Source organism: Ornithorhynchus anatinus, chromosome 12 (genome assembly GCF_004115215.2).
Source record: "Ornithorhynchus anatinus isolate Pmale09 chromosome 12, mOrnAna1.pri.v4, whole genome shotgun sequence".
Lineage (NCBI taxonomy): Eukaryota > Metazoa > Chordata > Mammalia > Monotremata > Ornithorhynchidae > Ornithorhynchus > Ornithorhynchus anatinus.
This window is the reverse complement of record NC_041739.1, coordinates 16,176,418-16,464,775: the sequence shown is the minus strand read 5'-3', so window position 1 is coordinate 16,464,775 and position 288,358 is coordinate 16,176,418. Positions and strand designations below refer to the sequence as shown.

Below are 288,358 nucleotides of genomic sequence, written 5' to 3'. Positions count from 1 at the left end.
GTGAAGTATGGACTAGATTTCAAAGAGACTGGAGGGAGGGAGGACACTGAGGAGGCTGATACAATAGTCGAGGTGAGATATGATAACTGCTTGGATCAGCATCGAAGCACTTGGGATGGAGAGGAAGGGGTAGATTCTAGAGATGCTATAAAGGTACCAGCAGGATTTGGTAACGTCACAAATAAAAATATTCAGGTTGAATCAGGGAGATGACTCGGCTTTTGCCAATGTTACAAGCTTGTGAGTTTGAGAAGATGGTGGTGGTGTCTGTAGTAATACAAAAGTCCGTGGAAGGACAGGGTTTGAGTTCAAAGATAAGTTCTGTTTTGGACATGTTAAATGTGAGGTATCAGTGGGGCATCCAAGAAGAGATGTCCTTAAGACAGGAAGAGATGCAAGACTGCAAAGAAGGAGAAAGGTCAGAACTGGAGAGGTAGGTTTGGAAAGCATCTTTGTAGAGCTGGAGGTATGAGATTGACAGCTTGGGGAGCAAATCATCAGGGAATGAGAACCAATATGCAGTCTGGGTGGAGCCTTTTAAAAATCCGGGGAGGAAAGCGTCATTGGTACTCCGTATGTTTCTACATGCCTTCCTGCCTGCCTACACATGCTGGTAGCCTTGCTGAAAATCCTGTCCATATGCTTTTTGTGAGTACACCTGCCCAGAACTCTTTCTTAGTCTCTTAGAAAAATATCTTTTATTTATATACTGGTTTGTGGATAAATTATTGTGGACAGGGACCATGATTACCAACCCTGTTACATTGTAATCTCCCGTGTGCTTTAGAATAATGCTTTGCACACAGTAAAGTACTCAATAAATACAACAAAGACTCTCTATTTAAGGGTGGGTAGGCCATTTGGTTCTGGTTTAACTTCCCTTGTTTTCTCATTTAGCCATTGATGTCTGAGGAATGGTCACCTGGCAGACCAGAAGAAAAGTTTCACATAAACAGCATTTATTTTCAGGGAGGCAATACTAATTTTCTCTTTGTGGACATTAAGCTGGATTTTTCTATGTAGGGGTGGATATTTGGGGCCTTTAAGTACCATTATGCTTTCTCAGGTTCATTCATTCAATAGTATTTATTGAGTCATTACTATATGCAGAGCACTGTACTAAGCGCTTGGAGAATACAATTTGTCAACAGAGACAATCCCTGCCCAGTGACGGGCTCACAGTCTAATCGGGGGAGACAGACAAAAACAGGACAATATAATCACTATAAATAGAATCGAGGGGATGTACATCTCATTAACAAAATAAATAGGGTAATAAAAAATATATACAAATGAGCACAGTGCTGAGGGGAGGGGAAGAGAGAAGGGGAGGAGCAGAGGGAAAGGGGGCTTAGCTGACTAAAACTCTTGCTAGACCTGCTTTTACTAAGGGCCAAATGAATAGTGATTGGAGTCTTGTGGCATGAATTTGTGATCTAAGATATATTAAAAATTTGGAGTCCACCCAGTCTTGGCCAACTTTTTGTGGCAGCTCCATTTTCTGGAATTTGTGGGCTGCTAGCTGAAAATGCCTAACTGCTGCCCTACAGTTCCCTGCACAGAGTAGGCACTCAGAAAAGACAATGGATTGATGTGGTAATGGCTGGCAGCTCTTCTGTCCATAGTGATGTCCGATTCCGTCAAAAGTTGACGTCACTATACTTCCAGGTTTGGCAATCTCTTTGCTCCAGTCTCCAGCTCTTTTGTTTCACATCTGTTATGTCGCTAAATCCTGTTGTTTTTCCTCTGCATATTTCCTGAGTCCACTCCTTCTTCCCTATCCCTGTGGCCACCACCCTGGTTCAAATTGGCATCATTTCCCAAGTGGACGGTGGCATCAGGCTCCTCACTAGGCTCCCTGCCTTCAGACTCTTGTCTTTTCAATCTTCACAATCTTATTGTCTTAGTAAACACATTACCCCACTGCTCACAAACCTTTAAAAAGGGTCACCCTTTTCTTACTGCTTCAGACAGAAGAGTTGACAGTTTACATGTTGGCTCTGCTCCAATTCTTTCTGTACGTACCTGGTGTATTCCTCCACTACCTCCCTTGCTGCTCTTTTCGCTTCCCCCAAGACAACCTTATCATTAACTATATCACTCACAGCCCCACTCCTCATGCCTTTGCCTGGAAGTCTCTCTCCCCATGCTAGCCTCCCATTCTGCCAAATCACATCTCTCCCCCTCCTCAGAAGCTCCCCAGAGAACTCATCTCCTCTAGGAGAAATCTTCCAGCTAAACCAACCACCTTGATCATATTTTCACACCCTAGCACTCATGCATCAATATACTTATTCATTTTTGCCCTGTATAGGAACACACTTTTACTGTCTGTGTTTTGGAGAGAATAGTGTCAGGGAATTAGGGAACATTCTTCTTGTAGGGATAGGACGCGATTGCACTGTTCAGAGAAATGCTTGAGTCTTGCTTAATGTGCTGTTCATCAGGAACTTATCTGTCACGTCAGAACTGTAGATATGCAGACTGGGTACTAGATGGAAACACTTTTTTTTTTGTAATTCTCTTAAAAATATTTTAAAAAGGGTCAAGATGGAAGGAGCTGACAGTTAATAGTTTGGACCGAATTTGAATCGGAGGAGCTAATAGGAAAAACCCTTGTATCTCATTGTGGCTATCATAAGGTGTTGAAGTCTCTTTTCATGACTTTCATTTATTGTTCCCGTTCTTTTGATATTTCTATTGTGTGAATGAATAATTCATCTTGTGTTTGATGTTATCCCTGTAGTCAAATAGATAAGGGCAGAGGTTTTTTCCCTCCCCCTTTTTTTCTTACCTCCATATATTACTTAAACTGAGGCAAAGGTGGGTTTAGGAAATTTGTTAATCTGCACAGCTATTTAATCAAAATGATTGCAGGGACAGTATGATAATTACCATACCATTTTGAGAAGAGTTCCTCTTATACCACCCCTAGATTTGTCAACCCAGAGATGAGACTGGTAAGAAAAATTAGTTGTGGGTTTTTTTATCTTTTTTCCTTTTTATGAGTCATACAATACATTTTTACTATTTTGGCAGAAAGAACTGAGTTTGGGAATGGTGAGAAAATTATTTGGACACCAATTTCTGAGATTGCTAGGAAGCATTGGTTGAATGGTGCATATTTTGAAGGGTTGTCAATTCCAGTAAGACAGAGAAGAGCATCAATGAAAGGAATTTATTAGATGGCAGATAAAATAAAAAAAAATCCTGAAGATCATGAGATCGAGCTTGAGGAAGTATTATTGATTGTCCCTGGCAGTGGATATTGGGCACTGTGATATTCTTATTTCCAGATGAAGGAAAAAAGAGACCAGAGGGCTCTTAGCTTTGACAAGCCTCATTAGAATGACTGTAGAATTAGGCTCTGGTTTTGTTTGAAGGTTGTATGATTATTTGGGAAGGAAGAAATGGACGGCCATTTACAGGGAAATTATTTGGTGCCAAAAAAAGAATAATGCTCATTATAATAAAAGCATGTGTCCTGTTTTGTCTCCCCTCCACCCCAAGGAATTTATGAAAAAATTGTTTTAATAAAAAACAAATTCTGGTAAATAACAATAACAGCTATTCATCCAAGGGAAATAGATTCAGAGAAGATATTCTGCTTTAAGCCTTTATGGAATCTAGTTGGTTTATTGCTTTAATAGCTTTGGTTTGCAATCCCCAGAACTTTTACAATATGTGCTCATGTGAATTATTGATAAGCAATTGCTTCACCCTTAACTGACATCTCCCAAGTATAGTAATTTGTTTCATGATTCATAATTTACATAGATTAAAAAGGTAGCTTTCAGAATTTGGTTTTCTACTAAAACACCCTGCAGACTATTAGAGAATTGATGGTCTATTGAGTGCTTAGTGGTTTTTCAGTTCTACAGTTCTTAAAGTGATCATGCTGAAAATTTCTCTTTGCTCCTCAATAGTAGATAGTAAATATAGTTTCAAGATTAGTAAATTTGAACATCAAGAGTTCTTAAAGGACTGTTTCATAGAGGGCATACATTTTTAAAGGAATTATTGGGATATAAATAAAATATTCTATCAATCATATTAGAGCACTTGGAAGAGTGAAATATAAGAGATGGAAGACCCATTCCCTGCCCACAATGAGCTTACAGTCTAGAGGACTGTATTTTAGTCTGATTGATTTCTTTTGTTCAAGCATCTTACTGCTTGGATCATATTTTGGGTGACATTTGTTTCATTTCTCAGGCTTCCATGGGCACTTGGGAGTGAATAGTCTGGAATGAGGAGCAAAAATTTTATTGGTGAAATACCATAGTATACAAAGCTTATTGGGGTGGTGTTCTGAATTGTCACTTTAGTTCCTTAAGGGCAGGGCTCATGTCTACCAATGCTGGAGTACTGTGCTCTCCTAAGTACTTCTCTGCAAACAGTAGCTGCTCAGTAAATATGGCTGAATGATTTCGTTCATGGGCTAAAATGACAGAGCCCGCTACCTTATTTTGTTGGTTAGTTTTGCAGGTGAATAGTATTGGTACTACTCAAAAGTGTTATGTTAAGACTATTTTTCAAACTTTACATCTTTGACAGTGATGATTAAGGTGCTTATTTACTTGGGCATAGAAATGCCATTTTCCATGTTTGACAGTGGGAAGAATAGTTTTTGGTTTTTCCTGAGAACATTCAGATGTCGAAGCAGCGTGGCTCAGTGGAAAGAGCCCGGGCTTTGGAGTCAGAGGTCATGAGTTCGAATTCCAGCTCTGCCACTTGTCAGCTGTGTGACTGTGGGCAAGTCACCTAACTTCTCTGTGCCTCAGTTACCTCATCTGTAAAATGGGGATTAAGACTGTGAGCCCTATGTGGGACATCCTGATTCCCCTGTGTCTACCCCAGTGCTTAGAGCAGTGTCCGGCACATAGTAAGCACTTAACAAATACCAACATTAATTAATTAATTAGTTTAGCTGCCTTTTCCTGTTTTCTGATTCTAATATTGAAATTTTAAGTGAGTGGAGATCTGAATAAGAAGCCCATCCAGGAAAGTCATATGTAGCAGGACTGGTTTCTGAATTTGATTTTTGTTTAGGATTAGCCCCTCTTTTCCTGTTGCATGTAGATGATTGATATTATTTGGTAATTTCTACACCTTTTTATATCTTGTGACATACCATATTCATCAAAACAAAAACTCCTTTCCCTTTAAAAAAAATCGTCTATGTAAGAACTTGCTTTCTGAGAGGAGTTTCAAGGGGAGCAGCTTCTAATGTTAGACTTCCAGAGTTAGAATGTTTTACTGACTCTATATTCAAAATGCACTAAGAGGGCAAATCAAATGGGTGGAATGCTATATGTGTGTCTTTGTAGTTACAAATATGTTTGCATGCCTGTGCATAATTTGTATAAAGAGCAGAGTTAATGGATCTTGAAATCAGAACGGAATAAGTGAAATTTAAGTTGGATGTGAAACTTCAAATGTACAGTCATTTTATGTTCTATAGAACAAATCAATTTGTATAGTTTTATATACATTCATAGGTTAACTAGTTATTCAGTTTACAAAGTACAGTGTATTATACTATTTTCTATTTGATTTTAAAGTCTAAGCTGTCAAAGATGTAGGACTTCAAATTCTTTCCTAAAAAATTACTTTATCAACTGTCTGAAATGTCTTCTTCTTCCAAACAGCAAGCTTGAATGAGGTCGAGTTGACGGAGGAAATTGAAGATAGTTTTAGGTTCTGTACCGTAATATTCAGTCTACTTAGATAACAAAAGAGCATGCAACTATTGTACATAGAATTTAGTCTGTAAATCTTGCATTTCCCACTTTCAGTATTCTGAAAACCAAGATTGGTGTCATAGATGTGCACCTTCAAGTTCTAGAAGATCTGTGAAGTTAACTCCCATAATGTTCCTTATCTCACAACCATTCCTTGTCAGAAGGGGCTCCAATCTTTTCCTGGTAGAGTGGCCATTCTTTCATTCATTTCAGAGTGGCAATTCTTTCATTTCCTTTTTGTCAGGAAGCACATTTGAAGAGAGCTACCTGGATTATATGCCCTCTATTTCTCTAAGTAGCCATAAGCTCCCTATTCCCAGCCCTTTGTTTCTCTCAAATTTTCTTCTGAAGGAAAGAAACCTGCCCCCAATAAGGGATGCTCTAGAGCTCAGGACATATATGGGAGCCTGATATCGATCTTCTCTAGTCCCAAGATGTGTTAGCCCAGTTTCCACCTTCAGTTGAGCTTATAGCAGACTTCGTTGGAGCAGAAGAAAATCAATCAATTGTATTGAGCACTTACTGTGTGCAAAGCACTGTACTAAGTGCTTGAGAGAGTACAGTATAACAGAAACATTCCATGCCTGCAGTGAGCTTACAGTTGACAGATCAGGTAACAGAGACACAGAGTGAGAATCCCTAAATAATAATTGTGGTTTGTGTTATTTTATGTGCTTACCAGGCACTGTTCTAAGTGCTGGGCTAGATACAAGATAATTGAGTTGAAAACAGTCCCTCTCCCGCAATAGGGTTTACAGTCTTAATCCCCATTTTATAGATGAGGGAACTGAGGCACAGAGAAGTTAAATGACTTGCTTAAGGTCACACAGCAGAAAAGTGGCAGAGCGGGATTAGTACCCAGGTTGTTCGGACTTCCAGGTCACACTGCAAACAAGTGATGAAGCTGGGATTAGAACCTAGATCTTTCGACTCCAGGCCTGTGCTAGCTCTTCTAGACCACACTGCTTCTTGTTTCCATTGTACTCTTCCAAGTGCCTAGTACAGTGCTTTGCATTCAGTTGCTCAATAAATGTAACTGATTGACTCAGACTATGCTATTTGGCCTTTTTAGTCAATTTTCTGCTATCATATGGGAAGATTTCTGTTTATGTGAACATTGTCTTGTCCATGATGCAAAAATGGTTGTATCTGATGATCTTGGCTAACCCAGCATTGTGTCTGGAGTTAGGTTTTTTTTTATCTTATGCATCGTTAGATCTCAGTTTTCTGAGGTAGGTGCTGCCCTGGCTCTGCTCTTGGATGGCTCCTTTTCCCAGCCCCCCACTTCATAACCTTGTCATCCCTGATTCAAACCCAGTGTTCACTTCTGCCAGTCAGAGTGGGTAGCATGAGTTTTTTTTTTTTTTGGTTTGCAACGCTAATATGTTATTAACTATTAGCAATCTTATGAAGTCTACATCCTTTCTTGCCTTGGAAATTTATTTTTAAATGTGATTTCTTGGGACTTGTAACCTAGCCAACTTTTGGGAGCCATTAAACTTCTGTGATCATTTGCAATTATTAATAATGTTGCATTGCACTGACTTTTCTGAAGTGGAAGTATGGTTTATATAATGAATGTGGGTTTATCCTGATGCTTCCAGGAGAATGTCAGATGTTAGGATGAGACTGTGTGGTGGTCAAAGTGTGTTAAGTTTATTAGAACTTCGCTCATCCTCTCCTGCATCCCTATCTCTCTTTTCCTCCCTTCCTCCCTCCCTTTCCTTCTTGCTCTCTGTATAGTTCATTCATTCATTCATTCATTCAATAGTATTTATTGAGCGCTTACTATGTGCAGAGCACTGTACTAAGCGCTTGGGATGAACAAGTTGGCAACAGATAGAGACAGTCCCTGCCGTTTGACGGGCTTACAGTCTAATCGGGGGAGATGGACAGACAAGAACAATGGCAATAAATAGAGTCGAGGGGAAGAACATCTCGTAAAAACAATGGCAACTAAATAGAATCAAGGCGATTGTACAATTCATTAACAAAATAAATAGGGCAATGGAAATATATACAGTTGAGCGGACGAGTACAGTGCTGTGGGGATGGGAAGGGAGAGGTGGAGGAGCAGAGGGAAAAGGGGAAAAAGAGGGTTTAGCTGCGGAGAGGTAAAGGGGGTGGTGGTAGAGGGAGTAGAGGGAGAAGAGGAGCTCGGTCTGGGAAGGCCTCTTGGAGGAGGTGAGTTTTAAGTAGGGTTTTGAAGAGGGGAAGAAAATCAGTTTGGTGGAGGTGAGGAGGGAGGGCGTTCCAGGACCGCAGGAGGACGTGGCCCGGCCGTCGACGGCGGGATGGGCGAGACCGAAGGACGGTGAGGAGGTGGGCAGCAGAGGAGCGGAGCGTGCGGGGTGGGCGGTAGAAAGAGAGAAGGGAGGAGAGGTAGGAAGGGGCAAGGTGATGGAGAGCCTTGAAGCCTAGAGTGAGGAGTTTTTGTTTGGAGCGGAGGTCGATAGGCAACCACTGGAGTTGTTTAAGAAGGGGAGTGACATGCCCAGATCATTTCTGCAGGAAGATGAGCCGGGCGGCGGAGTGAAGAATAGACTGGAGCGGGGCGAGAGAGGAGGAAGGGAGGTCAGAGAGAAGGCTGACACAGTAGTCTAGCCGGGATATAACGAGAGCCCGTAGCAGTAAGGTAGCCGTTTGGGTGGAGAGGAAAGGGCGGATCTTGGCGATATTGTAGAGGTGAAACCGGCAGGTCTCGGTAACGGATAGGATGTGTGGGGTGAACGAGAGAGACGAGTCAAGGATGACACCGAGATTGCGGGCCTGAGAGACGGGAAGGATGGTCGTGCCATCGACGGTGATAGAGAAGTCTGGGAGAGGACCGGGTTTGGGAGGGAAGATGAGGAGCTCAGTCTTGCTCATGTTGAGTTTTAGGTGGCGGGCCGACATCCAGGTTGAGACGTCCCGGAGGCAGGAGGAGATGCGAGCCTGAAGGGAGGGGGAGAGGACAGGGGCGGAGATGTAGATCTGTGTGTCATCTGCTAGAGATGGTAGTCGAAGCCGTGAGAGCGAATGAGTTCACCGAGGGAGTGAGTGTAAATGGAGAACAGAAGGGGGCCAAGAACTGACCCTTGAGGAACTCCAACAGTTAAAGGATGGGAGGGGGAGGAGGCACCAGCGAAGGAGACCGAGAATGACCGGCCAGAGAGGTGAGAGGAGAACCAGGAGAGGACAGAGTCCGTGAAGCCAAGGTGAGATAAGGTATGGAGGAGGAGGGGATGGTCGACAGTGTCAAAGGCAGCAGAGAGGTCAAGGAGGATCAGAATGGAGTAGGAGCCTTTGGATTTGGCAAGAAGGAGGTCACGGGTGACCTTAGAGAGAGCAGTCTCGGTAGAGTGGAGGGACGGAAGCCAGATCGGAGGGGGTCTAGGAGAGAATGGGAGTTAAGGAATTCTAAGCATCGATTGTAGACGACTCGTTCTAGGATTTTGGAAAGGAAGGGTAGTAGGGAGATAGGGCGATAACTGGAGGGGCAAGTGGGGTCAAGAGCGGGTTTTTTTTAGGATGGGGGAGACGTGGGCATGTTTGAAGGCAGGGGGGAAGGAGCCATTGGAAATTGAGTGGTTAAAAATAGAAGTTAAGGAAGGTAGGAGGGCAAGGGCGATGGTTTTAATAAGGTGAGAGGGAATGGGGTCCGAGGCGCAAGTGAAGGAGGTGGCACTTACGAGGAGGGAGGAGATCTCCTCTGAGGATACTGCAAGGAAGGATGGGAAAGTAGGGGAGAGGGTTGGTAGGGGGGAGGGGAGAGGCGGAGGGGTGACTTTGGGGAGCTCAGACCTGATTGTGTTGATTTTCGTGAGGAAATAGGTGGCCAGATCATTGGGGGTGAGAGATGGGGGAGGGGGAGGAACTAGTAGCTAGATTCAGTTGCATTTGTGTAGTAGAATATGCACATGGTTTATAAGAAGTGGCTATGAGTTAATAATAATAATAATGTTGGTATTTGTTAAGCGCTTACCATGCGCAGAGCACTGTTCTAAGCGCTGGGGTAGACAGAGGGGAATCAGGTTGTCCCACATGGGGCTCACAGTCTTAATCCCCATTTTACAGATGAGGTAACTGAGGCCCAGAGAAGTTAAGTGACTTGCCCACAGTCACACAGCTGACAAGTGGCAGATCCGGGATTCGAACTCATGACCTCTGACTCCAAAGCCCGTGCTCTTTCCACTGAGCCATGAGTTGCCTAAACTCCAGAGGGACTACGTTTGGAGATCATGTTTCAGCTGTCCATTCCATAACACACTTCCAACCACTTTACTGCTGAACACTTCAGGAGCTATAATGAGTACATTGACCATATTGTGAATGCATTTTGTTTGGCAAAATGTCATACTTTTTTTTTTTCTCTGCTCATCTCTCTTTATGGAACTCTATTGGGATTTTTTTTTTTACTAGTGAAACAGATGTAAGTGCTACTTTAGAAATAACCACTGAGATGCTATTTGTTTAAGATGACTCACCCAACCTTATAAGAAACCAAAACACCACTTCTGAATGATATTAATCCATGAATCTTGTTTTCCATTCTTCAGAGATGTTTTTTCCATTGGAGAGATATGTGAAGGAACTCATGAATAAATAACTTAAATCTTTTAACATTTACTCGGTTGCTAAAAATTATCTGGAAACTAGACTTACTGGGGTTAATTTACTTTGGTCCAAAATTGCAGTATGCGTATGATTTGTATGAAATGATACGTCATTTGGGTGGGATGGCAGATTTTAACAAAGTTATTTTTCTTTACTTTGGATTCTGACTGAAGCCTTTGTTCTGTAATTTAATTTTGTTCTGTACAGTGGATGTTTTTTGTTTGCTTGTTAGAACGAATCTTTTCTCCTTTTTCTTGAAGTAGGACTGCATAATACTGATTCTATTTGTCAAATCAGAGAGGAAAGTCCATTAGAGATCTTAAGCAAATACTAAGTATGCTATACTCTTAATGTTGGTATGGAGATTGATATTTAAGGAACACTTAGAAGATAAAGATGCTATAAATGTCAGGTGTTCCTTTCATCTGGCAACTGATTGTCCCAAATGATTTCCAGAATCAGTCCCTGCTTTGCTAAAAGGGATGGTATATTCAGCTCTAATTTATTGTCTTTCCAACTCCATTTCCTTGATTCTGATTTACATAAAAAAATTTCGGTATCTGTTAAGCATTTACTCTGAACCAAGACAGTCAGATTAGACTCAATCCCTGTCCCTTATGGGGCTCACATTCTGAGTAAAAGGGAGAACAGCTCTTTAATCCCCACTTTACAGATGAGGAAACTGAGGACCAAATGAGTGAGTTGGCTGAGGTCGCAAAGCAGGCCAAGTGGCAGAGCTGAGATTAGACCTCATGCCTCCCCAATTCTCTCAAGAAGCAGTCTAATTTTAAAGGAATCTTCATTGGTGTGAAATTAGGTTAAAAGTGGTTTTGTGAGCATTTTATGGTTCAAATGTTTTTTCCAATGGGTTGGAATTCTTTTCATTTGTTCTATTTCCAGGGGCAAAGCCTTCCTTCATTCAGTTGTATTTGAATACTTACCGTGTGCAGACCACTGTACTTAAGTGCTCAGAAAGTACAGTTCAGCAATAACGAGAGATAATCCGGGTTTACAGTCTAGAAGTGGGGAGACAGACATCAAGACAGTTAAATAGGCATCAATATAAATAAATAGAATTATAGATATATACACATCAAAACAAGTCAACAGGTATAAAAACTGCTTAAGTACTAGGAAGATTACAAAGTAGGAGGAAAAACCCTGGTCCCTAGCCTTCAAAGAATTCACAGTTTGGGTGCAAAGCATTGGCTTGGGGTTTTAGTGATTTATGGGTATATATTAGATAATATAAGTCTCTAGATGAAATTAGATACTTGAACATAGATAAAAATATCGAGTACAACTGGAAAAACAGCAAATATGACCACTTGACACTCATGTATCTTCTGTTAATAAGAGTAGTATGTCTGTAGTGTGGTGGCATTTATTGAGCACCTACCAGATGCAGCACATTGAACTAAGTGGCTGAGATTGTAGGAGAAAAAGTTGCATGTCTCCTACTCATGAGGGGCTTAGGCTGATGGGGGAGCCGGACTGAAAAGTCTGCACCAAGAGAATAATCAAAATAAAAAATGGAATGTACAGTAGATGAGACCTATACATAAGGCTTGGAAATGGCTGGTCAGTTCATGGGAATTAATCACAGAAGGCTTATTGGAGGAGGTGGAATATTGAGAAGGATTTTGAATGTGGAGGGCTCTTGTCTGTTGGATATGAAGAGGGAGAAGGGACTTCCAGCCTGGGGGAGCAGCCTGAGTGAGGGATAGAGGCTGGACAGTGAACAAGGAGGTGCAGTTTGGAGATTGGCTTGAGGGAGTATGTGAAGAGAGCAGTTAAGTAAGATGGAGAAAATTGGTGGAAAGCCTTGGAGCTGATTGTGAGGGGTTCATTCATTCAATAGTATTTCAATAGTATTTATTGAGTGCTTATTATGTGCAGAGCACTGTACTAAGCGCTTGCTTAATTACAGGGAAATGGGAAGCTAAGAGGATTTTGTACAGAGGAGAAATGCATGTAAGTTGAACACATCTGAGGTTATCCCTTTCATGTGATAGGTATGGGGAAGCGAGAGAAGTCCTGGAAGGTTAGTATTGTTGTTTTCCCAGCATATGAACAATTTACCGTTGCTAGCTTGTCTTTTACTGTGCTGGAAAGATTTATTCTGAACACTATTTTTTTTCCAGTTCATTTAACTTTGGCTCTACTGACCTTATTCTTCTTTACTAAACAGTTCACTAATTTGGGGTTACCAATAAGAGTTCAGTTTTGCATATGGCTTTATTTCAAATTTTACGTATTTGCTACTGTATCTGTCCTTTTTTTAAAAAAAAAAATGGAAAATTTTCACATTTCATTTTGGAATGAAGCCTAAGCATAATAAAACCCAAATGTTACTCCAATCTTATACATGCAAGAGGTGTTTTAGATTATCATGAAAACTAATTTTTACTTTGATGTGTTGCTTAGTTTCATGGCTATGTAATATCTTCACCAATCGCTTTTTGACTGTAGCTGAAATTTTTCTGTTGTTGGATTTATATGTAAAGTTCATTTTTGAGTTTTTGCCCAAACGACAGTATGGTATTCATTAACATGTGGGGAATGATGGTTTTGTTCATTTTTATGTTTTCCAAAGACTCTACTTTTTCCAGAATCAGTTCTAAAAAGAAACATCCAGTTTACAACAAAGAAAATATTTTACTGTGCCATTTTATATTTAAAATGGTGACTGATGCAGTACCTAAAACTTAAACTTGCATAGAGATGGTGGCAGGAATGACTTGGTTTATTCATTTTGAGGTATATTTTTGTTTTGCACTTACCCTGAGAAGGAGTATTATTAGTATTATAAGTATTATTACTTTACTATCATTGTTATTTCCATGCAAAGAAGAGTAGTTTATTCAGTGAGGTTTGAATTTTATAAGTCTAAATGGAAAACATTTTACATTTTGCTTCAGTGGACAGTTTTTATTAAAGGCTATTTGTTTTTAGAGATCTGTTGCTCAGAATTGTCTTCTAGGTGAGTGTATTTTTTTTCCAAGAGTAGCAAGGCCAAGAATTCCTGTTCAATCAACATGTGTGGGGACAGTTCAAATTAATTTGAATGTTCCACATTCAGCTTTTAGATACTGAGTAAAGAAAATGAACTCTCAGGGCGTAGGGGTATCATATGTAATTTAATAATACGTAAATTAATAATGGTCTACATGTTGTACTCTCCCAAATGCTTAGTACAGTGCTCTGTGCTCAATAAATATGATTGATCGATAGCCTCTTTCTCAGAAAGTGTTTATTAATTTACAGAAGGGGAGCAATTAACCCCCTCCCACAAAGCAGATTCAGCACCAGTGTTTTTTTACCCAGAACTCACACAAATCTGTTCTTGCCATATTGTCCTTTAAGCATTCTTAGAGGACAGTGTTTCACCTTCCTAAAATACTCTTGTAGAATCTAATGACCCAAACAGCTATTTTCTATTGTACATGTTAATTTATTTGCATAACACATTTACTTCAGAGTTTGCTATAATTATATGACATTGAAAGCAGCCCTTATGGTTCAAAAATGAAGTTCCATTAAAAATCTCTTTCGGGTTAACTTCTTGACAGCTAAGGGTTAGATAAAGATAGGACTGCGAAGCTGTAAATTACTTTTATTCATTAAGCACGTACCACATTCTGGGGAAGCAGCATGGCTTAGTTGGAAGAGCCCTGTCTGGGAATTGGAGGACCTGGATTCTAATCCCTGCTCCTCCACTAGTCTATTGTGTGACCTTGGGCAAATCACTTAACTTCTCTGTATCTCAGTCTTCATCTGTAAAATAGAGATTAAGACTGTGAGCCCCCTTCTGTATCTTATATATAATTATATATACCATATGTAGATATATAAAATTAATGTCTGTCTACCTCTTTAGACTATAAGCTTATTATGGGAAGGACGCGTGTCTGCCAGCTGTTGTATTGTGCTCTTCCAAGTGCTTAGTACGGTGCTGTGCACATAGGAAGTGCTCAATTAAAAACATTGCTTGACTGAAATCTACCCCAGTGCTTAGTAGGGAGCCTGGTACATAGTAAGCCCATAACAAATGCCATTAAAAAAACCCAACCAGCCAAAAAAAACCCCCAACCCAAAATACAGCTCCTATCTACTTTTAAAGCTTGTGGTTAAGTGAAAATGAGAAGTATTCCACTGAAGTTTATAGCTCTGGTGACAACTTGGAAAGTGAATGCTATGGGAAGCAGCATGGCTCAGTGGAAAGAGCCCAGTCTTAGGAGTCAGACGTCATGGGTTCTAATCCCAGCACTACCACCTGTCAGCTGTGTGACTTTGGGCAAGTCGCTTCACTTCTCGGTGCCTCAGTTACCTCATCTGTAAAATGGGGATTAAGACTGTGAGCCTCACGTGGAACAGCCTGATTACCCTGTATCTACCCCAGTGCTTAGAACAGTGCTCGGCACATAGTAAACTCGTAACAAATACCAACATTATCATTATTATTATTATTATGGAAGTTGGTGTTGCAGGTTTCTTAAGTGGTCAGCTAATTAATCTGTGCGAAGGGTGTTATGCCAATGCCTCAGAAAGAAAAGTCAGATGGCATTAAGCTCTTGGAAGGTAAGATCTTTTGCTTATGATAGTATAATGCTATATTGTGAATATTAAATGTTTAATGAAGCTTTCATGTGTAACATTCTTCATAAATATTGGCAAAATCATCTTATCAGGTAACCCATTTTTTGTTAGAATGTTGCTGGTCATATTTTCTGCTCCTAGAAGATAACTGATTTGTGTCCACCCCAGTCTTTTCTAAACATGTTTGCTGGGTGGTGTACCTAGCTATTTCATTTTTCCTTTTACTGTCATCATCATCATCATCATCATCATCAGTGGCATTTGTTGAGTGCCTACTATGTGTAGAGCACTGTGCTAAGCACTTTGGAGAGCACAGTGATTTTTTGGTAGGGTCAGTATTAGGCAGATGACCTTTCTGGGCTCCTGGAATTCCTTGCTTTGCTCTTTGGTTTTTACCAACAAAGGAAATTGCTCTAATGTGTAAATGACATTCTAGAAACAGCTCAGATTGCTCACATATTTACTGGCACAGCAACTTGGTTCATTAGCCACTGGAAAAAAAAGATTAAACATTACCAAGGCCAGTCCAGATAGTTGAGAGGATTCACCTCATTTTTGAGGGGATTTTGGCTAATACCAACATTACTTCCCTAGCATAAAATTTAGTCTTGTAATCGCTGTTGTTTGCCTGTGAATTGTAGAGCAAAAAGCAAAATTGCTGTGACAGACTGAAGACTATGATTCCTAGATAATAGAAATATTAATGGTAGCAAAGGCAGACTGGTGCTTAATTCTTCTTTATTTTCTCATTCTTAACAAAGACATGAATTTTAAAAAAATGTTTCCTCTGTCAGAAATGGATGCCAGGCCTGTCTGAGGGGAAGTCTTAGGGAGAGCAGGCATAGGGCAGGCTGGAGAGATGTGGTCCACATTCCTTGAGGGTGGGCATTGTGTCTTCCAACTTTATTGTACTCTCCCTAAGTGCCTTAGTACTTAGAATATGAGAATTGAAAGAGAGAGAGGGAAGACAAGAATATGGACATGAAAGATAGGGAGTTTAGGATGGTGGTGTCTTCAGCTGTAATGGAAAAAACAGATGGAGGACAGGATTTAGGAGAGATGATGAAGTTATTTTGTCCATGTTGAGCTCAAGGTGCTATTGGGATGGACATCCATATAGGGATGACCTGGGAGAAAGAGATGTGAATTTTCAGAGGAAAGAGGTTGTTGCTAGTGATGTAGATGTAGGAATCATCCTTGCAGAGGTAGTAATTGAAGCCAAGCCACCAAAGAGTTTCTTACGGTTGAGAGTGTAGATTGAGAAGATGGGGACCTAACAGTGAGCCTCAAGGAACTCCCATAGCAAGAAAGTAGGATGAGCCAGCAAAAGATATTGAGAAGGAGCAGCATGAGGGAAAGACAATCAGAAGTCTGTTTCCAAAAACAAAGGTTTCCAGACGAAGGGTAATCCACAGCGTCAAAGACTGCAGGGAGTTTGAACAAAGTTAGGACGGAATAGAGGTCGTTAGATTTGGCAAAAAAGAGGTTGAGGTGACCTTGGAGAGAATGAAGGAGAAAAAGGCTGGCAGCTAGAAGGCAAGTAGAGTGGAGAAAAGCAAGTGGAGGAAGTGGATGTATTGTACTCTCCCAAGGGCTTAGTACAATGCTCTATATAGAGTAAGTGCTCAATAAATAGGATTGACTTACTATACCCGTTCAAGGAGTTTTTTCAGTAACATTTGGAGGTAGATGGGGAGCTAAGTGGGTGGGGCAGTTGGCTCAAGAGCAGGTTTTTTTTAGGATAGGGGAGATGTAGCCTTATCTGAAAGCAGAGCAGAAGGAGGGATCAGTGAGCAGTTGAAGATTGTGATCAGGGAGAAAAGAAGAGTGGGCAGAAATGTCACTACAAGATGTGGAGGCACAGGTAGTAGAGGTAGATTTTGAAAGCAGGCAGGAGATCTCGAGACAAAAAAAAAAAATCAGAAAGCAAAGACCTTTTTTTTTTTAAAAAAAAGGCATTTTCAAGGACCGTACTATAATATTTTAGGGAGGATTGAATACTTTTGCCTAGGCAATAGTTGTATCTTGTCTTTAAATGGGTGTAGAGAAATATATACTGAAAAAACAATGTTTCATGTTCCTAGGTGAACCTTAATTTTTGCAAAAAATTCAGGACTCATATTGCTTTGCTTAATTTTTAGTAAATTAAATTTATTGATGGATAGTCAGTTATGAAGAATTAGAGTAGAAGATACTGAATTGTATTGCAGTTAGTCTAAATTTTTTCTAAACTAATTCAAGGAGGCAAGATACTTTGGGTTTTTATTGCTGATCCAGTTGCTGCAAGAATCATTATTGTAAAATCTCTTGTTAATAGGGAACCCTGTGGATAAATATTCCATTTCAGTGTATTTTAGAAGTTCATTTTTCATATATGCAACTATCTTCTTTAAGAACTGCTGTTAGTTTCAACTATTAAAACTGTAAATGAATCATTGGTTTACACTTTTAATCAATCAAGTGATATTTATTGAGCATTTACTAAGTACAGGACACTGTACTAAATACTTAGAAGAGTGCATTCTTTAAGACAGTAATAAGCTTAGTTTGGTTTAATGCCAGTAAAGTAAGAGGCACATTATTTAACGTAGTAATAAAAGTGTCTTTGGAATATTCTTGATTGAAGAACTAGAAGAACTTAATTCTACAACTAGTGATTCTTTTTTTTTCCACTTAAGGTTATTGTACTGACAGTGTTGATTACAAATTAGATACAGTAAAACAGAAATCACACTGCCATTCTAGCAGCTGTTACGGGATTCATCAGAATTTTCTACCCCTATAAATGTTACCTTGTGAAATAACTGACAAGCAAGCACTTTCCCTGCCAAGGAAATGGGTCATGAGAAGGATGAGACACAGAAGCACCTGGAAAATGTAGACTGGATTAACCATGGGTGATTTAGAGAAGCAGCATGGCTTAGTGGGAAGAGAACGGGCTTGGGAGTCAGAGGTCGTGGGTTCTAATGCCACCTCTGCCACTTATCAGCTGTGTGACTTTGGGCAAGTCACTTAACTTCTTTGTGCCTCAGTTACCTCATCTGTAAAATGGGGATTAAGACTAAGCCCCCCATGGGACAACCTCATTACCTTGTATCTATCCCAATGCTTAGAACAGTGCTTGGCACATAGTAAGTGCTTAACAAATACCATCATTATTTACCTGGTGGCAGCTTTGAAAATACAATACTTGTATAACTTCATTTAAGAGAAACTTTAACAGTAGCTTGATTTGAAGCTATGGATCCCAGTAGTGTGTCTGATGGGGACAAATGAGTTGAAAGAGGATAGTTTCCTAAAATTAAATTGCCCCAAACCTCTATGCTTTATGAGAAACCCCATTAATATTAGACTCTCTTAAAAAGTATTTTTTTTTGCTTATTGTAATAACCACTTTGGTTTTAGCCAAGTTTGTTGAATAGTAATTTAGCGTTCTTGATACTGTATCGTATTTCCTGTGATCAGTCGAGTTGATCCGGTTGAGTTGCTGGGGTTCTAAGCCCCAGCAGTAGGCAAATTAGTGACCAGTGACTTATTAAAGTAATGGAAAAACACTCCCATGAGACCAACCCAAAGCATTTGTCCCAACGATAATCATTTTTACAAAAAGTAGTTGAAAGTTCACTGTACCTAAATACTATTATCAGCTAGTTGAGAAGCAGCATGGCTTAGCGGAAAGAGCATGTGTCTGAGAGTCAGAAGACCTGTGTTCTAATCCCTGCTGTGCCACTTGGCTGCTGTGTGACCATGGGCAAGTCACTTAATTTCTCTGTACCTCAGTTACCTCCTCTGTAAAATGGGGATTTTAAGAATGTGAGTCCAAAATGGGACATGGACCATGTTGATTAACTTGTATCGTGGCCGGTGCTTAGTACAGTGTACAAAGTAAGTGTTTAATGAATACCATTTTAAAAAAAATCCATCTGTGACCTCTTTAATTTCAGATTTATGGGTTGATGAATTGAAGTTCAAATGAATGAACACATACCTTGATGGTAAATTGCAAAAAGAATGAAGAATTGCTGTCATTATGTATTGATCTTAATAACCAAAGTACTAGATTTTTTTTAACCAATAAACTCACATTATGTATAAAGGGAGAAAGCATAGAAAAAGTGCCTTTTAAACTGTTTTTAAGCACATTGTACAATGCACTACCACATTTCATAATGTGGTTTGTTTAGGACTTGACTTAGTTGACTTAAACAGTGCCACACATATTGAATCAATTTTGAGAAAAGTAATATCTATCCCTAAATTGCCTGAAACAAAATATGAAATAGTGCAGGGAGGGAAAAAAAAATCCCTGGAAACCTTTGAAGCTCTGGAGAAAGCTATCCATCATCCTTACCAAGTTAGATGAAGGTATTCTGAAGAAAGAAGATAAATGAGTTAGAAATCTGTCCTGTACGTGAAAATTATCCTGTTGTATGTATATCCAGATCGGTTTCTTCATACCAAAATAGCAGCACAAAATGACTGAAGCCATTTTGATAATGGAGTGTAATGTTTTATTTGACTAAAATGTCTGCATTTCAACTTTTAAATTTTAAGCATATAAAAAATAATCATTTTAACTTTTAAATATGCATTTTTTTTTAAAAAAAAACCATCATTCTTGGGTCAGTGACCCCATTTCCAACCTACCATTCTTACTACTTGGATCATTAAAAAAATATCAAAATTATTTACAAAGAGATGGCAGTTCAGTGAAGTATTTAAATTTTCCTTTGGAACACTGTATCTTGAAAATTAGACTTGTGTATCACTATCAAGTTCAGGTGGTTCTGATGGTGAGCAGTATCATATCACATCATATTGGAATCCAGGAAGAATGAAAATGTGTGATAGTATGGTGAGATAAACTGCTCATTCAGTTTGTATGAATTCAGTCAAAGCTGCTGTGTAATTCTGGAACTAATATATTTCCTTTGAATTGGCCAAAAAGCACCATATTCTGTAAGTGTCTTCATTTGTAAAGAATTTATCTGCCTGTGTACAATAGAAGTCAAAGACATAGTACTTTGAGGCGCTTACAATCTAATGGGAGACACAGGTTGACAAATTCTTTACAATGTAAAGACACATATAAAGAATGTGTCTGCCTATATCTTCCACTAGATTGTTAGTGCCTCATAGACAAGTACCATGTCTTTTGGCTTCTCTTGTACTTTCCCAAGCACTCAGATGATGAGCCTTCCCCTACCTTGGGACAGGAACCATATCTAATTCTCATCTGTGTATTCTCTCCCAGTGCTTTGTACAGCAGTCTGCACACAGTAAGCACTTAAAAATATTATTGCTAGTAGAAATAATAATTACTACAGTCCCTTTATGCATCTGGGACTGAGTAAGTACTATTATTGGATGATCGATAAAGTACTTCATAAATAATTAATTGAATTATGTTAGTAATTCTACAGGGCATTTCATTACCCTGAATCCAAGGAAAAGTGTTACTGAAATATATTGTGCTTCTCAAATTCAGATTAGTTATTCCTAGCTCATAACAAAGTATAGTACAAACCCAAAATGTAGAGCCTATAAATCAGGAATATTTGATGATTGGAGAGGAAAGAGTGCGTGCATTGCTAACCACATTTTCTGCATCAGTACTGTTGACACTCATTCTGAGAAAACCTTCTGGCACCCCAGGGACTTCTTTTTAATGCCTTCCATTTCACAGCTTGAGAATCAAATCTAAGAAACAAGGTTAGTATTAGCTAATATTTGCGAGAACAAAAGAGTATAATGGTCTGGAATGTAGGAGAGAGAGAATGAGGGAAAAAATTAGCAAGAAATTGCCTGTATCTCAATGCATTTGCTTTTTATCTCTCACTCTCTGTCTGTCTCTCTCGTTTAATATTCAGTTGGTTGGGATTAAGCACTAAACTGAAGCACCATAGCTAAGTGTTTTGTGCCAAAGAGCACTCAGCAAATACACCCTTAAATAGCAGAAATAGCATTAGATTTCAAGAGTTGCCAACTCCAAATTCCTCAACTAAAATTACTTCTGCTCTAATCTGTAGTTATATTCAACAAGTAAGGAAATGAGACCAACATATTTAGGACTTGGTCTCTGCATTGGTAAGCCATTTAAAAGGATACTTTGAGGAGACTCTCATTCTAATATAAAAATAGCTTTAGTTTGATACCTGTGACCCATTTGCCATTTTGGTAATCTCTTTCTTTGCCTTGTCTGTCTTGTACTCCTTTATTCTACTCTGTCCTAAGCAATCCAATCAATCATGGGCATTTACTGAGCACTTCATTCATTCAGTCGTATTTATTACTTACTGTGTGCAGAGCACTGTACTAAGCACTTGGGAGAGTACCATGTAACAATAAACAAATTCCCTGCCCACAACGAGCTTACAGTCTGAACTAAATGCTTGGATCTCTTCCTCAGCCTCTCTGACTCTTTCTTTATTGATACTCTGTTCCTATATTTTTTTTTCCTCTCTCCTATTTCTTTTTCTCTTTGCCTCTTGACACCCTGATGTTGTTCCCCTCCTTATTTACCTGCCCATAATTCCATTTGTCCTTCTCCTTAAATTTTGTCTACCATTTTCTGTCTTCTGTATTTCCTCTGTCTCTTTCTCTGTCTCATTTTTATGTCGCTCTCAACTTTCAAGAATACACAACAGATTTCCATAATATTGATTTACCATTTCCTAAATGTTCTGGAATGATTGAAATGGTCTTTAACATATTTTTTAAAGGATATTTGTTAAACATTGTGTGCCACGATTCTAAGTGCTGGGGTAGATACAAACCAATCAGGTTGGACAAAGCCCATGCCAACATGGGGCTCAGTATTAATCCTCATTTTGCAGATGAGGTAACTGAGGAACAGAGAAGTTGCCCAAGGTCACACAGCAGGTGAAGCCAGGATTAAAACCCAGGTCTTTCTGAATCCCAGGCCTTTTCTTCTGTCCACTAGGCCATGCTGCGTCTTAGCCACACACTCAAGTCCTGTGATAGTAGCAAATGATGAACAGTGCTGAAATCCATTATCTTTATGCATATATTTTGACTAAAAATGTGTGAATTAAGGCATTTAGCCGGGACTTAACAGCTACCAGAAAATCAGAATTCAGTGAAGGGCACTGTAGTGTGATCTGTAGTAAAGTTTCCCAAAAGATGCAGGAGTTTTTAGGAGTACTACATTCATATCTTAGTGTATAGATGCTTTACGATTATGGAGGACTTTCAAAATGCAGTCAGTCGATGGAAGTTCACACAGTCCTCTTCTGCCAACACTGGAACTGAGAGGTGGATATACTGCTGATTGAACCTTGCTTCAGGTTGTCAGAAGACAAAATTGGCAAAGATGTCTCAAGCATTCCACTCAGGTACCTCCTGTGACTAACAGGTGGTTGGATGCCCATGCCACCAGTAACAAAGTTTCTTCCATTTCAGTCTTCTGGTGAGGGTTTGATATCTGCCATAACACGTGCAGCTTGTCTAGATCTTACCTCTCATCAACTGTTTTAAGAAAATAAGGGTCTTCAGATTGAACTGTATAATATACTCCTTATTGTAGTTCCTTGGGTCTGTTAATTGATCCACTATCATCTAAACGATCTTAGGCAGCTGCTGTGGATGAGGCAGAAAGTCATGACCAGGATCATGTTGCCTTGCTCCCACTTGGGTTTTGTCAGAACGTGTGACGTAAAAAGGAACAGGGATTGTCCCCAACCTCACCCTTCACTGATGTGTACTTCACTTGGATTTGGATGAGTTTGATGTTGATCCCTCCAAAACAGGTGAGTCACAGCCTATGTTTGTGTAGCATACACAGGTGAGGTTCTGCTGTCTGTTTAGGACAATGCAAGCAGGTATGGGACTATGTCACCCTGATGCTGTTTGGCTCACCTGGCTACCAGGAGGTTATCTGTTGTCCAAGATGTTTCTTTCTTTTAATCTGACCAGGCTGGCTTGGAGAACCGGCTCTGCTGCTCTTACCTTGGGATCATTGATGTGCTGTCGCTTTTTTCTTTTTTTATTTTTATGGTATTTGTTAAGTCCACAGTATGTGCTAAGTACTGTACTAAGTGCTGGGGTAGTTTCAAGCTAATCAGGTTGGATGCAGGCCATGTCCCAACTTGGAAATGTACTTGGATTGTAAAGATTCATTGAGAAGTTTATTGCCCATCTTGTGGGTGCAAAGTTCTGTTCTAGGTGTTTGGGGAATATGCCTAGTGGCTTTATTCCTCATTAAATACAAAAGATCGTGGTGAAAATATGAAGAACATCACACACAGGACATTTAGTGCCTCAGTTACCTCATCCATAAATGGGGATTGTGTATGAGCTCCCTGTGAGACAGAGATTGTGTCCAAGCTGATTAGCTTGTATCTATTTCAGCACCCTGTACAGTGCGTGGCACATAGTAAGTGCATAACAAATTCCATACAAACCAAAAAAAACAAAAACCTAGCAAGAAAAAGATTAGACCAAAAATGGGGAATAAATATGAAAAGTCATTGTGTAGACTCATGCAAGAATTTAATCTTATACTATTTTAATATAATGCATTTAACATTTTATTCAGATTGGAGTGACATTATAAGGCATTGAAGAAAGTCACCCTGGACTAATAAACTCCAATAGAGTCAGAGTACACCTCTCTACTCCTTTCAAAACTGCTTCCTCACCCGAGGCTTTCCTTGATTCAGAAAGCTTTTGGAGGGCACGGTGAGGTGACAGCATCCTTGGTTCTTGTGCCAGTAGTCATTCCACCAGCTTGAACAGGGAAAGTGCTGACTGTTCTCTCCCTCCAAGCAACGGACTTCAGGTGGATAAAAAGAGTTCCCTCCATGGATTTGGGAGAAAAGAAATGGAGACCTCCTGATTTTCTTTCCACTCCAGTCAGTCATTTCTTGCATACTTACTGTGTGCAGAACATTGATTCATTCAGTCGTATTTATTGAGCACTAACTGTGTGCAGAGCACTGTACTAAGCGCTTGGAAAGTACAATTCAGCAACAGAGACAATCCCTACCCAACAGTGAGCTCACAGTCTAGAAGGACACTAGTAAGTAGCAGAAGGATTTGGAGAGAAGCTCCCTGGCCATGGGCCAAGGTCACAATTAATCAGTGGTATTTACTGAATCTTCACTATGTGTCGAGCACTGTACTAAGCGCTTTGGAGAGTACAATGCAACAGAATTAGCAGTCTCATTCCCTACCCATAATGAGTTTACGGTCAAAGAGTCAGGGTTCAATCACAATGTAAAGAAAGTTTCTCATCTCATTGGCTCCCACCCAGGGCTGAGGTGAATCTCACGCCATAATAATGATCTGGTGATTACTCACTCAAGGAAAGGGTGTTTCCTGAATTATTCTTGCACCTAAATCAAATGCTAGGGTGTTCATGTTTTTAAATGTGGTTTTAGAGCTTTTCGTTTGCAGAGATTATGGATTTGTTGATTTCTGCTGATTCAACAAGAGGGATGACTCTTCTTCGTGCCCTTGATTTATCTGGCACTATCCAAGACTCAGACCAGTTGTCCTTGCCTTGGGGCCTTTGATTAAATTAGACCTATAAGAATGTTCTGCCAGAGAAAGTACTGAAAATTATCTCTTGGATTTGCCAAGAATTCCTTTTGAGTGATTGTTTTTTGCATAGTATTCCAGTACGGCTATGAATGCTCATCAAGTGGTTCACCAACTAAAAATCCAAAGTTTCTCCTCTTAGACTAAAAACTCTGCAGTAATCGAGGTAGGTAGAAGCCCAGCACCTACTAGCTCTGAATACTCCTCTATCAGGGCTGTTGGGGAGATGGTCCAAGGGGAGGAACTGACGTTATCCTTCTGATAAGAGCTGCTAGTCACGGGATTGCAGAGCAAACAGTAGCTTGGTCCTACACAAGCAAGAACTGACCCTAGGTGAGGCCTAGGGAGGTTTTTCAGGCCTACCCCCACTGTCCCAATCTGTGTTAGTGGAGCCAAAACTAGACTTCCCACATTTAGAACACTGGGAAAGTCACGGAGAGTGGATAGAGTGACTGTGGCGGAAGTGGTGAGAAGAGAAATTACCTTTTTCTGCTTTTTTTTCTGTTTTTGTTTTATTTCTTTCTTGCTCATTTCCTCTGTCATCCCCACTCTTTAGATTGAGCCCCAACTTAATTGGCCTAACTTAATTGCCGAGTGTTCTTCCAAGATCCATGTCGTTACATTGCACATTGTTGTACTTAATATGTTTTAGTGTTGACAGACTGAAATTATTAAATTATAGTGCAATATAGATTTCAACAGACCTCAATTTGAAACTGTTTTTGTGCAGGTTAATCTAAATATTGTTCAGAGCAGAATTTAAAGGAACCATGTTAGAATGCAGTTTCAAATACAAACATCCAGATTACATTTTGGCGATTGAATGAAATTTGATGTCTTTTTCCTGCTTAAAGTTTGCTTTATTTGTTAAAGTTTAATATTTACTTTTAGTTTTATATCTAAGGGTAAACTTATTTTAGATAGGAATTAGTAAATTAACAGTGAAGCAGGAGACACATAATAAGCACTCAGTGCAATTGAATGAAGACACCCAAATTTGAACCTGTGAGAATACAATCAATTAGATTTTGTCCTCATGATGGGTAGTATTTGAGTGCTTAGTATCTGTAAAAACACTATACTAAATTCTTATGGATTATTCGGAAGACCTAGTATCACAAGAGTAGACAGTCTAATAGAGAAGAAAAGCAAACATAAAATGAAAATTACTAGAGCATAGATTAAAAATGACAAATGAAAAAGTTCATGACCATAGATAAAATATTCATTCATTCATATTTATTGAGCATTTACTGTGTACAGAGCATTGTACTGAGCGTTTAGAATGTACATTTCAGCAACGGATAGAGACAATCTCTGCCCAACAATGGGCTCATAGTCTAAATAAACAGTAAATGAACATAAAGTAATACAGAAGATACTGAGTTAGTTGGGAAGAATGCCAAGTCCATAGTGGTGAAAGAATGAATCATGGGATGCCTTTTGTAGGATATAGTTTTTAGGAAAGACTTTGAAGTCCAGGAGGGATTAGATTTGGCAAAGGTGAGGGGAAATTCCAGACTCGGGGTATGGCACAAGCAATCTATTGATGGTAGGTCAGTCAGGAAGAGGAATAATTAGGAGACTTCATATCTGACAGACCATGCTTCTACGCTCACATCTCTTCCAAAAGGCCTTCCTGGACTAACCCTCCATTTCCCCACCTTATTTGCCCTCCGCTATGAGACACCTAAACACTTGGGTCTGAACCCATTAAGCACTTAGATACCCATTCTCAGACCCATAGCACTTGGGTATATATTCTTGTATGCTGCCATTTCTCGTATCTGTAATTTATTTTAATGTCGGTCTTACCATGTAGACTGTAAGCTTCTTTTGGGCAGTGATCATTTCTACCAACTTTATTGTATTGTATTCTCCCAAGTGCTTAATATAGGGCCCTGAAAACTGTAAGGGCTCAGTAGCTACCATTGATGGAGAATTCCTTGAGATTTGTGGAGGGCTGGATTATAACAGTAGCAGAGTCACTTGGGTAATGTGAACCAGCTGATGGAAAGTGTGAAATAAGTGGTCAGGAACTTTTGTTTTATGGGGGAACTAATGGCTGTGTTTTAAGAAGGAAAGTGATGCAACTCTGGTAATATTTCTAGTATCAATCAAATCAAATTTTACTTGGTTTAGAGCACAAATTGGCAGTCAGTGGTCCATGGTAGTGGCAAAAATCAAGTGTTTAAAAGGTACAGTTCTTAGCACATAGGTGACACAGAAGGAGAAAATGGAGAGAATTAGTACTTCATAGAGTAGGCTAGAAGTACTCCCTCTAGATTGTAAACTCGTTGTGGGCAGGTAATATTGTGCCCTCTCAAGCACTTAGTACAGTGCTTTGTGAACAGTAGGCGCTCAAAAAATAGTATTGATTGATTGCTAGCCCTTTGTGTTAAGAATTTTGAAAGCCACTGTATCAGTGGTTTATCATCAATAGTACTTATTCATCACTTAGTGTATAGCGATCATTGACTCAGATGCTTGGTCAGAAGTAGCAGTCAAAGGACCTGGGTTCTAATCATGACCTGTCTGCTTTGTGACCTTGGGCAAATCACTTAGCTACTCTGCTTGCTTCAGTTTCCTGATCCATAATATAGGGATTTAGACTGTGAGCTCGATGTGGGGCAGGGACTGTGTCTTACCTAATTAATTTGTGTCTGCTCCAGCACTTAGTATGGTGCAGGGCACATAGTAAGCACTTAACAAATACCTCTTTTAAAAATAACGTGATCTCTCTCTTGGGTTTACAATACAATAGGGAAGACTTTAGAATATAAACTCCTGTCTTTTACATCTCCGTTCTCTAAGCACTTAGGACAGAAATTATTGTTGATACAATAATTAAAAGAACATGGTTGACTTTTAAATAAATACCAGTGCCTAAGTAATTAAGGAAACAGTTCATTGCAATTTATCTGATGCTACTTAAGAATAAGAATTTAAGAATCCTTTGGTGCCCATTTGGGAGGAAGAATACTAGACCAGGTGGATCATTGACCTGATCTTGTATGTCATTTCTTACGTTCTGTTGAAATAGATGTGAGGGTTTGCAAACATTGTACTTTTCAGTATTGTAGGTTGTTTCAAAATATTGTACAATTAGGGGCCATAGTGGTTAAATGAACCATTCATTCATTCAGTCACATTTATTGAGCGCTTACTGTGTGCAGAGCACTGTACTAAGTACTTGAAAAGTACAATTCGGCAACAGATAGAGACAATCCCTACCCAACAAAGGGCTCCCACTGTAGAATCGGGGAGACACACAACCATATTGTATGATGAAGACTTGGAGTAAGTTCAATCTGGTTCACTGCAGGATGCCTGACTCCAAGACCTGATGAAAAATATGTATTGTGATTTAAAAAAAGAAAAAAAAAGGTTTGAATTATCCTTTCTGGCCCTAGTAATTTGAAACATTCAGCACATTTCTTCAAGGTCATTTGTTGTGCCTTTAAGAAACTGAACAAAAAGCTCAGCAACTTTCAAGTCACCTTTAACTATGTTAAACTTGACAATTGACTGTCTTTAGATTTTGCAAATAGCATATACTCAATTCTCCAATAATGTGAGGGCTGTGTTCTCAACAAACCTGCGTCATACTACACACTGCTCATTTTCATTCAGTCGTATTTATTGAGCGCTTACTATATGCAGAGCACTGTACTAAGCGCTTGGGAAAGTACAGTATAACAAAAAATAGACACATCTTTGCTGCCATCCCCTCGTCCAAGTCCTGTCACTGGCCTGGAAATCCTTCTCCCTAATATATGACATATGATTATTCTCTCCACCTCAAGCCTGATTAAAATCACATCTCCTCCAAGAGGTCTTTCCTGACTACACCCTCATTTCCCCCTCAATTAATCATCATCATCATCAGTATTTATTGAACACTTACTCTGTGCAGAGCACTGTATTAAAAGCCTGGGAGAGGACACTATAACAGTGTTGGCAGACACGTCCTGTGCCCCAACAAACTTTAATTCTCCCGCTGGAGAATCCATCATATTTACTGAGCACTTACTGTGTGCAGACCACAGTACTAAATGCTTGTCCCACTCCCTTCTGTGTTGCCCTTGAAGCTGAATTTGCACCGTTTATTCATCCAATCCTCAGCCCTCTGGTACTTATGTACATATCCATAGTTTATATTAATTTCTGTCTCACACTCTAGACTCTAGACTAGATGCTTGTGGGCAGAAATGTTTCTATTAACTCTGCTATAGTATACTTTCCCAAGCGCTTAGTATAGTGCTCTGCACACAGTTAGCACTCAGTAGATGCCACTGATTGATTCTAATACTGGCTCTGTCATGAGTCTGCTGTGCTTCAATTACCTTATTTGTAAAATGGGGATTAAGTCCTACTCCTTCCTACTTAGACTGTGAGCCCCAGCTGGAGCCGGAACTATGTTCCACCTGATTGTCTTGTATCTACCTCAGTCCTTAGAACAGTGCTTGGCACACAGTAAGCTTTCTATAACTTATTCTTATTATTTTCATTATCTCCCAAGTGCTTAAAACTATACTTTGTGTGTAATAAATCCTAAATAAAAACCATTGATTGATTTAAATTACAGGTGTATTTAAGTGCTTAGTTTGTGCGAGGCACTTTGGTAGATGCAATACAATTATATTAGGCACAGTCCTTGTGCCCTGCAGGTTCTCACAGACTGAGAGAGGGAAACCAGGTATTTAATCCACATTTTGCAGATAAGGAAGTCGAGGTGCAGAAAATTTAAATGTTTTACCCAAAGTCATGCAGCAAGCAAGAAGCAAGGATGGAGTTAGAACCCAATTCTCCTGACTCACGTTCTGTGCTCTTTTCACTAGACCACACTGCTATCTAAGACATATAGAGAAAATTAAAATGCAGAACTGAGGGTACTTTTATTTGAGTAGGTATTGTAGCGCATGTGTAAGAATTCCTAAATTTATTTATGTAGTTGATATTTGAGAGTTCAGTATATATTTTATGTCTGAAGAGGTGTTTCCTACCTATTTTAAGTGTGGATAGTAGATCCCTTTTATTAGTATTTGCCAATGTATCCATTTGCCTTCCAAAAAGTACATACTTTGTTTTAATAGCAGTTTGTGATGTTTGATTTGTAGGTTTCTTTGGAGAAAGAGTGCTAATGCAGCAAAATAAAATTTAACATTATCAGTTCATTGTGGAAGTTCAATTGTCCTTCTTATATCCTAATCAGCATGGGTTGGGAGTTTCCAGTCATACATTTTGTCAACAAGATATAATTAGACTTTCCATGGGTTGTTGGAGCCACTCTTCTTGTCATCTGACTCCCTTTCTTGGCATGGTGGATAGCGAGCAGCTTTCCCCTTTCTTGGCTAGTGAGCTGTTCTGAGATCTTATTGTATCGTGTTTGCCTCCATGTGATAGAAGGAGACCGTGAGCTCCTGGAAGTCCAGGGACCGTGTCTAATTCTTATCCTTGTATGTTTAATCAGCATTTAGCAACTTAAGTTTGTAAGCCCCTCATAAGAGACAGGGTCTGTGTCTAGTTTCCACCTCTGTATTTTCTCCCAGTGCTTAGTACAGCGCTCCACACACAATAAGTGCATAATAAATACTATTACTACTAGTTCCGCTAGTAGTACTTTGCAGACAGTAGCTACTTCATCTCTTTGTAGAGTAATAATAGTATGTATTAAGTGTGCATTTTGTTGGGAGTAAATATTACCATGAAGAAATCCACTTGTTTATACTAAGACTTAACAAAATGTGATATATGATTTCTCCCCACAACTCCCAAACACACACATGCACACACCGGAAGCTCTTTCTCTGGTATAGAGAGATCCATTTAAAATGAGTTCCTTTAAATTCTGCATTTCAAATATGCCTCCTTTCACCAAAAATGCAAGGATTAAGCTTGTCATATGTCTTTTTTTTTTTTTAATGATTGTGTAGAAGTGATTTTCTAGGTTTTGTAGATGAAGCTTCAATTCAGGAAGTGAAAATAAGATAGGAAAGTATGCCAAGATACCTAGTAGAAAAAAGTACTAATATTGGGGGTAAGACATAGAAGAAAATCTAAATTTATTCCCCATCCATTTGGGTAAAGCAAAACCTAGTGTAGCCTTTTCATGCCGGTACAGTACATTATTGTTGTTCTTTCCCAACCGCTTAGTACAGTGTTCCGCACACAGTAAGCAGTCAACTGTATTTGACATGTTACTGGAATATGAAGAGAAACATTGGCTAGAACAATGAGAGTCTGCTTTAAGCTACTCTTTCCTATTATTTTTCTTCTGTCTACTAGTTTAGGGCAACAAAACTGATGCCTTCCAAGATGCATTGAGATTGTAAACATGAAGAGGAACTGGCAAATGATCAGATCTGCACAATGATACAGCCTGATTTTAGGGGAAAAATTTAATAGGAATTTTTAATGTTTGAAATTTTTGGCTCTTCAAGAATAGATGCTTCAAGCATGAAGGAATTATTGTGAATTGTCTTCCAAATACTAAACCAAAAGTAAAGAAAGTTTATTAAAAAACATGCTCTTTTAGTAGAAAATTGGGCACCAAAATTCAAAACATGACTTTCCTTACCTTTTAGGGATATAGCAGCTAATAGTAGCTGGTAACTTCTCCACATGACCCTTTTTATGAAATTAATCTGTTTACTTTTCTTCCAGGTTCCTAAATACCCCTCTTCAAAACTCTACTTAAAACTCATCTCCTCCAAGAGGCCTTCCCAGACTGAGCTCCTCTTCTCCCTCTACTCCCTCTGCCACCCCCCCTTTACCTCTCCGCAGCTAAACCCTCTTTTCCCTTTTTCCCTCTGCTCCTCCACCTCTCCCTTCCCATCCCCACAGCACTGTACTCGTCCGCTCAACTGTATATATTTCCATTACCCTATTTATTTTGTTAATGAATTGTACATTGCCTTGATTCTATTTAGTTGCCATTGTTTTTACGAGATGTTCTTCCCCTCGACTCTATTGCCATTGTTCTTGTCTGTCCGTCTCCCCCGATTAGACTGTAAGCCCGTCAAACGGCAGGGACTGTCTCTATCTGTTGCCGACTTGTTCATCCCAAGTGCTTAGTACAGTGCTCTGCACATAGTAAATGCTCAATAAATACTATTGAATGAATGAATGAATAAATAGACATAAGTGAGTGTTATTGGTGTATTTGTGTTTTCTATCCATATATGCCTTTAGGGTGTATGTCAAGACCTGGTTACCGATCTCAATTTCTCAGAAGTTTCTAGAATTCTGCTCAGTTCACCAGGCACTCTGTTGGCTAGGCAGGTCCCGTTTTTCCATAGAGTTAAACTTATTACTTCAGTATGCATTACTAAGACATAACTAGGTTTTGTAGATAAAGCTTCATCTACATAATAATTTTGGACAATTAAAGGGAACAGCTCACTTTGAAAGCTCTATGTGAGAAGTAGATGACACAATATGAAGCTTGTGATTAAGAAAAATTTCGTAATTCATTGGCATTTATTGAGTGCTTACTCTGTGTAGAGCACTGTACTAAGCACTTGAGAAAGTACAATGGAAAAGAATTAGCGGACAGGTTCCCTGCCCATAACAATAGTAATCTAGAGGAGCAGGGATCATCGTAGTTTCAGATCTAGGCAGTGCTGGTGGTATGGAAGTAATAGTAGAATGTATTAAGCACCCATTGGCTACACTCTACTAGGTGCCTGGCAAGTAAAAATGAAATAGTGATAAATTCTCTGCTCAGAAGGAGCTTGTATTCTAGTGGGAGAGGTAAACGGATTTGCAAAGAAAGAAATCAAAATAACTGATTGAACAATTGAATAAGCATATGCAAGATCGAGGAAGGGGATTAAAAACCATACACAAGTGCTAGAGATGGCTAATTGACTTTATATGTCATGGGATGCTGGTAATTAATTGGGAAAGGTTTTTGGAGAAAGTGGGGTTTTAGGAGGGCTTCCAATGTTAGGAAAGTAATGGAATGTTGGTGATGGGAGGAGTTTTAAACTGGGTGAGTTTTATGAGTGAAAGGTTGGAGGAGGAAGGAGTGAGAATGAAGTACTATTAGAAGGTGCACTAGGGAGGAAATGAAGGGAGCGAGTTGGGAGGTGGCAAGGTGAAGTGAGCAGTTGTAAGGTGAGGTGAGACAGAGTTTAGTTTTCTTCTAGCTTGACTGAAAATCATTCCTTTATATGTCTCTTTTTAAGTTTTAGGAGCTTAAGAGGGTAAATATATATGCCTTCTGGCCATTAGATATTTCTTTATTATATCAGGGAGAGAGTGAGACACTGGAAATCAAATGAAGATTCTATGTTAAGGACATTGCCTTTATTCCAGCCAATGTATTTCAGAGCACTCTATGGTCATGTATACAAGTAATACCAATGTTAAACTTTTTAATTTTAGAAAAAGGCATAGTTGTGTTTGCAGACTACAGATGCAATAAGCAAGTAAGCATAAAAAGAATCCGAAATGATTTGAAGATTTTTGGTTAAATAAAAAAAAACATTAATGGTCCTGTCTTGGTAATATAAACTACTGACAAGAGGATAACCCAGTAGATTTTGTCTAGAATAAACAAGTTTGCATCCTGTTGATTGTGTAAAAATACTCCGCTGAATGCTGTGCTAAAAATAAACTACTCCAGGTTTTTATTTTTGTGAGATCAGAGGCAGAGTTATTAAACAGGAAGAGAAAAATCCAGTAAACAGGAATTGAATGCTGAAAGGAAGATTTCAGAAGGGAAGTAGGTTCTATATTTGGTCCCTGAGAATTTGAGAATGAAAACACAAGGATAACTAGTTGATCATATGGATACTGATCTAAATGGGCTCATTACTGGCTAATATATCTTTTTGGGTCCCCAAAAAACCATGAAGCTTGAAACAAGAGTGAGCCTAGATTAAAGAAGAGTCCTCTTGAACTTGCTGCTTCAGAATGGAAGAATGATTTTTCTACCTGTGCATTCCATCACCTTTTCTCCTCTGTGTGACTATCACTTATACCCTGTCTCTCTGAGAAAGTGATAGTGTTCCCTCCTCTCAAATTCAGTCAACTCTCATATATGCCTTTGGCACTGTCTTCACTGTTACTGCTAGACTGCCTTGATATTTGCCACAAAAGCCGAGATGTTTTAACAGCTGAAGGTAAATGGAATTGATTGAACACCTGCAACAACTAAGGCATTGAAGAGATAGATAATCCAAAATTCATGTATATAAAACCTGTGAACATTCAAGATCCACAGAACAGTAGGGTGTGGTAGGATTATTATTCCTTCCTTTCACTTTTTCTTAGGAACTCTACAATAATTACAGCTAATATTCATATTTTGGAAAATACATCTATTCTCTCATAATTTGGGGGGTAAGTTCTGAACAACTGCTTTGTCAAGGAAACCTCACATTTTGATATTTATAACAACCGATGCTGCATGCAGTGCGCCACACTTTCATCCAACGTCGTGTTTTGTTCTGCCAAGACAGATGGGTGTTGTTGGAAGAAAGCTCCGTAATTCTGAAACAGTATTCTCTCCAAAATGCATTTTGAAACACAATTTACGGAAGAATTGGCTGGTTTTTTTTTGTGTATGTGAGTGTGTGTGTGAGTGAATGTGTACTCATGTAGTTACCTGAAAGTTCGAGGAAGAAACAGAAGCATATACTATATTCCACTGGATTGTGGCTTTGAAATGTTTACAGACTTTTCGTATGTGGATTTTAAATGGTCACGTGAATACATACTGTATTAGACATTTATGTTTTACAAACGGATACATTTAGATTGATTTGCTTTTAGATAACAAAGCATTTGGTTTCAGCGTGTTCAGACCACAATATGTAACCCACATCCCTTAAAAGCAGCAAAAATCCAAAATCCACATGTTGCTTGATTCTAAGGATTACGAATTTGTGATTTCTGACTGTACTTGAGAGAGATGCTTTCCAGATGTAACATCTTTTCTGACCTTCCTTGCTGTGAGGCAAAGTTAAATTCAGCCTGTTCCTGAAGTTTAGAGTTCTTTTTTCTGTCCCACTTTGGAGCTCAGCTGTTTTTCTGCTCATCCAAGAGGGTGGGTATAGATGAGGAGGAAAGACAGAGAGGTTTGAGGAAATTAGAAGTTTGTGAAATAGCAGGAGAAGAAATCCAAGGAGTGATCGTAGGAAAAAGTAAAGAAGTGATATTGAAAAGAGGCTTCGATGAGTTTAAAGTTAAAGTTGAATGGCAGGTAGAGATTAGAAAAGAATGCAAAAGGAAATTAATACTACTAGGGTGCAGAAGAAAGCTAACACTGACAAGTACTTTTGTCTGGGGCTTTAGAAATGTTTGTTATTGATTCTCTTTTTCTTCTTTTGAAGTCTTGTAGATATACTTTCATATGATATCCTTAGGGTTTTTAATTATGAAAAAAATAAGGTAGTGTCTTGCTTAGTGATGCAGTTTTTCATTATAGATTTTGAAGACTTTAATATACTGTCCTTATGCATTTCGGCAAAATTAAATTGAGGTATTTGGTACTTTTGAAACAATCTTCTGGCATGTTGGCAAAAGGATGTAACAAATAATCCAGTAGGGTGTTTTCATAGGTTATATTTTTATGATTCAGTTTCACAGTACAGCTGCTGTGGAGGAAGAACTTGTGGGTTTGAACATAGTACAGTCTGTGCAGAAAGTAAACAGTATGAGGAAAATGAAATTCTTTGGTGTATAGAGCAAGGTTAAAGCTGGGGAAATCGAGGTATTAATAAATTAAAAACTAAAAATAAAACATTGAAATATACATTCTTGAAGCACCATGGCCTGGGATAGAGCATGGGCCTAGGAATCAGAAGGTCCTGGGTTCTAATTTCAGGACTGTCACTTGTCTGCTGTGTGACCTCGGGCAGGTTTTAACCTTTCTGCCTCAGTTAGCTCATCTATAAAATGGGGATTAAGACTGTGAGCCTTATATGGGACAGGGACTATGTCCAACCCGATGGTCTCGTATTTATTCCACTGCTTAGTATATAGTAAGGACTTAATAAATACATTTTTTTTTTTTAAAAAAGCCTGCTTTTGTGTTTTCCTGAACATATAAATATGACCAAGCTGTTTAACTTACTGAAGAGAAGTGGATATTCACTCTGAAAAAGATTCCAATCTTAGAGTGGAATAATCATGAAGGATAGATATACTTTTTGAATCCAACAGAATTCATTTTGTGTTTTTAATAGTTTAATTCTCCAGCTGAAACATGACTCATGATTCGAGGGACCAAAAAAGCATTTTTGGAGCCACTGGTCATAGTGTGAAGCTTATCATTATCACTGATGGTAGGATTTTTGCCAGAGTGGACACTGATGCTCAAGAATACTGAGAACCCCTTTGCTGACCTGGAAGTAACAGATCAGCAAAGGGGTTCTCAGTATTTTTGAGCATCTGAACCTCTCCTTTGTTCAAGACATTGCATCCCATTCCAGGTCCCTGTAGGCATGATGATGCTTCTGAGCTGCAGGATTCTGGGCTGTAGGAGCTGAGGCAGGTTGGGTGTTTGGAACGAAAATACCACCCATAAAGGCATCTGATACTGAATCAGAACTGGACATGGACACATCGGCTGAAGACCAGACTTGTGTGAAACTGGATCAGTTGTCACCTTGGTTATCACCTTTTAGAGAGACCATGAACTGGACATTTTTCTGAAAAGCTAAGAAAGTGGTAGCTTTCACACATGGGTACATTTCAACACTGGCTTGTAGAGTGCAACACTGATGCCCAGGCTTTAAAAAAACACAAAGAACTTTAATAGGTATATTGCTATAATAAAAAGTTAACTTTCCCTCCCCTCCCATTTAATCTAACTTGAATTATCGATCCTTTTATTTTGGTTCATCATTGGTTCGTTTAATCTTCTGAAAATAGTGTCTGGTCTACCTCTAGTAACAACCATTTGCTGATTAAAAAGAAAAATCCAAAATATTGCAAAACAAAAAATTGAGGGATTTTGCCATGAATTATTCATGGAAAGGGATTGCTACTAGGTCTGAAAATTGAATGCTTTTATGTTGTTCCCCATTGTGATTTTTCATCATAAATGAGGGATGAGGACCATGGGTATGAGCACAGAAATTGATTATTGTGCCTAGTGCAAACCCTCATCCCTACTAGGCATCTTCCCTTCCCCAGTTGTGCAGGGTGCAGCACATTGTGGAGTGCATGTAAAATTTTATAACACCTCCTTATAGCTAATGACCACTGTGAAATGCCCTGGTTGTGCCTCTGTATCTTAGACTAGCAGGTGGCTGCCAGGGTAGTCATCTTAGTAGCTGTGCTGTCTAGGTCCATTTTAGCCAGGTATTTTTGGGATTCCTGTTGGGCTTTTCCACCTCATCAAATGTTATTTGGTTCTTCGGTCGGGAATCCTCATCACTGCTGTCAAAACTCTAGCAGGCATTCCCCTACTTCTGGCTGTTTCCATCTTCCACTGTGGTAAGATGGACAATAGAGAGGACAGCTAAAATTAGTGAAAGTCACAAAGGTTCAGGAGCTAAAGGACCACTTATTAAGCCCATGATGACAACCATGGCGATGATACTTGGGCTGAGTTTGCAAACATCTCAGGGTTTGGATTTTCATACCTGTACAATAAGGATAACTGCTCTTGACTGTCGTCACAAGTCATTGTGAAGCAAAGTGTCTCCATTAAAATATAAATAATAGTGAAAGCATTTGTTGTTAAAAGACCAGTGCTAAATTACCCCACTGATAATATATTCAGTGAAATACTGTTAGAATTAATATCTCCCTGTGATTTTATTTAATTACTTTATGGTATTTGTTGTGTTTACAATGTGCTTGATACTGTTCTAAGAGCTGGGGTAGATGCAAGATAACCAGGTTGAACATATTCTATGTCCCACATGGGGCTCACAGTCTTCAATCCTATTTTACAGATAAAGTAGGTGAGGCAAAAAAAAAAAAAGGTAAATCACTTGCCCAAGATCACACAGCAGACAAGTTGCGGCGCTGGGTTTAGAACCCAGATCCTTCTGACTTCCAGGCCCAAGTAGCTATGCTTGCTTCCCAACATGCAAAACAGTCACCCCCTCCACTCCCGGGATTAAAGGTCCCCACAAGGAATACTCACTCTCAAGTGGAAGTTACTTTTTATTTTTGAGTTCACAATTCTACAGTGAGCTCTAATCCTATTCCTTTTATTCTGTCTACTGTGAGGAATAGGATTGATGATTGTATCCAATATGAATGAAGAATAGTCAGCAAACACTTTTGCCAAAGTTAAATAGCTAAATGCTCCTTCTGAATGAATATGTTTCTTGTGTAAGAATGTAGTTGAATGAGTAGACTTTTTTTTCCAAGAATCCTTTCATAAATTCTCAAAGCAGTAAATTCACAATTAGTTTCTCTCAATCTCATTGTCCAGAGGAGGAAACGTAAAGAGCAAACTTTTTCATCCCAGGAGTCCCCGGAGGGATCCCATGACCTTTTATATGCCTAGCACCAACACCCCCCCCCCCCCCAACCCTCAGTTTGTCTGTAACTTTCTTTCGTCAGAGCAGATCGTAAAGGCTGAAAGGAAGAGAGGCTCCAAAGGGACTTATGAGGATACGAGCTCTCCCCATTTGGAGAGCCTGCAGCTTGTTGCTGTCACTCAGACGGTTCAGAGTTTAGCAGCTCTGGTTTCCTAATATTGCCACCATCATAATAAACCCGAGTGAGTTCTTGTTTGTATACTATGTTGGGCACTAACGGGAATCACAAGAGAAATATTAGATGACATCTCTGCTCTTGAAGAGATTACGGTTTAATGGGGGAAGAAACATATAAATTATATTAATGTCTGTCTTCCCCTCTAAACTATAAGGTCTTTTTTCTTATGGTATTTAAACGCTGTGCCGGGCATGATTAGGTGATGCAGTAGAGAGGTCAGATAGGGGAAATGAAGAGAAAGAATGGGAGAAATAAACCATGAAATAAATGAACAAATTTAGATTTCAGAACTGAAGTGTTGTGGAAGCAGTGAATGACATAACTAGGTTAAGTGTTTGTCAGGGAAAGCTTTGTGTAGAAAAAGGGTTTTTATCAGGGGGTGGGATATGATTAGGGAGGACATTCTAGGGAAGTGGGACTTGGTGAGCAATGCTGCAGTAGAAGTAATGGCATTTATTGAGAACCTACTGAGTGCAGTGTGTTGTATTAAAAGCTGGGGAAAGTGTTAAGGAAAATGAAAGGCCTCTACTATCTCTGTTGTCAGCCAACAGAGAAAATCTGAATAGAGTCCATTCTGCTATAATGTATGTTTTCAGATTGGGTATGGACCAGAATGCAATCAGTCAATTGTTTTGAGCGCTTACTGTGTGCAGAGCACTATACTGAGTGTTGGGGAGAGTACAGTATAACAATATAACAAACACATGCCCTGCCCAAAAGAGCTTACAGTCTAAATGGAAAGACAGGCATAAATATGAGTAAATACATTAGAGACATAAGTGCGATGGCGAATGTAGGGAGTAGTCTTCTGGCAACGCGACTGGCTCTGGAGATAGTGCTACATGTTGTCGGAAGAAATGGTTGTCCATGTGGGCATTATCATTTTCAATGGTATATATTGAGAGCTTACTGTGTACAGAGCACTGTACTAAGAGCACTTGTGAGAGTTCAGCGCAACAGAGTTGACAGTCATGTTCCCTGCCCACAATGAGTTTATGGTCTAGAAGGGCATTTAGTGCACATGTATGTGGTATTGGACTCATCAGTCACTACTCTAGATTTCAGGCTATCAGTTGTATTTGAGTGCCTATGTGTGCAGAGTACTATGCTAAGCAATTGGAAGAGTGATTTAGGAAAAAATAATCCCAGTTCACAAGAAGTTTATAATCTGGCAGGGCAGATATACCGTAAGTAATTTACAGATAGGAAGAAGTGCTTAAATAGGTATAGTATAGAAATGGTTCCCAAAATTTGCAGAGCCAAGTGGCTAGTACAAGAGTGCTAAAGGTGATGGTCCCTAGGATGTGACTTGGAGGGAAGGATTTGGAAATAATGCCTTATAGGAGAACTGGGTGAATCTTATGGAAATGCATTCATATTTTGTTCTTACTTGATCACTTCTTAGCAGCTATATATAAATGTCCTCTTTATTTTTGATCTCATTGGTTGAAAATATTTTTACATTTGTCTCCCTTGTTATCTCCTAGTGGACTGTTATCTCCTAGTGGACAGGGATTATCCCACTAAACTATTCTGAATTTCTCAAGTGCTTAGTACAGTTCACTGCCCCCAGTGTGGCATAATAGAAAGAGCACAGGCCTGGGAGTCAGAGGGCCTGGGTTCTAATCCCATCTCTACCACTTGTCTATTAAGTGACTTGCCCAACGTCACAGAACTTCTCTGTGCCTCAGTTCCCTCATCTCTAAAATGGGGATTAAGACTGTGAGCCTCGTGTGAGATATGGACTGTGTCCAACCTGTTTTTCTTGTCTCTACCCCAGTGCTTACTACTGTGCCTGGCACATTGTAAGCACTTAACAAATACTTTAAAAAATATCCACTCAGTAAAATATCCCTACTGCTACTACGTATTAAACAATTATGGAAGTTAATATAGATGGTAGGAAACTAAGCCGTTTAGAGTATTGATAAAATGTTCCTAACCCTTCTCCTCCACCACCTTCCCGAAAAAATAAATAAGAATAAAGTCAGGCAAATGGCTACATATTTGCAGGGTGTCACTCTATAAATTAATATGGAAAAATTTTAGAGTAACTGCTTAAATCCTCCCAGTTACTTCACTCTTCCTGCAACTACAGTTTAACATAATTTATAGGGGCTAGACTTAACTTCCTCACAATGAAGAGGGAGAGAATCAGTTTTTTAACCAAGAGCTATACTTGGTTCCACCAACTCACGTTTCTCTAAGCTTCCAGGCAAACTAGAAAAATAGGACTATGACTAGATGAAAATTGATATGAGTGATGAGTGGGTGCCAGTGTGAAAGTAGTCATTATGTAGGAATTTCTTTTGGTGGAAAGCCATAAGGATTATTTGACCCTACACTTTCCAAGTCAACACAAAGTCATTTTATTCTTAATTGGTTTCTTAAACACATCCTCTTTTTGTTCCTATATTTGGTATTTTTGCTCATGTAATCTTCCATTGCAAGCAAGCGTGCCTTGTACTTAGCCTCTTCATGGAGAAAAAAAAAGCTAAAAAGAACCACCCACATCTTGGAAAGAGTGCAGGAAGTTATAGTAAAGTTTTGCCTTGTTGCATAAGTTTGGCATGAAGCTGAACCCAGTTAGGGTTGGGCAGAACCTGACAACTTTCCTCTCCTGTCCTGCTCTGTCCACTGTTGGAGTAAGAGACAAGAGCAGGTAGGAAATACTTAAATGTATTTACATAATTTTCTTTGGTTTGGTTTTATCCACCCTCAACAAGGGCAGGTAAAGATATATTTACTTTTCCTGGTTAGTGCTGCTGCTGCCAGCCCAAATCTGGAATCTGCCTCCAATGCATGACAAGTCAGTGCTGTTTGAGCTTTAAAAAGCCGCTTGACCATGTTGACCTGGCCAAGGGCTTGCTGGGAGCCAACTGGAGAGACTGGTGTCTTGTCTGAACAGGAGGACTCAAAGCCGAGTGGGACAGGGAAGCAGGGTGAGAGCTCACCAGGGTAAAGGACAGAGAGCTGGGGAACCAAGTCGAGTGTTATTGCTGTTGCTGCTATGATTGTTGTTTAATAGTAATAATCATAATAATAATTGTGGTATTAAGCACTTATTGTGTGCCTAGTACTATACTAAGCGCGGGAGTGGATACAAGCAAATTGAGTTGGACACAGTCCCTGTCCCTCATGGGGCTCACATTCTCAACACCCATTTTGCAAATGAGGTAACTGAGCCACAGAGAAATAATAATAATAATGATGGCATTTGTTAAGTGGCGGGGAAGCAGTGTGGCTCAGTGGAAAGAGCATGGGCTTTGGAGTCAGGGCTCATGAGTTCGAATCCCAGCTCTGCCACTTGTCGGCTGTGTGACTGTGGGCAAGTCACTTAACTTCTCTGTGCCTCAGTTCCCTCATCTGTAAAAATGGGGATTAAGACTGTGAGCCCCACGTGGGACAACCTGATTCCCCTATGTCTACCCCAGCGCTTAGAACAGTGCTCGGCACATAGTAAGCGCTTAACAAATACCAACATTATTATTATTATTAAGTGCTTACTATGTGCAAAGCACTGTTCTAAGTGCTGGGGGGGATACAAGATATCAGGTTGTCCTATGTGGGGCGCTCAGTTTTTATCCCCATTTTACAGATGAGATTTACAGAGAAATTAAGTGACACAGCTGACAAACGGCGGAGCAGGGATTAGAACCCATGACCTCTGACTGCCAAGCCCGGGCTCTTTCCACTGAGCCATGCTGCTTCAAATAATAATGTTGGTATTTGTTAAGCGCTTACTATGTGCCAAGCCCTGTTCTAAGCGCTGGGGTAGACACCAGCTCATCAGGTTGGCCCATGTGGCGCTCACAGTCTTAATTCCTTTTTACAGGTGAAGAAGTCACTGAGGCCCAGAGAAGTGAAGTGACTTGCCCAAGGTCCAACAACAGACAAATGGTGGAGCTGGGATTAGAACCCATGACCTTCTGACTCCCAGGCCCGTACTCTATCCGCTACACCATGCTGCTTCTCTAAGTACTTACTTGTTAAGCCCTTACTTGTTAAACCCTTACTTGTTAAACCCATCAAGCACTGTTCTAAGTGCTGGGGTAGATCAAATTTAAATTGAACATGATCCCCTTCCCACTTGGGGCTCACAATCTGTTGCTGCTGCTAGTTGGGAGGCACAGGGAGAATCAGAGCCCTCTCATTGGTCTGGTTCAGAGGAACTGAAATTTTTTTTTATTTCCCCTCCTCCCAGGGAGCTCTTTTCCAGTCCTTAGACACTCTTAGTCCAGGGGAGAATCAGTAGCATTTATCGAGGACTTTTGCCATGTGCTGTCTCTGGCCAATGAGCCCCGGTTCAGAACTAGTTGGAAAAGCAGCTTGGCTAGTGGAAAGAGCGTGGGTCTGGGAGTCAGTGTTCCTGAGTTAATAATAATCATGGTATTTGTCCATCAGCTGATGGCATTTTTTGAGCACTTACTATGTGCCAGGCATACTATGTATTAAGCGCTGGAATGGATACAAGTAAATCAGGTTGGGCATAATCCCTGGCCCACTTGGGGCTCACAGTTTCATTCCCTATTTTACAGATGAGGTAACTGAGGCACAGAGAAGTGAAGTGACTTGCCCAAGGCTTGACAGCAGACAAGTGGAGGAGCTGGGATTAGACCTTCTGACTCCCAGGCCCTTGCTCTATCCAGTAGGCTATGCATACTGCAGCTCATGCTGAGTTCTAATCACTCTTGCCTGTTTTATGACCTTGGGCAAGTCAAGTCTCTGTGCCTGTTTCCTTATTTGTAAAATGGGCAAGAATACCTGTTCTCCTTCCTTCTCAGATTGTGAACCCCATGTGGGACTGTGTTTGACTAGATGCCTTGTCTCCGTTACCAAGACCTGCCGGTTTCACCTCTACAATATCGCCAAGATCCGCCCTTTCCTCTCCACCCAAACGGCTACCTTACTGTTACAGGCTCTCATTATATCCCGGCTAGACTACTGTGTCAGCCTTCTCTCTGACCTCCCTTCCTCCTCTCTCGCCCCGCTCCAGTCTATTCTTCACTCCGCTGCCTGGCTCATCTTCCTGCAGAAGCGATCTGGGCTTGTCACTCCCCTTCTTAAACACCTCCAGTGGTTACCTATCAACCTCCGCTCCAAACAAAAACTCCTCACTCTAGGCTTCAAGGCTCTCCATCACCTTGCCCCTTCCTACCTCTCCTCCCTTCTCCCTTTCTACCACCCACCCCGCACGCTCCGCTCCTCCGCCGCCCACCTCCTCACCGTCCCTCGGTCTCGCCTATCCCGCCGTCGACCCCTGGGTCATGTCCTCCCGCGGTCCTGGAACGCCCTCCCTCCTCACCTCCGCCAAACTGATTCTCTTCCCCTCTTCAAAACCCTACTTAAAATTCACCTCCTCCAAGAGACCTTCCCAGACTGAGCTCCTCTTCTCCCTCTACTCCCTCTGCCATCCCCCCTTTACCTCTCCGCAGCTAAACCCTCATTTTCCCCTTTTCCCTCTGCTCCTCCACCTCTCCCTTCCCATCCCCACAGCACTGTACTCGTCCGCTCAACTGTATATATTTCCATTACCCTATTTATTTTGTTAATGAAATGTACATCGCCTTGATTCTATTTAGTTGCCATTGTTTTTACGAGATGTTCTTCCCCTTGACTCTGTTTATTGCCATCGTTCTCGTCTGTCCGTCTCCCCCGATTAGACTGTAAGCCCGTCAAACGGCAGGGACTGTCTCAATCTGTTGCCGACTTGTTCATCCCAAGCGCTTAGCAAAGTGCTCTGCACATAGTAAGCGCTCAATAAATACTATTGAATGAATGAATACCCCAGCACTAACTCAGTGTCTGCAGTCTGCGATTAACAAATTCCACAGTTATTATTAGTTGTAGTTGTCTGGGGAGGGTGGGAAGGAGGGAGACGAGTTGAGCAAGGGAGAAAACCTGAAACAGAGTAGAGGAGAAAGCTGCCCTGGGGTTGATGGGTGACTAGGTCATTGGGTAGAGGGCAGGTATGTGTCTGCCAATTACATTGTTCCCTCCCAAGTGCTTAGTTCAATTCTCTATACATATTAAGCCTTTAATAAATCCAGTTGATTGATTGCAAAATTTGGATTATTTTGTAAAGTTATGTAGTTCTGTGCAAGATTTGATCTCCAAATTTTCCCTTTTGTCTCCCAAGGCCTACCACATTCTTTCACTGCTAATACAAAACAACAACAGTAGTAAAAATTCCTGATATTTATATATGACTGTTCTTCCTAGTAAGTGCTGGAGAGATTGAGGGAAAGGAGGAGATAGGAGAGAGGGAAGGAGAGAGAAAAGGAGGCAGATTGGATAGGAGGAATGAGCACTTGGCTCATGCTTCAGTAGAAGAAATATGACCTGGAATGGGGCATCTTTTCTCACTGAGATGCTTCCTATCATATTCATGCTTTCAGTTCCTGTTTTCTAGACTTGCTAAGCCAGATAACTTGCTTGAATTTATCAGTTTTTTGTTATCTTTGCTAATGGGTAATTTTCTTTGCCAGTTGATTATTGAAAGGAGGTAGTACCCAGTTAAGGTCTGTCTTTTAGTTGTGGTAATATTTTTTTCTTTTTGCCTGTAAATTTCAAGAGTTTTGACTTTGTGCTTGGAGTGTATTCATGTTGTGCTGTACTTGAGAGTTATTCATAGCGGTAGATTGAAGGTGGTGCTTTCAGTCTGGAAAGTACCCTATTTAATTTGAGCATGCAATGTTTGAAGTCTTATTTCAGACCAGATTATGTAGTTGGATCGGTGTCGGTCTTTATTTTTAGCTCCCATTAGCATTAATGTTTGTTATTGTAAAATAATCACTTTCGAACAAGCACAGATTTGATGATGGAGACCTGGTTCCTACTTGTGAGAAAATCATGGCCTAATAATCTGAGACACCTACAAAATCCCATTAAGAAATGAGTCACCATTTGGTGAAGATAAAAACACACTCTCAGAGCCTTTATAGTGCTGATGATTGGTTAGTTGGGGGAATCCTGGATTTAGCCACATAGTAGGGACTCCTGGTTATATGACTCCTGTTGCATTGACAATTTACTTACAGGAAACAAAGTATTTGTGGTTTTGGTTTTTTTTGAATAGTACAGTAGTAATGTATGTGAACCCAGATGTGTGTTGTAGATATCACCTGTCATACACTAACTTCCTGACAATTATCTTATTAATACCTACTTTGGGGGCTTTTTTTCCTTTCTAGTGCTACCAGAATCCACTAAAATCAGGCTCTTTGGTGATTTCATTTATGATAAAAAGATAATATTCTTCAAGTCATTGAAGACTTGTGAATGCACTTTTTATTTATAAAAATAAAGTTCCCTGGACACAGAAGGGGACAGGCAGAGATAATTCTAGCGTGGGTAGAAAAGAACAGAGTGGAGCTACAATTAGGACAAGGGGTCCCACTGCCTGAAGTCTGTGCCAATGTAGCCACTCAGTGGGATGGAGGGAGCCCACCCACTGATGGGGGAGGCAGTGCTAGTATGGGTTGTTCTGGAGCTTGGGAACAGCACCTAGTTTTGGCTCCTAAAACACATTTTCTAAATTGTGGCAAAATCTGGGACTATAATTTCCAGGAACACTGGAGTATTTTAAAGCTTCTACCTCTTCCCCATCCCCATTCTGGACTCCTGATGTGGTCTGATACTGTAGTGGGAAGGGACCTTCTCTCTGGGGATCAGGTGGCAATGGATCCACTTCTGGATCAACATGAACTGTAAAACCCTTTCCATTTCTTACTTTCAGAGCAAGTAAAATAGGGAATTACCCAAGTGTTTATTTCTTCATGGGAAAAGAAATGATGGTGAAAACATTCCTGGGATCCTTAGTCAACATTGTAAATTGGGCTTAGTTAGAGTTAAAAGTTCATGAAAATAGTACTGTGGGATAATCTGTGTGATTCTGGTGAGTTTTTGAGGGTCCCAAGAAAAAGTAAATGCTTATGAAAACAGACCATTCTCTTATGCCACCTTTCAGAGAAAGCAGTAGTTTCCCTCAAGGCTACAGGAAGACTTTTTTTTTTTGTGGGGTGAGAAGGGGGAACATCCACAAGTGTAACATACTGTACTTCAGTACGTGGATAGAGCTTGGGCCTGGGAGTCAGAAGGACCTGGGTTCTAATCTTGGTTCCACTACTTGTCTGCTGTTTGACCTTGGGCAAGTGACTTAGAATCTCTGTGCCCGAGTTCCCTCATCTGTAAAATGGGGGTGAAGACTATGAGCCCTATTTGGGACAGGTACTATATCCAACCCAATTATCTTGTATCTATCCCAGCACTTAAAACACTGCATGGCACCTAATAAATGCTTAACAAATACTATTTTTATTATTATTACTGAGAAATGGAATTCTAATACTATTTTCTTTACCACCCATATATTTGAATAAAAAGTCAGAAGTAGTAATAACAATAATAATAATGGCATTTTTTAAGAACTTACTATGTGCCGAGCACTGTTCTAAGCGCTGGGGGGGATACAAGGTAATTAGGTTGTCCCACATGGGGCTCGCAGTCTTAATCCCCATTTTACAGATGAGGTAACTGAGGCACAGAGAAGTTAAGTGACTTGCCCAAAGTCACACAGCCAAGTGGCAGAGTCGGGATTAGAACCCATGATCTCTGAATCCCAGACCCGTGCTATTTTCACTGAGCCATGCTGCTTCCCTTGTGGGCATCCTTAGAAGTGGACATCTTTAGGGAAATGAATGACTTTTCTCTCAGAAATTAGCCTCTGGCATTGAATAAATTATACTCAACCCCACCCCACTACATCCTGTGAGTTTTAACTACAATAGCCTAGAGGGTTCAGTGCTATTTCTGTAATAGGGGATATGTATCTTTCAGTGGAGGAGGAATTAATAAGTGAAAAAACTTGCAACACTGAAATGCTTTAAAGTACAACTTTTTATAGAAGTCAGGAAAAGAGAAATGAAAATGTGATTCTTAGTAGCCTGCCAAATGTGCTGAACCAGATGGTGCAAATATTGGCTACACAGCCAACTGGTTTTAAGTTCCATTTTTATTGGCAGTGAGATACAGAAATCTGTTTGCTTGGTCTTTTATATTTTATCTTCAAATGGAATTAAAAAAAGGTTATTAGGGGAAAAAAATCATGATTCTCTCAGGTTTTTTAGGTTTTGAGAGCAGGTTTAGGTGAAATACAGTTGTAAATTCCAACATTATTCCTTGATTTTGTGTTTAATCTCAGTGTCTTTTGCCTTCCTTATCACATTTTGAAGGATGTTATCTTCTACCTAAAAAGAAATAGTTGTAACAGCTCTATCAAAATTTTGGTTCTAGAGCTTTCTGAAGGGGTTTCTGAGAAGCAAATACGAATAGAGAGGGGAAGCATTTGCTAGACCTTGATGAGAGCTTAATTCAGGAACTGCTAGTTGAGCAGATGGCAGTGATCTTTGATTCCCTCCACCTGTCAAGTATGTGTTAAGACAGAGTGAGGGAGAAACTAAGATAGAGACCTTTGGTGGTCTGACCTTGTTCTAGAGAAGGAGGAAGAGTGATTCTTTTCCGAATTTTCCGGAAAGAAACATGAATTCCACACCTGGTATAGTGTAAGAACAAGTTTTGTACCCCAGGTGTATTGTGTTCTCATAAAGTAATTAAAAAAAACTGAATTACTTCCATCTTCTACCAGCATGCTATTTTATTTAATTCCTTACATCCTCTACTTATTCAAGTAGGGAAGTGAGAGATGTTTCACCGGATGATTGTGAAGGAGAAGTCCAAATTTCGAAGAACATTATGTTGAGTAAAGGCTGATAGAGTTAAAGCAGTTATGGACAGAGATCATGACCAACTCTGTGGTATTGTGTTTTCCCAAGCATTTAGTACAGTGCTGTCTGCACAGTAAGAGCTCAATAAATGTTGTTGATTGTGTTCCATTGATTATGGCCAGTGGCCAGACAGTCCTTTATTTGGGTTCTTTGAAGGTTTGTACCAGTGTATGCACTGACAAATTAAAATGCAGACTCCATTAGTGAAGGTGTTTAGTTCTGATGTTCAGAAAAATGTTAGGGGGACATTATCTCTGACCCCTGAAAGAGGCATTTAATATGCTGATTGTAAAACCTATTTCATATCAGGAATGGTGACAACAAACCTCTTAGAAGAATGTAACATTAAATGTAATAGAAACATGTAATGTAATCTGACAGTTCTTGAAATTGGCTTTGGTTTTTCAGGAATTGATCCTGAAGAGGTGTTGCTGTGTTTGCAATAATTACATTGAAAGAGTCCTCAATGTTATCAAGCTTTTTTAAAATGTTGACATACTTGGGAGAAATTTATAAACAGTGTGCCTCCTAAACAGTTCTTAGGGAAATTGGTAGAGTCCTTCGGTCAAACAAACCTGGGTATTTCTTCTTGACTCTCAAAATGATTTGCTTTAAAATAGCCAATAGAAAGCTGAGCTGTAAGTTAAATTCATGTATTAAGTTCTTCCTTTGATTTATCCTTTTTCAGGATACTACTTGTCATGGGTGGAAAAGGGGCCTGCCAATTCTTCTGTACTCTCCCAAATGCTTAGTACAGTGCTGTGCACATACTAAACATTCAACAAATACCATTGATTGACTAAGTGCCAGTCATGTCTCCAATTCTCTCCAAACTTGGTAGTTTCTAGTTACATAACGTTTTTCCTGGAAATCTTTTCAACCTTTTTGTAAGGAGGTTTCTCTCTCTCTCTCTTTTGCTTGCTTTCTCTTGCTCTCTCTCTCCTTCCCCCCACCACAGTACCAAAGTGCTATTAGTAAATTGTTTGGGTTTAGGAGAAGTTTGTGAAATACACTGAATTAAAACTCAGTTAAAACCTAGTTTCTTAAAACACAGACAAAATTTATTCATTTGTTTTTCAGTGTTTTGGATTCCAAGTTGCTCTCTACTTTATGAAGAAAAACATAATCTGCGGTTGAGTGACATATGTCTGATCTAGGTAAAATGGTGCCCATTAAATTGACTATAGGCATTTCTATGCCTATCATATAGAAATATACCTATTTTGGGTTTGCAGTGGCAAGAAGCTATGGTCCTAGACCTAAAGGAGTGACCAATACCACATCAGCCTTGACCATGAAAAAATATATAAGCCTCTAATACAGAATAGGAGCGAAGCAGATCGATGGAAAGAGCACGGACCTGGGACTCAGGTGATTAAGGTTCTAATCTAATCTGTGGCCCTTGTTGGCTGTGTGACCTTGGATAAGTCACTTAATGTCTTTATGCCTCAGTTTCCCCATCTGTAAAATGGGGATTAAATCCTACTCTCTAGAATTTTAGAGTAAGGTTTAATCCTGCTTCCCTTCTAAATGTAAATTCCTTGTGGGCAGGAAATGGGTCTAACTGTTATACTGTATTCTCCCAAGCACTTTCTATAGTATAGTACTGTGCACATAGTAAGTGCTCAATAAATACAGTTGTTTGATTGATTTCTGTCTCTTAGACTGCGAGCCCCATGTGGCTCACTTTGTTCAACCTCATTAATTTGTACCTACCCTAGCACTTAGTACAGTGCTTGGCAAAAAGTAAATGCTTAACAAGTACTATTAAAAACATGAGTGGCAAATCCAGTTGAAACCATAGTTCATATGCATGCAGAATGTAATTACAGTATCGTACCTGAAAATTGGTTGGGATATAACTTCTAATGCAAAAGGTATAATGATATTCTTAATGACAGGGTATAAATGGCCTGTCATAGAAATACTGATTCTTGGGAGGACAACAGCTAATAGAAGAGAGAACTCCATTGTACAGTTGAGTAATCATATTTCAAAAATGTGCCTTGTATAAATCCAAGGTTTTTCTATATCTGAGTTTGGTACAAATCACCTGTGACACGTATTATTTACAAAGCAATGAATTGCTTTTGGTTCCTGACGTGATTAATTTTTGCCTTGATAATTGATATATTCTTTCCAAGTTTTACTTTTTCAAGCAAATGCCTGCTTTTTGAATCACATCATCAAAATGGTTCTATCAAGAATAAGAAATATAAAACTTTATTTCATTCATTCAGTCGCATTTATTGAGCACTTACTGTGTGAAGAGCACTGTAGTAAGTGCTTGGAAAGTACAATTCAGCAACAAATTTGAGAGATCACACAATTCCAGATGTTTTGTTTATGTTTAACACCATACTTCAGGGCACTGAAATTATTATGAGGGACACTATCTGCCTTTAAACTACTTTCAAGCTTTTGGCTGAGGATCTCATTAGCCTTTGATTAATAGCACAACCTGGTATCATTATTTATTCAGGTGAAAGCTTGATCTAACAATGAGGTCTATAGTGTAAATCTCCTTCTAATGAGAAGAAACAAAGGTACTGTTGTAACCCATGGTAATCTTTGGTTATAGGTAACAAGCTCCTATTATAGGGTATTTTGGAACTTATACCTTTTGTTTTTATCAAGATCTCATGTGTGCTGTGTGTTCCCTTCTTTGGTGCTTTTTGGTGATGTGTTTAGAGTGTGTATTAATGAATCTGGCACCGTGAACATTGAGTGATGAGGTAGCATTCATTTTACCGCTTGTAATTTCTCAATTTAGTTTAAAGATTCTGCAAGGAGCATCTTGATTAATTCCCCTGTTTACCACTTTACAAACCACTTACCAAGTCACTATTATTATTTCAGGTTGCTCCTGGTTTTTTATCGAACCTTTATTAATTCTTGCTTAATTTTTCTTCTGGTTCAGGATAACCAACCTCCTTGTTGGTCATTTCTTCTTCTTCCAAAAACCACAACATTTGCTAGAAACAGCTACCTTTTTTCCAACAGAAAATGTGATTGGTAAAAGGAAAAAGAGAAGGAGCATGATCTAGTGGGAGTCAGAGGTCATGGGTTTGAATCCCGGCTATGCCACTTTCAGCTGTGTGACTGTGGGCAAGTCATTTAACTTCTCTGTGCCTCAGTTCCCTCATCTGTAAAATGGGGATTAACTGTGAGCCTCACGTGGGACAACCTGATTACCCTGTATCTACCCCAGCGCTTAGAACAGTGCTCTGCACATAGTAAGCGCTTAACAAATACCAACATTATTATTATTATTATTATTAAAGCATGGACCTAGAAGTCAGAAGAACCTGGGTTCTGATCCCAGCTCCACCACTTTTCTGCTGTGACCTTGGATGTGTCACTTAACTTCTCTGGGCCTCAGTTATCCCAACTCCATCTGTAAAATGGGAATAACATTGTGAGCCCCATGTGGGACATGGACTTTGCCCAACCTAACTTGTATCTCCTCTGGCCTTTGCCTGGCACATAGTAAGTGCTTAACAAATGCATAAAAAACCCTGTGCTTTAATACAAAATCTGCACAGAAGTGCATTTTATTTTTCAGGGAGAAAGAAATGTAGTTGCAGGAAAAAATACCGACAGATTATTCACTCACCTGCCAAGTTCATTTTCCTTTATCTTCTTCCTCTTGCTTATTTATCCTGAACAATAGTGTTACTTAGGGTATAAACATATACTGGGAGATAGTTACACAGATGACAAAGGAAGATATTGTAGCTGTTGCTAATTTGACATCCTTGATCTCTAGGATAGTCAAAGGCTGGATGTTACTCCCTCCCCTTCTACCCCCGCCCATCACCAAATCAATGGCATTTATTGAGAGCTTACTGTGTGCAGAGCACTGTACTAAGCAGTTGGGAGGGTACAATACAACAGAGTTGGTAGGTACATTCCCGGCCCACAGAGAGCTTACAGTCTAGAAGGGGAATCACTTGAACTTTTTCAGGACTCTGAAACCAACTGCAGAGTGTGTTAGATACAGCTGGGTTCAGTGCACTGGGTATGCAGCTCAGCTAAGCGCTTCTCGAGTGACTGGAAGAGTACCTGCTCTTCTCAGTTAATATCAGCAAGTACATTTAGGTTCTGGGAGAATTGTGCTCACTACTGCTTAAACTAGTTAACTTGGTGCTAATAGGTATATGGGATGTAAATATTGTCTTGAAGCTTAATCCTTTTACTAAAATACACACTTTATAAGTTGTCTTGTTTTTGGCCATCTGTCTCCCCCGATTAGACTGTAAGCCCGTCAGTGGGCAGGGATTGTCTCTATCTGTTGCCGAATTGTACATTCCAAGTGCTTAGTAATAATAATAATAATGTTGGTATTTGTGAAGCGCTTACTATGCGCAGAGCACTGTTCTAAGCGCTGGGGCAGATATAGGGTAATCAGTTTGTCCCACGTGAGGCTCACAGATAATCCCCATTTTACAGATGAGGTAACTGAGGCACAGAAAAGTTAAGTGACTTGCCCACAGTCACACAGCTGACAAGTGGCAGAGCTGGGAGTCGAACCCATGACCTCTGATTCCGAAGCCCACGCTCTTTTCACTGAGCCACGCTGCTTCACTGCACATAGTAAGCGCTCAGTAAATACTATTGAATGAATGAATGAATCCCCACTGAATGTTATCCCTATGCTTTGTTATTTTAACAGAATATATGAATAGCATATGAGACTAAAACTATTTTAAAAGAGCCAGTTGTTTAAGTGTATGCACACTTATCTTGGCCTGTTTGAATGCTGTTTTTTTTTCTAATCACTGCATTTGCAATTTTTAAAGTTTTCAAATAAAACTTGAAATAAAGCTTTCTATACTTGGAATTGCCCATCTGAAATTGGGAAGTAATTCTGATTGACTTATTAACAATAGTAGGCACAGTTTATATAGCAACATCCTATTTATGGATGGAAGCAGCTGCATCCTCTCCCTTTACATACAAGGAACACTATTGTTCTCAAGTCATCAGGTTAATATACTGTGGGAAAACGTAGCACTATTTTACGAAGAGGTATTATTAGACATACTTTTTTTGGTATAGAACATCTTCCTTTTGCACGTAAAAAGGAAGGGGGGCACTTCTGAGATTCTCCAACTGGAGTAAAAACCGTGATTATCATGAGGCCACCTTGCCTCATTCTTACATTGCAAAGGAATTGGGACTTTATTGAGTTGGACACTTTTGGGTTTGAGTCACACTAAACTGTTGGTTAGCATTTGAGTCACACAAAAGCATGTGGAAAAAACTATTGTCATCTGCCAAAATGCAGTCCACTAGTAATTCCCTCAAATAATGACATTTTTCTTGTAATGTTTTTGTCTTTAATAATGTGTATTTGTTGGTTTCCCTCTAAAATTATCCTGTAGTCCTTCTTTGAGACTGAAAAGATGCTATTTCCGAATTCTAAAGATGAAAATTAGAAAAACATATTTGCTTGCCTGAATAAGCAGATATTGGTTTGTTTTGGACTCAAGCTGACCGATCCTCCTGATGTTGTTTACTTAGTTAAATCCTCTCGAAACCTTTAGAAACACATAATTTAGAGCTTTGCATATAGTAAGTATTCAGTAAATACTGATAATTGATTAAGGTAATGAAGTATGTAGATAGTTAAGCAAGCCATGAGTTATACAGATTGCATACAGTATGAGTTGTTCCATGAAATTCTTTTCAGTTAATCTTTTTGAATTCTATAAAAAAGTACATGTGTTTTTATTTAGTTTTATTGGTCTAAGAATTTTGGAAGATTAATGGAAAGAAGTAATATGTAGGGATAAGGCAAATCGAAGAAAGTAACTTGGAGGAAGGAATATTTTAAGTGTAATAAATTGGTCTTAACTGAGAATTTGATTTCAGAGCTAAATGAGAAAAGAACTAGTTCTATTGAGTGACATTTTAAAATTTTGAAATGTTATAATTTTTTAGGCATTTATTCATCTGCTTAAAAACCAGTAGTTTCTCAGATTGTAGTGATTGATATTAATTTAACTTCTTCTTAGCTCTAGATGGTACTGGATAGGAAATTTAAACTCCATTTCAGGTCCTCTTGTCTCTATTCCCTTAAAAAAACACATAGAAATAAATTATAGGATTTGATAGCCAACATTTATACTCATTTCCCTTATTACATAACTTTTCTTTCTCTGAACGCTTGTTTGATTTAAGAAAAAAATAGAATTGCAAAGACAGGACAATTCAAGTAATGGAATACATGCTTAATAAATTAATCACAGCCATTCTTAACACTGCATTTTCTTTGTCCCACAGCTGATTTATGGCAGGTTGAGAGATTTAGCTGGCTAAATCAGGAATTGTGTTGTTTTTCAGGAATTCTGTGACTGCTAAGTAGAGACATAGTTAAGCAGTTCGAATTTTTGGCAAATGGTAGATACTTTTGATTTGGGGCCAAGCCTCCTTTAAACTTGGTCTGGCCGTATAGAACACAATGAACAAACAAACAAAATGTTAAAAATCCCCACAAACTCCAATGTCCAAACTTAATATAAAATATGTTCATATCTTGATAATAACAATTACGGTATTTAAATACTTACTAAATGCTGGGGTAGATACAATGTAATCTGCATATACACAGTCCCTGTCCCACAAACAGACTTCTGTGAAGCTGAAGTCTAAACAGACAGTTATTCATTTGAAATTTTATTTCTGCAAATAATAATTGTGGCATTTAAGTGCTTAATATGTGCCAGACACTGTACTAAGAGTTGGAGCCGATTTAAGCAAATCAAGTTGGACACAATCCCTGGTACTTGTGGGTCTCACAGTGTCGATCCCCATTTTACCAATGAGGTAACTGAGTTACAGGGAAGTGAAGTGACTTGCCCAAGATCACAAAGCAGACAGATGGCAGAGCCCTTAACCTTTAGAGTCCCAGGCCCGTGATCCATCCACTGTACCATGCTGCTTCTCTAAATTCATTTTTTTAGTATCTTTTCCTATAGTGCATTTCAGTGACTAACTACATTATTGTTGATGGTATAAAAATACTGCATTTTTGTCATTGAATAAGGGTGTCAGGCATATTATTTTTGCCACTCTATTGCTCCAGACACATTTAGATCAAATACCTTAAAATCCACCCACCACCAATAATTCTGCTCATGTTCAGTCATTTTGGTAGCGGAGTCTGAAAGCAATCTCATCCAGGTACAGCTGATGAATCTTTATAATACCTTTGTAATTTTTGGCATTTGTTAGGCTTCTGCTCTGGGACAAAACCTGTGCTAAGCACAGGATACCCAAGTTCAAGGTGAACAATCTTGAAACAGCCTCTGCCCTTCATAGTACTTCGTATTCAGAGAGGAAAAAAAGACACATATAGATTGTCCACTGTTTTGGCAAAAGGGAACCAACTGGGGGATTTTCCCTTTCTCATTTCTCCTTCATTTTTTCTTCTTTTCCCCTTCTTTATTTCTCTTACCTGCCTTCCCTGGCCTCTTCCACACAGTGCCATTGGCTCTCTTAAAGAAGGAAGGCTGAGCAGGAGGAAATGGCCACTCGAGAAGGCATTCCTCCATCTCTGACCTAATGGAACTGGAATTGTGATAGACAGCCTCCTCTGCCATCTAGGTAGGCAAAAGAAGCTCCCTGCCACTGAGCCAATTTCCCACCTTTGAGGTCTGATGACAAGAAAGATCAAGGAGTAACTGTCAACCGTTCCTCTTCCTTTAAATGGTAAGCTCATGTGTGGCGGAGCCAAAAGACCAACAGAATGGAGAAGCAGCTTGGTTAGTGAAAAGAGCATGGGCCTTGGAGTCAGAGGACCTGGATCCTAGTCATTCATTCATTCATTCAATAGTATTTATTGAGCGCTTACTATGTGCAGAGCACTGTACTAAGCGCTTGGGATGAACAAGTCAGCAACAGATAGAGACAGTCCCTGTCGTTTGACGGGCTTACAGTCTAATCGGGGGAGATGGACAGACAAGAACAATGGCAATAAATAGAGTCGAGGGGAAGAACATCTTGTAAAAACAATGGCAACTAAATAGAATCAAGGCGATGTACAATTCATTAACAAAATAAATAGGGTAATGGAAATATATACAGTTGAGCGGACGAGTACAGTGCTGTGGGGATGGGAAGGGAGAGGTGGAGGAGCAGAGGGAAAAGGGGAAAAAGAGGGTTTAGCTGCGGAGAGGTAAAGGGGGTGGTGGTAGAGGGAGTAGAGGGAGAAGAGGAGCTCGGTCTGGGAAGGCCTCTTGGAGGAGGTGAGTTTTAAGTAGGGTTTTGAAGAGGGGAAGAGAATCAGTTTGGCGGAGGTGAGGAGGGAGGGCGTTCCAGGACCGCGGGAGGACGTGGCCCAGGGGTCGACGGCGGGATAGGCGAGACCGAGGGACGGTGAGGAGGTGGGCGGCGGAGGAGCGGAGCGTGCGGGGTGGGTGGTAGAAAGAGAGAAGGGAGGAGAGGTAGGAAGGGGCAAGGTGATGGAGAGCCTTGAAGCCTAGAGTGAGGAGTTTTTGTTTGGAGCGGAGGTTGATAGGCAACCACTGGAGTTGTTTAAGAAGGGGAGTGACAGGCCCAGATCGTTTCTGCAGGAAGATGAGCCGGGCAGCGGAGTGAAGAATAGACCGGAGCGGGGCGAGAGAGGAGGAAGGGAGGTCAGAGAGAAGGCTGACACAGTAGTCTAGCCGGGATATAACGAGAGCCTGTAGCAGTAAGGTAGCCGTTTGGGTGGAGAGGAAAGGGCGGATCTTGGCGATATTGTAGAGGTGAAACCGGCAGGTCTCGGTAACGGATAGGATGTATGGGGTGAACGAGAGAGACGAGTCAAGGATGACACCGAGATTGCGGGTCTGAGAGACGGGAAGGATGGTCGTGCCATCCACGGTGATAGAGAAGTCTGGGAGAGGACCGGGTTTGGGAGGGAAGATGAGGAGCTCAGTCTCGCTCATGTTGAGTTTTAGGTGGCGGGCCGACATCCAGGTGGAGACGTCCCGGAGGCAGGAGGAGATGCGAGCCTGAAGGGAGGGGGAGAGGACAGGGGCGGAGATGTAGATCTGCGTGTCATCTGCGTAGAGATGGTAGTCAAAGCCGTGAGAGCGAATGAGTTCACCGAGGGAGTGAGTGTAAATGGAGAACAGAAGAGGGCCAAGAACTGACCCTCGAGGAACTCCAACAGTTAAAGGATGGGAGGGCGAGGAGGCTCCAGCGAAGGAGACCGAGAATGACTGGCCAGAGAGGTGAGAGGAGAACCAGGAGAGGACAGAGTCCGTGAAGCCAAGGTGAGATAAGGTATGGAGGAGGAGGGGATGGTCGACAGTGTCAAAGGCAGCAGAGAGGTCAAGGACGATCAGAATGGAGTAGGAGCCATTGGATTTGGCAAGAAGGAGGTCATGGGTGACCTTAGAGAGAGCAGTCTTGGTAGAGTGGAGGGGATGGAAGCCAGATCGGAGGGGGTCTAGGAGAGAATGGGAGTTAAGGAATTCTAAGCATCGATTGTAGACGACTCGTTCTAGGATTTTGTAAAGGAAGGGTAGTAGGGAGATAGGGCGATAACTGGAGTCCCAGTTCCACCACTTGTCTGCTGTGTGATCTTGGGCAAGTCACTTCTCTGTACCTCAGTTACCTCATTTGTAAAATGGGGATTAAGACCGTGAGCTCCATGTGGAACAGGGACTCTATCCAACCTGACTATTTTGTATTTATTGTGGCACTTATTTCTGGCACATCGTGTCTGGTACAAATATTATTAAAAAACAAATTGATACCATCCAGAAAACTCTCAAAAACGAACAGAAAAACACAACCCCTATATAAAACCCTAGGTTTTTCTCACCTGTGTAAGTAACTTAGGAATTCTGTAACAGAACTAAAAGCGATCCAGAGATGGGCAGCCCAAATGACAGGAAATGAAGAAGTTTCTGGATGAAGATAAACAGAAAAAAATAGAACTCAGCTCTGGAACGGTGAAAGGAAATGATTGATGCCTGTAAAATCATGAAAAGGTTTCCCATTCAATGTCAGCTCCCAAATGGCAGGAAGAATGTCTTGCACTTCTGTTGTACTTCCCAAATGCTTAGTGTAGTGCATTGCATTCAGTAGGCACTTACTAAATATAATTACTATTACTACTACTAAGAAAACAAAGTACTTATTTCCACTACAGTTAGTAAACTTGGAAGGCATGACCATAGGAGGTACTGGTGTAGGAATATCAAAAGATTCAAGAAAGGTTTGAATAAAGTATTGGATAATATCCCCAGAATGGGTTATTGGAAATCATTTTATAAAGGCTCAACCCTAAATATTAAGGTGTATTTCAGAACCATTCCATTACTCTTCCAAGCATCCTTTGGTGCCACTGGGAAACAGTATAGCCTAGTGGGAAGATCGCAGGACTGAGAGTCAGAGGGCCTGGATTTTAATTCCACTTGCCTGCTGTGTGACCGTGGCCAAGTCACCTGTATTCTCTGGGCCCCCATTTCCTTGCCTGTAAAATGGAGATTAAGTACTTGTTCTCCCTCCAAATTAGACTTTGAGCCCCATGTGAGACAGAGAACTGTGCCTGATCAGATTGTATTTTATTTATCCCAGGTAATGCTTGTTATATTGTGCTTAACAAATACCCCGATCATTATCACTAAGCAGGACGGACCAGTAGATTGACCCAGTATTAGAAATAGAATGAAGAATGTAGCCCTGCTGTGATGGTTTAAGTGTGTTAAATTTATGGTTCCCAGAGAAACATACTTGGCACCCGTGAGTACCAAACTTTTATGCATTACTGTAAATGGTCCTAACTTGTTGGTCTCGATGATTTTCCTCTTCAAAGAGTTTTGCACATATTAATTATCTTAACATGATGCTATAAAATGGCTAAGTAGTATTTTGCCCTCTTTACAGATGTGGAGAATTATAATAGAGGTTAGTCTTGCCAAAGAGTATAAAGGGAATTGTGCATGAGGATTGAAGCTCAGTAGTTTTTGGCCTTCATACTTGAACTGAAAGCTCACTTCTCTAATAGCCCATGATATGCCCATAGGCACACTGTGCTGTGTGAACCTTAAGTATGAAATCATAAGAATAAAAGATCTTTTTGAAATGGAATTACATGCAATTTATTGGCATCTCAGCTCTGTGCCATCAGGAAGGAAAAGTTTATTTTAAAAAAGTCACAGTGGTAAGTCTGCACTTGAGCAGAACAGGATTGAGTAATTTAGCTCTTTCTTAGTGAAAGGCACCTAGATTAGATCTGCCTGAGACCTCTTTCAGCTTTGGGATTTCATGCTTTTATGCCTCCTCTTGGTCATCTATTAGTGGATTTGTGGTGCTGTAGAATGTACTCGTACTTCTCCAAAACACCTAGTGCCGTACCCTGCACAGAGTAAACCCTCAGTGCTTCTGGATGATAATAACTAACCAAAGCGTTGTAAGAGCACAGTATAAATACAAGAGTGCCTTCTAAACACTAAATAATGATGAGCTCTACCTAGGGATAAAAAGAGTGGTTTAAGACCACATAATGAACAGGCTTAATAGGGAGGGAAGAAAATCCTTGCCTTTTATCTATTTTCCACACTACTTTTTGGCACCACCTCAGCTGCAGTGCAAGGATGATATTTCGTCCTCTTGTGTGGAGGGTGACCTAAGGATGTGTAGTGACATTTTTAGGTAGGGGAACAGGTGCGCACTCCTGACAGTTTACTTCCAGTGCTGCCATTAATAATATAATGATGATATTTGTTAAGTGCTTATTATATGCCTGGCACTTTACTAAGCGCTGAGATGGATACAAGCAATTTGAGTTGGACACAGTCCCTGACCCATGTGGTGCTCACAGTGTCAATCCCCATTTTACAGATGAGGTAACTGAAGCACAGAGAAATGAAGTGACTTGCCCAGGGTCGCACAGCAGACAAGTGGTGAAGATGGGATTAGAACCCATGACCTTCTGACTCCCAGGCCTGTGTTGTAATCCACTATGTTTGCTCTGCTGCTATTGCTCACTTCCTTTGTGACCTTTCCTCATCGAAGACATTGGGGAATAGAAAGTGAATGTCAGTGCAGGCTGCTGCTGAGCAGACTGATTCCACCCGTGAAGTTTTGGGCCTGAAGCAGGCATCTGCGTGGTTCAGATGGAGCGTGGTTGAATGGAGAGGCAGGATGGATGAATGGATGGAGGTTGTTTTCCTTTCTCTGGGTTGTAAAAATGAGTTGCTCTAACTTTGAGTCTCTGAGGGGGGTGTTGCACTCATAACTTTTTGCAACATAATTATATTTGATTAAACTTGCCCCTTGGTTTCAGTAAGAAATCCTTTTTTTCCTCTTATTTTGTATAGTATTTATTTTGGAGTCACCTAGAGTGGATAGTCCCTCTACTGGTTCTAGTCAATCAGGTGGAATTAGTCATGGATTTTGAAGTGGTAAGAAAGTGTAGTGGAAATGATTCTGCTGTACTACTATACCTTTTTTTCCTAAACATATCTCAAAAGACCCTAGATATATATCTTGAAAGTTAGTTATTCCAAAACTTTTAATTTTGTTTAGGGTTAAAATGGATCAATCATTTTAATCAATCAGTTGTTTTCACAGTAGCACATACTGTGTGCAGGGCATTGTACTAAGTGCTTGGGAGAGTACAATATAATTGGGGACACGTTCCCTGTCCACGAGTCAGTCATATTTATTGAGAGCTTACTGTGTGCAGAGCATTGAACTAAGCGCTTGGGAGAGTACAATGTAACAATAAACAGACACAATAAGCTTAATAGAGGGGGAGATAGAATTTCAAAAATTAATAAATTGGGGATGTGTACATAAGTTCTATAGGTTGAGGCTATACCACTTAGCTGTGTGACTGTGGGCAAGTCACTTAACTTCTCTGTGCCTCAGTTACCTCATCTGTAAAATGGGGATTAAGACTGTGAGCCCCACGTGGGACGACCTGATTCCCCTGTGTCTACCCCAGTGCTTAGAACAGTGCTCTGCACATAATAAGCGCTTAACAAATACCAACATTAAATGGTGCAAGAGTGACACGAAAGGGAGTGGGAAAAGAGGAAGTGAGGGCATAGTCAAGAAAAGTCAGCAGCTAGGTAGATGAGGTCGAAGTACAACCAGTAGTATGTAGGAACAAAGTGAGATAAGTTAGGAGGGGTGCAAGCTGATTGAGTGAAGTTCTTTGGAAGCGTCATGTTACGGATCGATGAAACAGTGATGCTGTTGGAGATGCGAATTGATAAACATCCTGAGGAAAATGAGTGTTGAAGAAATCACACTTCATAAAAGGTTTTCTAAATTCAGGTCGTAGTGTAAAGAAGTCAGATGGAAAGAAGAGTAAATGCCAATGTGGCCCGGGAATGACAGGGGTGTAATGAGTCAGAAATAATAATGATGATGATGGCATTTGTTAAGTGCTCACTATGTGCAAAGCACTGTTCTAAGCGCTGGGGAGGATACAAGGCGATCAGATTGTCCCACGTGGGGCTCACAGTCGTCATCCCCATTTTACAGTTGAGGGAACTGAGGCACAGAGAAGTTAAGTGACTTTCCCAAAGTCACACAGCAGACAAGCGGTGGAGTTGGGATTAGAACCCAATACCAGGGAGAAGTTGGTACAGCACTCAAGCGCTTAGTGCGGTGCTGTGCACATAGTACCCACTCAATAAATACGATTGAATGAATGAATGTTCCGCACGTATTTCACTTGAGCTGGCCCCATTATTGGTCCCTCAAAAGTCTCCGCTGTCACCACTTAGGAATTGAGAAGTCACCTAAGCTAATATCAGGTGCCCCAGTTTAGAGGCAGCTCTTTTTTATATGGATATGATCTGTGCCCACACTCATTACACTTTAGCCATTGAGAATTACTCTTTTGTTTTAGGGAAAGCAATTTTCCTGCGAACCTAGGTTTGGCATGTCATTTAACTTTTGAAAATCAGTGGGCCCACAAGTTCTCAGTTTCAGCCCTAAAATTTGCATTGGACTCCCTCTTCCTTTTTCTAGTCATCCTCATCTCCTGTAGCAGCTCCCTGCAGGAAATCCACAGAGGCGGAGGCACCCAGACAAGCATTTCCACACTTTGTATTTCTCTGCCTCCCCATTTTTTTTTCCCCCTTCCTTTGTATTGCTTGTCTGCATGAAACTGGAGAGGCTGCTAATCAGGGAGGGTGGGAAAGCCATCCACAGGAGGCTTTTGTTATGAAAACTCACTTCAGTATGGCCGAGACAAATGTTTTGTAACAAAGGTGAACAAAGAGGGGACCTAGTTCCCACGGTAAGAGCCGCAGCTACATGGACCAGTGTATTCCCCACCAAAAGATACTAGGCTGACTGTCTTAGACAGACCTTAACGAGTTTCTTTCCCCTTCCAGGGATAACTACGAAAACCACACCAATAAGGAATGAACGGAGAGGGCGGCCAAATATATGAATTTTCTCAACAGCCTGGTGTTCCATATGCACTTGATATGCTCTGCCTTTCTTTTTGGTTCTGTAGGTGAGCTGGTTCTTAGGTTGAAGGCCTATATAAGGAAAACATGTACAGACATTGTATAGGCCCCTCTGAGGAAAGCTTTTATCCAGGCAAATCATATAATTTATTTATTTATTTTGTTAATGAAATGTACATCGCCTTGATTCTGTTTAGTTGCCATTGTTTTTACGAGTTGTTCTTCCCCTCGACTCTATTTATTGCCATTGTTCTTGTCTGTCCGTCTCCCCCGATTAGACCGTAAGCCCGTCAAACGGCAGGGACTGTCTCTATCTGTTGCTGACTTGTTCATTCCAAGCGCTTAGTACAGTGCTCTGCACATAGTAAGCGCTCAATAAATACTATTGAATGAATGAATGAATAATGGTTTCTAATCTGATCAATAATGAAACTTTTGAAGGAAAAATCTTCTACCCACGACTAAAAAAACTTCCACGTTCCTGATAGAAACAGGTTTTTGGATAGTGACGAAGTATGACATCAGTGGGATGAAGCCAAGGTCCGAGCAGTTATGACCTATATTAGCTTTCTAGCTGTTTCATTGGACTGTTATTGGTTCTCAAGTTATTTGAATATTCATTATAGCTGGTCCTACTGAGAGCAAATTAGCTATCCTGTACTAAGGTTCACATGTAAGTAAATGCTTAACTGAAAAATATTGACTGAGAATTTAGCCCAAGTTAATTTCATGGAGGGCATATTCTATTTGTTATAATTTATGGTGAGGAAATAATATGGTTAGCCATCCTAGAAATAGCTTGGCTTTTCCTTGGAAACCAATTTTCTCTTATTTTTTTCTGGGAAGAATACTGCATTGCAAGTTGGGATGCAAACAAGAAAGTTTAGTACTACTACTAACTTTCCATTAATGTTATTAGTGCTACTGATACCTTTCCACTTGAGTGGCCTGGTGGAAAGAGCACAGGGAATCAGAGGATCTGGGTTCTAATCCCCACGCCGTTCTTTGTGGCTGCATGACTTTGGGCAACTCAGCTCACTTCCCTGTGTCTGTTTCCACATCTGTTAAATGGGGATTCAGTACCTGTTCTTCCTCCTGTTTAAGAGTATGAGCTCTTTGTGGGTCAGGGACCATTTCTGCCCTAATTTTCTTGTTTCTGCTCCAATGCCTAGTACAGTGTTTGGCACTTAGTAAGCACCTAGCAAATATCACCAATATTTTTATTACAAGAATGCTATTATGTGCAATTGAAAAAATGACAGAGTGGGAATTATTTTTACGATTGGTGAAAGTTGCCATGTTATAAGTGCCAGGACTTACTTTATTGTTGCATATATTACCTGCCTCAATTCATCACTATATATTGCTGAAATTTATACTGAATTGTTTAGAGAAAGGACACTTGAAATGCACAAAAATTTAAGGAATAGAGAGGCTTGAAAAGGGGGGTTGGAAATGTGGATACAGAAGTAAAAAGCACAGAGGATAAATGAGGAGAAACAAGCCACCAAAGTAAAGGCATGCATCTTATTTTCTATGTGGTTTATGGCAGTAGTTCAAGGGGAAAGGAAACAAATCAAGAAGTTTCATATTTTTTTGGTTTCAAGAACCCACACAGTTTTTGCACAGATTTAACTTTTAATGAAGATGTGGGGATAATTAGTATCATATCATCCCCCTCCATCTTTTAAATATGTGTGATAAAGCTCTCAAGCATTCATAAATCCTTGCTAAACTGTTCTGATACAGGATTGGTGATGCAGGAAATTTGCACAAAGGTATTTTTCATCATCTGCATAAATTTTGCAGAATTTTTACCCATCTCCAGGAAGGTGTTACCAGATGCGTTCATTGTGGACACCGGTGTGTAGATAACATCTCTGTATTGTACAGTGTAGTTTCACTTCCCTTTTATTATCATTAGAAATGGTGCCTTTAAGAGGAGAACTTCTTTATTAGCAGCATGATACCCACTTAGATTTTTTGGAAGAAAAAAACAACAGAGACAAAGCTAAGCATCATACTTCTTCCCCCTGCATAAAGCAGAATTCACTACTTCCTTCTGCTTGTGTAGAAGGTGGTCACATTATTTTCTGACACTGGTATTTTCCAACCTGCTTTTTCATTGTTGTGAAGAAATTCATTCCTTCATCCAATCCTATTTAAGTGCTTATTGTCTGCAGAGCACTGTAATAAGCGCTTGGGAAAGTACAGTACAATAATAAACAGTGATGTTCTCTGCCCACAGTGAGCTCACATGCCCTTCTGTAGTATTTTTTGCTCCACAACCTGGCATTTTTACTGGTGGAATATATATTCCCTGCCCCTTGTCAGCTATGTGACTGTGGGCAAGTCACTTCACTTCTCTGTGCCTCAGTTCCCTCATCTGTAAAATGGGGCTGAAGACTGTGAGCCTCACGTGGGACAACCTCATTCCTCTGTATCTACTCTCAGCTCTTACAACAGTGCTCTGCACGTAGTAAGTGCTTAACAAATACCAACATTATTATTATTAAAACAGATTAAAACAAAACCACATCATTTTTTCCCCAGGATTTTTTAGTGTCCTCCATCCAAGCACTTAATTTAAAAACCGTTGAATTCACATGATAACTACTTGTCATTCATGTTTTAGCAATTCTTTAATTTCTATGGGAATAGCATGTGATCACTTGGGTGGCAGTTGAATACGAGACAGCATTCTTCCCAGTGAATGGAATACCCCAAGTCTATTTTTGTTCTTTTCTTCTGTTATTCTCAACCACCTGTCAGATGACTGAGTTTGGCTGGAAAAACAGACACTTGAGAATTTAATCATGACTAATATTGAATCTATATGTACATTTTTAAACAGGATTTCATATTCCAGAGACAATATCCAGCTTTGAAATGTTAGAGCTATTTTAATTGGAGAAATCCCGGCATAACTACCAGTTTCTTAGAAACACCCAAACACAGCCATAGAGGACACACAAGCAATCCTATGATCCCACAATATTAATTTGTTTTTATCACTAAAAGAGTAGGAGCTACCAACTCCTGTCCCAGACTTACCAATCATTCAGCTTTATCTTTTCAGCACTTACTGTGTGCAGAACACAGTACTAAGTGCTTGGAAAAGTACAAAATAACAGGTGGTAGACTCGCTTTCTGCCCACAACAAGCTTAAAGTCTAGAGGGGGGAGACAGATATTAATATAAATTGAATTATGGATATGTACATAATGCTGTGGGTCCGAGGGAGGGGTGGGTAAAGGATAAAAATCCAAGAATAAGGTGAAACAGAAGGGAGTGGGAGAAGAGGAAATGAGGGCTTAGTCGGGGAAGGCCTCTTAGAGGAGATGTGCTTTTAATAAGGCTTTGAAGGTGGGGAAAGTGATCTCTGTCGGATATGACGAGGAAGGGCGTTTCAGCCTAGAAACAGACGTGGGCAAGGGGGTCAGTGAGATTGTACTAATAAGTGTACATTCAATCAGATGAGATCGAGGTACAGTGAGTAGGCTAGCGTGAGGGGAGCAAAGTGTGTGGGTTGGGCTGTAGTAGAAATCCACTTATGCAGTGGATTCCTCATTAGTCTGGAATGTCTTGGGCCCTGTTTCTGTTGTGGTGATGTGGGCAGTGACCCTCCCTTGGACCTCCAAATATTTGCGATGAAAGTATTATTTCACTCTCCCTGTGGCATCTGGCTTCCACTCCCTTCTACATGCACTTTTCCAGTTCCACATGTGCATTTCTGCATTTCCCTTCTGGAACTTATTTTAGAGCCCTGGCATCCAGCTGGGAAGTTGATTCCAAAATAAGTTCCTGGAAGAAGTGAGTGCCCAGAGATCCAGGGGGTGCCCATTGGAGAGGAAGACAAGGCCATCAGTGGTATGTCAGACATGCCTTCCTCACACATGACCCTGGTTCTCTGCGTGGGCTTGATTTACTGGGGTTCCAAATCTGGACTGAGCCCAGCAGGCATTGAAAAAATTTAAGGTCTGATTTGTTTGACCATATTCTAATTCATTTATTTTTAATGTCTGTCACAAGATCACATTAAGTAATAGGGGTACAGTTGTTTTTGTGTACAACTTCCACCAGAGCAAGGAGGACAAATAAATGTACATTCAATCCTCTTTTCCATCTTCCTTGCTAGCTGTGTGCATGCAGTCTAGAGGAAGGAGATTACAGTCTAGAGGGACAGTGCTCTATCCCTTGATGCTTATTTTTGAGCCTGGTGTCCAGCTGGTCTAATAATAATAATAATAATGTTGGTATTTGTTAAGCGCTTACTATGTGCAGAGCACTGTTCTAAGCGCTGGGGTAAACACCGGGGAATCAGGTTCTCCCACGTGGGGCTCACAGTCTTAATCCCCATTTTTACAGACGAGGGAACTGAGGCCCAGAGAAGTTAAGTGACTTGCCCACAGTCACACAGCTGACAAGTGGCAGAGCTGGGATTCGAACTCATGAGCCCTGACTCCAAAGCCCGTGCTCTTTCCACTGCGCCACGCTGCTTCTCATTTCCCCTACGTCGTTTAGGGGAACACACTTTATTTAAAAAGCATTCTGGGCATAGATAGCATCATGACATTGCTTCTTAAATAGCAGTTTGTTCCATTAAAAAGTGTGTCACCTGGATTTTTTGGTTAACAGTAATGCATGCATGCTGGAATGTAACAATCTACAAGCATACATGTCGTCATGGGCTGGATGAAGTATCAGCTACCCAGTGTGGGGCTAGAGAGCTTGGCAACCAAAGACTGCCCTTCTCCTGTAGCTTCAGAGGGTCACGAAGTAGCCATGGTAGTGTTTTAGCACCTACTAAGTGCAGTACACTGTTATAAGCACTTGGGAAATACCACAGAAGTGCACAATGGGTTTCCTGTCCACAAAGAGAATAAAACTATTGGGAATCTGAATAAGTAGATGGAATACTCAGTTGAATATCCCCACAAACACAAGTTCTGAAAAATGGGCTTAAATAAATAAGCACTAATGCTGAATCCTACTGCCATTCTCTGATCATCTGAGCTTTTACTTGGGATTGGGACATTGGCAAGCCCCTGTAACAAACATACTTGGGTGGAGAATGGAAAAATGATTGGAATATATGGCATTTCGGCAAATACCAAAATGTGTACTTTTTCCCCATAGCACATTTTAATCAATCTTTCCTTTTTCTGTTATGGAGTTCCCTAAGAAGTTAAAAATTTTAATGAGCACTAAATTCAGTTGCCTTTCGTGATCTTAAGTGTAAGTAAAACCAAACCTCATTTACATATATTCCATGTTCATCTGCTTAAGTTCTCTCAACTTTAATGTATTTATGGTCAAGGGGGCGGGATTGGAATAAGTGAAAAATGAACAGATGATCCAGATTTCATATTTTAGTTACTAGTAATTTTTAGTTTTAACTTCTGCATCTACCATGTTTTCTTCAAGAATCTTCTAACCAGAAAAATTGATGGTAGAGAGTAAGTCCTTGTGGGTAGGGCTCATATTTACTAACTCTGGTTGTTCTGCATTTTCCCAAGTATGTACAGTAGTCTGCACACAGTAAGTGCTGAGTAAATAACACTGATTGAGTTTCAGTTCCTTTTAATTTGCCCTACTCAGTTCTGAGTGAGAGTGCCATTGAAAAGCAAAATATATTCAGAGAGGGGAGCGGGGGAAAGGAATGTGGGGAAAGGGAAGCAAAGGTCAGCTTGGGCCCAGAGTGAAACTTAGCTGACCCAGTTTGAACTGTGTTAGGATAATTTCCCGCAAACTCCACATATCTGGTAAAGGGGTAGTGGGTCTGAGGCATGAAGCTTCACTGAACTTGAAGTAATACTAAAATGAACCTGTGGAGGCTTTGCCCCATGGCATCAAAGTCTTTAGCCAGATTCTGGAACTAGGATGGGTACTGGCCAGGTTGTCTTTTGAGCTTTCTAAATTCGTGACCTGGTTGGTAAGAACAATAAGGCTTTGAGTCACCTCCATGTCCCAGTTGGTTATCTAAAGCATATTGAAGCCTAGTTGTTCACCCAAAGATGCTGTCAGCCAAGACCAGAACCAGCTTTCTTGGTTGCTAACCCAGTGACCATTCTAGTAGACCACACCACCTTCATTCAAAACACAGATTTTTGTATTTGCCTTGGGTATGGGTTAAGCTCATGTGGCATCTAATTTCCTTACACTAGCAGCTGTGAGCATATGCAGAGGACTCCATTCCATCAATTTCCAGCCCCTCATAACTTCAGTCCTAGCCAGCCTGCTCCACTGTCTTTGGAGCAGTGTTTGTAGGGCGAATGTCACAATGCCTACTAGCATGAAGGAGTTTTCTTCTGAAATTATCCAACATGGGTCCAAGAATGACCCAATGAAGTTCTTCTTTAGCAGAATCTGCTAATATGAACAGTACGTAACAACAAAACTAAAATGTCATAAACTACAAAAACAGCTTTCCGTCATTTCTGGTTAATTCCGTGCCACTTTTACATGGCACTTTTCGTTCCTCTGGGTCTGTCTTCTCAATCTGCCCCTAACCAGTTACTTTATGGGGAAACAAGAAATGTGTATTAATCCCAAGACCAAGTCATAATTCTGGCTTTTCAGAGCATCATATAGGTTGTCTTTATACATTATAACTTCCATCTCTGGGCCACACAGGTACTTGGCCCTTAGCATCAAAATAGTCCAGTAAATATTTTCCAGACAAGTACAGGGATTCAGAGCATATTTTCAAGAGCTACAGCCCATTTCCTTCAAACAGTTTTGCTACAATGTGTGTTTGCCTTATGCTTTGCTAGAATGCAGAGGATGTGCCTGCTAACTCTTATATTCCCCCAAGTCCTTAGTAAGTGCTGTGCACATAGTAAGCACTCAATAAATACTAATTGTTTGAATTAAGGAACTCTTATCTGACAATCTCAGTCCATTTGGATCCAGTACATGGTGGTGTCAGAATGCTGGTGGTGTACATAAACGTTGTGGGGCTGGGAAGGGGGAACAAATAAAGGGAGCAAGTCAGGATGATGCAGATGGGAGTGGTAGAAGATGAAAGGAGGATTTAGTCAGGGAAGGCCTCTTGGAGGAGATATGCCTTCAATAAGGCTTTGAAGTCGAGGAGAGTAATTGTCCCATTCTGAGAGGGAGGACGTTCCAGGCCAGAGGCAGGATGTGGATGAGGGCTCTGAGGCGAGATATCTGAGATTGAGGTAAAGTAAGAAGATTAGCACTAGAGGAGCAAAATGCGCAGGGTAGGTTGTAGTAGGAGAGTAGTGAGGTAAGGTAGAAGGGGGCAAGGAGATTCAGTGTTTTAAAGCTAATGGTAAGGAATTTCTGTTTGATGCAGAAGTGGATAGGCAGCCACTGGAGGTTCTTAAGGAGTGGGGAAACATGTCCCAAACGTTTTTGAAGAACAGTGGTCCAGATAGAGTGAAGTATGGACTAAACTGGGGAGAGACAGGAGACTTGTAGGTCAGCAAGGAGACTGATAGAGTAATCAAGGCAGGATAGGATAAGTGCTTGGACTGATGTAGTAGCGGTTTGGAATGAGAGGAAAGGGTGGGTTTTACTGTGTGCTTGGGAGAGTACAATATAACAATATAAGAGACACATTCCCTGCCCACTACTACTGCTGCCATGTTCAAGCAGCTGTCAGGGCTGATGGGCCTTGGCCAGACCTGGCTACGTCTGGGGGCTTTCAACTAGCCCTCCTCGCAGGTTCCGTGACTGTATACTCCAGTGCCAGTCTCAGTTAAGCAATAGTGCTTATTGAGTGCTTACTTTGTGCAGAGCACGGTACTAAGTGTTCAGAGACTGCAGTACAACTGAGTAGACACGTTCCCTACCACAGATCTCCAGAATAAGCTGTGGAAAAATGGAAGGATATGGGCCTCTTAAATCTGACCACATATACTCCTCATGAATCCAAGCCATGTGTTCGATTTGGTTTCATAACCTTTGGAGAGCAATTCTTATTATATCAAATGTTCTAGTTCCTTTTTTTCCTTTGGAAAATTCTGGTTGCTCAGTCACACTAAATCTGAAAGCAGCTGATGTAACAGATACCTTGTCCCCTACTTTCCTCTAAGATCCAGAAGTAAGAGCTAACAAAGCATCTAGATTGACTCTGGACAGTAGTGAAACTGAAATTCAATATACCCATTATGTTTCTTCCATCTTCACTTCTACCTCTCTCTATAATTTGGTGTGAATGCCTACCTTGTTTTTTGCTTGTTGTACTTCAAGGGCTAATCACGACTTGGTTTGGTAAATCATAAACTGTATTTTTTGAGCATTTACTGGATTAGAAAGAGGAGGGAGTGGCAGGGATGGAATGGAGCAGTGTCAGAATGGCACAAATAATTTTTATAAAGTGCCTGCACCCCTCTAATTCTCCATCTTCCCCTGTGCCCTACTCCTAACCCTCAGGACTCAATTAGATAGGGGTCTATTTGGGATTGGAAATGAGGTTAAAAATAAGAAAGAGTTTAAGGGCAGAAAGGAAGGTTGAGGCCTCCAAAGCGACTTGCAGATGCATGGTCTGGTCAGATTGATGGGGGAGGGAGAATGTCAAAAGCAAGGTAAGCCTGAGAAAGATTTTGGTCATGACTTTGCCAGGTTATGTCTTCCTCTGCCTTCTTAGTAGGACTGAGCAGTTAAGAAAAGGGAGTAGACAAAAAAGTAGTCCAGTATGCTGGATTGTAAACTCCTCCCAGGCAGGGGTCATGTCTCTTCCCCCTATTTTGCCTAGTACAGTGCTCTGCACGTAACAGGCCCTCAGTAAAAGCAATTGATTGATCGGCAAATAAAGGAAGGGCAATGAACAGCTGTTTTAAAATTTAAGAGACTGTTGGGTCTCAGTAGATCAAGACTGATTCCTTACTTTCCCCTTCTGTCTGCTGAAGCTAGGAAAGGAGCCCGTGCTTATAAAGCACAGTCTGTGCTTAGAATCTTTGCTTCACAAATTTTTTTTTTTCCCCAGCAGTCACTTTGTAATATATCTGTTCTCTACTCAGGAGACGTTGCTTTCCACTTAGGCTTTGTGGAGTGATAGCTAAAAGGCTAGAAGGTATCCAGGGAAGAATTAACAAAATATGGAACAGACTATATGGCCATTTTGTAGAACTGTAAGTGAGAAGGCTACAAGAGAAGCAGCGTGGCACACAGTCTTGATCCGTATTTTACAGATGAAGTAACTGAGGCACAGAGAAGTTGTGAGTTGGACAGGGTCACGCAGCAGACAAGGGGCAGAACCAGAATTAGAACCCAGGTCCTCTGACACCCAAGCCAGTGCTCTTTCCACAAGGTCATGCTGCTTCCAGTGGAACCAATTGCACTTACCCCCAAGTTTATTATGTGGGAGTTGGAATTCGACTGTTATTTAACTTTGCAAATAGTGCTTATAAGCATGCTAAAAAAAGTTTCCAAAGTAATCTTCAGTAGATCACTAGAAAATCTTTTAAAATACGAACTTTGTAAGAGAGGGCCATATAAACAATGATTCAAGAATGAATTTATTGTCCTAGAATTTGAACTTTTAATTACCTGATGTGATGATTCATAAACTTTTTGATAGGGTGAGGCATTAAGCAGGCCAAGAAATCCAAACAGCACCCTGCAATTTCCTCAGTGTATTAGCCACTTTCTCACTTTAGGAGATGGCAGGCTTTAATTTTCCATGTAGAATTTTCCCATTTATGCTCCTCTTGCAGGATCATTATAATTGTGCGAGTCTTAATTTTCCCTTCTCTATTTAAAGCTTTTGGTGTAAAGCTGTTGCTGCCATCCGAGAAGTTGTCTTCAGATACAGCAGTCTTTAAAACATGCTTCTGTGGATTTTTTTTAAAATGGTGTTTTAAGTGCTTACTTTGTTCAGTCACTGTACTAAGTGCCGGGGTAGGTACAAGCTAATCTGGTTGGACACACTTCACATCCCATATGGGGCTCACAGTCTTAATTCCCATTTTACAGATCACGTAACCCAAGTTAAGGTTCACACCACAGACCAGTGGCAGCACGGGAATTATAATCCTGGGCCTTCTGACTTCCCAGCCTGTGCTTTATCCATTAGACCGTGCTGCTCTTATTCATGTGGTTTTTCTCTAATTGGAGCAAATTATATCAAAAGATCATAAAATCAAAATGATCAAGACCTGGCAGACCTGACATCCATCAATCGTATTTATTGAGTGCTTACTGTGTGCAGAACGCTTTATTAAGTGCTTGGGAGAATACAATATAACGGTTGGTAGACATGTTCCCTGCCCACAGTGTGACTTGCCTTTAGTGTTCCAAAAGAAAGAAATTATTACAAAGCTGATGTTCTTAATAGTATTACCTCTCTTAAATGAGTCATAATTGTACATTGTAGATTTTAAGCTCATTGTGGGCAGGGAACAGATCTACCAACTCTGTTAAATTGTACTCTCCCAAGTGCTTATTACAGTGCTCTGCCCAAAGTAAGTGCTTAATAAATAGGTTTGATTCACGTTCAATAAATATGATTGATTCATGGCCCCTTTAGGCCAGGAAGAAGCAGGCATAAACCTTTCGGTGATTGCCTGAGTCATTCTTTGCTCGCAGCGTTTGATGGATGTAGGATAAACTTAAAAAATCACTCTATCTGTAACAATATTTACTGATGCCCTTTGGCGGTATGCAGAGGAAGAACAATTTAAGGAGGGGATACAAAGAACAGAAAGTCTCTGCGCTCAGGTGCAGAGTGAACATACCAAAGAACTTTTTGAAACAAAAGCATCTAAAGTCAATGGATTTGTACTTAGTCACTGCTGCATTAGTAGGTGCACCTCCCCTCATGCTAGGTGAGTTGCTGGGGTGAGTAGAACCACCTAATGTAGTCTGAAAAGATTTCCTGGAAAATTGAGTTTTGAGTCATGATTTTAAAGAGGAGACAATTGGGTAGAAAGGAAGGAAACACATATCATGGGACCCCCCCCCGTGTAATGGCTTGGAAGGAAAAAGATGAGGAGTGTGTGTGTATGTGTGTGTGGAGACAGGAGAGCAGTAGCAAGGTGTGGGACATGAGTAATTCGAGGGAAGTGAAACTAATTGATGGAGCACCTTGAAATTCTTGACTAGGAGGCAATTGGAAGTTCCCGAGGGAGTGATATAATCAATCTTGCTCTTCTGGGGGTGGGGAGGTGACTTCAGGTGCTCATGCATAGGGTGGAAGGAGGTAGAGAGAGCCTATAGGTCAACAGTTGTAGCCTGAAAGTAAGAATTTCCCTAATGACACTCAGCTACATCAGCTTAGAAGCGAAGAAAGTTAATAGAATTAGTGGGCTAGAGTGCCAGAATGAAGGTGGTAAGGTAGACTAAAGAGCCCTGAGGTTGAGAGAGAAGCCACTGGAACTAGAAGGATGAGAAATAGTCTGACTGAAGCAGGTCAGTTATGAAGTTAAGAGCTCCAAAGGTGTAAGACAGACTCTGACAGAAGAACAGGGCTCTGAACTTTTATGTAGGGAGAAACCACTGATGAGCCCTGCCATTTTGGATTTCTTCCCACATTTAATTAGGATTTCATCATGAATGTGGGAACGTGCCAGCACATAAATGGCAGAATCTGAGATAGTGGTGCCAAGTATGGTGGACGATGAAATCCCGGATTTGAGTGCTACTGTCTGTGATTCCATTGGGCGTGTTTGAACACATTGCTGAGCTTGGAAGTGCGTGCACATGAAATTAAAGATGGTGAGTGGCATGCCAGTCTGCCACTAATGAGTAAGGAATGTCTGCAGTAAATGAACTATATAGTTAGAAGTTTGAGGGGGGTAACTGACATGTGATGAACAGCACATAACTAAAATATGATGGTCCACTGAGACAGAGGTGTCCAAGAGGCTAAATTCCTGTGTTAAAACCAATGAGAGTGAACATGGAAGTGCAGTCTCTGTCTCTCCTTGGTGAAATATGCTAACTTTTATAAACTCCAGCGATTTTTAGGAAGTGAAATCAAGAATGCCTTATTTAGTCAAAAAATTTTGCAGACAATTTAGTTCAGATGCAATAGATATGGATACCATACTGTGAGTAAATCATTTTAGGAGGAGTGACCTGTAGTTTTTGATTGTAATTTAAGAAATAGGGTTTGTAGAATTGCTGAATGTTTTGCCTGTTAATTCAACTGATTTGAAGAAAGAGTGCCTCCTATGGGAACTACTGCACAATTTGTTGGGGTCATGTAGACATTTGGGCATGTGACTCTGAACAAAATTACAGTTGATGACACTTTAAAAAAAAAAAGTGATTAGGGCAGCAATCCCAAACCTGTTTTCTGCCTTCATAAAGTTCTCATAGTTAATAGTGGAATGATTGTCTTTTGGGGATATTATAGTTCTTTGATTTTTCTGATTTTTTCTGCAGTCTGCTGTGCTTTACGATTGCATGAATGAATGGTGTGGCCTTTCCCACTGCATTACGTTCCTGGTTTGAATTGATCAAATGTTTTATGCACTTATATTAAATGTGTGCATAGAATTCCATGTAGATATTCAAATATTTTATGCTCTCATCAATAATGAAAATATTAAAAATAGATGTCCCCTAGCCCTTTCCCCGCAAAATAGGTGATTCACTTTTGAATGGTCAAAGAGGGATATAGTTGTCTATGCTTGAGTTTGCAGATATAATAATAATGTTGGTATTTGTTAAGCGCTTACTATGTGCAGAGCACTGTTCTAAGCGCTGGGGTAGATACAGGGTAATGAGGTTGTCCCACATCAGACTCACAGTCGTAATCCCCATTTTACAGATGAGGGAACTGAGGCACAGAGAATTTAAGTGACTTGCCCACAGTAGCAGAATGGGGATTCGAACCCATGACCTCCGACTCCCAAGCCCATGCTCTTTCCACTGAGCCACGCTCTGGAACATTTGTCTGAAGACAGGGAAGAGGAAGTCAGTTTCTATTTTTGTTTTGAGGGGGAAAATCAGGTTTCTGGAACATAACTAATATAAGTGTAATTGAAATGGATTAGGTTGATAGTTATTGCAATTTCCCCTCTGTGAAAAGAAAGATGGATCGTTCTGCCATCTAGTGGAAATCTGTGATGCTGTTTTTTCCACAAACTTAAGAACCAAGATTGCAGATTTTTCCTCTGTTTAACATTTGTAGAGTTACTGTAGCCCCAGTCCAAAACAAATACTTTCTAGGAGTGCAGCTTGGATTATTGTATTAGAAACCTTATACTATGATAAAGAGCAAGAGGATTTTCCTAAGGTACACTGTTCTGTTGGACATTTTTCATACAGTGCAATTTAAGAAAAATGCTTGAGTATTTTGTTACTTCTGTCACATAGCATAAATTCAGTTTGATAGAAGAACTATGGTAAAAGCAAAACAGTTTGAAAAATGTATTCTGAGGACTGTAAATTGGTGTATAAACTCCATGTCGAGTTTGTATTGTATTGTACTGTTAGGTGCATAATACGGTGTTCTGCAGACAGTAAACACTTAATGATAATAATCATAATAATGTTGGTATTTGTTAAGCGCTTACTATGTGCCAAGCACTATTCTGAGCGCTGAGGTAGGTCCTGGGTATTCAGATTGTCCCACGTGAGGCTCACAGTCTTAATCCCCATTTTACAGATGAGGTAATTGAGCCACTGAGAAGTTAAGTGACTTGCCCAAAGTCACACAACTGACAAGTGGCAGAGCTGGGATTAGAATCCATGATAAATATCCTTGATTGATTGATTTTGAAGAATAGTTTCGGTATCAACGTCACGGTATGGCTGGTAGAAATGTTCCACAGCTTGTAGCATTTTTAAGTGCTAATCTTTAAAGAAGCTTTTAAGAAGAAAAATGGACTGCTTATCAATCAATCAATCAGTAATATTTGCTGATCGCTTACTCTGTACAGAGCACTGTACTGAGCATTTTGGGAGTGTACAATTCAATTAGTAAACGTGATCCTGCCGCCAAGCATTTTGCAATCTTTTGGGACAGGCAGACGTTAGAATGAATAACACATAAGAGGAAGCAATAAAGTGAAAGATATGTTACTTATGTACTAGGTAGGAGGAGGTAGAGATGAGTATCCAAATGAAGCTCACTTGGGTTGAGTACTTTAGTGCATGGGGGACTTGGAAATATTGAAGTGGCAGTGGTGAGGAGTGTGAAATAGGTGGAGAGATGAGCGGTTATTCAAAGATTTGTATAGTATTTACTTTTATTCAAATATTCTGTTTGTTGCTCAGCCCTATCACTCTCCTTCCTCTTTGTGCTTATATCATAGAGGTTGACTCTTTCAATTATTTAAGGAAAATGCCTTAATTTGTATGAGTGACTCCTGTAGAAGCTCTTGTTCCTTTGAGCCAGGCCTCTTAGAGGAATTTAAATGGTTGCTTTGAATTTGAATTTTTTTCTAACAGTCTTTAGCCCTGTTGCTCACCTTGAGAATGTGAGGGTTCAGATCAGTCTCAGGTTGAAACTCTATTAGGGATAGGCGGGAATGATGATCTTTTCTTGAGCCTAAAATCACTCCATATTGAAATCTTCAGGATCAAGCTGAATTTAACTGAATCTTTCCTTCCCGAGGATTTAAAAGAGCTTGGAGATCTTACCGATTTTCCTGTGGCAGAGCTTGTTAACGTGATGGAGAGCTGTTTCCAATTAACGAGGCTTCAGTTTCTGAGCTTGGAAGAAATGATTTCCCCTTGTTTTGACCTCTTTTGAGGATCTTTTTCATAGGCTAGATTACTATAGTATCAAATAATCAGGGTATGTATTAGCATTTACCATGTGCCAGGCACCACTGGGATAGACATAATACAGAGACCACATGGCCCACCCAGGGCTCGCAGGCTTGAGAGGGGAAACAGATATTTTATCCCCAAATTACAGAAAAGAAAATTGAAGCACAGAAAAGTGAAGTAATTTGCCCAAGGTCACACAGCAGACAAAAGTAAAATGAAAAAGAAGTTGCATTTTGTTAAGCACTCAATACGTTCCAAGCAATGTAATAATTGCAAAGTTGTTACAAGTAAATGAGGTTGGCCATAGCCCTTGTCCCGCATGGAGCTCACAGGCAAAGTAGGAGGGCGAATAGGTAGATTGAGTCCCCATTTAGAGATGAGGAAACAGAGACTGAGAGATTAAGTAATTTGCCTAAGGTCACACAAACAAGTGCCAGAGCCGGAATTCGAACTCAGGTTCTTTGACTCCCAGGCTCATATTCTTTCCGCTAGGTCATGCTGTAACAGCTTATCAATCAGTCAGTAGTATTTGCTGAACTTCATTACATTTATTCAGCAGGGGTTTGGGTGGGAAGATAAGGAATTCTGTTTTAGACCTGTTAAGTTTGAAGTGTAGGTAGAGCATCCAAATAGAGATGTGTTGAAGGCAGGAGGAAATTCTAGACTGCAGAGAAGGAGAGAGAGAGAAGGGCTGGAGATGCAGATTTGGGAAGATATGTATTTGGGAATCATCCTCACAGAAGTGGTAGTTGAAGCCATGAGAGTTAAGCTCTCCAAGTGAATGGGTCTAGATGGAGAATAAAAGGGACCCAGAACTTAACCTTGAGAGACCCACTTCAGATGAGGGAGGCAAAGGAGGAACCCTCAGAAGAGACTGAGAATGAGCAATCAGAGAGACACAGGGCAGGACAGTGTCAGTGAAACCTAGGTTGGATAATGTTTCCAGAAGGAGGGGATGGTCAGTAGTGCTGAAGGCAGTTGGAAGGTCGAGGAAGATTGGGTTGGATTAATGTTCATGGGATTTGGAAAGAAGATCATATGAGAAGCCTTCTTCTGTGGCATGAAAGGGATGGAAACCCAGAATGGAGGGGGTCAAGGAGAGAATTGGAGGAAAGGAACTTGAGACAGTGAGAGTGGACAACTTGCCCAAGGAATTTGGAGAGGAATGGTGGGAGTGAGAGCGGGCGATAACTGGAGGGTGCCATGGGGTCAAGGGAGGGCTTTTTAGGATAGGGGAAGCATGAGCATGTTTGAAAGCAGTAGGGAAGAAGCCATTTGAAATCACTGGGGAAGAAGCAAACAGTTGAAGGTGGTAATCAGGGAGGGAAGAAGGGATAGGGCAAGTGCTTTGATAAAGTGCGCAGGGATGGGATCAGTTGTGCAGGTGGAGGGGGTGGATTTTGATAGAAGGCAGATCTCCTCTTGAGATACTACTGGGAAGATGGGAGAATTAAAGAAGGGGCAGGAGGGACAGAAGGATGGAGAAGAGCAAGGATATTTAAAGGAAAACATGCCTGATAGTTTAAATTTTCCCAATAAAGTAGGTGCCCTGTGTCTCTTTCCTCAGTTGCAAAATGGGGATTCAAAACCTGTTCTCCCTCCTACTTGGACTGTAAGCCCTATGTGGGACAAGGATTGTATCTGACCTGATTAACTCCTGTCTATCCCAGCCTTAGAATTGCCTGACACCTAGTGAGCAATTAGCAAATACCATAAAAAAAAATTCTGAAGCTTGAGGTTCCAGAAACATCTGGATAAAGCTTCCCTCTTCCAAAGTGTTCTCCTCTCCCCTCTTCTTCACATAGTCCATGTTCTCATGAGACCGTAAGCCCCTTGTAGGCAGGAAATATATCTACCAACTCTGTTATATTGCATTCTCCCAAGTGCTTAGTACAGTGCTCTGCAAACAGTAAGTGCTCAGTAAATACTATTGATGATAATGATGATAATGAGAAGAGAGAGAGTAGGATTGCCTGCCCTACAATCATAATGCTTTGCTTGGCATCAATAGAATTATGACTGTAACTTGTGATTTTCATGTGGCTCACCTTACCCACAAATATTTTTTTTTTTTTGCCTTTGGTATATCTGTCTCAGGAAAAGAAGTTGGAGAATTTTTCTTTTTCAGTTGAGTGGATCCCCCATCTTATATACAGTCATTTAATTTTGGAATGCTGCACAAATAATTTTTGTAGTACCTCTTTCTTAGAAGACATAAGGTAACTTTTGAATATATGTAAGATATGCAGAAAAAGGAAAAAAATTGGTTAAATTGAAATAGGTCAATAGATTTTCCCATAGAAAATTACACTTTTTTCCACAAATCTGTTAGGCCAAACCCAGCATCAACAGCCACCAAATATGTTTGGGCTTTGTAACAGACAATAAAAATGAACATTTTTGAAGCTACTTCCAATTCATCCCACTTCTAAGCCAAGCTTGTCCCAGGAATTCTGACATTGGCATATCTGTTTGATTGAGGAGAAATATTTCAGACTCTGTACCCCAAAGTAACCACAATTATTAGTATTATTTGTATTATGAAAGACTTTCATCGAAGCAGTGTGGCCCAGGGGAAAGAGGTGGTCCTGGTAGCTGAGAACTTGAATTCTAATCCCGACTCTCCCACCTGTCTGCTGTGTGACCTTGGGCAGATCCCTTAACTTATTTTTTGTCTGTGGCCACTCTGAGTTAGGGAGGAGTCACCATGAGGCCAAGTGGCTGAATTTAGGAGAGTTCAAAGAGTTCTAAAGTCTACTTCCCTTCTCTTCACTACAATCATTTCACTTAGGAAACAAATTGAGTGGTTCTTTGTCAAATAATTGTCCATAACAGAAAAGGGTGATCGGACAAGCTTTTCATTTCAGGCCAGAGTTGGCTTGCTTAGTTTCTTTAAGATAGCACCTTTAAAAATGCCTTTCTCCTAGGAATTTCAATTTTGTGGCTATATAGGTACCCAAATAAAGCACGTAACAGATATTAAAGCATCATCTTTTGTATGCTGTAGGCGAGACAGCAAGCTTTCCGTTAGGGAATTTTTCTACGAAAGGGCCTAGTTCTTTTATTTGTACAGTCTTTAGCTGCTGTGGATGTATGTATAAACGTATTGTGTTTCATGGGGGAAAGATAAAATGAGAACCATTAGTTAAAAGAGCACTCTCTCTGCATAGCTGTTTTTCATTTTATTTCTCTTTCTGCATCCGAAGCATGTCTACCAGCCTTGTCTGTTGTACTTTAAATACAGGATTTTCATACTAAGTAACTCATTTCTGATCTTGCTATTAAAGCTTAAACGTATTATTCAATAAATTCAATATCTTTGAATCCCTGTTTCTCTAATCCCTCCCCCGTTTCCCCCCGTCCCACCCCTTTCTTTTTCTAGAATATTCTGGATTTGATCTTTACATTATGCTTTCCACTGAAAGCATTTTTAGGGATTTGGTAAAATGTGTAAAAGTGCACCATGAGGAATGGAAAAATAGTGTACATATTTTGATATGGAAAGATAAACTAGATGAACCACTAGAGGGCATAAGCCCCTTTCTGCTTTGCATAGTGATTTTTTTTTCAATTATTTTTAATGACAAATTCACCCCAAAATCCCAACATTTTTTAAAAACTTCTTTGATGAGACACTCTTAGAATTTTAACTAACATGGACGCATCAACTGCTTTCAAGCTTTATTTAGTTAATGTCTCCATAAAATTGTTGGAAATGATGGTTTTGGCTACACATTTGAAAAAGTAAATCTTTAAGTGTTTTTATATGTAGCATTAAATGAGTCTTAGAAATCTAGGTTATAGAAGAATGGCTCCATTTCAGTACTCTACCCTTGCCATGACTTCTGGCAGGCATTTATCTCAAGAAATCTTTCTTTTTCTTTTTGGATTTTAAATATGTTTTCTTCAAGGATTTCTAACTTAAAGCTAAAGATTGTGAAATTTTATAATTATAGTGCTTCTCTGCTATTTTCTGTGTTTGTGAATTTGCTTAAGCACTAGCACCAGATTAGAGATTTATGGTCCTGCTCAGGTGTTTCACAAGTTACGAATGCATTCATTTCATATATGGTATGATACAAGTGAGTGGAAAAGTTCTTGTTGTGAACTGCCATTCACTTCCACTTTATATAAGCTTTGCAGTTGCCATCAGCCCCTCTTTCTTTGCTCTCCAATATAATAATAAATCTCAGGCATCTTAACTGGAAGAGATATTCCTTTTGAAACATATAAGCTCCCCATTCTTGGCAAGTTGCCATTTTACAGAGTGATGGGAAAGTGATCAAAATATTGCTTAAATACCCTATTAGTTTTTATGTCTTATTACTTTTGCTTGCCATGGATCCTTACTTTTTGACTGAATTTCAGGCTAATTCAAATTCTTGGAAGTTATTAAAATGTTTTCATTGTTTCTTTTAATCTGATGCTTAAGAAGTAATCCTGGATAATTTTTTCCACATTTTTTCACAATCATGAATTTGAACATAATAAAACAAGAAATGTGTAAGAGAATAATGTTTGGATTCAAACTTGTTTTTCAAAATCTTAGCTACTATTTCTCAATTGTTTGATATCATAAAATGATTTGTTACCCATTCAATTAGGGAAGCTTTGTCTAAAGTTTTATAATGCCAAGTTCATTCTTAATATCCCGGAAATAAGATAACCGTGTTTTAGCATTCATAACAAGAAGTCTGTTTAAATGTGGAGATTTAATATGCAATGTCTAACAAATATGTCTTTTTTGTTTTTCACAGGATCTGGAAATAGTGTATTCCTACTTACATGGAATGGAGGCGTTGTCTAATCTGAGAGAACACCAACTCAGGTATGATACAAGTATCATGAATGAATGAGTGAATGAATGAGTTCTCAGTCATTCACCAAATCCTGTTGATTCTTCACAACACCTCCAGTATCCATCCTTTCCTCTCCATCCAAATGGCGGTCCAGGTAACTGGAGTGTCCTGAATTGCATAGTACATCAGCCCTCTTGCAGACCTTCCTCATTCCAGTCTCTACTCCCTCCAGTCCATACTTCATTCTTCTGCCTGGATCATTTATCTAAAGCCTCGATTTGGGCACGTCTTCCCATTTAAAAAACCTCAGTTGTTGTCATTCTTCAGATTAAGCAGAAAGTTTTCATTATTGGCTTTAAAGCACCCAATAAGGGCTCTTTCTCCTCTACTCTTCTCCATCTATCCCACCACACCTCAGCTTGTGTATTTTGCCACTATGGCAATTGTGCATCTTTTTTTTTTAAATGATATCAGGCACTGTATTAAGCCCTGGGATAGATACAAGCTAATCAGGTCGGACACAGTTAATACCCCACATGGTGCTCAGAGTATTAATCCCATTTTTACAGATGAGGTAACTGAAATGACCTACCCATGGTCCAGTCCCTCTAGACTGTAAGCTCGTTGTGGCCAGGGAATGTGTCTGTTATAATGCTCTATTATACTCTCCCAAACACTTAGTACAGTACCCTTGATACACAGTAAGCACTGACTGACAAGGTCACACAGCAGATAAATGGGATTAGGCCCCAGGTCCTCTGACTCCCAGGCCCGTGAGCTTTCCACTAGGACGTGCTGCTTGTCTTAATTGACTGATACTTGGTTAAACTGACGCAGTGGTGCACCTGAGCTGATAGCTCCAGTCATCCTGGCGATAGCACTGGCATTGTTCATTCATTCAGTTATATTTATTGAGCCAATATCGTGTACAAAGCACTGTGTTAAGTGCTTGGGAGAGTACAGTATAACAATAAATGTACATATTCCCTGCCCACAACGAGCTTACAGTCTAGAGGGGAAGGTATACATTAATGTAAATAAAGAAATCAAGAAATTACATTGGTCAGGGCTGGACATTCCCAGACCTGCTCCTTACCCCATCATGCTCAATGCTGCTACCTTTCCATCTCTCTGCCTTTCACTGCAAAGCTCTGGCTTGGTTGGATCAACCACAGCTAGGGCAGCACACTCGAAAACGGTTCTGCATGAAGGGCACGGTTAATTCACCACCCAGGTCTGATCTGCAGTTCAACAATCGAGAATCTATTGGTAGTATGTTTTGGAATAGAGCCGGTTTGGTTTTAAAATTCCCCAACCCATACTTTCCAAGTACGCTTTTATTTAGAAACATCCCCTTGAGAGGTCCCACTACATCAAGAAAATTGTTTATGCATATGTGTTTCCTAAGAAAGTATTATTCCACGACCTGATACCTTTATTTCCAATGATTTATTCTCCCTGGATATATCTGAGAATAGCTCATAATATGCACTGTGACTTGACAGAGTGGGTGTTTAAGAATGGTGTCTCCTCCACAGTTCTTGCTTGGAGAATCTAATAAATTGGTACTATAAAACTCCTGATTACCCAGCTGCTGTTTTTTAGCTCACGATTTGTAATTAACAATATCATGCTAATATTATTAGGAATTACAAGAAATGTTTTTGTGATTTTGGCCAGTGCTGTATCGAGCTTGGCATTTTGTCCTCACAATGGAAACAAAGGACATTTAGAGAAATAGGATGACTTTGGCCTTATTTAACTTCCATTCTTGTAGTTAGGGGATTACTGTATAATAGCCCTATTTGAAAAATATTTCAAAGGTGAAGAAAACTCATATCTCACCATCACCGCCCCCCCCCCCCAACACCCTTGGCCCATACTATTGTGCTGTGAAACCAAAACAGAACTGTAATAAATTATTTATTTATGTTAATTTCTCCTTCTGTAAAGTGTAACCTTGTTGTGTACAGAGAATGTGTCCAACTCCCTGGTGCTCAATAAGTGGCCTCGAGGAAAGAGCATGGACCTGGGAATCAGAGGTCCTAGATTCTAATTGCAGCTCCACCACTTGTCTGCTGTGTGACTTTGAGCAAGTTACTTCTCTGTGCCTCAGTTTCCTCATCTAAAATGGGGATTGTCTGTGAGCCCCATGAGGGAAGAGGGACTGTGTCCAACCCAATTACCTTATACTACCCCAGCGCTCAATACAGTCCTTGGCAAATAGTAAGCACTTTACAAATCCCCACAATTTTTGTTGTTGTTGTTATAAATTCCACTGACTGTTGATAATAACTGTGGCATTTGTTACAAACTTATTATGTGCCAAATACAGTTCTTTAGCACTGGAATAGATATGAATACTGTTAGGCACCGTCCCTGTCCCACATGGGCTCACAGTCTAAGTGGGAGTGTGAACAGGCATTTGATTTACTTATTATACATGAGGAACTGAGGCACAGAGAAGTTAACTTATTTGTAAACACAAAGAGTGAGTTTTGAACAGGTCCACTAGAACCTTCAAAATCATAATTATGTGCCCCAGTCTCTGCTGGAAAGGACCAACTTTAGAGCCAGGGGAAAGTATTGTTTTGGAAGGATTATCTTATAACTTATATTACTTGGAAAAATAAAAAAAAAAATGAAATTCAGTGCCTTATGTTGTGAGAGAACTGTTGCTACCTTTTTGAACTGGAATTTGGAGACTATCCAAAAAACAAAATAACACCTCATCACAAATTGCCAGCCTCTCTTTCAGGAACTGAGTTGGCAATTAATAATAAAGGCTGAATATTCACAGTTTTGGCAGTAGTAGGAGTGCTATTTGTTGAGCCCCTACCGAGTGTACTAAGGGATTGGAAAGTACAACAGAAGCACAGGATGTATTAATTCCTAGCCCACAAGGAGTTTGTACTCTAACAAGGGAGAAAGAAATGTTCACAAGCAGCTTGTCAAAATAAAAGCAATTGAACCTTCCATGTATAGTAAGTGCAAGAGACTGCCTGAAAGGTTAAGATTCAGGGGGCTGATAATTATCTGGGGAGGCTTGTTGGGAGAGATGGGATTTTAGGAGGGGAAGGCTGAGGTCTGGTGAATTTGTGGAGGAAGGAATAGGCACTAGGTAAACAGGTTGGAGACAGCTAAGTTGAGAATGGGGTTCAGCTGGGAGGTAAGAAAGGGAAGAGTCGAGAGTGTGACTGCTTAATAGTGGGAGAAGAGAGTTGGTTGAGTGCTTTGAAGAAAAGATAAGGATTATTTGGGAATGTGTTACTCCCCCAAATTCAGTTTCAAGGCTTTAGTACAAAATTAGAATTAGAATGGTGCTGTTTTCTCCCTGTTCACCATGTGGACAGGACCATTTTCCTGCCAAACTGTGTTGTATTATTCATTGTTTTGAAAAGCCATGTATGGTTTTTAGTTTCTCAAGTGCTTGACATTATTTCACTTGAGCCGACTGTATTTTGCAAACACAGAGCAAAGTAAATTGTTGACTGGTAGTATGATAAATCGATAAAAGGCATTGACCTGCTAACCGGAATAAAGTCAGGAGATTCTTGCTGAGGAAGTGGGGAACTTTCCCTATCTGCTTCACTCATGTAGCCAACAGCTGAAGGGTGTTTCTGTTTACAGTGCTACCCAAGGAAGAGATTGGTCTGTGCCACACATATGTAGAGTGTGATTAGGAATAAAGCTTCTCATGAGACTTGAAATCCATCTTTGAAGCCATTTTTGTTAGGCCAGTTTTAAATAGATAAAACCTTATGTTTAGTTTTTTTCCCCCTAATTTTGAAATCAATCCATATAATAGTTCTTTAACCTAAAAATGCTACGGGTACAGTTTAATGTACTTTAACTTTGTATGTTATAGTACTAGTAGGCAAACTATCAGAGTCCAACTGATTCATTGCCTTGTAGTAGTTTGTTTCCTGTTCTAAAAAAATTCAATTTGTTTTGGTCTTCCTGGAAAGGCCTTGGAAGATCAGATGACTAGTTTTTTGGCTACTACAATTTTTGAGTCATTAAAGCTAGGCTGATAATAATCAATAGTTGAACACATCTGGGCAAAATCTTCTTTGATTTCTCTTTCACCACCCACATTGAATCCAGCTTTTTCTGCCCTGCTCCTGTTCATTTCTCTCCACCCTTGGCTCAAATACTTGTCACCTCCTCACTGATCACTTCATCACTCTTCTCACTGATCTCTCTTCTCCGGCATCTCCCCTCTTCAGTCTGTTCAACACTTAGCTTCCCCTATCTTCTAACGAGAGAAAGTCAGCTTGGTTGCATCAGACATCTAATTAGTGACCCCTAACTGACTGTGTTACTGGTCGGCAGCAATACGAGAAGAATGCTCATAATTACTCTTGATTTGTGCAGCACTGAGTTCTGATCAATTTGATGGATTAGTTTGTCACTTGAATATGGAATTTAACTCAGAGCCATCTGCACTGTTCAAATGGGTGAAAATCCCTTCTTTCTTGAAGAGGTTGACAGTAAAGAAGCTTCAGGACAACATCACAGATGGTGTAAAAAGTAAAAGCCAATTTGAATGTGTCGATGTCCCCGAGATGCAGTCTGTCAAGTAGCCACACAAGCTTTGACAGACAAAATGAGAACTAGTTTAGTGTACAAGACTCCAAGATCAAATAGGTTCTTGAGCAAAGCAATACATTTCCGGCACCTTGTGGTTTCTCATGACCCTAAAGGAAAAGGGGTGTTTATTGAAGTTTTACATCAAAGAATGAAGAATGAGTTAGAAACTATGCACAACCACATTGGGATGCCAAGGCTGAAGAGAACCAAACCTAGACAGATCAAAAGCAAATCAAATTTCAGGGAGTCCCTGAGGAATCAAAGGACACCTATATATACGTAGTACCATTGAAGAGTATTTCTGTCTCCATCTCAGATGAGGAGAAAATTTTAAAACAAAGGCCAACACTAGTGGCAGTAATAGCAGTGGGGTTTAATAAGTGCTGTGTTCCAAGCTTGGAACAGATATAAGATAACCAGGTTGGATACATCATGTCCCATGTGGGGCTCAAATCTAAGTGGAAGAGAGGACAAGTACTGAATTCCCCAATTTATAGATGAGAAGACTGAGGCATAGGGAAGTTAAATGACTTGTCCAGGGTCTCAAACTAGATTAGTGGCAGAGCCAAGATTTGAACCCAGGTCCTCTGACTCTCAGCCCAGTGCTCTTTCTACTAGGCCATGCTGGTTTTCACTTGTTGATTACACACCTACTGCCACTGAGTATTAGACCTTTTGAAATTCACTTGCCCAGATGATAAGTGACCATTCTCTGACCAAATCACTATTATACTTAGAGCTTTGGAGGGCGAACTAAAACTGTTCCTAAAATGTGGAGTACTGAGAAGTCAGAAATATTTATTGATTGCTTGCTATGTGCAGGACATTTTATTGTGTTTAGAAAAATACATTAAAAGTAAAAGATATGGCCTCCACCCTCAAGTAGTTTATGTCTATGTTGCAGGGTCTCAGACTGCACTGTTGTCACCATTTTCAAGAGGGAAGGGGAAAAAAAGAAGCTTTCTGTAGAATCAGACTGTTTCCACTGCTGGCCTAGCCAGTCTTTCACTCCTCCCTCTCTGCTTCATTTGGTGTGGATGCCTAGGAGAAGGAGGAGAAAGAACAGTGATAAGTAAAAGTGTGAGTAGAGGTGGCCAAGTTACCAAGGGAATTGGCTTGGAAGATTAGTTGGTCCAACATGCCACTGTGGTATGCTTTTTGAGGGTTATTAATGCAGGACAAAGATAAGAATATCAACACTGGTGACCTACCTAGTTTAATACTACCATTACTAGTAATTATTATTATTACTGTGGTATTTGTTAAGCATTTACCATGTGTAATAATAATAATAATGTTGGTATTTGTTAAGCGCTTACTATGTGCCGAGCACTGTTCTAAGCGCTGGGGTAGACATAGGGGAATCAGATTGTCCCACGTGGGGCTCACAGTCTTCATCCCCATTTTACAGATGAGGGAAATGAGGCACAGAGAAGTTAAGTGACTTGCCCACAGTCACACAGCTGACAAGTGGCAGATCTGGGATTCGAACTCATGAGCCCTGACTCCAAAGCCCATGCTCCTTCCACTGAGCCACGCTGCTTCTCACTAAGTGCTAGGGTGGATACAAGCAAATCAGATTGGACACAGTCCCTGTCCTGTGTGGGGCTCACAGTCTCAATCCCCATTTTATAGATGAAGTCACTGAGGCACAGAGAAGTGAAGTGACTTTCCCAAGGTCACATAGCAAATGAGTGGTGGAGCCAGGATTTAGCCCCTGCCTTTTGACTTCCAGGCCCATGCTCTATCCACTGTACCATATTGCTTCTCTTAAGCCCCCAAAGGGATACCTTTATGGACTTGAGTGGGCAGAGGGTATAAGAATGCCATCTGCCCCATTTCTTCTCAGGATGCTGTGCGGTGTTTTGTGTAGGTTGTGAATGGGTGCACCATGTGAGACTCAGTTTCCCCAGCCATATTAGTATCCAGCACAGTGACTCAATAAGGGAAAACGGGGCCTGTTCATATTTGGGCTTGACATCCATTTTGGATGGATTTGTAGAATGTATTTTTTACCTTTGAGATTTTGACTTGAAAAAGAGATGTAGGTATTCCTGCACACTTATAGTTGTTGTTTTCCAACAAGTCCTCATTACCAAATAATCACAATTGTTCAACCATTGTGTCAGTGGCAAGTAAGCCTGCTGGGAGGATGGTTTTAAAACAATTACAAGAATAAGGTAAGTGGCTTCTCACACTCCAGTCTGACCCCTTGTCTGACACTTATCAGTATCCACTAATAACTGTAGATCACTAATTTGGGACTGTTCAAAGTTCGTTTCCAGTAAACAATGAATTTTAAATAGCCAAAATGTTTTTCTTTTCAATACTGATGACTATTGAAGAGTGTAGCCCCACAATCTTGATTTTTTTTTTTTTTGAAGCAAATTTTAGAAGGCATCCCTGACCATGTTGCATTGCATTATAGTCATCCTGTGTTATGGCAACAGTGTGTCACTCTTCTTCTTTTGTGCTCCCCCAATCTCACACTAGACTGTTTCTTTCAGTCAGGAATGTCTATTCAGTTCTTCTATTATACCAGGGTATGAATGCTGAATTTATTTAAATAGCCTAGTTTTCATTCCTTAAATGATTTTGCATTGATGAGTTAAGTGCTGCTTGTCCATAAGCTGGTCTTTCAATTGCTTGTTAATTTTTTTGTGATTAGTTGAGCTGTTACAAATGCAGTAATATGACTATCATTAAAAGCTGTTTTGAGAAGAAGTAATTTTGGAGCCAAGTATTATTGAAAATAATTGCAGTTCACCAAATGTTCAATTTACAAAAGATTTCCATAAATTAATTTCCAATTATACAGATTTTGTTTGGGAAGTTCAGAATTTAGGTCAAATAATTGTGATTCATTTAAGATTTTAAATAAGTTTTGAAAGTTCCATTGAAAATTGTAATTTCTATTACTGCAAACCATTTTATTGGATTATTATTTAAAACATTAAAAATGTCCTCTGATCTTTCAAGTTTTTTCAAATTTCTTTTGTAGGTTAATGTGTGAAACTGTGAGATACGAAAGACATGAAGCCAATGAAGTTTTATACTAGTAAGTGTTTCCTCTCTTCCTTTTGTGTGTAATTTAGTGAACTAAATCTTTTCCTCAGGGGCTGAAAGAGGTTTTTAATATCTCACTAATGCAACACTTCTTCACAAACACATTGAAACCTCTTATTGTCTTCTTATTTAGAATGTCCACATTTTTAGCCCACACCTAGATTAAAACTGATGTGGACAGCCGTTTTTAATTGTATTATATAGAAGGTCATAATAGCTTTGAAATGATGGTCTACGATATTTATAATACACCTACTGTGTGCAGAAAACATTGTTCAAAAAACTGTAGTGTATGGATGCTTTTGTAGCAATCCAGATAAAAATCTACATTAAGATTCTACTAGAGGGAGTGGAGAAGATTGGATTTAGAAAATAAGGGATTAATCTGTGTTTCAAATTGGGCACCAGTTTTAGTTTTTCCATTAGTAGGAATAAAGCTGCATGAACGATAAACTTTTTCGGGGAGCCTGACACCAACTACCTTTAACAGAGTCTCTTTCATTCTAAATTGTGGGTGCTAAATCTTATTTTGGATGCCTAGATATTTTGGGTAACTGAGATACACTGAGTCTACTTTATGATGTAGAGTTGCGGGACTCACTGTGGGCCTCTCCCCTTGGTCAGAAGTGGTGCCCAGGAGCCTCTCACTAAGATTCCTGTACTTGGAATGGGCTAAAATAATGAGATTTGTGATTGATGTGTCTGAGGAAAGAGTACAAGCTTGCCTCCTTTCTGAATCTGGTGCGAGATCTGGATTATTTTGATTACCTGTCTATATAGATCGGGTGGACAGAAAAAATAGTCAACTTCCAATTCTTTCTTCCAGTGTTGATCCAAAATATGGCTGTTTGAGTTGTCAGGATTAACATAGTGATTCTCAATAATGTTTCATGCAATCAGTCAAGGGTATTTATTGAGTGCAGAGCACTGTGTGAAGCGCTTTCAAGAGTAAAGTACAACAGAAATGTTGGGCACCCTCAGTTTCAATTTTTAATGTGATCCATTCTTGCATGTTTGCCTCAGAGATGATTTAATGAGGTACCTAGACCTGATCCCCGCCCACAAGCAGTTAACAGTCTAGAGTGGGAGACACACATTGAATTACAGGTAGGGGAAAGGGAAAAGTATAAGAACTTGTACATAAGTAAGGGTTTTGGGGCTTGGGTGAATATTAAAAGAGCTTAAGGGTTATAGACGCAAGAGCATAAGCGATGCAGAGGGGAGAGTGAATGAAAATGGTGGAGAAATGAGGGGTTAGGTAAGTGAAGGTCTCCTGGAGCAGATATTAGTTTAATAGCTTTGAAGATGAGGAGAGTGGTGGTCTATCAGTTGGGAAGGGGGAGGTAGGTCCAGGCCAGAGGGAGGATGTGGACAAGGGGTTGGTGATGAGACACATGAGGTGGAGGTACAGTGAGTATTAGAGGAGCAAAGTGCGAGCACTGCGTTGTAGTAGGAGATTGAAGAGGTAATCTCCTTGTTAATGCTCTCATAGCATTCCTGAATCATCATCCAATAGAATTGTTACTTCAAAGAGGAAGTGCCTAAGTCTGTCCTTTGCTGTTTTACCTCTACCTTCTGATAACCAGACAGTTGGCAAAGTTGTATTGGACTTCAGCCATATCTGCACTGCAGTAAATTAGAAGTTTTTGTTTCTATCTGTCACTGCGACAACATTTTCCATGGAGAGCGTAGCCAGTGTTTGCCATTAGGACAAATAAATCCAAGAACTTGGCAGTCGGTTCTTCATAAATAAACAGGTACTGAATAAAGACTTCAGTCAAGACAAGTTGTTTGCTAGTAGAAATGGTGAGCTTTTACCTCCCTGCCCTCAGTTTTAATTTTTAATGTGATTCTTACAAGTTTGCCTTAGACATGATTTCAGTATGAGAACCTAGAGATTAATCTAATAGCTTTCCTGTAAAATATTGGTAAATACAGTTTTGGTCAGTTCTGTTTTTGTGTGGTGATTTTCATCATCAGTACCTGCTTCACTGAAGAGATGTTTTTGTAGTTTTGATTTGGAGCAGAAGGTAATATGGGGTGAACAAAATCTCAAGATGTAAGAATGAATAGCATTACAGAACTAAAACTGCCATGAGGTCAAGTGTTTGCAATATGATTGAAAGCAAGGGCACTAAAATTGGCCAGTTAACAACCAGCTTCCCTTGAATCAAAGGTGACATTTAATAATCATCTTTCTTTTCCTTGTAGTGTTTCATTCCCTGACCTTCAGGAAGAATATACATTATTCTTCAAAAATCCAGTGCTACAACATTGCAGTACTTTAATATCCTAACTAAACATCACCTCCGTGTCTTTTTATAGAGATTTTATAGGTTCGTGAATGCTTACAGTTTAAATTTTGAATACCTGGAGTAAGTCGTTCTACCAACTCTGTTGTTTTGTACTCTGTGCACAGTAAGCGCTCAGTAAATACCATTAATTAAATGAAAGTACTAATCCATTTTATATTTGTCAGGTTTTCTGAATTAAAAATTGTGCTTTTTCTACTGTTTAGAAGTGGACGTGAATTAGTGACATGTCATAGTGTATGTACTATTGTTATGAAGTCATTATAGACCCACAGGGATTCTTATGAAATTGTTTCGTTATTTCTGCCCTTGTATTAACTTGCAAGGTAAAACCTTTGGTCCTAATCATCAGGAGTCAAATTTTTCCACGTAGCGTTTTTCTGCCACCAGTCAATGATTCATGAGCATCTAAGTCACCAAAAACCTTAGCATTCAAATGGTGCATCACATTACTCAAAATGTAGGATTATTCCATAGGCAAATTGCTCAGTAGATACTACTTGCAGCATTTCACAGGATGGATGCCTCAAAAATTCTTTAAGCTATTTTATAGAAATTTTTGAATCTCTTATTTACTGTATTTGAATTGTGATGTAGATATATGTGAAGCGGCATTTCAACACACTTTCATATTAATTTCATATATGATTTCCCTTTTGTCAGTTTCTCCAAACTTGGTTATCCTATATCAATTTAAACATAATAGCCCTTTGTTAGGAGAATAGGAGAGGTTATCTTCTCAGGATTGTTAGTTGCATTTAATACTATTCTCAAATGCATTTAAAAATTTGGCAAAACTTCTGTAATAGAATGTATGTTGATTCTAAATTTTACTATCTTTAAAATTCCATATGTGGGAAAAAATGTGTTTTCTTCCTGTGCATAATTCTCTTTGAATGATGCAGATTGCCTGGTGCTTAACAAATACCATAATTATTATTGTTTTATGATCCAGTAAAGTAACTGCATGTATGAATTAACACGGGGTCTACTTTACTATTTTCTTATACTCTAAACTTCTCTTCCTGCCTTTTTTACTATTTAAATGCAGTGATTGAGCAGCAACACCAAGACCCTTTCATAGACCTTACCTAAGCATTTGATATCATATCATAATTCAGGTGTCCTAAAAATTTCAGTTCAAAAATAAACCCTCAGCACTTACATACCTATCTGTAAATTATGTCCTTATATTGTCTCCCCCCAGAGTGTTAGCTTGTCTCTACCAACTCTGTTGCATTGTACTCTTCCAAGCACTTAGTACAGTGTTCTACACATAGGAAGTGCTCAATGTTACCATTGATTGATTGATCATTGATTGATAAACAGGTATCGAAAAAAGACTTATCAAGACAGTAATTTGCTAAGCAGATGTTGGTGAGTTCTAATTTGAAGGTGCCACCAAGAGATTAGTTCAGATTGAAGGTGCCCTACTCTCTCCTATCCCACCACCATTAGAGTAAAGCAAGGCAGTGGAGTATATGAGTAGTAATGATAATTATGGTATTTCTTAAATGTTTCTATGTGATAAGCACAGTACTATGTGTTGGAATATATTTCCTGTCCCACATGAGTCTCATAGTTTACAGGCAGGAGGATGGGATTTTAATCTCATTTTACAGATGAGGAAACTGAGGCCCAGAGAAGTCGTGACTTGCCCAAGATCTCATGATAGGCAAGTGAAAAGGCAGGGTTTTTTATGGTATTTAAGCACTTACTATGTGCCAGGCATTTTACTAAGTACTGGGGTACTTCAACTTCAGTGGTATTTATTGATGCAAGCTAATCAGATTGGATACAGTCCATGTCCCTCATGGGGCTCGCAGTCTTAATCCCCATTTTCCAGTTGGGATAACTGAGGCACAGAGAAGTTAAGTGACTTGCCCAGGTCACACAGCAGACAAGTGGGCAGATCTTGGATTAGAACCCAGATCCCTTGACTTCCAGCCCTGTGCTCTTTAGTCTCTATGCCTCTATTATATAGAATGTAATGATTGTGTTGAATCTGATTAACTTGTATCTACCCCAGCAATCAGAATTGTGCTTGCCACATAGCAATAATAATAGTGATGGCATTTGTTAAGTGCTTACTATGTGCAAAGCACTGTTCTAATCGGTGCAGGGGCAGATACAAGGTGATCAGGTTGTCCCACGAGGGGCTCACAGTCCTAATCCCCATTTTACAGAAGAGGTAAGTGAGGCACAGAGAAGTGAAGTGACTTGCGCAAAGTCACACAGCTGACAAGTGGAGGAGCCAGGATTATTAATAATAATGTTGCTATTTGTTAAGCGCTTACTACGTACAGAGCACCGTTCTAAGCGCTGGGGTAGATACAGGGGAATGAGGATTAAACCCATGACCTCTGACTTCCAAGCCCATGCTCTTTCCACTGAGCCACGCTGCTTCTCACAAGTACCATAATTATTATTATTATTATTACTGTCCCCAAATTCTGCTACCTACACAATCCCTGTCCCACATGAGGCTCACATTTACCCCCATTTTGCAGCTGAGGTAACAAGCACAGAGAGTTAAGTGACTTGCCGAAGGTCACACAGTAGACATTTGGTGGAACTGGGATTAGAACCCAGGTCCTTCCGACTCCCAGACTTGTGCTCCATCCCCCAAGCTACACTGGCTTATGTGAAACTTTCTGTGGGCACAGGCTAGTACGTAACTTTACTGTCAGTCCATAGTTCAATGCCAAATCTGCAACTGACTCATAGTCATCTGCACGTCTTCCTGGGTATGTGCCGCAAAAGCACGGAACTTGATGATTATCTCGCACTTCTGATGAGGTTTGCATCCAGCTGAATTTGTAGTGTTTCCTGGTCGTCCCCAAATGCATAAGCAGTGAAGACCAGATTGAGGACAGAGTTTCTCAATGTTTCCAGTTTCATACCAAGTTGAAGGTCAGTAAAGATCTAACCTATGTGGCGTTGAGACATGAACCTACTAAAGAAGATCCTTTAAGCTTCTTCAGCAGCAGGACGAGGTAACTAATTACAAGGTCTTGCAACACGGCCAGTTCACCAGCATTAAGGCAAGTGTGTACGGGAACACATCTTCCTTGGGCAAGACATGTGTTGAGAGTGGATGCCAGCCTGATATTAGGCAGCTGCTTTATGATGAAGTGTCATAAAGGAAGGAAGGAAAGGAAAGATAGATTTTTAAATATAATGAAGCTCAGAGCTGTGGATCGTTGGGAGAGTTCTGCAGCTGACAGACAAGCCTGGGAGAGGAGTTGTTCTTGAGCAGAAAGACTCTGAAGATTCCAAGAGACAATCTGCAAAACAGATTTATTCATTCATTCAATAGTATTTATTGAGCGCTTACTATGTGCAGAGCACTGTATTAAGTGCTTGGAATGTACAGTTGGACAACAGATAGAGACAATCCCTGTCCACTGACGGGTTTACAGTCTAATTGGGAGAGACAGGCAGACAAAAACAATACCAGTCAATAGAATCAAGGGGATGTACATCTCATTAACAAAATGAATAGGGTAATAAAAATATATACAAACAGATAAAGGGGCTGGGATGGGCAAACATACTAGGATAGCAAGCCTCTGTCATTGTGTGCATATTGTGGAAGCAAATGTGGTTCTTAATCCTTCTTTTCAGTTTAAACCCTGATGCATGTGTAGTTTTTCCACTGTCAATAACGTTATCTTCAAAAACAAAAGGACAGTTCTCTGTATATTCATGGAAGTCAGCTTTGTTTCTCATCTCCTTTTATCTCCTGCCGTTTATAAAGCAGTCAAGCTGTCTTCTGACTTTAGAAGCTGCAGGTTATGTTATGTCTGTATACCCTCTGCATGCTTGGGTGAAGAGACCGAATAACTTGTGGGGGGGTGGGGAGGGGAGAATCTGGATTGAGAGGGAGTTGGTTGACTTCTCAAACTGGCAGGAATTTGGGTAGGTGGAAATGGAGAAAAATACACTGTGCCTGTGTAATGTGTCTTTGTGGGTTGCTCTGGGCTGCTAGGATTTGCAGGCACTGTAATTCAGGAGGCATATGTGTATTTGCTTGCCTCTGGCCCACGCCCAGGTTTAAAACAGGTAGAGAGGTGTAGGTTGACAGCAGAGAACCTTTAGGCATCGAAGTCTGACCTGACTCAGCTAAGTGAACCATTATACTAATAATAGTGATATTTGTTAAGTGTAACCCCTTAGCACTTTTTAGATACAGGGCTAAATGCCAGGCAGTCGAGTCAGACACACAGTCCCTATCCCACTTGGGGCTCCCAGTCGAAGTAAGAGGAAGACTGGGTATTGAATCTTGATTTTACAGATGAGGAAACTGTGGCACAGAGCAGCTAAGTGACCTGCCCACGATCATTCAACAGCCAACTGGTAGAACGAGGATTGGTACCCAAGTGCTGTGACTCCCAGTCTCATTTTCTTTCCACTCACCCTTGCTGCTCCTCTTCCCTTCTGCAATCTTCCCTTGTCATCTTGCCTGCCTTAGCAAGTTTATACCAGCTGGGTTTTGTGGGTGGTGGAACAGGGATCCAACCTGCTCTGGATCTGAAGAATCAGTTGTGGGTCGATTAGGGATAATAAAGTGTACTTGAGCTTCTCTTTAGAAAAGGAATTCAAATCAGCCTCGTGGATGACTGGGGATGTCTAGTACAGTACCCTGCATATGGACGCCTATTGATGATGAAGCTGATGAACTGACCTAAATCTCTGAGATTCCTCAGACCAATCCTTTCCCCAGAGAATTTCCCTGGGTAAGGCATAAAATCTGGCATGAACAATCCCTGGATAAGGCATAAAATCTGGCATGAACAAAATGGGATAGATGTCTGGGGTCACAATGCTAGGTAAGGTTTCCTGGGAATTCGATTCTGTCTACCTTATTGGTTATCAGTTAGTACTCGGGCTTTCTTATGACCAGTGTCAGAATAATTCTGAGTTGTAAACTCATTTGAATGTGGAGAATTAGGAAAAAATTTTCTTTTACCACTTCTATCTGAAGAAAACATGGTGGTGACGGCAAAAGGAATTGTATGTGAGAATACAGTAGCACTCCAGGCCTTCATACTGCAGTGTGGATTCTCTTCGACACAGATTTTTGTCACGAGCAAAACTTCAAGTTAGAGTACTATGTTCATATGGCTGACTTTGTATTCAGAGAAGGCACTAGTTGACGGGGAGGTTTCCAAAACATTGGAAGCCTAATATTTCTCTTGACGTGTGATTTTTACAGTAGTTGTCTTTCCATGCTTGTGCCCAGTCTAAGGTGAAATATTTGTTCAGTGGTATGTTCTAGCACTTCAGTAGCCTTGTACTCTAATAAATGTTTCATTAATTGTAAGCTTCTCTGTGGCAGGAATCTATGTTCCCAAGCACCTCCTCAGTAAATGCTTTTGATGATGGTTTATCTCACATGATTACCCTCACTGGAAAAAACAACAATCATGTCAGATCACCCATTTTAAGATCAAGGACTGGTGTAGTAGTTGATGTATAATTCCTGTTTTCTCTTATGCCATTTTTCTTCTGGCTCACTTTCATTTGGGTTCATTTTGATAGCTCTGTCATTTACTGTCAGTTAAACTTTTTTTAAAGTAGTCATGAACTTGGCAGTACATATCCTACTTACACAGTCATGCACAATATTTAATAATAGTACTGTCACTTTTTATTATGGAAGTTTAGTGGGCTTTACTTACGTTTGAACTCTTAATTGAGTGTTGGATGCAAAGAAAAGCTCAAAAAATTGTGGAAGTGGTAATAAAATGATTAATCTTAATTTAGAAGTGCATTCTTTTGATTTATTTGCTCGTGTCAAAATTTGAAAACATTTTAAAGTGACCTAACCTGAATTTGTTTACTGTAGGGTTAAAGAACATTTGGTAGCTATGTGACCTTGTAGAAAAAGCATGGGCCTGAGAGCCAGAAAACCTTGGGTTCTAATCCCAGGTCTTCCACTTGCCTCCCATGTAATAATAATAATGGCGTTTGTTAAATGCTTACTTTGTGCAAAGCACTGTTCTAAGCACTGGGGGGATACAGTGTGATCAGGTTGTCACCCGGCTCACAGTCTTAATCCCTATTTTACAGATGAGGTATCTGAGGCTCAGAGAAGTGAAGTGACTTGCCCAAAGTCACACAGCTGACAAGTGGCAGAGCCTGGATTAGAACCCGTGACCTCTGACTCCAAGTGATCTTGAGCAAATCACTTAACTTCATTTTCCTCATCTGCAAAATGGCAATTAAATCCTATTGCCTTCTTGTTGGACTGTGAGTCCACATGTGGAATAGAGTGTGTCCCAACTAATTTTCTTGTATCTACTCCAGTGCTTAGAACAGTTCTTGGTGCATAGTAAATTCTTAACAAATACCATAAAAAATTTATGACTGATAAAGTGGATCTGAGTACTGAGCAGTGTTGAATATTGGTTAAGAAAGTATCTTGGAGATCAAGTGATAGTCCATACTGCAAAGCTAGGAGAGCAAGAAATGTCGATCATTTCATAGCAATTATTTAAACTAAAAAGATCATACTCTTTGAATTCTAAAATCATTATATGACATTTTGCTATTGAATTTGGTATTTTATGTATCTGTAATAATTTATATATAGAAACATCTTCATTTTCCAAAATCAGTAGAATTGGTAGTCATGGTATTTGTTAAGCATTTATGAAGAGCCAAGCACTGCGCTAAAGTGTGGGGATAGATTCAAGATAATCCCAGGCCTGTTCCCTTTGCATTAGGCCACACTACTTCCCTTAGGCATTTTGAGACAAGAAGCATCATGGTATTTTATTTAGGTCAACACTGGGTGGCTTAAGGAGCCCACAGGTGCCTAGAGAAGTCCTTCCTGTGTTGGGTTATTTCTGATTGGGATGACTCTGGATTGGATTGGTTATTTCTTAGAGTCCTTACCTCCATAAACTCGACAACCTTCTTCAGGGTGTTTTTCAGACTGTGGGCACGGGATTAAAACCCTCTCAATCAGGGTCAAGAACCTTTTTGTGGAGAAAAACTAAACCAATTGAAACCTTCGAGCAGGCCCATTCACTTTACGACACCCTCATGTAGCATCCTACATGACAGGATATGATGACTCAGTGCACCTTGTGACCGCTTCATAAAGAAGCTATTCATAGAAAAGACGCTGCCGGCAAAGATGGGCAAGGAGAGGAGAGAATTAGAGGGTAGAGATAAGAGTCTGGGATTACCCCTTGTTCCTTCCTCTCCCGGTCAGTCCATGAAGCACTTTAGTCAGGGACTGAATCAGAGGAAACTTTGTCCGCGTTAGTATACAGGAGAAGCTGACTTGTTACAGTGTTTCTCTGGCATGCTCTTACTTTCATTTATTGTAAGACTTGTATCTAATAGCCTTTACTTTCTTTCCCTTCAGCCCCGATGACATTGGTACCTGTTGGTATATCCTTCTTTCTGGTTCAGTGTTCATCAAGGAGTCCATGTTTCTTCCAAGAAGCAGGTATGTGTATTCTTTAAGTTGATGTACATCATATGACTGTAACAAGTGAGAGCCATGGTGTTAAAAATACCAGGATGACCATTTTGCCCACATCCCCCATCTGGCGTGGAACTCCCTCCTCTGTCATATATGACAGACCACCACTCCCCCCACCTTCAAAGCCTTACTAAAATCACATTTCCTCCAGGAGACCTTCCCTGACTGAGCCCTCATTTCTCCTATGAGATCGAGGGAGACAGTAAGAGTGCAGTAATATCTGCCATCCTCAGGTTTCAAAAGCCCACATCATACAGTACTACCAATCCGAGTGTTATAACATCAACATACGGTGCAAATGAAGCCTGATTTGCACATATTTTAATTTCCATTGAAAGTTCATTTTCCCATCACAGTATATTAGGATTTAACGTGATTTAGAAAGGCCTGCGGTAGGGCTGATGCCCGAATGGGACATGATGCCAAACCAGGCTGTTAAGGTGTCTCTGCTAGGATCGTTTGGGTAGAGAGTTAGCTAATTTGCTTGTCCTAGCTGTTGACTCATCACAGTTCCCCACCCTGGCTCCGCTTGAAGATATGATCCCCTGTTCCACAGGGGTATACTGGCTGCTTCCTAGTAAAGATAAGATGGGGTTGAGAGAGGATGTGACGAAAGGTAGAAATGAATAAAGAGGGAAGGTGAATAAATATGTTTGCTAAATCATTTTGCGTTTTTTACTTAACATCTTCAGTGGTTGAAACTATCATTTTCTCTTCTTTAAGAGTAACTCTGACATCTGTGTTTGTGCAGGCTGTGAAAAGAAATTAGAATATTCAAATCACTATCCCTTCATAAGGGAGAGGAAAGACCAAATCAAGTCATATTTAATGGACACATGGGGCAGTTTGCATTTTATCGTTTTTTTGAAAGCCTGTTACCCTTTTCCTTTGAATGTCAAATGTTTCCAAATCCTATTTTGTCAGGGTGAAGGAGATAATGGAGTTTTAGGCTAAACGACAAGTTGGCACTATTTATAGTTGCTACTTGATGTTGCATCTGGTGACATTTCTCCAGAAAGACCATAATGTCTCATTTTGAGGTGACAGCCTAGAAATAGTATTCATACTCACTGACAAAGAAGGAAATCCCTTCCTTATAACCTGAAGTTGCATGCTAATGATGTATCCATGAATTTTCCCCAGTTATTTTGGGATGAGAAGAGCAATCATTTTGGACTTTGTTTTATCTTCTGCTTCATTTTGGACTAGAATTTAGCATGCTTGATTTGTAAGAATGTAGTCAGTTTTCTGGGGGGAGAAATTATTTTGTATCAGGAAATTAAAGTAAAGCAGGCTGTAATTCAGTAGAGCAACTCAGTTTATATTGCATCTCTGTAGGAATTTGCTTATTCAGGCTCACATAAAAATAAAAGTAAGTCAAATATCCCCATTGATTGTGCTTTGTTTGGATATTGACCAAAATACTGCTTTGAAGAAAGCGGCCTAATATTTTTTTCTTCCTTTTTTTTGACCCTTTCTTAATGGAGGTTGCTTTCATTAACAAGTATTTTTGTACTAAACACACTTTTCTTCTTGATTAGTTGTAACATTGGGCAACATGCTGAGCAGCAGAAATTGGTGATAGTATTCACATCTGTTAGATAGACATCTTCAGTTGGGCTTTCTGAGTGTAGCTTGGTACATAACCATGATTGCTTTGGGGCTAATTATGAACCCATACTACTTTTTTCATTTAGGAAAGTTTTTGTGTGTGCTTCTAGAACAGTCATCTACAATAAAAGGGCCTGTTTTTGGCTAATTCTAGGACTTTGATAATGCTCTTAGGAAGTTGGAAGAATTTCCTGGAATATCAAGAGTCAGTTCAGACACAAGCTTCCACATTCCTTGATGCATCGCTAAGCGTAGTTATATAGAACAGGTTGAAACAGACTGGACCTATTACACACACCATGAGTCATGTTAGGATTTTCTTGATTTTAGGGCAGCCACATTTTTAGTTATTGCAAATCCCGTGTCGCCTGATGAAGACAATTACTTCTGTAAATTCTTTAGACTTCATTTTGTCACAGATGCCCAATCCAACTTCTGGAATAGTTCCATCAATGTTACCATTGATTGTATTGAGCACCACTTGAAAAGCTAGAATCCCCCAAAATAGGGATCCTGAACAATGAAATATTTGGAGAATACTTCAAATAATTTATGTATTTATTTTTATATGATATTTGCTAAGCACAATTTGTCAGGCACTGTTCTAAGTGCTGGGGTAGATGCGAGTTAGACTGGATATAGTCCCTGTCCTACATGGGGCTCACAGTTAAGTAGGAGGGGGAGCAAGTATTAAATCCCCATTTTGCATTTGAGGAAACTGAGGCACATGGAAGTGAAGTGACTTGCCAAAGGTCACCCAGCAGGCAAGTGGCGCAGTTGGGATTTGAACATGGTTCCTCTGGCTCCCAGGCCTGGGCTTTATTCACTAGACCATGCTTAAGCATTAGGGCTATCCTTAACTTAGAGCTGAAGCTGAACCTCATCATTTGTGGCTCAGCCTTCAGACTTCTTTAGAAAAAAAGCCAGGTCTACTTTGGGAAGTCTGAAAAATTTGGTGAAAATAACGTTTTTTTTACAGACTTCTGCTCTTAGCATCCTAATTAAAGGTGCTTTCCTATAACATTTGGAGAGAAACTGCACCCTCATGCATTATGACTCAAACTTTGGATTCTTTTGAAAGATAGTCCTAGCTGACCACTTGTATTTATACCAAAAGAAGGCTACTATTTGTAAGCATGCTATATGTAAGTCTGGAGTATAAATGTAGATATTGTGAAGGATAATGCAAGTCATTGTGCAAAGCTGTGTTTATGTTCCCCATGCCTCTGGGTGTGTGCCTGTGTATTTCTTTTTCTTTGTCCCTTCTTCCACCTTTCTCCTTTCTCACATTTAATTCTGGATGTGCAGGGAGAGTGAAAGGTTTAGGTTCAGCAGATAAATGAAATCTACCTTGCTTTAGCTAAGCCCGAGAAAATTAAAGACTTAATTGTTTTTGATATTTGTGCTACATGACATAATTCCAAGTGTTTTATTTCATTGTGCTCTGAGCTCTACTATTGACTATGGAAGCTGCAGCCTTAAAATTGTCACCTAGATAAATGTCATCTGTATTTGGATTAATTTCCTTCAGGGTAAAGGTCGTTGTAATTATTAAAACTTGAACAGAAGCACTGAGATTTTCTTTGAGAAAAAACATGTCAGCTCCTGGAAGGAAAAATGACAGTTTTACTTATTGCTTGCACTGCATCCTAGACACCACTCCACTTGTTATTTTCCTATTTTGGGCTTATACTAGGCTAGTTGCTCACTCCTGAAACCCTGATGTCACTCTTTTTCCTTCTGAACTAAGGAGAATTGTTTGTGAAGATTTTAAGGTGGTAGATTATTTGTGGTAATTCGGACTGAAGAGCCAAAGCGGAGACAAACTTGAATAATTTAACCCTCCTACCCTTCACAACAAGGGGGAAAACATCACAGGTGACAAGCAGGTAATTGTAGGTGTCATTAGCAAATACATCAGTGAGTGGCAGAGAGGCATTAAGAAAAACAAATTAATAAAGAGAAAAGTCAAAGATAGGTGAGAGTATTTATTAGGTGCTTATTATATGCCAAGTACTGTACTAAGCACTGGGCTATTCATTCATTCAGTAGTATTTATTGAGTGCTTACTATGTGCAGACCACTGTACTAAGAGCTTGGAATGTACAATTCGGCAACAGATAGAGACGATCCCTGCCCATTGGCAGGTTTACAGTCTAATTGGGGAAGACAGACTGACAAAAATAAGACAACTTAATCATGATAAATAGAATCAAGGGGATGTACACCTCATTAACAAATTAAATAAGGTAATAAAAATATATCATCAGGTCATACCCAGCCTCTGTCTTTTAAGGGGCTCATAGTCTAAGAGGGGAGGAGAACAGAGATTTGTCCTCATTTTCCAGATGAGGAACTGAGATGCCAAGTCTTGCTCTTTCAGCTGGATCTTGTTGCCTTCCACCATCAGGCCAGAGAACACTGAAATGACATCTTTATCTGATGTGGATCCAGCTGACATTTTTGCACCTTTATTTTAGAGATGCTTTAGAAGAGGGCTATTGATTACTGTTCAGTTGATTTTTACCAATAGTGTAAACAAATATCTTGGGGGTGTGAAGGAGTGATAACATTGTTTTTCCTTTCACCTTTCCTGCAGAGAAATGAGCTGTGCAAATGGTTAGATTTAGTACTGTAATTGAACCAGAGCATGTAAACCAAGTATGATCATTAGGAGAATGATCTTTTCAAGAGAGAGAGAAAGTTGTGGACATACACACACTCTGTAGGTTGGTTTTAGATTCTTTTTTTATCATGAAATGGTTTTTTGTATCCTTATTAAGTTATGACTTATTTCAGGTTTGATTTGAGGCTTATGGTTCCAGGTGGTTATTTGACTGTTTTGACAGAAGACCAGGATATAAGGGACATTGGTAGAAAAATAAAAGAAATATGTATTTCATCTCTTGACACATCGACTGCGTCCATTCTAAAATTAGTTCTCCATGTTTATTAGAGCCAAGTATGCCAGTTACTTAGAAGGAATGCTATGGTGCTATTCCTGGACACTTCAAATTAGAACTGGCATCTATAATGAAGATGTGTGGAAACGAAGCATTGAACTAAAGGGTTTTGAGAGGCTGAAACTATTTATGGTTTGATTCACATTAAAAGCAGTGAAAGTCAGTCAGTTGTCCCTTAACACAGGTTTGTGCTCTTATAAAAAATTGTACAATAATGCTTATCTATTTCAGGACTGAACACATACATAAAAGCTGTTTTTTTCCCAATACCACAGCAGTGATCTTAGTAGAAGTAATAGTGTTTATTAAATGGGAACTGCGGGCAGACCACTGTACTAAATTCTGGGGTAGACTAGGTGGGTAGGAGTTAGACATGATGCCTTTCTAAAATAACAAAAAATAAGAGGAAGGATGACTACCAACGGATGAGTAAGGAAAAATGAAATAAAATACCGACAACGTAAAGGCAAACACAAAGATCAGTAAGGTACTGTGGCTAGAGGAGCAGAATTTCAGCAGCCTGTGTCCAGACTCATGTAATAGGATACGTATTCCCTAATTCCTTAATGATATTCTAGCCAAAAACTCAAAGTAAAAATATCCATTATGTCCAAACTAAGTGTATTTTAATTAAAAAATGGTTAAACTACTTCATTGTGATAACGGTAAGATGACTTTCCTAAGGCTTAAGAAACAGAGGTAAAATGGAAAAAATGAGTTAATTTTACATACCGCGAACAGTAATTCAATCATTTAGACTATCTTCAATAATAGAAAACAGTTTGTTTAGTCTTGAAACTTCATAAACTGACTATGGCCTGTTGGCAATAATGTGAAATCTCAAAAGAAGAGAAAGAATTGCTGATCTCTGTGAAATAGCCAGAATGTAACAGCTAATAATTGACCAAAGGGTCAATGAATAATTTAGGTTTTTGGTCTTTAATCACACTTTTGACATATTTTCATTACTCAGTTTAGATATAATCAATTAGAAGCCCACATATTCATGAGTATCCCACAACACAAAACTGCTCTGGATATAATATGATCAACAAGTTGGTGCACGCATATTTGGTATAGGAAGAAATGGTTGTGTGTATGTGGTGTGTCTCAAGGCTCTGCCTTGGCCTTGTTGTACAAAATTTTGTGTTTCAAGTTTTCAGCTGTATGGTATTTCATAATAAAAGAACCAGAAGTGGCATATGAGTAAAGCATTCTTCATTTTGCAGGCGGTGGACATAACAATATGAGAATTTGTATTACAATTGTCATTCATGGGGGTATCTTTGGATCAGTGGTCACTATAGCAAATTCTCCCATTAAACAAAGTTCTTCAAGAACACAGCTCCAACTGTATAGCAGAAAGTGTATAAACACACATTCAGGAAACATCAAAATGCAACAACTATCTATGCACCTCACAACTGCCCTATATTTAAAAAAAAATCCTAGCTAAATCCCTTCTGGACTGGATAATGCAGAAAAGTTGTGTCCCTTCTTCCTTTTCTGACCTTATTTCTGTTTGTACAGTCCCTCTAAACTGTAAACTTGCTGTAGGCATGGAACACATTTACCGACTCTGTTATATTGTACTTTCCCAAGTGCTTAGTACGGTACTCTGCACATAGTAAGCACTCAATAAATAATTGAATATTTTTCCCCTTCCTCTCCCTCTTTCCCTCCCTGATCTCCTTTCTTTTTCCCACTTTTTTTCTCTTCCCTTTTCCTTTTCCATTCTCTCCTTTCCCCTACCCCCAAATTCCATTCTATGTCCACAGGTTCGGTAACCTTGGGCAAGTCACTTAACTACTGTGCCTCAGTTACTTCATCTGAAAAATGGAGATTAAGACTGTGAGCCTTTCATGGAACAGGGACTGTGTCCAATGCAATTATCTTGTATCAACCCAGTGCTTAGGGCAGTGCTTGGTGCATAGTAAGCACTTAAAAAATGCCACTAAAAAAAGTGCTGTTGATTACATTACAGATGGGGAAAGCCTCTGGGTTGTAAGTATAGATACACACTCTATTCTTTTCCTGTTCCTCACCAGACATTTGTTTTGGGGTTTTCTCCTACCTACTTGTCTGCTAAGACGTTTGTAACATTGTATAATCCTTTTTCCCCCCCCAAACACAATCATTGCTAGTCATTTTCTGCGCTCTTAGAAATCACCGGCGGTTCATGCATGGGTCAGAAGTTTGGTTCTGAGACTGACTCGGGCTTTGTCTCTCTTGGCTTGATGTCATTCAAGTGTGATCCTTGCTGTAATGAGGTCATGGTGCCACTAGATTGGCGAACTCCATGCCAACCAGAAGAGCCTGGAAGCATTATCTGGTGCTGCATGCTGTCTACAGGTCTTTGTGCTCATAGAACAAATGTCCATAAGTTCTGTTAATGGCTCTGCCGAATGTGGTTGGCCACCTCGGGCTTAGCAGTGGGCGCTTCTGTTCTTGGATAAGCTCCCCCCTCCATCCAACCTGGCGCAGTAACCAGCATTTGATTTTTATACCTATCTCTTCGGGCCTTAAGGGTTTGATTCCAGTCGGACCTGCAGGCTTTCACAAATTCCCTGCATGGCTCTTAGGCACCCTCTCTGTTTGCCCATATTTGTTCCTGATCCCCTTTGGTCTTGCTTTTACTTCCATTTGTTTGAAGTCTAAATGATCCCTTGGCCATATAGTGTGTTACAGTGAGTCACAAAGACCAAGTAACTAAGTGGGAAGCAGTGTGGCCAAGTGGATAGAGCACAGGCCTGGGAGTCAGCAGGACCTCAGTTCTAATCCCAACTCTGCCACTTGTCTGCTGTGTGACCTTGGGCCAGTCACTTCTCTGTGCCTCAGTTATGTCACCTGTAAAATGGGGATTAAGATTAGGAGCCCTATGTGGGTCATGCTCGGTGTCTAATAAGATTATTTTATATCTACTCTAGCAGTTAGTAATAATAGTAATAATGTTGCTATTAGTTAAGCGCTTACTATGTGCAGAACACTGTTCTAAGCGCTGGGGTTGATACAGGGTCATCAGGTTGTCCCACGTGAGGCTCACAGTCTTAATCCCCATTTTACAGATGAGGTAACTGAGGCATAGAGAAGTTAAGTGACTTGCCCACAGTCGCACAACTGACAAGTGGCAGAGCTGGTACTCGAACCCATGACCTCTGACTCCCGAGCCCGGGCTCTTTCCACTGAGCCACGCTGCTTCTCGATAAAACCTGGCACACAGTAAGCACTTGACAAATACCATTATTAAAAAAAACAAAACAAAAAAACTCTGAAACGTTTGAGGGCATGCAATTGAAAATTGTGTCCTAGTTATGAGAGCATTAGCATTTGATTGTATTAAATTTAGTATCACTAAAGTTGGCACTATTTATAGAAGGTTTGATTTTTATTATTTCTTTCTTAATGTTTAATGCTGACTTTAAATGGGGAAAGAGCTAGGCTGCTTATTGAAATATAACCAAAGAATGCTTCATATTGCAAATGCTGACCACATGCATTTCTTTTTGTTTGTAAATGCTCTCTGGTGTTTGTTTCAAAGTGAACACTCTGCTCAAAAATGCAAGAGATTTAGCTCTGTGGGCTTTTCTTTTTCCCTGTCTCCAGTTCTAAACCTCTAAACCCTAGTGTGTAGAGATACCTGACACAAAGAGCAAACTGTACCCCAGAGACAGTAGTTGAATTGCTAGATCAAGTTGGGAATTTAGTTGCCATAACTACTACTTTCCAGGTGTTTTGTATGTATAAATACAGGCTTTACAAAGTCTCTGAATACTGATTTGAGAAGAGTAATTTTTTAAAAAGAACAAACTTTTGAAATAACCTCAAAAGAGGTAGGCTCTTTTGTGTAGCAAGTTAGCTCAAGTGATATGAAAGATGATCTAAGGTCCTGAAGACTACAGACAGGTGAATTTATATTTGTGATTCTGTATATGAATGAATGCCTAATCATTTACCTTGGAAGTCCTGATTTCATAATGTTATGGATTTGAATATAATGCACTGCTTGCTTTAAAGCTTTCAAACTAATACTTCTTTCTCTCTTCCGAACAATAAACTGCAGTATGGAACAGCCTGGCCTTAATAATAACAATAATAATAATAATGGCATTTAAGTGCTTACTTGAATTTTCTTATGCCTTAGCAGATTAACTTGTTATAAAAATTCTTTCAGTAGTAAATGAAAGGTGGGAAATGTTTATAACATTTGTCAATTTTATTTATTATAAAAAAGTAATAGAATTTGAGAGACTGAGAAGTAACTTAAAAAAAAATGTGCCTTGCAATTTTAGGAAAGGCTCACATACATTTTTAATCATTGTAGTTTGGTTTCAATTCTGTTTAGTATTTTGCTGTAGGTGACAAAGCTATTAATGAAGCTTGAGTGACCAGTGAAATCATTTTAGTCTATAACAGTCCATTCCTTTTGGCAGTGTTGAAATACATTCTCCTATAGCCATAGCATACGAAGCTTTTGGAATCGACAGATCAGTTAAAAGTGTTGGATTTAAATACGATTTTCTGATACGAAATCAAATGAAGATGTTAGGGAGATAGTAAACCTTGAAAACAATGCTTTCTGGTCTTTCACGGATTTTCGTATATTTCTTAATGGTAGCCTGTCATGTTGCTTGGGGGTTTTCAGCCCTAAAATCCAGGCCAAAAGAACTTCTGGAGTCACTTAAGAATGCCTAGACCCCAGTTAGCCTCTGCTGGATCCTGAAGCCCTCCAGTTATTCCATTATAATTCAGGTTTAGGATCAGTGCATCCTAATCTCTGCACCCCTATCAATGCCACTTTTCGGCTGAGCCAAGGCATCTCCCTGAAGGCGTAGAGATCATCGGGATCTGGACTCCTAGCCGCCTGTCGGGCCTGGCCGCAGGAAGCCCACGGACAAAGTGCTCCTTTCCTTACCCATGGCTTCCCAGATCCACGTCTCTCCCCAGCATCCAGAGCTTCTCCCCAAGCCCTACTGCAGGCAAACACTAGGATCTGAGATCTCAACAAAATTTAACAATAAGGAAACAATAATAATGTTGGTATTTGTTAAGTGCTTACTATGTGCCGAGCGCTGTTCTAGCGCTGGGGTAGACACAAGGGAATCAGGTTGTCCCACGTGGGGCTCACAGTCTTAATCCCCATTTTACAGATGAGGTAACTGAGGCACCGGGAAGTTAAGTGACTTGCCCAAAGTCACACAACTGACAAACGGCCAAGCCAGGATTTGAACCCATGACCTCTGACTCCAAAGCCCGTGCTCTTTTCACTGAGCCACGCTCCAAAAACAAATTATTATTATTAGTAATAATAATTGTAGCAGACAAGTTATTGAAGAAAACAACTGTGTAGTCATCTCCAAACACTTCAACAAAGTAGTATGTTAATTTTCTGAATTTAACCCTTGAACTTGAGATCTTCTGGTGGTTATTGGTTCCAGTGCATATTTTTTTGACTTCATCCTTCTTGTATTGTCTTTTTTTTTTAAATAGTTTTCCTTTTTTTGGTTAAGCACCTGTAAGTATTTGACTTCATAGAAGGACCTCATGCCTGGTAGATCTCTGTTTGGGCCTAAAGCTAATATCCACCCCATTTAACTAAAAGGAAACTTCAAGGTCTCACCTTCCTGGAATCCTGCATTTAAAGAAAGACTCCTGACAAGATCTAAAGATTTCAAGGTAGTTCCTCAAAAGTCATCACAACTTGTGAGTGGGAAAGTCTCACTACATTGAACTGTAAGCGCTTTCTGGGTAGGGATCATGTCTGCCATCTCTATTGTCTTGTACTTATCCAGGCTGTTAGTATAGTGCTCTGCACAAAGTAAGTGCTTAATAAATGCCAATGATTGATTAATTGGACAATCCCATGAGAAGAGCACTGCAAATCCCAACATGCACTGTAGCTCACACCCCAATTTTTAAGACTGATCGCCCCTTCCACATTGCTTTTGTTGTGCTTGGCTGTATTCTGATTCTGGAATTTATTTCTGGAGTTCTGGGAAATGGTTACACCACTCAGACCCACTGTGGTTTTTGGAACCAGGTACTGACTTACGCCAATGCAGGCTATTTCCTGGCAAAGTTGTCCATAGTAACAAATACACATTAAAAAAAACAAAATGCCTGATTCCACAATACTTTGAGGCAACCTAAATCTGGTAAAAAAAAAAACAAAACCCCTCTTTTTCATTAGATAGTTTGCTTACCAAGTGTTAATATATTCAGTTTGCATTAGAACCCATGTTCCTACCCAATTCTTCCCTCTCCCTGACTTTCTCATCACTGTAGACAGCACCACCATCCCCACATCCCCCACATCTCCCAAGTCTGTAGCGTTCTAATCATCCTTTTTTTTTTTAAAAAAAAAAGCAAATGGTATTTGTCATGTGCTACTTTATGCCAGATACTATACGCATGGGGGTAGGCACAAGTTAATCAGGTTGGACACATGGGGTTTATAGTCTTAATCCCCATTTTACAAATGACGTAACTGAGGCACAGTGAAGTGATTTGCCCAAGGTCATACAGCATACAAGTAGTGGAGTAGGGATTAGAACCCAGGTCCTTCTGACTTTCAGGCCCATGCTGTGTCCACTAGGCCACACTGCTTCTCAACTCATCTCTCTCATTCAACCCACATATTCAGTCTGTCCCCAAAATCCTGCCGGTTCAACCTTCACAATATTGCTAAAACCCACCATTTCTCTCCATCTAGGCTACGACCTCATTGATCCAAATATTGATCCTATCCCTCATTAATTACCACATCAGCCTCTTGCTGACCTCCCTGCCTCCAGTCTCTCCCCACTTAGGTCTATAATTCACTCTGCTGCCCAGATAATTTTTCTATGAAATCATTCAGTCCATATTTCCCCACTCTTCAAGAACTTCCAGTGATTGCCTGTTTTTTTTTTTAATGATATTTGTTAAGTGCCTAATTTGTCAGGGTAGATACAAGCTAATCAGGTTGGACATAGTCTTAATCCCCATTTGATAGATGGGGTAACTAAGGCCTAGAGGAATTAAGTGAGTGTCCCAAGGTCACACAGCAGACAAATGTCAGAGCTAGGATTAGAATACAGGTTCTCCTGACTTCCAGGCCTGTGCTCTACCCATTAGGCCACAGTGCATACCTACCAGAAACTCCTTATCATAGGCTTTAAAGAACATAATCACCTTTCCCCACATTTCTTACCTCACTGACTTCGTACTAAAACCCAGTAGTTGTAGTAGGGCTGCACACTTCATTCCTCCAATGCCAGTCTACTCCCTGTACCTCGATCTTGCCTATCTCGCAACTGATCTCTTGCCCACTTCCTGCTTCAGCCTCTCTGTACCCGACAGATGTTCAATCTCCCCACCTTCAAAGTCTTATGAAAAACACATCACCCTCATTTTCCTCTTCTCCGACTCTCTTCTGAGTCTCCCTTGCATTTGGATTTGCACCCTTTTTTCACCTCTCCCTCAGCACCATAGCACTTATGTACATATCTGTAATTTAATTTTTTTAAATGTCTGTCTTTATATTCTGTAATCTTCTTGTGGGCAGGGAAAGTACCAAGTCTGTAGTACTTTCCCAAGGAAAAGTAAATAAATACTCAATGAATACAGCTGCTGAATATTGCAGTAGCCATAATATTTATCAGCAGGAAGTTATCAACAAGACCTTATATCAGGAGAGTTGGGATGTGTGAGGCGAAACATTCTCATATGAAGAGAATGGCTAAATTTTCATTTAGCTGAAAGAAAAGACCACTTGAGCAGTTTGAATTTTTGTTTTTATGGTATTTAAGTGCTTACTCTATGCCAGACACTTTTCTAAGCATTAGGATAGATACAGGCTCATCAGGTTGGATGCAGTCCAGGTCCCACATGGGGCTTAGAGTTTTAATCCCCATTTAACAGATGAGGTAACTAAGGGACAGAAAAGTTAAGTGATTTGCCCAAGGTCAAACAGCAGACAAGTGGCAGAGTCAGCATTAGAACCCAGGTCCATTTGACTCCTAGCCCCGTGCTGTATCCTCTGGGTCACACTGCTTTTTCACACTTCTCTGGTATAATCAAAGAATTATAAGCTTTAAAATGGTTTTACTATCGGTGATCATCACCAATAGTAATAATAATAATGTTGGTATTTGTTAAGCACTTACTGTGTGCAGAGCACTGTTCTAAGCGCTGGGGTGGATACAGGGTCATTAGGTTGTTGCATGTGAGGCTCACAGTTCATCCCCATTTTACAGATGAGGTAACTGAGGCACAGAGAAGTGAAGTGACTTGCCCACAGTCACAGAGCTGACAAGTGGCAGATCTGAGATTCGAACCCATGACCTCTGACTCCCAAGCCCGGGCTCTTTCCATAGCTTCTGCATCATGGGACATCCAGTAAGAAAAGTGGGTTGTCACAAATCATATATCTCTTTACCTTTCTCCTCAAATTGTGACACATAAATGAATCAAATATCCCGTTTAAGAGAGAGAAGTCTGTTGTATTGAGTTTTTACTATGCGCAAAGAACTGGACTAAGCACTTGGGAGAGTTCAGTATAATAGAGTTGGTAGGCATGATGCCTGCCCTCAATGAACTGAGTCTGGTTGTTCATGAGAAAGGGATGCTTGACCTTTTGTTGCACCTTGGAAGTTTGGCATTGCTGCACAATCCAGCATCATGGTTGTTCAGGTGCATACTTAAGTCCTGAGTGCCCTCTCCAACTTCCCGAATTGGTGATATTGAGGCTAAAGACATTGAAATGAGGAAAGGCAGGAACACCATATGGCTAGACATAAGATATGGAGAGATTTTATAGACATAACAGAAGCAGAATATGTATCTCCACTTTTACAGAGGCAACTCTGTAAGTGAGACATTAACATGAATAGACTGACTTGCAACTTCTATTTCTTTTGAGCAATTTCAGACATTTGAATGGAGACACTGGTCCTTTCCTCGTTCTTCTTAACTAAACCCCAAAGTGCCCTTAGTAGAATTCTGGTGAGACTCTGTAGTGGCTTACAATACAGTGTTAGTTCCACCAGGCAACTATCCATTCTTATTTGTCTTGGCTTTCTGTCCCTTCCCTTTGTTAATGAAGCTGCTCACTATGCTCAGCCCACTCCAGTGAGGAAAACTCCTTTTGAAGCTGGGGAAGAAAGAACAAAAGCAGTTCTTCTCTACTTTCCATATGCCTTTCTTCTTAGAAGTAGAAAATTAGAATAAATTAATGTAATTCACAGGCTTAATGCCATGGCATTTTTACTACTGAACGTAGCTTTCGCAGATAATAGTACTCAACCTTGTTGTACAGCGTAGAACTACAAAGGTTGAAAAATATGTAAAGATGCAAATGGGATTAATATTCAATAGTATTTATTGAGCGCTTACTATGTGCAGAGCACTGTACTAATATAGATCAACAAACTAGGATGTGGCCTTGACACTCATAGCAGAAGAGCAACTAAGAGTTCCATATTTGCCCCTGTAGGTAGAGAGAATGCCTAATGAATTCATAACAGTGGATAAGTTGTGTTTTATGTTATATGGATATGTTATAGATCTATCTATAACAATGGATAACAGTGAAATTCCTCACCATTGGCTTTTATGCACCCAATCACCTTGCCCTCACCTCACTGCTCTTCTACTGTAACCCAGCCTACACACTTTGCTCCTCCAATGCCAACCTTCTCATTTTACCCCAATCTTGTCTACCTCGCTGTTGACCCCTCGCCCATGTCCTGCCTCTGGCCTGGAACACTCACCCTCCTTAAATCTGACAAACAGTTACTCTCCCCCGACCCACTTCAATGCCTTATTGAAGGCATATCTCCTCCAAAAGGCCTTCCCTAACTAATCCCTCCTTTCCTCTTCTCCCTCTCCCCTTTGCATTGCCCCAATTTGCTCCCTGTGTTCATCACCCCTCTCAGCCCCACAGCACTTATGTATATGTCTGTAATTTATTTATATTAACGCCCATCTCCTTCTCTAGACTGTAAGCTGCATGGCTCAGTGGAAAGAGCCCGGGCTTGGGAGTCAGAGTTCATGGGGTTTGAATCCCGGCTCTGCCACTTGTCAGCTGTGTGACTGTGGGCCAGTCACTTAGCTTCTCTTTGCCTCAGTTCCCTCATCTGTAAAATGGAGATTAACTGTGCGCCTCATGTAGGACAACCTGATGACCCTGTATCTCCCCTAGCGCTTAGAACAGTGCTCTGCACATAGTAAGCACTTAGCAAATACCAACATCATTATTATTATTAAGCTCGTTGTGGGCAGGGAATTTGTCAGTTTAGTGTTATAATGTACTCTCCCAAGTGCTTAGTACAGTGTTCTGCATAGAGTAAGTGCTCAATAAATACAATTGAGTGTCTGACTAACTGACTGGATAAACCAATAAATACAGTTGACTGTCTGACTGACTGGACAGACCAACTGTCAGGCAGCAGGTGAGGTCATAAAGCTGGTATGCGGAAACAGCTCCTGTCCACATGTGCTGCTGAAAACTACAGCAGCCAAGGGAGGAGGGTGGGTCGTCCAAGCAGGAAATGAACCATCAGGAGGAATGTTGGCTCCTCTCTGCTTATAGCCACTCACAAAAGCATGAACTCACTCAGCGAAAACACAGGCAAATGGGAAATACAAAATGCTACAGAGGAAAGAGATGGTGTAGATGGTAACAGCACTAGATCCTGCTGCTACTGCTCAGAAAGCTAATGAAGACCATGCAGGTTAGACCTTTTTTAAGGAATTGTAATGACGATAACGTTAATATCAAGTACGTGACACTCTTAGGAGCTTTCATTTGATTTCTTGGGCACCATAGCTTTAAAGAAAAAGCCGAGTTAGTTGTGGGAAGAATAACATTTGAATTGAAATTCCTTGTAAATTCTCAGTGGCTGAGGAATGCTATTCAAAAAGAAATTTTTTGGTAATATAATGTTTGTATGCTTGAGTTAGGATATTTACATGCTGAAAGAAAATTTAAAGAACTGAAATGAAGAGGATCATTAAACTCACAAATTTGCTAATTCTTGGGAAAATATAAAGTAGTATGTACTTAATATTTTGTTTTTAAACAGCTATGGCAAATCTGAGAAGGGGCTTGTCAAAGCGTTTCTATTTCATTTCTGTTAAATCATATGTTCTAGTATATTCTAAACTATTGTTTAGTAGTTCTTAAACCACTGACTAAAATTGTTTAGGCATCCTACTGGGGTATTTGTTTTTAACATGAAGTTAAAATATGAAGAGTACATTCACAGGCTGTGTGATAAATCCCTCGTCCCCTTATTCCCTTGGTAAAGTTCAGAAGATAGAGCCATGATTTATAATTCCAAACCAAAAAGATTATGTGGAATAGCATTTGAAAGTAAATACTTGGAAGTAGTTACAAATCCTTTACTTTATAAACCCTAATCATATGAGTGTTTGGCACATAAACAGTCATTTTGTAACCTTTTGTGTCATCAAAAATCATGAATTTGTTCCTTGAATGAGTAGTTTCCTAACTCTCTGTAAAGGAAAAAAAATAACTTTAGTATGTAGAAGGAATTTGTGTTAGTCATTTAGTAAAATGGGGTTACTCATTGGAAAAATCTCAGCAAGCAGTTGAGTCTTCCCCAGCTTTGTATGTTGTCTGTCAGGAATAAGTTTACATTCCAGCCCTGAGAAATTGCATTCCATTGGGGAGTTTCACTGATGTGAATAAGGAATGTGGAGGCCCAGGGCAAGGGGAAGATTACTGAATGCAGATAGGAAAGACTTCTGTGCTCAACTACTGCCTCCCTTCCTGGACAATGCCAGCAGTGTAAACCAGAATGTGTCTCAGGCCAAAAAATGTCCCGAGAACATTAGGGAGAAACGGACTTTACCCACTTTCTGTTTATCACTGTCAAAAGATTCGATGGAGCAGTTTCGCTTTTTGCCATAAAGTTTTTGACTGCCCGTGCAAGTGAGTATTTCTGGAAAATGCATTAAATACCTCATGACAGCATTTTAGTTAATTGTGAAAAATGTTTCTTAAGTTCATGCTCCCTTAGTTTTGGAATTCCCGATAAGAAGAACATAATGATATAGATATTAATTTTTCTTTCTGTTTTTGTTGTGACAGAAGAATTAGTTGAATAGCTGATTCTGTAGGTAGCTCTGCTATAAGATGTTCTTTGAATGTATTTTTAATGTAAAAATCGGGTCATATTTTAATCTGTGGAATTGTTGACCCTGATAAGTATTTTGGCCACTTATTTAGCCAATGGAATGAGTTTAAATTGTTTTTACTAATTCTGTGGGAAACAGATCCATTTAGTTTATGATTTTGTTTGCAAATGAAAGTTATGGTTTCCATAGGAAAACGTATTTGCTAAATTGAGAAAAAAACTCCTGTAGTGATCGCAGTGTGAGGCATTTTAGCTGTCTTAAGGACAGTTTGTTTCAAAGTATGAGTTGATTCCCTTGTGGAGGAGTTCTGCTGGGGTCATTAAATTCCAAACTACAGGTAGTAGTAATTGGGCAGGTTTGTTATTACAACCCCTTCTCTCTCACAGTTGCCATTTTTATTTTCTTTTTTCCTTTCTACTGTACTGTTCCCTGTCCTATCCCTCTCTCATCCGCTAACTCCACATTATCACCAGAATTACCTCACATCTCACCCAGTTCTTCCTATTGGGCTTTCCCCTTACTAATGAAACAAACTGGAACACCCATTCCAGGCAATCTCAAATTTATTTAAAATGAAATTTGGCTTTCTTGGACAAGCTGGGGTTTAGCCCCAAGTGTCAGAAAGATGACCAAAAAGGGGAGACTGGAGGGAAAAAGGGGAAAAGGAGGAAGGAGGTCAAGAGAAAGAGGAATAGAGTGGGAAAGGAACTAGGAATGCTAATTGTTGCCATTAGGTAATCCCTGACATCTAGGCCACAGGTTACTGTGTGATTGGGTAGGTATTTGATTTTTATTGAGCACGTGCAGAGATAGGATGGGAGCAAATATCCAATGTCCAAGTGCATAGATGACACAGAAGGAAGAGGGCTTAATCAGGGAAGGCCTCTTGGAGGAGATGTGACCGCAATAATGCACTGAAGGTGGAGAGTGTGGTGGTTAGCGTGATGTGGAGGGAAAGAGGGCTGGAGCTCCCAGAGTGCATCAGCTCCCAAGACCTCACCACTCATTCTGGGGAGCAGGCAGCCATGGTCACCGGAGAGCTGGACCTGCAAGATCAGGGTTCAAGTGGCACTGTCTCTTTCCCCCCTTGCTATGAGAAATAGTGTTTACTGTTATACCATCTGCACATGAATATTGAAAGTAACGTGATCATACTGCCATCTCTTATGTCGTATGTTATCTCCTGGGTTAGTTGTTGGACAGATAATCAGAGGAAGCAGATAGTTTCTGGACAGTATTCTTATTAGACTTTTGGTCCAGTATTATCAATCAGTCAGTGATATTAGTCGGTGATATCAAGTGCTTACTGTGTGCAGAATACTGTACTAAGCCCTTGTAAACTTGCAGTATGGCTCTGCCACTTTCCTGCTGTGTGATCTTGGGCAAGTCACTTCTCTGTGCCTCAGTTTTTTCTCTTTTAAAATGGGGATTTAGTTTTTAGACTGAGAACCCCTATAGGTAACTTTTCTGACCTAATTACCTGTATCTACCCCGGCACTTAGAACAGTGCTTAAAACATAAGTTTTTAACAAATACCATTAAAAAAATACATTAGAGTTGGTAGACATGAATGCTGCCAACAAGGAGCTCAGTCCAGAGGGGGAAACAGATAATAAAGTTAAATATATTGAGAGGAAATGGCACTGTTTAAAGATGTGTTCGTAAATGCTGTTAATATCAGAGTGCTTAAAGGGTACAAAGTGCTTAAGGGATCAGACCCAAATTGCATAGGTGATTCGGAAGGGAGGATGGATAAGAGAAATTAAAGGCTTAGTCTGGGAAGACCTCTTGAAGGACTTGTGATTTTAAGGGAATTTTGAAGGTGGGGAGAGTGGTGGATTGTTGAATATGAAGCTGGGGAGAGCCCAGGCCTGAGGGAGAATGTGGGCAGGGGTTGGGGGTGGGCTAAATGAGCTAGAGTAGGTTGGTGTTAGAGGAGCAGAGTGTGTGGCTTCGGTTGTAGTAGGAAATCATGAGATTAAGTGTGAAGGAGAGAGTGCCTTAAAGCCTCTGTTTGATGCAGAGGTGAGTAGGCAACTGTTGGAAGTTTTTCAGGAGAGGGAAACAGAGTGGCCTCGTGGGAGAGCATGGGCTTCAAAATCAGAAGGACCTGGGTTTTGATCCCAGATCCTCCATTTGTTTACTGCTTCACCTTAACTTCTCTCTGCCTTAATTCCCTCATCTGCAAATTGGGGATTAATACTCTGAGCCCCAAGTGAGACAGTGACTTTTAACTTGTATTTACACAAGCGCTCAGTACAGCGCCTGGCACATAGTAAGTATTTAACAAGTACAATTAAAAAATTGGGGAGATAGAGATTGAAAATTTATTTTTTAATTTTTTTAGGAAAAAAAATGCAGGCAGCAGAGTGAATTATGAATTTGAGAGGGGAGAAATGGAATGCTGGGAAGCCAATGAGAAGACTGGTAGAGTAGGAAAGTCAGAAAATGATGAAGGCTTGCTTTAGCCTGGTAGCAATTTGGATAGAGAGAAAAGGGCCAATTCTAGAGAAGTTATGAAGGTAGAACCAGCCCATCCCATACCCATTGTCTGTGCCAGCTGTTTTAGACATTTAACTCATCCTCAAACTCCTTCTCCCCTAGTTAACCCCTACCATTTGTTTCCCCTAGTGTCTTGGCCACATACTTTATTGATAAAATTGAAACCATCTGGTGTGATCGCTCTAAAATCTCCTTGCTTCTCTCCCTTCCTCCCTGTTCCTGACCCTCTTTGACTCTCCCATCTTTCCCAGAAGTATCTCAAGAGGAGTTCTCCCTCCTCTCAAAACCTACCTCTTCCACCGGTATCTCTCACCTCATCCTCTTACTCCATCCCTTTGCACCTTGGTATATCTCTCTCATTCAATCCATACATTGTCTGCCTCCAAATCCTGTCCATTTTGCTTTCATAACACCACTAGAATCCACCCTTTTCTCTGCAACCAAATTAGTATTATACTGATCCAAGCACGTATATCCCACCTCGACCACCACATCAGGCTCCTTGCTAACCTCCCTGCCCCTGTCTCTACCCACTCCAGTCTATACTTCACTCTCCTATCTGTATCATTTTTCTAAAAAAAAATAAAATCAGTCCATGACTCTTCTCTCCTGAAGAAACTCTTTGCCCATCCACTGCTACATCAAGCAAACTCCTTACCATTGGCTTTAAAGCACTCATCAGTTTGTCCTCTCCTACCTCATCTCCCTAATTTCCTACTACATCCAAGTCTTCACACTTGGCTCCTCCATTGCCAATTTGCTCTCCCTTGATCTCATCTGTCTCACCACTGACACCTCCCCCAACTTCTTCCTTTGGCCTGCAACCCCCTCCCCTGTCATATGTAGCATCTCACCCCTCTCCCCAACAGAGCCTTATTAAAATCACCTCCTCCAAAACACCTTACCTGATTAAACACTTTTTTCCCCTACTCAGTCTTCCTTCTGCATCACCTTTGCACTTGGATCTGTACCTTTGAAGCACTGGATATTTTCCCCACCCTCAGCCCCACAGCACTTATGTACATATATATTTTTTTAATGTCTCTCTCGTCATCTAGACTGTAAGCTCCTTGTGGGCAGAGAATGTTTCTGTGCCAACCCTGTTGAACTGTGCTCTCCTAAGCACTTAGTGCAGTCCTATGCACATATTAAGCACTCAGTACAACTGATTTGTTGATTACAGTAGCCAGTACGGGTGATAACAATTTGATGAAAATTGAGAGAACAGGCAATTTTAGTACATTTATCGTACAAATGCTTGGGAAGTTTGAGGAGTGGAGAATGGGAGGAATCTGCCGTCACCCCCAAATTATAGGCTTCCAATACTGAAAAAGGATGGGGTTAAAAGAAAAGGTAGGTATAATCAACTCTCCAGAATACTCTTTCCTGAATGCCTATGACACTTTCCAGTTACGCACCCTTCTCTTCCCTTTGCCTATCCAATAGCTGGTCTCCTGAGGCTGACAGTAAGACCAGCCTGGAAAAGAGGTAGAGATGCAAAAAGTGAATGTTTCTATTAAATATTCATTACAGATGTTGCCCTCATGGAGAAAAGGCGATTTTTCCTTCCACTTCACTTCTTGTGTTTTCCTGTGGACTTGTTTCTGGACCCCTGGGCAGTTTGGTTTCTTTCTTTCCCTTCTGAAAGTCACAAGAAAACCCATTTATAAAGAACTTCCTTTTACCAGGAAAATTCAGTGAATGATTATGAATTATTCCTATTTATCTCTGAGTACATCAATCTGTGGATTATGAGTAGGTCATTCTCCCTTTGGCCTGGGTGAAAGGGAGATTGTGGGACAGGGTGGTGACACCCTAGGGCAGTATGAAAAATCCCAATGAATAGGTCAAAAAGAGACATTAGTTTCTAAAGTCATGATCTTTACATTAGTTTTCAAGCATCCTAGGCTCCTTTGATGTTTGACTTCCCAGATCTTAAAGGGCAGTGAGGGAAGGAAGGGCTGGATTAGTCTGGTCAGAACCAAGGGGCCATTGGGAACTTTGTAGGAGATAAACATGGAAGAAGCAAAGATAAGAACATAAGTGTTCTTTCTGGGAAATCCTCGTGAGAACTTTGGTTCCAGCCCCTTTCTGGGTTCCACAGTTAGAGGTCTCCTTGTGTGTCTTCGTTGTTCACTTTAAGGTATAATGATGCTCTAATAGAAATTAATACGAGAGTTTAAGCACCCGCTGTTTCAATGGAAACCTGCTGCTTCAAGGAAGATGATTTAGAATAGAGTGTTTCCTGTACAATGTATTATCTTCACCAAACATTTAGACTGGTAATTTTAATACAAAAATGAATTTCTGACTTCTCAAGAAAACCTTTGGTTACCTGGGCTAAGGGTATTAAGAGTGATTGAGTCCTAGGATGTTAAGTATAGCTTTATTTGTACAGCTATTAAGTTGGAGGGGAAAATAACTTCCTATCACCTCACCTCAGAAAGATGTTTAAAGAGGTCTGAATCACCTGGGGAAGACCTACAACAATCTTCCATACAAGCAATATGTATTCCTACAATAGTTTGTTTCTGGTTCTTTATGACATTCTGGTTATGCAAAAATGATAGGGAGCTGTTAGGTACATTACATGAAATTGGGGTGTTAGAGGTAGCTGAGGATGAGAATAAATTGGGCAAATGGGGATTGGGGAAAGACGAAGGAGAAGGATGAGCATTTTGTAGGGTTCTGTCCTCTCTCATTACCTCCCTCCCAGCCCACAAAGTAATGCCTCATTTCAAATAGTAGAACTCAGTCGTATAACTACAGACCTGATGTTAGCCTCCCTCCTCAGATCTGCCAAACTTGCACAATTTCCCCCTTCAAAGCCCTACTGAAAGCTCACCTTCTCCAGGAGGCCTTCCCAGACTAAGACCCCCTTTTCCTTTGCTCCCCAAACCCTCCGCCCCAACCCTCTCCCTTTGCTTTATACCTCCCTGGCCCCACAGCACTTGTGTATATATGTACATATTTATAATTATAATTCTATTTATTTTTATAATGATATGTATATATCTATAATTCTGTTTATAGCAATGCTACTGATGCCTGTTTACTTGTTTTGATGCCTCTCTCCCCCCTTCTAAACTGTGAGCCCATTGTGGGCAGGCATTGTCTCTGTTGCTGAATTATACTTTCCAACTGCTTAGTACAGTGCTCTGCACATAATAAGAAGCGCTCAATAAATACGATTGAATGAATGAATGACACTTCTGTTCCAAAGTGGGGGAAAGGACACCTGCTTGGCATTTAGATCTTCATATCATCTGGCAATATACTATGAAACAAAGCACTTGAAGAAGAAGTAGTTCACCTGCTGAGTGCCTTTTCCTTTTCTGGAATAAAACTCAACTTGAATCATATTTTTTGCAAAACTCGCTTTAGAAAATGAGATATGGCCCAGAGTTTATTTTCAATTAATCAATTGTATTTATTAAGTGCTTATTGTGTGCAGGGCACTCTTTTAAGTGCTTGGGAGAGTACAACACAATAATAATAATATTGATATTTGTTAAGTGCTTACTATGTGCAGAGCACTGTTCTTAGCGCTGGGGTAGATACAGGGTAATCAGATTGTCCCACTTGAGGCTCACAGTCTTAATCCCCATTTCACAGATGAGGTAACTGAGGCACAGAAAAGTGAAGTGATTTGTCCACAGTCACCCAGCTGACAAGTGGCAGAGCTGGGATTCGAACCCATGACCTCTGACTCCCAAACCCGTGCTCTTTCCACTGAGCTATGCTGCTTCTCTTAATACAATATAATAGAAGTCTCCTGAGTAAGATCCTCAAATATTAAAACTTTTAAGTAAAATTGCATTTCAATGTAAAGTGTTAAAATTAATCATTTCTCTATTTCTTTGTGTCAGACTCTGATGTGCCCATGATTTATGGGTTTTTGGTAACTTTAAAGCCCTAGATTTGAAAATCATAATCCTTAATTTAAGCTTCAAGCATGAATGTTTGAATGTAAAAAATGCCTTTTTTTAAAAGGCATTTTAATATCCTGGTCAGTAGCAGGTTTTTTTTCAATGTATTGCACCATTGGAAAAGACTAAATTATGTAAGACCTTTCATGGACATATGATATTTTATATGAGCCTAAGGACTGTAAATGGGATTGTGTTATTGTTTCATCACTGGTGCTATCTATAATTGGTAGAGGGAAATTCTCATGAAACTTTGGCTTGGCAGGGGCAGTGTGGGGGACACATGTATTTCTTTTCATATGCCTTTAATTATCTGGGGAGAGTTTAAATACATGTTTGGGACGTCTTGCAGCTCTGATTTTGTTCTGATTGAATGTTTTTCTTCCTTAGTTTTGGCAAACGTTCTGCAGGAAGCTTCAGGCGGGGCTGTGAATGCATTGTTTTAGAGCCTTCTGAAATGATTGTGGTGAGTATAGTCTCAGGCAATTTTCCCATTAAAACTGTATTTTTCAGATTAAAAGGAATCATTGTGTTTATCATAGACATCTAGTTTATCATGTAGTGTTATTTCATATTTGTTGTGCTGTTCTTTCTGATATTAATTCTGTGACTAAGCTTAACCTAAGAGTTTCAAAGAAAAGGAAAAGAGACACACAAAACCAGGAAAGCCCCATTATTGGAGGACTTACTTTTTGAACCTTGTGTACAAAAACACTTATATGCTATTTATTTGAGGAATTGGCAAGCGTTACTTTTAGCTTTTCAGGTCTAATTAGAATGAAAAACTACACCATGAATTTGTAAAATAATCTACTTTTATTTAACAGACATTAGAGGTTAGAAAAATTGATTTTTTTTCCTTGTGAAAGTTAGTAAATAGCATTCATTGTACACACACACACACCCCACTGCTTTTGCTTTTTTTCCTACTTCCCCAATGCTGGGGTTAAATAGTTAAATCATGAGATCCTTTAAATCCAGCTGCATTGGTTATGTTTTTTGACCATCATCAGTGTGTATTAATAGATGTCAGAAACAGTATTGAAGCGTGTAAACAGAAATTGCAAAACACGAAGAGTGGCCATTGATGGAACTTGAGACTGTCGACTGCTTCATTACTGACCTGGAAACAACAGACACAAGCACGTTATCTACAAGCCATATGTCGAGGTCATAAGAAAACATAAAAAAGTCATATGCAGCAAATTTGCACAGATTGGAGCATGTCAACAGGGAGACCCCTAACCTCGCCCTTGCTTCAGGACCATCGCTGCCCCCCCAAGGACCCCAACTCTTGCTCAACAACCACTGTTCTCCCCTCTTCTCACCCTCCTCCCAACCCCCCGGGAACCCTGACCCTTGTTCCTGCTCCTGAGCTATTCCTGTGCTTTTCTCAGAACTCATCACAAGTGTAAAGTCCGCTCAATAGTATATATTTTTTATTACCCTATTTATTTTGTTAATGAGATGTACATCACCTTGATTCTATTTATTGCTGTTGTTTTAATGACATGTACATCCCCTTGATTCTATTTATTGCTATTGTTTTTGTCTGTCTCCCCCGATTAGACTGTAAGCCCGTCAGTGGGCAGGGACTGTCTCTATCTGTTGCCAATTTGTACATTCCAAGCGCTTAGTACAGTGCTCTGCACATAGTAAGCGCTCAATAAATACTATTGAATGAATGAATAAAGTGAAGGATGGACACACACACACACACACCCACACCCACACACCCACACCCCCCCCCTTCTCCTCCCCTGTCGCCCCCAACCACATTTCCTATTCATGCAGTCAACCGTTCTTTGCGATGACCATTGCCATGATGCTTCTCTAAAGAAAAAGGGAATTCACCTTTCACATAGATTGCCTTAAAAGCCTTTCAAAATCGTGTGTTTCATTTAGCTTTGTTAATTTGACACTGTCTCTCACTTTCAGCCTGAAATCATCCTCTCCTTTTACTAAAGTAGAACTAGATTTACTGTACACAGATTCCCTTTACCTTTTCATGCTTGACATATTTTGGGTCATTCAAGGTCAGTCAGCGAGTCAATTAATCAATTAATGATGGTATTTATTTAGTGCTTACTATGTGCCAAGCACCGTTCTAAGCGCTGGAGTAGATGGAAGGAAATCAGGTTGTCCCACGTGGGGCTCACAGTCTTTATCCCCATTTTATAGATGAGGTAACTGAGGCCCAGAAAAGTTTAAGCAACTTGCCCAAAGTCACACAGCTGATGTGGCGGAGCCGGGATTAGAACCATCTCTACGCAGATGACACGCAGATCTACATCTCCGCCCCGTCCTCTCCCCCTCCCTTCAGGCTCGCATCTCCTCCTGCCTCCGGGACGTCTCCACCTGGATGTCGGCCCGCCACCTAAAACTCAACATGAGCAAGACTGAGCTCCTCATCTTCCCTCCCAAACCCGGTCCTCTCCCAGACTTCTCTATCACCGTCGATGGCACGACCATCCTTCCCGTCTCTCGGGCCCGCAATCTCGGTGTCATCCTTGACTCGTCTCTCTCGTTCACCCCATACATCCTATCCGTTACCGAGACCTGCCGGTTTCACCTCTACAATATTGCCAAGATCCGCCCTTTCCTCTCCACCCAAACGGCTACCTTACTGCTACGGGCTCTCGTTATATCCCGGCTAGACTACTGTGTCAGCCTTCTCTCTGATCTCCCCTCCTCCTCTCTCGCCCCGCTCCGGTCTATTCTTCACTCCGCTGCCTGGCTCATCTTCCTGCAGAAACAATCTGGGCATGTCACTCCCCTTCTTAAACAACTCCAGTGGTTGCCTATCAACCTCCGCTCCAGACAAAAACTCCTCACTCTAGGCTTCAAGGCTCTCCATCACCTTGCCCCTTCCTACCTCTCCTCCCTTCTCTCTTTCTACCACCCACCCCGCAAGCTCCGCTCCTCTGCCGCCCACCTCCTCACTGTCCCTCGGTCTCGCCTATCCCGCCGTCGACCCCTGGGCCATGCCCTCCCGCGGTCCTGGAACGCCCTCCCTCCTCACCTCCGCCAAACTGATTCTCTTCCCCTCTTCAAAACCCTACTTAAAACTCACCTCCTCCAAGAGGCGTTCCCAGACTGAGCTCCTCTTCTCCCTCTACTCCCTCTGCCACCCCCCCTCTACCTCTCCGCAGCTAAACCCTCTTTTTCCCCTTTTCCCTCTGCTCCTCCACCTCTCCCTTCCCATCCCCACAGCACTGTACTCGTCCGCTCAACTGTATATATTTCCATTACCCTATTTATTTTGTTAATGAATTGTACATCACCTTGATTCTATTTAATTGCCATTGTTTTTACGAGATGTTCTTCCCGTTGACTCTATTTATTGCCATTGTTCTCGTCTGTCCATCTCCCCCAATTAGACTGTAGGCCCGTCAAACGGCAGGGACTGTATCTGTTGCCGACTTGTTCATCCCAAGCGCTTAGTACAGTGCTCTGCACATAGTAAGCGCTCAATAAATACTATTGAATGAATGAATGAATGAATGAATACCTCTGACTCCCAAGCCCGTGCCCTTTCCACTAAGCCATGTTGCTTCTCAATCATATTTTATTTATTGAGTGCTTAATGTGTACAGAGCCTGTACTAAAGCACTTGGGGAGAGTACAGGGTAACAGAGTTCATAGATACATTCCCTGCCCACAATGAGCTTAGAGTATAGAGAGGACCTTATACCTGTAGTCTGGCTTTTAAAAATTCATAGTGACATTTTCCAAAGTGAAACTGCAAGTGCCACGTCATAATTTAAATCTTAAACTAGAACTGACATTCCAAACATAGTTGTCTCCCTTTATGTGCCTATATGTGGATGAGCAACCAAAAACAGGTCATCTATAAAATTCTATCATATTATTTTTAATACATCCTGTAAACCCTATCTGAGAGGAAAGACCTCAGATGTCTGTAGGAAAAAGAATCATTATTCAATGTATTCCGTTGCAGGTGGACTATATGGATGAAAATGAAGAGTATTTTCAGCGCCAAGCTTCCCATAGACAGTCACGGAGAAGATTTCGAAAAATCAACCAGAAGGGAGAAAGGCAAACCATTATCGACACCGTGGATCCATATCCTGTGGGAAAACCACCTTTACCTAGAGGCTACCATACGGTGAGTTGATAAAGTGTTTGAACCTTTAATAATAGAAAACAGATGCTTATTTAGGATTTTCATTGTCTTCATATGGCCGTTTTGGAGACCTCAGTTTTTATTTTTCAGAGAACCACTAGATCCATACAGTACAACTGAAAATGATTAACCTAATACATACATGATGTTGAAATATCTTTTTAAATGTTTGTTTATAGTAAAATTATTTTTTAAGAATGAAGCTTAACTCTTAAGACTCATTGAAATTTCTGACTACTTAATAGTTTATAAAAGTCAGTTAAAATCATTGTCCTGTATATATGAGTAATTGTGGTAGAAATTGTAGTGGGTTTATAATTAAAGCATTTACTTTAATAGTGTGCTTATCTAATGCCTATCATTCATTGAAGTGTAGATTAATGGGAATTGTGAGTTTTGAATGCTACTCCCCAACTTTATTCTTAAATATCTTAAAGTTTTGGCTCTGCTGCAATAAAATAACCATTTGGGAATGATTTGAAAAGTGCAATGCAGATTTTGTTATTTTTTTCCAAGCATGCCAAGCAGTAGGCATGTCCTTCCATTGTTCTCTATTCAAGTAAAAGTTACAGTCTGACACCTTATGTGACATCAGTACCATATTAAATGATAAATTGACATGACATGGCACCAGAAAAAATTATAAGACTATTTTTGGATTTTTTTGGAATGGGCTACTACGGTAACATTTGCCATTAGATCTGAGAAAACTGAGGTAACCGAGAGGTTCTATCATGTCTCAGCTATAATTGCCATGCTCAGAGTATAAGAAAATTTTATAGTTTTTCCATTGTTCTGGGAGCTTTCTTTCGAAAACTGAAAACAGAATGCTCTCTAACGAGTGGCTTCTGGATCCCAACCACAGTTTTCCTTTAATCAAGTGTTGTAGAAAGAGGTGATTGACCTACATCTAAGTTTCATATTTTCTGCTTCCCTTACTCATTACTTTCCCCTACATCCCTGGGTATGAATGAGTGTGAATATAAAATGTGTGAATACCAAGTATTTAATGATTACACCTCATTAATTGTAGAAGTTTTTGTCAAATGAAATTAAAATACAGTTTTATCCCAACACGTCATTGATTTAGTTTAACAAACAGAAAGCTTTTCATGACTTAATATTCAGTGGAGTTTTGGCCATCAACTCCCCACCTCACCTAATTTAGCATGAATTTCATAGGTGAGTCATTTCATGGGGCTCGTTTGGAAAGGATTTCTTTTCATCTGTTTCAGTTATAAAGTGAGCTTTGTCTGCCTGGGAAGAGTTGCTACTAAAAATCCATGAAATTTCTTTTTTAAGTTATCTCTCTGAGGAAATGGAAAGTACTCTATCTAAAATTACAACGTATGAATGCTATAGGAAATCCATGTGTGTAAACACATATACAGTGTACTTACCAAGTGCTTAGTACAATGCTCTGCACACAAGTGCTCAATAAATATGAACGAGTGAATATATAATATTAAATGGTATTTGTTAAGCACTTTCTCTGTGACAAACACTGTACTAATCACTGGGGTGGATACAAGCAATATAATAAAATGTAATACTATACAGAGAGAGAGGGGGAGAGAGAATATGTATATGTAACATTTGAACATCAGTAATAGTACAAAACGGATAATTTAATCTTAATTATAAGAAGAATAATGGTGCTTTTAAAGCACTTAATAGGTTCCAAGCACTATAAGTTTCTTGTGGGCAGGGAACCTATCTACCAATGCTGTTTATAGTGTACTCTCCCAAGCACTTATTACAGTGCTCTGCACACAGTAAGTGCTCAATAAATATGATTAACTGATTGATACATTGGTAGGTTGTACATAGTCCCTGTCCCACAGGGAGCTCACAGTCTAAGTAGGCGGCAGAAGGATTTAATCCCCATTCTCCAAGTGCAGAAAGTGAAGCGCAGAAAAGTTGTGACTTGTCCAAGTTCACACAGCAGATCAGTGGTGGGGCAAAGATTAGAACACAGGTCCTTCCGACTCTCACTCGGCCACATTGCTTCCCAGTCTTTGCCGCCATTCTTTTTAACTATTTAATGGTTTCCCCACATATACTAAAATAAAGAATTTTGAAGTATTGTTTAGTGGGATTATAGAAATCTCTTCAAATGGAAAAATAATTTTAAGTATTATAGCATTAATATTTTACAGTATCTTTATATAATTTTGCTGTAGTTATTTAAATCCCCTTAGCATTGCTTTAGAAAGTTCCACTTCTTGTTTTCCATGATTTCTCCCCACTCAAATAAATAAATAATAAAATACTTATTGAAGTGGTTTGATTATAATGTATTATCTAAAATCTCTCTTTGATGCTCACAAGCAAATTGAATTCTATGATTAAAGTAACAGAAAGATGAGACTAGGATAGGAAGATAGGATAACAAATGTCTGATGGGTTGACTCATATTTTATCATTATTAGATTAATCAAGTGGGTTAAGTTGGGGAACATTAGTCTGTTCATAGTAAGTATATCAGAAATTTACATTTACTCATATTTGCATTCACTCATGTGTTGGTGACATATAATTCAAATATGCTGTTTTCAGATATGGAGCTTTTTGAAGGTGTCTATATCTACTTATAAATACTACACTTATAAATACTACTTATATCTACTTACTATCTACTACAGCTCTGGTAGAAATTGCTAATTTATTCAAAGCTTTTACATACCACGTTTATAAATAATTGGTTACATGTTACCGGTTGTTTTTAATGACAGTTAATGCTTATTTTAGCAAGTGCTTTTTATTTACCTTTGGCTAGTAATGCAAAACTGAGTGAGAAGTTGTTGTTAAAGAAATAGTTTTCTGCTCTTGCTTCCTGAGGAATTAAAAATAATTCTGAGGGCATTAGTGTTGCATGGCTTTTAGAATAGGTAAAACAGCTTATTTACCAGGAGTCCACTACCATCCTTAACATAATTTTAACATAGTCTTCATATTGGCAGTACGTTCTATAGCATGTCTGATGATGTCATCTTTTCCTTTCCTCCTTTATGGCATTCATTTCATTTTGGCTCAAAGGAATGCACTAAATCTCAGGTATTGTAATTTACGTGTGTGATCCCCTAACACTAACCGTCTTCTTGTCAGTCTGCTGTGAACTAATGAGCTCATAATAGTGATATGACATTTTGGCTTGTGCTTGTCTCTCTGTATTTTCCCACTATTTAAATTGGTCTTATTGAGTGAGAATGATAAAAAAAAAAATGACAAAAGATTTGGCGACAATACAGGATTTCCACTTCAGCCCACTAGTTTCAAATGTAATCTCTGTTGACATCAGCCCTTCTCAAGAACTCTAAAGCATGGACAAATATGTATGTGTATGAGGTACAAGAAAATCCATTTGACATGAGGCACTCTGTTTCCCCCTTTCAAAAACATATTCTACCAAATTCTAGAAATGGAGTCCTGTTCAAGTATTCTGCACAGAGCAACAATATAAAATTGCATGATAGATTTTAGGTTGTTAAAAACTTTTGTGGGTTCCTTTTGAAAGCTATTGTTTTTGGTTGTTGAACCTTCTCAAATTTAGCTATAGATACAGGAGTCTTATTTCAAATTTACAAAAAACGTTATAACAAACCACATGATTATGGAAGATTTATGGTACTATGTCTTATGTCTCTGAATAAGTGAACACCTGTAATGTCACCAAACTGCCAAGAAAAATAATGAAAAAATCAGGATTTGCTTGTTGTTTTCAAAAGAAATGTTCAAAGAAAAACGTTTGGTGTGTTACAATTTTGAAATACGATTATTATTGCCAATGTGTTATATGCATATATTTGACTATTGATATATAATATTTATATTTAAGGAGAAAAAACTTAAATTTATGAATGGAATGTCTGAATTTAACATTTCTAATCAGATTCATGCTTATTTATTTCCTTATTATGCCCAGCAGTTTTTGAGCCAGTCTTCTGGTTTCTCTTTTTTTTTTTCACTCTGTCTGCAATGGATTATTTGTTGTATATTTGTGACATTTTTGTTCAGATATGAAGTGGTAGCCGGAAGAGCTATTGTACTTACATGCTGAAAAAAACTGATCTTTGTCAACGGTACTAAGATATAAGTGAAGTTTTAGTGTGCCAGTAGTATTTTTTTTTCTCTTGCATTGAACTGACATAAGAAAATGGGTAGTTGGTTTTTCTAGAAGATAAAGAGCCCAGGCTTGGGAGTCAGAGGTCATGGGTTCGAATTCTGGCTCTGCCACTTGTCAGCTGTGTGACTGTGGGCAAGTCACTTAACTTCTCTGGGCCTCAGTTACCTCATCTGTAAAATGGGGATTAACCGTGAGCCTCACGTGGAACAACCTGATTACCCTGTATCTACCCCAGCGCTTAGAACAGTGCTCTACACATAGTAAGCGCTTAACAAATACCAACATTATTATCTACAAATTAAATTGGTTTACCATCCGGTGTAATCATCGCACACACCTTTATGATTGTGGTGCACTCATATATGTCCATTACATATTTTTCAGCTTGTAATGAAGTGCTTTTTGCATCAGGTTTAAACTGATCTTGTGACTGGCATGACAGTGTTGTATTATTGAGAAGGCCCAGCCATTGCTGAACTGACTGGGAGTTTGAAGTAGAGTGAGACCTCTGTGTTTATTGTGCCTGTGAGGAATTAGCTCGTGCAAACCCCATGGTGTGTATCATCAGCAGATTACAATTCCCAGAACCCCGATGCTTCAGATGGACTGGAACACAGCATGGCTCAGTGGAAAGAGCACAGGCTTGGGAGTCAGAGGTCATGAGTTCTAATTCCAGCTCCGCCACTTGTCAGCTGTGTGACTTTGGCCAAATCATTTAACTTCTCTGTGCCTCAGTTACCTCACCTGTAAAATGGGGATTAGGACTGTGAGCCCCACATGGGACAACCTGGTCACCTTGTATCCCCCCGAGTGCTTAAAACAGTGCTTCTCACATAGTAAGCACTTAACAAATACCATCATCATCATCAAATCCAGCTTTTCACTCTTCTAAGTGCTGGGGTAGATATAAACTGTTAATCGCGTCAGACACAGTTCCTGTACCTCATGATGTTCACAGTCAAAGAAGGAGGGAGAATGGGTATTGAATCATGATTTTGCAGACGAGGCACAGAGAAGTTAAGTGACCTGCCCAAGGTCACTGCTCACTGTGTGCAGCAGACAAATGGCAGAGTGATATTAGAACCCAAGTCCTCTGACACTCAGGCCAGTGCTCTTTCCACTAGGTCATGCTGCCACAGTGCAAGGCTTTTTGGCCAGTTGAGCCCACCTTTTGTAATAATTATGGTAATCAATCATATTTATTGAGCATTTACTGTTTGCAGAGCCCGGAATTAAGTGCTCAGGAGAGTACAGTATAACAGTTAGTAGACACATCCCCTGCTCACAACGAGTTTACAATGTAGAGCGGGGAGACAGAAGTTAATATAGCGGCTAAACCCTGGGATACATGCAAAATAATGGGATCTGACATAAGCACTGACCCGCATAGAGTTCACAGTTAAAGAGAAAGGGAGAAGCCCATATTTTATTCCCAGTCTACAGGTGAGGTAAATAGAGTCGCCCAAGATCCCATTGCTGGTCAGTTGCACATCTGGAACTATAATCTGGGTCTCCTGACTCCAGTCCCCTGACTCCAGGGGCTTTTGGGGCTTTAATGTTGCAGAACTCTGAGGAGTTAGCTTTGCTCAAATTCTTGCTAACTTACTACAGAATTTGGAAATGGCCATTCTGAGATGAAAGCTACCCCCAGTACAGTCTAAGAGGAAAAAGAAACTTAAGCTCAGCAAATGATGAAAACATTCCAGAGCAAAAGTCAAGAATCAGTTCCTTTTTATAGGTACCAAACCTCCAGGACTCTGTGTGTACTGCAGACTCTGTGGCACCAAGTGGGCCTTGAAGCATAACTAAAATGCCTTTTTCTTTTCTAATTATTTGTTATAGCTTTTCCAATCCCAAGTGCTGTGGTTAAATTTAAGTAATGTTTTCTAACCTAATACCACCTCATTTTATAGAGATCTTTGTTGATTAAGCCTTTGGATTGCCTATTGTGTGGAGCGCTTGTGCAATAGAAGAGATGGTCTAAATTGTCCTCTTACCTCCGCATCCTCCTTTTCTGCTCCTCCCTATAGAGCCTGACTTAATTTTATTATGATTCATTATGACTTGGATAGTATCCATACCCTTATTTCAATACTATGAAAATTAGACAAAAATGCGAGGCAGTTATGTGAATAAATGAGGTATGTTTAAGAGAGACTTTTAAAACTGTCCCTAGAAAAGCCAAAAGGAAGTGAAAAGGGGGATTTGGGTTCTTTGCATAAGTTAGGATAGAAGTGGTGGAAAGAAATAGATTTAGTAAGGCAGGAGTAATAGAAAATGGAAAAGAGTTTAGTTGGAGTCTCTGCTGCAAAAGAATAGTACCCTTCAAAGGGAAAATTAGATTCATATTTAAATGGTCAGTAAGTGTAGAATTTAGAAGATTTCTATCTGTTCTGGTTTTTAGATAAAGAGGATTGCAACCACATATTCAGGCTGCTTACCCTTCCCTTCCTCCCTCTCCCCCCATCTATTTGCTTAGAGATAATTCAGAGTGGACAGGGAGCAAAGAGCTTAATTAAGATTTTGTGTAGTAAGACCTTTTAGTATAGTACTTTGCCCCCAGTAACACCTCAGTAAATACTACTGATGAGTGGGTGATTGAATTGTTGGTTTAAGAAAAGAAAAAAGAGCAACCAAGCTTCCAGGAGTGAGAATGTAAGAATTCTGACATAGGAATGCAAAAGTGATTTTTTTTAAATTAAAAATTAAAATAAAATAAAAGATTTTTAAAAACAGGAGGAAAAACCATTATTGCTGTGGACTAAAGATAATCTTAATTTCAGAAATTTGAGCATAAATTTGGTACTGATAAATACAATAAAGGCCTGAGAGGCTGTCCAAAAATCCTTGAGTGTTTCACTTGGATGCAGCGATGAAGGTAATCTGTGAAAAAATAGTATTGATGGAGCATTTATTGTTTGTAGACCACTTGGGAGAGTTCATTAGAATGAGTAGACATGATTTCTAACCTCAAGGATCATACAATTTAAGTCTAGGGAGATGGCCTTAAAGAAAATTAAAGATAGGACAAAGTATAGTGTGTCTAAGATGTGTATATAAGTGCAATGATATATGGAACAGTGACTTGGCATTTGACAGGATTTTTTTTTTACTGAAATGTCTTGATTTTTGAAATTTTAAGTGCATTTGAATGATTTATGGATCTGTTTTGATGGCATATTTTTTGAGCATATCCAATGCTTATCGCACCAAACTAGGTTCTTAGGGCATGCAAGTTGTAACTAAGGCACAGTCCTTGCCTTTATGTCTTTTAATATATAAATGAGTGGCCATTCTTGAAGTCCTCAAGAATGACCACTTGGCAATATGGGTATCCCTACCAAAAACAAAACAAACAAAAGCTGAGTTCTTGGTCTCCTTTCTAGAAAGAGATAAAATAAATTGTTATGGATGTTTACATTAGTGCTATGGGGCAAATATCAAATGCTTAAAGGGTACAAATCCAAGCACGAAGTGTATTCCTCTTTCCTACGTGTAAGTACTTTACTAAAATGAACTATGTACGTCAGCATTGAGAATTGGCAGTTCTTCCTGTCTGCAAGAAGATGGAATAGGTGGGGCAAAGAGTACACCAGGATTATCTCTTTCAGGGCAGCATAGCATCCATGCTTTGTCTATCCAGATGTGCACTTCAAGTCCTTGTCTTCCATGGCAAAGGTGAAGAATATTAGGTGATTTTTGCAAAACTGCGCCAAGTGGACTGACTTTTCTGTGCCCCCCTACGAGGCTGTAAACTCTTTGAGGGTGGGAATTGTGACTATCAACTCTATTGGATGGTACTTTCCTAAGCGCTCAATACAGTGCTCTGAACAGAGTAAATGCTCAATAAATACCACCGATTTTTTGAAAAAATGTAACTTGCTGAAGCCGCCACAGTTGTCGTAGTCTGTTTCTTTTTGGGAAAGTGTATGTTTTCCTGTCCTATTAAGCAATTTATGTTGGTTTAATTGGTTAGGTTGTGGAAAATTATTTCACCCAGGGAGTAGATTGGAATATAAATCACAGAGCATTTTAGGAAAAAAAAAAAAACCTTTATCTCTCAACAGCATACACTTGCAAATTCATGCAAAGCAGTTCTGAGTGATATGCAGTGTGCTGTTTACCCAAGTTTCAGCTTCTGATGGAGGATGTCTATTTTTAAATATTACATCATCTTTGCTGCAGAGCTCGGGCGTCCACTGGGATTTACTATTCTTTCATTCCCCTTGGAAAGAAAGCTTGAATTGATGTCATAATTGGACCCATCTTTTGGTTGCACTTGGAAATTGAAAGTAGTAAGGGGGTTGTGTACTAAGTTGTGCAATATTTCAGGCAATTTATTTGTCAGAAATATATCACTGCCAGTTTGAGTCCTGCCTCTAATTTGTGAACCCCAACGGTTTTCTGTCCATAAATGATTTTTTAAATCTTTATTAAGAAAAACATAGTTCTCATTCACAACAGCAAAAACTTTGTAGCATTGGTTTTGTAATCTTAGCTTTTTTATGCCATTTATCACACGAGCATGCTGATGATTAAATAAAACTTAATTTACAAAGTGATTGTTCTCTCATTTTTTGAGAAAAATCTATATTTCTGATATGACTTCTTTTGCTTCCAAAATCAAATTTATATAAGATAAAAAGTTAATTTCTGGGCAACTAACATTGAATGAATTGGAATATCCCTTTGTGCTTTTTGCTTGAAATTGCTTCTAGTGACAAGCTCTTCTGAATTCATATGCCAAAAGTTCAAATTTCACATAATAGGGGTTTGTTTTATGTACTAATTCAGTTTTGCAAATCACTTGGTTAATTTACGTTCTTATTTAAGTATTTTTTAAATTTAGGCATTCTCGTAAATACATTTTTGTTACATAAATGAAATAGTGTTTTGAGGTTAACAAAAAAAGAAGTGTACCTTTAAGAGGCAGCCATCTCTATAGTAGTTTAACTAGTAACATTATCCATTTCATTAGGGAAGCGCATAGCTTTTCATCGAAAACTGGGCACAGGCAGAAGATGAAAAAGATAACCCAAGAATGTCAGTAAAACGGATGATATAAATTCTTAAATAAGGATTGGAACAATTGTATGGGAGGGGCATGAACACAAATCATTGTTTTATCCCGTCTCAGCACATGCTGAGTGCTTTCTGCCAAACGTCATCTTCTGTCCTGGATGCAGGCAGCTGATGGAGGGAGCTGACCACGCTACCGCATGACTTGTGGGAGAAGGCGGGGGTTTGACAGGGAGGCTCTTTTACTAGCAGAGACAGTGCTGATTCTGCAGAGTCAGTGAAAGATCCAGGGACAGGATTTCTCTGAGAAACGTGGGCACAGGCTGGGGAAAATAGGAGCCAAGTTAGTTCCCTGTATCTGATGCAGAAGTGGAAGTAAACGGGAATGGGCGGGAGCCCAGTTCCAGGAAAAGAAAAGGTCCCGGAATGGCTTCTCTAGTACAAAGAGTGTTTCACCATGGCAGCTCTTGGGGCTGGAGGGATGGCAGTGCCGGCCAATGTGGAGCCAGTGGGGGGGTGGGGGGGGGGGGCACATTGGCCCCGTTACATCTTGATTGTCAGCCATGGTCCTGCCACTGCCATTTTTGGCTCCGGGTCCCAGGGCTGTGTGTCCGAGTCCCGGGACTTGCCACTGGAAGGAGTTGTGGTCGAATGGACATGGAACTGAGTGGTTCTATTCCTTATTCCTTCTGCTGGTGGGGCGTGACCCCGTTCCAGGAACCTATGAGCATGGTCCAGGGCCTTCCATCGGCTGCCTCTTGCACAGCCAGCGTTCTGATTAAATACAGATTTTACATCAGCATGTTAAGTACCTTCTGAACCTGGTGATGTAACCAGATGCAGGTCAAGCGATCAAGTAACCTGCCCATGCCAGTACCCACCCTGACTTTCAGGAGGAATTCTTCATGTACATTTTGCTCATCTTAGCTACCAGACCTGTGTGCGGGTTCTGAGCTCGCTATTTCCCTCTTTGCTGGTGGTTGGTAAATGCAAACAGTGCGAGTTGCTCATGCTAGGGGAATGTCAGATATTAGGAGAAAAGGGGGTAGGGACATAATTTGGTAAGGTGGCACAAACCTAGGAAACAGCCACTGCCGAACTTCAATAGGATTGTGGAATAGCGTTTAAGTCCTGCTTTTAAATGAAGCACCAGTTAAAAATTCACCCTTTCTAGTCCTCTTTTAACTTAGGATGAGGTTAATGGGGTCTAACAGGGATTCCACCAGTTGGCAGCCTCTTTGGAACCCGAACAACCAGGTTTTGAAAATCTCCGGCTGCCTAGCTACTTGACATTTTTATTCAGGGTATCCTGATGTCGGTAAGATTTACCCCTTTATTGTGGACTTTGTTAAGCAGTTACTATGCTGGGCACTGTACTAAGTGCTGAGGTAGATACAGGCTAGCCAGGTGAGACATGGTCTATGTCCAACATGTGGCTCACAGTCTCAATTCCTATCTTACAAATGAGGCACAGAGAACTGAAGTGACATGCCCTAGGTTGCACAGCAGACAGGTGGCAAAGCTAGGATTAGAACCCAGGTCCTTCAGAGTCCCAGCCCCTTGCTGTATCCACCAGGCTACCCTGTTTCTTATCCTGATTCGTTTCGGTAATGGTGGTGAATTGTGGAGAAGCAGCAAGGCCTAGTGGATAGAGACAGCCCTAGGAGACAGCAGGTCCTGGATTCTAATTCCAGCTCCACCACTTGTCTGCTGTGCATCCTTCAGCAAGTCACTTCACTTATCTGTGCAATTGCTGTCATCAAAATTTCAGAGTCACATTTATAAAGCTCTGACTGATTTTGGAGAGTTTGGTTGCTCTAAGAAGAGATGGTGAGTAATTTTGGGAGAACCAATGATCTTCCTGGTCCTAATTGGAACTTCTTCTTATTGTGGTCCCGTTGAAACACTATGATTTATTTAAGGATGGTCTGACTTAATCAGTGTATGTGTTGAGCACTTACTGTGTGTTAGAGCACCGTACTAAGTGCTTGGTAGAGTACAGTGCCATAGAGTTGATAGGAGTGTTCCCTGAACATAAAGAGCTCACAGTATAGAGGGGGAGACAGCAATTAATATAATTAAGTTATAGATGTGTGCATCAGTGCCACGGGGTTTAGGGTAGGGAGAATACGAGTTGCTGAAAGGATACAGATTCAAGTCTGTGGACAGCCCGGAAAGGAGAGGGAGTAGGAGAAAAGGATTTAATTGGGAATGCCTTCTAGGAAGAGATCTGATTGTAATAGGCTTTGAAGGTGGGGAGAGTAGTGGTCTGTCACATATGGAGGAGGAAGCCATTCCATGTCAGCGGGTAGACACGGGCAGGGAGTCGGTATTGAGATAGTTGAGATGGAGGTTCAACCTGTAAGTTGGTGTTGAAAGAGCGAAGTGTGTGGACTGGGTTGTAGGAGGCAATCGGCAAGGTAAGATAGGAGGGGACAAGGTAACAGTGCTTTAAAGCCAATGGGAAGAAATAACTTTTTGATGTGCCGGTGGATGGGCAGCTCTAGGCCATCTAAGTGTTAAATATCTTGCAGGCCTACATTTTACACTGTGTATCTTTCCTCAGTACCTAGTGTAGAGATCTGTACAATAACTGCTACATCAGAACTGTATCTGTATTGTTTTGTTGTCTGTCTCCCCCTTCTAAACTGTGAGCCCGTTGTTGCGTAGGGATTGTCTCTTTCAGTTGCCCAATTGTACTTTCCAAGCGCTTAGTACAGTGCTGTGCACACAGTAAGCGCTCAATAAATACAATTGAATGAATGATAAAAGAAAAATATTTTGCGTAGTTTTAATGCCAATCATGAAATGCTAGTATCTAATATAAATGCCTTTGCAGCATAAAGCGTCTTCGCAAGAAACGTCTTCATGATCGTGACCAAAGTTTAATTAGTGTCTATATTACTATTTGTGAAGAAGCCTAGAACTCAATAGTGAGGTGTTTTAAAATCATTTACGTAGCAACTAAAAGTTCCTGTAGATATTTGAGGGTGGGAGGGGCCTGAAATAATTCCTATTTTGAGAGAGATTTTTGCCAAAGTGTATAAATTGAGTTGGACTAGGGAAATTCTGGAGTTGAAGAACCAGTAAGGAGGTGATTTAAGGCTTGAACATTGGTTTGTGAGCTGCATGTGGGATATGGACTGATTAGCCAACGTGATTAGCTTGTGTCAACCTCAGCACTTAGTACCATGCCTGGAATATAGTAAGCGTTTAACAAATACCATTAAAAAAATGCCATTGATTGTTGATCATTTGGAGCCTTTTGTGCTAACCAAACAGAATGAAGCTTTGGAGTGACAGGCGGTCTTCAGATTGAAATTCAGATCTTTTCAGGTTTTGATGGAATTGTGGCCTGGACTGCACAGGTATTTTCCTTTGCCCTCATTTGTCCTATATGCCCTCTACTCTGCATTACCTATCACTCAGATCTTTATCCCTTTAAGCACTTCTTGCTCTCCCCACCCTCAGCCCTACAGCGTTTATGCATATGTCCTTATACTTCTTTATGGTATTTCTTAAGTGCTTCTGTGTGCCAGGCACTGTTCTAATCAGGTTGGACACAGTCCATGTCCCACATGTTCCTCACAGTCTTAATCCCCATCTTGCAGATGAGGTAACTAAAGCACAGAGAAGCCAAGTGGCTCACCCAAGGTCACACAGCAGACAAGTGGCAGATTGGATTAAACGCAAGTCTTTCTGACTCCCAGGCCATACTGCTTCTCTACCATTTCCCTTTCTGGTAATTTATTTTATATTTTTTCTTATCCTCTAGATTTTAAGTGCCCTGTGGCAGGGATTGTGTCTCCCAACTCTTGTATTTTACTTTCCCAAGCGCTTAGTACACAGCACACAGTAAGCGCTCAGTAAATACCATTAATTGATTGAGAGTCTGGCTTGAAAAACTGTTGAGTTTAGAACAATGACTTGGTTCAATAGCTGGAAATTAATGGAGGACAATAGCCCCTCGTTGCTCTTGTGGACTAAATTTCTTGGGCTTTTCCTCATAGTACAGTTTTCTGAACATATAGTCATTTTCAAAGTCCTGTTCTTTACCTCTTCCAGTTCTTCCTGCCTCACTAGAACTGTTAAGCATTAACATTGGATAAAATTCCCCCAACAATAAAGTTCAGATCCATGTTGACTGTGGTAGGAGGATCAGAGAGTGGAGAGGAAACTTTAGTGATCAGCAATTGCATACCTCTTCCTCTAAGGAAGATTACACCCCAAACAGATGAGAGCAGGCTTCTATTTTTAGAGGCCTTTCAAAGGGGATTCCAATTCCAGTTTGTGTTGAACAAAAAGTTCTTCTGAAAATCTAACTAGTTCTAAAGACAGTGGTAAAAATAATAGTAATAATGTTGGTATTTGTTAAATGCTTACTATGTGCAGAGCACTATTCTAAGCGCTGGGGTGGATACCAGGAAATGGGGTTGGATACAGTGCCTGCCCCCGGTGGGGCTCACAGTCTCAATCCCCATTTTACAGATATGGTAACTCAGGCCCAGAGAAGTGAAGTGACTTGCCCAAGATCACACAGCAGATAATTGGCAGAGTTGGGATTAGAGCCCACTCAGCTGGGGTAGGCCTAGCCCAGTCAGAGACTTAGCTTTAGGGGACCCACACATGGGCCATGCTGTTCTTCTCTAAAATCCATTTTCCTCTAATATATTAAAAAACAACGAGGCAGCCTATGAAGAAAATAATTTTGAAATTAAATCCATTTGGTGTTCTTGTTTAACATGCCAGTATCCTTTAGCAAAAACGTAAAGCTTAAATATTTTTAAATCACCCATTCATTTATTAAATTAATTGGCAATGATATAGTTCAAATTAAAGAAACCCATTGCAGTCAGTATCCGGGAAACTTCATTGCATTTTCTCTAACGTAATATATGCTGTTTTGATCACCCATTTACCAGTTTTACAGAGTTTTAACAAGTGTCCTTTTGTTGAGTTTCTACTGCAGATGGATCTATAACCCAGGTCTTTGCAGTATGACAAGACTGAAGCATTCAGTCTAATGCCTCAGCTGGGTTTACTGCACTTTAGACTGCCAATCTTCCTCTCTGAACTGAAGGCTGAATAGTCACTTCATGCATTCTACTTTCAGCAAAGAAGCCATTCTCCTCATTTCATCTTATGCCCTTTATAACAGTATTGAGGCCCAAAGCCTACTAAAAATGTCATCAGCCTTTTTTTCTAGGAAGCTACACAATGTCTAAAATGGGATCATTGATCATTTAGTCTACAGTTACAGTACCAGCCATAGTAATGATACAGCCCAGTATTTTCAAGATGGAAAATGTCTCCAGTCAAACTTTCTGATACGGAGTTTTGGGTCCAAGTCTCTCTCTTAGAGAACAGTTTACCCCCTAGGTATATGCATGAGCTGTGGGGGCGTTTTTTAATGATATTTAAGTGCTTGGCAAGTGTGGGGCACTAAAAGCAGGGGTAGATTAATCAGTCAAAGGATTGTATTAAATAAGCTCTTACTATGTGCAGAGGTCTCTACTAAATACTTGGGAGAATACAATGCAACAGAATTAGTGGACACAATCCCTGCTTACAGCTTGAAGCAGCATGGCTTAGTGGAAAGACGCCCAGCATGGCTTGAGAGTCAGAGGTTGTGGGTTCTAATCCTGGCTCCGCCACTTGTCAGCTCTGTGACTTTAGGGAAGTCACTTAACTTCTCTGTGCCTCAGTTGCCTCATCTGTAAAATGGGGATCAAGACTGTGATTACCTTGTATCTACCCCAGTTCATAGAACAGTGCTTGGCACATAGTAAGTGCTTAACAAATACCATCATTATTATTACAGTTGGATCCATGTCCCATATGGGCCTCACAAGTCTTAATCCCCATTTTACAGATGAGTTAACCGAGGCAAAGGGAAGTTAAGTGAATTGCCCATAGTCACACAGCAGGTAAGCAGCGGAGCCAGGATTAGAACCCCAATCCTTCTGACTCCCAGACCCATGTTCTTTCTTCTAGGTCATGCTGCTCCTTTCCAGGTTGCCACTGCTTTGGAATTCAAATGTTTCTTTGTGAACTAGGAATAATCTCAGAGAAACAGTGTTGTTCAAAGGGGGAATTTGAACATGGCATTCCTATCAAGAATGGGGAGGGGGGAGGCGCAAAGTCTAAGTTTGGAGACATTGGGTTTTGTGCCTGAGCTGAAGAAGACTTGTATTTCTGCATAGAATGAAGAATAAGGGTTAGACTTTTAAATGACTTACAATTACTAGTAAAATTCCTGGAAGTGCTCAATAGGGCACACCCAGCTATTTCTGGTCATGAGTTCAGTTAACTTGTGTTTTAGGGCTTAGGGGTATGGAGTTGAGTGGGGGTCATGTTGTTGAAAATTAGACATAATGGCTATTTTTGGATTTTCTGAATCTGGTTGATGCCAGAATTTCTCGAAATCTCGAAATTTTGCAAATCTGAATTTACATCCCCTTTTAAAATAGAGCAGAATTGGTCTTATCTTTGGCAAGACTTGGAAATATTTTTTACCACTGGAGAAGAGGGCCAGAATGTGTTTCAGATCTGTAATTACTCCAGTGTTATGAACATATGGATACTTAAAAAGAAAAATCAATTGTAGGTCATGCCCACAGCACAAACCACTGTGTAGTGTGTTCAGTTCTTGCAATTTTGTGGCATTTATTTAAGGTACTTCATAAGAATTAGATAGCTAGAAAAACATTTGGTAGACCAATTGGGAACAGTAGATGAGTAGATAGAAGTGTGTCATTTTTTGCATTTAATTCAAATTAAACAGAAATCCCCCAAAACAGTCATTTAAATTAGAAATGAAAAGGATTCATTGATCAAATTGTTTTTCCTACCGGAGAGCAATTTTTTTTCTTTTACAGAGGTAGGTATATGAAGAGTTTTGCCGTAATTAAGAAAATCCGATTGGTTAGATCCATGTGAAGTAGGTTCACTTCTGCATTATTGCACTTCCCCAAGATTGACAGCAGGAATGTTCAGGTAGCTGAGCGTGATTGGTACTTCACTAACCCCTGGAAAAGGCAAGGACTGGCTTGCATATAAAGAACCGTTAATGGATACAGATACTGCAAGAGACTTTCAGCAAATCAGAGCTATGGAAGGGATATAAACTGATCATTTAGTTGGACCCTCTGCCTAGACAAATTATTAGTTCATCCAGGTCAGAAAACTTTCACCTAGTGCAAGAATTTTTAAAATGCCCTTTGTCTAGGTATTTGTATATGGCTGTGCATTTAAAGTCATGAAAATGTTTCTGTGGCTGTTTCGTGATGGAGGGAGACCAAATCGGTGAGTGATTAAAAATGATCTTCAGTTGGACATCAGTGACATTGCGTGTCAGGCACAGCTGATTCTGGACCTCAAGCTGAAATCTATTCTGTGGAGCCAGCACTAGGACTTAAAACTTAATGGGCCCTCCAGAGTTGGTACTTTAAGCTCCTGTAGATGACGACTGTAAGCTCCTTGTGGGCAGGGCTCACGCCACTTGTCCGCTGTGTGACTTTGAGCAAGTCTCTGTGCCTCAGGTCCCTCATCTCTAAAATGGGGATGAAGACTGCAAGCCCCATGTGGGACAACTTGATTAGCTTATATAGTAAGCGCTTGACAAATGCCATCATTATTATTTTTATTACCACTCTAACGTATTGTACTTTCCCATGCACTTAGTTCAGTGCTGCGCATAAAGTAAGCCCTCAATAAATTCAACTGTAAGTCTGTCTATGGGCAGGGATCGTCTCTATCTGTTGCCGAATTGTACATTCCAAGCGCTTAGTACAGTGCCCTGCACATAGTAAGTGCTCAATAAATACTAATGAATGAATGAACTGATTGATTAGAATCAAGGGCAAGAGCCTGCCTACATTCATATCCAAATTCTTCTCCTAATTCTTATGAAAGTTTCCAGCTTTGTTCATTAGCAGTCACCCTATCAAAAGGGTGCTATTCTTCACCACCCTGTTACTAAGTCAATAAATGGAATTTATTGAGAGCTTACTGTGTGCACAGCACTGAAAAGTTCTTGAGAGTACAGTAGCTAGTAGAGGCAATCCTAGACCTCAAGTAGCTTACAGTATAATGGGGAGGGATGGACACTGAAGTAAATTACAGCTAAGGAAAGCACAGAGCGTAAGAATATGTACCTAACTGCTGCAGGGATGAAGGTGGGGTGAGTGATTATTGCAACTCTTTGCAGATACCGTGTCTCTGCTTCTGAATTCATTCTGTCTCCTCCTCGACTCCCCCTCATCCTTCTGCATCCAAGATAGAATGCAGATATAGCACCTGCACCTGTGCATTGAATGCGAATGCAATATGAATCGGTATGTGGATTGCAGATGCCACTAAAAATTAGATGATAAAAATCTCTGCTGGCATCTCTAGTTAGTCTTGAGAGGGTGTCTTTCAAAATTTGAGTAGACATAAAAACACCAGTTGAGCTGAGTTTTCCCACGATTCACTGCCTTTGAGAGACCATTTGGTCTGAGTGTTTCCCAGACTGCACAACATTTCTACCTTGGAAGTATTAAGGCCTAACAGCAAGGATGAAATGCCCTGCATAGCTCTGTAATACTGAGCAGTGCTTTCCATCCCTTCCTTCTCTTGTTTGAAGGCACACCAAAACCACGTGCAGTGGTCTGCCTTGGTTGACAGTGATTTAAGTCTTGTTCTGTGTCTGTGCAAGAACACACATCCCCACATTTGTGCAGTAAAATAAAGTTTACTGGCACTGAGGGTGCAATTGTGAGATCTCCAGGTTTCCTAGTTGGATATCCCTAAGGTAGAACTTCCAAATTTTCTGATGATCCAAGAATTCCATGTGGGAAAATGATGAAATGTAGTATGAAAGTGAGCAAAAAGAAAAGAAATAGAGCTTTGCTGCACTAGATTCAGCTCTGTTATCTTGAATTCTACACCAGTCAAACAACGGAAGTGTTCCCTGGTCAGTCTAGAGGATCGGAATTGAATTTGAAGTCTAAAATATTTTCGGTAGACAGTTAAAGAATAGTGATTAGGTGTGGAAATATACTGTGAGCACATGCCTTTATTCTATATTAGACTCTTTATACAGGCTCCTGTATGATCTTCCACCACTTTGATTTATTCCCTTGAGTGTCCATTTTTCTGTGGCCATGAGTATATTTCCTTGTTTCCCAGTTGTTTTGAAGAGGCTTAATTAAATGTTTGTAAAGCATCTTTTGATCTATGGATAAGAGGTGCTAAATGTCAGCATTACTGAGAAGATTAGACCATTTTTCTCAATTTCATAGGAATTTTTAAAATCTTACCCTTTAAGCAGAGAAATAACATTGTAGGAGAGATTATTCAAACTGCTTGTAAACCACTTTAAAATGTTCTTAAATATTTAAAATGAGCTCACATTTCTTGGATGGGTTTCATTGACAAATCATAAGTCTTTTTGTGTCTGTGTGTGGTGTACATTAAGCGGTTACTGTGTGACAGGGACTGTATTAAGTGCTGGGGTAGATATAGCCGGCTCATCAGGTTGGACACATCCATGTCCCAAATGAGGCTCACAGTCTTAATCCCCATTTTACAGATGAGTTAATTTAGGCACAGAGAAGTTAAATGTTAAAGTCACACAGCAGTCAAGTGTCAGAGCTGGGATTAGAAGCCAAGTCCTTCTGACTCCCAGACCCGTGCTCTCTCCACTAGACCACTCTGCTTCTCAAGTCCTTAGGTTTTTCATACTTTGGAGCTAGAAAACAGTTTAAACATTTTCCTAAAATGGTGATATATCCAATTTACCTGAATTCAGAGTGGAGTCTAATGACTTAATATACATTGTAGGTAATACTGTGTGACTATTTGAAAAAATTGTATTTGCATTTTTTATTGTTTAAAAAAATCCTTCTTGCAAATTGTAAATTTCTTGTGGGCGGGGATCACATCTACCAACTCTTGTTGTAGAGTATTTTCCCAAGTGCTTGTTAGTGTTCTGCACACAGTAAGCACTCAATAAATACCATGAACTGATTGATTGTACCTTGGCAAGGTGACAGGGTTATATTGCAAACCCACTATGCTGTGAATGGAAAGGGGGATCCAGTGCTTTTTCAGAAAAGAAACAAGTGAAAATTACAGAAAATTTTGTGATTTTGACATTCAATTAGAAGTTAGGCACATCTGATTGAAATTCATGGTTACCCTTGAATTTCCATGGTACAGCCCTTCCCTATGCACACTTGCCTGGTTTGAAGAGCCATTGATAGTGGGTGACGATGCAGGTTTTATTTTATTTTTTTTTAATCTGCATGCTCTCATGAAGAAAGGGGGAGAGGGGAAAGGAATTGCAAGCCCCTACATTTAGAGCAGTTTGTAACATATATTCCAATAGATCTTAATGGGTGAGTGTGAAAATTGAGATTCTTATGTCACTATTCCCCATTTGGGTATATTTTTGGAGTATTAAATGCCTGTTCAAAACCAATGAAAGCTTGTCAAATGTTCAGTTTCTAGACCCTTGGTATTTACTGTGATGCAACGACATTTGGGGAATGGGGAGGAGGGGATGGGGGAGGTGGTGTCAGAGCCATTCCTTTATCTTTACCTTGGTGAAAAAAATCATATTTTAGTTCAAAGCTAACTGAAGTAAGTCCTTGCTCCTTATTCCCACCCTGTCTTCATTGATAGTGTTTGGAGCCAGCAATCAGTGGATCCCCTCCCTCTGGGACTTGCTTACCCTGCAGAAGCTGATATAATACAGGCAAGAACTTGTTACTTTATCTGAATTGTCCGTCTCTCTACCTTAATGAGTGAAATGGTTAAATAGAGGAGGGGGTGAGCCTCAAGGAATGGGTCTACGGTTTGAGTCGTCTGTTTCGATGTGTAGAGGGAGAGGGAGGGTGTGTGAGAGAGAGAGAGGGGGAGAGAGAGAGAGAGAGAGAAACCCACTTACATCACTAGAACTGCATTGAGTGTGAGCCTGTGCAGGTTAAGAGAACAGACTACCGTGTCTTGCTTTCTGCAGGAAGCAACAATGCCGTTTGTTTCTTAAAAGGAATTTTTTATTTAGGAAAGGAAGCATTCTCTCTCCCCAGGAAATGGCTTTCCTTGTGCGTTGCTATGCCAACTGCCTGCAGCCATGGTCCTCTAAAGTAAGCACAATAATGTAATTATATTGGCGTATTGCGTTCAGACTCATGATTCTCTAGGTTTTCGGTGTGCATGTGTTGTGTTTCTGTTAGTGACTCTCTTGGTAGTAGACATGCTTGCATTGGGTATGGGGGACAGACATCATTAAATTAAATGTCCATCAGTGTCATGCTGCTAAGATTAATTGTGCAAACTTGGTTAGTTGAGTGGAACAGAGATCACTGGTCACCACTCTGTCAGCATCATTAGCAGCCAGGGAGGAGGTCCCTATTCACATGCTCAAGCCTGAATTTTTGTCCCCTTTTTTTCCTCTCCCTCTTTTTTTTTTCTCCCTTGGTTGGAGGGGTCTTCTGTGTATGTGATTGCAAGTGAAACAAGAGTATTAACTATGCTTGACTGAATGCTAGAGGCTGGTTTCTATACCCTGACTAATATAATACTGTATTAAGCCTTTTTGAGGGGAGTCTGTGTGCAGTCAGCCATTTTAGCTTTTTTTCCTCCTTTTCTTTTTTCCTCTTCTTCAGTCTCGGAAATGGTCTTGTTCTCGTGGAAGAATGTTAGCTGTGTAATGTTTCATCGGTCTTGTTACAATCTGAGAAGCTTAGAGTTTCAGTGTTATAAAAATGGAGATGAATGCCGTTGCTGGATTGCTTTTCTGTACTACAAGTGTGAGTGGGGTTTTGATCTTACCCGTAGTGACACTTTAAACTGCAGATTGGGTGTTCCTCCCTCACCCCCCACCTTTTTTAAAATTTAATGCCGAAGAGGGTGACTTGCCATCCGTGAGAGATTGATACATGATGTGTAAATTCAGTTCAGCCTATGTTTCTTCATTATGAAACCACTGGCAATTCCAGCTAACCATGGAGTTATGGGCCAGCAAGAGAAACATTCAGTGAGTATTGCAAATGCTGCTTATGCTACTGATAGCACATCCTAGTTTACTGCTCTTAAATTGAAGTTATTGCTTTTACCCTTCAAGGGGAATCGTTGTGGAAGGGCTTGATTGTGTTCTGGGGAAAGGGGAAGCTGTATCTGCCTTAATAGTCCAGGGGTTTTTTGATTTGTTGTTGTTTTTTTTAATTGAATGCAGTTTTCATTTGGATTTTATTAATAGCAAATATGCTATTTTGTTTTCCAAGCCTAGGTCACTGAAAAACGTAGGACAATTAGTTAATTGTTCAATCAAGAATTAATGACAGAGCATCAAATTCAGTTTTAACTTAATGATCTACATAGTTCCAAAATGTCTTCACTGTCAGAAAATTAATGAGTGACATATCACCAGGAGTGTTGTGGAGAATGGGCTTATGTAGTGAAGTACAAATGTTGAAGGCAGGAGTGGGGAAGGTGCTTTAACCAGGAATGTAAAATTGAAAATATCAGTAGAACGGAAGAGGCGCTAACAGTTGGTGAAAATGCAGAATGATTTCAAGTATAGGTGCTTTATAATTGATCCCATGAGTCAGCTCCACCTTTGACATGTTGAAATCCCTCAGGCAAGCTACTGGTAGTTGTTTTTGTGAGAAGTGCATTCATAAGCCGAGCACCAAATCTGGGCCTCAGGTGTCAAAAATGTGAGTTTATGGTGTTACTTTTTATAAAATCATGTTAGAAGTTGTAAATGCACCTTTGTTTTAATGTTATGCCACAAAATTAGAAGTTGGTGTGTAAAACTAAAGTGTAGAGCAATAATTAAGTTGGTGTGGCTACATTTACTGCATCTGAGCTGTAGTGTGCATGTTTAGAGAAAGGCAGTATTGTATGGCGAGTACAGAAGGCAACGTTATCCTGTTATATTGGCTGACTGTTAAGGCTTGGAGAATCTGGGCAAAGTGAAATGGATTTGGAATTTATCGATAGTATGTGGCAGGCCTGCGTTCAGTTCGGCCATGATGCACATTTGCACTCCGCATCCTGGCTAGAACGTTGTTAGGGAACCGGGAGACGTGAATCCAACAACACAAATCCATTTGGATAGAGCGCGCCAGTGTCTGATGGAACAACTTCCGTGCAAGCGAGCAGCATCGGAATGGGTGAGTGCTATAGTGTGAGTCTTCCCGAATGGGGGATTTTCCAGACTCTAATTCCCAAGTTAAAGATCTGGGGACCTTAGGTGTAGTCCATTCTTTAGCCTCAATTATAATTTGATGGTAGGGAGAGTGTTACTGAAGAGAGACAAATTGATGTGTACGAAGTGGCGGCAAAGAGTTTGAAACTAATGAAAAGGCCTCAGAGGTGGGCTGACCTTGCACTAGGGGGCTTCTCTAGGGCTGATGAGAGTACTGGGTGAAAACCTCAGAGAGAATTGTAAAACTTTTAGCCATTGGTAGCTCCCTCATGCTTCAGTCTGCTTTCCCGACTCATTTTCCTTTTAAAAAATGAAAAAAATTATCAACTTCCATTATATCTGGAATTATATAAGGAGATGTGGTTTGTGAGCCATTAAGGTAGAAATCAAGAATTTTACTATGAAGTACTTTGCAGGATTATCCTGAAGTGTCTCTGCCCGGCCAAGCAGGTAGTTAACGTGTCTGCTAATTCTGTTGCAGCATACTTTCTCAAGCGCTTAGTATAGTCCTTTGCACACAGGGACTCAAGAAGTATGGTTGATTGATCTAGCTCGCTAAATGTCCTGTCTTATGCTGTCGAGTCATCTCCGAGCCATAGCGAAACCATGGACACATCTCTCCCGGAATGCCCCATTTCCATCTGCAATCGTTCCGGTAGTGTATTCATAGAGATTTCTTGGTAAAAATACAGAAGTGGTTTACCACTGCCTCCTTCCACGCAGTAAACATGACTCTCTGCCCTCTACACTGTCCCGTACCACTGCTGCCCAGCGCAGAGGAGTTTTGACTTGTAGCAGATTGCCTTCCACTTGTTAACCACTGCCCAAGCTAGGAATGGAACAGATATGCCCCTGCTTGACTTGAATTGAGACTGGTATCTCCAGGTGAGGCCTTGAGTGGGGGTCCCTAAGTGTAGTAACCTTGAAGTAGTCCATGTGCTTTAGTAAGCCTCCTTTAAAAAATACATTTTAAGTAGTGATATAGGGGACAAAATAGAAAATGGCATAAAACGATTAGCCCAAATGGCCTTTGGCATAAGGCTTTGCACCTGCAAAGGTCTATCAAGAATCTGCTATATAGACTCAGCAGGCCTCTCCCCTTTATTTCCATATCTCCCTTACAGCTCTGCAATACCAGCTGGCCTAAACAGGGCTAGCAATGACAGGGAGGGGCTTGTATCATTCTAGGGGTGCACATTTGGGGCTGGTAACCCCTAACTTCAACTGCCTAGGGCTCCCTAGTGCATGAAATTGTCTTTTACTGTTAGTTTGAAGCTACTTGGGGCACTTGCCTGGGGTTTGCCAAGTGCCACTTGAGTGTTCAATTTTGCAGTTGGTTGTGTGCGGGTCTTGTGACTTCTCTAGTAGCATCTGATGTTTGACTTCTCTTTAATTAGAGGAAGAATTCCCTTGAGAATTTTGCCTTCCAGAGCTAGAAAATGAGAAATGTTCATTGATAAAAAAGAGCTATGGAGAGCGAGAAGACTTTTAGGAATATTCTAAATACATGGAGAAAATAGCCTCTAGTTTTGCTCTTTAGAATCCTTTTCAACCTTTTAGAATGAAAGATACAGATTCAGCAGTTTCATCCTGTCGCTCTGTATTGACCTAATAAGTCATTTCGGTATTCTAGTCTCCCAAGCACTTAGTACAGTATTCTGCACACAGTATATGTGCAATAAAATCCATTGATTAATTTTAAAGCTGTTGGTTTCAGAGGGATATGTGGTCCAATGACCCGGTTTCAAGGTCAGTAACTGAATATCAATGAGTTATCTTTATCTCCATCGGGTCAGATTGATTTGGGGGTGTTACATTTGAGAGACGAGGGAAAAGCACCCCCCTCAGATCTTAATTTGCAGCATATAACCTTTTCCACTTTTACACTATATGGGCAACTTGGACTAGTTTGATCACTCTGCTTTATTTCAGAGGAGGTAGGCAATTGAGCTAGAAATGGAATGAATCCTCTATGTTCTGTGTGCTTCTTGTTGGGGGTCAGGGTAAAGGTACCATCATCAGTGGTATTTATTGAGTACTTATCGTGCCCAGAGCACCGTACTAGACACTTGAGAGTAGAATACAATAGAGTTGGTAGTAGTTTCCAGGTATTTAATCAGTCGTACTTATTGAGCACTTAACTGTGTTCAACAGTAAGGTAAATTAACATGTCCCATATACAAATGATATATTTTATAGTTGAATTTTAATACAATGATGGGCTACATTTCTATCTAGTGGTAAGTTTTCCCAGTTGTACATAAAGTATATTGGTGTCACTTCATTCTTTTAGTTTACTCTAGTACTGCTAATCTGTTGATCTGGTGAATAGGAGTAATAAATATCATTGATGATGATGAGTATGTTTTAATAAATGGAATTTTGGCATCTTTTTTTAAAAAGGTAACAATCCCTAATAATGCCTTATTTCAACCCGTACTATAAATCCACCGTATTAGATAATACATAATTTTTGAAGAGAGTTCAGCAAAGCATCCGATTAGGTGACGGTTATTAAACATCTTTTTGCCAAAATGCTAGTTGGTTGACTTGAAACTAATGCAGTATTAGCTTGGTGAATGAAGTTGCATGAGAGTTGGCAGAGCATTTTACTGATCTCTCTCTTTCTAAGAAGACAACATTGCTGTAGTAGCCCCAGATAAGTGAGAGAGGTCCTCGTATAGCTGGAATCCCAGTGCTCTGTGCTGAGCAGGGCAACTCCAAATGGCCCGGCAAAGATGGATGAGGAGCCTTAGTTAATTAATGATGGTATTTGTTAAGCACTTAGTATGTGCCAGGCACTGTACCAAGCACTGGGGTGGAAACAAGAAAATCGGGTTGAACACAGTTCCTGTCCCACACGGGGCTCACAGTCTCAATCCCCATTTTACAAGTGAGATAATTGAGGCCCAGAGAAGTGAAGTAACTGTCCCAGGGTCACACAACAGACTAGTGGCAGAGACAGGATTAGAACCCATGACCTTCTGACTCCCATGCCCGTACTCTCTCCACTACGCCTTGCTGCTTTGTCCCTGTTCCCTAATTTAAAGCAAAAATAGTGTCTTTTTTTCTTTGTAACCTACAGGGAGTAGCAGGAAAGGAAACATTTTCATAAAATGTTGCATTGATGTATTTAGGGTTAGAGAGACCATGAATGAACTGCTTTGCCTCTCCTATTTGAGCCTTGTAACAGGACCAGGATAATTGCTAACCTAATTTCAATCAATAGCTCACAATAGCAATTCATCCTTAATGACTGGAAATAGCAAATAGGTTGTATTTAGTCTCTACCGAGGAAAATTAATGTATTTGTAACTTAAATGGAACATTTCCTCCTATCTTATCCTCTTTCTTTCAAGTCTCCCCTAGTTTGGCCTGACTATGATCATTCATTTAAGGGAGAGATAGCTGAAGTTTTGGAACCTTGTAATTTAACTGCCATGTTGTGTCCTTTTTGCTGTCCAATTTTTATTTGCATAAAAAGAAGCTAGCAGAAGACAGACCTATTTTATCAAGACAACATCTCTAACAAAAGATTTCCTCTGTGCATGCCACAAATGTGAGTATTCCCAAGAAGGTGCATGCTCCACCGTTTTGATCAAGGTCAAGGTCATCTTGCCTGTCTTGTTCTTTGGATTCAGTCCAAGAAATTAGCATCATAGCTTCTGACCCCGGCAGAAAATGAAAATCTATATTTTCCCAGGGCATACTATCGTATCTGCATTCATGAGGTTCAGACAAACCTCTCAGTTACTGGGCTCAATAACTAAAATCCTTGCCTTGTTAAAAGAAAATATAAATCAGCTACTAGTTAAAATTCTTACCATCAGAAAGCCTCCTTTTATATCATTAAATGTGTTTGTTAAAACTGTGTGTGAAGAACTGTACTAGGTACTGTACTAAATCAATCACGGGTATTTATTGAGTGCTTAATGTATGCAGAGCACGTTACTAAGCATTTGAGAATGTGCCCTATAGAAAAGTTGGTAGCCATGTTTCCTGTGCATGAGGAGAGAACTGTACTCAATGATGGGAAGAAATACAGATTTTCATTCAGACTTATTCCCTGGTCAAGGAGAGTTCAGAATCCAAAAGAGTAGTGGGAGTTGGATTAACAGAAGATCCTGGGAAAAGGCAAACAAAGTGAATTAGAGCACTATGGCAGATAAGATGACTGATAAGTTCTGTTATATCAGCACAGTTGTACCAATACTTTACTGTGCTATATCTCTTTCCTTGTCCCTTTCCTCTGAAAACTGTAAGCTCCTTGTAGGGAGGAGTGACATGTACCTGCTTTATTGTATTTTGATTTTCCAATACCCCTAATTGCTGCACCCAGGAAATACCATCCTCTGGTGTCTAACCATCAGGGAGGAGAGCTAAGTACACTTTCATCCGGTCCTCTTTTTCTCCTGATTCCAGTGCTGTGTTGGTTCCTTCCTCCAATCTCTTCCATGATATCTTCCTTCCATTCTTCAAGGATAATTTGACCCAAATAAACCACTAGCCCCTGAAGAACCACTTGTATAATTGTTTTTGGACACATTAAAGAATGGCAAAGAGTTTTGGATTATATTTTTTTTTAGTAGTACTGGTTAAGTGCTGCCTATGTGCAAGGAGCTGTAGATGTTGATGGTATTCGTCAATCACCTTATGTTCCAGGGACAGTACTAAGTTCTGGGGTAGGCACAAGCTAATCAGGATGGACACAGTCCACATCACATATGGGCTCACAGTCTTAATCCCCTTTTTATAGATGAGGTACCCGAGGCAGAGAGACTTTAAGTCACCTGCCCAAGATCACTCAGCAGACAAGTGATGGAGCCACAGGTTTGAAGAGTGGAACCATCTGTTTCTCCCGTACTTCTGCTCCTTAATAATAATCATGGCATTTAAGTGCTTACTATGTGCCAAGCCCTGTACTAAGTGCTGGGGCAGATACAAAATAATCATGTTTAAACCAGCCCCTCTCCCACATGGGTCTCACAGGTAGGAAGAACAGGTTTTGAGACCCCATTTTACACATGAGGAAGCCGAGGCCCAGAGAAGTTAGGCGACTCGCCCAAAGGTCACAGAGGAGACGAGAGGCCGAGCCAGCATTAGGTCTCTCTCCATTAGGCCATACTGTGCCTAAACTGACTCCCTGCTTGGACTGTGCCTGGGAGGGAGGGATGGTTTAGGAAGCGTATCTCCTGGCTTGTTTGGAGCTCTAAAAGATGCTTGCCCTGATCCCAGGAAGCTGTTTCATTCAACGAAGCATAGAAAATGCCTATGCGGAGCCCAGCTTTCTGGTTAGTGCCTGGTCAGTGACAGTGGGCAGTGTCAGTGCATAATTATTTTACAATTTCAGTCTTCCATTTTCTTCTAGGTAGTGACAGGTTACTAGGAGAGAGAAAAAAAGGCCATTTAAGACACAAAACAGAACAAAAAAAACCTGGTAACAAAACTGAGTTTAGGAAAGAATTTCAATGGGCCAAGCAAGGATAAACTAGATGTCCTTTACTGTGTAATGAGGCCGTTAGAGTGAATAGCATCCCTGGTAGTTGTGGACCTGTGTTTAAAATTCAAATGAGACTTTGCCCCGTGTGCTGACATGTTTGTATTCTGCTCTTGTGCTGCCTGTCATATTGTAAAAAGAACATCACATATTCATTTTAGTGGCTGTTTTAAAAATAGCTTAACCTTGGCCTGGCTCTGCATTGACTAGAGCAACATGGAGGGAGATTTTTAAAATTCAGGAAATGCATTACTATGCATAATCTGGCTAAATGTCCTCTTGGGAATGTTAATTGGTCCTTAATCTAAGACTAGTAAAAATGAATGCTTTGAACACTAAATCTATTTGACTGCATTGGGTGCAGCCCATCCCAAAATTTCTAAGTCATTTTAGGAAGAGAGCGCTCATTTTCAGGAAGAAGTTATCCTTTTACCTCTTATAGAGTAGAGTAAGTAGAGTATTCCTTTCTAGAATATCTCAGAGCTGCAAATGGTAATGAGAATACCTGAGCAGGATAGATTTTCATTTAAGTCATCTTGCGGCTAATTTTGCTAAAGGTGGCTGAACCTAACCTCTCACAACAAATGCTTATTAGTGTGATCATATGCAACCATAAACTTGTCATTGGAATAAATGTGATTGTAAAAAAACCCGTGAAGATTTTAATCTTATCATCCCAACTACCTTTTTGGGTGTAGTAATGATAAAATGAGTTCATATTTGTAATAAATGTTGCCTGATTATTTGTCTCGGTAATCATTTTATTTACGTCTGGAAAAGTATCAAGTTAAGTGGAAGTAATGTTGCTTTTAGAGGGTTTTTTTGAGTCTTATGAAGCTGAAAAGTTTCTAATGCCTTTAAGAGTGGCTCAGAATTCCCTGGCAATATGTATTTTGAGGTTGTTTCTCATAAGAAAAATTTGGGTTATTGAAATTCATCCTCCAGGTGTCAGTAGGTGAAAGTGTGAAGGACTTATTAATTTTTGTAAGATTAATAATCATTGTTACATTTCACACATTCCATTACTTTCGGGTGCAGTTGAGTTAATTTGAAAACAATAGCAAAAATGCTATAATGCGTATTACGTTGAAGCGAAGAAGCCCTCATCAGTCAATCAGGGGTATTTATTTAATGCATACTGTGGGCAGAGCACTGTTGAACACTTGGGAAAGTACAGTATAGAGTTGGTAGATATAGTGGGGGAAGATATATATTAAAATTACATGTAGGAGAATAAAAAGAATGTAAAGATATGAACCTAAGGGCAGTGGGGGTAGGTTAAGTATCAGAGTACTTAGTGGGTAAGGAGTTAAGTGTGTAGATGATGTGGAACAGAGCGGGAATAGGGTGGGGAGTTGAGAAGTTAGTTGGGGATAGCTTCCTGGAGGAGATATTATTTTAGTAGGGCTTTGAAAATGGGGAGAATGGTGGTCAATTCATAAAGGGGAACCTCTGATGGGTTGCCCATCTATCTCTGCATCAAACAGAAACTCTTTAACATTGGGTTTAAGGCAATCAGCTTCTCCCTGGCTACTTAACCTCACTGATCTCCTACTATAACCCAATCCTCACAATTTGCTCCTGTAATAATAATAATTTTGGTTTTTGTTAAGCGCTTACTATGTGCAGAGCACTGTTCTAAGCGCTGAGGGTAGATACAGGGTCATCAAGTTGTCCCAAGTGAGACTCAGTTAATCCCCATTTTACAGATGAGGTAACTGAGGCACAGAGAAGTGAAATGACTTGCCCACAGTCACACAGCTGACAAGTGGCAGAGCCGGGATTCAAACCCATGACCTCTGACTCCCAAGCCCGGGCTCTTTCCACTGAGCCATGCTGCTTCTCATGCCCTACTTGTACCTTAATCTTATCCATCTGGCTGATGACCCCAAACCCACCTCCAACCTTCAGCCTGGAATTCCCTCTCCCTTCATAGCCAACAAACTACCATTCTCTCAGTCTTCAAAGCCCTACTAAAACTGCATCTCCTCCAAGGAGCCTTCCTTGACTAACGCCTCATTTATCCACCCTATTCACCCTCCTGTCAATGTCGCCAAGGCTCTTACTACTTAAGCATTTTGATACCCCATCCGTAGCTCCTCAGCACTTATGTAGATATTCATTCATTCAATAGTATTTATTGAGCGCTTACTATGTGCAGAACACTGTACTGAGTGTTTGGAGTGTACAATTGGGCAACAGATGGAGACGATCCCTGCCCAATAATGGGCTCACAGTCTAAATAATCTGTTTACTCTCCCTTTTCCCATATCTGCCATTTATTGTAATGTTCAACTCCCCCCTTCTAAATTGTAAACCCTTTGTGGGCAGGGATTGTGGTCTACCAGTTCTATTGTGTTATATCTCCCATGCACTTATTGCAATAATTACACTTATTACATAAATGCTGGTTGATCGAAGGGAGTGCCAGGCAGGAGAGAGGGCAAGAGGTTGAAGGGAAGAGAGATGAGTAAGTAGGTTGTATTAGAAGAACAAAGTGTGTGGGCTGGGTTGTAGTGGGAGAGTAAGGAGAGAAAGGAGGGAAAGAGCTAATTTAGTACCTTAAAGACATGGTGATGATAAAGTCATGGAGATGAATGGTCAATGATAGGAAGCTTGGAGGAGTGGGGAGATATGCCCACAACATTTTTTTTAATAAGAATAATCTAGACAGGGTGACATATGGACTGAATGGGACAGAGGCAGAAAGATCACTGAAGAGGCCAATGCAGTAGTCCTGATGGACTATGACAAGTCCTGGGTAGCAAGTTGGATGGAGAAGGGTAGACTATAGAGTTGTGAAGATTAGAACCGACAGGATTTGGTGACTGACTGGCTCATACATTAAGGCTAGTGTAGTGTTTTAATTTGATCTTGATGCACACCATTTTTCCTCACATTCATCAACTATCATCTTGCTGTAAACATTCTTTGAGGGCATGTGCTACTGCAGCGGGAATGTTCCAAAACCTTGGCTGTCTAGTACGTGAACAGAATACAGTAAACAATTTGCAGTAAGTGTCAAAGAAGTCTGAAATTTGGCTATTGCGTTTGGAAATGTCTATGCCAAAAGGTTTTAGGAGTGATACTTTAATTTCCCCTTGGTGTTTTTGAGTGGAGTTAATGAAAGCTGCCTGATTGAGAAAAGACTACCTTGCATACTAATGTGCTGTGTCACATTACTTATTAATAGCTAATGCTACCCATTCTCTATGAGTGTGGACCTCACTGTACCTTAAATCTGAAGGAAATGAATATGAGGTTGAAACTAATCATCTTGCCCATGAGAATTTATCTTTTCCCATGAAGCTTGACTGGAAACCAAAGTGACAGGGAAGCTTGATATGTCCACTACTTGTGTTGATGTGAAAGGTTTCCTCCATTCAAGGCAGCTGAGCAACTTTTGGTATAATAATGAGGTACTTGTTAAGCACTTACTTTGTGCCAAGCACTGTTCTAAGCTCTGGGATAGATACAAGGTTATCAGGTAGTCCCCATGTGAGGCTCACAGTCTTAATCCCCATTTTACAGATTAGGTAACTGAGGCACAGAGAAGTTAAGTGACTTACCCAAAGTCACACAGCTGACAAGAGGCAGAGCTGGGATTCCTCTGACTCCCAAGCCCGTGATCTTTCTACTAAGACACACTGCTTCTCTAGGTTAAGGAACCATTTAGGAGATATTGATGGTTTGTGCATTATCAATTTTTTCAGAATTTGGGGGAAAGTTCCATCTGTTTTTGGTTATGCTTTTTGTTTTATGTGGTTACTCCACCAGAGTGCTTTGCTTCAGCACTTTCAAGTTTGCCAGATAAGTGGAAGAGCAGCATGGCCTAGAGGATAGATCGTGGGCTTGGGAGTCAGGAGGATCTGGGTTCTAATCCCGACTCTGCCATTTGTTTGCTGTGAACTTGGGCAAGTCATTTAACTTCTTTGTTCCTCAGTTACCTCATCTGAAAACTAGGGATTAAGATTCTGAGCTTATGTGGGGCATGGACTGTATACAACCTGATTAGCTTCTATCTGCCCCAAGGCTTGCTCCTCTCCAGGTCACACCTGGAGAATTTTTAGTACTCTATCAGTCTCGATTACGGGAGGGAGAGTCAAGCAAAGGCATATCCATTCCATTCTTAGCTTGGGCATTGGCTCGCAAGTGGAAGACAATCTGCTCCAAGTCAAAACTCCCCTGTGCTGGCCAGCAGCGACATGGGGAGAGAGTGGAGGTGGTGACTCAGGTTTTCTGTGCAAAGAGGCAATGATAAATCATTTCCATAGTTTTACCAAGGAAACTCTCTGGCTACACTACCAGCACAGTTGCAAATAGAGGTGGAGCGTTCTGGGAAAGATGTATCAATGGTGTCGCCATGGGTCGGAAACTACTCGACAGCATAAGGCAAGAACCCAGTGCTTAGTACAGTGCCGTAACAAATTACATTAAAAAAATTTGATTTTCATGTTTGTAGTAAGAGAGTAGTAGTGATGCTATTTATTAAGGATAAAAGCACAGAGTTAAAGGACATTGATTTTAATGTAGACCGTGGTCACAGGCAGCTCACCATCTAAAGCTGGAGCAGAGGAAGGAGGGAGAAAGGAGAGGACAGGCAAAAAGGTAAATTCAGCTAAAGTTACAACAACAAAAATAGAAGAATTGTCCTAGTAACACAGGGCTCTCAGGCTGGGTTCTTAATTTCCCATTTTATAGATGAGAAAACTGGGGCACTTAGAAGTTAAATGAGTTGCCCAAGGTCACACAGCAAGCACGTGATAGACCCAGGATTAGAACCCACATCCTCTGGCTCCCAGACCCATACTCTTTAGACTGTTTCAGGCTGGACCATTCTTGACCTAAACTATTTCATCACTTTTCATCACTGTAAAGGAAAGCAGGTACTCACCGTCCCCTCCTGAGAGAGAAGATCTTCTGGGTGATTATGAGTAGGAATGAAAGGGGCTATCCAGATTATCCTAGAGCCAAATTGGCAGGGGGGACTCCGAGCAGTAATGCTGCCTCTTTGGCTCCATTCCTGAAGGTCAAAGTGTTTTCCGTGGTGACAGTGGATGACCGTGACACCCATCCACTCATCCACTTCACTCACTCTTAGGATGCTCTTGTGATCTCAGCTGTAGCTCTGTGGATACATGTAGCCCTCTCTGGAATCACTACAGTCATATTCCCTCTAGAGTATAAACTCCTGGTGGACTGGCAATATGTTTGCTATGTTTGTTATATCATACTCTCCCAAGTGCTTAGTACAGTGCTCTGCACACAGTAAGTGCTCAATAAATACGATTGAATGAATGCTCTCCCAAGTGCTTCGTATTGTGTTCTGCACACAGCAAGTTCTCAATAAATACCATGGACTGATTGATTGGGGCTCTAGTCATGAAAGTAATCTTAACGACAGGATAGTGGGACCTTCCGATCTCTAGACTGGAAGTTCTAGACTATCAGCAGGGAATGTGTCCACAAACGATGTAGACCAAGCGTTTCATAATCAATCAGTTGTATTTACTGAGCGCTTACTGAGTGCAGAATGCTTGGGACAATAAAATATAACAGAGTTGGTGACACATTCCCTTCCCACAATGAGCTTAAGGTGCTCTTCACCTAAGCCTGCAATAAATTTCACTGATTGATTAGCAACAAGGACAACCTTAATTACGTGGTCTTTGAATTCTCTTTGGTAGAGTTGGGAAGTTCAGTTCTTTCCCTTCTCCTGATGCTTGCTTAGGCAGTGGAGACACTCTGAGACTAGCAAGCCTTGAGCCTGAATCTTTGAAAGCTAGATTTGTCCTCGTCTTCCCTGTCCCTACCACCTTAGCCTGTGGCGTGCACTCACAGAGTCGGCCTGTGGAGTTCTTGAAGTGGTGCCAGTATAAACCAGGGATTGATGGTGTCTTCTAATGGGACTGGGCCCACTAGTTTTCTTCTGGAAATGGTTAAGGGACTAAACAACTAGGAATGCCCCGGCACAAGACCAGTGATTTGCCAGAGCCCACGGTGACCATAAATCACTCTCTTTAGGTGACCCTATGTTTTTTGTTGTTGTGGCCCACGAGGTTAGTTTTCCAAAGGAAAAAGGAAGTTACAACAGACTCCAAATTTTGTGGGTCAGTCGATCCTAATGTGATGCTCCAAATGCTTTAGCTGGCTAATAATCATTAGTTTCCATATAAAAAAGTCATTAGCTATGGTTGGGAAAGGATTTCTTTTCTTGAGTTCTCAATGGTATTTACTGAGCACTTACTATGTGCAGAGCCCTGCACAAAGCACTTAAAAGAGTACAGTTGTACAGTAAAGTAGGAAGTAGGGTTCACAGATACTTCTGATAATTTTAGCAGAGATAATGATTAATAGCCTACGAAAGGGATAATAAAAGAGGAAAGTTTTTTATTTAAATAGCATCTCACTTTTTATATACATGGAAGAATATTAGAACATAGTGTATCAGCCTACTCATTGATCTCCTGACTTCCTATCTCTCCCTACTCCGGGCATTACTTCATTCAGCTGCCCAGATCATATTTCTACAAAAATGTTCAGCCCATGTTTCCCTGCTCCTCGAGAACCTCCAGTTGTTGCCCATCCCCCTCCACATCAAAAAGAAGGGCCTTACTGTCAGCGTTAAAGCACTCAATCAGCTCTACTCGCCCCAACCCCCATATATTACTTCGCTGATTTCCTACAATTCAGCCCGCGCACTTCATTCCTGTAATGCCAGCCTACTCTCTGAATCTCTGTCTCTTCTATCTTCCTGCTTACCCTTTTCCCACATCCTCTCTCTAGCCTAGAAACTTTTCCCCCTTCATATATGACCGACCACCAGTCTTCTTCACCTTCAGAGTCTTTCTAAATTCACATCTCTTCCAAGAGCTCTTCCTTAACTAAGCCTTCTTTTCCCCTGCTTCGTCTCCCTCTGCATCATCTATGCACTTGGATTTGTATCCTTTAAGCACTTGATACTCGCTCCACCATCAGGCTCACAGCACTTTTGTACATATCTGTAATTTTAATGGTTGTCTCTCCGTCTAGTATATAAGCTCCAAGTGGGCAAGGAATGTGTCCGTCAACTCTGTTGTGTTGTACTCTCCTAAGCGCTTAATAGAGTGTTCTACACATAGCAAGTGCTCAGTAGATGCCATTCATTGACCAATTTGGGATGTTCAATTTTGGGGAGGTTTCCTGATTATTTAAAAGTTGGTGTACCTGCCATTTTCTTTTGATCTATTTTCTCTCAATACGATTTTTTTTTCTTTGCAAGGTCATTTGCAGCTCAAATAATTTGTTAGCTCTGCTCTTTGATATTTGGAAAATATATTGCATAGCATAGAAATATAAATTTCACACTACATTATTTGCATTTTGAATGCATTTTACTTGTATTTTAATAGTTAAGCAAATTTGCACAAGTGGAGCTGCTTAGTAAGTCCTTGTAGTCTTTTATGTGTGCTTTTTTGTAAGGAGGTATTTTTAGAGCGTTTAGCTGAACAGCAATCTGACGTCTTTAGCGAAGACATCAGTTCATTATGTGGATACAAATTCTATGCTTTCAGCTTTTGTACACGAAGTCTTATTTTAAATGTGTTTCTCTTGCTTTTTCTAACGAAAGAGACCTCATCATGGTATGTATACTATTTTTTCCTAAGGCCACAATATTTAGTTAACCTTCATTGGAGGAAATAAACAAAACAGAAATACTGATTACCATAGTTTATGAAAATGTGTAATTTTATATCATTTAAATATGCAATCATTTATGTTCTGGTCTGTAATGTTTTCCATTACTTTCTGTGTTTTGTGAATTTAAAATTGTGCTAATGGGTCACAAATAAGTCTTTCTTTTGGGTGTAGGATTTGATAAGCTCTGTGGGCTGGGGTTAACTATTATTGTGCCATTATTAACAAAAAAGTGCATTGTTTTTTTAAATTATTCTCTGAATACAAGCTGTGTATGTACAGTTACAATGCATATCCATTTCTATTGTTAACAATGCTCTTTCACTTCAGTTCTTATAATGCGTATCTGTAATTCAAAGGAAAATAATGCTCTTTAAATTTGTCTTTTTATTCATATCAATATTTGGGGTTGGGGGGAGTTGTGCAGTTTATTAAAGGTTGAGTTTTGGGTTTTTCCAGATAAATGTCTTGGAAAAAGAATGCTAGCTGTTGATCCTCAGAGGAGTTTTACCAGAGCTCTGTAAATCCTAAGTATTGTACTTGTTTTTTCTAGTTTTATAATAATTCCTTTTCTGGTGAATGCTCTTGAAAAGATAAATTCATTAATCAGATAAAATTTTAAAAACTGAGATCAGTCGGAGCATTTTGCTACTGGATTTCTCTGGTCCAGTTGGAATTTGAAGATGAAATAATTTATGAAAGATTTTAGACAAAATACAGTGGTTTTTCTCAGCTTGCACCGCTTTATTTCAATAGCAATTGCAAATTCCAAATATTATCTTAAGTTTTCAAGAGAAAACAAGATTACATTAATATAGGCACATTTATGACTTTTTTCTGTAATTTATGTATCATCTCTAGTACTAGAAAACATTTTAGAAGAAGCCAAAGCATATAGATGAGGGGAACCTAGGCAGAGGACATTTTGAAAAGCAAGATTTATAGGAACATGAAACATGAATTAACCTATGCTCAGAATCTTTCCTCTTCTAATTCTTAATAATGAATTGTTTTTTCATTTTGTGCACTTATGTAAGATACTAAGGAACTGAGATACTTGCTCTTTAAGGATGCTGCTTTACGGGGGAATTTTCAATCAGTATCTGCATTCCCCCTAACACAAAACTTCGATCCCTCCTTAATGTGGTGGGTTTAATGACAGAAATAAGTATTCCCATCAGAGGTAGACCTCATGATCTTGAAAGTTAAGTTCCATTACTGATTTTGAGGGAAAATTGGGGATAAAAACTGGAGTTTAAAAATGGAAGACCTCAAACTAGTGGTGTCAGTGTGCCTTATTGAAGGCACATTTCCATTAGGAGGCCTTCCTCTTTTCCCACTTCCTTCTGTGCCTCCCCGATTTGCTTCTTTTCTTCTCCTCTCCCTTAGCTCCACAGCATTTATGTGCATATCCGTAATTTATTTATATTACTCTCTGTCTCCACCTCTAAACTGTGAGCTCATTGTAGGCAGGGAATGTCTGTCAACTCTGTTGTGTTGTACTCTCCCAAACGCTTAGTACAGTGCTCTGCAAACACTAAGTGTTCAATAAATACTATTGATTGATCGATTTTACCATTTGAGAGGTGATGCAAAAGCACCTTAATCTAATTCTGGGTGTTCAAGCCTATTTTCATTCAACCCACCCTACTGTGTAGCAATTCACACTCCTGTCTGCCATTTCCAGTCACTCTGATCCCTTAAGCACCATGGGAACCCAGCTCTGTCCTCAAGACCTACTTTGGATATGAATTGGAGTTTGAAAGGTGTCACTGCTTGTCCCTCAAAACAACCACTGGTTTGAACCATTGTTATTGTGATTTTGTGTTTGCTGCCTCTCAGGAATTTTTCACTGTCCTATATTTTCTCCCTCTCACCTCATTCTCTTAATTAAGTATGTGGTACCAACATGCCCTGTGTGGATCAGAAACAGTTACTTAGGGCTGGAAATGTCTTTGTCACCCTCTGATTATTAAACAGTCATTCAGTTGACAGTCTTTATTGAGTGCTTACTCTATGCAGAGCACTGTAATAATGCTTGGGAGAGTACAGTAGAGATAATGGATATGAACCCACTCCTCTTGGACCTTATAATATGGCAGGGAGAGAGCGAGACAGTAAAATAAGTCACAAGCGAGGGGAAACAGTAGAGTTTGAAGGTGACTACATAAGTGCTATTCTGAGAGCTGGAGGGCTGAAGTGGGGAAAATAAAAGGATTTCAGAGCTGTGGTCTTCTGCTTGCAAAGAGGAAGGGCGTTCCAGGAAGGAAGAAAGGTGTGCCCAAGAGGTAGAGGGCTAAAGAGCAAATAATATGGCAGAGGAGCAAAGCAAGTGAGCTGGTGGGTAGTGGAAGCAGGGGCAAGAATAAGCAAGTGAAAGAATTGATTGAGGGCCTTGAAGCCAATGATCAAGAGTTTCTACTTGGGGAGAGGAATGGAGCCGGTGGAGGTTTTTGAGAAATCGGGAGACCTTTGCTTTAGAAAAATGATCCAGGCCCCCAAAAAAGTATGGACTGCAAAAGGAGGGACTGGAGGCAGGGATGTCTGCGAGGAAGTTGATGCAGTGGTAAAATTAGGATATGCCAATGCTTGGACCAGCATATTGACTGTTTGGATGGAGAGTAAGAGTTTGTCACCTATGACCTACAACCTTTAAGCATTTGATATTCACCCCATCCTCCGCCCCATGGCACTTACATGCATATTCATAATTTACTGTAATGTCTACAGCCCCCTCTAGTCTGTAAGCTTCTTGTGGGCAGGGACTGTGTCTGCCAACTCTGTTATAGTGTACTCTCCCAAGTGCTTAATATGGTGCTCTGCATACACTAAGCACTCAATATCACTAATTGATATTTGTGAAGAAAGAAGTGGCAGAATTTGCTGATTGTGGAGGGAGGGAGAGGAAGAAAAAGAGACATATATATATATATATATATATATATAAATATATATATATATCAAGGATAATTCCCCTGTAGAGCAATGGTGGTGATACTGTCAGTGATGATAGGAAAGTTGGGGGCTTATCTATAATATAAGCTTGTTGTGGGCAGGGAAGGTGTCACCCAACTCTGTTGTATTTTCTCAAGCGCTTCTTACAGTGCTTTGCACACAGTGTGCTCAGTAAATTTATTGAGCACTCGTTTGCAGAGTACAGTGCTAAGCATCTGAGAGTGTACAGTAGATTTACTGTCTGTAAAGTAAGACACGCTGAGAAGCAGCATGGCGCAGTGGAAAGAGCCCGGGCTTTGGAGTCAGAGGTCATGGGTTCGAATCCTGACTATGCCACTTAGCTGTGTGACTGTGGGCAAGTCACTTCACTTCTCTGTGCCTCAGTTACCTCATCTGTAAAATGGGGATTAAGACTGTGAGCCCCACGTGGGACAACCTGATTCTCTTGTGTCTACCCCAGTGCTTAGAACAGTGCTCTGCACATAATAGGTGCTTAACAAATACCAACATTATTATTATTATTATTATTATTATTATTTAGACAGAACTGCCTCCAGGAAGTTTACAGTTTAGTGGACAATAGACCCTTAATTTCCCCCTTCCCTGATGCTATCATAATTTCTGAGTACAGAGAGAGATTTACAGATACATTTGACTATTAAGACAATCTACAGAATGAGAGGCAATATAGATAATTTAGGCACCTAGAATTGGTCTACCGTGTAAAAAGAAATGTTCAGTCGGGCTAAAGACTCAGAAGCATGGTGAATGTGTAGTTAGAAATGGAGCGCCCCAGCCAGCATGGGAAGAATATATGATTGTGAAGGGAAGCTTTTTTTCATTAAATTGTAAGTCTCACATGTCATTTTGAAACTTAATTTTCCGCCTGCCCTGCTTTAAGCACTTTCATGGAGGTGGGAAAAAATTACTCTTCTACCACCTACTACTAGTCAATGTCAAGGGAATTTGTTAACCCTATTAGCAAAATCCGGGAAACCAGGGAGAGAGTAGACTTCTGGAACAATAAAGCACAAAGTTGAATGGTATTGTTTTATGAGCCTGTTTATTCACATATATGCTAATGAAATGAATGCCAAATAGCCAGGCCTAATTCCCTTTTTAACTGGAATGTTATGGCCGCTTGGAACATTTGAAAAGGAGAATATGGTATCTATCAAATGTTAATTGCATTAAACTAGTTTAATGTGTAAATTTCTTGGTGTTTGGGGAAACTTTGGAAGCTTTTTAAAGTGAAAATGGCCTCACTTATAAACCTGATCTGAATACCAATTAACCTGAATTTGCTTTTTGAGGTGTGTTTGTTTAGTTGCTATTTTGCATTGAAGAACAGAATTAAAGGAGAGGGAATTTAAGAAATTACTCTCCTTTTAATGCACTCCCTACTTTTCATTATAGCAGGAAACTCATATCTGATCTCATAATCATAAAATATTAAGTGTCCACAGGCGAACAACCATATTAGAGACAGGTTATTTAAAGGCTTTGGGGAAAGTAGGTAAGTGTAAAAACAGATTTGCTTATTTTACTCTATCCTAGTTTTAGTTATGATATTGGTGTTGAGGGTTTTGAGAGGAGAGGGAAAGGAAAGAAAAATAAGGAGCAGTAGAGTTGGATGAAGTATGACTTGTGTCCTCAAAGTCTGGACCATATTTGGCCTATAGGCCCCAGACTCATAAATAAAATTATTGGGGCTTACCTCAGGCTAGGGGAGAGAGGGAAAAGAAACAAAACGCATAGGTAAGAAGTATGAACAATGTACTGAACTATCATTAAACTGTAGACTGGAGAAGCAGCATGGTCTAGTGGATAGAGCACGAGCCTGGAAGTCAGAAGGTCATGGGTTCTAATCCCAACTCCTCCACTTGTCTGCTCTGTGACCTTGAACAAGTCTCTTTACTTCTCTGGGCCTTAGTTACCTCATCTGTAAAATGGGGATTGAGACTGTGAGCCCCACGTGGGACAGACACTGCCCAACCCGATTTACTTGTCTCCATCCCAGCCCTTAGAACAGTGCCTGGCTCATAGGAAGCACTTAACAAATACCATAATTATTATTATTATTAGGACAATACATAGAGAAGCAGCGTGGCTCAGTGGAAAGAGCATGGGCTTTGGAGTCAGGGCTCATGAGTTCGAATCCCAGCTCTGCCACTTGTTGGCTGTGTGACTGTGGGCAAGTCACTTAACTTCTCTGTGCCTCAGTTCCCTCATCTGTAAAATGGGGATTAAGACTGTGAGCCCCACGTGGGACAACCTGATTCCCCTATGTCTACCCCAGCGCTTAAAACAGTGCTCGGCACATAGTAAGCGCTTAACAAATACCAACATTATTATTATTATTATTATTATATAGCAGCCCCACTCCCTTGAGGGTCTTACAGGGCTGTTCAATTAAAGTAAGAGACCCAGGAAAGGAGCCCAGCTTAGTAGGAAGAGCAAGAACCTCTAGGTGTCAGAGGACCCAGGTTCTAATTCTGGCTTTGCAACTCACCTGCTGTGAACCCTTGGAAAAATCAATCAATGGTATTTATGGCGTACGTACTACATGCAGAGAACTGTACTAAGCGCATGGGAGAGTACAGATCACTTAACCTCTCTATGCCTGAGCTTCATCATCTGTAAAATGGGAATTCAGTACCTGTTCTCCCTCCCTGCTTAGACTATGAGCCCCATGCAAGAAGCAGCCTGGCATAATGGAAAGAGCATGGGCTTGGGAGCCAGAGGACATGGATTTTAATCCTGGCTCCACCACTTGTCTGCCGCGTGACCTTGGACAAGCCACATAACTTCTGTGTGCCTCAGTTACCTCATCTGTCAAATGGGGATTAAGACTGTGAGCCCCACGGAGACAACCTGATTACTTTGTAATTACCCTAGTGCTTAGAACAGTACTTAGCACATAGTAAGCACTTAAATACAATAATTATCATTATTATTATTATGTGGGACAGGGCCTGTGTCTGTCCTGGTTATCTTGCGTCTACCCTAGGGCATTGTCCACTTCTCGCCACCTAGTAAACACTTAACAAATACTACAGTTATTATTATTACAAAGAATCCAATAATGTGCAGGTGAGCTGGGCCAGGGGATGACCTGTCCAAAGTGTCAAAATAGTCTGAGTGGCCATTATGGCTAAGGTGACCGCTCATCTTTGGGCTAGGGCTACTAATTCATTCGATAGTATTTATTGAGTGCTTACTATGTGCAGAGCACTGTACTAAGTGCTTGGAATGTAAAAATCGGCAACAGATAGAGACAATCCCTGCCCTTTGATGGGCTTACAGTCTAATCGGGGGAGACAGGCAGACAAGAACAATGGCAATAAATAAAGTCAAGGGGAAGAACATCTCATAAAAACAATGGCAAATAGAATCAGGGTGATGTATATCTCATTAAACAAAATAAACAAAATAAATAAGGTGATGAAGATATATACAGTTGAGCGGACGAGTACAGTGCTGAGGGGGTGGGACGGGAGAGAGGGAGGAGAGGGAAAGGGGGGAGAAGAGGGTTTAGCTGTGGAGAGGTGAAGGGGGAGGGTAGAGGGAGCAGAGGGAAAAAGGAGGGAGCTCAGTCTGGGAAGGCCTCTTGGAGGAGGTGAGATCTAAGTAGGGATTTGAAGAGGGGAAGAGAATTAGATTGACGGAGGTGAGGAGGGAGGGCATTCCAGGACCGTGGGAGGACGTGGCCCAGGGGTCGACGGCGGGATAGGCGAGACCAAGGGACGGTGAGGAGGTGGGCGGCAGAGGAGCGGAGCGTGGGGGTGGGCGGTAGAAAGAGAGAAGGGAGGAGAGGTAGGAAGGGGCAAGATGATGGAGAGCCTTGAAGCCTAGAGTGAGGGGTTTTTGTTTGGAGCGGAGGTTGATAGGCAACCATTGGAGGTGTTTAAGAAGGGCAGTGACATGCCCAGAACATTTCTGCAGGAAGATGAGCCGGGCAGCGGAGTGAAGAATAGACTGGAGCGGGGCAAGAGAGGAGGAAGGGAGATCAGAGAGAAGGCTGACACAGTAGTCTAGCCGGGATATAACAAGAACCTGTAGCAGTAAGGAAGCCGTTTGGGTGGAGAGGAAAGGGTAGATCTTGGCGATATTGTAAAGGTGAGACTGGCAGGTCTTGGTAACAGATCGGATGTGTGGGGTGAACGAGAGAGATGAGTCAAAGATGACACCGAGGTTGCGGGCCTGAGAGACGGGAGGGATGGTCGTACCATCCACGGTGATAGGGAAGTCTGGGAGAGGACCCGGCTTGGGAGGGAAGATGAGGAGCTCAGTCTTGTTTATGTTGAGTTTTAAGTGGCGGGCAGACATCCAGGTGGAAATGCTACTAATGTGTTAGTCCTCTCAGAAAGCCCACATTTCCTGGAGGTACGTTCTAGTTATATGGGGAAAACTAGGGTGCTGAAAGGCTTCAGTGAGTCATAATGGTCAAACATTCAGGTTGGAGAGAATCACAGGATGGATGGAAACTTCTTTGCTATGTTGTATTCCTCTTTTGGGGGGCCTAAACTACTTCCTGTTAAGTTCTGCACCTTGGAAAGCAGTATTAATTCTGTAAAATTACCTCTTAAGGGAAGCTCAGTTGGAAAAATCTTGATTAATTGACTGATTTCCTGATTTATATTCAGTATGAATATAGATTTCAGCCTGATATTATAATAATAAAACTGATTATTTTCTGCAACATTTGATATGACTCCCTGACTACATTTATTTTGTTTTTAAATTCATTTGAAATTTGAATGTTTGGTGTTCTAGGTTCCTGAAATTACCTACCTGAGTATTCTCTTAATATCCAACCAGAGGAGTTGCTGATTTAACATTGAAGAGCTCTTCATTTTCACTTGAAAGAAATATCTACTAGATTAAAGTCAATTGGGATAATGCGCATCTTTTTAGACTGGTACCAGTACTTTTTTCTGGGCGCGAACCTACCAAATTTAAACTGGTCTCCTTTATCCTGCAAGAGGTGTTCTGTATGCCCACATTCTGAGTAGAAAAGAAAGAAGTTGAGCATTGGGTTAATAGAAAATAGAAAAAAAGTTCTTTCTCGAAAAATAAAATTATGAAAGCCCCTTGAAATAGGGAGTATTAAAGCGGAGTTTCATTCATTCAATAAAATTTATTGAGCACTTACTATATGCAGAGCACTGCACTAAGCGCTTGGAATGTACAATTCAACAACAGAGACAATCCCTGCCCATTAACGGATTTACAGACTAATTGGGGGATTATGGTATTTGTTAAGTGCTTACTATGTGCAGAGCACTATTCTAAGTGCTGGGGTAAATACAGGGTAATCAGATTGTCCCACATGGGGCTCACATTTTTTTTAATCAACTTAATTAAATTTTTTAAAATTTGATTAAGACTGTGAGCCCCACATAGGACAACCTGATAATAATGTTGGTATTTGTTAAGCACTTACTATGTGCAGAGCACTGTTCTAAGTGCTGGGGTAGATACAGGGTATTCAGTTTGTCCCACGTGAGGCTTACAGTTTACATTTTACAGATGAGGTAACTGAGGCACAGAGAAGTTAAGTGACTTGCCCACAATCACACAGCTGACAAGTGGCAGAGCTGGGATTCTAACGCATGACCTCTGACTCCTGAACCCTTGCTCTTTCCACTGTGCCATGCTGCTTCTCTAGCGATCACGGTACACAATAAGCAAAGTAATCATTGCAATCATTATCATTCTAATAATGATGATGGTATTTGTTAAGCGCTTACTGTGTGCAAAGCACTATTAACAATAATAATCATATGAATGCAGATCAATTGAGAGTACAAGTATCATATGGATGAGTAGTGATCCCATGTATAACCTAAGGTTCAGAGTAAAACATTTTGAGCACCCATATGACCCAAGTCACCGTAACACAAAGCCACTGTGTCATTTATTCTCTACCCTCTAAGTCCATTGGGGGCAGGTAACGTTTCTTCTGACTCTGTTGTACTCTCCCAAGTGCTTAGTGCAGTACTCTGCGCATAATAGAGAAGCAGCATGGCTCAGTGGAAAGAGCACAGGCTTGGGAGTCAGAGATCATGGGTTCTAATCCTGACTCTGCCACTTGTCAGCTGTGTGACTTTGTGCCTCAATTACCTCATCTGTAAAATGGGGATTAAAACTGTGAGCTCCACGTGGGACAACGTCATCACCTTGTATTCCCCCAGCACATAGTAAGCTTTGCACATAGTAAGCGCTTAACAAATATGACTATTATTATTATAATAAGCGCTCGATAAATACCAATGATTGATTGATTTGTCTCTTTTGAAGGAGTGGGTTAGCTTAGGATAAATGCGTAACGGATATCCCAGAGAAAAACTGGAGGAGTAGATAAAAATAGTATCATTCCTTTATTTCATCCATTTCAGAAATGATCAGGTTCTTACCAGTTGTGATCTTAGCCTAAGAAGGGAAGATGATGACTTGGCAAGGTTGTGAAGAGGACAGTGGGATTACAGGCAAGCATTAGTGAGAAACAAGGGGATGTTGGAAGCAGAGAACAGAATAGTGGCAGCAGTAGGAAGAAAGTCAAGGTCACAGGAAGGAACTTTGGTTATAAACTACACCCTGCAGTGGTCCCTAAATCCATTTAGGCTCCAACCAGGTACTGACAGGCACCGCTGTCAATTTGAAAAACATTCTTACTGATTAGACTTGCCATATTTTGATTTGGAGAGACCATGACAAAGTCTGATTTTATCAGGGTTTGTTATGAATACAGCACTGAGCAAGGTGTGTTGGAAACATGAATCAAATTACACCAAGAAGGGAAGCACGAAGAGAATCGTTTTAGTGCTACTCAGAACAGGATAATGACTGACCTTGTGGTGAATACAAGATTTATGGTAATTCTGTGATAAATTGTGAAATGATAACATTTTCGTGAATTCTTTTTACCAAACTTGACATTTCCCCTGGATCAGTAGATGGTGGTAAAATAAAACACATTCAACTTTCTGTAATACTAGTGGCACAAATAAATTATTACTAGTCTCCGGCAGCCTAGCAGTTAGTTTTTTAGTGCCTTAGGCCACATCTCTGAGTTCTCTTGATCAGTTCATAGTGAGCGATCAGTCCATTTGTATTATGTAGCCTTCAAATGAGAATTAAAGCCCATAGAGAACTTTACTTTGTCGGAAATGTTGGCACAGGAGTCACTCGATATACTTTGAAATAGGGATTTGCGTTTGTTCTCTTATACAGTTCTTTATCAAGGGTGTACAATTTAAACCTTGAAAAATACCATTAGTCTGATGGAGAGGGTCAAAATGAAACACAAAATTTCTGAACTTTTTCCTAATCAAATGTAACTTATCTTGATAGGACATCTGGAGTCACATTTTTAGAATTTAAAAAGGACTTCCATCCCACTTAAAGGGTTCAGTTTAAACAACAATAGCTTACCAAAGTCACATTTCAGTTTGAGCCAAAAATGAGGATCCTGTGGTGAATTTCACTTTTAAAATAGTCAACTCCACTTTCAGAACAAAAAAAGCTATTGAATGGGTATTATATCCCTTGTTGAGTACCTAGATATTAACATTTTAGAATTTGCAAGAGCCTTCTGGACAGTGCCATTTCTCATTCATTCATTTATTCAATAGTTTATTGAGCTTCTCCTTTCTATGTACTTGTTCTCTAACTTAACAAATGTTTATGATAATAATTTGCTCAGATAATAAACTGTTCCATAGTAATTGGGCACCTTTAGTCCACACTAATCTGTGCTGACAGCAAACTGTGATATTTAGCAGAATCTTGGATAATCTGGTGGCATAAAAAGCAACATTTTTCATAAAAAATGAAAAATTGTAGAGAAGAGAGTTAATTCTTTGGATGGCGATAGTCTGTTTTTGTTTAAAGTGGGATTATTTTATTTACAGTATGGTCATTTCCTGAGGAGTCTTATTTTTGAAGTAAGTGAGAGGGTGGAGTACAAATCTTTGTTAAGTTCACAAAACCAGAAATCACTGTGGTGGTTATTTTCTTTTAGCACTATTCTTTGCATTACCATAGAGTTAAAGACTTGGCTGTTGATAGTGTGCACCCTATTGACTCCTTCTTAAAGAGATGATGACATAGAACTGGCTTTATTGCATATGTATACCCAGTAATTGAAGGGATGTAAGCCTATTTGGTGTATAAGTAAATATAAATAACCCTTAGAATTTTATAAATCAGTAAATATACTATTTAGTATATGTAGTATACATATATACAATACTTGAGCACCCATCTTGTGCAGAGCAGGGTCCTAAGCACTTGGGAGAATACAATGTTTAACTTAAAAAGGAATCTGAATTAATAAATAATAATAATTATGGTATTTGTTAAGCACTTACTATGTGCCAAGCACTGTTCTAAGCACTGGGGTAGATACAAGGTAATCAGGTTGTCCCATGTGGGGTTTACAGTCTTAATCCCCATTTTACAGATAAGGTAATTGAGGTACAGGAAAGTTAAGCAGTTTGCCCAAGGTCACACAGCAGACAAGTGCGGAGCGGGGATTAGAACCCGCGTCCTCTGACTCCCAAGCCCGTGCTCTTGCCACTAGGACAGGCTGCTACCTGGGGATACATTTATGTTCCCAAATGATCTGGTATTTGTTTCAGAGGAAGGAGCCGACTCCTTCCATGTACCTGTAAAATCTCTATGGATTCCATCCCCTTTGAATCTCTATCCTCATTTTAAAGACTCTTTTACAATGAGCATTCTTGCAGCTGAGAACAATTGGCTGGGACTCCCATCGGAGCTCATCAGTGCGGTTTCTTAATTGGTCAGAGTGATTGTCTTCAAGTGATGCTAGGACTCCATTTTCTCTCCAGGGACCTGAAGTTGCTGCCTTCACTGTACTAATCCCTACTGACCCGGACATGGAGGTTGGGAATTGAAACTACATATTATTATCAATGTAAACAACATAATTTTGCAAGAGTTGTAGGAGTGTAGAGTGGACTGGTAACTTTGGCTGTCTTGGCCAAAAGAAACTAATCTTTGAATAGTATTATAATCATATAGAGGTTAATGACAAATACATTTCATCAAGATTTTTGGCTCACATGTCCACCAGCTAGTACTTTAGCAAGCTTTATTCTCATTTCTTTGTAGTGGTGTTGTCAGGGGCCTAGTGGAAAATATGCTTTCGGGGGCGGTGGGGTGGAGTTGCGAGCGTGCATACATGCTCCTGCTTGTCATTCATTCATTCAATAGTATTTATTAAGCGCTTTCTATGTGCAGAGCACTGTACTAAGTGCTTGGAATGTACAATTTGGCAACAGATAGAGACAATCCCTGCCCAGTAACAGGCTCACAGTCATTGAACACATGGATTTGGAGTGGGGAAGGAGGTGGATATTGAAACGTTTACAATCACTGACTCCCTCTTTGTAGGAGATTTTAAGAATTTAGAAGTGAATACAAATTACCTACCATAAGGGTTTGGGGTTAGAGTTATTTGATCATTAAAGGGCTTGAAGTCAGGCAATTTTATTTTCTGTTTTGACTTAAATAGTGCTTCATTCTGAAGGATTTTTGAGACTGCCTTTGCTGTTCCGTTTATAATTGTGAAAAAGAGGGCTCTCAGACAGGAGTCTTTACTCTTAAAATGACTGTTCACGTTCATGTGTTCAAATATGGTGTTTGTTCAGAATAGCACATGCAGGCTGTAGAGTTCCAGCTTCCACTTCATCCAGCATTTTCTCTTGCAGAGCTATTATGCTGGGTGAACTTTGAACTCCACTTTCAAGAGGTTTATCCATTTGCAGTTGAAGCACAATTAACTTGTCTCATTTGTGGTTAACATTACTGTGTTTATATTTCCCCAATGTGAGTAATACACATTCTGGCTTCAGGAGTTGGGGTGCGTAATTACATGAAAAAAGAAAAAAGGCCAGAGACAGAAATGTAGAGAAGAGACAGAGTATAGAGAAGAGAAAAATCTGAGATCCTTGGTTACACACTGAGTCTATGGGTTTCAGTAATATTCCAGAATTTATATTTCTTCCCGAATGCTTTGTGGTTGAAGTAATCATTTGTCTGCATTTTATACAAGTAGGAACTAAATGTCAGAATCTCACAGGAAATTAAAGACACCATGGCATTTGTTGAGCAATTACTCTGTGAGGACCACGGAACTAACTGCTTGGGGGAGTACTAAGAATTAAATACAATCCTCAGGGAATTTACTCTCCAGTAGATTGTAGAAATCTAATGCAATTGGAGCTCCTGAGTCAGGTATAGCACACTCGATATCAGTCAGTCAGTAAATCAGTGGTTCTTACTGAGTGCTTAGTTTGTGCAGAGCTCTTTACTAGACACTTGGGAGAGTAAAGTAATAGAGTTGGTGGACATGATTCCTGCCCTCGAGACGCTTACAGTCCATTTATGGTCATCCACTTCAACCAGAGTGAATGGAAGCTCACTGAGTAAAAGGCCTTGTAAATAGGAGCATCTTCCCTGAGTATAATCTTTTGAGAATTGGAATCCAGGAAGAAACCTGGTTCTTACTTTAGTTGTTTGTAGGCTTCTGGGGTACACCACCTCATTGGTGTAGATCTATCCACAAGTCACAAACTCAGATTTTGAGTACAAACCTTCCCATATCCCCTCCAAAGTCATCTTACTCCGAGTGAGTTAGTTGATCTACAAAAATAGTGAGATTATAATGCATCCAGCAACAGTTGAAGCCGATAGGGAGGGCTCGGTGGTTCTCTCTGTGAGATTGATGCAGGTGATGCCATAATAGTAAATCTTTGCACACTGCACAGATAAATGATCAACCATGCCATGCACTCTGCCTAGACCAAACCCTAAGTTTCGCCAAAACTGTTTAACTCAGGTGAACCTAGGGAGAACTTTGGCCAAACTAGATATAGAACATAGAGTTCTAGTTGATGGGATAAACTCATTGAGTGGAAAAAGAAGAGTAAAAGGAGCTTGTTTAATATGTGGGCTTGTGTCCTTCAAGTGTGCACATTGGAATGGATGCTAGACATAAATCTCTTGATGACTGCTATAAGAATATATATATGTTATCTCTGGTAATTGCCACTGAAAGCCACATTTTTTATTCATAATATTTGGTGCTTTCAGTATTTCCTTGCATCTACTTCATAGGAACGTAAGTAATAAGACTGCTATAATGTGTAAGGGTAGTATTAATTTGAAACCCAGAACTCAAGGTGTGTGTCTTGTTGCTTTTCAAAATAGATATAGTTGTCCGTCATTTTACAGATGGCTTTACTGATAGTGGGTTTTGTCCACGTGTCAGATGTCCTGAAGAGATCAAAGGGTGAGCAGGAATCCTTTCCACTGCTGTGCACTTGTAAAGATATCTCTTTGCTGTGCTGTTGGATTGGCTATTTGTTGAGCTTAGCAGCATTCAAATCTGATCACTATGATCGGGCCGAAGTCTCCACTTGGGAAAAAAGTCACTTCATTCCAGATTGCTTCCAACAGTTAATTTGAAAACTCCTCTTGTTTCCTAGTGGTCATATTTGTGGTGATCATTTGAGGATGTTTGTCTGTGTCCTTCTTGATTATAGTTTTCCCACTGAAGCTCAGTATATAGCTTTTGTTCAAGTTTCTTATTGTCATTTATTGTCTTGTACATCTGTTTCTAGTACAGTGGAATTGCAATTATCATCATTTCATTGGTTGCTAAGCCTTGTCCCTTGATCTTGTTTGCAAGTATGGCTTTTTTATGGTATTTAAGTGCTTACTATGTGCCAGGCACTGTTCTAAGTGCTGGGGTAGATGCAAACGAATTAAGTTGGACCCAATCCCTGTCCCATGTCGAGTCTAGTCGTAATTCCCATTTTACTAATGGGGTAAGTGAGGAATAGGGAAGTTATTCTAGCCTGTTCTCTATCCACTAGGCCACACTACTTGACGTGTCAAAACTCAGGAAGGTGTGTTTTATGTCCACAAAGATCTTGTTCTTGCAACCATATATTGGAAAAGGCTGAACTCTAAATGTTTTATTTATGACAGTCTTCCAAAGGAAATTCAAATCTGGGTTTTGAAACATACAACCTTTATGACGTTGAAATAGGAGTCAGAGGTCGTGGGTTCTAATCCCTGCTCCGCCACTTGTCAGCTGTGTGACCTTGGGCAAGTCACTTAACTTATCTATGTCTCAGTTACCTCATCTGTAAAATGGGAATTAAGACTGTGAGCCCCACGTGAGACAACTTTGATCACCTTGTATCCTCCCCAATGCTTAGAACAGTGCTTTGCACATAGTAAGCACTTAACAAATGCCACCAATCTTATATCCAGTCATAGCACTGACATTTTTACTTACTCTTTTGTCTACCCAAATAAGCATCTGCTCATGGAGGGAAGCTTTGCATATGCTTTTTGGCTTCTGAAACTTTTTTCCTGGTCTTTGGAAAAAGGGTGAATATATATATATATTTTTTTTTTTTTTTGGTGGTTGGAGTAGGAGTTTGAGCTTAATTGGTTCAGTCATTGAATTAATAAAGCAATAAACCATGAAAATACTTTAAAATTAAACAGTTTTAGTTAGTTCAGATGACTGAAAAATGACAAGATCTTTATACACCTGAGACATTACATGCAGATTAGCTGCAAGAAAAGCAGAGGAGGAAGAATCAGTGAAGGACAGGTGTGGGGGAAGCAAAGATTAAATATAAATAAGAAAGAATTTACCCTTGAAACCTGTTATATTTTGTAAGTTCTTAATCGTGGGTCCAAGTAATCATAGCATTTAAATTATAAAAGGCACACTTTTCAATGTGCTCTAAAGTAATCTTGATTTTCTTTTGAGGGACATCATTTGATGTCAATTATTAGTCATTTATATGATAATACCATTAGGGAACAAGAAGGTGAACTGGTTTATTCTGTCAATTTATTGAGAGTTACAGAGTGCTAGGCACTCTACTACGTGCTTTGAAGATTACAGAAATACCAAGATTCCCTGCCCTCAAGGAACTTACTGTTGATTGGGTGGGAAGGGGGCAGAGAAAAAAAAAACATTTACAAAATATGGAAGCTGAAGGAAGAGAACCAAGGAAGCAAAAGAGAGCAAGTAACAGAATCAATCAATCATATTTATCGCGTGCTTACTGTGTGCAGAGCACTGTACTAACCGCTTGAGAGAGAACAATATAACAAAGTTGGTAGGCACAAGACACATTCCCTGCCCCCAATGAGCTTAAGGTATAGAAGGGGAGACAGACATTATTATAAATAAATACATTACAGATATGTATCATAAGTGCTGTGAGGCTAAAGGAGAGGGTAAATAAAGGGAGCAAATCAAGGCAACCCAGAAGAGAGTGGAAGAGGAGGAAATGGATGGCATAATCAGAGAAGGCCTCTTGGAGAAGATGTGCTTTCAAGAAGTGTTTGAAAGTGGGGAGAATAACTACGTCGGATATGAAGAGGGAGGGTGTTAAGAGAGACATGTTTTGGGTGGAGTTATCGAGGGAGGATCAGCTGGATTGTGAAGGTTGAAGAGGAGGAGTTGAGGATGACACTAAGGCTGTGGACTTCTAGGGCAGGGATAATAATAATAATGTTGGTATTTGTTAAGTGCTTACTATATGCAGAGCACTGTTCTAAGCGCTGGGGGAGATACAGGGTGATTAGGTTGTCCCACATGAGGCTCACTGTCTCAATCCCCATTTTACAGATGAGGTAACTGAGGCACAGAAAAGTGAAGTGATTTGTCCACAGTCACCCAGCTGACAAGTGGCAGAGCTGGGATTCGAACCCATGACCTCGGACTCCCAAGCCCGTGCTCTTCTCCCTGAGCCATGCTGCTTCTCCAGAGATAGGATAGTAAGGAGGAGGACTGGTTTTAGAAAGGAAAATGAGAAGTTCAGTTTGGGACATTTTGAATTTGAGGTCACAGCAGGTTTCCATGTGAATATGTCCTGGAGGCAGTAGGAATGGCAGATTTTGAGGGAAGTCATTGTGTAGATGTGGTAGTTAAAGCCATGTGATCATATAATCTCCTCCAGAGGGAATGAGTTTTAAAGCAAGGATTGTCAGTACATTTTAAAATGCACATCCTTTTCAGGGTATCGATCACTCTTTTCTTAAAAGAACTATGGATTTCATTCTTCCATTTTTGCTTTGAAAAAAATTTGATGATTTGATGGGGAAAGAAAAGGGAGGTTGATCAGTCAATGGTATTTATTGAGCGGTTATAATATGCAGAGCACTGTACTAAGCGCTTGATATGTAGATATGAACGTAAGAAGGTCTAAGATGTACAAGATAAATGAAACAACCTATGTTGGCATTTTTTGCTTGTAATGTACAAACTCCAAATAGCCCTGTTAAATTAGTGGTACCCATGTACAGGCTCCTTCATATAATATCCCTCCGTTGGTTCAGTGGAGAGTGCATGGTTCCTGGAAACAAGAATCCTGGGTCCTAATAAGGAGAGGGCTGTCTACCTTCTCTATGACAGGGAGACTTGTGTCAATCAAATAGGACAGATCTCATTCTCTCCCTACCTCTCTTGCCTGGATGAGAGGACCAAGTAATAAAAGTAATTTCCTATAAATGGGACAGTTAACTAGTTCTAAAAAAACAAACACCCTGCCACTATTTTCATGGAAATATGTTTGGTCAGTTCTTGTGTTATGCTTGCTTTGTGAATTTAAGTAATAGTTTTGGCCCATTCTCCCCTTATGTTTGTTTTGAGAATTTAAGTACTGTTTGTAATTCGTAAATGATTCATCTATTTGCATAATAGCAGTATATAATTGCCGTGATTCACAGCATTGTATTTTTTAAGGCAGTAGATTGCTTTTATTTGTTTCAGTAAAGGTTTGAGAATAATATACTTATATAACTTGCTTTCAAAGTAAATTCCAGAGTTTTTAGTTCTTAAAAGAAAAAAAACATTTTAAATGAAACTGAGGAAGTGTTACATTAGCCTTAATTTTATACACAAGTACATTTTTGTAGCAAAGTGAGCACTTAAATTTTGTCATCCACATCAAAGAACAGGTCTGGCAGTAGTATTTTTCATTTGTAAACCTTTTATTGAATTTGTTTTTATTTATTTTCAATAATGCTTCCTACTCAGTGGCATTAAGTTTTCATAAAATTTATTTGGATAAGGTGGTGCAGAAATTGATTAAAAAAAAACAACTGCATTATATCATGAGTTGAAACCAGTTTTGAGATCTGGTAACAGTAAATGGTTATTCATTCATTCAAACCCTTTAGAGGTGAAGGTTTACTATCTGTATCTAGTCATTTGTTGTATTATATATTAATGTTAAATTCCACACTGTACTCGCTGTATCGGTCTGTCTGCATCATGTGTGTAGAAAATCCAATAGAAATTAGATTATTATTCTGTAATTACATCTTTTGATTGCTGCCTTTAAAATTCCTGAAGGTAGATCAATGCTTATGGTTCCTTTGCTTAGTGACAAATTAAACTGAAGTGAGCTAACAAGATCTATATACCTCATCTCTAGGCAATTGTTTATTTTAATTTCTGGTCATTCCTTCTTTATTGCTTTCTGTTGTTTAAACATCTACATGTATTTTTACACATATTAAACATTGAAATGCCTCCTTCTATATAATTACAAGAAGTCTCCTTTATATAATTTTTTATTCATATTTCGACCACCTAGCAGTATATTTGATTTCTGTGGTATGATATACAGATGCTACTTTTGGTATGGGTCCAAAACTCTTGCATTTTCATAAGCATTTGTAACAGTTTTGACAGTTTGGTCTAGATACTGAGCCCAAAGAGGAGGTCATTACTGTTATCACCATTTTTGTGATAAGAAAACAGAGGCTAAGTGACCCGTATTGGCACCATCTACACTTCTCTCCCCAAATACCAAGCCTCCATCTGCAGTTGTTCTGGTAGTGTAGCCATAGAGTTTATTTCCTCCTTCCTTGCAGTAAACTTGACTCTCCGCCCTCGAGTCTCTCCCATGTCACTGCTGCCCAGCACAGGGGAATTGTGACTTGTAGCAGATTGCACTCTCTAGCCACTGCCCAAGCTAGGAACGGAATGGACAGGTCTCTGCTTGACTCTCCTTCCCGTAGTGGAGACTGGTAGAGTACTGGAAACTCTCCAGGGGGGACCCTGAGAGGGGCTGTTTCCCCTAGTAGACTTTAAGTTCCTTATGCGGGCATCATGTGTACCAACACTATTGGATTGTACTTTCCCAAGCACTTAATACAGTGCTCTGCATACAGTAAGCACTCAATAAATACCAGTGATTGATGATAAAGTAGAATTCTTGCTCGGATTTTCAGAGGAATAGAGAGCAGTAAATTAATCCAAACATTTATCTTATCCTGCCTTGATTACAGCATCCACCTCCTTGCTGATATCCATGCCTCTTGTCTCTCCCTACTCCAATCCATGCTTCACTCTGCTGCCCAGATAATTTTTTTACAAAAACTTAAAGGCCATGTTTTCCCACTTCTGTCCACCCACTGTCCTGGAATGCCCTCCCTCCTCACCTCCACCAAACTAACTCTCTTCCCTTCTTCAAAGCCCTACTGAGAGCTCACCTCCTCCAAGACGCCTTCCCAGACTGAGTTTCCCCTTTTCCCTCTGCTCCCTCTGCTGCCTGTCTGTCCCCCCTTTCACCTCGCCTCTCAGCTAAGCCCCTTTTCCCCCTTTCCCTCTGCTCCTCCCCCTCTCTCTTCCCCTCCCCTCAGCACCGTGCTTATCTGTATATATTTTTATTACCCTATTTATTTTGTTAATGAGGTATACATCCCCTTGATTCCATTTATTGCGATTAAGTTGTCTTGTTTTTGTCCGTCTGTCTCCCCGGATTAGACTGTAAACCTTGTTGATTGGCAGGGATTGTCTCTGTTGCCAAATTGTACATTCCAAGCGCTTAGTACAATGCTTTGCACATTGTAAGCAAGAAGCAGCGTGGCTCAGTGGAAAGAGCACGGGCTTTGGAGTCAGAGGTCATGAGTTCAAATCCCAGCTCTGCCACTTGTCAGCTGTGTGACTGTGGGCAAGTCACTTAACTTCTCTGTGCCTCAGTTACCTCATCTGTAAAATGGGGATGAAGACTGTGAGCCCCACGTGGGACAACCTGATTCCCCTGTGTCTACCCCAGCGCTTAGAACAGTGCTCGGCACATAGTAAGTGCTTAACAAATACCAACATTATTATTATTATTAATAAATACTATTGAATGAATGGTTGACCATCCATCTTTGTAAAATCAAACGAACTCCTTACCTTAGGCTTTAAAGCACTCAATCACCTTGCCCCCTCCTACCTTCCATCTCTGATTTCCTACTACAACCCAGCCTGCACACTTAGCTCTTCTAATGCCAACTTACTTTATCAAAAATGATACGTGAATACATTCGTGAACTTTATCAGTGATTTTTCAAGGAGGAAGTCCATAATTATAAAACCTTGAGGATGCAAATTTTATTAATACGATTTTGTTTTATTGACTGAAAATGTTCCTAACATTTTGCAATGAAATGGGTTGCTCATGAGTTTCTCAACAGAAAACAAGCAACTATTGCTTTCCTTATTCATTCAACTTTAAAATAGTTAAAATAGATTTACCTTCTTTCTGAAGTAGTTGGGATATCTGCTATAACAGTCTGAGATTACCAGAATGATTACCAACAAGATTACCAAATTTAAAGTGACTGAAATAAAGAGCTGCAGAGTCTTCTGGTCTAGTCTCTCATTCATTCATTCATTCATTCATTCAATAGTATTTATTGAGTGCTTACTATGTACAGAGCACTGTACTAAGCCCTTGGAATGTACAAATTGGCAACAGATACAGTCCCTGCCCATTGATGGGTTTACAGTCTAATCGGGGGAGACAGACAAAAACAATAGCAATAAATAGAATCAAGGTGATGTACATCTCATTAACAAAATAAATTGGGTAATAAAAAATATATACAATTGAGCAGACTTTACACTTGTGATGAGTTCTGAGAAAAGCACAGGAATAGCTCAGGAGCAGGAACAAGGGTCAGGGTTCCCGGGGGTGGTGGGAGGAAGGTGAGAAGAGGGGAGAACAAGGTTCTTGAGCAAGAATTGGGGTCCTCGGGGGGCAGTGATGGTAACCAGTCCCTCTGTTAAAACCTCCAATGTTGAAAATGAAACTGTTTTGGAAGGCTTTGTATGTATAACTGCCTTTTAGCTTTTAGTTTAGGTTTCTTTTTTATTTGCTATTTTAACTTGAATTTACCTTAGTTCAGCCTATATTTCTTGTCCTTATATTGAAGAATAAGTATAAGTTCACCAAAACCTAAAAAGTGTGATTCCTGATCGACTACTTCAGTTATGAAGTCCTACTATCTGTATACGATTTATTGCCCCCAAATTACTAAAGCATAGTAAAAAAAATTTAAATCCCATGCCCTCAATGCTAGTATATTCCAAATTAGATCTTGAAAAGGTAAACAGTACTTTCATTTTCATGGACACTTTAAGCCTCACATGATTACTTTTTAAGAAGACACCTCTCTTTTGCTGATACGGTGAGTGCTTTATAGATTTTTTTTTTCAAAATGAAATACAGTTGTATTCTTATTCTTACCAGGCAGGCTTCCAGCCTAGATTTCTTTTGGATAGAAATGGGTTTTCTTCACTTTTGAGAATTTGTTTAGCATTTCTTTATGTTACCCAATCATCAAACATATTTTTCCAGATGTTTTTCCTTTGGTTTTAGATTAGATAATGGTTGAAGCTTAAGAACATTTTGATAAAAACATGGAATGAAGACATTATTGATATTAAAAGACAAACAGCCTTCCAAATACATTGTCTGCCAGAACTTTAAGTCTGTGTTGTGGCTATGATTTATTGGTGAAATTAGAAAACATTATTCTGACAATACATTAAACATATTTTTCTAGATTTGTTGCTAAATATTTTTTGGATTTGAAACTCTTTCTGAGGTGGATTTGAGTACTGTAAAAGTTAGTTATACTGTTAAAGTGTCTGGTATAAAGTAAAAATAGTTTGGCAGTTCTGCATTGCATTTGATTCTTTTCTGAAGAGGGAAAAATCAGGTTTCTGAAATTGTGAGTAAAGTTATTTTGTATTCAGGTTTGCCATTATGCTATAGGTTCCATATCTTTGAGTTCAACATGATGAAAACACTCATTTGGAATACAGTTTGGTACAGTAATAACATTAACCACATGCATACTATGTGTACTGAATCTCTTCCTTCTAAAACTCCTGGGTACTTCAAAGTCAAAATTAACTGCCAGTATCAACTAATGCTAAAAGCCTGATTTAAAAGCTAAAGACTGATTTAAAAGCAGAATTGAAAATCTGCTAGGTTCATTAGATTTCGTGAAATTAGGTACTTTTTATCTTTTAAGCGTAGTCATTTATGTTTTTATTTTTGTTCAACTTGGAACAAAGTTTGAGGCTGGTGAATATTTAAAGTAGTAAACTTTATCACAGACTTCCGTATTAATAATTTTTGGCATTTCTATGGTGTATGGAAATGGTAAACAATTTGTTGATTTGAGTCCTTGATTCAAATTGTAATGCTGCTTTTTCTTGTTTCCTTTAAAGCTTCCTGCAGATTTTACAAAACTGCACCTTACAGACAGCCTCCACCCACAGGTGACCCACGTTTCTTCTAGTCATTCAGGATGTAGCATCACCAGTGATTCTGGAAGCAGTAGCCTCTCAGATATCTACCAGGTAAGAGAACATTTCCTTGCATATTTTCTTTAGTTTCATAGTTCAAAAAATACAACTCATGGAAACATTTTAACACAGCTAGTATTTAGTTTGAATATGGATTATACAAACAGGTTATTGATTCCATTGTTAATTGTTTTTGATCCATATTAACCTCCATGGAGTGACATAATATACCAAATTTTAGAGAAAAAAATTGTTCACTTTGAAAATGAAGCACTCTAACTGTTGACTTATGATAAAGAACAAACTGTTGTAACGATTATTTTTCATCTAATGGGTGTTGAATCCGTCTTCTCTATTTTTTTTAACCTAATGGGAGAAATATTTGATTTTTGCTTGGAATGCCAGAATCAGTTGGCAGTGGCCTGAATAGAATCAACCCACAGTTCTCTTGGCTCTTTTCCCTTTTATTTTTAATGTGTTTTGTCACTTGGATAGTTTTCCCATCAAAGATGGAACAGAAATTTAGAATTTTTTTAAAAATTTAGTGTATTTTCTTTAAAGTCTCTTGAACAGAAGGGTTCTATCAGAACCCTTTTTGAAGAAAATTGGGTATCACACAAATGCTGTTTCCTTTCACTGTGTAAGAAATGATTAGAAGAGTGAGTGCCAAAGGAGTTAATCTGGCTGTGCGCCTTCAAAGTTCAAAGAAGGAAAAAGGGGACTGGAATTGAAAAGATAACTAAAATTAATATCTTCTTCCTGCTGCTTTCAAATTACGCATTTTCAGGACACACATTCTAAGGACTATATTAGCTGTTTTGGGTCACTTTTTGAAAACACTTAGAACCACTGAGTTGTTAATTACAGTACTAAGAACCTTGAGGGTTGTGATTTAATATAGAAAACTGTATCCTGACATATAAAGCACTGCAATGAAATACCATCCAAAGCCTTTGCATAGTAGACACAGTTGCAGTTAAGAAAAATGGGTAAAAGCCATGGTATAAGCAGGATTCTGTTGGAACTTGTGTACCAATTAAATCCAAGTGAGTTGGCATCAGAAAACAGATTTTTCTGTTTTAAGAGGGTTTGCCTAAGTGTCACATTTGGGTAATTTGCAGATGTGGTAGAAATGCTTTCTGATTATTCATTCATTCAATCGTTTGTATTGAGCACTTATTGTGTGCAGAGCACTGTACTAAGATCAACATTTAACATCTTAAACAGTTTAAACTGCATTTCTTTGAGTCTTAGTTGTAAATGTAGAGAAATTGGCAACCTTTTTTTCAGTAATTACATATTAGTTACTAAAGCAAATGGAAATTGAGCATTGTAATATGCTTTTTACTTTTTAACATTACAGGCTATGTAGAAAAGATTTGGTCCTGTGCTCAATTTGTTTTAACAGTATTGAATTGTGCCACAGCATGTTTCACCACATATTTGGCTAAGGAGTTAGGTAGCACTTTTCCCAAACCCAGTTGAATACATTATGACAAAGTGTTGGAAGTTTATATGTATGCATACCGTGTGAAGCTTTCCTTAGCACGGGATTTTGGAAGTGCATGACCTATGATATAGGAGAACTGGATATATGTAGAATTCATGTCCCTTATAAGCCAGTAAACTAAGGAACAAGAAATAATGCTTAAGGTCAAAGTAACTACAGGACAGATTAGAATTTGTTCTCTCAATTGCCTTTTGATCCCGTTGAGGCTAAATATTCAGGAAAGGTTTTTGGTTTTTGACCACCTTTCTCTAGGTGTCTTGGGCTTCAGAGAGGAGACTGGGTTCTGTTTCTGACCTTGGGTGAGATTGGACCCACATCTGGGACTCAGGACAAAAAGAGCTAGGAAGAGTGTCCTGCTTTGAGACCAGGGCCAGAGTCAGTTTTGGGGGACAACAAGATGCCAGGGCATCAGTTGGAAAGGGCTGCCATGTCCAGGCGTTCTCATTCTCACAAATGGCAGAACTCTGCCCTCGCTCCACCACAGCTGTGCTGGGCCATTGGATGAGCCGGAATTTGCAGCCTGGGATGGGCTGTGGATTAGACCCCTAAAAGAGAGGAACTATCACCCACAGCAGGAATTCTGCCCTTTAAAAAGTCCCCTTCCTGGATAAAGGTTGGAGAGGAGTTGTTCTTAGGAAACAGTTCATCCTGGCTTTGATCTTAGGGTCGCAGGTGGCTGATGAATAGAACTTCTGGGGTTAGTAGTTGGCTCTGCACTTTGAACATCTACTTTACTCTTTCCCAGACACCCTGCCTGTTTTCCTAACTGCTAGCAGTAATCCTGCTAATATTGAAGGGGTCCAGGGATCCCTTCTTAAAGCCCTGCTTTTGAAGTAGGACACACACTTCCCTTCCATCTTGGGGATAAGGAGGCAGGAGCCCATGTGGGCAGGCACTGTCTCCATTTGTTGCTGATTTATGCTTTCCAAGAGCTTAGTACAATGCTCTGCACACAGTAAGTGCTCAATAAATATGATTGAATGAATTGAATTAAATGAATGAATAAATGAGGGTACTGGAGAGGTGAGGGGATCCTAATTCTGAGTAGCAGCATGGCTTCTTGGAAAGAGCATGGGCTTGGGAGTCAGAGGCTGTGGGTTCTAATCCCAGCTCCACCACTTCTCAGCTGTGTGACTTCAGGTAAGTCACTTAATCTCTCTGTGCCTCAGTTACCTCGTGTGAAAAATGAGGATTAACACTGTGAGCCCCCTGCGGGACTGCCTGATTACCTTGTATCTACCCCAGCGCTTAAAACAGTGCTTGGCACATAGTAAGCACTTAACAAATACCATCATCATTATTATGGTCCACCACCTTAGGCAGCATAGCCAGAGGACCAAGCCTGCCCACCCTTCACCTCTCTGCAGCATCATGAAGGAAGTTGGGTTTCAATCGTAGAATGTATTCCCATTTTGAGCTCTGGAAAGCATCCCAATTCCACCATAATATATTTCAAAACAATAAGGTAATTCTCCAGACAGCCAAGCAGAAAGATTTTATAGCAGTATCGAAGAGTATGACTCCGTCGAAGATCAGTTTGTACAAACTCTGTCTAGTGAAGAATGCCTCGTTGGCAAGTCCTGTTGAGAACTGAGATGTGACTAAAGTATGACCTTCCGACTATCCTGTTGGTTTTAGCAGTTTGGCCTAGTGGAACGAGCACAGGACTGAAGACTTGACATCTAATCCCACCCCTGTTGCTTGCCTGTGTGTGATGTTGGGCAAGTCACTTCTTCCCTCAGTTTCCTCATCTGTAAAATAGGGATTAAATACCTCTTCTCACTCCTCCATGAACTACGAGTCCCATGTTTGTTATTCATTCATTCATTCAATAGTATTTATTGAGCGCTTACTATGTGCAGAGCACTGTACTAAGCGCTTGGAATGTACAAATCGGTAACAGATAGAGACAGTCCCTGCCCTTTGATGGGCTTACAGTCTAATCGGGGGAGACAGACAAAAACAATAGCAATAAATAGAATCAAGGGGATGAACGTCTCATTAAAACAATAGCAAATAAATAGAATCAAGGTGATGTACATCTCATTAACAAAATAAATAGGGTAATGAAGATATATACAGTTGAGCGGACGAGTACAGTGCTGAGGGGAGGGGAAGGGAGAGGGAGAGGAGCAGAGGGAAAGTGGGGAAAGGAGGGCTTAGCTGAGGGGAGGGGAAGGGGGCAGTAGAGGGGGAGCAGAGGGAGCAGAGGGAAAAGGAGGAGTTCAGTCTGGGAAGGCCTCTTGGAGGAGGTGAGCTCTAAGTAGGGTTTTGAAAGGGGGAAGAGAATTAGTTTGGCGGAGGTGAGGGGAGGGCATTCCAGGACCACGGGAGGATGTGGCCCAGGGGTTGACGGCGGGATAGGTGAGAACAGGAGATGTTGAGGAGGTGGGCGGCAGAGGAGTGAAGCGTACAGGGTGGGCAGTAGAAAGGGAGAAGGGAGGAGAGGTAGGGGGGGCAAGGTGATGGAGAGCCTTGAAGCCTAGAGTGAGAAGTTTTTGTTTCATGAGAGGTTCTTGCAAACACAGTGGACAGAAAAAAATAAGTCACATAGTTGAGCAGGGTCTGTGTTTTCAAAATTAGTGTTTAAATAATGAGTTATGGAGGAAAAAACTTCAGCTTGAGTTACTCAACTTACTCCAGTGGGCATGTCAATCATGTCTGTATTTGAGAATCAGAAGATTAGTTGACCTTCGTAGAATGAAGGTCCCTGTTCAAGGTTAGAAAATCTTGTTAGACAGAGCAATAATTCTGCTAATAGGTTATGCAAAACAACTAATTCAGACAAGTTATTCAATTGTACAGTGGATTAAATCTCCATTTTCAGAAAAATTCCAGTATCTTAGTGCTGTTGCTTATCATGAAGAATTATATTATTGTGAGGGCAGGGTTCCCCCCCACCAAAAAAAACCACCCCAAAATATTCCACTATAATATAAATACCCTTCTGAGAAATTGAATTTTTTATAACTAGTTTCAAACATCAATTCCCTTCCCAGAAATGGAAAAGAGCAGTGAAATAGCCCATCATCAGTTTGTAAATATAACCTGATGTGTGATCATCAAAGTTCAGAGGAAGGCAGGGTGTAAATGCCATCTTAGACAAGCATTAGCAGATCGCCACCTTTAAAGGATCCAAAACTAGGGTGACGAAACAGCAAAAGGTGACCTAGTTTTTCTTATCACTCATCTGACTTACTACTGTAACTTGTTCTTATGGTTTATCTGCCCTGAACAATTTGATGGCAGCTCCCCATAGTCTGAGTTTTAAAGATTAGGTATGTGACATAACCTGACTTTAGAAGTCCAGGATATTAAATTTAGTAGCAGAAATAGCGTGTGTCTGTCTCGGTTTAAAATTGGATTTCCTAGACTTTACCGTTAAACCTCTTGTAGCCATGAGGGAATATTAAACACTGTGTGTTATCAAGTAGTAGTAATGACATAGTGCTTATACTGTGCTAAAGCACTCGAAAAAACTCATGTCAAACGAATTAGACACAGCCCCTTTTCCAGGGTCAGGGGCTGAGAGCAGGGATAGGAGCGCTTTCCGAGTACTGAGTTCAGTACAGTGCTCTACGCACAGTAAATGGTCAATAAATACAATCAGTGGTATTTACTGTATGTTTACTCTGTGCAAAACACTGTACTAAGCTCTTGGGAGAGTTGATAGTCACATTCCCTGTCCACAAGGAATTTTACAGTCTAAAAATGTTAAACCATTAGCTAAATATAGTTATTGAAGGGAGAAGTGCTTACCTTCTTCATGATTCCAGGCATCCTCTGCAGTGTTGGGAAAGTTTGGGAGTTGTCTAGGCATGGGAATCATGTCCTGTGGTGCTCAGTGGGTTTGAGCTAGTACCCATCCCTGCCCCTGCAAAAAAATGGACCCTGAACTCTCTTCGTAATGTATTATATTTGCCAATCTGATTTTGATCAAATACAGTTTTCAAAATTTGGATCATTTGAATTAGCCCATAAATTCATTTCAACCATTGAGGTTTTTAAATAAACTATTTCACAGATAGTGAATTGGTCAAGCACCCAATTCTAAAACTTGATTTGATGTTAGGTAAACTTGAACCATCATCTTTTTAAGGAAATGCAACAACAATTGAGAATTAATAATAATAATAATAATAATGTTGGTATTTGTTAAGCGCTTACTATGTGCCGAGCACTGTTCTAAGCGCTGGGGTAGTCACAGGGGAGTCAGGTTGTCCCACGTGGGGCTCACAGTCTTAATCCCCATTTTACAGATGAGGTAACTGAGGCACAGAGAACTTAAGTGACTTGCCCAAAGTCACACAGCTGACAAGTGGCCAATTATGCCCTAGACTGTCATTTACCAATCTCGTTCTGAAGTTTCCAAGTTAGTTTCAGAACAAGAAACAAGATTTCTTTCTCTTTCTGAAAAAATATAAACTTCTATAGCTGTTTATTCTAAGGGTTTCTAAGAAAAGTATTCTTTTCCTGTTGGGTGGGATTTGCATTCCAGCTCTTTTGTATAATTCTTATATTTTAAAAATTAAAAATACTAATATCTTTCTCCCAAAGTCTTCAACCAAAATAATTTTATACACAGGTCAGAGGTGGATGCCTATAAATTTGGATTAATTCAGTTACGATGTACAAAACAATTTGTTTGAAGGTAGCTATTTAAATTCTGTTTAAGAAGTCCCTGTTCCAATAGGTATAGAAATCCCTATTTAATAAGTTTATGCAAAGTGAAAACAAAATATAGCATTAAACTGAAACTTGGGTCTTTTAAAATGTACATATAACCTTTTGGGCACAAATATGTCTTTTGTTCTGAAATATTTCCCTCCATTTTCAGGCCACAGAGAGTGAGGCTGGTGATATGGACCTGAGCGGATTGCCCGAAACTGCAGTGGACTCGGAAGATGATGATGATGAAGAGGATATTGAGCGGGCATCAGATCCTCTGATGAGCAGGGACATTGTCAGAGATTGTTTGGAGAAGGACCCCATTGACAGAACGGATGATGACATTGGTAAGTTGGTTTAAGGAAAATAATGATGATATTTGTTAAGCGCTTATTGTGGGTCAGGCACTGTTATAAAGGAAGGAAACGTGGCCTAATGGAACGAGCACTGAGCTAGGAGTCAGGAGACTTGTATTTAATAATTGTGGTATTCGTTAAGCACTTACAATATGCGAAGCACTGTATTAAGCACTGGAGGTAATACGAGATGATCAGTTGAACACAGTCCTTGGTCCACAAGGGTCATGATCTAAATAGGAGGGAAAGCAGGAATTGAATCCCATTTTATAGAGGAGGAAGTAGGCACAAAGAAGTTAAGTGACTTGCCCAAGTCACAGCAGGCAGGTAGCCGAACTGGGATCAGAACCTAAATCCTCTGACTCCCAGGCCTGTGTGCTCTCTACTAGGCCAAACTACTTCCCATCCATTTGTCTCAACCATTAGCGTGTAAGCTCCTTGTAGGCCGAGAATGTCACATGGTGACTTTTTTTCCTTCCCAAGCACCTAGTACAGTGCGCTGCACCCAAGTGTGCTCAGTAAATGGCACTAAGAAACACCATGGCCTAGTGGAAAAAGCGTGGGCCTGGGTTCTAATCCCATCACTCAGTAAACCTTAAACAAATTATTTAACTTCTCTATGGTTCAGTTTCCTTATTAGTAGAATTGGGATTCAGTCCCTGTTTTTCCTCCTACGTAGACTGTGAGCTGCATGTGGACCAAGGACTGTGTCCAACCTGACTATCTTCTATTACTGAGAAGCAGCGTGGCTCAGTGGAAAGAGCCCGGACTTGGGAGTCAGAGGTCATGGGTTCAAATCCCAGCTTTGCCACTTGTCATCTGTGTGACTGTGGGCAAGTCACTTAACTTCCCTGTGCCTCAGTTACCTCATCTGCAGAATGGGGATGAAGACTGAGCCTCACGTGGGACAACCTGATTACCCTGTATCTACCCCAGCACTTAGGACAGTGCTTTGCACATAGTAAGTGCTTAACAAATACCAACATTATTACCCCCAGTGCTTAGTAGAGTGCTTGGCATATGGTAAATGTTTAATGAATAACACAGTGATTAAATTACCCCGGCACATAAAATGGCAGAAATGTGAATACCACAGTGATTAAATTACCCCAGCACTTAATAAAATGGCAGAAATATTTTTTATTACTTCTATTACTGCCCTGCTGTGTGGCCATAAGGCTTCTTTGAGGTTCGCTTTCCACATCTGTAAAATGAGGTTGTTAATTACCTGCTCTTCCCACCTCTAAGGTCTGTTTCCAGGTAGATCATCTTGGTCCACCTAGTTCAGTGCTTTGGCACATAGTAAACACTTAACAAGTGGTATTATCAGTCAGTTAATGTGTGCAGAGCACTGTACTAAGTGCTTAGGAAAGTGCAGTGGAGCAGAGAAGCAGTGTGGCTCAGTGGAAAGAGCCCGGGGTTGGGAGTCAGAGGTCATGGGTTTGAATTCAGGTTCTGCCACTTGTCAGCTGTGTGACTATGGGCAAGTCACTTCACTTCTCTGTTCCTCAGTTACCTCATCTGTAAAATGGGGATCAACTGTGAGCCTCATGTGGGACAACCTGATTACCCTGTATCTACCCCAGCGCTTAGAACAGTACTCTGCACATAGTAGGTGCTTAATAAATACCAACATTATTGTTATTATTATTAATAAAGAGACATAATCCCTACCTTTAAGGATTTTACAGTCTAGCAGGGGAGGCAGATGTTAAAATAAATTACAGGAAGAGGAAACAACAGAGGATAAGAATATGTACTTAGGTGCCATGGGAGTGTTCTAGGGATAGCGATTGAAGTTCATAGGTTGATGCAAAAGGGAGGGGAAAAAAGGTGGGTTCTAATCCTGACTCTGCCACTTATCAGCTGTGTGATTTAGGGCAAGTCACTTAACCTCTCTGGGCCTCAGTTACCTCATCTGTAAAATGGGGATTAAAACTGTGAGCCCCATGTGGGACAGCCTGATTACCTTGATTCTACCCCAGCACTTAGAACAGTGCTTGTCATATAGTAAGCACTTAACAAATACCATTATTATTATTAATAATGCATTTCATTTTAAAAAGTGAGCTTGACTGCAGTTTTCAATAGTATTTTTCAATTGTAATTCTATGTCCAAAATCTGATTAGGTAGTTAATAAAAATATGATCTTTTAAATATCAATGAAGTTATAATACAGTGAAGTTATGTTCTTTGAAAATGTGGATTGTATCTCGTCTATCTCGCCGCCAACCTCGTGCCCTCCCTCCCTCCCTCCTCAAATCTGACACACAAGTGACTCTGTCCCCCATCAAAGTTTTATTGAAGGCACATCTCCTCCAAGAGGCCTTCCCTGACTTAGCCCTCCTTTCCTCTTCTCCCACTCCCCTCTGCTTCGCCCTGACTTGCTCCCTTTATTCATTCCCTCTCCCAGGCCCACAGCACTTATGTACATATCTGTAATTTATATTAATGTCTCTCTCTCCCCCTCTAGACTGTAAACTCGTTGTGGACAGGGTATGTGTCTGTTTGTTGTTATATTGTACTCTCCCAGCACTTAGTAAACTGCTCTGCTCACAGAAAGCACTCAATTAATGCGATTGAATGATTATTGTGGATGTCTGTATTGTGGCACACATTTTCCCAACATAGCAAATTAGGATCTGTTCCGGAACTACTGGAAAAATAATGTTAAATTCCTTTATATGCTCAATACTGTAATAGTAGACATAGCAGCAGCATTGATTGAGCTCCCATTTGGTGTGATGACTGTCCTAGGCACTTGAAAGGTCAGAATAACTGTTTTCCCTGCCCACAAAGTGGTTACACACCAAAAGGAAGACAAACAGCTAATATTTATTTTGATGTATGGCATCACAGAGTTTAATGCGGGAGGGGTTAGTGATCCCATCATTGGGCAGGGATTGTCTCTATCTGTTGCCGAATTGTACATTCCAAGCGCTTAATACAGTGCTCTGCACATAGTAAGCTCTCAATAAATACTATTGAATGAATGAAGTTTTCAGTAGGTTGTAGAAGAACTTGTTCTGTGCACCTTTAAATTGCTTCATTTGGGTCTTCTTCAGTTCTGTTGGCAAATTAATCTTACCCTGTGAGCCCCATGTAGTACAGGGACTTGTCCAACCTCATTACCTTGTAGCTCTGTCCCAGTGCTTAGTACAGTGCTTGGCCCTTTTATTATTATTTACTGTGCTTAAGAAATGCCCAGAAAGCCAGGCCTGGGAGTCAGAGGATCTGGGTTCTAATCCTGGCTCTGCCACTTGTCTGCTGTGTGACCTTGGGCAAGTCACTTAACTTCTCTGTGTTTTACCTCAGCTGTAAAATGGAGTTCAAGACTGTGATCCCCATGTAGGACAGGGATTGTGTCCAGCCTAATTACCTTGTATCTTCCCCAGTGCTTGACATATAGTAAAGGCTTAACTACCACAATTTTTATAATTTTGATTAGCGGGGGATGAGGTGGCCTCCCCAGTTCAACATCTTCTGTGGTTATCAGCTCAGAGATCTATTCAGTGCCTGAAGACCTGACAAACAGGGGCTGAAGTGTCCTCAATAATCCTTTCATAATCCCTAATTGGGTGTGGGGAGGGAGTTAGCTGTGGTGCTTGATTACAGAGTAAGGTATCACACACTTCAGTTCATGGTTGAAACCTGGGCTATGCCTCAACAGTCAGTTCTTTCTTCAACACATGTTCATTTTCAGTAAATGTTGGCTACAGTGCTGTCGAATAATTAGATAGTGAGCATCGATCTGGGTGTCCCCTCACAGCAGGAAATTCCAATAGCTGTCCCAATCTTTCCTGATGCAGTTTTACCTATTTCTGCCATCATTAAGGAGTTACAATCCTAAATACTGTTATATATGTGTTAAAATAGGAATTGTCTGTACCAACCTTATTTTACTGTACTCTCCCAAACATTTAGCACAGAGTACATTTAGTAAGGATAGAAGCAGCGTGGCTCAGTGGAAAGAACCCGGGCTTGGGAGTCAGAGGTCGTGGGTTCTAATCCCGGCTCCGCCGCTTGCCAGCTGTGTGACTTTAGGCAAGTCACTTCACTTCTCTGTGCCGCAGTTACCTCATCTGTAAAATGGGGATTAAGACTGTGAGCCCCACGTGGGACAACCTGATCACCTTGTATCCCTCCAGCGCTTAGAACGGTGCTCGGCACATAGTAAGCGCTTAACAAATACCAACAAAATAATAAGTACTAGTGATCAATTTTTATGCAACATAAAGCGCCAAGGAAAAAGAGCCAAGTTCATTTGGTCTTTTGTCAAAAGTCTTATTTAAGCAGCTTTTTGTCATGCCTCTGAAATCTTCCAAGTTACGGAGCCCAAAACTAGATTCAGGATTCCTGTTAAGGATCTGATAATATACAGTAATGAAGGTTTTCTGCATATTCACATGGGTAATCTAATTTATGGAAAAAATTAAAATCCCAAACAAATCACATGCCATCTAAAGAGACTCCCTGTATGGTTTTAGTGGAACTACTGTAGTAGAATACATAAATCCCTTAAGTACATTTTAGTTGTCTGGGATTCTGTGCTAGATTACTCTATAATTTTTTTTCCACACAAAAATACTGTCACAGAGTTACAACCACCAGCAGTGCAGCAGCCTTTTGGAGAAGCACTTGTTTTAATATACAGAAGGGATTTTTCAGTAGTTTGAGAGAGAAAACCCATAGGCATTATTTTGAAGCACTGTCATTTTACTAAGATCTGTTGTTTTGACACTTGTAAATCACCGGGTATTTGTATTTCTCCTTTCAGAACAACTCTTGGAATTTATGCATCAATTGCCTGCTTTTGCCAACATGACAATGTCAGTGAGAAGAGAACTCTGTGCTGTGATGGTGTTTGCCGTGGTGGAAAGAGCAGGAACAATAGTGCTAAATGATGGAGAAGAGGTCAGTAATATAGCTAGTTAGCAGCTACTTCAAAAATCAAACCGTCAAAGGTATTTATGGAGCACTTACTATGTGGCGACCACTACACTAAGTCCTCGGGAAAGTTCAGTGTCACAGTGTTGGTAAGTGCAGTCCGTTCCCACAAGGAGCTTTCAGAATTTAAAACATCCAACAAGAGAATCTGATTCCTTATGATTCCCTTCCTTATCTCTTCATCTTTCTTATTCCCCACTTCCTCTGGTACTCTGGAAGGAATTTATTTTCATGTTCTCAAGATTCATAGCAGTTACTTCAGTTTCACTGTTTTATTTTTTATTGTCAGTTCTTTAGAGGCACCACACTTTCTAGATATTACAGTGATAAAGTTCGGTACTTTTCAAAGCAGTGAAAATGTGTGTTTTTCCTTGGGATTATTTTTATTAAGTAGTGTTCACTTTATTTAAGAAAGAGCTAAATGATGGAATATTTGATTTCTTGTTTTAACATGTATATTTCCTTTTAGAGAAAAATGTGAAAGATTTGTGTTTTTTTCTTCATTTTGTTTTCTCTTATAAGTTGGACTCCTGGTCAGTAATTCTGAATGGCTCAGTTGAAGTGACGTATCCAGATGGAAGAACAGAAATATTATGTATGGGAAACAGTTTTGGAGTATCCCCTACTATGGACAAGGAATATATGAAAGGGGTGATGAGAACAAAAGTAGATGATTGCCAGGTATAAAACATTCGTGAAAATATATTTACAAATGCACTCTTTAAAATTTTGAAGAAATTCTTGTAAACTTTGAGCTTCTGCAGAATTTGATGTTTACATATAAAGAAGAAGGAAGTGTTTGCATAATTGCTTTTAATAATATGGCCATTTTTAAAGGCCATGACCTTTTAAGTCACCTGAAGTTGGAGATGTAAGATGAATGGAACTTATGAATACGTCAAGTGGTGTGAGTGGCATAATGGTGAGCCGTGCTCTAGAGTAATTAGTTGGGTGGAAAGAAGAGATTTCAGAACCATTGGACGTGAAGAATTTTTGGAATTAGTCTTGGGGTGAATGAATGAAAGAATTTAGACACTACCCTGTGTGGATTGTGTTCATCCTGATTTGCTTGTACATTGCCTGGCATATAGTAAGGATTAATAAGTACCTCCATTATTATTGTTGCTGTTAATATTGTTATTATTACTCTTGTTGCAAGGAATGGGAGAGAATTGGTAGGACATCAGTCAGTGTTCTTTGTGAAGAGCCCTGTACTTAGCACTTGAGAGATATGTGATACTTCATTAATCCTGTGAAATTTCAGAATTAGTAAAATAGACAACCCAAATATTTTAAGGAGAAATAGAAACATACAGAAGTAAATTTGAAATGGAGATAAACTTGGGAATAATGAACAGTTTTTTTAAAAAAAGTATTGATTCAGGGATTTGACTGTAAAAGCAAAGGAATAATGAGCCCAGGACAAAAGTCCTAAGAGCCAAGGAAACGAGAGGGGGAGAATGAGGAGGAACAGAAAGAGAAGTAGCCTATTAGGAAGTGATCAGGAAAGCCTAAAATGGAGAAAGGGATAAAGAAGACAAGAAAATAGTTGAGAAGCAGAGTGACCTCGAGGAAAGAGAACTGGTCTGGGAGTTAGAGGACCTGTGTTCTAAACTTGTATTTGCCATCTGCCTGCTGTGTGATCTTGGGCAAGACACTTTAATTCTCTGGGCCTTAGTGTCATCTGTAAAATAGAGATTAAATATCCGTTCTCCGTCCTCCTTAGAATGTGAGTCCCATCTAGAACAGGGACTGGTTCTGATCTGATTGCTTTGTATCTCCTCCAGCATCTAGTTGTTTTTTAAAATGCTGTAATTTGATTTCATTTTTGTAATGGCCAATTCATAAAGATAGTGGTTGAATGTCAAATTACAAAATTTACATCATTATGCTTACTATTAAAAGGAAGAAAAATAAAACTGAGCCATCAATAGATATATCTGGCCAGTAGCCCAGGAGAGAAAAATAACTGGATCTGGGGCAACGGAATCTATACTTTGCCATATCGCTCTATTTATAGTGAGAATCATAGAAAAATCCATGGCTATAATTAAAATGAGGTATTTTTTTTGAAAGTGTAATGCTGGAGGGTAGTCAAACAACACTAAATAATAGAGGTTTATTGTTATGTAAATTTACATGACATCCCTTTATATAACTCTTCTATTTCTAACTTGAATACATAGTAATTATTATTATTTTAAGTTTTTTAAAAAATTTCCACTTAAACTTTAAAACTTTTCTGTCCATTCAGGATAAAATGTAAATATTTTGCTCTGAAAATGATTTCTTTTTGCCTCTCAATTCAATTCACTAAACCAGAAGTCAATTTTAGAGCTGTCTTTGTCTTTATATTTATGGGATTCAGTAAGAACAAAAATTGGGTTCAGTAAGAACAAAAATTGGGTGTGAGGACATACGAAGTCTCATTTGCAGAATAATTATGGCTAGAAACTTCAGTTTTTCACTCAACTGGAGAAGAGGAAGTTTTCTGTTAAATTTCCCATTTTACGGAAAATAATTTATAGAGTCTTCAAGTTAAGGTGTTGAAGAGAACATAAATTATTTTTAGTATTAAGTTTCCAGAAAATCAGAAGTAATTTCAAATAATGAGCAAATGAAAGTGAAAGTTTGTTGGGGAAAAATTAATGAAAATCTCACCAGACTTGCTTACCCAATTTGGCATTAAAAATTTTATGAAAGATGTGGCCATCCACCTTGAACTTTAATTGAATGGTCATTTTGAAGCATCCATATCACTAATGTGTCTCTCATGATTCTTTGTAGTTTGTCTGTATAGCCCAGCAAGATTATTGCCGCATTCTCAACCAGGTGGAAAAGAACATGCAGAAAGTGGAGGAAGAGGGAGAGATAGTTATGGTGAAAGAACACAGAGAGCTTGATCGCACTGGAACAAGAAAGGGTCATATTGTTATCAAGGTAAAAAAAAAAAATCCCAAATATTCTGGTGAGTTGTATTGAGCGAAAGGTGTAGATTTTGGCATTCTCCCCATATTTTTATTAGCTATTTACCAAAAGGACCCTGCACATTTTCATCACTTTATTCTCTCTGGAAGTTGTCAGGTTTTCACACATACTTGCTTTAAATTCAAAGACTAGCATTAATTTCTTGCATTTTACAATATCCAATAAGGACTAATAGTTTTTCCCTTATAATTTGGAAGCATCATTAACCCAGTGGGTCCAATAAAGTTTCAAGCTGTTATTCAAGTTGTAGAATTCAGGTGTCATATGCAAATAGAACACTCATATATGCTAATGACAAAAGTTTATTTGTTACAGGGCACTTCAGAAAGATTAACGATGCATTTGGTGGAGGAGCATTCGGTAGTGGATCCGACGTTTATAGAAGATTTCCTATTGACCTACAGAACCTTTCTTTCCAGCCCAATGGAAGTGGGCAAGAAGTTATTGGAGTGGTTCAATGACCCTAGCCTCAGGGATAAGGTTGGAAAGTAATTCCCATATTGATATTTAGGTATCAAATAACAATTGCAAAAAAGAATAACTAAGCCATTTTATGTATTCTTTTGGTATCAGCTAGAGATAGAGAACGTTAAAAGAAAAACAAACCAACAAATGCTTTATGCATTTTGTTTGAAATCCAAAACTAAATTTCAGGGGACAATCAAATCTGAACATTTTAAAAATAAACTTACAAGTTGATACTTTTAAAATTACAAATTTGTTAATATTCCAGTTCAGACAATCATTTGCAAAGATTTGAGACACTTTATTGTCGCCCCCCCCCCCCTTAACCTATTAATTCGGTCATTTTAAGAAGGGTGAATCTAATAACACTTGGATTTTTATCTCTTACCTTGGGTTTGAGGATCCGTTCATGAATAAAATGCTAATTAAACTCCAAGCATATATGATCATAAATCAGAGCAAGAGATTTTTAAAGTATCACTAACCCCCCCAAAAAAATCACTTTTGTTGTCCATCTAGCTATAACCCTGAAACCCTACTTTGAACCTCTACTCGGAACATCTTTAAGCAAATCGCCCTATTGCCCCAGTTCATGTCAAAGGCCACTTGTGAATCCTTTAACTGCATTTTGTTGATATGTAACAGAAGTGGCTTTGGGATCAAGTGTGACAACCATATCAATTCAACTGAATTAAATATCGTCTATATTTTTTCCCCCTTTCATATTCGGCAGTAATCTTTCTCCATTGCTATTTTTTAAAAAGGTTAATAATATTTCTGAAACAAATCCTTGAAAAACAAGAGCACCCAGAAGCCCATTAATAGTGTTCTAGGAATTCCCAAACCAAATAAATAGAACATAGATTTGGGACTCTAGAAATTAGAGCAATCATTTTAAAAAATTCAATTTGAAATGAATCACATCTTTCACAAATTCCATTTAAAAAAATGATGCCTCTTTTGCCTTAAAAAGACCTCCAGCCTCTCAGTATTTTTACATTTTCATTTTCAGGCCCAAAGTGGTTGATACCATTTTGCCCTCACCACACCCCTCCTCCTCTTTACCCCTCCTCCTCACCCCCAGGTCCAACTACCTTCCATCTCTTACGTGGTGTGAATGAAGGAATATGTGGAACTATCTGAGAAGCTAAGTTTCTTTGCACTGTTTGGAGGCAAGTTCAGTAAGGAGGAATTGAACAAAATGAGGAGTTGATCTCAAGGAAGGAAGTTAGTCTCTGGTCTTCCTTTCACAAGTTGTTCATCTGTACCTTTCTTCACTTTATGCTTTTGATTTCCCTCACATCCATTACCTAGAACAATTGATTGTCAGAATAAGAATCTACCCCTGATGGTTGAGATTTTATGAAAAAATAATATTTTGATAAGAACAGGATATGGTTATGTTTTTGCAAAAGATTACTAAATTTGGCAGTTTCAAAATTTGAATGAAAGGGAAATATTTTTTGAAAAAGACATTGGCTGGATAAAAAACTCACTGAAGAATTCATTGACTTGCAGGTTACACGGGTAGTGTTGTTGTGGGTGAACAATCATTTCAATGACTTTGAAGGTGATCCTGCCATGACTCAATTTTTAGAGGAATTCGAAAACAATTTAGAAAGAGAGGTAAGATTAATGCAGTTAAGTAATGAATGTTTTTCATATTGTCTCGCGTAATTTTGCCATTTGGTATGTCACTGTGTACATTTTTTGGAACTCTTGCAGAAAATGGGTGGCCATCTGAGGCTATTAAATATAGCATGTGCCGCTAAAGCAAAACGAAGATTGATGACTCTGACAAAACCATCTCGAGAAGCCCCTTTACCTTTCATCTTGCTGGGAGGGTCTGAAAAGGGATTTGGAATCTTTATTGATAGTGTAGATTCAAGTAGCAAAGCAACAGAAGCAGGCTTGAAACGAGGTGACCAGGTAATATACTTCAAATTTCAATTTTATGTTTTGGATGTGAGTGATGTTGTTTCTTTTTTTTTTTTAAAGGCTGGAGGTTAACCTGTAACAAAGTTTTTTTTTCCCCAAACCCTATCAGATAAAAGTTTCGTTGTAGTAACTTTATTCTTGGCATTTTATATAGAAATAGGTTTCGTATGTATAAATTTATGTATACATATATGTATTCGCTACTCTTTGACTTAAAATTATAAAATTAAATCACTTATGTGTTATAATTTTGTTTTTTAGATATTGGAAGTAAATGGTCAAAACTTTGAAAATATTCAGCTTTCCAAAGCAATGGAAATTCTTAGGAATAATACACATTTATCCATCACTGTGAAAACCAACTTATTTGGTAGGTATTATTGCACACTTTATTTTAATGATTTTTCACTTCAGTCATCTACCTAATGGGAATATGTTCAGTTTTTTGTTTCTGATTTTATTTTTGATATGTAAACGTGACCATGAAAGTTAACATATTGACATCTAACTTGAACTCTTCCACTTCTAAATTTCTTACCTATGCCACTTAAATTGACTGAAGCAGTGATGTCTTAAAGGTTCCCTTGGGTCCTAACAACATTAATAAGGTTGCCAAGAATACCTTGTGCTTTGGATTCATCTGGCTAAAAGTATTTATTTTGGATTCAAATTCAAATTTTCACACTTCCTTACTACTTCCAAAACTAAATTCCCTTCCTCACTACTGAACATAGTATAATTCATTTTACCTGTTCTCTAGGACTCAAATTTGCCTTCAAAATTGAGATTTCATTCTTTATATAATGCTACTTAACTCCACAGTTATATTTTGATTTGCCTGCGTGTCTCTCCTCTCTAAAACATCTTCCACACACTTCAAGTGAAAGCATCTGGGTATTTTTGTTTTATTCACTATTTCAATTTTAGCAGAAAATAACTAGTCTGTTTCCTTTTTTCTTGCCTGTTTCTCTCTCTGTAGGGGAAGATTGCTTTTCTTTAAAACCATAGTTATTTATTGATTGTAATCAGAACATCAGGAATGGGCCTGAAAAAGTCAGATTTTTTTTCCAGGAAAATTTTTTTCTCATTATTCTTTGCCTTACCATGTGATTTGTGTTTGTGTTCCGCAGTGTTTAAAGAACTGCTGACAAGGTTGTCAGAAGAAAAAAGAAATGGCGCCCCTCATCTCCCCAAAATTGGAGATATTAAAAAGTCCAGTCGATATTCAATCCCAGATCTTGCTGTGGATGTGGAACAGGTGATAGGACTTGAAAAAGTAAACAAGAAAAGTAAAGCCAACACTGTCGGTGGAAGGAACAAGTTAAAGAAGATACTTGACAAGACTCGAATCAGTATCTTGCCCCAGAAACCTTATAAGTAAGTGCCAAAGTTTAAACTCCTATGTAAGTGATAGTTTTTTAAATGAGGAACAGATTGCCTGGAGACAAATTTATAGGAAGTGTAGGTGTATACATTGTTTTTCAGAGTGCTAAAAAGTCTGTATTAAGTGCTCCCACTTTTCAGCTGTTATCATTTGCTACTATTTTTGTAGACATATTAGCATAAAAATCTGATTTTTTTTTTCATCCATTTGGTCCACCTACATGTGTCAGCACTTTTTCCTGCTAGAGATAATTTTGGTTTTTGGCGCCTACCATTTAAATTTTTTAAAAGGAAGGTGATATATGGGAATATATTAAATAAGGTGTAGGAAAAGAAGGGTCTCTCTGTGGTTCTATTTATATCTATAGATAGACAGACTATTTAAATAATCTCATTTCCTAACCTAAAAAAACAAGACATCCTGGTTGCTAACCAAAATGATTTTGCAGGAGCAAAATCATGTCAGACTAATTTAATTTTCTTTTCGGTGTGAGTGACAGGATGCATTAACTTCCTTGTTTACAGGGGAGAGGCAATAGACATAATCTATCTGGATTTCAGTGCGTCTTTTGATTCCATTCCAAATTCTATTTTCATCAACTAAATGAGAATACATTGTCTGGATCATAGTACTATTAGGAGTGGTTGCTCATAAAATCATACATCATTTTAAGCTGATGTTTTATTTTCCATTTTACCTCTTTCACAGTGATATTGGAATTGGTCAATCTCAAGATGACAGCATTGTAGGATTGAGGCAGACAAAACACATCCCAACTGCATTACCTGTCAGCGGAACCCTATCATCTAGTAATCCTGATTTATTGCAGTCCCATCACCGTATCTTGGACTTCAATACTACTCCAGGTGAGAGTGAAATTATGCTTCTTTCCTTTTTTTTCTATCCTAATCCTTTACTTTTAAATGCCCAACTGCTAAGATCTGTGAATAACGTAATTCCTTTACCTGCCTCTGTAACAAATATACACCCTTTCTCTAATGGCACGTTTCTCAGATAATTTTACTGGCTAAGTAAAGCTACTATTCAGAGTTATGTGAAATTGTTCTAATTTTTTGAACATTTCCAACTGGTACAGAAATGCGTTTTTATTTTACCCTACTAAATTAAGAATTGACCAGTTGCACCTAATGTGAGCAAAGGTGAATGATGGGTGAAATCATAAACAATGGACAGGACTTGATCTGGTCAGAAAGACTTCAGTACTGAGAACCTACATAAAAAAATTGGTTGTATTACTAGAGATTTGCATCTTCCAGTCACAGGCCTTCATTCCCATCAGCCGTATTCTTTGGGCAATGGGTGCAACAAATTATAAGGCAGGTAGGGGCACAGTGCATTCTGAAGTACACAATTTCGTGTACAAAACCAATTTCAGAATTTCAGAAAGTTTAGTGTGACCAAGAATTAAGTGGCATGGAAGCATAAGTAAACATAAATGTCCTTACACATTTCAATACAAACTGAACTCCTGCATTGCACTTTTAAGTCCATATAGTAGAGTTATTCATTTGGTGAGCATCTGGAAATACTCTGGCGATATCTCAGAAGGGTGCTGTGAGGACTTGAAGCTTATATAAAAATCAAAATTTGGAGAACATCCCCTTTTTTTAGAAAGTGAATTAAGGACTAAAACCCCTCTTCCCCTAACTCTCCCTCCCCCGCCCACTCTTTGCCATTCCAACTCCTGTAGATACATAGATCTTAAGATTTTTAAATGGACAATTCAAGTTCATTCAGGCTAGGAAAGCTAACACTCAGACACCAACCTTTCTATTATTTTATTGTTGTTCTGGGTGAACAGTTTGGCAATATAGACTCTTAAGCTTCTTTGATTTGTCCTTATATTATTCCCAGCTATTTGCTTGCATAAAGCTCATCAGATTATTCAGGAAAGTGAAGATAGATGTTCAATGACTGATAGAACTTTCACGCCAACCGAATTTGAGTGTTTCTCATTTTAGATTGATTAACCTCAATGTGTTTGGTAATAGTATTATTAAATAATCTGTTAGATTTGAATTTTCAAAGAGTCCTTAGATGGGAGACAAAAATTTAGTGTAATATCATTCCTCCTGTATAATAAGAAGAATTCGTCTTCAGTTTCTCTACTCCAACTGAGCAACTTGATTCCAGTTCTAAAACACATGCCTTGAAAGTTTAAAGACTATTCTCAGCAAAATAGTCCCCCACCATTTATATGTGTTTCTGGTCAATATGTGGAATAGATGGGGGATTTTTGATTGAAGGGAAATTTGGCTGAAGAAAGACCAAAATTTAGTCCCCTGAATGAGATGTAACTGTTCAAATGCACCTAAATAACATTTGGTTTACTTTTGAACATCACTTTATGTACCAAATTGTTTAACTTACGCGAGTGGTTTTTTTTTCCTCTAGATCTGCCAGACCAAGTTTTAAGAGTTTTTAAAGCAGATCAGCAGAGCCGGTACATTATGATCAGTAAGGATACAACAGCAAAGGAAGTAGTCATTCAGGCTATCAGGGAGTTTGCAGTGACTGCCACACCTGATCAATATTCTTTATGTGAGGTTTCTGTCACTCCAGAGGGAGTCATCAAACAAAGGCGGCTTCCAGATCAACTTTCCAAATTAGCAGATAGAATACAGCTAAGTGGCAGGTATGTGACCTGGGAAAATCATTTGCTAATTGTTTCATGGGCATTTTGGACATTAAATTTAAAGTGTTTCCACTTTGACTTAGAGTGGCTTTTTAGACTAGTGATAAGAACCTAAAGATGACTTTCTTGCTGGAGTCTGACTATAGTTATGCTCTTTCAGAGATAAAGGAACGAAATGAGGATTATGTAAAATAAAATTCCCCTTTGATGATCTGATGGATGAAGATCCTAAATGCTTATTGTTTCTGTAGGTATTATCTGAAAAACAACATGGAAACAGAAACCCTGTGTTCAGACGAAGATGCTCAGGAGTTATTGAGAGAAAGTCAAATTTCACTGCTACAGCTTAGTACGGTTGAAGTCGCTACCCAACTCTCCATGCGAAATTTTGAGCTCTTCCGCAACATAGAACCCACAGAGTACATTGATGATCTCTTTAAACTCAAATCGAAAACCAGCTGCGTAAATCTGAAAAAGTTTGAAGAAGTCATTAACCAAGAAACCTTTTGGGTAGCATCTGAGATTCTGAGAGAGACCAACCAGCTGAAGAGGATGAAGATCATTAAGCATTTCATCAAAATAGCATTACATTGTAGGGAATGCAAGAATTTCAATTCAATGTTTGCAATTATCAGGTAAAAGGATGGAGGGGATTTAATTTGCAGTGGTTTCAGCTGTAGTGAATTAGTGAATAAATGTCATTATCAACTGCAATAGAGATTCAAAATCAGAATAGGTCCTGCAGAGGTACTGTTGCATTGATATTGAGTGGAATCGTTGAGTAATTCTTTTGTGTTCTTTATGCTCAAATCTTTGCAAAACATTGTCAGGTTTGAAATTTTGAAGAATTTAGTTTCAGTATGGGAGAATGTAAGGAAAAAGAAGGATTTTAGCAATCTGGTATATTTAATCACAAATTTGGTGAAAAAAAAATTACAGATTATTTTTATTATCAACTGCTTAACCTTTAAAAGAAAATTCAGCTTCATTTTCTAGTCTTCATTGCTTAAGGAAAAAAAATCATTTGGTTCTCTTGGTATGTCATAAAATAGTAACTCTCACAATTGAACTCCATTATAAAAATCTTCCAAGAAGAATGACTTTGTATGTCATTTTATATTTACTAAATTTCAGAAATTTATAATTAACAATTTTAAACAAGGGTTTATTATGGAAAGCATCCATTTTTGGTGGGAAAAATGTTTTCCTTCCTGAGATGACAACTGCCTAGTGACCTATCGCCTTATCACTCCTTTGGGCCTAGAACTGAGTTTTTGTGGGGATTCTGTACAAACTACATGCCAGCTGGATTTCCAGGCATGGGGTGCCCCTGCATAGCTGTCATTCTATCCATCCGTTCCGATTTTCCTTTCCAAATCCACCTTTGGCAAACAGCTACTGGGTAGGTTGTCGCCCTGCCGTCCAGTGGTTTCCAGACTCTTTCAAGGATTCTGCAGCCTGACCTTTCAGGATCCAAAGGGTCCAGAACTTCTTATGGCTCCATCCTGGGCGAGTCTAGATTGTGTGTCTGTCTGTCTGTCTCACTCTTATCTCTCTCTATGTTAAGTGACTTATCCGAGCTCACACAGCAGGCAGATGTGGGAGCCAGGATTAGCACCCAGGTCCTCTGACTCCCAGGCCCATACTCTTTCCACTGCTCCTTCTCATATATAATATATAACTTAAAGATATGTATATACCAGTCCTGCTTGCATCATCTGGGTTCTCCAGGTCAGGGAGAGATGGAGCAGGCCCTGTGGGAGAGTGACCCTGACTCAGGAGAAGACAAACACCAGAGTGGCCACCATACCCTCTCCTTCCCCTCCTTCCCTCATCTCTCCCATAGCAGGCCAAAGATGTAGATCTGCATTGAAGTATGCGATGAAGGAACTTGATAACATCTGCACTGATATTCTCAAATGGATGAAGTGTGGTCTAGTGGAAAGAGCATGGGCCAGAAGTCAGATGACCTGGTTTCTAATCCCAGCTCTGCCATTTGCCTACTGTGCGACCTTGGGCAAGTCATTTCACTTCTCTGTGCCTCTGTTTCTTCTTCTGTAAAATGGGGATTCAGTGCTTGTTCTCTCTCTTGCTTAGACTGTGAACCCCATGTGGGATAAGGACTGGATCCGACCTGAGTATCTTTAGATACCCTAGTTCTTGGCCCACAATACCACAATTTTTATTAGTATTACAGGCTACATCGACATAGTGTGTTTATTTCTGCATAATATTATTGTTTTATTGTTATGTTATTGTTATTCTTATGTTTTATTGTAATATATTTTAGTGATTGGCATATAGAGCGTTTCTTGAATTTTGTTTTTGAATTATTTTCCCAGTGGACTGAATCTGGCCCCTGTAGCAAGACTTCGAACAACTTGGGAAAAACTTCCCAGCAAATATGAAAAGCTTTTCCAAGATCTGCAGGACTTATTCGATCCATCTAGAAATATGGCGAAATATCGTAATGTCCTAAATAGTCAAAACCTGCAACCACCTATCATTCCACTATTTCCTGTTATCAAGAAAGATCTTACATTCCTTCATGAAGGTACATGGAAAATATGTTTTTAGTTCCTTCTCCTAGCTCTTAATTTACTCTCAAAGAGGAGTTGCCATCCTAATGTTCTTTTCTTTTTGTCAAATGTAGGAAATGACTCAAAAGTGGATGGTTTGGTCAATTTTGAAAAGCTGAGGATGATTGCAAAAGAAATTCGCCATGTTGGTCGCATGGGTTCAGTTAACATGGATCCAGCTCTAATGTTTAGGACTAGGTAAGTGTTTCCTCTTCAACAGTATTGAGTTGATAAGTAGTAATTGAGTTTTAAGTATTTTTAGTTATCTTTCACACTTTTGATATCCCTTAAGCCTAAATCAAATGCAGAAAGTGTGGATATTTAGTTTCCTGTGTTGCCCCACACTTTCAGCACACGCAGTTCTTTTTATGGAAAGGAAGAGTGAGCTTGAACGATTGTTAATGTACCCTGTGCATTATGACTAGCATGGTTCCAGCAAAAATTAGATAATTAAATATGAGCCATGTACTACTGCTATTTGTCATTGTAAATTTAGTGCATTGATTACTACTAAAAAAAACCCAACACTATAAAAAGTAGGGTTTTTTTTTTAGCTTATGTTAAAGGAAGGATGCTTTTGGCTTCTCCTATTAGCTTTTAGTTGACTCAGCTATTGTCAGTTCAAAAATTGTGTTTAGGTTGAATATCAATCAATCAATGTATCATATTTCTTGAGTCGTTACTATGTGCGAAGCACTGTATTAAGCACTTGGGAGAGCACAATACCCCCAGAGTTGGTAGGCATGTTCCCTGCCCAAAAGGAGCTTACAGTCTAGAAGGGAAGATTGGGAGACAATCATTAAAATGAATTACGGATATGGACAGAGTTGCTGTGGAGCTGAGGGTGGGCTGAAAAAAAGAGTACAAATCCAAGTTCAAGGGTAACTCAGAAGGGAAGGGGAATAAGGGAAGCGAGGGCTTCGTCAGAAAAGGTCTCTTGGAGGACATGAGATTTTAATAAGCACTTACTGTGTGCAGAGCACTGTAAGAAACGCTTATAGTTCCAACTGTTATGAAACATATATGTTGAAGTTAAAAAAAACTTAGGAATATACTACACCTTTCATATATCCACATAATTACATGGATTACTCATGTTTTGGTTTAAATTGAGGCCTGTGCTGGTTTTGCACACAATCACTGGTTAGCACCCTTATCTCTTGAACTGAAAACATGTTTTTAGATCAAGCTGCGTGCTGTTGAGGCTGTTGATGTTTGTGGGCTTCTAGTACTGCTCGTCTTGAAGTCTGGTCCCTTCTTTCTCAGCTTGTGATCTTTCTCTGTCTCTTTCTAAACCCATGCTTCAATCTTCATGGCTCTCACTTACAGGAAGAAGAAATGGAGGAGTTTGGGGTAAGTAGCTGGTGACTCTGCCTCCCATTCTGCCCTGTCCGCTACTTGATTTTCTGCTGCTTTTGGCATTTTTTTTTCTTTTGTTAACCCTCTTGCTGTGGCAGAATATTAGATGACATACTGACATCAGATTTAATCGATTGGGGGCTTTTGCTTTTGAGGTCGTAAACATTAGAACTGTGCAATAATTGACAAATATCTGGGGGAGAGATAGGGCAAGCATGCCCATGAGCACATTGAGATCATTTACTGTCATATGCCTTCAAATAGGACAGTCCAAAATGGGGTGGATGGGCTAGAAGATTTGCCCACTGAAATGATCATTGCACAGATATGTAAGAAATGAGTGCAAACAAAGGGAAATGAACCCCAGATGCTAAAACTAAAAATGTTTACAGCTCAACTAATGTACTGTTTTCATTCTATAAGCTAGTCTCCATTTTTATTCTTAACAACCCGTGCTCCAATAGTTTTTCAAACGTGTCCAGGTTTGCATGACTGTTGTACTTATTAACTGATTGATCGTGTTACTTACACAAACTCATCCTGTCTGAATTTTGGAATAAGAAAACCCCAAGTAGCATGTGATCAGTACAGTTACCTATTTTTGAAACTTACGTAACTGGGTCTACTCCTGTTTGTCAGATAGATTTTCTGAAAAGAAATCTTAAGCAATTCAGAGTTTAAAACTGTGAACCTAAATCACTGTAACTGTGTTTTCTTGCATGATTTTTGACCCAACATTATTTTTAGCTGGCTTAAGTGAGAACCCTGCTTGATGTATTGATTGAAGTGGGAATTGCTTAGCAGAAACAAAATAGGTCCCAGGCATTTCGACCTGTCAGTGTTGTTCTATTTATTTTTAAGTTTTTATTGGTCCTTATACTTTTCTCTGTTAGAGTGTTTGACTTAGTGGAATGAGGCATGTGAGCTTTTGACCATAGATGGACACATTCATGCAGCCCTTGGCATGTTTCATGTTAAAAAAATGACTGTTTCTCTGCAGTGAGCTGCATCCCCTTTTCCTCTTTCTTTTCTTTTTGCAGGTCTCTCAGCCAGGGAAGCGCGAATGCCACGGTGCTAGACGTGGCCCAGACCGGTGGGCACAAAAAGCGGGTGCGTCGCAGTTCCTTCCTCAATGCCAAAAAGCTTTATGAAGACGCCCAAATGGCACGGAAAGTAAAGCAGTACCTTTCCAATTTGGATCTGGAGATGGATGAGGAGAGTCTCCAGACTTTGTCGTTGCAATGCGAGCCAGCAACCAATACATGTGAGCCCTTCTCTTTGATAAAACATTGTAGGCTGGAGTGAATCATCGCACCTTGTGTGTTGCTGACGTGTACATTTTATTTCTTTGTCGAATGGGTTGGAAATATGCACTGTCCTGGTGAATAATCATTTTCTGGGTGTTGAACTTTTGCCATTCATTGCCATTAGGTGTGTCCTTTGCAGATGTCTTACTGCTATTTAGTGAACAGTGAATCAGAACTCCTTCTAATGTGCATTCAAATCATTCTGCCTGTCAAAATGAGTTATTTCATTTGTTTGAAACGTGATTTTAAGAAGTTAAGTGTGAAATTTTGATACCTTGTCAAATAGTCACATGTGTTTATTTTTTGTTCTACAAGTCAGTCCTTTGTATCTTTCATTAATTATTTTCTCCTAAATGGTGATTATATTTACCTCAGATTTGGTCTTTGGGATCTTACACAGCTTGTCTCATTTTTAGCACAAATGGTACACTATCATGTATTCACTATTCACTATCATGTTTTTACAGATTTTTCCAAAAACTTCAGAAGCCCTTCATATTGGTTAATACCATGCCCAATGTGATATTTCTTTTCCTTGGCCTTTTACAGGTCTAAAATTTTAGTGCCTAGAGATATTAAAAGAGAATGAGTGAAAAAATGCTGCTATAGGAGCACAAAGTTCACCTTTATGGAAGTGTCTTTTAAACTTTCCCTGAAGTATTTTAAGGTTCACTATTTGCAGAGGTGTGCAGTCTTCTTTTTAAAAAAAGGAAAGCCAAGTGTGTTATTTTGGATTGTTATATGTTGTATTATTTTACCAATATGAATAGCAAAAGTACATTTTTTGTGCATGAAAATTTAACTTTATCCATTTTTATGAACTGAGGATTAAAAACTAAAACAGTTCATTCAGTAGAAGAATAAATGGACTATTTGTGGATTTTTTTGGCCCAAATAATATTCTTCCAGATGTATTCTTCCCTTCAATCAATCGTATTTATTGAGCGCTTACTGTGTGCAGAGCACTTATCTAAGTGCTTGGGAGAGTACAATATAACAGGTAAGCAGACACATTCCGTAACTACAACAAGCTCATCTTTGGCATGGAAAGACTCCATTTTTCAAAACTATTCTAGTTGGAAAATCTTTATAAAAATCTGTTATTCAAATTTCAAATTAGAAGTTATGTTTAGGTCAGAAATGTTTGTCTCCGTAGTTAAAGCTTTTTTGATTTTTACTTGATGCAGGTATCTCCGTTTTACCCATCAATAGAGAGAGGCTAACCAGTCACTTTCTGACTCTTTTTTCAATCATTTATTCCACAGTACCTAAGAATCCAGGGGACAAGAAGTCCGGCAAGTCTGACACATCACCAGTGGCTCCACGAGCAGGAACCCAACAAAAAGCACAACAGCAACAGCAGCAGCATAAAGTAAACCAAGGCCTGCAGGTTCCTGCTGTGTCTGTTTATCCTTCCCGTAAAAAAGTACCTGTCAAAGATCTTCCACCATTTGGTAGGTGATAGAAGTTATTTCTTCATCTCCAGGAAATTTCTCTTATGTCACAATTTGAATGTTGATTTTTGCAAGAAGAGGAATCTTACAGATTGTTAGAAATGTTGCTGTGATTCTTTGATTCTCCCATGAATTGCATTCCTTAACAGAATGAGAATATCCAGTGGGTTAATGCTCCATTTGACTTTTCCTGAGAGATTCTGAAAGTACTCTGTGGACACTGCAAAAAATGTCTTCCCTTTTAAAATGTAAAATCCCTTAGTGAGCACCTAGCAGTAATTTACTGGAGTGCATATGTTGCTCAGTATTGTTGCTGTGTGAGCATGATGTTTTTCACCTCCTGTGGTTATTTAAGTCTTCTGAAGTCAGGTAGAGACTGATTTTAGGTACTGGACATTCATAAGCAGGAATCACTATAACCCAGCAATCACTTATGTGAGATGTCAGTTATCTGCATCACTTTTATTGGGATTTTTTCAGCTGGTTCCCTACGTGTCAGAGGACTTAGTTTCTAATCTCAGCTCTGCTACTTTCCTGCAGTGTGACTTCAGCCAAATCACTTGATTTCTCTTTGCCTCAGTACCCTCATCTGTAAAATGGGGATAAAATAACTGTTCTTCCTCCTGCTTACACTCTAAATTGGATGTGGGACAAGAATGGTGTCTGATCTGCTTATACAGAACTGAAGTACGGAACTTGGCACATCATAAATGTGTAACACATTATTATTATTGTCATCATCATCATTATTTTTCCTTGTTTAGCTTGCCCAGAAGCAGAGTAAGGGATCTATAATTAAATGTCTATCAAGTCTTCCTATACATGTTTATCTTCATTCTAATTCAGAGTTCTTTTTCTGGTTTTATAGGTATTAATTCTCCTCAAGCCCTAAAGAAAATACTTTCTTTGTCTGAAGAAGGAAGCTTGGAACGTCACAAGAAACAAGCAGAGGACACAATATCAAATGCATCTTCACAACTATCTTCTCCTCCAACATCCCCCCAGAGTTCTCCAAGGAAAGGTAAAACTGTCTCTCTCAATCAATCAATCAATCGATTGATTGTTTTTACTGAGTACTTGTGTGCAAAATACTGAGCACTTGGGAGAGTACAGTGTAACAGTTGTATTGAACAGACATGTTCTTTGCCCACCACAAGTTTAAAGTCTAGAAGGGGTGATAGACATTGATATAAATAAATATATTATGGCTATGTGCCCTAGTGCTGTGGAGCTGAGGGAGGGGTAAATCAAGGGAGCAAATCCAACAGCGAGGACAACACGGAAGGGAGTGGGAGATGAGGAAATGAGGTCTTGGTCAGGGAAGTCCTCTTGGTGGATATGTACGTCCAGCAAGGCTTTGAAGGTGGAGAGAGTGATTGTCAAATATGAAGAGGGCAGGCCTTAGGGCATTCCAGGCCAGAGGCAGGGTGTGGTCGAGAGGTTGGCAACAAGATAGATTAGATTGAGGTACGGTGAGTAGTGTGGCATTAGGGGAGCAAATTGTGTGGATGTAGTTGCAGTAGGATAGCGGTGAGATAAAGTAAGAGGGGGCAAGGTGATTGAATGCTTTAGGGCCATTGGTAAGGAGTTTCTGTTTGATGCAGAGAAGGATGGGAAGCCACTGGAGGTTCTTGAGGAGTGAGGAAACATGGACTGAATATCTTTGTAGAAGAATGATCTGGACAGCAGAGTGAAGTATGGACTGGAGTTGGGAGAGACAGGAAGCAGGGAGGTCAGCAAGGAGGCTGTTACAATAATCAGGACGGGATAGAATAAATGCTTGGATTAATGTGATAGTGGTTTAAATGGAGATAAGGGTGGATTTTAGCGAAATTGTGGAGGTTGAACCGACAGGATTTAGTGGATAGATTGAATACGTGTGTTGAACGAGATGGATAAGTCAAGGATAATGCCAAAGTTATGGGCTTTTGAGAAGGAAGGATGGAGGTGCTGTCTATAGATATGGGAAAGTCCAGGTTTGGGTGGGAAGATAAGGTGTTCTGTTCCATGACTCTGGCTGACGTATTTATAAAACCCTACCTCTGTTAATAAGGAATATTCCATGTTTCATTTTTATATGGAACAGATTTTTGAGACTTATAGGTATTTAAGCATATTTTCCTTTTTTCTAGGTAGGATCATTCATTTTGAAGAACTTGACTTTACTATTTCACAGGCTTTATTTCATAAATGATTTTGCAGAAATGAAACTTCAGAAATAATGTTTAATCGTTTCCCAAAACAGCTTTAGGATTGCCCTTAGTATGTATTATGTAAACATGTTTTTTTCTAATTAGAAAATGTACTAACTTAGATTGGTTATACAAAATTTCAGTTTTAGACAAGTGCTTAAAATCCATAAGAAACTCTGAGAGCTCGCTGATTTATCTTTTTCACTGCTCTAGCACAGGTCTTGATTTTTAAAAATAGATGATAAAAAGAAACCTGAGGTGTTTTTCTCAGAAGAGAATAGCGAGTAACCTTAAGGTCACTTTCTCTCCTACTCCTTTTTAAAGCCCCGTGGGTAGCAATTTATAATGTCCGTAGGATCTCTCCCCAAAAGATCAGCTCTGCATAATAAGAGCTGGTGCCTGTGATGGAGCTTGATGGATTATGGATTTCAGTAGAACAGTAGCACACAGCAAATTGCCCTTTCCTGTTGAAATTGAAGTGTGTTTTTGTGTGTGTGCATTTTATGGGGGTATCACTCTCTATACTCTCTGTCAAAGGGATATCTAAACTCTCTTCTCATCCTGTTGTTAGGTGGAAGTGGCAATCAGCTGAGATCTTATGGCTCCAGACAGTCGGACCTAACCAGTTCCTCCTCTTCTCTTGGAAGTGAGAACAGTAACAAGAATAACAATGCTCCACGGACCTATGGGATAGGTGGGGTTTATAGATCCAAAAGAGGGATGGGGAGCAACTTGGAGGTGGATAGTCAAGTGTTTGAAGAGAACGGGGGAGTTCCTTCAAATGTCAAAAGCTCGAGTGAGTCTTTGATGCTAGGGTGTAGGAGGGGAAAAATATGAGAAAATGGCCCCCAAAATGGAACGTGTGGCATAGAATTTCAGAACAGTTTTGTCAGATGGCCTTCAGAAGTTTTATCAAGACCTGTGCATTTTTTGAAAAAGAAATCAGGAGCCTCTGTTTAAAGAACACACTGGGAAATGCTGTTTCCAAAAGGAAACAGATATTAAGGTGGTTTTAAACAGAATTGCTCTTCTTTGTCAGAGCATCCAAGAACTGATGGGACAGTTTTTTAGTGGTATTTTCTCTTCAGCCAACTACAAGAGTAAATCTTTCACCCACTGGATTAATTTAGGGCTACATTTTCCAGCCCTCTTTTCCATTAAAAAAAAAATGGATTTGGGAACAAAATTTAGAACTTTGATTCAGTGAAGGCATCGTGTACTTGTGCTTCATATACCGTTCTTCTTGTGACAGGATTTAAAACAAATCTACATAAGGAGTTCTTATGCACTGAAGATGGTGTCAGGAAATATATGAGCTTTTGGAAATTGTGATCATTTTTATTCGATTTGCAACTATATTTCAACATTTTGCCAAATATCTGCAGTATACTTGCTTTACATACTGTTAATTTGTAATAAGCCTAGTACTTTGCCCTCATTACTCAGTGGTTTTTGACTGCAGCTCTCTGGGGCAGGTGGTGCTTTGCACACTGAAAGCACTCGGTAAATATCATTTATTAATGGGACCTGGTTATCATATACAGGTGCTTTTGGCAAGTGGTTGACAGAGCTCAGGTGAAAGTATCCGGCTTCAATCCTGACTAGTCATCTTTTCTCTCCTTGAAGCCTTCCTTGAGGAATTCCAACAAACCTCAAAGGGCCTTTGATTCACCATTTATAGCTTCAGGTCGCCTGGCTGGCATATTATAATTAGCTTTCCATTTTGTGGTCTCTGTTTATGAAGTCTGATTGGTTTGGTATGGCTCTGTTCTTATGCAGGTTATACTTTGGCTCCCAGTGGCACTGTGGATAATTTTTCAGATTCTGGTCACAGCGAAATTTCTTCCCGGTCCAGCATTGTCAGTAATTCTTCATTCGACTCGATGCCAGTCTCACTCCATGATGAGAGGAGGCAGAGGCATTCCGTCAGCATTGTGGAGACGAATCTCGGTGTGGGAAGAATTGAGAGGCGAACCATGATCGAACCAGATCAGTACAGCTTAGGGTAGGAGGCTTTAGTTTGAAATTCAAAAAAATCCAAAGCACTTTCTTTGTATCTCATGATATTCCTTTCTCTGCCTGCCCCCTTTAAAATTAATTACACCTTCTAGATGCTCTTTCACACACTGCATATGACCTCTGTCTCTTCCACCCAGTTCAGTCCCCTTTAAGACCTACTCCAAAACCAGCTGGGGTGTCTCCTCCGAACAAACTTAATGGAACTGAGTTCTGGCATCACGACTGACCACGTTGACAGCCCCAATCATTTTGTGTATTTGGTGACACAGATACACTGAGGGGGAAAATGGGCCACAATAATAATAATAATAATAATAATAATAATGTTGGTATTTGTTAAGCGCTTACTATGTGCAAAGCACTGTTCTAAGCGCTGGGATAGACATAGGGGAATCAGGTTGTCCCACGTGGGGCTCACAGTCTTAATCCCCATTTTACAGATGAGGGAACTGAGGCACAGAGAAGTTAAGTGACTCGCCCACAGTCACACAGCCGACAAGTGGCAGAGCTGGGATTCGAACTCATGAGCCCTGACTCCAAAGCCCGTGCTCTTTCCACTGAGCCACGCTGCTTCTCCAATAGAGTGCAAGGACCTCATCTGTAGCTTTGTTTTTTCTGAGGAAGGATCATTATTAAATAATGAAGGATGATTCCATGTGGATGAAAGCGACTGGTCCCCCTTCTAATAATTCTCCTTTCCTTTCCTTGCTACTTGTGCACGTTTAGGTCCTACGCAGCAATGCCTGAGAATCGAAGCTTGTACACAGGGGCCACGGTGATTTCTTCCCCGAGCGCAGAGGAGTTTTCTCAGGACCAGGGCGACCGCGCTTCCCTGGATGCAGCAGATAGTGGCCGGGGGAGCTGGACTTCTTGCTCGAGTGGTTCTCATGACAACATACAAACTATACAGCACCAGAGAAGCTGGGAAACCCTGCCTTTCGGACACACTCACTTTGACAGTTCGGGAGATGGGGCAGCTCTGTGGGCCTCGGGCCCGCATATGGACCAGGTTATATTTCCTGATCATGGCACAAAGTATGGCAGGCAGAGCCAAGGTCGTGACAGCCTGGAACAAGCACAGTCTAGAGCAAGTTGGGCATCCTCGATTGGCTACTGGGGAGAAGACTCAGAAGGGGATACAGGTACCATAAAGCGGAGGGGAGGAAAGGATGTTTCCCTCGAAGCAGAAACCAGTAGCATAACGTCTGTAACTACGGAGGAGACAAAGCCCGTTCCCATGCCAGCGCACATATCTGTGACATCGAGTACTGCAAAGGGGCATATTGGTAAGTTCAGTTTTCATTTCCAGTCTGTGATGCATTTTCCTTGTGTGCGATCTGTTTTGGAAAGAAAATGAATGCTAACTGGAGGTTTTTTTAATCGGGTCATCATCGGTGGTATTTATTGAGTTCTTACTATGTGCAGAGCACTAGATTAAGTGCTTGGAAGAGTACAGTTCAACATAGTTGGTAGACACGTTCCTGCCCAAAACAAGTTTATGGTCTGGAGGAGGAGACAGACTCTAATGTAATTTTTAGTATATACTTTGTAGATAAGTACTTCTGATTACCTATAGCAAATGAAGTCCCACAGATCAATATTTTGAAATGTCGTCGCGTCTTCAAGAATTCAAGGGACAAAAAAAGCAGTAACTGGGACAAATTGGAATAACAGACCTATGGCCGTAGGATTTTTTTTTTGTTCCCCTGTTACCGTTTGCTTTGATTTCCTTAATTGTCTCTTTATCCATCAGAATAACATTTAGCACATAGAAATTTATATTATCAGGAACTTTAAAATCATTCTTCTACAGAACACTGCAATATGATTTTTCTTCTTAGTAGAAGATATGTTGGAGTTTTGGGCAGGGGTAGCTTGGCTGGGTAGAGGTGAAGCAGGTATTCATGCATAACCATGCCTATCTTAAAGGACAGAATCTCCACACTAGTCGATGCATACATTTTAGACACTACTGGAACTTAAAATTGACTATGGACCATTCGGATGTGAAAGATTTTGCTTTCTCTTCCCCAATCAGGTACCTTTTTGCAACCTGGGAATACCTGCTGAATCTCCTTTATTCTTCTCTCAGTCCTTTGTTCATCTGAGGCAGCTTTCCTTTTAGATGCAAAAGGTTGATATTTATAAAATAGCACAAAATCAGCATCAGAGAGGAATAACTAGAATGAAGTAGTGGCTATCTACTTTCAGAATCACATACTGTTTGGCCAATAGCTCAGACAAAGAGTCTGCACCAACTGTTATGTCACCGGCTTTCATATTCATATGGTAACTATCTTCTCTGTGCCTCAGTTACCTCATCTCTATAATGGCCCCATGTGCGACATGAATTTGGCCCAACTTGACACAGGCCTGTCCCACATAATAATAATAATAATAATAATAATAATAATAATAATGATAATAATGATAATTATTGTATTTAAGTACTTACTATGCTATGCACCAAGCACTGTTTTAATTGCTGGGGTAGATAAAGGTAATCAGGCTGGCTCACAGTCTTCATCCCCATTTTACAGATGAAGTAACTGAGGCACAGAGAAGTTAAGTGACTTCTCCAAGGTCATACAGCTGACAAGCGGCCAAGCCGGAATTAGAACCCATGACCTCTGACTTCCAAGCCTGTGCTCTTGCCACTGAGCCACGCTGTTTCTCTTCCATTCCTCCTGTCCACCATAAACAAAAGTAGTATTGCATTCTTGGGGCATCAGGGAGGTTTTGCCAAAAGATAGGATACCGAGCACTAGGAAAATGTGGAGTTTGAGCTATTGAGTACTCATCCACCACAGGAGCAATCAGGAGTTGTCCATGTATTTAGGATAGTGTTTAGCACAGGTTAAGCGCTTAATAAATACTATCATTTTCATTGTTAGTATTATTCAAACGTACTCCTCTCTCCCCTTGGGGTTTTGTGTTTTCTCAGCACGCAAAGAGGGCAGATATCGGGAGCCCCCCCCAACACCCCCGGGCTACGTCGGAATCCCCATCGCTGACTTTCCAGAAGGGCACGCCCATCCCGTCAGAAAGCCTCCCGACTACAACGTAGCCCTGCAGAGGTCTCGGATGGTGGCCCGAACGTGTGAAAGTCCCGGGACATCCCCCGGGCAGCAGCAGCAGCAGCAGCCTCCCAGTCAGCCAGCCGGCCGGCCCGTGAACAAACCTCAGTGGCATAAACCAAACGAGTCAGACCCCCGGCTAGCTCACTATCAGCCCCAAGGGTTCTCCACCGAGGACGACGGTAACTCCACTTTACGCTCTTAAGCTGTTGATGTTCACTGGAACGGCACCTGTCGCAGTTCTGAATAAGTTCATTCATTCATTCAATAGTATTTATTGAGTGCTTACTGTGTGCAGAGCATTGTACTAAGCACTTGGAGTGTGCAATTCGGCAACAGATAGAGACAATCCCTGCCCAATAATGGGCTCACAGTCTAAACGGGGGAGACGGACAGCAAAGCAAAACAAAACAAGCAGTCTATTGCAGACATCATCAAGATAAATATTCATTCATTCAACAGTATTTATTGAGCGCTTACTATGTGCAGAGCACTGTACTAAGCGCTTGGGATGAACAAGTCGGCAACAGATAGAGACAGTCCCTGCCGTTTGACGGGCTTACAGTCTAATCGGGGGAGACGGACAGACAAGAACAATGGCAATAAATAGAGTCAAGGGGAAGAACATCTCGTAGAAACGATGGCAACTAAATAGAATCAAGGCGATGTACAATTCATTAACAAAATAAATAGGGTAACGGAAATATATACAGTTGAGCGGATGAGTACAGTGCTGTGGGGAGGGGAAGGGAGAGGTGGAGGAGCAGAGGGAAAAGGAGAAAAAGAGGGTTTAGCTGCGGAGAGGTAAAGGGGGGGTGGTAGAGGGAGTAGAGGGAGAAGAGGAGCTCAGTCTGGGAAGGCCTCTTGGAGGAGGTGAGTTTTAAGTAGGGTTTTGAAGAGGGGAAGAGAATCAGTTTGGCGGAGGTGAGGAAGGAAATAGAATCATAGAGATATACACATCATTAACAAAATAAATAGGGTAATAAATAATATGTACAAATATGCACAGTGCTGAGGGTAGGGGAAGGGGGAAGAGCAGAGGGCAGGAGAGGGAGGAATGGGGAGGGGAGGAGGAGCAGAGCGAAAAGGGGGGCTCAGTCTGGGAAGGCCTCCTGGAGGAGGTGAGCTCTCAGTAGGGCTTTGAAGAGGGGAGGAGTTCTTTCCACACTCTTTTCTCTTGGGATGTTGGGCATTTGGGTGTTCGGGAATCACTAGGATCACTGGTCCCATGGTTTAATATCAGTCATTTCTTTGATTCAAATGAATTTGTACAGGAAATATATACGTATTGATGAAATACTTTTCCTTTAAAAGCTACTAAAAATCAAACTTCATGTTCATTGATGTGGGTTTTTACTGAGATATAGAAAATAGCAATTCTACATTTTTTAAAAAATGAATTTGTTCTTCAAATTGAAAACAGAGAGTAGGTCTTTTTTATAAATGAATTTGTACCTGGAATTTTTTTCCACTACTTAAGCATTTATCTGTACCGTGTTTCCATCAGAATTGAAGGAACACCTTCAAGGTAAAAAGAGAACATGCCCTGTCTACAGAAATGTTCTCTAAGTACTTGCCTTCACAGGATCTTTCTACTCTGGCAAAGTACAGCATTTCTTTGCACGAGATTCACCAACGTCTGGCGATAATGCACCGTAACCTTCTGAAATGTCTCCTGTCCTCCACTCTGACTTCCCAGCAACACTCGGAAAAATTCTGATGAGCTGGGCCCTGTTTGAGACAAAGCCTTAATGAAGCACGGTCTACTTGAGATTTCATATATGAGCAGCGGCTTTCTGCCGTGTGGTAACCAGTTTCATGTCGTGACTTTGTTTTCTTTCATTCTCTTTCCTCTTCAGAAGATGAGCAAGTCTCTGCTGTCTAAGAATCGGGCTTTTCTGCATCCAGAGTGAGCCAGCCACCTTAGAGGAGAGCACAAGAAGATGTCCCTAATATAGGAGCCTTGGAACTCTATTTAAAGGATGGTGGACCTATTGCCTCCTTCCCTGCCTTAAAGCAGCATGGGGCTTCTTCTCCCCCTTCCTTCCCTCCCCCTGCATGTGAAATACTGTGAAGAAATTGCCCTGGCACTTTTCAAACTGTGTTGCTTGAAATGCACAGTGCAGCAATCTCTAAGCTACCACTGTCGCTGTCTGCCACATCACACGGTATCATTCCAAATTCCAAGATCATCCCATCAAAAATGATTCACTCCGGTTGCACTTCTCAATACCTGGAAGGGTTTTTTAATCTTCCTTTTTAGATTTTAATCATGACCTAGCACTTGGTCTCATTGGGATAATGAGATAAGCTAGCTATCAAACTCCTTTGGGCCCTTAGCCAAGGAAAGAAAGAAATGCAATGAAATCCTTTGAGTACAGTGCTCGTTTGCTTGTTTACAGTGCATTTTGGTTACGATTCTAAATGTGTGGAGAGAGTAAATGTTCTATTTACATAACTACAGTATTATTTCGTACCTTTAAGTAGGGTTGCCGGTCTGGGTTTCTAAAAACCCCAGGCGGGGCGGGGCTGAGTCGGAGACCCCAGGAGGTCCGGCACGAAGACGTCACCTATGTTGGACCTTCCAGCTTCACCCAGAGAACGCTTGGAAGGACGGACCACCCGCCACTCGCTGAGGTCCAGTCGGACTGGCCACGACTCCGCAGAGCTGTGCCTTTGGCCGGGGAGGGGAGTGGGAATTTCAGCATCCTTGCCGGAGTGCGAAAGAGCGTTCCCCCGGCCCCACGGCCTGTTCCCGCCGGAGAACCCCATCTTGAAGTTAGACTCCTGATTTTTTTTTTTTTTCCCATTATCGGTTATTTTAACAGAAGAGTGATAACTGGATAGCATCGCAGTCGGAGCAGCTGGGGAACCCCAGCTCGTGCCAGCTGCGGCGATTGCTTTTTTATGGGTGGTTTCCTCTCCCCCCGTCCCCCTTTATCAACTTGGCATTAGGGAGTAAACAAGCCTTTAAACGATGACAGGTAAAGTCACCTGGTTAGAGAAGCCAGACGTGGCAACGCAAAACACTCACAGGAAGGAAACTGTTCAATCAATGGCTTTGTGGACACTGCACGTGTAGAGAAGGCCGGCCGACAGACGTGTAGCAAACCACCTGCTCACAGCTGCTATTAACCCCGTAATGACTGAGATGTCCCCTCCCCTCTATTTTTGTGTTGTTTTTGCACAGACTCCGGAAAAGTGAAGGCAGCCAATCCGAGTAGTACTCAGACGCGAGGAACTGCTGGTCTTGGATTTTTGCTCCATTAAACTCAGCTGATCATATTGATCAGTAGGTAAACATGAATAGCTTCAACTTTTAAAACTCAAATTGCAGTGTTTTTTCACTGTATCAAACAATGTCAGTGCTTTATTTAATTATTCTCCCGTAATCATGGCTTTTGTCTACTTGCTTATATATCATATTGTTCAATTATGCATTTGTAATTTTACACGTAATATGCATTATTTGCCAGTTTTATTATATAGGCTCTCGACCTCATGTGCGTATAGAAAGACAGAAACCTAGCTCGATCACAAGTTGCACAAATGTTATATAAGCAGTAAGTAATTGTAGAACATAGGACTGCTAGTCTCAGTTCGCTCTGTGATGTCAAGTGCAGAATGTACAATTAACTGGTGATTTCCTCATACTTTTGATACTACTTGTACCTGTATGTCTTTTAGAAAGACATTGGTGGAGTCTGTATCCCTTTTGTATTTTTAATAAAATAATTGTACATATTGGTTATATTTTTGTTGAAAATGGTAGAAATGTATTATGTTTATGCTCCTACATCCAGTTTGTACAAAGCTGGAAAATAAATAAATATAACATAAGACGCTGTCCAGTTTTCTTGTGGCATTTTCCAGGTGCCCCTGGATTGAAAGGAGAGTTGCCTCCTGTTTTGCCTAGAAGTTTTGGGGGGGAGGAATCTAAGGAATCGCTTTTTATTCTAGGTGAATGGGAAATGTTCATCCTTTAAAAATATGTATATAAATTTGTAGTGATAGATATACATGTCAACATACATATAGAACACCGTGCATCTTTAGCAGTAAAAAATAAGCACCATTTCAATTGAATATTTGTTGGGTGTGGAAATGGAAGGTGGTGTTATCAATATGCAGTTATGAAACACTTGTTCTTTGCAAATAATAGCAGTTTTTGGGTGCTTGCTGGGTGCAGAGTACTCTACTGTGTCACGTGCCAGTATCAGATGGGTTGTCTTGACCAAGTGGCAGGGTTGGGGGTTAGGAAGGTGGGCAGGAGCTTGGTGAAGTTGATACTAACTCTTGCTTAGGTGAACATGAGGTAGAATTTAGACCACATCGGCCACCCTCATTTCTTAGTTATTTTAAGGGTCTGCCAAAAAGCAGGTGTTCTTTTCACTTTTGGAATAGCACAACAAGGTAAGTTTGAAGCCAGGGGGTAGCAGGTAAGGCCTCGGTCTGCAGTGACCAATGGAAAATGGAGAAATCTGATCTAAGATCCTCTACAAAATTTTGCCACAAACTCCCTTTTGTTGCAATAAATGTGACACCAGGTGGAAATGCATGACTTAAAGCCACTTGGCAGTGGCAGTTTATCTTTGTAAAACTACCTCAATCCGGTATTTCTGTAAAACTAATCAAATTTCATGCTCCTCCCCCCAAAAAAAGCCCAAAGATGCAAATTCATGTATCTGTAATTCACTGGACTTTGATGGTGTTGATATCCTGTATGTGACAAAGTAAAACTGCCTGTAACTTTGAGAAGTTTTGGATTCTAAGAGTTTAGTGTCACATCACTTCAAGGGTCTTATTTTGGCTACCCATATTCAATGTCTGTCTTTCATACTGGCAGTGGAACCTTAGGCGAGTCAAGCTCATCTGCCAAAGGGTGATTCATGTATATTTTCCTTCCTTCTTAGACTGTGAGCCTCATGTGGGACCTGATCATCTTGTATTTATCACCATGCTTAGTATGGTGCTTGACATATAGAAAGTGATGCTTAACTACCAAAATTATCATTATCTTAAGATGTGGTGATAGGAAATGCATGCAATTCCAGGTGTAAATGTATCATGATTTTATATAGTAGCAAAACTCTCCAAAGGGTTACATTATGGGAATAATTTTGTTTTTTAAGCACTTACTACTATGCCGAGTACCGAGACAGATACAAGATAATCCAGGTTGGACACAATCCCTTTCCCTTATGGGGTTCACAGTCCAGTAAGAGAGAGAACGGTATCGAATCCTCATTATATAGATAAGGAAACCGAAGCACAGATAAATTATGTGACTTATATGAGGTCATACAGCAGGCAAGTGACAGAATTAGAATTAGAGCCTAGGTCCGCTGACTTCCAGGACCACACTCTTTCCACTAGGCCATGCTATTTAAAGGGAAAAAAAACATCTGAATTTCTTTAACACTGTAATGTAGCAGGTTCAAGGAAAACTTAGCTCTTGTGCCAAACTGCTCTGCAAAGGTAATTGCATTTTCTACTACCGTGTCTTTAATATCTCGGATCCGCCACTTACCAGTTGTGTGGCTTTAGGCAAGTCACTTAACTTCTCTGTGCCTCAGTTACCTCATCTGTAAAATGGGGATCAAGACTGTGAGCCCCACGTTGGACAACCTGATCACCTTGTATCCCCCCAGAGCTTAGCACAGTGCCTGGCACATAGTAAGCGCTTAACAAATACCACCATTATTATTATTATTATTATTATTATTATATTGTTATTAGCAGGATCCATGTTTTCTCAAAAGCTGGAAAGGCTAAACTGCTGTGTGTGTAGTGGGGGGTGGGGGAGTGGCGGGGGATGAGAGTAGTGTGAATATCTCCACGCGTCTTAGACTCAGACATTAGGCCGGCGAAGTGAGGAGGAGATTTGAATTACAGGGAATGAGCCTCGTGGTATTGAGGGGATGCCAGGATCTTCCATAGTTGCTATGACAACCCTCCTTTTTGGCTCGGACCTTTCCGGAATACCTCAGGCAGAGATGTATTGATACCCCGGCACATTGGGGAAGCAGCGTGGCTCAGTGGAAAGAACTCGGGCTTGGGAGTCAGAGGTCATGTTCTAATCTTAGCTCCGCCACTTGTCTGCTGTGTGACTTTGGGCAAGTCACTTAATTTCTCTGTGCCTCAGTTACCTCATCTGTAAAATAGGGATTAAGACTGTGAGCCCCACGTGGGACAACCTGGTAACTTGTATCTGCCCCAGCACTTAGAACAGGGCTTGGCACAGTAAGCGCTTAACAAATACCATTATCATTATTATTATTATTGCCAAGGAGTGCTTCGAATGGATGTGACTTCTTACAGGAAGTAGAGTGTACTGTGGGCAGAGGCTGCAGCCCATTTGCTGAGCCTACAGGGAATGACAAAGCAACCATTTGTGGAGAGTACAGAATTGGGACTGGCTTCAGGCCATAAGTGCAATAATATAATTATTTTTATGGTATATTTTAAACACTATGTGCCCCAGGGACTGTACTAAGCACTGAGGTGGATATGAGCAAATCAGGTTGGATACAGTCCCTGTCCCACACAGGGCTTATAGTCTTAATCGCCCTGTATGGATGAGGTAACTGAGGCACTGCGACTTGACTTGCCCAAGGTCACACGGCAGACGAGTCACAGAGTCGGGATTAGGACCTAGGTCGTCTGACTTCCAGGCCCATGCTCTATCCACTAGGCTATGCTGCTTCTCTCTTTCACTGCCATCGCCACCACCACGGTTCCAAATGCCTTTGCTTGTGGTCAGCAGCCCCCACCTGCCACGAGTGGAAAGAGTCCAGGCTTGGGAGTCAGAGGTCATGGGTTTGAATCCTCGCTCTGCCACTCGGCAGCTGCGTGGCTGTGGGCAAGTCACATAACTTCTCTGTGCCTCAGTTACCTCATCTGTAAAATGGGGATTAAGACTGTGAGCCCCACATGGGACAACCTGATTACCCTGTATCTACCCCAACGCTTAGAACAGTGCTCTGCACATAGTAAGTGCTTAACAAATATCAACATTATTATTATTATTATCCCATCTCATCAGGCTGGCCACGTGGGTGCTCCCTTCCCCCGATATCAATCAATCAATCAAAGGTATTTATTGAGCACATACTGTGGGCAGAAGACTGTACTAAGTACTTGGAAAAGTGCAATACAACAAATTACCTTATCTGTAAAATAGGGATTAAGACTGTGAGTCCCAAGTGGGCCAACCTGATTACCTTGTATCTACCGCAGCATTTAGAACAGTGCATGGCACAGAGTAAGTGTTTAACAAATAGCATAATTATTACGATTAATAATAATATTAACAAATTTGGTAGACATGATCCCTACTCATAAGGGACTTACAGTCTACAGGGGGAGACGGTCAATAAAATGAGTTACAAATAGGGGAAATAGAGTATAAGGATATTTTCATAAGAACTGTGGGGCTGGGGTGAATATCAAAGTGCATAAAGCATTAGCTCCTAGTACAGTGCCTAGCACTTAGTACAGTGTCTGGCACATAGTAAACGCTTAACAAATACCATCATTATTATTATTATTATTGTTAAATGGTATTAAAGTGCCTAGCTTTGCCCCGATGATATGATGTTATACCGTACATGCATGCAGCACAAGGTATTGACATATCAAGCACTGTGTATTTGCAGCCTAACAATGATGTAATTGCCAGAGAGGTTAAACCATAGCCAGCCATAGGCAGAATCTCCTTTAAGAATGTGTAATAATAATAAGAATGATGTTGGTATTTGTTAAGCGCTTACTATGGGCCAAGCACTGTTCTAAGCACTGGGGTAGATACAAGGTATTCAAGTTGTCCACGTAGGGCTCACAGTCTTCATCCCCATTTTACAGATGAGGGAACTGAGGCACAGAGAAGTGAAGTGACTTGCTCAAGGTCACAGCTGACAGGCAGTGGATCCGGGATTAGAACCCATGACCTCTGACTCCCAAGCCCGGGCTCTTTCCACAGAGCCGTGTACACTGGACTCTGGGTAGCCAAAGTCCTGCCGCTCCATCTTACAGCTTGTCATGCCTGGAGACGTTAACCAAGCTCTCCAGAGGCGGGATCCAAGGAGCCCTAGGGATGTGTGAGTGATGCTGATTTGTGGAGACGGTGTGTCTCAAGATCTTGTCAAGCAGGTTCTCCTGTGATAATGATTCTCAATTTCAGGAACTTGGACAGTTCACCATCAGGGAAATCACTCCAGTAAATCATGCTGTCCTGTTCTGGCTGACCTTCGAGAAGTCAAATTCTTCTTTTTGTTACTTTTGAGTTGGGGGTTGAGTTGAAACTATAGTGTGGCAGACTGTATTGCTGAAGACTTTCTTTAGTTTACTCCTGACTGAAAAGATGATTCCTAGCCTTAAGGGAACCCTTTTTGATGCCTGTCACTATTTGCTCTGTTGGCTTCTAGTAATGCTGACAGGCAGATATTTTTATTTGTCTCTCTTCCTTATGTAACATAAATAAGTACTCTGAAATGTGCATATCAGCTTTGCCAATGATTATCAGAAATCATTATTCCCCCTAAGTGCCAGCAGGGAGATTAAATGACTGTTTCCATCCCTTAGCTTTTGGATGGACACCCAGCGCCACTCTCACCAGATCTGAAATGAGTAAAGTTTCCAAGCAGGGACGACGACTCCAAAATTAGGTCTTTCTGACCAATCAATCAATGGTAATCATCGAGTGCTTACTATGTGCAGAGCACGGTACTAAACATTTGACTGATTAACTCTTAGAATCCTGCTCGCCCACCGATCCTGGGCTGGGCCAGTTTGCTCCCGTCCACAAAAAGATGAGCCCTGTGATCCATATTTGGCCAGAAAATATTCCCATTTATGCCTGCAGCAAATCTATCCAGAATTCCCCACAGGCTTGTTTGCAGTAGGTTTGTTCTGACTGAGGTCCTCACTGTAGGTTCATAGAAGCTCCTGAGCGTGGCTCAGTGGAAAGAGCCTGGGCTTGGGAGTCAGAGGTCGTGGGTTCAAATCCTGACTCTGCCACTTGTCAGCTGTGTGGCTGTGGGCAAGTCACTTAACTTCTATGGATCTCGGTTCCCTCATCTGTAAAATGGGGATGAAGACTGTGAGCCTCAAGTGGGACAACCTGATTACCTGAATCTACCCCAGTGCTTAGAACAGTGCTTAGCACATAGTAAGTGATTAACAAATACCAACATCATTATTATTATTATAAACCTGAAATCTGTTTATCCGGCTAACAAACTGGCTCAGTGACTCCCATATGCAATTCTCCTATCTCTTGGCCACATCGCAGGTCATTTCCTTTGCCTAAAGTTATCTGTTCATTCCTTTCCAGGAAACCACATCTGTCTCACCTTCAAAATGTGACCATCATGATAGTGATAATAGTACTTATAAAACATTTTACTATGTGCTAGGCACTGGGGTACAAGCAGCATGGCCTTGTGGAAAGTGTGTGGGCCTGGGAGATAGAGAATCTGGGTTCTAATTCCAGCTCTGCCACTTGCCTGCGGTGTCCCAGGCTCTTACCGCTAAGCCACATTGCCACCCCAAAATCCCCCTCCTCAAATAACTCTTTGGCCTTTATGTTATATATTGAGCACTTCTTGTGCAGAGCACTGTTCTATTGCTTTGGAGAGTACAATATAGTTCGTACGAACAATTCCTGCCCACAAAGATGACACTGTGTCATATACCTCTAGGATTCTGTATTTGGTTTTTATAACTTTGCTTATCTTCTCTGCCCAGTAGACTTTAACTCTCCCATTTTCTTTGTAACTCCCCACTGAACAAAACAGAGTGCTCTGCACACAGTGACTGATCTGTTGAAATCTGGACAGCTTTCCCCATTGCAGCTAATCTAACTCAGATTACTGTAATACTACAAGAATTTCTCCCACTTGAGCAGCATTCTCCTATAGGAGATCGATTTTGAGATATGCATGCACGTCTGTGGAAGACTAATTGAAGACTGACTCATCGGATAGAATGAAGAAGTCCTTCAATTTACTGTTTATTCCCACAGGATTTTCATTTAATTATCTTTCCAGCTCTCTTTTCCAGAGTAAGATTGGGGACTTGGCATATTGTTTTGCAAATTTTAAGTCCTTCGCTCTGTTGGTAAATTTCCATCATGTTTTCGATAGTGTATTTTCTTCCAGTGGCTGGAAGTATATAACGTTTAGCAGTGCTTTTGCAGAAATCTTTCATTGAATCTGAGTTGATACATAATATTTGTCCAATGTAATGTGGAATTATGCTCGAACTCCTTAAAGCATTTCCCAAATGATCCTAAGCGATTCCTTCTTCCTTGCAGGATCATCTGGAAATTCTCCATCTGTATTGTCTCTCCTCCACCTCTCGCTCCATCTCTCTCTCGCTCTCCATCTCTCTCTCGCTCTCTTCTCCCTTTCACTTATCAAGAAAACATTTCCCTTTGGAAACTTGTCCTGGGAGCAAACCCTTGACTAATAAATTCATGTGTCCTTTAGAACTTCCGTCACCTTTGGCCTACAATGTTCTTGAGTCTCACCATGGGATGAAAACTTGAACTGTCGGGTTCAACAGATGTTCAGCTGGCCAGCAGAAGCCAGGAACACTCTGCTTCTTGTCATCAGTAGCTACCATTTGGGGCCCGGGGAGTAAAGCTGAAAACATCATTAGCCATTATTGGCTCGAGTAACTTGGTGGAGTAGCTCATCAACGTAATTATCCATAAAACAGGGTTTGGACTATATCTTACTCATTTCTCTCAATTCAATCTTTTTTCTATTATATAGTTAAAAAATTTTATAGTAGGCGCTAGTTTCCAATACATAGCTTGACTGATGTGTATCTTCTGTTGTGCTGTCTCTCCTTATGTATCTGCCTTTGTGCGTATGGTTTTTTTTTTATACATTTGGACAACATCATCAGTTTTCTTCATTTTTCTTGCTCTAGACCACCCTGCACTAGTCTCTTTCCATCAAACTCAGAATAGGAGAAATTCCTTTGTTACTTTGGGGGAAATCCCCCCTATTAGAGTCTGTATTCTGTCTCTTCGAAAAAAGCCGGGATTGAAACGGGATCTGGGCCTTGCCTTTGAGTTTTAGACAGAGAATTAATAAAAGTAATCGACAGACTGCCATGTCATTAAGTTACTGTTAACTAGATCTCGTTTCTCTTGCTGTTGATCCCTTGCTCATGTCCTTTCTCTGACCCGGAACTCCTTTCCACTTAACTCATATCTCACTCTCCCCATCTTCTGAACCCTGCTAAAATCATATCTCTTCCAAGAACCTTTCCCTAGTTAATCTCTCACTTCCCACCCTATTTACCTTCCCTTCTACATTGCCTATGCATTTTGGGTCCATATCCCCCTAAGTGCTTTGTGATTCATCCCACCCCACCACCCCCTCATCACTTAAGTACATATCCTTATACTCCGCTGCTTCCCTTATCTGTAATCTAAAAATAATAATTATGGTATTTAAGTGCTTACTATGTGCCAAGCACTATTCTAAGCACTTGGATAAATACAAGGTAATCAGGCCGTCCCAGGTGAGGCTCACAGTCTTAATCCCCATTTTACAGATGAGGCAACTGAGGCACAGTGAAGTTAAGTGGCTTGCCTAAGGTCACGCAGTAGACAAGGGGGGGAGCCAGGATTAGAACCCATGTCATCGGACTCCCAAACCCGTGCTCTTTCTTCTAAGCCATGCTGTTTTCTCTAATCTACTTTAATGTCTATCTCCCCTACTAGATTGCAAATTCCCTGAGAGCAGGGATCCTATTTACCAATTCTATTGTCCCCTGCCGAGGGCTGAGTAGAGTGCTCTGTACACAGTAGGTGCTCAGTAAAATAGAGGAGCAGCAGTGCCTAGTGGTTAGAGCACTGGCCAGGGTATTAATATAAAAATATTCATAGTTGTATTCTTATTAATATTCATATTAATGTCTTTCTTTCCTCCTAAACTGTAAGATCATTATGGGCTGGGAACTTGTCTGCTAATTCTGTTATATTGTACTCTCCCAAGTGCTTAGTACAGTGCTCTTCTAATAAATAAGTACCATTATTTACCATTATTTATTAGTGCTCAATAAATACCATTGATTGATTCAAAGTCTAAAGGACCTGTATTCTGATCCTGGCTCCTCCACTTGTCTGCTGTGTGACTTTGGGCGAGTCACTTCTCCGTGCCTCAGTTACCTCATCTTAAAAATGGAAATTGTGTGAGCCCCATTTGGGACATGAACTGCACTAGTTCATGACAACCTCATTATCTTGTATCAACCCCAGCACTTAGTACATTACAACCCCCCAGCATCGTTTGATTATTGTAGGGGTTTGTTTATTGCTTCAACAGATAGTCAAAGAACCATAGATGCAGTGGTTTAAAATGGAAAAGGAGGAAATCAGAGGAGTGTGTTTGGGGTTGGAAGAAATCTGATCAGGACAAATCTGGAAAGGACGTATGATTTTTCAAAGAACGTCTCTAATGCTCTGGCTGCAAAAGCCCCTTGTTTCTTTAGGACAGTAGACTGCAAGCTCCTTGAGGGCAGAAATCATGTCTTCTCATTCATTTGTATTCTACCACACACTTAGTATAGTGCCCTGCACACAAAATAGGCAGTCACTAATGGTAGTGATGGTGCTTCATATGAATTGGTTACTCTGTACTAAATGCTCTTCTAAGTGCTGGGGTGCGTGCAACATGGGCAGCAAAGTTCCTGTCCCACAGAGGACTCAGTGTAAAGAGGGAGGAAGAGCAGAAAAATGAGAGAACTGGAAGTTCCTGGTAGACAGGAAGAAGTTTAAGATTCATTTAATTGTATTTATTGAGCAACTACTGTGTGCAGAGCACTGTACTACTACTACTAATAATGTTGGTATTTGTTAAGCGCTTTCTATGTGCAGAGCACTGTTCTAAGCGCTGGGATAGATACAACATAATCAGGTTGTCCCACGTGGGGCTGACAGTCTTCATCCCCATTTTACAGATGAGGTAACTGAGGTCCAGAGAAGTGAAGTAACTTGCCCACAGTCACGCAGCTGCCAAGTGGCAGAGCTGGGATTCGAACCCATGACCTCTGACTACCAAGCCCAGGCTCTTTCCACTGAGTCATGCTGCTTCTCTAAGCGTACTAAGTGTTGAAGATGAGAAGCAGTGTGGCCTAGGGGAAAGAGCATGACCTTGGGAGTCAAAGCACCTGGGTTCTAATCCTGGCTCTGCCACTTACCTGCAGTGTGACCCTGGGCAAGTCACATAACTTCTCTGTGCCACATCTGCAGAATGGAGAGTTGATACCTGTTCTCCTTCCCTCACAGTGCTCTGCACGCAGTGAGCACTCGATCACTCAGTCGTATTTACTGAGCCCTTACTGGGTGAAGAGCACTGTAGTAAGCAGTTGGGAGAGTACATTATAGCAAGTTGGTTCTCTGCCCGTTGATTGATTGACTTTGTGGTCTGACATTGCTATGTGGAATTAAACAGGGAAAATCAATTTTTTGGCGTTTGTGTACATCGATTGAGAACTTTTCCTTGAGAACCCCTCAGGCGGTCTCGATAGAGACCTTCCGTGTCAGAGAAGCAGCGTGGCTCGGTGGAAAGACCCCGCGCCTGGGAGTCAGAGGTCATGGATTCGAATCCCGGCTCTGCCACTTGGCAGCTGTGTGACTGTGGGCAAGTCACTTCACTTCTCTGTGCCTCAGTTACCTCGTCTGTAAAATGGGGATTAACTGTGAGCCTCACGTGGGACAACCTGATTAACCTGTATCTACCCCAGGGCTTAGGACAGTGCTCTGCACATAATAAGCGCTTAACAAATACCAACATTATTATTATTATTCTGCAGCTTGGTGGGGGCGTGCCTCAGAGCATTTGGAGAGAGCCTCTTCTAACCAGGTCAGTGACAGAGCGAAGAGTACCGTGACAATTTGGCTGATTTCTCAGTAGACTCTATGGGGACCGCTTGCAGCTTAGTCTGAACAAATCACGGAAAAGCCGGCCCAGGGATCTCTGCTTCAGTTCCCACTAGAGGAGTTTCATTTACCCATTGAAAAGAACTTGCTTTCTAATGTGTAAATGAGACCCTGGCTCTGCCACTTGTCAGCTGTGTGACCTTGGGCAAGAAACTAATAATAATAATGTTGGTATTTGTTAAGCGCTTACTATGTGCAGAGCAGTGTTCTAAGCGCTGGGGTAGATACAGGGCAATCAGGTTGTCCCACGTGAGCCTCAGAGTTAATCCCCATTTTACAGATGAGGTAACTGAGGCACAGAGAAGTTAAGTGACTTGCCCCCAGTCACACAGCTGACAAGTGGCAGAGCTGGGAGTCGAGCCCATGACCTCTGACTCTGAAGCCCAAGCTCTTTCTACTGAGCCACGCTGCTTCCCAACTACGCTTCTCTGTGCCTCAGTTACCTCTTCTGTAAAATGGGGATGAAGACTGTGAGCCCCATGTGGGACAGGGGCAGTGTCTTGTTGATTCTTGTTGATTAGAAGGCCTGAGCAGCTGAAATGTGCTAAACTGTGGTGCGAGGAGATGTTTGTGTTTACCTCAGTTCCCCCTGGGCTTTACCTTGAACAAAGACCATGTTCACTATAGGTGCGTCCAAGACCCTCCCTCTCGCCTCTAATGGGGGGCTGGCTTCAGATGCTGCACCACTCAGTGACAGGGAAAAAATTGCCTCTGATTCTGTATGATAGTATTAAGTCCCTCACTAGACTCTTAGCTCAGTGTGGGCAGGGAATATGTCCGTTTATTGTTACATTGCACTCTCCCAAGTGCTTAGTACAGTGGTTTGCCCAAAGTAAGTGCTCGATAAAGATGCTTTATTAACGAGCTCCAGTGGCGTAGTGGATAGAGGCCAGGCCTGGGAGTCAGAAGGTCTAATCCCGGCTCTGCCACTTGTCCGTTGTGTGACCTTAGACAAGTCACTTCACTTCTGTGCCTCAGGTACCTCATCTGGAAAATGGGGGTTAAAGCTGTGAGCCCTATGTGGGATTTAGACTTGGTGCAACCCGATTTGGTTGCATCCACCCCAGAGCTTAGTACAGTGCCTGGTACAGAGTAAGCACTTAAATATTTACAATTATTGAAAAGCAGCACGGCATAATGGATAGAGCATGGGCTTGGGAGTCAGAAGGTCTTGGGTTCTAATGTCGACTCTACCACCTGTCTGCTATGGGACCTTGGGCAAGTCACTTCTCTTCTCTGGGCCTCATTTACCTCATCTACAAAGGGACGATTGAGACTGTGAGCCCCACGTGGGACAGGGACTGTGTCCAACCCGATTTGCTTGGATCCACCCCAGCGCTTAGTTCAGTGCCTGGCACGTAGGATGTGCTTAACAAATACCATTATTATTATTATGATGATGGAATGAGTGAAAGAAAGTCACATTGTGTGCACGTGCAGTGTTCTATGTGACATTATTAGATTTTGTTAATGAGGTGTACATCCCCTTGATTCTATTTATCGTGATTAAGTTGTCTTGTTTTTGTCCGTCTGTCTCCCCCAAGTAGACTGTGAGCCCGTCGATGGGCAGAGATTCTCTATCTGTTGCCGAATTGTACATTCCAAGCGCTTAGCACAGTGCTCTACACATAGTAAGTGCTCAATAAATACTATTGAATGAATGAATTGCACTGCATGCTTACATAGTGTACCGTCATATGAAGTGGAAGCTCATTCGAGCCCCTGGACCCGCAGGATTTCCCAAGTGGGCATCTGACCCCTCCACATCCCATTCCTCATCCAGGTACCCCTTCCCATAGACTCCACATCCAGTGGGGCACTTTCAAATACATAATGACAGCTGCCTGCCCCACCGTCACCTCCTTCGTCGTGGCACTTGGGCACCGGTCCCTCTTTCCCACTTGCTTACCCTCGTCCTTGCTTTCTCCTTTGGGTCATCTGGATTGACAGGGGAGAAGGGAGTTTGTCTCTTTGCAGCTGAAGGTCCTTCAGCCTGAGCTTTGGCGCCAGCGGGGCGGCTGGTCGTGAAATCTCATTTGTTCTTTATGAAAATGCTGGTCTATTTTGGGAACGTCCGCTGCCTGCATCCTCTTGTGTTCTCACAGGGATTTTTCTCATGTTCTGAAGGTCAACCGGAAAAAAAAAATGCCGTGCGGGAGACATTGGAATTTCCTAGTAAAACCCATCGGCCCTGTGTTTCGGTTGAACAACTGTGGGACTCTGTCTTATGTTCATTCACGATAGCTTGGCGGGAGAGAGAGAAGTGGATTGGAAGAATCAGAATTGGTCTCTTAAGGGAGACAGGAAGAATCCCGATATAGACGAGGGCAAACAAGGACGAATTTTTAGCAACTAGAATTACACGACTCTGGGTTCACAAATACATTCAGAAGGCTTTCTTTCTTGGTACGTGGTGTATTGAACATCCATCTATTAATCATTAGTACTGACAGTGTACGGTGAGTGTACCCTAGCCTGACAGCACTTATGTACATACGCTTATTGTCTATTATTTCCGCTATCTGCAATTTATTTTACTATCTGTCTCCCTTTGTAGATTGCCAGCTCTTTGTGGACAGGGATCATGTCTATCGATTCTATTGCATTGTACTTTCCCAATGCTTAATACACTGTGTGCTCCATACAGAGTATGCTCAATAAATATCATTGATTGATTACAATAGAATAAGGAGACATCATTGCTTCCCGTAAATAACATTCATATTTAATTAAGACACTTTTCTTCCCAGTCAATTTATATGACTGTCTCAGGATCCAAAAGCAAAATAGTGAAAAACCAGGAAAATTACAGCCAGAACTTTTCACTCCCAGTCAGGTCAGGGAGATGGACCTTGGCTTATCCTGGCTTTCAGCTCCATTTTATTGTTCATATATTTATTCACCAAATCATTTCTTCCACCTACATTCTCAATACACCTTTTCCAAATCAGAAAGAACAACTGTCAATAAGAAAGTGTGTGTGAAGTTGGGGGAAAATACTCTATATGGAAAATAGACTTTCTGGTTTAAAATGTCCAAGCCATATTGTGTGAAAATCAACATAACATCCATGAAATTGAAAGCTATTTCAGCTGCTCTTTCTTTACATCTTTTTTTTTCAGAGCTGCTGACAGTCAGATTTCTTTGGTTCAGTTCCCCGTAGCAGTTCTGTGCCTCAAGGAAATGAGAGAAAAAAAGCTACAACTTGTTTATTGTTTGTTTTTCCACCTAATTTCCACTCTCATTCTACTTTCTGGGTCACATAATTGCATGGCTTTCTCAGGAGTCTCTCTGGATTTAAGTTCTATGAGCAGTCTCTGTCATCCTGAGATAGTACAATGTGCACATTTTGGCAGCGAAATATCCTTTTCCAGACTCAGCCTTGGGATTTGAGAATGCACTATCCCTCTGGCTCCAGCGATCTCTGAATAAATCGATGTCAGCACTGTAAGCTCCTGGAGGGCAGAGATCATGTCTACCAACTCTATGGTCTTCTTCCAAGTGCTCAGTACCCATTAAGCACTCAATAAATACTATGAATAGATCAACTAAGGAGTGGGGAGAGAATCTGGGAAGCAGCGTGGCCTAGTGGAAAGAGTCTGTGTCTGGGCATCAAAGGACCTGGGTTCTAATCCTGGCTCTGCCACTTGTCTGGCTACCTGCTGCACTGAGAAAATTGAAACTATCAGGGTGATGTCTCTACAATCTGTCTCTCTTCCCAGCCCCTCCCTCCCTCCTGCCCCTCCTTCAAGTCTCCCGTCTTTCCATAGTATCTCAAGAGGAGATCTCCTACCTTGTCTCAAAATCCACCCCTTCCACCTGCACATCCGACCTCATCCCTTCACACCGTATCAAAACACTTGCCCCCTCTCTTCTTCCCTTCCTAACCACCATCTTAAACTTGGTCGCTCTCCATTGGCTTCTTTCCCATTGCTTTCAAACAAGCCCACCTCTTCCCCCATCCGAATAAAACCCCCCTTGGCCCCACAGCTCCCTGCTAACATTGCTCTTCAAACTCCATGAGCGAGTTGGCTACACCCATTGTCTTAAATTCCTCTCCTCCAATTCTCTTCTCACCATTGGCTTTAAAGCACTCAATCACCTTGCCCCTTCCTACCTCACTATTTTCAGCGTGGCGTAGTGGAAAAAGCCCGGGTTTGGGACTCAGAGGTCACGGGCTCTATTCTCGTCTCTGCCACTTGTCAGCTGTGTGACTTTGGGCAAGGCAATTCACTTCCCTGGGCCTCAGTTCCCTCATCTGTAAAATGGGGATGAAGTCTGTGAGCCCCACGTGGGACAACCTGATTACCTTGTATCTAATCCGGCACTTAGAACAGTGCTTGGTATATAGAAAGCTCTTAACAAATACAAACATTATTATTATTATTATTATTATTATTCCTACTACAATCCAGTCTGCACATATTGCTCCTCTGATGCCAACCTACTCGCTCTACCTTGATCTCATCTATCTCACTCTGACCTCTCGCCCACAGTAAGTGCCCAGGAAATATAATGGAATGATTGATTGCTGTGTAACCTTGGGAAAGTCATTTGACTTCTCTGTGCCTCAGGTTCTTCATCTGAGAAATTCAATACCTGTTCTCTTTCCTATGTAGAGTGGGAGCCCCATGTGGGATCTGATTATCTTGCATCTTGAACAGTGCTTGACACAAGTGCTTAGTACAGTGCTCTGCACATAGTAAGCACTCAATAAATGATTGGATGAATAACATGCACTTTTATTATACAATTATTATTATTATCATTATAATTACTATTAGAAGCTGGCCCACAGGATTTCCTACTTCAGGAATCATAGAGGGCAGAGTTCAACCGTGGCCTGGAAGAACACCATCCTTGGCTGTAATAATATGAATTATGTTCTTTATTAAACACTCACTATGTGCCCAGCACTGGGGTAGATACATGCCCATGAGAAAAGACACAGTCTTGTCCCGCAGGGGGCTCAGAATCTAAGGCAGAGGGAGATCAAGTATGAATTTCCACTTTACAGATGAAGAAACTGAGGTTCAAAGAAGTGAAGTGACTTGGCCAAGGCCACATGAGCCTCCTGTTTTCCAGTTGTATGCTCTTGCCCCTAAGCCACACCATTTATAATAAACCTGCACCACAAATTTTCCAAGGTGGAACCTATTAGGAGCATTCAAAGGAACATCCAAATAATAATTACAGTGATTGCTAAGCACTCGCTGTGTGCTAAGCACTGTTCCAAGCACTTAGATAGATACAACATAAGTGGGTTGGACACAAGTCCTTCTCCCCCACAGGGCTCAGAGTCCTAAGTAGGAGGGAGAACCCATATCGAATCCCCCATTTAAATCATGAGGAAATTGAGAGGAGATCATTTTTCCTCTAACTGCATATGTTGGTAGACAAGGAATTCAGTTTCTCCTCGGGTAAGAGTTTGTCAGGCAGGAAATCACTTCTTGCCAGTGGAAATTTCTTTTTATAACCTAGAGAAACTTGGGAAAATCAGCTGGTGAGCCATCAGGCGAGGTCAGTTTATTTGTTCTGGCTCTCGTTAGAATTCTCCATGGTGGATGTTGGTCCCTGGGGAAAATAAGCTTAAGGACAGTTAACGGACTAAGGACGTGTCCCCAGCTGCCTTGGTGAAGCAGTGACGGTTCTCCTTGCATTATTTGAGAGAGGCCAAGTTTTGGTCACTAAAGCTATGGAGGAAAAGTGAAATGAATATGTGACTGCAGTCAGTGGGAAGGGAGAGAGGGATGTTGCCCTTTGAGTCTGATGGTTTTTCTGCTTTTCTGGGAACAGCCCCACAGTTGTTCCTCAAAAGCTCCTACATCAAAAAGTGGAATTTATTGAGCAGCTGCTGCGGGCTGACCACTGTATTAAGCACTTGGGGGAGTATAATACCGTAAATCGGTAGACACAATCCTGGCTCTTGAGGAGCCTGCAGTCTAGTGCAACATATACAATCTCCTAACAGCAGCCACATATAGGTTTAACTTGCCCTTCGCCTTCATCTGGTGCCTTCTGGACCCGTTCACGCGGGAGGCTAACTTGTGAGTAGGTGATGATGGGACAGCTAAGTCCCTATAACTATGTGGAGCAGTGTAAAAATTTAGCCCGAGAGAAGAGCAGTAATAATAGTTTCGGCATGAGACGTAATTGTCTAGCCCTCTGGGAAAATGTGGCAGGATTCATATTCAAACCAATTTTAATTCATTCTGCAAGTACGATTCCCTCTTCTCTCCAAACACTCACACATAGACACAGTGTGTCAAGTCCTAGTCTAAAATTAGAAAGAACAGTCAAACCCTCTTACGGAGGCTCTCTGGGTGCCGGGAAAGGGTTTAGAAAATGAAGGTTTCGGCTCCGTGCTGTGGCGTTATTTCCTACCTGGTTTGGATCTCAAGGAAATCACATGTGAAATTCTGGTTCTGAAGATGTGGAACCTAGATGTTCGCAGCATTTACGGGGTTGAAAGTGGGGACTGTGGGGAGAGCGGTCAAGAGTGCGGCTTAATCTCTCCCACCCCACTCTCAAGACTGAATCGGCCTAGCAGGAAAGACAGTTTGAGTGGTGAAAGGCAAAGAGGGATGGACAAGGTGGTTGTCACATGGAACCCAGTGAGACTGAGTGCCCCTTTTTAAAAGTATGGCATTTTTCCTCTGATGACCTATTTTATTCTGTTTGGTTCTTTCCTATATTACAATATACAATATAGTATATTCCCATGTTGTATGATTTATGTAATTTATATTATATATCCATACATTCTCTCCCATATGTTATGTAGAACTACTCTCACGGGTAGTTTGCCTATGCATTTGGATCAGTACCCTTTATTTGTCCTTTAAGCACTTGATATTCACCCCACCCTCAGTCCCACAGTATTTATATGCTTATCCAGAATTTAATAGTTGGTTCCTCCTCTAGACTGTAAACTTCTTTTGGGCAGGGAACATACCTAACAGCTCTGTTATATACTCCCAAGTGCTTAGTACAGTGTTCTGCACACAGAAAGTGCTCAATAAATAACACTGATTGATCTCTCTACTGGGAAGATTTATTCACCGATAACAAATTGACCAAACAGAAAGATACCTGAAAAACTGAATATTAAATAGTCGAACACTCAGAAAACTTAATGCCCCCCAAAACACAAACTGCTGAACAAATAGATTCCCACCTTCACATACAGCATATTTTCTAGACAATCACTCACTTTCCCTGCAGTGGCAGAATAAATTTAATATAATCATTCTCTACCTTCAGGTTGGCTTGTGCTGTCAGAAATAGTCAGTCTCCGCCCTTCTTTTCGTCACCCACTCTTCTTCTTTCTGGCGAAACCCCTTTCAGTTTTGCATTTTGGCATCTTACTGTGTTCCATCCCAGTGACTAGAGTCTTTTACCATTTTATAGCAGGATTTATGCCCTTCTTTGCCCCCAATCCTTTACCAAGCCACAGACATTCTGAAAACCATTTGGGCTCAGAGTGGTAACACAGTGAGAGGATTTTGAACTCCCAAATCCTCCCATTCTGAAGGTGAGACTTGCTCTTAAGAACTTCTGGGGACTCTTAGTTCCTGCCAAGCAGGGAAATGAGTTGGGAAATTTTACCTGACAGTCACAGCACAGGCATCAACAGCACTGAAAATTCAGGAAGGGGTTCTATTCCTGGCACTTGCCTGCTGTGTGGCCTTGAGCAAGTCACTTCACTTCTGTATGCTTCAGTTCCCTCATTTGCAAAAATTAGGGATTCAATATCTGTTTTCTCTCCTACCTAGACTGTGAGCCCCACGTATGGCCGGATTATCTTCCATCTAACCCAGCACTTAAGTACAGTGAAGCAGCATGGCCTAGTGGATAGAGCACAGGCCTGGGAGTCAGAAGGTCATAGGTTCTAATCCCGGCTCTGCCATTTGTCTGTGTGACATGGAGCAAGACACTTCACTTCTCTGTGCCTCAGTTCCCTCTGTAAAATGGGGACTAAGACTGTGAGCCCTGTGTGGGATGGGGACTGCATCCAACCCAATTATCTTGTATCTACCCCAGCTCTTAGAACAGTGCCTGACACATAGTAAGTGCTTAACAAATACCATAATTATTATTATTATTACATGCTTGACAGATACAAAGCACTAAAATATTACTATATTATTATTATTACTCCACTCAATATGGTGCTTGGCACATAGTAAGTGCGTAACAAATACTACTACTATTATTATTATTATTGTTGTTGAAATTACTGAAATTCCCTCTCGGGGTCGCACCTGGAGAGTTTCCAGCACTCTACCAATCTCGGCTACTGGAGGGACAGTCAAGCTGAGGAATACCCATTCCGTTCCTAGCTTGGGCAGTGGCTAATGAGTGACAGGGGAAGTCAAAATTAACCTGTGCTGGGCAACAGTGGCACGGGAGAGAGTCAAGGGTGGAGACTCAAGTTTACCGTGTGAAAGGAGGCCATGGTAAACCACTTCTGTATTTTTACCAGGAAAACTCTGTGGATGCACTACCAGAAAGATTGGAGATGGAGGTGGTGGGGAGTTCTGGGAGAGATGTGTCCATGGCGTTGCTACGGGTCGGAAACGACTCGAGAGCATAAGACAAGAATTACTGAAATAATGGGATTTTATTCTGGTAATTTTAAAGGAACGCTGGGAGGTGTTGAATACATCTTCCAAATTCCAGCACTAAAGACTGTCTCCCGTAGATCAGATCTTGATCTGGTGAAACCATTTTGTCCGTCTGTAGACCGATTCAAGGGATACAGCAGCCCTGTTATAGCTGCAATTATAAGAACTGTGTGCTGACATGTGCTAAAGTGAAAAATAAAAAGCCACACGTAAGTGATCATTCTACAAAGTGTTTTGCTGGTTTCAGCAGAAAAGTGGTACAGCCTTCAGCATTTTTCCTAATGGGTCTCAAGTATGTTTACAAGAGCAGGTGTAAGTAGAACTTGTAGATGCCTAGAAATGAGCAGATCCAGTCAGCTGGCCTATTTTCTGCTTTTTGTAGGCCAGATATTGCACTAGAAGCCTTCTTTTCTGTCCATTTGGGTGTTCCAAAATATGGCTATAGTAACAAAGACACCTGATGATAATGATAATTGTGAAATTGAAGCCCAAAGTATATGTCAACACTGTCCTAAGCCCTGGGGTACAGTTTAGATCATCAGGTCAGTCATAGTCCGTCTGACATTTTAAGCAGAAGGGAGAACAAGTATTGAATCCCCAGTTAAGGAGATGAGTTAACTGTAGCACAGAGAAATTAAGTGACATGTCTAAGGTCACAAAGCAGGGAAGTGGCAGAGTTGGGGTTAGAAACCAGGTCTTCTGACTCCCAGGCTGGTGCTCTTTCCATTAAGCCATGCTGTTATTGTAATGCACCATAGCTCAGTATGTTTGAGCATCTTGTCTGCTAACCTGCAGCAGTGAATACGTCACCAGGTTTCAACATTTTCTCCCTCTCTGCCCCATTTATTTTCCTGCCTAACTGCTCTTTGTGTGGCTGAGAATCCCCAAGCCTGGCCTGCATTTCACTCATGCGGTGTTTCCAACCTTATATCTATCTCTCTTAGAATTAGTCAAAAATTCATGGAATTTATTGAGGGCTGACTTTGCAGAGCACTGAACTAAGTGCTTGGGAGAGTGCGATAGAGTACATAGACTCACTAACTGTAGACCCAGGTAGATTTCTGCCCACAAGGAGTTTACAATCTAGTGGGAGAGACCAATATTAAAATAAATGTCAGGGGAAGTGATTCATTCATTCAATAGTATTTATTGAGCGCTTACTATGTGCAAAGCACTGTACTAAGCGCTTGGAATGAACAAGTCGGCAACAGATAGAGACAGTCCCTGCCGTTTGACGGGCTTACAGTCTAATCGGGGGAGACGGACAGACGAGAACAATGGCAGTAAATAGAGTCAAGGGGAAGAACATCTCGTAAAAACAATTGCAACTAAATAGAATCGAGGTGATGTACATTTCATTAACAAAATAAATAAGGTAATGAAAATATATACAGTTGAGCAGACGAGTACAGTGCTGAGGGGATGGGAAGGGAGAGGGGGAGGAGCAGAGGGAAATGGGGGGAAAAGAGGGTTAAGCTGTGGAGAGGTGAAGGGGGGATGGTAGAGGGAGTAGAGGGAGAAGAGGAGCTCGGTCTGGGAAGGCCTCTTGGAGGAGGTGAGTTTTAAGTAGGGTTTTGAAGAGGGGAAGAGAATCAGTTTGGCGGAGGTGAGGAGGGAGGGCGTTCCAGAACCGCGGGAGGACGTGGCCCAGGGGTCGACGGCAGGATAGGCGAGACCGAGGGACGGTGAGGAGGTGGGCGGCGGAGGGTGCAGGGTGGGCAGTAGAAAGAGAGAAGGGAGGAGAGGTAGGAAGGGGCAAGGTGATGTAGAGCCTTGAAGCCTAGAGTGAGGAGTTTTTGTTTGGAGCGGAGGTCGATAGGCAACCACTGGAGGTGTTTAAGAAGGGGAGTGACATGCCCAGATCGTTTCTGCAGGAAGATGAGCCGGGCAGCGCAGTGAAGAGTAGACTGGACCGGGGCGAGAGAGGAGGAGGGGTGATCAGAGAGAAGGCTGACACAGTAGTCTAGCTGGGATATAACAAGGGCCTGTAGCAGTAAAGTAGCCGTTTGGGTGGAGAGGAAAGGGCGGATCTTGGCGATATTGTAAAGGTGAAACCGGCAGGTTTTGGTAACGGATAGGATGTGTGGGGTGAACAAGAGAGACGAGTCAAGGATGACACTGAGATCGCGGGCCTGAGAGATGGGAAGGATGGTCGTGCCTTCCACGGTGATAGGGAAGTCTGGGAGAGGACCGGGCTTGGGAGGGAAGTTGAGGAGCTCAGTCTTGCTCGTGTTGAGTTTTAGGTGGCGGGCTGACATCCAGCTGGAGACATCCTGGAGGCAGGAGGAGATGTGAGCCTGAAGGGAGGGGGAGAGGACAGGGGCGGAGATGTAGATCTGCGTTTCATCTGCGTAGAGATGGTAGTCAAAGCTGTGAGAGCGAATGAGTTCACCAAGGGAGTGAGTATAAATGGAGAACAGAAGAGGTGATGAAGTACCAAGGACATATACAACCCCTCAGGGTGTGACGTTGTGGGGATTTTTTTCAGAAGCTGTCTCTTTGTGTTTGCCTCCACCTCAAATAGGCTGACCTATCTTCTACCCTTGTTTGGCTGCCCCTCTTATCTTCAGCAAGGGAGTAGAGGGAAATTTACACAGCATTTTGTGAAATTGAGGAACAGCCTTGCCAGGTGGAAAGGGCCCAGGCCTGGGAGTCAGAGGAACTGGGTTCTCCACTTGCCTGCTGTGTCACCTTGGACAAGCTGCTTAACTTCTCTGTGCTTCAGTTTCCTCATCTGTAAAATAGGGATTAAATCATCCTCCTATTACTTAGATTGTGAGCCCCAAGTGGGATGGGGACTGTGTCCAAATTGATTAGCTTGTATCTATCTCGGGGCATAATTCAGTACCTGACACATAGTAAGCACGTAATAAGTACCATTAAAAAAAATTATTCATCCACTGCAATACTATTTCTTCAGCCTGGGCTCACCACTTCAGCAGCCGTTTTCATGACTCTTCTGTTTCCTATGTGAAGAAGTGTCACTAGGTGGACTGTTTTAAAGATGGTGTGTCCCCAAATCCTAACTGTCAGTCATTTGCTTTGCTTTTTGGTGTTGAACATAGCCTACACATGATAAAAAAAATGGGTGTGCCTTCTATGGTAAACCCAGGTCTCATAGCCACAAGGGATCCATAAAGGCATTGGGCTAGCAGTAACAACCAATCTCCAGGTACAAGGCTCTCATCTCTTGGAATTAGCAGTATTTCTTCATCTCTCTGTACTAAACTCTGGGTTTAGATGTTTCCCTGGAGATATTTCCCCTGCCAGTATATGAGAATTTTTTTTGGCGTGTGTGGGGGTGTGGGTTGAGAATTCAATCACCATTAACTGCGAACCCACTTGAAATTCACGGTGCCACTGGAAGGTCTTTCTGCTCTACTTCCCCACATTTCTGTGCCAGGCTTCAGTCTCATGTTGTCTAGGTGGTCCCTGAAGAGCTGGTTTACGTAGAAGACATCACAAAGCTGTTGTGAATACTGAGAAAATCCTTTGGAGTGTCTCATTTATCCTATCCATATTCTGAGACCATCTGCCTGGGGGGAAGCTGCTTGCAGTGGGCCTTTCAGTATATTTTGATATTTTAAGCAAATTACAGAAATGAAGCTAACAACATTTCTTCCTCTGGACCTCTAACAAATCCTTTGTTCAGGGGAGAGATTCAAGCATCCTCCAGCCCTCTCTCCCACCTTCCTGTCGTGTGAGAGCTGTGGTCTAGGAGAGGCCCTACAACAGCCTTCAAAGGTCTTTTTTTTTTTTTTGGTATTTGTTAAGCACTTATTATGTGCCAAGCACTGTACTAGTGCTGGGGTACGTTGAACACAGTCCATGTCCCACATGGGGCTCACAGTCATAATCCCCATTTTATAGATGACATAATGGAGGCACAGAGAAGTTAAGTGGCTTTCCAAAGGTCACACAGCCAATAAGTGGAGGAACAAGGGTTAGAGACCTGTTTCCCAGGTCTGTGCTCTATTCACTAGGCCAAGCTGCTTCTTCAGGTGCATGTCCAAGGGCTACCAGGAGTCAGGCACAGAGATGGGATTAGTAATAATAGAGAAATAACAGAAAACACCCATCTCCAATCAATAATAATGATAATTAAAAATAAATAAAAATTGAGCTATTTATTAAGCACTTACTATTTGCTAAGCACTGGGGTAGATATAATACAATCAGATTGGACACAGTCCTTGTCCTACATGGGGCTTGTGGTCTTAGAGAGAGGAAGAACATAGATTTAATCTCCATTTTACAGTTGAAGGACACTAAGGTAGAAAGAAGGTTGCCTAAGGTCACGGAACAGGTAAGTGGAGGACTGGGATGAGAACCTGGGTCTCGGCTCCCAGTTCTGTGATCCTTTCACTAGACTTTCACTTCCCTGTGGGGAGGGTCGGCAGCCCCCACAACCTAAGAGAGCTCGTACGGTTTTTTGCTAGCTGCAGCTGGCTGCCCCTGACGCTAATCCCTAGGAGTCAGTGAGCCCTAAAAAGAACAGCTATGGGAAAGGTGACTAGATGTCACAATTTAAGCTCGACAGTCAGTCCCTCCTTGAGCAGTTTGTCTCACGGTTTCCGCTGTCCCCAAAGTGTTCATTTTGTAAGAGTTTCTTGCTGCAGCTGCATCATCGGCAAGGCAGGGGTGTGTGTGTGGTTAATGATTCCCTGGAGAGCAGGAACTACTGACTGACTGCAGAAGCACAGCAAGTGACTACTGACATAAGGAGACTCTGGAATCCTAGAGTAGAATTGGAACGACCTAACCCATTTCCAAACCAAGGTCCACCTGCCTTAGCATGGGGGAGTACTTTTAAAAAAATGCATATTGGACTGTGAATATCCTGGGTACCTCATGCTGGGAGATGCCGACCTGGCATCTGGCACCTGGCACCTGGTGAATGAGAGAGAGTCTGTGGGGAAGTGTGGGGGTTAGGAGGTGGGGGGAAGACAAGTTAGATGCAAACCAACAGGGAGGGTAATAGGGAAAATCTGGAGTGGCTACACCTCAGCTGGTTCAGGCCTGCTGGATGGTACCAAGCTGCAAAGAGGGTTGGGGGTGGATGGACATCAAGACCAGAGAAGCAGCTAGTCCTCTACTGGGAGAGTGGGTGTAGGAGAGGGTGTTACAATCGCATTTGCCCTGAGCAGAAAGGCAACAAAAAGATTGTAGTTGTGGCTCTCATTCCCTTTCTTACCTGTCTCTTTATATACCTCTGCTTCCACCCTGCATTCATGCGATTCATTGGTCCTGAAAAACAGGCTCCATCCCACTTTAAACTCAAGTGAATCTGGTTGCATTAGCTAGATGGGCTGGGGAAAGGGAAAGAGGGGAAGGGAAATTCAAACGTCTATTGCCCCCCACCCCAAGTTTCCTGCCAGCCCTCTGAGGAGAGAGCTCTTGTTCCATATACACTCCTCACAGGCATAACCAACTCAGGGATGCCAAAGTCACCAAGATAAATTGTGGATGATTTCAAAGCCAGAACTGAAGTGATGTACTGCTGGATGGATACATAGAAATATATTTTTGTGCATATACATGTATATATATCAATAATGATGGTATTATGCACTTTATTATATGCCAAGCACTGAGCTATTCACTGGTATAGACAAAGACATTCAGATTGAATATAGTCCCATTTGAGGCTTACAATGTAAAGGGAAGGAAAACAGGTGTTTTATCCCCATTTTACAGATGAGGAAACGGAGTTACAGAGAAGCTAAGTGACCTGCCAGAGGTCACACGCAGGCAGTAGGTGGAACCGGGATTAGGACCCAATTATCCTGATTCCCAGTCCCATGCTGCCCTTTGTTTTTGAACACGTGCAAGCCAGAAATCTGGTCAACTATGTGCGCAAGCGCGCACGCACACACACACACACACACACACACTCGAATTTACCATCGATGAAGCTCATTTAGAAGTTGATTAAACTGAACTGAATACATATTTTTGTGTGCTTCCTATTAACAATATTCCCTATCAGCCCTTCTCTGGCTGAAGTCAAACGTGTATTAATCGATTCCTTTATAGACATATGCATTTGCTCTGCCCTCGTCTCCCCTGCTGTAAATCTGCCATGCGATACCAGGGTTGTTAAATGCTATATTCTTTAATCAGCTCCAGTTGTCCCACATTCCTGTGGCTTTCTCAGTGTGTGGGGAGTGGTCTATCAGCAAGATGCCCTGTGCCAGGGCATGAAAGAGTGATGATTTGTATCCCACTCTGGGAGGAAAGGAGGATCTCCCCCCACCTTCCTTCTTTCAGAGCTAGGCTGGGGTCATGAGATCCGGTTGTTGGATTACGATCGTGGGAAATCATTAAAGATTTCAGATTATAGCCTGAGAAAGCAGTGACCAAAATAATAAACAGGGCATGCCTCAGAAGCTCTTGTTTATTGCAGTAAACCTACTGAACACTTAGTAAACAACCTCCTGGGTTGTGTTTTGCTAATCAATTAAACAGCAAGGGAAATGGAGAAAAATAAACCAATCTTTACTAAAAAGTGAGGTGATATTGCAGATGTCCTCCTGGTGAATTGGATTTATAGATTGAACTATACGGAGGAGTGATATAGGGGTGTGTGGGTCAAAAGAAAAATCATCTGTTACTGATGTGCTGTCAGGTTTTTGAATTGAGAAGTACTAAAATTCGATCATTATGACATTTATTAAAGTGCTAACTAAATTGCTAAATCATTAAAGGAGCTGGATTTCTTTCCAGGTATAGTTTAACTTTTGGTGATAGTTTTATATTTTTAGTGTCTCCTGGGAGATTCTCCCTCCTTGAAGGGCTTTGTGTGATCAAATATATTTATTGAATGCTTACTGTGTGTAGAGCACTGTACTACAACAGAGTTGGTAGATGCAATCTCTGCCCACAGGGGGTTTGTAATCTACAGGGATGTAGATGTGTGATGCTGGGTTGAAAAGTTCTGGTTTGTGAAAGATATGATTACCTGATTTGGCCTCTGGCAAAGGCAGCTATGCCCTTCATGCTTCTTATTTCTAGCCTCATTTTGGAGGGCCATTTTAAGACCCCAGTAACCTTTAGATTGGATCACTGCAGGGTGTTCTTGCAGCCAAGATGTAGATGCTTGAAACTGTTCCTCTTTCCTTTGACAGCTGCCACTGTGTCCCTAGAATGGAAGCTCTTTGCGGGAAGGGAACCTATCTTCCAATTCTGTCGTACTCTCCCAGGCGCTTAGTACAGTGCTCTGCACAAAGTAAGCACTCAATAAATGTCATGGATTGACTGCACGTCTCAGGGGTCTGCACTGTTAATAATGAAAGATGAGAGAAAGGCATTCTGGATCTGCACTACGGCTGCCTCAAGGAGACCCTCTCGATAGAGGAAGCCTGATCAAGATCAGCAACGAGCTCTGAGGAGGAGGTAAGCGGAGGCACACAAATGAGGGAGTTCTGAGGCAGATTTCCTTACACAGTTTCCTGTGGGACAAAATCTCTTTACCTTTGACCCCAGAGCCAACCTCCCTTTCTACTTCTCCTCGGCACTCCCACGGCCCTGCCGGTTCCTGAACCAAACATCCTCCTGTTTGTCTCATGGGCTGGGAGAAACACTGAAATGTCAAGCTGGCAGGTCCCACTAGTACTGATGGCATTTCAGAGAGACGGATGGTGAAAAGTGACGGGTCGGAAGTGACTCGGTCCAAGTCCCAGCTGGCATCAGGAGATAGAACCGGGACCCCGCAAACCGGGATTCTTTGTCTTTTAGTCATTTATTCACTGGCTAACTTTTGCCTGAGGTTTATGATGGTGCGATGTTTGAACCCCCACTATAACTGGATTATCTATGATGGAAGAATAAAGCAGATTCCTCTCATTTCCATCTGTTGGATCATCTTAAAGCCCATATATGCCTTAGGGCTGATTTGAAGGCTATTCAAAAATGTGAGTGTCAATTACAGGAGGGGTGGGCGGAGGAGGACAGCTGCACCCCCTGTCTGCCAGAACAGACGTGAGGATACTTTTAAAGAAATCACCAACTGTCCACGTTTATGGAATGAGTAACAAATTGGATTGGAAAAAAAAAACATTAAAAAATAAAAACATGTTTTCCAGCAATATAAAAATCAGAACTGTAAATGGTTTACGAGAAGCAGCCTGGCCTAATGGAAAGAGCATGGGCCTAGGAGTCAGAGGACCTGGGTTATGATCCTAGCTCTGCCAATTGCTTGCTCAGTGATCTTGGGCAAGTCACTTGACCTCTCTGTGCTTCAGTTACCTCATCTGTAAAATGGGGATTAAATTCTACTCCCTCCTACTTAGGCTGTAAGCCAACCCCATGTAGGAGAGGGACTATATCCAACCAGATAAACCTGTTTCTACCCCAGCACATAGAACAGTGCTTGACACATAGTAAGCACTTAACAAATATCGTAAAACAAACAATTAGGGGTACTTGAGTCTTAGTAGGAATATTTTAAGTATTCTTTATAATAATTATGTATGTATTAAGTGATCTCTATATGCATGTACTCAATCGGATTTATTTCCTGAGTACTTAGCAGTGTGGCTGAGAAGCAGCGTGGCTCAGTGGAAAGAGCCCGGGCTTTGGAGTCAGAGGTCATGGGTTCGAATCCCGGCTCGGCCACTTGTCAGCTGTGTGACTTTGGGCAAGGCACTTCACTTCTCGGTGCCTCAGTTACCTCATCTGGAAAATGGGGATTAAGACTGTGAGCCCCACGTGGGACAACCTGATTCCCCTGTGTCTCCCCCAGCGCTTAGAACAGTGCTCGGCACATAGTAAGCACTTAACAAATACCAAATACCAACATTATTATTACTGCATGCAGAGCAGTGTACTAAGTGCTTGGGAGAGTACAATATAGCAGAATTGGTAGACATATTCCCTGCTCACAACGAGTTTACAGCCTAGAGGAGGAGACAGACATTAATATGAATAAATAGATTAAATTACAGAATACTGGGATAGAAACAAGGTTCTGAGACTGGGCACAGCCCCTGAACCACAAGGGGCTCAAAATCTTATCCCCCTTTTTACAGATGAGGAAACTGGGGCTTAAAGAGGATAAGTGACATAGCCAAGGTCACACAATAGGTGGTCAGCAGATCTGAGACTTGAACCCAGCTCTCCTCATTCCCAGTCCCGGGCTCTACGCTGTTTCTTCTCTTTCTCTTTCTTCCTCTTTCTCTTCCTCCTCTTTCTATTTAACTTTCTTGGATCCACTAGACTATGCTGTTTCTTCTCTTTCTCTTTTCTTCCTCTTTCTTTCCTCCTCTTCCCTTTTAACCTTCTTATTCCGGCTGAGAAGATCCAAGTTGACTGGCTAGAGCAGAGAACCCCGAGCAGAAGGGCCTATCTTAGAAACGCAGGAATCAGGACTCTGGACAGTAGGAGAGTTTTAGGGTCTGAATATCAGGGACTGGAATGGACTGTCTCACTGGGCTATACTCACTTGAGAAGGCAAAGCTGTAGAGCACGGTACCTTGAAAGAGTCTTTCACCTCGGTGAGGATTCACTATCCTTTTTTCCTCCCTTTTTCTTCCAGTTTGTCTCAGAGCAGTGGCGAGTTTCTCTTTGCTGATGGCGCATTCCCACCCCCAAGTGGCAGATTTCAGGATCGACAGACCAGCTATTTGCTGGGTGATTGCAGCCTGGCTTGGAGGGACTGAAATAATAGAAACTTCCCTGAACCAGCCTAGTCCACTTGACAACGAATGGTGGCCCTTCTCTTTCTCTTATATCTACCCCGGGACCCAGCACAGTGCTTGGCACGAAGTAAGTACTTGATAAATGTTATTATTATTTGTACTCTCCCACGTGTGGAGTAGAGTGCTCTGCTCATAGTAAGTGCTCAATAAATACTACTGATGGATTGATGTAATGTGTCAGTGGAGTTGTATCCAGGCAGAATTTAGATCTCTGTGACTCTCATGTGCTGAAAATCTGCAGTCACATTTGAAATGTTCAGGTCTGGGCTTAGGCCCCCAAAGGTGGCCCCCTTACTTGGTCTGGAGGCCCGCACGACCTGACCTACCTGTTATTTGCAATGTCTCAAACATTAGTGATTCTTGTCTGGGGCTAGGATGTGTAAGCCCAGCGGGTCCTCTGGAAATTCCGGTGCATGTGGAATTAATCAATCAATCAATGGCATTTACTGAGCACTCACTATGTGCAGATTACTGTACTAAACAATGTGGCCTAATGGAAAGAGAATGGGCCTGGGAGTCAGAAAGACATGGGTTCTAATCCGGATTCCTCCACATGTTTGCTGTGAGAATTTGGGCAATATACTTAACTTCTCTGTGCCTCACTTCTTTTGTAAAGTGGGGATTAAGACTGTGAGCCCAATGTGGACACATGGAGTGTGTCCCACGTGATTAGCTTGTATCTATATCAGGGTTTAGCATAGTGCCTTGCAAATAGAAAATGCTTAACAAATACCATAAAACAGTGGTTGGAAGTACAATACAAGAGAGTTAACAGACATAAATCCTGCCCACAATGAGCTAAATGTGTGATTTGTGGGGGGCATCTTGTTAGGTACGTTGGTCTGCTTGACTGGGGCCCCCAGTGAGAAGTGAAAAGTAAGAATGGGGTATAGTTGGTCCACTCTGCTTACCATTCTCTGCTTCTCAAGCTGTGCCTGAAGCATCTTCACTATTCACTGCACATTTTCCTCTCCTTCTTCTCCATCTCCTTAATCAAGAACTAGATGGGGTTGCATCTGAACCTCATATTCTATCTCCAGGTTGTGCACAGTGAGCTTTCTGTGCTCAGGGATCTCATCTACTGATTAGTCTCCCCAGCCCATAGTACAGTGCTCCACACACAGGAAGTTCTCAATAAATGGTATTATTGATTGAACCAGCTTGCATCCCATAACATGTTTTTCCATACATATTTTGCCTACAACATCACTGGGGAATTGGGAAATGTTTATCCTGTTCATCAGAGTGGAGTGGGAAGAAGGAGTTTATGTACCTGTACTGTGTGAATACCTGTGGGGCTGGACATCATGACAATGAAAGTGGGAGTTTTCTGTAACCAGAGGTTTTGCAAGAACGCAGCTCCTGCACTAGAGGCAAACTGGATGTACACTTACCTAAGCAAAGTGGCAACTAATAAATACCATTGGTGGACTCTGATATATTTATGAGAGTCTAACTTCCCATCTCACCAAATTAAGCTAGTTAAATCCTTTGCTAAATAGCACCAGCTGAAAATCATAATCATTTGGATTTTCGGCAAGTAAGATTCATCCCATCCTTTTGGCACTGTGGTTTTCAATTAGAGTGGACCTCCCCACACTGTGAGGGGTTGGTTCATTTCTGACTGAGCTCCTGAAGAGTCCAGCCTACAGCAGAGCCTGGGCAGCTGAGTTCACTCTGATCTAGTGGTTCTACGGTCTGGACTGGGCCTTGGCCAGTTCCGGAAGCTTCCGAGCTTCAGGTCAGAATGGGCTGGATCAAGGCACGGGGCCTGAGATTCCTAGGTTATTTCTATGTCTCTGTGATCCATCTCCCACCCCCTGGGAGATGGGAGGTACCTCACCCCTTCTCCAGGACCGACATTATTGCTTCCTCCACTTTACAGTCAAGTTCAGACCTAAAGTTAACAATTGCAGCGTAATCTCCATATGGGGGGAAAAAATCTCCTGGGTTTTGGTCCAGATATCTTTAGGAAAACAATTTTTCCCCTCAATAAACCCATGAAAACAGAGCTAGAGGGCTTGGCTAATCTCTTCAAGTCAGCCACCCCTGGCAAAAACCACTTGGTAGCTAAATAACTGGATTAGGGAAGTCTTAGTTTAGTCAACCATCAGTCCACCTGCAGGCTGCAAAGATAAGTTTCTCACACTGTTGTCATCTGCAGAGGATAAACAAGACCTGCAGGCCTGGAATTAGAGGGTTTGCTAGCCCCAGTCTTTGTCCACAGAGTATTTTCAGTGAGAATATTTGAAGGGGGTAAGAGAAAAATCATCCTGCCCCTTCCACCATTATTGCTCATCACTCACTAACTCCATATGAAAAGGGGCCTCAGGTAGAGAGTCTGTTCTGGGTAGAAATAGAATTTCCCAGTACAGCATCTATAGCATCTCAAGCCCAGAGAAGAATGTATGCTTGTGAACCCCTCAAGTGACAAAGTTCATGTCTAATTCCCACCTGGATGCTCTTTCCCAGAACTTAGTCCAGTGCTCCATAACGGTAAGCGCTCTGTATCATCATCATCATCAGTAGCATTTATTGAACATTGCAGAATATTGTAATAAGTGCTTGGGAGAGTCAATACAACAAAATCGACTGACCTGTTCCCTGCCCACAATGAGCTTACAGTCTAAAAGAGCTTACAATCTAGTAATAAATAATATTACTTCTATGCCAGGACCACTACCCTAGGCACCCCTTTTAGACTGCGATCCCATCACTGGGCTAGGATTGTCTCTATCTGCTGCCAAATTGTACATTACAAGTGCTTAATATAGTGCTCTGCACATAGTAAACGCTCAATAAATACTATTAAATGAATGAATGAATTATTGAATTTAATAGAGGAAGGGAGTGGGTAATGGTTTCCTTTTTCAAATCTACCATCCCTCTCCATGGGGGGTTCCTTGCCAGACTTGATCCAGTCTTTCCAAGGAAGATGTTTGTTCAAAAGCACAATATTCCTGTTTCTGTCCTCTGGACAGCTGGGTGCATCTGGAGCAGGGAAATAGACCCTCCGTGTTGTTTATAAAAACCAGAACCCCCAGGCCTCATAGCAGTATCTGTGAACTAATGGGGTGAATGTTTCCAAGGGGGAAAAAAACACAAAGTAGTCCAATCATTGTAATCAGGAGAACTGAGACAAACAGTGAACAGTCTTGGGTCTAGGAACCAACTGTCAGACAATATAATAGCTTTTTAAAACAATTGAATTACTAAATTATCAGAGGATGGGAAAGTAGCAGATGTTAGATTTCTGGACTTGAAAAAAAGATGCAGAGCTTCATAAAATACTGCTCGAGAAGCACATTACTTTAGTTGGGCTTATCAGATGGAAGATCAAGAAAATGACCCCACAGGTGGGAGCTTAGAGGTCCAGAAGTCTGGTAGTACAGTGCTGTGTACACTGTAAGTGCTTAGTACCATCGATTGATTGGTTGATTTCACTTGGCATCGTGTCAACCCAGGCTGATTTTACACCCACAATAAATGAAAGTAAAAGGGCCTTGGAGGGAAATTCACAGAAGACCTTTCAACAGGTGAGTGCTGGCAGAAATGGGCACTAAAACTGCTGTCTCTAATTTTGCTGACACATAGGCTTGCTTTTTTGTAGGAAGGAGAATTCCTTCTTTTCCCCTGGCTGTCACCAAACAGCTCTCCAAACTGCTCAGCTCTGAAGACCAGCCTGGCTTTATTGAGGATTCTTGTATTCCTGCCCCAAATTCTTAAGTAGATGCACATCTAGAAGTCAAAGATTTTCCTACCACCACTTCTACCCTACTCAAGAATGCAATTCTAATTTATTGCTCAACTTAGATTTTCTGTCTACCCATTTAGACTGTGAGTTCCTTGAAGGCAGGGACTGTGTCTACACTCTTTTACACTCTCCCAAACACTTGGTACCATGCTCTGAACACAATAAACACTCAATCAGTATCAGTGATTAACTGATCCCAAGTAACCAGAATGCCCTCATTGTTTGGATCAAAAAATTCAAAGTTTTTAATTGAGCTCTTACTGAATCCACATAACTGTACTAAGCACTCGGGAAAGTAAAATAGATTTAGCAACAACAGTTCTGGCTCTCAAGGAGTTTACAATCTAATGAGGAGGAAAAGTGATAAAGTAGATTACCCGCAGGGAGAAGCCCCTGCTTTTTTTTCTCTCTCTCTCTCTATACATATGTGTGTGTGTGTGCTTGGTGGGTGGGGTGGGTTCCTAAGTCCTGGAGGTAAGTTAAATGCATACGTGTCGCATAAGAATGGGGAATAAGGTGATGAGATAAGAAAGTCAAGGATTTGTTTGCTTTAAACCCCTCCAATTTCCCTAAAGAGAGCTAGTAGTCAACTGGCTTTTGTCTGGCCTTGACAGTTTCATCTGACTTTTTGAGACTGAAAAGCTCAAAAACACTTTCTTCTGACATCTTCCTCCTTACATAGGACTCTCTTCAAAGGGCCTGCCCTGCGCGAACTCAAAGCCACCTCTGATTGATTCATTTCAACCCCGTAAATGCTTCTTCAGCATCCAATTGTCATTCCTGCCAAACCAGTTGGACCGTGTCACTGATGGGCACCATCTTAATGTCAAGTTTTTTCATTCCTGACAACAAAAATTCATTAGGTCAATGGGAAAGTCACCAAGTCACATATGTCTCGTTGCCTCTGCTTGTCGTGTTTTTGGCAGTGAATTTTGCCTAATGCCCCAGCTGTTCCTACACTATCAATCTAATCAGGTGATTGAGCTGATAACCCTGGAAACTATTCTGCCTCTGGGGCTTTATTGTGTTTCTTGTGCTCCTTCTCAGTGGTTAATGGGATCTTTCTTCTTGGGGTCCCCCAGGCCACTGGGAGTTGTTCATGGGAACCTGGGCCCTGACAGCTAGCAGAAGATGCAGGTCGGGACAAGCCTCCAATGACAGAAAACTGCAATTTTAGCTAAATTGCCTTCTGGGGATCGCAGCTCCCCAGACTTTTAAAAATAAGAACAGCTTGAGGCAAACACACACGTAAGAAAAGAAGAGGATGCTAAAAAGACATTCGCTTTGGTGTCCCTGCAGATGGCACACTGGAGTCCCAAGTGTGGAGAGGTATGGGCTCAAGTGGAAACACCCTTGAGGAAGAATAGATGAAAAAAGACAAAGAACGAGTGGAAACTGTATCATTAAGTGGTCATAATAATAATAATGATTATTATTATGGCATTTGTTATGTGCTTACTTACTGTGTTCCAGGCATTTGACTAAGTGCTGGGTGGATGCTTAGAATTCCTTAACTCCCATTCTCTCCTAGACCCCCTCCCATCTGGCTTCCGTCCCCTCCACTCTATTGAGACTGCTCTCTCTAAGGTCACCCATGACTTCCTTCTTGCCAAATCCAATGGCTCCTACTCCATTCTAATCCTCCTTGACCTCTCTGCTGGCTTTGACATTGTCGGCCATCCCCTCCTCCTCCATTCCTTATCTCACCTTGGTTTCATGGACTCCGTCCTCTCCTGGTTCTCCTCTTACCTCTCTGGCCGGTCATTCTCGGTCTCCTTCTCTGGCGCCTCCTCCCCCTCCCATCCTTTAACTGTTGGAGTTCCTCAAGGGTCAGTTCTTGGCCCTCTTCTGCTCTCCATTTACACTCACTCCCTCGGTGAACTCATTCCCTCTCACGGCTTTGACTACCATCTCTATGCAGATGACATGCAGATCTACATCTCCGCCCCGTCCTCTCCCCGTCCCTTCAGGCTCGCATCTCCTCCTGTCTCCAGGATGTCGCCACCTGGATGTCGGCCCGCCACCTAAAACTCAACACGAGCAAGACTGAGCTCCTCATCTTCCCTCCCAAACCCGGTCCTCTCCCAGACTTCCCTATCACCGTGGACGGCATCCACGACCATCCTTCCCGTCTCTCAGGCCTGCAATCTTGGTGCATCCTTGACTCGTCTCTCTCGTTCACCCCACACATCCTATCCGTTACCAAGACCTGCCGGTTTCACCTTTACAATATCGCCAAGATCTACCCTTTCCTCTCCACCCAAACGGCTACCTTACTGCTACGGGCTCTCGTTATATCCCGGCTAGACTACTGTGTCAGCCTTCTCTCTGACCTCCCTTCCTCCTCTCTCGCCCCGCTCCGGTCTATTCTTCACTCCGCTGCCCGGCTCATCTTCCTGCAGAAACGATCTGGGCATGTCACTCCCCTTCTTAAACAACTCCAGTGGTTGCCTATCGACCTCCGCTCCAAACAAAAACTCCTCACTCTAGGCTTCAAGGCTCTCCATCACCTTGCCCCTTCCTACCTCTCCTCCCTTCTCTCTTTCTACCGCCCACCCCGCACGCTCCGCTCCTCTGCCGCCCACCTCCTCACCGTCCCTCGGTCTCGCCTATCGCGCCGTCGACCCCCGGGCCACGTCCTCCCGCGGTCCTGGAACGCCCTCCCTCCTCACCTCCGCCAAACTGATTCTCTTCCCCTCTTCAAAACCCTACTTAAAACTCACCTCCTCCAAGAGGCCTTCCCAGACCGAGCTCCTCTTCTCCCTCTACTCCCTCTACCATCCCCCCTTCACCTCTCCACAGCTTAACCCTCTTTTCCCCCCATTTCCCTCTCCTCCTCCCCCTCTCCCTTCCCATCCCCTCAGCACTGTACTCGTCCTCTCAACTGTATATATTTTCATTACCCTATTTATTTTGTTAATGAAATGTACATCGCCTTGATTCTATTTAGTTGCCATTGTTTTTACGAGATGTCCTTCCCCTTTACTCTATTTATTGCCATTGTTCTTGTCTGTCCATCTCCCCCGATTAGACTGTAAGCCCGTCAAACGGCAGGGACTGTCTCTATCTGTTGCCGACTTGTTCATTCCAAGCGCTTAGTACAGTGCTTTGCACATAGTAAGTGCTCAATAAATACTATTGAATGAATGAATGAACCAAGCAAATCATATTAGACACAGTCCCTGTCCCACATGGGGCTCACAGTCTCGACTCCTATTTTAAAGATGAGGTAACTGAGGCCCAGAGAAGTCATGTGACTTGTCCAAGGTCACTCAGACAAGTGGCAGAGCTGGGATTAGAACCCATGACCTTCTGACTCCCAGGTCCGTGCTCTGTCCACTATACAATGCTGCTCTGAAGGGAAGGGGAGTTACATTAATTCGGGTAAGCCATTGGTTCCCGGCTCCCTGTTATTTGGGAAGCAATGATGTGTCTCTTTCCCTTTCCAAGATGGTGCCCTTGCCAGAATTTCTCAGCAATCTTTAATTTCTCAGCGAGCCTCTGCTCTCCTGTCCTACCACTAGCATTCCTACTATAGCGCCACACGAATAAAGATATCAAACACTGCTTCGGAAAAGGTTTATCTAAGTGCCAGAAGCAGGGGGAGCCCCAATTTCTCTTTCTCACTGGGCCTGGAGGCTGCCAGCAGCCATGTGGGAGAGTGTAATGCTGAGAGGTTGGGGGTGTGTTTGTGTGTGTGTGCGTGTGCACACGTCCACACACATGTAGGGTGGGGGTCAGTTGTGGGGGCCAAAGAGAAGGGGCAGGGAAATATGGAGAAGCAGTGTAGAGCCAGTGAAGTCAGGAGCTGGAGGGTAAGTGAGCTCATGAGGGAGACTGTGGCCCTGGCTTTTCCTCACTATCGATCCACCTTGGCTGTTCAGCCCCTTTTCCGGCCCCCGTCTCCCATACGCAACCTGCCCCACTCAACAGACGCCCTCTGCAAACTGCGAGGTTATCCGTGCTAACCTAGCAATACCCCCACTCCTGATCACCCCCCTCCCACTCTTGACTTTGGGCCCCACAACTGCATCCTCACCATCTTTGCCACCTCCAGTATGGAAATGGCTAGATTAGCAGCTCCGGATGCCCTGCCTGGGTGTGATTTCACTTGGAGGCCCTCCTCCCCCACCTCCACACCATCTGCAGTGATTCCGAGACCAGCTGCTTCCTTTCTAGAGGGCACAGACTTGCTGGAGCTTGACTCTGGCGAAGATGTGCACACAGAAAGTATGGTGTGATGGGGGGGGGGGGGTGGCTGAATGTCACTGATAGGCCTGGCCCACCCGCGGTGGCCATTCCTGCGAAGGTTAAGTCATGTGACTCATGGCTGGCCCTGTTTATACGATTTGCAGTCAGTAAGATGGAGTTTCTCTCTTACACCAAAACTAAAATGATAACAGAAAATTGGGCTAAGTCCTTCATTTATGTTGTACTCTTCCAAGCACTTGGTACGGTGGTCTGTACATAGTAAGCTCTCGATAAATATGATTGATTGATTAGAAAAGAATTAAGAAAAATATCCAGGACAGGATACTTGCAATGGCAAGTTCCTGGTTTTTTGTTTGTTTGTTTTGTTTTTTAGATTTTTTTGGCATTTGTTGAGCACTTACTATGAGCCAGGCCCTATACTAAGTGCTGAGGTAGATAAAGCTTATCAGGTTGGACATAATCCATGTTCTATGTGGGCTCAAAGACTTAAACCTTGTTTTACGGATGAGGTAACTGAGGCACAGAGAAGTGAGGTCACTTGCCCCAGGTCACACAACAGGCAAGTAGCAGATTCAGGATTAGAACCCAGGTCTTTCTGATTCCCAGGTCTGTCTTCTATTCCTTAGGCCACACTGCTTATTTGATACGACTATCACTGTGTTGTACGTTTAGTACACCATAAAATGAAGGACAAGATGGACCCCAAAGTAGAAGTCTTTCACAGTCTCTTACCTCAACTGAGGAAAAGAGGATAAAAAAACTTTGTGGATTAATTCCAGATACTGTTACTGGATTCAATCAATCATGAAATTCATTGAGTGCTTACTGGGTGCGGAGCACTGTACTAAGCATTTGGGACAATATAATAGAGTTGGTAGGCCCAATTTCTGACTTCAAGGACGATGCAATCCATGGACTTACAGAAGTTCCTACCCAGGCATCTCTTGTCTAAAAAGCATAGCAAAGCACACATTCATCCGGAGTTCATTAATAAAAGTTTTTAATACAGAAAGAAGAGAGCACAGCTAGTGGCACAGTTAAGATAGATCTTTTCGTTAATGATGGGAAAGAACAGATTGCAAATATGGAATTAATAAGGGAACTTGGCACTAGTGGAGTAGTGAATTCAACCTCGGAAGGCATGTGCAAATACATAACTCGTGCAAGTTATTAAGTCAAACTCTGCTAGGATGCCTGATGACAGATGTATGTACATATGAAGCTGGATGGGTATATGAGATTTTAAAAGAATCAGAAATCTGTCCACTGTGAAACTGGAGAAAGTTTTAAATCCCTAAAAGTAGAGAAATAGAGAAATACTAAAGAGATAATGGTATTTGTTAAGCACTTACTATATGCCAGACACTGTACTAAGCACTGGTTGGATAAAAGCAAATCAAGTTGGACGCACTCTTGAGCTCATGGTCTCCATCCCCATTTTACAGATGAGGTAGCTAAGGACCAGAGAAGTGAAGTGACTTGCCAAGGTCACACAGCAGACAAGTGGCAGAGCCGGGTTTAGAACCCATGACCTTCTGATTCCCAGACCCGTGCTCTTGCCATTATGCCAGCATCACAATTAGATTTGAATAATAATAATAATAATGTTGATATTTGTTAAGCGCTTACTATGTGCAGAGCACTGTTCTAAGCGCAAGGTAATCAGGTTGTCCCACGTGAGGCTCACAGTCTTAATCCTCATTTTACAGATGAGGTAACTGAGGCACAGAGAAGTGAGGTGACTTGCCCACAGTCACACAGCTGAGAAGTGGCAGAGCCGGAATTCAAACCCATGACCTCTGACTCCCAAGCCCGGGCTCTTTCCACTGAGCTACACTGTTTCTCTACTGTGGTTAGTCTAAAAAACAGCAGGACTCCGTGGTTCCAATTTAACATTTTTCTTTTCCGCCGAGGTCCCCTGGGTAGTGCCTGGATCAACTGCATCCTCAGGTCCATAATGTAATGGGCTAAAGCTTCAGGGTGTGTTTTTCACTGGGGTTTGTCAAGGAAATGAAAAAAAATAACCTGTCATCTACGGTGTCAGTATGTGAGAACTGGATCGTTAAGAAATGGGAAGAACTGGATTGTCAAAAATGATCCTGTGACAAAAGGAGGTTTTCCTTTGCTCTGCATTCTGTCATTTGAAAGAGAGCTGATGGTTTAATGGAGTACAAATAACCTTTAATGCATGACAGATAGCAATACAGAAAAGCATGCCACGGCGGAAGTAAGATGGCTTCTAGAAAGGGAAAGTTAAAAGTTTTACTTCTCGATTGATTATGAAATCTTAGAAAATGAGGGAATGGTGAGATTGCCTATGGCCAGCAGAGGGAACTCGATCATAAGGAAACAGCGACCTTGCACTACCATTGCAGTGAAGGAACTTCCAAAAGCTCTGCTGAACCAACTCCAGTTTATTTAAGAGACCGATGCTTTTGACAGTGAGAAGGCAAGAGATGGGTTAGTGGAAGTGGCAAAGAAATAGGGGTTAGGAAGAAACTCCTCTGCCTTGATCTACAGCTCTAGTGTAACATCACCACCTTCAACACCAATAGCATTTACTGAGTTATTCTGTCGTGAGCAGAACGTTTGACTAGAGCCCAGGAGCACCTTGGCCTTGTGGATAAAGCACCCCAGGCATGGCAGTCAGAAGATCAAGTTTTCATCCCCGCTGCACCTTTTGTCTTCTGGGTGACCTTGGGCCAGTTATTTAACTTTCCTCAACTGCAAAGTGAGAATTCAATACTCCCCTGCTTAGACTCTGAGCCCCATGTGGCACAGGGGCTGTTTCTGGCCTAATTAGCTTGTATTTATCCCAGCGCTTAGAAGTGTACTTGACACACAGTATGCGTTTAACAAATTAAATTTTTTAAACAATGGAGGCACGTAGTAGAAGCAAAAGAAAAAAAAAATCCCTGCACATTTCCAATGATTCCAAAGTACAAGAATGGTTCCAATGATAAAGTAAGCCTTCCCCGATTAATTCCCAGCCTCTCAAATGTTGTAAAGCCATCAACCATCTCTGGTACTTATCTTCTTATTTATTCTCATCCTCGACACTTGGAGAGTTACATTTATTCAGTTGTATGATCACTTATTTATTTCGATTGCCATTTGTAAATACTTTTACGTCTGTCTCCCCCGTTACAATGCGATCCACTCGTGGGTAGGGAATGTGTCTCTTCAATGTTTTGTACTTCCCAAGCACCGAGTTCAGGTCATTTTATCCAAAGAGTAAATGCTATTATTATTATTACTACCACTGCTCCTATGAACTGACATGCATACGTAGGACTATGAGGGAGGCTGATGTTGTGACACAGGAAGTGGTTAATTAACAAATGCCTCTTGGAGGAAGTGGCTTCTAGTGGGCTTTGAAGAAGGCGGGAGACGACACGTTTCGCTGAAACTCAGGGGGAAAGGAGCTCTGTGCCAGAAGAAAGGCGTGGTCGATTGGATTATAGCCAGCTACAGCCTCCGACCGGTGGTCAGAATGACTAGCTAAGAGGAAGGCAGGTCTTGAAGCCAGTGGACCAGGGCTTTAATTTTATGGAAGAAGAAATAGATATTTATTGGAGGTTTTGGACAAAGTTATTGATGTGTCTTGAGTGGCATTTTAAACAGTGATAGGAACAGCCATATGGGGGAGAGATTAAAGTGGGGAGAGGCTTGTAATGAAGCTTGAAAGGGGTTTTACAGTATTTGGGTTGGGAGAGAATGAGGGCTTGAAGTTGGGGCCAGCTTCTGAAGGTATGTGAGTAAGGGGGTGGAGGCAGAGCAATGGGATCATCATTAGGGAAGGCCACAAACTGGCAGAGCAGAGACAGAAATGCAGGGATAGTAATAATAATTGTGGTATTTCTTAAGCACTTACTATGTATCAGGCACTGTACTAAGTTCTGGGGTGGATACAACCAAATTGGGTTGGACTCAGTCCCCGTCACTCATGCGGCTCAGAGTCTTGAGCTCCCTTTTACAGATGAGGTAATTGAGGCACAGAGAAGTGAAGTGACTTGCCCAAGGTCACACAGCAGGCAAGTGACTGAGCTGGGATTAGAACCCAGGTCCTTCTGACTCCCAAGTCAATGCTCTGTCCCCTGCGCCACATTGCTTCTCTAATGGTGGCCTGGTTGGGGGAGAGGATGTGGGTAGTGCATGGGCAACTTCATTAGGGTGTGAAGGGGCACAGTCGTGGCCTGGCATGTGACTGCACTGTGGCTTAAAATTATAATTCCACTAGAAGGTTTGTTTCACATAGCCCCCAGCTTTTCTTCATAGATCTGGTACTTCAAAGTGTCTGTATGAAAAAATAGAATGACATTCAGCCTATCCAAAGGTTACACTGAGTCCTTTATCTGTGTTCACGCCACCAGAAGTGGAAGGCAGTGTGTGTTACTGAGAGAACCACCATGACCTAGTGCAAGGAGAATGGACCCGGGAGCGGAATGGACCCGGGAGCGGAATGGACCCGGGAGCCCGAGGATCTGGGCTCTAATCCCGGTTCTGCCACTTGGCTGCTGTGTGACCTTGGGCAAATTACTTAACTTCTCTGTGCCTCAGTTCCCTCATTTGCAAAACGGATATTAAAGCTGTGGGCCCCAAATGGGATGTTGCTGCTTGATATATAGCGAATGCTTAACAAACCCCTTTATTGTTACATCTGTACTCAATCAATCAACGATATTTACCGAACACATACTATGTGCGGAGCACTGTACTAAGTGCTTGGGAGAGTACAAAACAGAGTTAGCAGACGTGTTCCCTGCCCACGATGAGTGTACAGTATAGAGGGGGACACAGATGTAAATAACAATAAGTCATTTGTGCCAGAGAGGATTGGGGCACCTAAGAAAGCATGGGATCAGCCCTTCTAATAACAAGTTTTCCTGTCATGTCCAAAGGCTATAGTAAACACAAATCATTTAAGTGCGGCTTGACAGAGGCAGATTAAATTATGGAATAACATTCTGCTTGTTAGAGGCTGCTCTGGTTATGGGATTAGACACATTTAATGCTTTAGAGAGCTCAGGACTGGGTAAACACATGATTCTCTCTGACAAGCACCAGGTCTTAGTGGCCTTTATTTGCCCACAGAGGGAAGCAGCCAGGGCTTTACAAGGTTCAGAGAGAGTAAGGGACCCTGTGTGCCCACCTTATCCTCGCTCGATTAACTTAGACATGCACACACACACACACAGCTCACGGGGGAATGATGAAGATGATTCTTTCATAGAGCTTTAGTTCGATGCAGCTGGTGGAGACAAATGATTGATTTGGAAGCTGTCATTACGCCAGGGCTGGAAAAAGACATGGAAAGACCCAGATGGTTAGTGTGATGAAAACAATTCAAAATGGATTCTGATTAGTGCCAGCTCCCTGCTGTGTGTGTGTGTGTGTGTGTGTGTATGTGTGGCTTGAGGAAGGCTAAGGACAGACCAAAAGGCTTCAGGGAAGATACCCAAGGGATGAGGACTGCTCAGGATTGCCCTCCCAGTGGCCCCCAGTAAAATGGAGCAGAGCCATTTTGGATGGGACTATTATTTCAAAATCAGAATAGATAAGTGAACAATCTGCGCTACTTGTCTCTGCCAGGAACTTCACCCAACACTGTTTCCAGAGACGGTCACAGATCGCTGTGCATCTTGGGGAGCCTATGAGAATCACCCTCATCCACATTATGGAGCGTCTCAGAATGAACCACCACTGGAGAAGGGAAGGATGGGGAGACTTTGCCGCAGCACCAGGAACTTCAAACTGAGGCATATGGGGAGTGGTAGGATATGTGCAAGGTTGTAGAAGTAATAACATTTATTAGGCACTTACTAGGTGCAGAGCACTGGACTAAGCACTAGGAGAAAATGCACGGGTGGGAACTTAGATATGGTTTCTATTCCTTGGGGGCCCTCCCAATCTAAGCATTTAAGTGGGGAGAAGAGATTGGCGACGGACACATCAGGAGTGATGAATTATTAAAGCACAACACAAACAAATACACTGAAGTTTCGGTGGGGATGGGAGAATCTGAAAGCACGTGTGGGAACATTTTTTATTCTGGTCTTGGGGGGGGAACGGATCATGCTGGGAGGTGGGACCCTCCATGGAAGAAGGAAAGGCAGAGGTTACTACAATGCTTTCCTTGGCAGTGATAAGTGTTCTGTACATAGCTAGCACTAACAGCAGTGTGAAATTGGACACTCTACACTGTTGGACACTGTTAGATTTCAGAATAAAAAAATTTCATAAATTGGTTACCAGAAATACCTGACAGATATATCCATGAGTGGATAGAGCAAGGGCCTGGGAGTCAAAAGGTCACGAGTTCTAATCCAGGTTCTGCCACTTATCTGCTGTATGGACTTGGGCAAGTCACTTCACTTCTCTGTGCCTCAGTTGCCTCATCTGTACAATGGGGATTGACACTGTGAGCCCCATGTGGTAGAGGGACTGTCTCCAACATGATTTGCTTGTGTCCACCAAGTTCTTAGTACACTGCATGGCACATAGTAAGTGCTTAACAAAAATCACAATTATTATTATTATTATTATTATTAGAGGACTTATGAGGAAGGTTGTTAGGAAATGTAAACATCTCAGAGGAACAGATCCAGCTTCCTTCACTTTGCCAGGCTCATTTGCCGTGGGGCACGGGAGTGGAGAGTTCCCTTTGGGCTCATACAGTGAAGCGGAGCCGGTGTGTGCCATGTACTCTCACCCTCAAGCTCTTGGGAATCTCCCATCCTGCACCTGGGAAGAACCTGCAGGTAGATTGGTGAGGCTCAAGAGTGGGAGAAGTGGTATAATTTTGCGGGGTTTCCTAGAAAAGGGGCCCTCTGATGAACCTGGACCATGGGGGTTCATTCAGGAAAGGGACGCTACTGGCTGGACTGAAACACAATGCATAAACTTATGAAGGCCGCCATTTTCTTCACAGCCACCAAACTCTTTCCTTTATTCAATAAATAGTGTTTACAGATATTTACTCTGTATGGAGCACTGAGCTAAGTGCTTGGGTGAGTATAATGGGATAAGTAGACTTGAGCTTTCCTCTCTTGGAGAACTTACAATTTAGCATATTTACTCTAAGTAGATAAGTGGCAGGGGAGCTGAATACTTCTGGTTACTCATACTGGCTGTGAGTTTGGAAGAGGCTTTGCCAAAGTTTGCCCCAACTTCTCATGAAACCCCAGTGATTGCCCATCCTCCTCTGCATCAAAAAGAAGCTACTTACTATCAGTTTTAAAATACTCAATCACCTTTCCATGGCACTTACGCACATATCCATGATTCATTTCTTTATATTAATATCTGCCTACCCTTCTAGAAGGTCACTGTGGACAGGGAATGTGTTAGCAATCCTGTTATACTGTATTCCCCCAAGCAGTGCTCTGCACATAGTAAGTGCTCAATAAATATGAAGGATTGGTTGCTCCGAAACGTTGAGTCTGAATTCTTCAGATCCTTCCCAGATGGGTTACTAACTTCAATCAAGGCTGGTTGATTCTACTCAAATTTTACCAAAGGAATTTGATCTGGAAGACTGGTAAGAACATTTGCAACCTTTTCCTCATATTACACTTTTTGTGAGTAAAGAGCTAATAAATATTATTCCAGTTGCTATATACATGTTGACATAACATTAATCCTATCACAGGGCAGGCAGTATTTTAAGCTCCTTGAGGGAAGGGATGGTGCCTACCAATTCTATTCTGTATTGTACTCTCCCAATTACCTAGCGTAGTGGTCTGCACACAGTAAACACTCAATAAATACCATTGTTGATTGATTAATTGAAACTCCTGAGGGAAAAAAGAAGTTGAAACAGAAGACAGATTATGCGAGAAGCTTTTTCTTTAGAAGAGAGGGAAAATGAAAGGAGATGAGGCTGATGAGCTGCCATTTGTAGAATTTTTTGTGCTTTGATACTGAGGCTTGTAGAGGCACTTGAAGAACACTGCTGGTAAATTACCACAATATTTTCTCTGAATGCAGAGCCCCTTTTTATTTTTTAGTTCTGGCTTTCACTTTTTAAAAGATTCCTGGGAGCCAGTGGTGATAAAGTTAACACCTTCCGTTTGTTAAACATCTTTTCCCACAGGCCCCTAAATCTCTTTAAGGCTAATTGACTCCTGACCCAGCTAGACATGCTTGTGAGTTTGGGAGACAACAGGTCTTGTTTTCTTCTGTCTAAAACTGGGACTCCTTAGATGTAGGGTAAGGGGATTTACCCAGAGCCCCAGTCGGTGGGGGATAATCAAGTGAGTGTAGTAATTCAATCAGCAATCCAAAGAGAAGCAGATAACCCAGTGGAAAGAGCATGGGTCTAGGAGTCAGAGGAGCTGGGTTCTAATCACAACTCCATCACCTGCCTGCTGTGTGACTTGGGCAGGTCACTTAAGTTTTCTGTGCCTCAGTTACCTTACCGGTAAAATGGGGATTAAAACTATGAACCCCAGGTGGGACCAGGACTGTGTCCAATCTGATGATCTGGTTATTCCTCATCTAAATAGGGATTAGATCCTACCGCTTCCCACCTAGAATATGAGTCTCATATAGGACAAGGATGATGTTCAACTTGATAAACTTGTGTCTACCCCAGCCCTTAGTACAGTCTTTGTCACATAGTAATCACTTAACAAATGCCATTAAAAACATTGTGCCTACTCACAGTTGGCTTCATTAGCAACGGTGGAAAAGATGCTTATTATTATGGCAAATTAGGGTCGTGTATGGTTATATACTTGAGGGGGTGAGGATGAAATAGTGTTTGAGGGGCACGAGCTGAGGCGAGCACCTTTAGATCCAAGTTAGAGACTACCCATGACACCATTATGTTGCCCAGAAAATACAGATTCAACCTCTCATGTTAATTATGGTGATGTGTTCATTCTTTCTCTCAGTGAGAGAGAGCATATGGATTAGAATTTGTGAAATTAAGGAGCTGGCCCACGATCAGATCTTTAATAATCAGTAAAGCCCAAACCTCCTTTATTCCTCTGGAATGCTCTGAGTTAATGTGTTTTCATTTTGTCAGACGTGCAGCATGGCCTAGTGGCTAGAACACAGGCCTGGGAGTCAGAAGGACCTGGGTTCTAATCCCTGTGTGACCTTGGAATGTTTAACTTTGGGCAAGTCACTTCACTTCTCTGTGTCTCATTTACCTCGCCTGTATAATGAGGATTAAGATTGTGAGCCCCATGTTGGACAGCGACTGTGTCCAACCTATCTTGTATCTAACCCAGTGCTTAGAACAGTACCTGGCACATAGTGAGCACTTAATAAATACCATATAGAAAAAAAAAGTAGTTCATCTCACCAAATCATGTGGGTCTAATATACTATCAAATTCAGCCTTCGGGTTAGAGTTGGGGAAGAAGCAGCTTTTCTCCCCACGTGCCTGCTTGTTTTAGCCTTCTCTGGGCACCGACATACCTTGGTTCATTCATTCAGTCATATTTATTGAGAGATTACTGTGTGCAGAACACTGCATTAAATGCTTGGAGAGGACATTATTGACACTATTGAAATAAATGACTCAAGAAGAATTCTAAAATGTTCTTAAATACTTTCCTATTTGGAAAATGGTTCCCACATTCTCACATTCGCGTAACTTCTCAAATAAATTGCTCTTCCAACTCTCTTGCAATTTGTGAACTAGAATTATTTTGAGAAGCAGCATGGCTCAGTGGAAGGAGCCCTGGCTAAGGAGTCAGAGGTCATGGGTTCTAATCCCAGCTCTGCCGCTTGCCAGCTGTGTGACTTTGGGCAAGTCACTTCACTTCTCTGTGCCTCAGTTCCCTCCTCTGTAAAATGGAGATTAAAACTGTGAGCCCCGTGTGGGACAATCCGATCATCTTGTATTCCCCCAGCGCTTAGAACAGTGCTTTGCACATAGTAAGCATTTAACAAATACCACCCTTATTATTAAGCTGGGTATAGCCCTAATTATCTTCAAGGTATTTTTAATTCCCAGCTATGTAGAGGTAAGACATAAGTACTAACCCCAAAGGTCGCTAGGGCATTCATTGCTTCGATGATGGTGGTAGATCTTTTCAATCAATCAGTGGTATTTATCGAGTGCTTACTGTATGCAGAGAGCATTGAACTAAGCACTTGAGAGAGTACAAGAGATCCAAAGCTCCCCACTAGATTGTAAACTCCTTGTAGGGAGAGAGCATGTTTACCAACTCTGATGCATCGTAGTCTCCCAAGTGCTTAGTTCAGTGCTGTGCACATAGTAAGTACTCAGGAAATACCCTTGAATAAGGGTATTTACTTATTCAATGGTATTCATACCGTTAGAGAAACAGTGGGGCTCAGTGGAAAGAGCACGGGCTTGGGAGTTAGATGTCATGGGTTTGAATCCTGGCTCTGCCACTGGTCAGCTGTGTGACTGTGGGCAAGTCACTTAACTTCTCTGTGCCTCGGTTACCTCATCTGTAAAATGAGGATTAAGACTGTGAGCCTCACGTGAGACAACCTGATTACCCTGTATCTACCCCAGCACTTAGAACAGTGCTCTGCACATAGTAAGCGCTTAACAAATACCAACATTATTATTACTATTATTATTAATAATAATAAATAGAGCAAGTAGATTATGATCCCTGCCATCAAGGACCTTACAAACTAGCAGGGAAGACAAATATTAAAATAAATTAAAAGGTGAAGGTGCAACTGAGTATATAGAACTGTATTTATTATATAGATATAGATATAAGATGTCTATCAACCTAAAATATATTTTATTTTTCTAACTGAAACGACAAGCCCAGAGGTGCCATGACAATTATTTTGAAGAAACCAGGGCAGGTCGTTGGTAAATCCTGGACCTCGTATGACGTAATGATGTCTAATGCTGAGCTGTCATGATGGACTATCAGCACCCCCATCTAGGCCTTGTATCTAACCCCTACCCTTCTTCTGTATTTAGTGTTCAGGGAGGAAGGGTTATGCCTGCTCTGTAGAGCTGAGATGGGAAGCCATTCTGTGAAACTGCAAACACATGGTGTTTTCAATATCATACATATTAAACAATTCCACCTTGCTTTAGCTAAGAACCAAAGTTGGTATCCAAGGGCTATGAATGATTAGATGAGATTCAACTAGGACATCTTCCTGTAGGAGGGAAGTCTAAGAAATGCTGCTTTGCTTTCATTCTCTTGAATCTGTCAGTACTAATAATTGGGAGCATTGTCACTAAATCCAATTTTGCCTTGTTAGAGCAAAATGAGCATTTTCTTCTTCTGGAGGTAGGAGACTGCTTAGTCCCAGCCCTGCATTGTCAATGAATATGAGGGCTTAGAGGCTAATCTGCCTCGCCAACTCATCACCGAAGGGCAATAGAGAATAGCCCTAATGGGCTAAATGGCAATCTGTGCCCTGTAGGTCGTAGACAGAACTCAGCTTCCTTCTTTTCCTCCTCTTTGTTTTTCAGGGGCTCATTCTCATTACTGAATAAGCTCTGCTATCTCAATTCGATGTCAGGGAACACCTTACTAATTTCAGTGCATCTCAAGGCTGTGTGTTAGGTTTACTGTCTTTTAATTTGTCCCTGGATCATGTTTCTCTGATGTTGATATGAAGATCGAACACTCTCCTGGGGCGTTTTGGGACTGGCACCAAAAGGGCATGTAGATGAACGACTGACCCTGGGGGACGAGTCTATACTTGGGAGGATGAAGTGCTCATCTCTGCACCTCCTTTCAATGGCCTGTTACCCTGTAACCAGACCCATAAACCAACAGAGAAAGTAAATTTCTCCCATAGAATCTCCAATTGTTTTACACCCAGTAACTCAATTGAAATGTAGATTTCATTATTTTCCGTTGTAGCTACTTCAAGGCTGGGCATCCTCTCTTTAATTTAAATACTATTAGTGATAATAATAAGATAATAATAAGAAGAAATTAATATCATTTTTGCTGAAACCTTTTTGCGTTTTTTAACCAACTCATCTCACAAAAAATCCAATACACACTTGCATTCACTTGGAAAGTTAATTTCAATAGCATTTTTCTTACAAGGTTTTGGGAGAATGCTGGATCAAAACTGTGGTAGGAAAACACAGACAGAGAGTCAGTCGGGGCAACAGTAATTGACATGGCAACCGACTCCACCTTTCATCATCACCATCCATGGTGTTTACTGAATGCCTAGTGAGTACTGTCAGTCACTCACTCAATCGAAAGTGCTTATTGAGCGCTGACTCCATACTAAGCACTTGGGAGAGTACATCAAAGTTAGTAGACGTGATCCTTGCCTTCTCTAGCAGAAGAGAAACACACTAAAGTGCAGGTATGGGAAGCAGCGGCATTTAAAAATATGTACCTAAGTGCAGTTTGGGGAAAGGGTGGGATGCTTAAGCAGGGAGGATTCAAGTGCTTAGAAAATAAGGATGCACTGAAATGGTAGTAAGAAGTCCTTGTAGGCAGGAATCACGTCTATTGACTCTGTTGTAGAGAAGCAGCGTGGCTCAGTGGAAAGAGCCTGGGCTTGGGAGTCAGAGGTCATGGGTTTGAATCCCAACTCTGCCACTTGTCAGCTGTGTGACTATGGGAAAGTCACTTAACTTCTCTGTGCCTCAGTTACCTCATCTGTAAATTGGGGATTAAGACTGTGAGCCTCATGTGGGACAACCTGATTACCCTGTGTCTATCCCAGCACTTAGAACAGTGCTCTTAAGCGCTTAACAAATACCAACATTATTACTCTGCCAAATGCTTAGCACACTGCTCCACACGCAGTAAGTGTATAATAAATGTCATTGATTGACTGAAATAGGTGGGGAGATGAAGGATTAATGAGGGAAGGCTTCCTGAAGGAGATGTGATTTTAGAAGGGCCTCTATTTAACAACAGAAGCAAAATAGCAGGCATGATCCTATGATAATGGCGTAGACAGACACACTCTGTTGTTTAGATATAGAGGAAGTAGAATAAGCATAACATAGAGGAAGAATGAGGATGCAACCAGAACAGAATTTTCAAGACCAGAGCCTCTGGGTGGCTGGCAATGATGGCTAGATGGTTCCCCTGAGAGGAATTTTGTGGAAAAATCTTCCTGTGATTAGAATCTGCAGTGGAAACTTTTAACTCCTGCTACATGTTTAGTACCTGGAGGAAAAGCAGATAAAAAGTGAAGAATGTTTGTAAAGACACATTCTTCTAGTCTTTCTCCGGAACATCGACTGATTGACAGATGACATTTTAGGCTTTTCCCATTTCTGTTCTCAGAAATGAGTTAAAGACATATGCTACCCTGAATTAAGAACATATGCATCCTGAACTGGATTATAAACTTCCAGAGGGCACGGATCATGTCTTCTAACTCAACTGTACTCTCCCAAGTTCTTAGTTCAGTGTTTGGTACACAAGAGGCATTCAGTAAACAGGATCGATGGATTGACTGAAAGGACATAAACATCGTTAGACTATAAACTCCTCATGGGCAAAAATGGTGGGTTTGGTTGCCCTCTCCAATGGCTTAGTCCAGTGCTTTGTGCACAGTAGATGTTCAATAAATAATAATAATTATGAAATTTTTAAAGTGCTTACTATATGCCAGTCACTGTACTAAGCACTGGGGTAGATAAAAGAAAATTGGGTTGGACACAGTTACTGTCCCACATAGAGCTCACTGCCTCAATCCCCTTTTTACATATGAGGTAAATGAGGTCCAGAGAAGTGAAGTGACTTGCCCAAGGTTACACAACAGATGTGCTGGAGCTGGGATTGGAACCCATGACCTTCTGACTCCCAGGACTGTGCTCCATCCATTTGGACATTCTGCTTTTCTATTGATTTGGCCATGCCACATGCAGGCACAACCCTGAGGGGCAGATTAATTGAGAAGCAGCATGGCTCAGTGGAAAGAGCACGGGCTTTGGAGTCAGAGGTCATGGGTTCGAATCCCAGCTCTGCCGCTTGTCAGTTGTGTGACTTTGGGCAAGTCACTTAATTTCTCTGAGCCTCAGTTCCCTCATCTGTAAAATGGGGATTAAGACTGTGAGCCCCACATGGGACAACCTGATTCCCTTGTGTCTACCCCAGCGCTTAGAACAGTGCTCTGCACATAGTAAGCGCTTAACAAATACCAACATTATTATTAATAGTTGGGCATTTAAAATAACTTCTTTAGCTTCCTAAACGATAAACCAGTGGGTACAGGGATGGATGTGGGCAGAAAAATGCAATGTGACTTGAAAATTCTTATCTCACGTGGCCCCAACTTGTTTCCTCACAGTTTGCCTTGAGTTTGATCGATACTCTCCTTGGGTCCCTGTTAGGTATTGGTATCTCTGCTCAGCAGCTAAAGGAGAGCGAGGCACAGAGAGACAACCCCAGTCTTGGCATGACGACTGCGCCAGGAAAGGAACCTAGTCCTGGCTCTGGCTTTTGCACTGTCCCTGTTAGAGCCCCTTCCTGGAAATGAGCAATGGCTCTCCTTGGCTTTGCCAGCTGGGAGGCTTCCGGGAGTCCCCTTTCAAGTCCTGGCCGTTTGGCGGCTGTTGTGGTGGAGGAAGACCAGGCGTGGATGGCAGTTGTCCAGAGACACCATGAGAAGGGCCTCTCCACCAGTCATTGCATCTGATCCGACACAGGGAATGAATGAATGATTGGAGCCAGTCAATGCTATCCTTTTCCTTTTAAAACATGCGTCTTCTTCCTGAACCAAAAAATCCTTGAGATACTACAAACTTGGGCCTTTTTATTCAGAGAAGAGTAATGAGATGAATTCTAGGCAGAAAATGAGGGAAAGGGAAAGAGATGGTAGCCGAGGTAATAGCCTGTAAAGGACAAAGTTTAAAATTAAATGTTATGGCTTAAATAGTTCTGTAATTCAACCCCCTACTCCTGCATTAAGGAAATAAAACAAAAAACTCCTCACCGCGAAATGGAAGACAATCTTCCTCTAATAGAAGAAAATTTTCTCTGCAACATGAATTTGAGCAATGGCTATTTGATTTCTATGGTGATAAAGAGGCAGAGAAGTTGGGGCTGTTTGGAAAGGAGGGTGTATGTGCTATAAGGAAGAAGGAGGAGGAATGTTTCATGACACTGGAATACTACAATTTGCTGGGGTTCATCCTGTTTTCACTGAACAGCAGAGGGGAAAGGGAAACCTTTATCTAATATTGGGGCAATTAAGTGAAGGAACCTTAGCTTGGCTGAATAAGGCTGCTTATTACCTGCTGATGGGCAGGAGAAGAATGCATATTTGAATGGCCGATTGTTTATAAATTCAACTTTGAGTTTCAAGGGCATGGAGGGAACTGTAACTAGATTAGTGGAGGAAACAGCTCTATGGACATAGCTGGTTTCAATATCGTAATGGGTTTGGCATTTGAAGAGCAACATTTCATGGGCTCTTACTGGAAATGAAACTGGAAACCCCTTTTGGGTATGAAAGGGGTTTTCAAGAAAGAACACTTGAAAAACATTTTCCTCAATACTTGGAGGAGCTAATAGTTTGGTTGGGGGTGGTTGAGGTGTTCTATGTGTTCTGGTTCATGCTGTAATAATAATTTTGATATTTGTTATGTACTATGTGCCACGTACTATACTAAGCACGGCTGCCGTAGAGACAAGTTAATTGGGTCCTGCATGAGGCTCACAGTCTAAGAAGGAGGGAGAACAGGTAATAAATCTCCATTTTGCAAATGGGGGAACTGAGGTGCAGAGAGATTAAGTGACTTGCCCAAAGTCACTCAGCAGGTAAGTGATGGAGTGGGGATTTAGAACCCAGGACCTCTGGCTCCCAGGCCCATGTTCTTTCCACTAAGCCACACTGCTTCAATGGCAGTTTTGATTTAGCCACTGTAGTTTTTCTTTTTCTTTTTTTTTTTTAAACAAAATGTCATAGCTTCTGGGAGTTACTAGAAACCAACTTATTGCTAACACTTTTCTGGGCAAAACACTATGTGTAATTCAGGAGCATATGGAGCCTCTGACCAAAGAATTTACAGATTTTTCCAGGGCTATTTCTTCTGGACAACTTCTCTAAAGTTGTTTTGAGGGATGCTACAGTTTGGAAGTGTCTCCCTTTCCCTCAGACTGTGAGCTTAATGTGGGATAAGAACATTTTGCATCTACCCCAGTGATTAGTTCACAATAAATACCATCAGCTGAACCTCCAATACAATCAGCTGAATCAGTTAATATAGTCCTCTTGATGCATCCTGGGGTGTAAATTGAAAACCCCCATTTAACAAACTAATGGCAACTACATATTTCATTTTTCATAGTCTTGATCAATGCAGTGGACATTATTTTTGTTCTTTCTAGAATCATGTTGGGGCATAGATAGGAGTCAGGAGTATCTGAATTCTAACCCCACCTCCATGATTTGCCTGTTGAGTGCCTTTAGGCAAACCACTTAACTTATTAGGCCCTCATCTGTAAAATGAGAGTGAAGTACTGTTCTCCTTCCCTCTGTGAGTATCATGTGGGACAGGGGCTCTGCTCTATTTGCTTAAATTGTATCTACTGCATTGCTGAGTAAAATGCTTAATGCATGGTATGTGCTGAACAAACACCACTGTTTTTATTATTATTGTTGGTATCATTAGGGTAGATGCCAAGGAGGTCAGGGTGGTAGCAACCTTTTCAGGTACCTTGCATCCCAGGCTTCTCTTGGTGCTCTGAGTTTGATAATTACCAATGTTTTCAGTGTCATTTGCCCTATTTTAAATGGAAGTTATTGTTAAGAAATAAAGAGGGGAAAAATCCATCTGATTTCATAATGAAAGGAGTTAAATCAAACACATCCATCAGCTCAAAATTAAATTACATGGATTTATTTACTCTTTGGTTGGATTTCTGGATTCCATTTCCCTCAAGTTTTTCTTTCGTATTTTTGCTTTTCCAAATTCAGTATGAGGCAGGTGATGGGAAAGATTTCAAAATGACAGTACTGGCTAAGTCCTAGGGTCTGTGATATCTTTGATGCTGACAGGAATTGTCCTCTCAAATTATTCTCTTCTTTTCTTTGGCTACCTCATCAGTGTCCTCCAAACCAACTTGAAGGTTTTTCCACAGACAAAGCCAAGTCAGCATGAAAAAGTATGGTGGATAGCACTGCGTGAATAACAATGCCATAAATGAATACCATAATTATTAATTATTATTAATAATAAAAATGGTGGTGTTTGCTCAGCACTTACTATGTTCCAGGGACTATGTGCCAGGTCTGGGGTGGATACAAGTAAATACGGTTAGACACAGTCCCTGTCCCAGATGAAGCTCACGATCTTAATCTCCATTTTACAGGTGAGGTAACTGAGTCTCAGAGAAGTGAAGTGACTTGCCCAAGATCACCCAGGATATATGTGGCAGGATCAGAATTAGAACTCAGATCCTACTGACTCCCAGGCTCATGCTCTATCCACTAATCTATGCTGCTTCTCACATGCATAAGATATTCATCCATTTATTCATTAAATTGTATTTATTGAGTGCTGACTGTGTGCAGAGCACTGTACTAAGCACTTGGGAGAGTTCAATACAATAATAGACACATTCCCTGCCCACAAAAAGTTTACAGTTTAGAGGGGGAGAGACAGACATTGTTATACATAAATAAATTACAGATACATACGTAAGTGCTGTGGGGCTGAGAGCGAGGAGAACAAAAGGAACAAGTCAAGAAGTCGCAGAAGGGAATGGGAGAAGAGAAGAAAGGAGAGTTTAGTCAGGAAAGGCCTCTCGGAGGAAATGTGCCTTCAATAAGATTTTGGAGAGGGAGAAAGAAAAAATGTCCTCTCTCCCCTGCTCAGCCTAGGCATAGTTGCCCTCTGTGGTCAGTATACCTCTGATGTCCTGATATTGGGCATGCACTGCTCAGTTGGGTAGTGTGGTATTAAATGTAGCCCTGGGGTGGATGCATGATCGGGGCCTTACCACAGCCACGGAAGTGCCCAGACACAGTTCTCGTAGGAGGCCATGGAGATATTCTGATTTTCAGATAGAAGGTTATGCCAGGATTTTTCCAGCTTCTTTCCCCCTTTGATCTCTTTTCAATCAGTCCTACTCCTTGACCTAGTACCATTTAGAAGGCTAAAATCATCTTCCACCTTGGAGAACTGGCTTCCAATGTACCTCAGTCCAGGAGATCCCGAGGAGATCTCTTTCTCGCTCAGCTTTATTTGTTTAAGGCAAATCCTGGGCCTTGTGCTGAGCATGCAGCTGAGACTGATTGGTGTGACTTTGGTTGTGTGAACTGCAGAGAGTTAATAGAGAGAAAATAATGATGTACAGAAACTATTTGAAACTTGTAGGCAGACTCTTCCCCCCCCCCCCCCGCCCCTAACCTTTTCCTTCTTACCATCACCCACCTCCCCGAGGTCCAGAAGCAGAGAGATAACGGAAATCACTTTTCACATTTGGCATAGGAAGCGTGCTTCTTCAGTGTATGAGGAAAGGAGAGGAACCATTTGTGGATTGTATTTATGAGTTAATTTGATTGTACACACATCTCAAGAGGAGACTTTTGGAAGCAAACCATTTTCTTTCTTATGTCCCTGAACAAATCCCAGAGACAGACTCGGGCCAAATCCCTGTGTTAAGGCCAAATTGAAGTTTCTCACTGGGGAGAGTGACAGTAAAAAACCTTTCTGAAAGCAACAATGCTGGTTTTTCTACAATTCCTTGCTCCAAAGACCCTTCCCACATGGGGGAAGTTGCTATCGATGAATGAATATCTCTCTGGGGAAAGTCAGAAACTCCTCAGGGAGTCAGTTCATTTTAGAGTCTGTGTCTGCCTGTAATAAGTAGTGTACAGTCAAGCCCATAGTGAAAATGGAAACAGAGTTAACAGCACACTCAGGTGAAGGACAGTTGTGTATGCTGTTCAGTCAGCGTAAAATTACGGGCGGGACCTATTTCTCATGGTCCCATTACTGGGAATCTTAGGGTTCAAGCTGGAGTACTGTTCTTATAATGACAGTCGGTTTTTCAATTGCTGATCATGGTATGGGCCAGTTAGCATTATTATGAAAGCCCTCGCTGTGTTATTCCCCAAATTGGGTTTAAAATTACAACCTCCACATCGCCTCAGTTATCAAAGACCTTGACTATAGATTTTTTGGCTCTGTAAACTATAGAAATCAGGTTTTGAGCTGATGAGCAACTGGAATTGATGCTTGAATTATTTAGGAGTCTTTGTCAGGTTGACCTGCCCTCTCATGACAAATATTTGCTATTTAATCTGATGTCCCACGGCAGATTGGAGGAAGTGAGAAAAGGATTTGTGTTGGGAAGACTGCATCTTAGGAAATGACAAAGAATCCCAAGATTCTAGAGCCAGAAGGGACCTCAGTGGGCTCAGTCCCCTCTCTTCAGGTGAAAGAACTAAATTATCCAGGCAAAGGGCATATCTTTTTCCCTTCAGAGTTGGAAGAGGGCGACTCTATAATTTCACAGGCGAGGCAGTGGGGTCTAATGAAGAACATTGAACCCAGGGTCAGGAAATCCATGTGTCTTTCTCAGCATTTTCTCTGTGCCTTCAGTTATTGCTCACTGTGTTAGGGAGTTTTCACTAAACAGGTCCCAGAGATTTTCCTGTCTCCTGGTGTCATTATCACATATAGAATTCTCTTTCTTCCTGAATGATGCTGAGTTCTTTCCAAGAGGGCTTCAAGTGGCTGCATGACTTGTAATCTGGTCAAGGATGGGGCAGGGCATTTTTTTTTTTGGTATTTGTTAAATGCTTATTATATGCTAAGCAGTGTTCTAAGCACTGTGGCAGATACAAGCTTATCAGTTTGGACACAATTCCCTATCCTGCATCTTTCTTGGCCCCAGATGGGCTGGAGCAAAGTGGCCTATTGGAAAACTTAGGAAGTGGAAGTCAGTAGACCTGGGTTCCAATCTCCACTCTACCAGTGCTTGCCATGTGACCTAGGGCAAGGCTCCACATCTCAGGCTCCACATATGTAAAATGGGAATAAAATACCTGTTCTCTCTCTGCTTAGACTGTGTACCCCATGTAGGCATAATAAATACCATAATTTTTAGGACAGGAGCTGTGATGATGGAGGCAATGTAAGCAGGTGCTATCATTCCTCTTCCTCCACTGAAGAGGAGGAAGAAATGGCAATGCAATCTCCTGCTTCTCCTCCTGTCTCTTCTCCTTCTGGCAATTTAGAGTGCCCTAGGTAGATCGGGTTGGGGTGGAAAGGTCAGGAGTCCGGTTAGATTCCTGAGACTCTCCTTCCTTTCCCTCTTGTCCCCTCTACCAGCTGTTCTCATTTCCATTTTCAGAAATAAAACTACTGAGGTAACATTAGGGCTCTAGAAATGCCACTTCTGGGCTTCTCTAGAAGCCAAGAGGGCCAATTCAATAATAATAATAATGATAATGATGGTATTTGTTAAGTGCTTACTATGTGCCAAGCACTGTTCTAAGTGCTGGGGTAGATGCAAAGTAATCGGGTTGTCCTACATGGGTCTCGCAGTTGTAATCCCCATTTTAGAGACAAGGGAACTGAGGCAGAGAGAAGTGAAGTGACTTGCCCTAGGTCACACAGCAGGCAAGTAGTGGAGGTGGGATTAGAACCCATGACCTCTGACTCCCAAGTCTGGGCTCTTTCCACTAAGCCATGCTGATTCTCATAATTCAATCAATTAATAATTGATATTATTCAATTCAATGGTGGTTTGGTCTTTGAGAGTCTCTTCCTAGAATGGGCCTGGGGCTCTGAGCTCACCTGATGTTGACTGGGCTCTACCATAACAGATGACTGAAAAACAAACTTCCCACCCCAGGAACAATTCTGCTCCTTGAACTCTCAGACTCACAGTAATGGGACATTGGGAAAGGACTCTACCTGTAATTTTACACCAGGTGAACATTTAGACAATTCACCCACCTCCCCTTCAACTGTTAACCTTGGTTTGGTGCTTGATCATGTGCTAGAATGAGTCCTAATGGCTATTTGAAAGCAAGCGAATTTATGTGGGATGCTAGAAGAATGAATCAAATGATGCTTGAAAAGTGTTTGACATCTAGTTAGATATTATAGGCAGTACAGTATTATTTTACTACAATTAATGTGATATATATATACTTGGATCTGTATCTTGTAATCACTTGACATTCACCCCACTCCCAGCTCCACAGTATCTCTATACGTTTCTTTACACTTTGCCATTTCTCCTATCAGTGATTTATTTTAATGTCTGTCTCCCCATCTAGGTCTCCCCATCTAGGCTGTAAGCTCCTTGTGGATAGGGATCACATCTCCCGATTGTATCATATTGTACAAATATGATTTATCAAATGCTTACTACAGTGCTCTGCACACAGTATCAATAGAGCTATTCATGGGTGGGAAACTTGTCTGCCGCCTCTGTGGTACTGTACTCTCCCAAATGCTAAGTGCAGTACTCTACCTGCAGTAGGTGCTCAGTAAATATAATTGATTGAATGATAAATACCATTGATTGATTAATTGATCAATTGTTAGTTTTCCTTCAGATTCAAAGATGACACAGCTGAAGGTGAAATTCACCTAGGAATACATGTGTGACTTTAATGAGAAGAAGCGTGGCTTAGTGAAAAGAGCATGGGCTTGGGAGTCAGAGGTCATGGGTTTGAATCCTGACTCTGCCACTAGTCAGCTGTGTGACTTTGAGCAAGTCACTTAACTTCTCTGGGCCTCAGTTCCCTCATCTGGGAAATGGAGATGAAAATGGAGATGAAATGGAGATGAAGACTGTGAACTCCACGTGGGACACCCTGATTACCTTGTATCTACCCCAGTGCGTAGAACAGTGCTTGGCACATAGTAAGCGCTTAACAAATACCATCATTATTATTACAGGGTCAATGTGGGGCTCACAGTCTCAGCCACATTGTGCACACAAAAAGGTTGTCCCCTGTCCTGTTGGTATTTTATATTTTTGCAGCACCAGTTGCTGTTTTCTCTTTTGCCTCCTTTTCTCTTGTTCCTTACTGAGGCTTTTTCTTGAAGAGAGCCCCTCCTTTCTGGATATAACTGCTTTATAATTTAGGGAGAAAATTCTTCAGCCAAATCTACTTCAGAGATAAATATTTCCTCTTGCAGACTTGTCCTCCTTGGAGAGAAAAAGTCTGGATTCTTTCTGAAAGAAAGCAGCTCAAGTAATTCTTTCAGGCCACCGGAGTAGTGTCTATAACCTCAAAGTAGTAACTCAAAGATGCAACATCACCTCTGGGACACCACTTTTTCCAGCAGCTGAAGATTGGGAATGGGGGCTTTTTAAGTGCAGAGATTTCTGTATAAACATGAAACAGAGAGGAAGAATCAAGCAAATCACCAGGCACCACAAACAGCCCACAGCACTTGAAGGTTTCTGACCAAAGAACCTACAAAAGGTATCTTGGGGAGTTTACGGGCTCAGCAGGAATAGTGAAAATTGCTGACAAACAGACCAGAGCAGCTATTCTGTAGCACCTTGCAGGTATGTCAATCAATTAATGGAATTTATTGAACATATAAGGTATGCAGGGCACCATACTAAGCCATACTACGTGTTTGGGAGAGTACAATAGTCTATCGACATAGTTCCTGTCCTTAAGGAGTTTACAGTCTATCAGGGGAGACAGTTACCAAATGAATACAAGTAGGGGGGTAGGAGGAAAAGTGTATCTGTGAGGAATTAAGTGCTTAAATAATAATCAGTCAGTGATATATATTGAGTACTTTGTGCAGAGCACTACTAAGGACTTTGATAGAGTACAGTGCAACAGAGTTGGTAGACACATTCCGTATTCACCATGAGTTTACAGTCTAGGGTTTAAAAGGTATGTAAATAAGTGCTCTGGATAGTTATGGCCACACAGTGTAGATGGTGGATAGTTTAGAGAGTGTTAAAGCAGCACTTGGTAGGGTTATAATCTGTAGAGATTAGAAAATAACCTGGAAGGCTTCCAGGAGAAGATGTGATTTCAGAAGGTCTTTGAAGATGTGTAACTCTGGTTTCTGGAGGGAGTTTCAGGCAGGAGGAAGGGTGTGATCAAGAGGTCAGTGGTTGGAGAGGCAGTGAGAATGAGGTCCAGTGAGTAGGTTATCTTGAGAGGAAGAAAGATTGCAAACTGGGATGTAGTGTGGGAGAAGAGATTGGATAAGGAGGGAGACAGCTGATTGTGTCTTGAAGGTGATGATAGGAGAGTTTCTGCTTGGTGAGAAAAGGAATGGCTTGCCACTGAAAGTTTTTGAAGAGTGGAGAGTGTGTGCAGAGTGATGCTTTAGAAAAATGATTCAGCTGGCAGAGTAAAGTATACACTGAAATGGAGAGACACAGGAGTCAGGGAGACCAGTGAAAAGGCTTATGAAATAGTCAAGCCAGGGCGTGACAAGTCTCTGGCTCATGGTGATGGCTGGCACAGCATTAGAAGTATGCTGGAAGTAGAATGTGAAGGTAAAATCCTTGCAACAGTGAGCTGCATCCTTCCCTGCCTATTTGCCTAGGGCACTCCATGTACCAGGGAGAGCATGACTGGCAGGGGCGAGAGGGTATGATTAACACTGTGCAAACCACTGACATCCTAGTCAGCTCCCTGGTGCAGGCTTATCTATTATTCCCAGAGGGAGCTCTTAAGCAATTTGAGGGCAAAAAACAGTCTACCAACTCTGTTATACACTCCCATACACTTAGTAATAATAATAATAATAATGTTGGTATTTGTTAAGTGCTTACTATGTGCAGAGCACTGTTCTAAGCGCTGGGGTAGACACAGGGGAAGCAGGTTGTCCCACATGGGGCTCACAGTCTTAATCCCCATTTTACAGATGAGGGAACTGAGGCACAGAGAAGTGAAGTGACTTGCCCACAGTCACACAGCTGACAAGTGGCAGAGCTGAGATTCGAACTCACGAGCCCTGACTCCAAAGCCTGTGCTCTTTCCACTGCGCCACGCTGCTTCTCTACAGTACAGTGCTCTGCACATAGAAATGCTCAGTAATTACCACTGACTGATTGATTGATGAGGCGGAGAGTGTCTCCATTGTGCATTGGCCCAATTGTTAGGTGAATCAAACAGATCAAATTCTGATAAGTCAGATCTAAAATGCTCTGATAGCCTGAAAGGATAAATATAATGTCTTAAGGTGCCTAACTTGCTCCGAAATAAACATTTTCCCCTGAACAACTGTGACTCAGTGTAAGCGGGAGGTTGGCAAACCAGTGTTTCACTGGCACTTACTCTTCATTCATTACGCAAGGATGGCGAGGAAGAAGAGGAGGGTACATTAGGTTTTCAAGGAGTGAATCTCAGAGCCTTGAAGGTGAACTTATTTTTCCTTTCAATTGTTTTCCAAGTATTTTTATTCGCAATACATGAATTATATAGAACACAGTTTAACAGCATGTGGGTAACAAGAATGTGCCAATCTCTAATACAATTTCACCCACGATTTGATTCAACGCGGCGAGAAAGATAAGTTACTGTGAAACGGCCAGAATTACTGTTTTGGTGTCAACTGCGTTCAGGGAAAATTGAACAATAGCATATTGAATATGTGTGCAGTTCTAATCGATACTGAATGATAGAGATTGGGAAGTTCCTTTGGGAAGCTAAGGACACCTCAAGTTAATAGTAAATTTTGCTGCAGATTTGGAAGTTGAAACTTTAAGTAAGAGACACTTAATTTTCTCAGTGGCCTCTGAACAAATAGGGCTTTCTGAAACCCTTCTTGAATTCTTCTTGAAATTCCTCCAGGCTGGCTTGGAAAACATTTAACAAGAGATGGGGTGGGTTAGGATGGGGTTCTGTGGGTTTTGTGGGAGGATTCCCCAGGGGTGGAAAGGAGAGCCAGAACTCTGTGATCCAGTCTGTGCAGCTGAAAATAGCTCCAGGTGGCCAGGTCTGGGATATGGAGCCAGGACTCCCCAGGACTCACTGCAAGAGGGCACTGGCCTTCAGCTTGATGGGAATTGTAGTTCCAGCTGCGTAGGGGACAACTTTGACATGTGGGCTGCAGCAGTGAGTAGCCATAATGTTGTCCCTGAGGTCTCATACTGCCCAAACTGGAGGCGGGGGTGATGTCCAAATTCAGTAGGATCCAGTCAGGTTTGGGTATGTTCAGCTTGAATCACTCTCCTCAGATTCTAAACTGATGGGTTTCAACCCATCAGTTGTATTTGTCGAGTGCTTACCATGTGCAGAACACTGTACTAAGTGCTTGGGAGAGCATAATACAACAGAATTAGTAGGGCCACTCCCTGCCCATAAGGAGTTTATAGTCAAGAAGACTTGCATTTTCTGTCCTTCTCCCTGGGTTTTGACATACCTTTATCAATGCGAGGAGAGACTAGCTCTCATTTTTCTATATCACTTAAATCAACTCAGTTTTTTTCCTGGGAAGAAATTCCAAACTTTGACTCTGAGCCCCATGTGGGACAGGGACTATATAACATTTATCTATGCCAGCACTTAGAACAGAACAGTGTCTCACCCAGAGTAAATTGCTTAACAAATAAAATAAAAATACTAAAACCTAAGTAAGTTGCTGAGTGAGAGAGATGTCTGATGACAGAACAGGTAGGTTTAGAGTCACTGACTACAAACTGAGCTCCCAAGCCACGATGCTGTATCTACTGGCCAACTACTGTCCTCCTTAAGGCACACCTTCTTGACCAGCTTTATAGACTGTCCCCCGATTAGACTGTAAGCCCATCAGTGGGCAGGGATTGTCTCTATCTGTTGCCGAATTGTACATTCCAAGCACTTAGTACAGTGCTCTGCGCAAAGTAAGCGCTCAATAAATGCTATTGAATGAATGAATGGACTAAATCTGTTCCTGAAAGAAGGTCATCAGCCATTATCCTGAAGTTCCTCAAAGCAAAATCCCGAGAGATAACTTAAAAAAATAGTAGGCTCTACTCTATTCTTTAATACTACACTATATCAGTTCACTATTATAATATAGGGTAAGATAGAGTGTGTTACTGTTCCTTTCAAATTATGTCTTCACAGTAATTCTCTACCATTCCACAAAAGTGGCTCTGGGATTAGGCCAGAGACACCTACAATGTTCTTATTTTCTCAGGCCTGACCAAAGTAAATAAGTTTTCCACCCACTACATATTTTTTTTAAGTATTTGTTAAGCATTTACTATGGGCCAGGCACTGTACTAAACTCTGGGGTAGATACAAGTTAATCAGGTTAGACACAGTCCCTGTCCCACATAGGGCTCACACTCTTAATCCCTATTTTACAGATGAGGTACCTGAAGCACAGAGAAGAGAAGTGATCTGCCCAAGGTCACACAGCAGACAAGTGGTTGAGCTGAGTTTAGAACCCCGGTCCCTTGGACTCCGAAGTCTGTGCTGTATTCACTAGGCCATGCTGCTTCTAATACTGTAGATCAGAAACTTAATCTAGCCCTCACACACTTTAACTAGTTCTCCAAACTTTCACTGGTCCACCCCTACAAGTTCACTAATGTCATGATGACCATGAGCACTGGAGGCTCCAGAAATTCAGTTCCAGTGTGGTGTCACAATTAAATCCCAACTTTCCCAGAGCATAATGCTTTCCTATCTGACATACTCTTCTCTGGGCCTGTGATAATGAACAGGCCTGCTCAAGGCCATGTGGCTTGGGATATTTGGAAGAGAATGTTTCTCTCCTCCTCCCCTTTAATCCCCTCCAAATTTAATTCTCTAAGTTTATGTGAGGAGAGGGTTGGAGTTTGAGCCTCAGGGAAACTTCAGTTTGTTGAATAATAGCACCAGCTGACTAATTAGGTTGCTTTGTTGGTTTCTTTTTAGAGACTACCTATCTGGCAGTTCAGAAAATCCATTTACTAAAAGTATGGGCTTGAATTTAGTTTTCTTTATTTTAATTGTAAGTCTGAGGTAGAAGGGAAAATAGGATTACAGATTTCTCTAAAGTATCAATGCCCTTCTAGCACATATGGAATATATGAGTTGTGGAATTACCCCCTGGAGTTCCTTAAATTATTAAGTAACACACAACAATATGCAAGGAACGTAATAAACGGTGCCCATTAGACTGAAATCAGAGGATTTGTCTTGCCTGTTATTATGGGCCATTAGGATGTGTGGTGTCTACTCTGTGTACTGAACAGGGTCTTTTATTGTTTGCCCTTCCTAACTATGATTAATGACAACTATAATTATTGAGGTTTTCCAAACTATGGAGCGATGTTACACACCCAGTGGAATCAAGCAAGAATCCTGAAAATATAGGGCTTGTGCTTATAAGAGAATTTATAAACCCTGGACTGGGTATGGACATTATCCTGGGAGCTCATCTGGGTAGCTGAATGCTTAATGGCATAAATTTCTCTTCAACATTTGCAGTATCTTAAACAGATGCAGTTACCTGATATTCATCTCTCCTATCTCAGTCAAGGAATCAATAATATTTACTGAGGGCCTACTGTGTGCAGAGCACTGTGCTAAACGCTTGGAAGAGTACAATACAACAGAATTAGCAGACATGTTTGCTACATCTTTCCAGGTGAACTAACCAAAATATCTGGAATTATTCATACAAATCTATCTCTACTAAGCTCTTGGGAGAGTACAATATCATTGGCAGACACAATCCCTGCCCTCAAGGAGTTTACAGTCTAGTGGAGAAGTTTACAATCTCGTAGAAAAGTAAATAGACTATTAGGTGCTTTGACAATGATTTCTGCTTTTGGGGGAAAATTAAACCTGCTGTATCTATCCTCCTAAATGAACTTTCTGGGTAAGACCGTAGAAGCTTAAGGTTTCTGTTCCAGTGAATAACTCATCGTAACTGAGATAGCTTTAAAAAGACATTAACCATCCTATTAAGGAAATAAGAGTTTCAACCTTTTCTAATTCCAGAAAACTAATATTCTTTAATTCAATTACCATTTCCCAGATATGTACCATCAACTATTGTGGCTCTCTTTCTAACTCATCATTTACTGGGGGGGGGGCAGATTGAAAGAAATGCTGTGTTCAAATGTGTAGGAATGTACAAAGGTTTAATTAGCGGCTTTCACTAAATCTGAAGCCCTGTAGGACAACATCCAGATGATCCACTATAGGCTCAGGTGGGCTCGACTCTCCTAAGCATTTCCTTCCTGGTCTAATGCAAAACTAAAAGAAACAGGACTTAAAATTCCAATTTTCACTAATGAATTATGGTACTTGAATTATGGTATTTGTTAAGCCCTTATTACGTGCAAAGCACGAGGGTAGGTACAAGTTAATCAGGTCAGACACAGTCCCTGTCCCACATGGGGCTCACACTCTGATCCCTATTTTACAGGTGAGGTAACTGAGGAACAGAGAAGGTAAGTAACTTGTCCAAGGTCACACAGCAGACACGTGGTGGGTCCCAATTAGAACCCAGTTCCTTCTGACTCCCAGGCCCATGCTTTACCCACTAAGCCCTGCAGCTAATCCATTAATG

General features: G+C 40.9%; 1 protein-coding gene across 12 annotated transcripts; it reads left to right on the top strand.

Moving 5' to 3' along the window:
• Positions 1-81,841: 81,841 nt before the first annotated feature.
• RAPGEF2 (Rap guanine nucleotide exchange factor 2) lies at positions 81,842-223,548 on the top strand. 12 transcript variants are annotated; one of them, XM_016228570.3, is made up of 30 exons: positions 81,842-81,934; positions 89,500-89,556; positions 99,258-99,341; positions 122,914-122,989; positions 126,485-126,652; positions 129,710-129,727; positions 184,731-184,862; positions 191,156-191,333; positions 196,121-196,257; positions 196,813-196,971; positions 199,078-199,230; positions 199,594-199,758; positions 201,262-201,369; positions 201,469-201,672; positions 201,943-202,051; positions 202,812-203,058; positions 203,774-203,931; positions 205,481-205,721; positions 205,973-206,356; positions 208,064-208,275; positions 208,375-208,498; positions 209,630-209,653; positions 210,700-210,923; positions 212,232-212,420; positions 213,289-213,441; positions 215,184-215,258; positions 216,392-216,617; positions 217,358-217,917; positions 219,576-219,890; positions 221,568-223,548. In XM_016228570.3, the coding sequence occupies exons 1-30, from the start codon at positions 81,897-81,899 to the stop codon at positions 221,591-221,593; spliced, it is 4,944 nt and encodes a 1,647-aa protein (XP_016084056.2). In that variant the 5' UTR covers positions 81,842-81,896; the 3' UTR covers positions 221,594-223,548. The 12 variants fall into 12 exon arrangements, with proteins under 12 accessions (XP_016084056.2, XP_016084053.2, XP_016084055.2 ...); XM_016228567.3 differs by having other exon boundaries at positions 215,184-215,306; XM_016228569.3 differs by lacking the exon at positions 209,630-209,653 and having other exon boundaries at positions 215,184-215,306.
• The last annotated feature ends 64,810 nt before the right edge of the window (positions 223,549-288,358 follow it).

Excerpts from the sequence above, each read along its gene's own strand:
- RAPGEF2 (XM_016228567.3), top strand. The coding sequence starts at position 81,897 with ATGGAGGCGTTGTCTAATCTGAGAGAACACCAACTCAG. Across the intron at positions 122,990-126,484 it reads AGCCTTCTGAAATGATTGTG|GTGGACTATATGGATGAAAA; the intron begins GTGAGTATAGTC and ends ATTCCGTTGCAG. Across the intron at positions 213,442-215,183 it reads CCAGAGTTCTCCAAGGAAAG|GTGGAAGTGGCAATCAGCTG; the intron begins GTAAAACTGTCT and ends TCCTGTTGTTAG.